Source organism: Bubalus kerabau, chromosome 13, assembly GCF_029407905.1.
Source record: "Bubalus kerabau isolate K-KA32 ecotype Philippines breed swamp buffalo chromosome 13, PCC_UOA_SB_1v2, whole genome shotgun sequence".
In the NCBI taxonomy this organism is placed as follows: domain Eukaryota; kingdom Metazoa; phylum Chordata; class Mammalia; order Artiodactyla; family Bovidae; genus Bubalus; species Bubalus kerabau.
This window is the reverse complement of record NC_073636.1, coordinates 82919143-83207500: the sequence shown is the minus strand read 5'-3', so window position 1 is coordinate 83207500 and position 288358 is coordinate 82919143. Positions and strand designations below refer to the sequence as shown.

At 42.2% G+C, this 288358-nt stretch overlaps 4 long non-coding RNA genes across 9 annotated transcripts; 2 read left to right on the top strand and 2 right to left on the bottom strand.

The window, feature by feature from the left end:
- Positions 1-46652: 46652 nt before the first annotated feature.
- LOC129626135 (uncharacterized) lies at positions 46653-215295 on the bottom strand. 6 transcript variants are annotated; one of them, XR_008701787.1, is made up of 6 exons: positions 214424-215295; positions 213888-214010; positions 205641-205775; positions 178396-178487; positions 144642-144709; positions 144424-144474 (listed from the first exon to the last, which is right to left on the bottom strand). It is a non-coding gene; the product is annotated as an uncharacterized LOC129626135 (long non-coding RNA). The 6 variants fall into 6 exon arrangements; XR_008701788.1 differs by lacking the exons at positions 144424-144474; positions 144642-144709; positions 178396-178487 and adding exons at positions 46653-47143; positions 95650-95749; XR_008701786.1 differs by lacking the exons at positions 144424-144474; positions 144642-144709; positions 178396-178487 and adding exons at positions 95017-95439; positions 95650-95749.
- LOC129626134 (uncharacterized) lies at positions 185034-189482 on the top strand. The gene is made up of 2 exons (XR_008701783.1): positions 185034-185685; positions 188124-189482. It is a non-coding gene; the product is annotated as an uncharacterized LOC129626134 (long non-coding RNA).
- A 447-nt stretch (positions 215296-215742) lies between the features above and the next one.
- On the top strand, positions 215743-216231 carry LOC129626137 (uncharacterized). The gene is made up of 2 exons (XR_008701791.1): positions 215743-215874; positions 216030-216231. It is a non-coding gene; the product is annotated as an uncharacterized LOC129626137 (long non-coding RNA).
- Positions 216232-223701: 7470 nt separating this feature from the next.
- On the bottom strand, positions 223702-227609 carry LOC129626136 (uncharacterized). The gene is made up of 3 exons (XR_008701790.1): positions 227281-227609; positions 226830-226861; positions 223702-224250 (listed from the first exon to the last, which is right to left on the bottom strand). It is a non-coding gene; the product is annotated as an uncharacterized LOC129626136 (long non-coding RNA).
- Between the last annotated feature and the right edge of the window lie 60749 nt (positions 227610-288358).

The following is a 288358-nucleotide window of genomic DNA, read 5'->3' as shown; positions in this document are numbered from 1 at the left end:
TCATCAGACACTTTATTCACTTAACAAATTGAATTAGATCCCTATTTTCTACTAAGTCCTGTTTTGGTTGATTGGGGATAAGGTAATATAAAGATGAATCTTTGCCTTCATGGAACATATTGACCTTGTACTAAGAGAAACGAAAACAAACAACAACAAAAGTAAGGAAAAGTCAATCAATATACCAACTGGGATACAAACAAGTTGTCCCATAGGGGAAAAAGAGTAAGTGTTGAAGAGAGACTTGATAAAGGAGGGCTGCTGTGCAGAGACGGGCCAGGGAAGGGCTTCAGGTGAGGCAGCATCGAGACAGGAACCTAAACAATGCACAGGGACGTCCATGGGCTCCCCTGGTGGCTCACTTGGTAAAGAATCTGCCTGCAATGCAGGAGACCTTGGTTCACTCCCTGGTTGGGGAAGATCCCCTGGAGAAGGAAACGGCAGCCCACTCCAGTATTCTTGCTGAGAAATCCTGTGGACAGAGGAGCCTAGGGGCAACAGTCCATGCAGTCGCAAGTGGGACCCAACTAAGCAATTAAAATCACCACTAAACACTCAGAGTGATGTTGACATGTGTGATAAATAACATGAAAAGCGATGTGACTTGAGGAACGAGAATGCAATGCCACGGGAAGAATTGTGAGGAAAGCAGCCATAATCCCTTCTTTCTATCCTGCCTTCTTCAGTGTGGACAGTAAACTCATTCAGCCGATACTATCCTAATCTTGCTATCTGTCACCCAGCACATTAGTCTAAATTTACTGAACAACCATCACGTACCAGATATCTTCATATGCTCCCCTGTCGCCAAGCTGTTCTTATCCACGTTTTATAGATGAAAAATCTTATGCTCAAAGAGCTTAGGCGACTTGACCAAGATTATAGACCTAGTAATTGGTCAAACCAGGATTCAAGTCCATGGCTCATTGATATCAAAGTCAGTGATACACGTATAGGGAGAAAATGCATAGCACTGTAATGTAGAGTGCCATAATGTACAGTATAGCACGGAAATGTCTGGCGCCGTGGTGGGCGGCACAGTGGTGTATACTGCCGTGGTGTATAGTGCTGTGATGCATGGTGCTGCGGTGGATTATGGGACAGGAACAAAGTCGAAAGTCCTGCCTTAAATTCTCTGCTGCTGCTGCTAAGTTGCTCAGTCGTGTCCAACTCCTAACAACCCCATGGACTGTAGCCTACCAGGCTCCTCCGTCCATGGGATTTTCCAGGTGAGAGTACTGGAGTGGGGTGCCATTGCCTTCTCCACCAGTTCTCTACTAAGCCTTTATAACTCAGTTCAGTTTCAGTTCAGTCCTTCAGTCGTGTCCAACTCTGTGTGACCCCATGAATCACAGCACGCCAGGCCTCCCTGTCCATCACCAACTCCCAGAGTTTACTCAGACTCATGTCCATCAAGTTAGTGATGCCATCCAGCCATCTCATCCTCTGTCATCCCCTTCTCCTCCTGCCCCCAATCCCTCCCAGCATCAGGGTCTTTTCCAATGAGTCAACTCTTTGCATCAGGTGGACAAAGTAAGTACTGGATTTTCAGCTTCAGCATCATTCCCTCCAGAGAAATCTCAGGGCTGATCTCCTTCAGAATGGACTGGTTGGATCTCCTTGCAGTCCAAGGGACTCTCAAGAGTCTTCTCCAACACCACAGTTCAAAAGCATCAATTCTTCGGCGCTCAGCTTTCTTCACAGTCCAACTCTCACATCCATACATGACCACTGGAAAAACCATAGCCTTGAGTAGATGCACCTTTGTTGGCCAAGTAATGTCTCTGCTTTTCAATATGCTATCTAGGTTGGTCATAACTTTCCTTCCAAGGAGTAAGTGTCTTTAATAACTCAAGTTCAAGAGAAAAGAGATGGTGGTCTTGCCCCATTAAGTTTAACCTAACCTGGTTTCTTTAAACAGACCCTAATAGATCTGGTTAGACATGGGAGTACTAAGCAAAATGACTTACTGAAAAAAAAAGAAAATCCTATAAAATGGACACTCCCTATTTTTGACTATATGTATATACATATACACATATATAACCATTTTATATCCATTTTTTATATATCTATATATATTATTGAATATATCATATATTAATATATTATGAACAGTAGTATATATAATTTATATAATAATTTATAAAGATATTTATACAATGGGTATACAAATTTATGTATCACGGACTCAATGGACATGAATCTGAGCAAACTTAGGGAAACAGTGAAGAATAGGGAAGCCTCAGTTCAGTTCAGTCACTCAGTCATGTCTGACTCTTTGTGACCCCATGGACTGCAGCATGCCAGGCCTCCTTGTCCATCACCAATTCCTGGAGTTCACTCAAACTCATGTCCATCGAGTCAATGATGTCATCCAACCATCTCATCCTCTGTTATACCCTTCCCCTCCTGCCTTCAATTTTTCCCAGCATCAGGGTCTTTTCAAATGAGTCAGTTCTTTGCATCAGGTGGCCAAACTATTGGAGTTTCAGCTACAGCATCAATCCTTCCAATGAATATTCAGGACGGATTTCCTTTAGGATGGGCTGGTTGGATCTCCTTGAAGTTCAAGGGACTCTCAAGAGTCTTCTCCAACACCACAGCTCAAAAGTATCAATTCTTCAGCGCTCAGCTTTCTTTATAGTCCAACTCTCATACCGATACACGACCACTAGAAAAACAATAGCTTTGACTAGATGGACCTTTGCTGGCAAAGTAATGTCTTTGATTTTTAATATTATGTCTAGGTTGGTCATAACTTTTCTTCCAAGGAGCAACCGTCTTTTAATTTCATGGCTGTAATCACCATCTGCAGTGATTTTGGAACCCCAAAAAATAAAGTCTGTTAATTTTTTTCATTTGCTAAACACTGTTTCCATTGTTTTCCCACTTATTTGCCATGAAGTGATGGGACTTGATGCCATGATCTTAGTTTACTGAATGTTGAGTTTTAAGTCAACTTTTTCACTCTCTTTCACTTTCATCAAGAGGCTTTTTAGTTCCTCTTCACTTTCTGCCATAAGGGTGGTGTCATCTGCATATCTGAGGTCCTTGATATTTCTCCCGGCAATCTTGATACCAGCTTGTGCTTCATCCAGCCCAGCGTTTCTCATGATGTACTCTGCATATAAGTTAAATAAGCAGGGTGACAATATACAGCCTTGATGTACTCCTTTTCCTATTGGGAACCAGTCTGTTGTTCCATGTCCACTTCTAACTTTTGCTTCCTGACCTTCATACAGATTTCTCAAGAGGCAGGTCAGGTGGTCTGGTATTCCCATCTCTTTCAGAATTTTCCACAGTTCATTGTGATCCACACAGTCAAAGGCTTTGGTGTAGTCAATAAAGCAGTAGATGTTTTTCTGGAACTCTGTTGCTTTTTTGATGTTCCAACACAAGTTGGCAATTTGATCTCTGGTTCCTCTGACTTTTCTAAATCCAGCTTGAACATCTGGAAGTTCATGGTTCACATATTTTGATGGGGTCACAGAGTAGGACATGGTTCAGCAAGTGAAAAACAACTATCTATCTATCTATCTAGAGAGGCGGGGGCACTCAACAGAGTACAGGAAGATGCCACCAGGAATGCAGCAGAACACTGTTTCTCATGGTGAAACTTCAGGCACCAACAGAGGAGGAGAGTTGAATTGACATCTGCTGCTGCTGCTGCTAAGTCGCTTCAGTCGTGTCCGACTCTGTGCAGCCCCACTGACAGCAGCCCACCAGGCTCCCCTGACTCTGGGATTCTCCAGGCAAGAACACTGGAGTGGGTTGCCATTTCCTTCTCCAATGCATGAAAGTGAAAAGTGAAAGTGAAGTAGCTTCAGTCGTGTCCGACTCTTAGCCATTCCTAAAAATCTCATATTAATACTAACATGACTGTTGTGATGACCGACAAAGACTTTGACCCAAGGACCCATTAAGAATGTGGGGAATAAACAATATAATGTCATCAGAAGAGGGACCAAATTTGGACAGTCCAGAAAGCTTCCTCTGTCCCAGGGCCTTGCATCTCAAACTCAAGTCACACTGAGACAGTAACCAGAGGTGAGCCAGGAGACTTCAAAGCTACAGGAGCAACACAACATTTCTTGCTGGAGCTTTCATTTTACTTAAATTTACATAATGATTTAGAAGAGAAAACACCTCTTTTTTTCCTATTATAAAAGGAATTCAGAACATATTTTTATATTAAGGTAAGCAAAGATGCAAAACAATTCCTCTGTGGATTTTTAAACAAATCATATGCTTCTAAATACATTTTGAGCTATGCCCTACCATCCCCCAGTTAATTTCTATAATTTAACAACTAACATTTGCTGAATATACACCAGGCCTAATGCTAAGTTATGTTAGGTATGACAATGGCAATCAGTCTCAGACACTCCCTGGGGAACTGGTTAAGATCCAGATTTCTGGGCCCACCCCCTAGAGTTTCTGATTTATGAAATCTGTACTGGGACTTGGGAATTCATTTCTCACAATTCCCAGGTAATGCTGCTGCCAGTGGTCCAGGGGCCATACTTTGAGAACCATTACTAGGAGGAAAATTTTAAGAAGCACTGGATTTCTAGGTAATTAACATATTTCTGTCACTTAGAAAAGGAAAGATATAAGCATCTGAATGCAGAGTTTCAAAGAATAGCAAGAAGAGATAAGAAAGCCTTCCTCAGCGATCAATGCAAAGAAATAGAGGAAAACAACAGAATGGGAAAGACTAGAGATCTTTTCAAGAAAATTAGAGATACTAAGGGAACATTTCATGCAAAGATGGGCTTGATAAAGGACAGAAATGGTATGGACCTAACAGAAGCAGAAGATATTAAGAAGAGATGGCAAGAATACACAGAAGAACTGTACAAAAAATATTTTCACAACCCAGATAATCATGATGGTGTGATCACTCACCTAGAGCCAGACATCCTGGAACGTGAAGTCAAGTGGGCCTTAGAAAGCATCACTATGAACAAAGCTAGTAAAGGTGATGGAATTCCAGTTGAGCTATTTCAAATCCTGGAAGATGATGCTGTGAAAGTGCTGCACTCAATATGCCAGCACATTTGGAAAACTCAGCAGTGGCCACAGGACTGGAAAAGGTCAGTTTTCATTCCAATCCCAAAGAAAGGCAATGCCAAAGAACGCTCAAACTATCACACAATTGCACTCATCTCACATGCTAGTAAAGTAATGCTCAAAATTCTCCAAGCCAGGCTTCAGCAATATGTGAACCGTGAACTTCCTCATGTTCAAGCTGGTTTTAGAAAAGGCAGAGGAACCAGAGATCAAATTGCCAACATATGCTGGATCATGGAAAAAGCAAGAGAGTTCCAGAAAAACATCTATTTCTGTTTTATTGACTATGCCAAAGCCTTTGACTGTGTGGATCACAATAAACTGTGGAAAATTCTTCAAGAGATGGGAATACCAGACCACCTGACCTGCCTCTTGAGAAATCTGTATGAAGGTCAGGAAGCAACAGTTAGAACTGGACATGGAACAACAGACTGGTTCCCAATAGGAAAAGGACTACGTCAGGGCTATATATTGTTACCTTGCTTATTTAACTTATATGCAGAGTACATCATGAGAAACACTGGGCTGGAGGAAGCACAAGCTGGAATCAAGATTGCCGGGAGTATTATAAATAACCTCAGATATGCAGATGACACCACCCTTATGGCAGAAAGTGAAGAGGAACTAAAAAGCGTCTTGATGAAAGTGAAAGAGGAGAGTGAAAAGGTTGGCTTAAAGCTCAACATTCAGAAAACTAAGATCATGACATCTGGTCCCATCACTTCATGGGAAATAGATGGGGAAACAGTGGAAACAGTGTCAGACTTTATTTTGGGGCTCCAAAATCACTGCAGATGGTGACTGCAGCCATGAAATTAAAAGACGGTTACTCCTTGGAAGGAAAGTTATGACCAACCTAGATAGCATATTGAAAAGCAGAGACATTACTTTGCCAACAAAGGTCCGCCTAGTCAAGGCTATGGTTTTTCCTGTGGTCATGTATGGATGTGAGAGTTGGACTGTGAAGAAGGCTGAGGGCCGAAGAATTGATGCTTTTGCACTGTGGTGTTGGAGAAGACTCTTGAGAGTCCCTTGGACTGCAAGGAGATCCAACTAGTCCATTCTGAAGGAGATCAGCCCTGGGATTTCTTTGGAAGGAATGATGCTGAAGCTGAAACTCCAGTACTTTGGCCATCTCATGCGAAGAGTTGATTCATTGGAAAAGACCCTGATGCTGGGAGGGATTGGGGGCAGGAGGAGAAGGGGAGGACAGAGGATGAGATGGCTGGATGGCATCACTGACTCAATGGACGTGAGTCTGAGTGAACTCCAGGAGTTTGTGATAGACAGGGAGGCCTGGCGTGCTGCGATTCATGGGGTCATGAAGAGTCGGACACGACTGAGCGACTGATCTGATCTGATCTGACTCCTTGCAAGAAAAGTTATGACCAACCTAGACAGCATATTGAAAAGCAGAGACATTACTTTGCCAACAAAGGTCTGTCTACTCAAGGCTATGGTTTTTCCAGTGGTCATGTATGGATGTGAGAGTTGGACTGTGAAGAAAGCTGAGTGCCGAAGAATTGATGCTTTTGAACTGTGGTGTTGGAGAAGAGTCTTGAGAGTCCCTTGGACTGCAAGGAGATCCAACCAGTCCATTCTGAAGGAGATCAGCCCTGGGATTTCTTTGGAAGGAATGACGCTAAAGCTGAAACTCCAGTACTTTGGCCACCTCGTGTGAAGAGTTGACTCATTGGAAAAGACTGTGATGCTGGGAGGGATTGGGAGCAGGAGGAGAAGGGGATGACAGAGGATGAGATGGCTGGATGGCATCACCGACTCAATGGACGTAAGTCTGGGTGAACTCCGGGAGTTGGTGATGGACAGGGAGACCTGGCGTGCTGTGATTCATGAGGTCGCAAAGAGTTGGACATGACTGAGCAACTGAACTGAACTGATAGATGCAAAAACTAAATCACAGGACTCCCTCCTGGTGCGGTGGTTAAGAATGCGTCTGCTAAAGCAGGGGACACAGGTTCACTCCCTGGTCCAGGGCGCACACATGCTGGTGAGGTACGACTGCTGAGCCTGCGCGAGAGGGGCCACCACAACCAGAAGCTGCACACACTGCAACGAAGAGGAGCCCCAGCTCGCCGCAACTGGAGAAAGCCTGAACAATGCAACAAAGATCCAGTGCAGTCTAAAAATAAGCAATTAAATAAATAAAATTAACAAAACTAAATCACAGGGAGGAAAAATAATTTACCTACAATATACAGCTAGTTAATGATCAAGAGTTATTATTTTGTTCCTATGCATCTTGCTTTGCTTGAAGATTCTCAGAACACCAGACAGACGAGATTATTTAAAGTAATGGCAATTACAGACCACAAATTTTCTTCTCTCCTTGTGGTAGCACTCTAGCTGTTGAACTTTTATTCTTCTATAAAACTTTTTAAAGCAACCTTAAGTTCAGTAAAACCAAAGCTGTGTCACACTGAAGGACAGCGTTTCTCGATCCTTTATTCTGGCAGCTCTCTGTAATAACTGTCAAAACCGGAAGCAGAACCCAAAGACACACTTGTCAGAAACAAGAACTCACGGCTCAAACGAACAGTGAAAGAGCAACTCCTGAAAGACAAATGTGAAATCCAAAGTTTCTGTGTTGAATAAGCAGAATGTGAGATTGAATTTCAGAAGACAAGGAAATTTTACAAACAAGCCACACGTCTCTGTCAGTTCTTATTACCCAAAATTGTTTCAGTGACATTTAATAGTGGCCCTCCGTCTGCAAATCAATAACACTATTATTAAACAAAAATTGTTTCAAAAAGTGGACAGCTGATAGAAAGTTAAACTAGGCAGTTACACCTAATAATCAGTGTGGAAAAGGAAAACTCAGTTAGTCAAATATTCTTTAAAAAACTAAACATCGATTCCACTGAAAGAAGAATAAAAAGGACTGAAATATAGTAAAAAAAATTTTTTTACCTAGGGAAAATGATGACAAAGGCATATTTGACTTAGTTTTCTGTTATGTAAAAAAAAAAAAAAATCACCATACATTTTGTGGCTTGAAACAATATCCAGTTATTATCTCATATTGCTACAGGTCAGAAGTCGCGGTGGCCTTGATGGGTCTTAAAGGCCAAAATCAAGGTACTGGCAAAATTGTGCTCTTTTCCGCAGACTGTAGGGAAGACTCTGCCTCCAAGATCATTCAGGCTGTTGGCAGCATTCAGCTCCTTTTGTTTACAGGACTGGGAGCCCTGTTTTCTGCTGTTTATTGGCAGGGACCATTCTTAGATCTCAGAGGCTACTCTCAAGCCCTGATTCCCTGGCCTCCTCCATCTCCATAGAGAATAACCATGTTGAATCCTCTCATATCCTGAATCTTTCTCCTCTGCTACCAGTTGGAGAAACGACTCCACATTTCCAGGGTTCATGTGATGTAACTGAGCATTGATAATCTTCCTATCTCAAATTCGACTGATAAATTGCATTCACAAAATCCCTTTCATCTATAAGATAATCATGAGAATAACATCAGAGAGCAAAGGTCATTGGGCCCACCTACAGAATTTTGCCTACCACAGGTTCTAATACCTACAAGCCTAAGTGTGAGCACACATATACTTGTAGCCACATACATTAGTGTGTTTAGATTTCCATTATAAAGAACAAAAAATATAAAACCGGGGGAAAATGTATATTCTCAGTGTGAATCATGGAGAGATCAGTTAAATAAGTGAGAAAATTTGAAGGCTTACAGCCATGCCTGGATTGAGGAAAAACCCAACATGACTTTGAAAAGCAAATCATGAGAATGAAGATGCTTGTAATGTTCCCTCACTCGCAGGGTAAACAGAGGTCACGGGTGGTGGTTACAAGCATGTCATCGTGACCACTATCATGGTCGTCTCCGGATCTCTGGAGTTGTTGGCTAAAGCAGGTGCCATCAGCTCAACTGAGCAGGAAGCGTATGACAGTGCTGAGTCTCAGAGGGTACTGATGGGGAAACCCAGTTAGACACAGGCGAGGGAGCTCAGCTGTGACTGTGTCCCTCTGAGGTCACTAACCCCAAGCAAACAGCTGTTCCGTCAACAAATGTTTACACAGTTCCAGGCACTGAGAATGCAATCAAGAATGAGACATATGAGGCACCTCATTTCATAGAGATTCCAATGTAAATGATAAAAATGACAAAAATAAGAATTGGATAAACTAGATGATTTATGATTGTGATGAGTGCTATGGAAACATTATAAAATGGAGATGCAGTTGACAGTGAAGGGGACAAGCATGGCCGAAAGGAGACATTTGCGCTGAGAAGTGAACACTGAAAAGGGGAGAGCAAGAAAATCCGGGGTACAAAGAAAGGGTGTTTTAAGAGAAGGGCATTTCTGGAGTAAGGAGGTGAGAACAAGCCTGGCAAGAGGGCTAGTCTGTCCTAAGTTAAGGAAGCAAAAGAGATCAATAGGTGATATGACTTCCAAGGTCATTTAGGGCCACACAACAAAGAGCCTCACGAGCAACGAGGAGTTTGGATTTTATGCCAAATATACCAGGAAGCCAACAGGCAATTTCAAGCTGGTGAGTATAATCATCTCATTTATGTTTTTAGGAGATCTCTTTACCTACTGTGTGAATAGGGGCAGGGGGCCAAGGAGTCTACTGCAAAGGTCTGACGAGAGCTGTACTAGTCTGTAAAGTTAGTGCAAATTATTGAGTGATTTATTTAAAAGTCATTAGGTAAATGAAAACTCACTGGTAATTCAAAAGAAAGTTCAAAGAAAACGTTTTGTAAACAGGGGCTTCTCCGATGGCTCAGCAGGTAAAGAATCCACCCACGACACAGAAGACGCAGGAGACATGGGCTCGATCCCTGGGTCAGGAAGACCCCCTGGAGGAGGAACATGACAACCCATGCCAGTATTCTTACCTGAAACATCCTGTGGACATGGGAGCCTCGCAGGCTACAGTCCAAAGCGTCGTGAAGTATCAGACATGACTGAGAGACTAAGCACGAATTCTTATAAACAAGAGAAATTTTAGATGATGATTAACTCATATTTGAAACCCATTTCAGGACTTCACCATCCTGATATAACTAAAGACAACTTGCTGTTTTGTTGCTTAGTCACCCAGTTGTGTCCAACTCTTTGTGACCCCATGGACTGTAGCCTGCCAGGCTCCTCTGTCCATGGGATTTCCCAGGCAAGAATACTGGAGTGGGTTGTCATTTCCTTTTCCAAAAGACAACTTACACAATGAAAACAGGAGTCAGAAAACATTCCATTAAAAAAGATCAAATACATGGCAAAAGTCCTTCTCTAGGTGAACAGATAAACAGGCTGGGATACGTGCACATAACACACTCTTATTCAGGAACGGGCTTCCCTGGTGGCTCAGATGGTAAAGCGTCTGTCTACAATGTGGGAGACCCGGGTTTGATCCCTGGGTCAGGAAGATCCCCTGGAGAAGGAAATGGCAACCCACTCCAGTGCTATTGCCTGGAAAATCCCATGGACAGAGGAGCCTGGTGGGCTACAGTCCATGGGATCGCAAAGAGTCGGACACAACTGAGCGACTTCACTCTCACTTTTCACTTTATTCAGTAATAAGACTCATGCAAAGATACGAATTAATCTTAAATGCACATTGATAGGTGAAAGAAGTCAGTCTTACAAAGCCACATAACTGCGTGATTCCACCCACACGACATTCTGTGAAAGGCAAGCCAGTGGCAGCGCTGTGCTGGGCCGCTCAGCCGCGTCTGACTCTGCGTGCCCTGCGCACACGTAGCCCACTGGGCTTTCCATCCACGGGAATCCCCCACTCAAGATCAGAAACAGGAGATTAAATGCTTGAAATAACTCACTTCTGTAACAGTAGAAGGTAGCTCAAACAGATATCCTAAAATATATGGAAAAGAAAAGACACTGAAATTAGGGAAAAGATGATATTAAAGGTTAGAAGAAAGACCTTCAAAAAACATAATATGACTCAAGATGGAAAAAAATGGAGCACACAAGTAGAAAAGCAATAGTTAAAGAAGTTTTAGAAGAAAATTATACAAACTGTAATAGAGGTCACAGATACGGTTTTTTGGAGCTGCACTTACTTTAGAGGTATAGAAATTTTACACAATACATCTTTTCAATTTTCTTCAAAATCCTGAAGATTTGGAAACCCTGAGTAGATGTGCAATTTCTAGCATGTAACCCACTCCAGTGTTCTTGCCTGGAGAATCCCAGGGACGGCGGAGCCTGGTGGGCTGCCGTCTATGGGGTCGCACCGAGTCGGACACGACTGAAGCGACTTAGCAGCAGCAGCAGCAGCAGCAGCAGCGTTTATTTATAAGATAGAAAGAAGCTAGAGGAGAGACAGAAGTAAGGGACAAGAAGGGCTAAAAGCAAAAGGAAACAAAGATAAGGAAGTTATCAGGAGCACTGCCCTTATTTAGGGGAAACAAATGATGTAAAATGTTTAACATTCGGTCTTATTGTGATAATTGCAGCAAAGTCTCTTATTTTCCTGAGAATCTCTGTGTGTGTGCATCTGTGTGTGTGTGTGTGTGTGTGTGTGTGTGCATCTGTGTGTGTGCATCTGTGTGTGTGTGCATCTGTGTGTGTGTGCATCTGTGCATCTGTGTGTGTGCATCTGTGTGTGTGTGTGTGCATCTGTGTGTGTGCATCTGTGTGTGTGTGTGTGCATCTGTGTGTGTGTGTGCATCTGTGTGTGTGTGTGCATCTGTGTGTGTGTGCACGCACACACACGTATGTGCAGTTTGGTGGCAGATGGAATGGATAATGCCAAACTTAGTTTAAAGATAAGCACTAGATGTCTCCTGTGTTTAAATTACATACGAAACTGAGTAAAGCACTTTTTAAAGTAGTTAAATCACAAGTCTGATATAATAATAAGGCAATGTAGTTATCTAGTTGCTAAGTCCCATCTGAGTCTTTTGCAACTTAATGGACTGTAGCTCACCAGGCTTCTCTGTCCAGGGATTTCCCAGGCAAGAATACTGCAGTGGGTTGCCATTTCCTGCTCCAGGGGATCTTCCTAGTCTAGGGGTCAAACCCGCATCTCCTGCACTGGCCAGCAGGTTCCTTCCCACTGAGCCACCATGGGAGCCCTTAAAAAGAAGGATATATCTTTCATAGTTAACTATTTATCAGAGATGGGATTACAGAGGATATTTGCTTTCTGTTTTAAATTTGATTCAGGGAACAGTTAATTATTTATAGTTAGAAATGCCAATAGAAGTAGCTGACCTCAGAACATTTCTTCTATGCCAGGACTATCAGAGAATTCCATCGATTTCAAGTAGCAGAGTCTCTAGAAAGAAAACCAACCTCCAGAAAAGCTGGTGAGAGCCCACAGAAAAGCTGGTGAGAGCCCACAGAAAAGCTGGTGAGAGCCAAGATGACAACTCACACTTTTAGAACAGTAGATGCTCTCTTTAGTCTGGTGCAGTGATATATGTGGTGGTAGCTCAGTCACTAAGCTGCGTCCACTCTGCGACCCCATGGAGTACAACCTGCCAGGCTCTTCCATCCAAGGGATTTCCCGGGCAAGAATACTGGATTTCCATTTCCTTCCCAGGGAATCTTCCTGACCCAGGAATTGAACCTGAGTCTCCTGCACTGCAGGCAGATTATTTACCTCATGGAAAATTAGGGTCTGCTAAACCATTCCTCCACAGGGAGCCACATGCTATGGGAACCCGTTTCCCGTGATTCTGAATGAATGCTCTGCATTAACGGATTGTGAAGGAGCTTCATGCCCTCTGTCTGTGCCTCTTGGCCTTCCTTTGTGACCATCAAACACTTCCCACCGCAGTATCTTCTACCATTTTAGAGGATCTGGAGTCTCTCCCACCACCCTCTCCATCACTCTTCAAGGTCCGGCAAGCGTGGCTGTCTCTCTGCTCTTTGTTCTTCAAACAGAGGTTCTTTGAACCCTTCAAACACTGGTTCTTTCCTTCCTCAAAAAGGATTTCCTCCACCTGAATCGCTCTTAGCCTTGCTGACTCCCTTTCTTCTCTCCACTCTTAGCTCAGATGTCACTTTCTGAAACATCCTTTCTTCAGGTGCCCAAAAATGTATACTCACCCAGATATTCTTTGTCTTTCACCCATTTTCTTTTTACTCCACCACAAATGAGGACAAAAGCCACAAGTCTCTAGTTCAATATTCTTGATACAAGCCTTGTAAAGTGTCAGGCACTTACTAGGACTCAAAGAGAGAGAGAGAGCACTGCTTCCACATGTGGACTAAAACAAGCAGGGCCACAGAGAGACAGCCTATGACTTGAGCCTAATTTAGAGTGGGCTTTCAGCAAGTCGAGCTTCAAAATTACCTTCTGAAGAAGGCTGGGCTTGTCAAGCATATATTAGCATCTGATAAAAAAGATGTCGGGTAAAATTCTGCCAACAAAGGACAATAACTGTTAACATTAATACATTTTCGTCTGGCGTTTAGGCAAGATGGTTACATGGAGTTATCTTTCTGTCTGTCTACCTACCAGTCCACTCCCTGTCCAGCTATCTGTGTTCACTGGGCAGAACACACACACACACGCATGTGAATACCTGTATTAATGGTAGCCTGCTATTCACACAGTTTTATAGACTTGTTAAACCTAAGAATATACTTTGTTTTAACGAAGCATATTTTAGTGAAGAAGTGTCATATGTTGTTCCAGATATTGAAAAGTAATAGACAGGACAACTTCCCATCCTCAAAGTGATTACATTCTGATAAGGGAAGAAAGGCTATAAGACATAAAGAAGATGCAGTGAAACAGGACTATGGAATAGAGGGTGACTGAAGCAGAGTTTCTGGCTTAGGGGATAAGGGACAGTATTTCAGAAGAGGTCACATTTGAATTGAAAGTTGAATAATAATAAGGAGCCAGTCATTGAAAGAACAGAGGAAAAAGAATGCCAGCCAGCAAGGGTGCAGGATGGTATCAGTCTTTCAACAATATATCTAATAAATATTCATCTATAAACAATATATCAGTTCAGTTCAGTTCAGTCACTCAGTCGTGTTTGACTCTCTGCAACCCCATGAACCACAGCACACCAGGCCTCCCTGTCCACCACCAACTCCCAGAGTCCACCCAAACCCATGTCCATTGAGTCGGTGATGCCATCCAACCATCTCATCCTCTGTCGTCCCCTCCTCCTCCTGCCCTCAATCTTTCCCAGCATCAGGGTCTTTTCAAATGAGTCAGCTCTTCGCATCAGGTGGGCAAAGTATTGGAGTTTCAGCTTCAGCATCAGTTCTTTCAATGAACACCCAGGACTGATCTCCTTTAGGATGGACTGGTTGGATCTCCTTGCAGTCCAAGGGACTCTCAAGAGTCTACATACTATTCAATTATATGGATGTCATAATAGTTTCTGGTAAAAATTAGGTTGCTCTAATTTTTTATAATTACTGATGTAAAAGATGCTCACGCTTTATGTGCTAAAGAACATTTAAATCCTTATTCAAGCATTAAAATGACATAAAAGGTTTATTGATACAGAAAAATGCTTGTAATGGAATGTTAAATGAAAAAAATTATCAAGTAGCATGTAAATCTGACTGCATATTTGTGGAAACATATATACATTTAAAACATTCATTTATAATAAAAAGATAACTTATGGATGGGATAAACAACAAAATAATAAACACTTCAATATTGTTTATCTGTGACCTGTGGCAATGCAATGTATTTTATCTTCTTTTATATTCTGAAGTTTCTAGAATGAAAATGTATAACTTGTAACAGCATATGACTGTTTTTAAGATAAAAAGCAGATTATAAATACTACCTGAGTTGTTACTCTATTTTTAAAGACAGTATGTGTACTTGTTTATTCCTTTCTAGGCACTAAATGTGTATTTGTGTACATATTGAAATTGTTGTCTCTAAAATGTGAAACTGTAAATAATTTCCTTTTTCTTATTTTATAATACCATTTGTATTTTCCACATTGAATAATGTGTCAATATTACAATGGAAAACATTTGTCTAATTATTTTCTCAGTGGCAAAAGAAAATATCATATTTGTAGAACTATTTTAAAATTCAAAATATATAAAGATTCAATTAAAATTGTCTCTATCTCTAATAATGATCAAAACTAATATTCAAATATGGTAGCTCAGAAGGTTAAAAATCTGCCTGCAATGCAGGAGATGCAGGTTCGATATACGGGTTGTGAAGATACTCTAGAGAAAGGAATGGCTACCCACTCCACTATTCTTCTCTGGAAAATTCCATGGACAGAGGAACCTGGTAGGCTATAGTTGGCTACAGTCTATGGGTTTGCAAGAGTCAGACACCACTGAACCACTAACACTTTGTTTTCTTTCTTCTTCTAATAGTGATTAAAAACTAATATTCAGTTCAGTCGCTCACTTGTGTCCAACTCTTTGCAACCCCATGGACTCCTGACAGCATACTGGGCTTCCCTGTCCATCACAAACTCCCAGAGCTTACTCAAACTCATGTCCATTGAGTCTGTGACACCATCCAACCATCTCATCCTCTGTTGTTCCCCTTCTCCTCCCACCTTCAGTCTTTCCCAGCAATAGGGTCTGTTCAAATGAGTCAGTTCTTCGCATTAGGTGACCAAAGTATTGGAGTTTCAGCTTCAACATCAGTCCTTCCAAAGAATATTCAGGACTGATCTCCTTTAGGATGGACTGGTTGGATCTCCTTCCAGTGCAAGGGACTCTCAAGAGTCTTCTCCAACACCACAGTTCAAAAGCATCAATTCTTTGGCGCTCAGATTTCTTTATAGTCCAACTCTTACATCCATACATGACTATTGGGAAAACCATAGCTTTTACTAGATGTTCTTTGTTGGCAAAGTAACGTCTCTGCTTTTTAATATGCTGTCTAGGTTGGTCATAACTTTTCTTCCAAGGAGCAAGCGTCTTTTAATTTCAAGGCTCCAGTCACCAACTGCAGTGATTTCAGAGCCCCCAAAAATAAAGTCTGTCACTGTTTCCATTGTTCTTCCATCTATTTGCCATGAAGTGATGGAACCAGATGCCATGATCTTAGTTTTCTTTGAATGTTGAGTTTTAAGCCAACTTTTTCACTCTCCTCTTTCACTTTCATTAATAGGCTCTTTAGTTCTTCTTCACTTTCTGCCATAAGGGTGGTGTCATCTGCATATCTGAGGTGATTGATGTTTCTCCTGGAAATCTTGATTCCAGCTTGTGTTTCATCCAGTCCAACATTTCTCATGATGTACACCACATATAAGTTAAATAAGCTGGGCAACAATATATAGCCTTGAAGTACTCCTTTCCAATTTGGAACCAGTCTGTTGCTCCAGATCCAGTTCTAACTATTGCTTCTTGACCTGCATACACATTTCTTAGGAGCCAGAAAAGGTGGTCTGGTATTCCCATTTCTTGAAGAATTTTAAACAGTTTGTTGTGATAACACAATCAAAGTCTTTGGTGTAGTCAATAAGGCAGAAGTAGATGTTTTTCTGGAACTCTCTTGCTTTTTCGATGATCCAACAGATGTTGGCAATTTGATCTCTGCTTCCTCTGCCTTTTCGAAATGCAGCTTCAATATCTGGAAGTTCACAGTTCATGTCCTGTTGAAGCCTGGCTTGGAGAATTTTGAGCTTTACTTTACTAGCATGTGAGATGAGTGCAATTGTGCGGTAGTTTGAGCATTCTTTGGCATTGCCTTTCTTTGTGATTGGAATGAAAACTGACCATTTCCAGTCCTGTGACCACTGCTGAGTTTTCCAAATTTGCTGGCATATTGAGTGCAACACTTTCAAAGCATCATCTTTTAGGATTTGAAATAGCTCAACTGGAATTCCATCACTTCCACTAGCTTTGTTCATAGTGATGCTTCCTAAGGCCCACTTGACTTCGCATTCCAGGATGTCTGGTTCTAGGTGAGTGATCACACCATTGTGATTATCTGAGTCATGAAGATCTTTTTTGTACAGTTCTTCTGTGTATTCTTGCCACCTCTTCTTAATATCTTATGCTTCTGTAAGGTCCATACCATTTCTATCCTTTATTATGCCCATCTTTGCATGAAATGTTCCCTTGGTATCTCTAATTTTCTTGAAGAGATCTCTGGTCTTTCCCATTCTATTTCTTTCCTCTATTTCTTTGCATTGATCACTGAGGAAGGCTTTCTTATCTCTCCTTTCTCTTCTTTGGAACTCTGCATTCAATATTTTTTCTTTTCTCCTTTGCCTTTCGCATCTCTTCTTTTCACAGCTATTTTTAAGGCCTCCTCAGACAACCATTTTGCCTTTTTGCATTTCTTTTTCTTGGGGATGGTCTTGACCACTGCTTACTGTACAATGTCAGAAACCCCCACCCATAGTGGAGGATTAGATCAGATCTAATCCCTTGAATCTATTGATCATTTCAACTGTATAATAATAAGGGATTTCATTTAGGTCATACCTGAGTGGTCTAGTCATGTTCCCTACTTTCTTCAATTTAAGTCTGAACTTGGCAATACAGAGTTCATGATCTGAGCCACAGACCACTCCCAGTCTTATTTTTGCTGACCGTGTAGAGCTTCTCCATCTTTTACTGCAAAGAATATAATCAATCTGATTTCTGTACTGACCATCTGGTAATGTCCATGTGTAGAGTCTTCTCCTGTGTTGTTGGAAGAGGGTGTTTGCTATGACCAGTGCATTCTCCTTGTGCACACCAGGACCCAGAGACCCCACAGAGATGAGACAGAAGTGTGAGTGTCTCCTGTGGAGGAACAGGTCAGCAGTGAAGTGCCGCAGGGGCAGGGGCTCTGGGTGCAGTAGACGGGTACAGCATAAGCCCTCTTGGAGGAAGTTGCCATTAATCCCACCATAGAACTGGTAAAACTTACACAGGACAGGGGAAACCGACTCTTGGAGGGCACAAACAAAACCTTGTGTGCACCAGGACCCAGGAGAAAGGAGCGGTGATCCCACAAGAGACTGACCCAGACTTGCCCGTGAGTGTGCAGGAGTCTGTGGCAGAGGCGTGGGTCAGAGGCGGCCTACTGCAGAGTTGGGGGCACTGAGTGTAGCAGTGCGTGCATGGGACCTTTTGAAGGGAGTCGCCCTTATCTTCATTGTCTCCACCATAGTTTGACCTCAGGTCAAATAACAGGGAGGGAACACAGTCACATCAACAGAAAATCAGATTAAAGATTTACTGAGCATGGCCCAAACCATCAGAATAAGACCCAGTTTCCCCCTCAGTCTCTCCCATTAGGAAGCTTCCATAAGCCTCTTATCCTCTCCAACAAAGGGCAGACAGAATGAAAATGAATCACAGAAAACTAACCAATCTGATCATATGGACCACAGCCTTGTCTAACTCAGTGAAACTGAGCCATGCCATGTAGGGCCACCCAAGAAGGATGGGTCATGGTGGAGAGTTCTGACAAAATGTGGTCCACTGGAGAAGGGAATGGCAAACCACTTCAGTATTCTTGCCTTGAGAACCCCATGATCACTATGAAAAGGCAAAAAGATAGGACACTGAAAGATGAACTCCCCAGGTCAGTAGGTGCCCAATATGCTACTGGAGATCAGTGGAGAAATAACTCCAGAAAGAATGAAGAGACAGAGCCAAAGCTAAAAAAAAAAAAAAAAAAAAAATACCCAAGTCTATGCCCCGACCAGTAACGCTGAAGAAGCTGAAATTGAATGGTTCTATGAAGACCTACAACACCTTCTAGAACTAACATCCAAAAAAGATGTCCTTTTCATTATAGGGGACTGGAATGCAAAAGTAGGAAGTCAAGAAATACCTGGAGTAACAGGCAAATTTGACCTTGGAGTACAGAATGAAGCACAGCAAAGGCTAATAGAGTTTTGCCAAGAGAACGCACTGGTCACAGCAAACTAATATTAAAATATATATAAATATGCACAGCTATTTACATATGAAATTTCAACTAGTTTCAAAAATATTTACAATGTATTATACAAAGATGCTTAGATGATGGAAATAGCATAAATATCAAATTTTTAAATGTACCAGGAGTATATTTTCTGTTAAGGGTCAGATGGTGAATAGTTTATGATTGTGGATGATATGGTATCCCTTTCAATTGCTAAGCTCTGTTATAACATAAAAGTACCCATAGACTCTTATGCTATGGGGTGTCTTTATTTATGGACACTGAAATTTAAATATAATATAATTCTACATCATTAATATTATTTTTAATTCAATCTTTGTAAGTGAAAAAAAAAAAAAACTATTCTTGGCTTATGAACTGTACAAAACCAGACAGTAAGCTGGATTTGGGCCCCAGGTGATAGAGTAGGAGTTCATCTATTTGTTTTTTCCAACTTCTTTTAAACATACTGTGACTCATGCATAGATTCAGACCTGGTCAGCTTCAGGTGGTGGCACCATGTCACTTTTCTGATCTGAAAATAGGCTGCAGATTCTGTGAGAAACTTCCCCACTTACATTTTCCACAGGCATTGAACTGAAATGTCCTTTTTACTATCAAAGCAGATTTCAATTTCATCCTAAAGAAATATTGCTCTGGCAGAGAACAGACTCCCTAAATTTTCCAAGAAGTACCTAAGGGGCAGCTTTTAAACTAACATTAGTGTCAGTGAGAGGTGCCTAGCACGGTCTGTGTTCTCAGGTGAAACCTGCTGGCAGCAGGTTGACTGAACAACTCAGGGCATCAAAAGAGACAAGCTGCACGGAAGACGTCCACCAAACCGGAAGATCGTCGTGAAAAAAGCTGCTAACGTCTCAACTTTCCTCTTCGGAAACTACTTTTGAGGAGATAATTCAAATAAATGGTATGTGAGGATAACATGTAGCAATGCACAAAAAGTTCATGTGACATTTTTAGACTGCTTTTAAGTGCTCAGTTTCATATATTTCTGTAGACCTAATATACTGCCAGCAATGACCAATAATTGAAGTTCAGCAACTGCCACATAAATGATTGTGACCCTGATTTACAACAATGTGCGTGCAGATTTACAAGGTAAAACATGGCAGAGAGATATCCACAGATCTCAGGGAAAATACTTTTACAGCCAGTGAACAGTTATAATTCAGGACATTTAATTAAGTTCCAAGACTCTAACAGATAGTTATTCATTGCAGTGAAAATGCTTTATACACCATGAACATTTGAATAGTCAGTACCAATTTTTTTCCAAGGAAGTTTTGTCCAAAAGAAATTAGTAATTGATGAGATTGCAGTAGGTTGCCCCTTCCCATTTAAAAAAAGCATGGGCCTCTCTTAGTATGCTAGAGCCCTGGAAATAAAAAATTTCAGTATACATTCCCATTCTTGTTTTCAGATTTTTTATGAAGTTATTTGGTAGGTGAAATACTGAATTCTAGAGTGATTTAAAAATTGAATTATTTTTCTAAATCTATTCAGTACACATTCAGTAGCAGAGAATACAGTGTTTTCTATTTCAATCATCCACAATTGATCTGAACGAGAATCTCCCAGAACTATGAACATTTTACCAAGATACAAAGTTGTGTGTGCCGAGGATGAGCCTGGCGGGAAGGGTCCCGTTACTCACGGAGAATCATCCGCTTTGTCTCCCAGTGTCAGTTTTGAGTCAGTGTCAAATTGAGTCTTTTTTTTTCTTTCTGCATTATATGCATATCAAGTTTTAAAGCAGTCATTACATTAATATTAAATTTTCTTTGATCATTTGAAAAATGATCTTTGAGTGAGATACACAATCATAATTTTTAAAAATTTAAATGATTACCTTGTAAATAGCCAACAAAATTATTATTTTTTTCATTTTGCCTGTTTTATGTGTGGATGAAAATAAGGATTTTAGTAAATTAGTCACAAATTTTTAAAAAAATGATTGCCTGTATAATGATGACATATTATGAAAAACATGATGGTTGATGAACAGAAAACTTCAGAGCACAGTTAAGAAACTCTATAATCACTTCAGTATTTGCAGACTTCAGATGTGAGAGATGATCATGGAAGGTATTACTGGTAAACATAAATGATCTGAAGCTTAATAGAGAACGTGATGATGGATGGATGCTTGGATTCAGTCTCATATATAGTGTACCTTAATGCTGATGGCGATGATGAGGACAGTAAGAATGATGATGGTGATACAGTGAATACATCAAAAAGGCTACACATTGTCAGGGTAGTCAGAGTTACACGGACCAGAACATATTCCTTTAGAGGGCAGGGCAGGGAAGCAAGGTTTTAAAGTTATCCATCCCCAATTCCAAAGTTATACTGCTACTTTTGGTCAATAAAAGTCAGATGTTCATACATTATATTTTAAGGTTTATACACACACACACACACACACACACACACACATGTATATGTTTTAAATATGTCTATACAGGAAGAGCCTGGTGGGCTATAGTCCATAGGGTCACAGAGAGCTGGACATGACTCAGTGACTGACCAACAACAATAAAACATATATATATTGGTATATATAAAATATATACCAAACTATGACAACAGTTTGAAGATGCAAATCTAGTTTAATATTAAAAAATTAATCAATGTAATTTCATTGTTAATATATGCAACAACCTTGATGAATCTTGAGGGAATTATGCTGAATATTTTTTAAAAGTCTTAAAATGTTACCTACTATACAATTTTATTTCTGTAACATTTTTGAAATAACCCAACTACAGAAGTGGGGAGCACTAGTTGCTGGCTGCCAGAGGCTATGGACGCGGGTGCGAAACGGGTCTATGAGATGTCAGAGCGGCACGCCCCCGCAGTGACGGAGACATTTTGATTTTAGATTGTATTTGTAATGCCAGTGTCCTGATCATGCTATTTTACAGGTTTTGCAAGACCTTACTTTTGAGGGGAAACTGAGTAGAAAACACATGGTATCTCAATACCACTTCTTACAACTGCCTGGTAATATCTGATCATCTTAAAATCAAAGTTTAATTGATAATAAATGAATAAGTGAGAGTCTACTGGTTAACTGTTCACAGAGCATTTTCATATCTATTATTTTCTAGATTCTTTCCCTGGTCTGCAAGTTAGGATTCACAATAATCATCATATTTAGTACATTTAGAAACAGAGACTCACAGACCTCTTCGGGTTGCCAAGGGGAGAGGGCGGAGGGTTGGACTGGGATTTTGGGGTTGGCAGATGCAAACTGTTAGATACAGAATGGATAAACAGTAAGGCCCTACTGTATAGCACATGGAACTCTATTCAATCTCCTTTGATAAACCATAATGGAAAAGTACATAAAAATAATACATATTATGAATATTATCATTATAACACATTATAATATGTTATAAAATAGTATGAATATTTTAAATGTATAAAATAATATAGATGTGCACAGAACATAATATATAATATGCAATATATTTGTATAACCAAATCACTTTGCTGTATACCAGAAACTAACACAGCATTGTAAGTCAACTCTACTTCCATCTAAATAGCTAACTAACTAAATAAGCAAATTTGGAAACTGTAATTCAGTAGACGCACTCATGATCAGATCAGATCAGATCAGTCGCTCAGTCATGTCCGACTCTTTGCGACCCCATGAATCGCAGCATGCCAGGCCTCCCTGTCCATCACCAACTCCCGGAGTTCACCCAGACTCACGTCCAAGTCCATTGAGTCAGTGATGCCATCCAGCCATCTCATCCTCTGTTGTCCCCTTCTCCTCTTGCCCCCAATCCCTCCCAGCATCAGACTCTTTTCCAATGAGTCAACTCTTCACATCAGGTGGACAAAGTATTGGAGTTTCAGCTTTAGCATCATTCCTTCCAAAGAAATCCCAGGGCTGATCTCCTTCAGAATGGACTGGTTGCATCTCCTTGCAATCCAAGGGACTCTCAAGAGTCTTCTCCAACACCACAGTTCAAAAGCATCAATTCTTCGGCGCTCAGCCTTCTTCACAGTCCAGCTCTCACATCCATACATGACCACAAGAAAAACCATAGCCTTGACTAGACGAACCTTTGTTGGCAAAGTAATGTCTCTGCTTTTGAATATGCTATCTAGGTTGGTCATAACTTTCCTTCCAAGGAGTAAGCGTCTTTTAATTTCATGGCTGCAGTCACCATCTGTAGTGATTTTTGGAGCCCAAAAAAATAAAGTCTGACACTGTTTCCCCATCTATTTCCCATGAAGTGGTGGGACCAGATGTCATGATCTTCGTTTTGTGAATGTTGAGCTTTAAACCAACTTTTTCACTCTCCACTTTCACTTTCATCAAGAGGCTTTTGAGTTCCTCTTCACTTTCTGCCATAAGGGTGGTGTCATCTGCATATCTGAGGTGATTGATATTTCTCCCGGCAATCTTGATTCCAGCTTGTGTTTCTTCCAGTCCAGCATTTCTCATGATATACTCTGCATATAAGTTAAATAAACAGGGTGACAATATACATCCTTGACGAACTCCTTTTCCTATTTGGAACCAGTCTGTTGTTCCATGTCCAGTTCTAACTGTTGCTTCCTGACCTGCATACAGATTTCTCAAGAGGCAGATCAGGTGGTCTGGTATTCCCATCTCTTTCAGAATTGTCCACAGTTTATTGTGATCCATACAGTCAAAGGCTTTGGCATAGACAATAAAGCAGAAATAGATGTTTTTCTGGAACTCTCTTGCTTTTTCCATGATCCAGCAGATGTTGACAATTTGATCTCTGGTACCTCTGCCTTTTCTAAAACCAGCTTGAACATCAGGAATTTCACGGTTCACATATTGCTGAAGCCTGGCTTGGAGAATTTTGAGCATTACTTTACTGGCACTCATGATCAACAAAGGCTAAATCGACACCTAACTTAAGATTCCCAACTTCACAAACACTTTCTATTCCGCTTCCCCAATGCTGCCAACAGGATGCAGCTTGCACACATAAAAACAAAGCTCACAAACTTTCAAAGCATGCCAACCGGCTCATTTCAGTCATATTGTGATGGCTTTTCTCATGTGATCAAGAGAAAAAGGAATATTTAAACAAAATTTGATAAAATGAATTACATACAAATTGAGGAATTAACAAAACTGAGAGAAATAAATGTAATTTTGTTTCTAATTTACTGAATTTTTTCTTTTTTCTCAGTTATATTAATAAATAACTCTTCAAGTCAACTATGTATTTTCATTGGAAAAAGTTGTTAAATTTACATTTAAATTTTTCTTTAATGGTTTAAGGAGTAAGGTTTTTGGTTTACTTCAGTCAGTCAGTTCAGTCACTCAGTCGTGTCCGACTCTTTGCGACCCCATGAATCGCAGCACGCCAGGCCTCCCTGTCCATCACCATCTCCCGGAGTTCACTGAGACTCACGTCCATCGAGTCAGTGATGCCATCCAGCCATCTCATCCTCTGTCGTCCCTTTTTCTCTTGCCCTCAATCCCTCCCAGCATCAGTGTTTTCCAATGAGTCAACTCTTCCCATGAGGTACTTAAGATAATACAAATTGGGTTCAAGAAGAAGGGCACATATGTACACCTATGGCTAATTCATGCTGACGTATGACAGAAATCAGACCAGCATTGTGAAACAGCCATCAATCAATTAAAAATAAATATGATTTTAAAAAGATAATATAATTGAAAAAATACTATCATTACATTTGTTGGAATGTTTTCATAATAGCAAAACACTGAAAATGATAAACAATTCTAACAAATAAACATTGACTCAGCTATGAACCCAAGTACTACAAAAACTATTATTGACAAGGGGAATGTGTAAAATGCTCATGGAAGATGTCATTTCTGATACAGTTTATAAATGTGTATGCACAGGATAATCGGTGGTATGAAAATTTGAGGAAATAATTATATACATTTTCATAAATACACAAAGAGAAAAATGCTAGACGAGTTTACATTAAGCATTGTAACAGCTGATTGAAGAGCGCATGGCCGAGCCGTGCTATATTGCTTAAGTCACGTCCGACTCTTTGCCACTGCAGGGACCGTAGCCCGCTAGGTTCCCCGTCCACGGGATTCTGCAGGAAGGAACACTGGAGTGAGCTGCCGTGCCCTCCTGCAGGGCAGCTTCCCGGCCCGAGGAGCAACGCGAGTCTCCCGCACCGAGGTGCGCTTTTACCACTAGTGCCGCCTGGGAGGCCCAAACAAAGTATCATGCATTGCCTTATACTGCTCTAATCTTTCCATTTTATTTCCCAAATCAACAAACATAGATTACTATCATACGGCATGGAAAAGTTACTTTAAAATATTAATAAGGCACGGAATACATGAAAACCAGCGCAACCAAAAACAATGTGAGTTCCGTTTCCTCTTAATCAAGTACACACTGATATTTCATGATGAATTATAATCATATCTTTTAGGCGTGAGGGAAAACAGAAATAAAATTCCTCTTGAACTCGACACAACCTGGTTGAAAAGATGAAAATGAAAGGGCTTAAGACAACAGCCACTGCGAGTGGGGCACACCCCGCGGGCCCCACACGTGGCTCTGCTGGAACTCTCGTTGAGGAGTGGACCTCCCTGGTTCAGAGGAAGAGATCCCTTTTGACAGGCAAGTCCATTTCAACAGTATCATTAGCACAACAATGCTTCTGATGAGCAATTTACAGCTGATGAATGTTCTAAGTTTTTACATCCATATTGCTTTCATTTTCTCCCAAAACTGCTAAACAGGAAAGTGGTAAAGTGTATCAATCAACCCCTACTACTGATAATCAGGATATATTTTGACATGATTGAAGGATCTTGGAACGGTGGACCAGCAGTTTGTTTCCTGTGGGAAGTCCCCAAAATGAACTATATGTGCCCCTAATTGTATTAAACCCACTTTCTTTTGATTGTAGTGCATCAGAGTTTCTTCTGATCCTTTTAGCTCATCCTTTCCTGTTCCATTAGTAAATGTGAATATAGTTCTCTCCCAAACTCAAAATTTCAGAAAAAATGATATACTCAATTGATGTCTCCAAAGCGATACTACCATGGTAGGAAAAATACCACTACAGGACTGGAGTATAAATCAAAGACTGCTTCATAACTGGAAAAATAGCAGACAGAATTTGTTACACATTTCACTTCAGGGGACTCCCAAGGAAGAGACAGGCATAGGACCCCCCGGGCCGCCCCGCCTGCTGTGTTGAGAGTAGGCGCGTCTTCCCAGGGCTGGGTTGTCACTGTCCTCGCTGCTAGCATCTTACCCCTTGGACATAATTCTCCATCCTTGCTACCCAACCCACAGAGATGGCGGAGTCTGAAGCCAAGTGGAAGGAGCCGGCACCAGCAGACATATGGGGGAAATAACTGCAGTAGAGAGGAGATGCCTGCTGCTGACACCAGGCTACACTGCGGAGAGACAGCTTTCAGCTTGACCTGCCACTTGAATGTCGATGATAACTTTTTTAAAAGAAAGAAAAGAACTTCTCTTAAAATCGTGATCTTAAACAAATACCTAGAATCTTCCTGACAGAAGTTGATTCTACACTGATATGCCCCTGCAGGTTTCAAGTTTCCCTGCTGGTCCTCCAAGGTCAACTCCTGTCTCTCTCAATCTCCATTCCCTGGATGAAGGGAATTCCGCCCTCCACATGTGTTTGTAAATAAAGTTTTATTATAATGCAGGCCACGCCCATTTGTTTACACACTGCCCAGAGTCGCTTTCCAGCTACCACAGCAGAGCTGAGCAGCAGAGACCATCTGGCCTACGGCGCCAGGAATGTTTACAAAATTGGCCAATTTCTTCCCTAAGCACTAACCAAACTTTTGCTTCTTGAAACTCTAGGTTCAGTCCTTCTGAGAATCTTTCCCCCTGAAATACTCTCCCTCCTGGCTTTTGGGCTAGTTTCTTTTCATTTTTCAGGCTAAGCTCTCATATCTATATTTTTCCTTATACTAGATCTTATCTATTATTTGCCCAAAAAAGCACTCATCATAACTAATTAGTTTATTAACTGTCCTTCTTCCCCTCTAGAATATGCTATCTGTAATTTTATTTCCAGTGCTTGGTACCGTAATTGGAATATAAACTGTTTATCAAATACATGTTGAATCAAGGCTAAGCACAGAACAAATTCTCAATAAAGACCTGGAAGAAGATGGCTTGGATTGCAGTACTAATAGTCTCCAGTGAACACGTACTGAAGGAAATGAGAACAGAAAGACAGAGAAGGGGAAAAGATGCACTCCAAGGTAAAACATAATAGCTATGACTCTATCTGCAAATGTAATCATTATCTCTGGATAATATGGTAAAATATGAAGTCCTGGGTACTTTCTTGGCCCCATAATTCACTGTGAAATTCTGAATAAGCCTCTGAAGCCCTGTTTTAGAATTCATATCTCTGAAAAGGCAAATTTGATATAGAAAATCCAAAGTCCCTATGATTCTTAATATTTGATGACAATAAAAACTCAAGATGATTTTTACAAGCTAATTTTTAAGCACAGTGCCATAGCGTTCTTGTTTTGAGTTTATCTGTTTGTCTTGAAACTGAAGTTCGATTTTTCCAATGGGGTACTATGCTATTCCTATGGGTGAACATTACCTCCTAGCTCTGGTTGTGGATATATGAATCACATCTGGTTATTCAGCTGTGAGATTCAGCTCTAGCTCACACACATATTAGTTGGGTCTTTCATGGGTCCAATACCCAAGACAAGCTAACAAAACTTAATTCTAAGACTTCAGGGAAAACAGTCAGAAAGGAAACCCCCCTTTCACTAGGACTGTGAGCTACAAGGGAATAAATGTCTATAGTTGCTAGGGAGCCCTAGGTAGAGTGAGAGAGATGGCTTAACAGAGGAGCCAACAGATAAAGAGGTAAACCCAAGAGATAGGAAGGAAGATACACTCTCAAAATCCTTCGATCCCCTAGAACCAGCCAGGCCTAAAGCTTGGGCAACATTAGATGTTCAGGTCATGTGAATTAGTACTGATAAATTCTTTCTTTGCTTAAGTCATTACGAACTCAATTTCTTTGACTTTCAACCAAAAGTCTCAGACAATACAAAAATATTATCTCTGCTTTTCTGTACAAATTTCTTTTTTAAAGGACTTTTTTTTTTCTGCTTGATCTTTAAGTCTCAATTTCCTGTTTGTCTATTTCTCTTCTCACTTTTCCTTGACATTTCTCAGTCTCTGATAGCTAATCATTGCCAAAAGCTTCAATCAATGGAAAACATAAAACTAGACTTGGAAATGAATATTTCCTTGCTCTCAGGATCTGGACATCTGTCAACAGTAATTATCTTGTGTAAATCATTAAAAATAATTGAGTTGCTAGGAAAAAACTTATTATCACTGTGCCTCCGATCTCAGGCAAAACAGTGAGCCGGCACTGGCTCATTGGGGTTAAACCGAGACGAAAGTTTCCCAGAATGCTTGCCTCTCGAACTTTAAAGAGGCCCAGGGCGAAGAAATCAAGCCCTACAGTGACTACTGGGCATGTCAGGCTGCAAACCACGGGCTCGCTGGGCTCTGAATGCTTTGAATTGGAAACGTATCAGCACTTAACTAGTAGAAGTAGAGACTCACATCTAATTAAGGCTAGATGGCTTGATCATGATATAGAAAAGCAGAAATACCATGAGATCTTTTCTGCGTGTAGTTTAAATTTTTACACTTTTTTTATTTTTCATATTTCCATCCTAATTCTCTGGGTTAAAGAACAATAAGCTCATCATAAATATATGGAAACCAAAACACATAAAATTCAATCGCTTATGAAAGATCCCACTGTTACTTATGAGCAGAGACTACAGCATAGTCCTTGATCTGTTTTGTTTGTTTGCCTAACATTAAGAAAATCAGTTCAAGCTTAAAAGTTAGATGAGACTACGGAAAAACTGATAAAATCTATGGATCTTCTTCCCAGACAACACAAGTACTGTACATCCACCTAAAACCTGAATAAAATCAGATGAAACGGACCCTAAAGCTGACTCATTAACCTCTCTGAGATCCTGGATAAAGACTCAGAACAACTGACCACAAAGAGATCAAAGCTACTGGCTCCTCTTCCTGCAGTATCTTCATCATACAGAGATGGTCACTGTTTATTAACCTGAACACATTTTCTCACTGAAACAAAAAGCTACACATTAATATTAGCCAAATGCAAAGTTTATCATCATCTGTAAAAGATACAGCTCATATTTCATTATTGTTCTTTTTAAAATGAAAATTGTTATAGCTCAGGGAGCTCAGCTTGGTGCTCCTTGAAGACTTAGAGGGACGGGACGGTGGGGGTGGGAGGGAGATTCAAGCTGTATGTGTTATACACACAGCTGATTCATGTTCTACAGGAGAAACAAACATTGTTGAGCAATTATATTCCAAAAATAGTTTAAAAAAAAAAAACTTTGGACAATTCTTCACTTAAAAAAATAAAATGCAAATTGCAACTATTCATTAGCCCAGTGATTAGTCATGAATTTTCTTTGTGCCTCTCAAAGGTTTTAACTTTTCAGTACCTAGATTATAAAGAAAGGAAGAAAGTGAGGAACGAAGAGATGAGAGAGGTAGGGGCAGAGATAGAAAGGAGAGAAGGAGGAAGGAAGGAAGAAGGGAGGGAAGGAAGAAAGGAGGGAGGAACTCTTTAGTTCCTATCAATCTTATTACTGCTATCTACCTTTCTTATAACATCAACTTTTTTATTTTCACTTCTGATATATTTTCATAAAATTATCTCTGGGACTCCACTAAGGATGTGTCACACACGCCCAGAGCAATGCCCCATGAGCCAGGACCGTGCGCCTTCCCTTCAACCACTCTCGCATTCCCCCACCGCTGCTCTCAGAGCCCGCAGACGGGCCACAAGCCTCTTAGACCACTGCCTGCAGACACGGCCGCCTTCACTCCAAGGCGCCGCCACGCAGAGACAGTCCTGCACAGGCGTCCTCTGCTGGCCTCAGCGCGGCGGCGCCTCCTGATGCTCCTTCGCTCAAAGGCGTCAGTCACCACGCAGAGACAGTCCTGCACAGATGTCCTCTGCTGGCCTCAGCGCGGCGGCGCCTCTTGATGCTCCATCTGCTGACACACAGGTCTACCTGTTCTGCCCTCTTTCTGTTAGGCTTTCTCACATAGGTGCAAAACATTCCTCTCTCCTTGTTGCTGTTTAATTGCCAAGTCATGTCCAACTCTTTGCGACCCCATGGACTGTAACCGCCCAGGCTCCTCTGTCCATGGGATTCTCCAGGCTAGAATACTGGAGTGGGTAGCCATTCCTTCTCCAGGGGATCTTCTCAACCCAGGGATGGAATCCTGGTCTCCTACATTGCAAGCAGATTCTTTAACATCTGGACTACCAAGAAAGTCCCAGTATAGCCTTCTGGAAATGAGAGGACATGTGGAACAAAGAATGAGTCTCCTGAAGATGCTACTCCATGCTCTAATCCGTGGCAGACCCCCATCAACCTGCAGCTGAGCAGAGACAACACAGTGGAGGGGCAGTAGGCCGCTCTGCGCCATGAGCCTAGGAAGTGAGGGCTGCCGTCTCATGGGTTCAGGTCACTGAGCTGGGGAGTGCTTTGTTACTCAGGAATAACTTAACGGATACATCTTTCTTGAGGGGCTCCCCAGGTGGCGCTAGTGGTAAAGAACCCGCCTCCCATTCAAGAGCCTCGCTTCGATCCCTGGGTCAGGAAGACCCCCTTTATTGCTGTTTAGTTGCCCAGTCGTGTCCGACTGTTTGTGACCCCCATGGACTGCAGCAGGCCAGGCTTCCCTGTCATTCACCATCTCCTGGCATTTGTGCAAACTCATGTCCATTGAGTCACTGATGCCATCCAATCATCTCATCCTCTGTCATTCCCTTCTCATCCTGCCTTCTTCAATCTTTCCCAGCATCAGGCTCTTCACATCAGCTGGCCAAACTATTGGAGCTTCAGCATCAGTCCTTCCAATGAATATTCAGGGTTGATTTCCTTTAGTATTGACTGGTTTAATCTCCTTGCTGTTCAAGGGATTCTCAGTCTTCTCCAGCATCACAGTTTGAAGGAATCAATTCTTTGGCACTCAACCTATTTTGTTGTCTAGCTCACAAAAGTACATGATTACTGGAGAAACCATAGCTTTGACTAAACAGATCTTTGTCAGCAAAGTAATGTCTCTGCTTTTTAATACACTGTCTAGAATTGTCATTGCTTTTCTTCCAAGGAGCAAGTGCCTTTTAATTTCATGGCTGCAGTCACCACCTGCAGTGATTTTGGAGCCCCAAAAAATAAAGTCTCTCAATGTTTCCACTGTTTCAACATCTATTTGCCATGAAGTGATGGGACCGGATGCCTTGATCTTAGTTTTCTGAATGTTGAGCTTTAAGCCATCTTTTCCACTCTCCTCTTTCACCTTTATCAAGAAGCTCTTTAATTCCTCTTTCAGTTCAGTTCAGTTCAGTTCAGTCACTCAGTCATGTCCGACTCTTTGCGACCCCATGAATCGCAGCACACCAGGCCTCCCTGTCCATCACCAACTCCCTGAGCTCACTCAGACTCACGTCCATCGGGTCAGTGATGCCATCCAGCCATCTCATCCTCTGTTGTCCCCTTCTCCTCCTGCCCCCAATCCCTCCCAGCATCACAGTCTTTTCCAATGAGTCAACTCTTGGCATGAGGTGGCCAAAGTACTGGAGTTTCAGCTTTAGCATCATTCCTTCCAAAGAAATCCCAGGGCTGATCTCCTTCAGAATGGACTGGTTTGGATCTCCTTGTAGTCCAAGGGACTCTCAAGAGTCTTCTCCAACACCACACTTCAAAAGCATCAATTCTTTGGCACTCAGCTTTCTTCACAGTCCAACTCTCACATCCACACATGACCACTGGAAAAACCATTGCCTTGACTAGACAGACCTTTGTTGGCAAAGTAATGTCTCTGCTTTTGAATATGCTATCTAGGTTGGTCATAACTTTCCTTCCAAGGAGTAAGCGTCTTTTAATTTCATGGCTGCAGTCACCATCTGCAGTGATTTTGGAGCCCCCCAAAATAAAGTCTGACACTGTTTCCACTGTTTCCCCATCTATTTCCCATGAAGTGATGGGACCAGATGCCATGACCTTCGTTTTCTGAATGTTGAGCTTTAAGCCAACTTTTTCACTCTCCTCTTTCACCTTCATCAAGAGGCTTTTGAGTTCCTCTTTACTTTCTGCCCTAAGGGTGGTGTCATCTGCATATCTGAGGTTATTGATGTTTCTTCCTGCAATCTTGATTCCAGGCTGTGACTTCATCCTGACTGGCATTTCATATGATGTACTCTGCATATAAATTAAATCAGCAAGGTGACAATATACAGCCTTGACAAATTCCTTTCCCAATTTTGAACCAGTCCGTGTTCCATTTCCAGTTCCAGTTGTTGCTTCTTGACCTGCATACAAATCTCTCCAGAGGCAGGTAAGGTTGTCTGGTATTCCCATCTCTTGAAGAATTTTCCACAGTTTGTTGGATCTATATAGTCAAAGGCTTTAGTGTAGTCAATAAAGCAGAAATAGATGGGTTTCTGGAATTCTCTTGCTTTTTCAATGATTCAATGGATGTTGGCAATTTGATCTCTGGTTTCTCTGTCTTTTCTAAATACAGCTTGTATATCTGGAAGTTCTCAGTTCACATACTGTTGAAGCCTAGCTTGAAAGATTTTGAGCATTACATTCTAGCATGTGAAATGAATGCAACTGTGTGGTAGTTGGAACATTCTTTGGAATTGCCCTTCTTTAGGACTGGAATGAAAACTGACCTTTCCAGTCCTGTGGCCACTGCTGAGTGTTCCAGATTTGCTGGCATATTGAGTGCAGCACTTAAACAGCATCATCTTTCAGGATTTTAAATAGCTCAGCTGGAATTCCGTCACCTCCACTAGTTCTGTTCAAAGTGATGCTTCCTAAGGCCCACTTGACTTCTCACTCCGGGACGTCTAGCTCTAGGTGATTGATCACACCATCGTGATTATCTGGGTCATGAAGATCTCTTTTTGTATTCTTGCCACCTCTTCTTAATATCTTCTGCTTCTGTTAGGTCCGTACCATTTCTGTCCTTTATTGAGCCCATCTTTGCATGAAATGTTCCCTGGCATGTCTAATTTTCTTGAAGAGATCTCTAGTCTTTCCCATTCTATTGTTTTCCTCTATTTCTTTGCACTGTTCACTTAAAAAGGTTTCTTATCTCTCCGTGCTATTCTTTGGAACTCTGCATTCACACGGGTATATCTTTCCTTTTCTCCTTTGCCTTTTGCCAGCTACTTTTCTCAGCTACTTGTAAAGCCTCCTCAGAGAACCATTTTGGCTTTTTGCATTTCTTTTTCTTGTAGATGGTTTTGATCACTGCTTCCTGTACAATGTTATGAACCTCTGTCCATAGTTCTTCAGGCATTGTGTCTATCAGATCTAATTTCTTGAATCTATTTATCTCTTCCACTGTATAATCATAAGGAATTTGATTTAGGTCATACTTGAATGGCCTAGTGGTTTACCCTAAGTTCTTCAATTTAAGTCTGAATTTGGCAATGAGTTCATGATCTGAGCCACAGTCAGCTCCCAGTCTGGTTTTTGCTGACTGTATAGAGTTTCTCCAACTTTGGATACAAAGAATAAAATCAATCTGATTTTGGTATTAACCCTCTGGTGAAGTCTACGTGTAGAGTCTTCTCTTGTGTTGTTGAAAGAGGGTGCTTTCTATGACCAGTGTGTTCTCTTGGCAAAACTCTGTTACCCTTTGCCCTGCTTCATTCTGCACTCTGAGGCCAAATTTGCCTGTTACTCCAGGTATCTCTTGACTTTCTACTTTTGCATTGCAGTCCCCTATGATGAAAAGGATATCTTTTTTGGTGTTAGTTCTAGAAGGTCTTACAGGTCTTCATAGAACCGTTCAACTTTGCTTCTTTAGCATTCGTGGTTGGGCCACAGAAATGGTGACCCACTGTCCTGGAAAATTCCATGGACAGAGGAGCTTGGCGGGTTACAGTCCTTGGGGCCACAAAGAGTTAGACACAACTAAGCCTGTATCTTTCTTTATTCAAATTATTTCTTCTTAAGAGGTTTACATTGCTGAATCAAATACTATTGAGAGAGCTTAATCCATTAATTTGGCAAGCAAGCCAAGAATTCTCTGAATGTCAACAAGCTGGTTTACATTGTGACAATCTCATTATACTTGAATTCTAAATTGATGCTTTTTTCTTTTAACTGGGGGTATATCCAAGTTTCTAGTAATTGACTTACCCAAATAATGGTTTATACTTCTCTGTAAAATAGTATATGCTGAATGAATTTACTAATTATTCACATTTTTTGTTTTTCCACAGTTTTTTGAGGTTATCACATAGATGATTCTTTTCCTCACTTAAAAATATTTTCTTTTATATTGTGTCAGCCCTAACCATCTGTCTAAGGTTGTTACATCAATTAGCTTATTTTTCAAGTATTACTATTCTTAAAAGAATAAAACACCTGTGATACCTTTGGCAGAAATGGATTCAATAAAGACAGAATTAACAAATATAGCCATCTTTGTCTTTCCACATGTTGGTACTTAACAGCCAACATTTACTAATCTCTTCCCATGCAGTAGACACTGTGCTGTGAATTTTAGGTGCTGGGTATTCTCATTTACTCTTAGTAACAACCGAGTGAAGCAAGTATTAATATTTCCCACATGGGAGGGTTTAACAAACAAGGGCAGGATTACAAAGTAAATGACATATTCTGATTCAAGTTAATATCTAACAAAAGAGTTATAGGAGACGTCTCTCTGATATGTGCCTTCCAACACTGACCTCTCCAGAATCAGACTGGGCTTTTTAGCCACCAGTTGACATGAGTCATCCCTGGGGACAATTTTTGTTTATGGCAAGACCTCTGGACACCTTTCAGATATGAATAGGGTAACAGGGTTTGTTGCCTGCAAAACACTTGGCTTTTTAGACCATGGAGATTATTAGTGGGAGTGGGAGTGTAAATCTGTTCTTTCTATAATATTGTTACTCTACTAACAACCTCAAAAGTTCAGTGGTTTACAAAAGCAAGTGTATCCTTCTCTCACTCACAGCTCTGGAGGCCAGCAGGGGCCCCCTTATTTGCCTAGTCTGAGCTGGGCTCCAGGCTGTGGGTTGGGTTCAGGAATTCTCTGTGTCTTTTCAAGGTCCAGCGTGGACTCAGGCCATGGTTTTATTTTTATTTTTAAAAAATTTTGAAATTAATTTATTTTGTATTGAAGGATAAATGCTTTACAGAATTTTGCTGTTTTCCGTCAAACCTCAACATGAATCAGCCATAGGTACACACACATTCCCTCCCTCCTGAAACGCCCCACCATCTCCCTCCACTCTTATTTTTAAATTTTAATTGATTTTAAAATATTTATTTTATTTTCAATATTTATTTATTTTTATGTTGCTGCTTCTCAGTCACTAAGTCACGTCTGACTCTTCGCGACCCCGTGGACTAGAACACACCAGCCTCCTCTGTCCTTCGCCATCTCCCAGCCTTTGCTCAGTTTCATCTCTATTGAGTCTGCGATGCTATCTAACCATCTCATCCTCTGCCACCCTCTTTTCCTTTTGCCTTCCTTCTCTCCCAACATCAGGGTTTCCACCAATGAGTCCACTCTTCACATCAGGTGGCCAAAGTATTGGAGCTTCAGCAATAGTCCTTCCAATGAATATTCAGGGCTGATTTCCTTCAGGGTTGACTGGTTTGATCCGTTAGTTCACAGCAAGTTAGAAAGGAAGGTACAGTACAGAGATTCCACATCTACCCCCTCCCCCACATGCGCATGTGCCCTCGGCACCCACATTCCCCACCAGACGGTACATGTGTACAATGACCCTGCCCTGACACGTCAGCTTGCATGTAGCCCAGTGGGGTCTACGCTGGTCTTCAGACCTACAGACTGTGTCATAATAAATGGATGTTGTTTCAAGCCACTAAATTTGTGCTAATTATTTTGCGGCAGCAGCAGACAACAGCTACACCATCTGATAGTGTTGCAGTGAGGATTCAATGATGTAGAGCTCTAATCTTCAATCCCTGTGAGCTGTATTATTTATGTGTATAACTTCTGGCAATTCCTACTGTTTTAAAACATCCAAACTGAAGTGCAATTTCTCAAACTCTCCTGGCATAAAAATATCATTAGTGCAAGTTTTTTGGGTTCTAGCTAATTAGATATGGTACCTAACAAGCAGTGCGCTTTCTGTGTTTGTGTATACAAAGCCTTCTGCTGTCTGGCTACCACAGAAAACACGTTGTTACAAATCCAACCACTGTAACTTCTCATTAAGTTTCCCTGGTTACTGGACATCAGTAAAAGCCTTTGTCTACCTTGAAATGCAAATGTTCCATTTCTCACCAACCAACCGTGCAAGATGAAAAGATCATAAAACATGGTTATAGAATTTAGGAGAAAAGAGACTATTTTCAACACATTCCTTCTGCCCTCAAAGCTCTCTTCCTCTTCCCATATGATTCCTCTTTTTTTTGCTTTCTTCTCCAAGAACAGCTTTCCTACCAGAAGCTGATTCAAAGAATGACATATGAGAGGTGAAAAGAAGGATTTGAAAAGTCTAGTCAGAGCAATATGATTATGAAAAAGAAAAACCCATTATATTGAGTCAGGAAAGGCAAATTTAAGAGCTGAGGATACCTGCAAACTAGGTTATTCTTGCCTTCCTACAAACAGGGGCCTTTCTTCTAAATGCCACAGGATGCATCACCTCCCTCTCAAACAGACGGGTAATTACACGGGAGAAAGGGCACGGGCAGCCACACCGAGGGAAGAAAACTGCTGGTGTGTTGCTTCTTCCCATCCAGCATTTTGCAACCTTGATCAAAAAAAAAAAAAAAAAAATTCCACCGCTTTGCACTTTTACTGACAGATGGCTTGCTCTTCCGGGGAGCGGGTGTCGAAACAGCTGTGCCAGGCCACGGCACTTCCCCCTGCAGTGTCTGGTGTATTTCCCAAACGCCGAGGAGGCCAGACACCCCTGGGTGCTCTGTGAGGGCTGGCAGACCACCCCCTCAGCAGACTGCGCTTGTGCAGGGGCTGCCACAGGGCGAGGGCAGGCGCTGCCACGCTGCTCCAGCCTGCAGCAGCAACGAGCCAAAGTGGGGGCGCCCTGCTAAGGGCTTTTATTTCAATCACTCTTACCTGAGGTACCACAGTTTGAGTTCTGGACAAACAATTGCCATGGCAACCATTATCTCCAGTAATTTGTATTCTTCGCTCATTATTTGTTCCACTTTTGCAAAGTGTCGGTGTCTTCGTGTTCAATTTACTTTTCACCAGTCGGTTCTACTTGCGCATGCAGCGATGCTTAACGTCCCCCATTGCACTGATACTGGCTTTTTAATGGGCTGGTGTTTGACCATCCACAGTGAAGATGGGTTCTTTTGTTAACTGTGAATTAAAATGTACCCACTCACAGATCTGCTTCTATCACTGAAGTTTCCTTCAAAATGATTGAAAAAGATGGGCTGTCTTGAGGTACCATCTCCCAACTCTTTGTAGTTGAGGACTGGTGAACGGGGCTGGCCTGATCTGTACGACTTTTAAGGACGAAATTGAAAGTGGAAAGGATGGGTGCCTACCTGGATTCCAGTAGCCCTTCCTCTAATCAAAGTTCCAGCCTCATGGATTCTCGTCTCTTCCGGCTTTATACCTGTCTCTCTATCACTTGCATACATAAAAGCGCAACGTGCTGAGATTTAGCCTTTAAAGGTCTTTAATATCAGCTTTCTTGTACTTTTATGAGAAATTATTACACATTCTTCTAATCCCTTACCTTACCAAAAAGTCACTTTGGTCTTTCTCTGGTGCTATGATTAGAGCACACAAGAACAAACGTAGTTCTTCTCCCGCTGGATAAATTATGGTTCCCACCATATACTTCTTTTCCTGACAGCATAGTGGATCCAGTTCTATGTTACCAAAGGCTGTGGCAGAGATGCATGCTTTGGCGAGGCGAGGGTGTGTTGTTTACACCTTGCCAAAAAACAACAAGACTATTATGTGCGAGCTGCAATGCTATGCACTTTATCTAATTTAACCCTTGCAATCTTCATCTTAAATAGGAGGAAAAAAATGTTGGAAAGATTAAATAAGCACTAGTCCAGCTGTTTTCAAACTGGAGCCTCTTCCAGAGTCACCTGGATGGCTTGTTAACACTCAGATTCAACAGGTCTCAGTGGAGCCTGAGAATATGTATTTCTAGTGAGTTCCAAGGAAACACTGAGGCAGCTGGTCAAGGTGCCACATATTTAGCAACCCTATGCCACAGCATACTGGATTAAAATATTTGATTTCATTCAAGTGTAATAAGGGTTATAGATTCTATGATTCAAGTATGTTTGGGATTAGGGAGCCTGCACTCTGGTATTCTTGGACTTCCCTTATGGCTCAGCTGGTAAAGAATCTGCCTGCAGTGCGGGAGACCTGGATTCAATCCCTGGGTTGGGAAGATCCCCTGGAGAAGGGAAAGGCTACCCACTCCAGTATTCTGGTCTGGAGAATTCCATGGACTGTATAGTCCATGGGGTCGCAAAGAGTCAGACAAGACTGAACAACTCATTTCACTTCACTTCAGAGAGCCTGCAGACCCTCCCAGGAGAAACCCATGCAACAGAAATAAAAGGCGTGATCAATGGGCTTCAGAATGAACAGTTTCCAAAAGGCTAACCTTGAGAAAGGAGTGATGACAGCTCCCGGGTTTGTCTTCCGGTCCAGCCCCCAGGGGACTGAGAGCTGTATCCCCCCAGGGGACTGAGAGCTGTATCCCCCCAGGGGACTGAGAGCTGTATCCCACCAGGGGACTGAGAGCTGTATCCCCCCAGGGGACTGAGAGCTGTATCCCCCCAGGGGACTGAGAGCTGTATCCCCCCAGGGGACTGAGAGCTCTATCCCCCCAGGGGACTGAGAGCTGTATCCCCCCAGGGGACTGAGAGCTCTATCCCCCCAGGGGATTGAGAGCTGTATCCCCCCAGGGGACTGAGAGCTCTATCCCCCCAGGGGACTGAGAGCTGTATCCCCCCAGGGGACTGAGAGCTCTATCCCCCCAGGGGACTGAGAGCTCTATCCCCCCAGGGGACTGAGAGCTCTATCCCCCCAGGGGACTGAGAGCTGTATCCCCCCAGGGGACTGAGAGCTGTATCCCCCCAGGGGACTGAGAGCTCTATCCCCCCAGGGGATTGAGAGCTCTATCCCCCCAGGGGACTGAGAGCTCTATCCCACCAGGGGACTGAGAGCTGTATCCCACCAGGGGACTGAGAGCTGTATCCCACAGAAAGTAGCAAGCACCAAGGGAAACCTGCAAGACAGTTCACTGGACCCCAAGAATCCCTTTTTTGGAGTCCTTCTAAACTAGAGTTGAGGAAAAAAGAAGAAAGGTTATTTGCTGTTCACTCAAAGCCTGATACCAGTCTGCTGGACTTCCCTCTATCTCGTGATGACACCTTAGGAGCGCACCTCTTCCAGGGTTGCTGAGGAGAAGTTACCAGAGAGCCCGCAGGGATGTGTTTTTAAGAGTCGATGCACAATACTGGATGCTAGGGGCTGGTGCACTGGGACAACCCAGAGGGAGGGTATGGGGAGGGAGGAGGGAGGAGGGTTCAGGATGGGGAACACCGGTATACCTGTGGTGGATTCATTTCGATATTTGGCAAAACTAATACAACATTGTAAAGTTTAAAAAATAAAATTATATTAAAAAAAAAAAAAGAGTCGGGCCCAGCAGTGGCTTTGCTCATTTCTCCCCCATTAGCCAGAACCCGGTTATAAGATCCTAGGCTGGCTGAAAGGGAGGCTGAGAAAATACAAACTAAACGAGAGCTAACAGTGTCAGTCAGAACACCTGTGGTAGCTATCCATCCTTGACAGGTCACCGTGGATTTAAACCCATGGAAAGTAAACGTGTGTCAGTCACTCAGTCGAGTTGGATTATTTGCGACCCCATAGACAGTAGCCTGCCAGGCCCCTCTGTCCATGGAACTCTCCAGGCAAGAATACTGGAGTGGGTTGTCCCTCCCACCTCCAGGGAATCTTCCTAATTGAGGGAACTCAGGTCTCCTGCACTGCAGGTAGATTCTCTACCATTTGAGCCAGCAGGGATGCCCACATATCTCCCTGCCAAACAGGCACTATTTTCTCAGAAACCAGCCCTTTTCTCTACATTTCCATTTCTGAGTGTAGGTTACCACCTGGTCTCCATTTGGAAACCCTTGACTCCCCTTTCCTCCTCTCCAAGCTCAACCACTTTTTTTAATCCGAGTCGGCCTCCTCCTTCCCATCTTCATCACTGTGCTGCACGCACACCACCACACTCTCACCTTTGAACTCTGCTCAGTGTTATGTGGCAGCCTGGATGGGATGAGAATGTATACATGTGTATGTCTGAGTCCCTTCAGAGTTCACACGAAACTGTCATAACATTGTTAATCGGCTATACTACAATACAAACTAAAAAGTTTAAAATAAAAGAGAGAGACCAAGGTGCTAACTTTGAGTATGTGATTTGATCTGCTGCTTGCCAGTTTGTTCACTAAACATTTTTTTTCTAAACCCGAGAACTTCAAATCACCTGTGTGCCAAGTTGCTTCAGTTGTGTCCAACTCTTTGTGATCCCGCAGACTGTAGCCTGCCAGGCTCCTCTGTTCATGGGATTTTCTATGCAAGAACACTGGGCTGGGTTGCCATGTCCTTCTCCAATCACCTGGGAAACTTAAAAACTGAATTTCTGCTACCCTTCTCTACAACATACACACACTGACTAACAGAGTAAGACTCCTCAGGGATAAGGTTGGGGAGTTTGTTCAGAAAGTTTCAAAATTCAGAATTATCTGAGATTCTGGTGTGTCCAGTTCACAGACTGAAATTTGAGGAAATGCTATCTGAACTATCAATCCCCTGGACCAGTTCCTACCGTGAGACACACGATCTCTGGCACTGCTTGTGCTGAAAAAGAGCAGCTGTCCACAAGAAAGAAGGGGAGCAGTGGTGCCATTAATTCACTGTTCATTCTGGCATCCAAGATGATTCCATTTCACTAAAAAGGTAAACACATCTAAAACTTGTAAACAATTGAAGGTATTTATCAAGAGTCTCTTTTCTTTATTTTCTTCTCACCAGACTAGCGATCACTAGGCTGAAACGTGGAAGTGACAGGCAGCTGGGTACTCCCAGAGGTCTGCTCTTCTTAGAACAAAATCCATCATTATGTAAATTAGCTAGAACTTTCTATTGTAGCTGTTTGTATATTCATCTTATCTCTTTCAAAGAACTTCAAGCTTCTAGAATCCTAGAGCCATATATTTATTCAGCAAAATCCCACTACTTCACTGTAAAATCTTGCTTATAATAGATTAAATAAATGGATAGTGAAGAAAACACTCTAATCACTGTCCCTTTCACATTGAATACGATGCAACTTATATCACAAATAGTGACAAAACCCCACAGGGGCCCTGCCTAACTCTCAGGCCTCACTTCTTACCTCCATTTCTCCTTAGTCAATGCAATGAATTGTTGACTTTATTGTACTCAGACATCCCAAATTCTTCCCCCAGCTCTTTGCATGACTGGAGTCTTCACATAACTCAAGGCTCAGCTCAAATGGTACCTGCTCAGAGAGTTATACACAGACCATGGTATCGGAAGCAAACCACGTGTATGATTGCTTCTTATTCCATCACAATGTTAGATCTTGTGTCACTATGTGAAACTACCTTATTCGTTCACACATGCATTTCTTTCTCTTTCCACTAGAATTTCCTTCTCTTTCCTTGCTAGTCCACAGCAGCAAGGACTTCACCTGCCACATGATGCATGCACACATGCATGCAGGGCTTCACATTCTATGACCGCATGAGTCCACATACCAGCAGAAAACACAAGGCTCTCTCTGGAGAGTTTAATCAATGATTTCTTTACTAAGTTGTGGGCAGTGAATGGGCTTTCCCAGGTGGTGCGAGTGGTAAAGAATCCACCTGCCAATGCAGGTTAGACGTAAGAGTCTTGGGTTCAATCCATGGGTCAAGAAGGTCCCCTGGAGGAGTGCACGGCAACCCTCTCCAGGATTCTTGCCTGGCGTCCATAAGGTCACACAGAGTCGTACACAACTGAAGCAACTTAGCACACATGCACGGGCAGTGCATAAGAAAAGTGCACTATTCCAGGGCAAGTTAAAACAGGAGTTATCCAAGGTCAGAACAAATGGAGGGAGTGAGGAAATAGATACAAAACCCAGACAGAGAATCATGGAAGGAAGACTCTCTTGATAGGAACACAAGACAACAGGGCCATGCAGGGAACTAAGGAAAAGCAGTGCTTGGACCTCCCACCTCTCCTTCCCTGTCAACACTTCTTAGCTTCTCCATTAGCTGAACTAAAAAGAAGGGGTATGTGTGTGTGTGTGTGTGTACACGCGTGTGCGTGTGTGCACCTGTGTGCGTGTGTGTGTGTACACGTATGTGCGCACGTGTGCGGATGTGTGTGCATGCATGTATGTGTGGGTGTGCGTGTGTGCATGTGTTCGCACGCGTGTGCACATGTGTGTGCATGCGTGTGTATGTGAGTGTTTGCATGTGCGTGCTCGCACACGTGTGTGCGCGTTCGCACGTGTGTGCGTGCGCACATGGATTCAGTCGTGTCCAGCTCTTTGTGGCTTCATGGATTGTAATCTGCCAGGCTCCTCTGTCACGGAATTTTCCAGGCAAGAATGCTGGAGCAGGTTGCCATTTCCTACTCCAGGAGATCTTCCTGACCCAGGGATTGAACCCAAGTCTCCTGGGTCTGCTGAAGCCCCAAAAGAAGGTACAAGACAAGAAATATGTATTTTATAACTTCTCATTTTGAGACCATTCTAGATTCACACACAGTTGTAAAAAAATAATACAAAGAAACCAGGTACACTTGACCCAGTTTTCCCAATGGCAAAATTTTGCAAAAGTGTAGTATTGATACCTCAAAAACAGTGTATCATATTGATATAGTCAAGATTCAGAACATTTTCACCACTACAAAGATGCCTAATGTTGCTTTTTTATATTCATATCTATTTCCTTTCCACTCAAGCCATTCACCCTTGCACGCATGCTCACTCAGTCATTTCCAACTCTTGGTGACTCCATAGACTGTAGCCTGTCTGACTCTTCTGTCCATGGGATTTTCCAAGCAAGAATACTGGAGTGGGTTTCCATTTCTTCCTCCAGGAAATCTCCTGGACCCAGTGATTGAACCGTGTCTCCTACATTGGCAGGGATTCTTTACTACTGAGCCACCTGGGAAGCCCGCATTAAGCCCTGGAAACTAGTAATTTGTTCTCTATTTATGTATGATTGCTATTTCAAGAATGATATAGAAATAGAATCACATTATACCTAACCATTTGGGATTGGCTTTTTCACTCAGCATAATTCTCTGGAGATTCATCCTGGTTACTGTGTGTGACTATAGTCAACTTCTTTTTATTACTGCATATTCCATGCTATGGGAGTTTTTCAGTCTGTTTAACCATTCATCCATTGAAGGACATCTGTGGTGCTTCCAGTTTTAGACTATTACAAATAAAACTGTTATGAACATTTGTGTATAAATTTTTGTGTGAACATACATGATCATTTCTCTGCAGTTGTTGGGCTGTATGACACTCTATACTTCGTATTTTTTAAGCAAATGCTGGCCTTTGTTCTTGTTATGTCCATACCAAGTGTGGCCATTCATTTCACCAGCAATGAGTGAATAACATAGTATCTCCACATCCTCACCAGCATTTACTCAGAGCTTTGTTTTATTCTGCTGCTGCTAAGTCACTTCAGTCGTGTCCGACTCTGTGTGACCCCATAGACCACAGCCCACCAGGCTCTGCCATCCCTGGGATTCTCCAGGCAAGAACACTGGAGTGGGTTGCCATTTCCTTCTCCAATGCATGAAAGTGAAAAGTGAAAGTGAAGTCGCTCAGTCGTGTCCAACTCCTAGCGACCCCATGGACTGCAGCCCACCAGGCTCCTCTGTCCATGGGATTTTCCAGGCAAGAGTACTGTAGTGGATTGCCATTGCCTTCTCCATGTTTTATTCTGAGATATATATATATATATATATATATATATATATATATATATAGAGAGAGAGAGAGAGAGAGAGAGAGAGAGAGAGAGTGATATTTCACTAGGATAACAGTCTGTATTACCCTAATGGCTAGTAAAGTTGAACATGTTTCCATGTGTTTATTTGTCTATTCTCTTCAGAGAAAAGTCTCCAGGTCTCTTGTCCACTTTCTAATTGGTTTATTTTTTAATGCTGAAGTTTCGAGAGTTCTTTATGTATTCCAGATACTAGTCTTTTGTCAATATGTAATTTATCAGAGTTAGTAAACACTTTCTTATACATTGCTTTTTATCCTTTTAACAGGAGATTTCACAAGATTTTTTAAAAATTTTTACAAAGTTCAATTTATCATTTTTTTTCCTTTTAGGAAATATACTTTTGGTGTCTACTAAAAAAAAAAAGAAAAAACTTTGCCTAGTCTTATTCACAAGGATTTTCTATTTTTTTCTAAGAAAGAAAGTACATTCATTGTAAGTCTGGTCTATGAGGCGAAAGGAAACCCACGGAACTCACTACCCTGTTGCTTTTCCTAGCTAAGTTCATTAGTCAATGTGTTTTTTATCCACTTTTCAGATTCTTCTCTCATTTCTTTTACATAAAATGTTCAGAGTTTTCAGAGTGGTTAGCCTGAGAAATAATAAAAAGTATGTCTACTCCATCTCCTTAGGAACAGAAGTCCAGGAAAGACTTATGTAACCAAATGTCATTTCTTTAAGGACAGAGCAAAGTTGAGAATTAATACGGAAAGAAAAATAAAGGTTTAAAACTAAGACAGAACATGTATCCATTTAGGCTCCTTGAAGTTTCACGTACTTGTTTTTCTAAAGAAAAACAAACACACACACATTAAATATAGTTTTCTAATTAAAAACACTTTAGTCATAGTTACATAAACTATAATCATATAAGGTTTGTGCTCTGTATTCTATTTTATGATGCTCTTTGTTTAAAAAAAATGTTTTTGTGGTTTCTCCATCATTTGGAGATGCTTAAACAGTTTTTCAAAGAAAAGAAACAACTAATTATGACTAAAAAATCTCAAATCCTATGAAAAACTGTCAGAAAATAACCAATATCCTTGTATTAATAAAAGTTTTCTATTTTTCTTGTCCTCATATGCTTGTATATGGTAGAATATCTAAGTTAATTGCTTGCAGACATTTTGGACCCAAGACACAGCCATGATTATTTGAAGCAGATAAATTGTTGTTGGATTCTACCCAAAGATCTATTTTCCCACTGATTTTTTCCCTAAAAGCTTTACTTATTACAATGTCTATTTTAACTTTGTCCCATAAATATACATTGTGCACAAGTAATAATATCCGAAGTCACAGATGAGGGGAAATTGGAAGTCAGGTCCTGCCACACAAACTGGAAAGCACCCCTCAATATCCTTCCCAAAGGACAGAAGACAGAGGCACCTTTGGATGATTTTTTGACAATACTCTTGACCATGTAACAACAGAGGGATACTTCACAAACTGTAACTAATTTGTTGCATTCCATTTCACACACTGTATAGTGTGTGTGTGTGTGTGTGTGTATCTCTTTGCAGAAAGTATGCATTTTCTATTATCAATAGATGTGAGAAAACATCTTTTTTTTTTAAACAATGGTTTGTATTCTTGATGATAATTCAAACCCAATGCCATTTTCTAGTCATAAATTTCATTGGGCTAACAAAGAAGTAGTAGAAAAAGTCAGTGGTAAGAAATTCTTATTATCCTACCTGGTCCTTAGAGATTGCACTGATTTGGGCTAGAAAAAAATTCAATAATGAGGTAACATGTAAGCTTCTAACTCCGTCTAATCATTATAAAATGAGCTTTTAAAGAAAACAATGGATATTTTGTATTAGCTAAAATATATTTCCAAGCATTTTTACTGACTTAATTCTATTCATAAAACAATGAGATAATTCATCTAAAACTCATCTTTAAACACAAATTCTAGGGAAGCTAGTGATTCTTTTTTTCTAATATAAAACATGATAAAGTTGAACTGCATCAATTACTTATTTTTCCTTGTTAAACACATTGAGGTGTAGCTGACAGACAGTAAGATACACTTGTTGTGTAATTTGGCTGGTTTTGACACATGTGCACAACTGTAAGAACAGATGAGCACCTCGTCATGTCCAACAGCTGTGCCTCTCAGTAATCCTGCTCTCCTACGCCTCTTACCGCTGCACCTACTACTAATCCACTAATCACTGTAGGTTAGTCTATCTTTTGTGATATTTGATATAAATTGAATCATTCAATAAGCATCTTTTGTTTGACTTATTTAGTTTGGAATTATTATTTGAGATGCATCCCTGTTGTAGCAATGCCAGTAGTCCATTCCTTTTTACTGTTGAGTAATATTCCATTTTGTAGACATACCATAGTTTGTTTAGCTGTTTGCATATTGGTGGACATTTGGTTTGTCTCCAGTTTTTCACAATTAAATATAAAGCTGCTACAAGCGTTTATGTACAAGCATTTGCACCATCACATGATTTAATTCCTCTTGGTTTGCATGGGGGAGTAGACAGATATTTTTCAAAGCTGTTGCACTATTTTACATGTTTATGAACAGTGTATGAGAATTCCATTTCCTTGTGATGTTAGATACAAAAGTTCTAGATAAAATGTCCGTAATTAAATAATATATGAAAAGCATATGACAAGGCTGTTTATTGTCACTCTGATTATTTAACTTACATGCAGAGCACATCATCAGAAATGCTGGACTGGATGAATTACAAGCTGGAATCAAGACTGCCAGGAGAAATATCAACAGCCTCACATATGTGAATGATACCACTGTAATGGCAGAAAGCAAAGAGGAATTCAAGAACGTCTTGATGATGGTGAAGGAGGAGAGTGAAAAACCCAGCTTAAAACTTAATTTTAAAAAAACTAAGACCATGGCAACTGGTCCCATCACTTCATGGCAGACAGAAGGGTAATGGTGGAAGCAGTGACAGATGTCCTCTTCTTGGGCTCTAAACTCACTGTGAATGGTGACTACAGCCATGAAATTAGAAGAAATTGCTTCTTGGCAGGAAAGCTATGACAAACCTAGACAGGGTGTAAAAAAGCAAAGACATCACATGCCAGCAAAGGTCCACATAGTCAAGGTTACAGTCTTTTCCGTAGTCATGCATGGATTTGAGAGCAGGACAATAAAGAAGGCAGAGTGCCAAAGAATTGATGCTTTCAAACTGTGGTTCTGGAGAAGACTCTTGAGAGTCCCTTGGACTGCAAGGAGATTAAACCAGTCAATCTTAAAGGAAATCGACCCTGAATACTCACTGGAAGGACTGATGCTGAAGCTCCAATACTTCGCCCACCTGATGTGAAGAGCCAACTCATTGGAAAAGATTCTGATGCTGGGAAAGATTGAAGGCAGAAGGAGAAAAGGGTGACAGAGGATGAGATAGTTGGATAGCATTACCAATGCAATGGACATGAACTTGGGCAAACTCTGGGAGACGCTGAGGGACAGGGAGGCCTGGCGTGCTACAGTCCATGGTGTTGTGAAGAGTCAGACATGATCTGGCAACTGAACAACAACAACAAATCAAGTCCAACAATATCAAAAAGCATAATCCATCATGTCCAAATTGAGTTCATCCCAGAAATGCAAGTTTGGTTTAGCAATGGAAATCCATCAACATAATTCACCTAGCTAATTTATTTATCCAGCAACTATTTAATGAATACCTGCCCTATCCCTGAAACTACAGTAGATTTTGGAGACAGCAGTTTAAAAAGTCATTCAAAAATGTAGGGCTAGGGTTAGGGTTAGGGTTAGGGTATGGGGAGGGAGGAGGGAGGAGGGTTCAGGATGGGGAACACAGGTATACCTGTGGCGGATTCATTTCGATATCTGGCAAAACTAATACAATATTGTAAAGTTTAAAAATAAAATAAAATAAATGTAGGCTTTGCAGAGGTCAAAATACAGCACAGTCAAACACATATTGACAAGAGAAACAGAGTGTATGTCAAATGATAATTCCTGTGAACACAAGCGTGACAAGGGTGGAAGATGGAGGGAGCGGTCACACATTTAGACGGAGTGGTCACTTCTATCAATGGCTTCAATCTAGATGCACTTGATTTAATGGTGACTAGGACTTGCTTGGTTCTGAAGGGTTTAGCCCACTTTCTAAAATCCTTAAACACTATCCCCTGCCTCCTAACCAATCAGTTAACTAAGTAAAAGTCCTTAAACAAAATGGAAAAGTGCAGAGAATACTGACTCTGTGGTCAGATACAATTGTTCATCAATCACTTACCGAGTGACTAGAAGGGGTAAGTCATCTAATCAACCCAAGCATTAATTTCCATATCCATAAAATGATGCTAAGTTCTTCATGGTTACTGTAAAGCCTAAGTACAAAATATTGATGAAAGGATTAAAAGATTAAATGATAGTAAATAACTAGCAAAATTGTGGTTTAATTGACTGTCTTTTCCTTTTAGAATTAAACACACTAGATTTTTTTTTTTTGAAGACTCAAAACTTTTACTGGATAAAAATGTAGCTTATTGTTTCAAGATATTGACTTGTTTTCATAGTACCCATTAAATTCTGAAGAAAAAAGAATTTATTCTGAGCAAAGCTAAAAATCATTAGAAACTTGGGAAATATATTATTTGCATCTAAAACCAAGAACCATCCCATCAGCAGGATTCACTTCATACTTAGTTCACAACAACTTCAATGGGTTTAACAGAGGAACTTCAAGGGCAGAAACACACTTAAAATATTCTCAAGCAAGCTTTGATCCAAAAGGAAAAAAAAAGTGTACTGAAATGGTTTTTGGATAATTGATACAAATTAAACTAAGCTTTCAGTCAATACTGTAATTACCAGGGTAATGAACAGTGAAAAAAAGAATATCAGTTGGTGCATATAAATTCAAGTTAAGTTTCATGGTGAGGCTCAGAACTACATCTATTCACCTGTCAGAGAAAATGTAGATAGAACATCTTACCTAATCAGTCCTTTATATCTTAACTTCTATGATCCGAAGTCCCAATTCTACTTTATGTAATTTTTATCATTCTTCCACTTTCAGTAAAAAGGACTCAGTTAATTGTTAAAGATGTACTCTTGTGTTATATGTTAATAGTTTTGAAATTTTAAAAATTGCACATGGTTTGTATTATTCTTTATAGTAATGGTCAATTTAACTTCTAAAAATATACTGTGAATTTCCATTTGTTTTTATTATTTTTCCCTGTTATTTGTGAATCTTTTAAATTTACTTTATTAATTATCATGTCTATCATGTCATTGCCATTTCAGTTTTCCTTTAAAATGTTTAGATTTTTTCTAATCAATATTTAATAGTATGCATATATATGTGTGTATGTGTGTGTATGTGTGTGTGTGTGTATATATATATATATATATATATATATATATATATATAAAGGATGAGATAGTATACACACACACATATATATGCCAGAATCCTGGCGTGGGTTGCCATTCCCTCCCCCAGGGGATCTTCCCGACCCAGGGATCAAACCAGGTCTCCTACATTGCAGGTATACTCTCCACCATCTGAGCCCCCAGGGCAGCCCAATATAATACAAATACCCACCGGCTTTGTATCTGTCTCACAAATCCATGAGAAGGAAAACTACTTGAGAGAACCATTTTTTATTCACTTAATCTATGTTATTTCTAGCACATAGAAAAATTCCTAGCCAGTAATTGTTTTATAAGATTTAAAGATCCTTTTGAGGGAGGGACACGGCACACTAACACTTGGATGGGTGAAATCAGGACTCTGCTGCCTACAGCTATGGGAAATAAGCCTTCCAGGCAGGGCCATGCAAGGAGTTCCCCTTGGGACTGGGAGCTAGAGAGCTGGAGCTGGAGCGGACAGCTTCCTTATAACAAGCAGGGTGAGGCCAGCCAGGCTCTGTGACTGCCCTGTGGACTGGCTTCTCTGGATAATTTTAAAGACTCGGAGGCAGAAGGCCTGTCCCCAGTTGTTCCGCTGGGGAGATTACGGCTTGGGCATAGTGCCTGGGGAGGGTGGGAGCTCGATAAGACAAGAAGGTGTTCAGTTCAGCTCAGTTCAGTTGCTCAGTCATGTCCGACTCTTTGCGACCCCATGAATCGCTGCACACCAGGCCTCCCTGTCCATCACCAGCTTCCGGAGTTCACTCAGACTCACGTCCATCGAGTCAGTGATGCCATCCAGCCATCTCATCCTCTGTCGTCCCCTTCTCCTCCTGCCCCCAATCCCTCCCAGCATCAGAGTCTTTTCCAATGAGTCAACTCTTCGCATGAGGTGGCCAAAGTATGGAGTTTCAGCTTCAGCATCATTCGTTCCAAAGAAATCCCAGGGCTGATCTCCTTCAGAATCCACTGGTTGGATCTCCTTGCAGTCCAAGGGACTCTCAAGCGTCTTCTCCAACACCACACTTCAAAAGTATCAATTCTTTGGCGCTCAGCTTTCTTCACAGTCCAACTCTCACATCCATACATGACCACTGGAAAAACCATAGCCTTGACTAGACGAACCTTTGATGGCAAAGTAATGTCTCTGCTTTACAATATGCTATCTAGGTTGGTCATAACTTTCCTTCCAAGGAGCAAGAGTCTTTTAATTTCATGGCTGCAATCACCATCTGCAGTGATTTTGGAGCCCCCAAAATTACAGTCTGACACTGTTTCTACTGTTTCCCCATCTATTTCCCTTGAACTGATGGGACCAGATGCCATGATCTTCGTTTTCTGAATGTTGAGCTTTAAACCAACTTTTTCACTCTCCTCTTTCACTTTCATCAAGAGGCTTTTTAGTCCCTCTTCACTTTCTGCCATAAGGGTGGTGTCATCTGCATATCTGAGGTGATTGATGTTTCTCCCGGCAATCTTGATTCCAGCTTGTGCTTCTTCCAGCCCAGCGTTTCTCATGATATACTCTGCATATAAGTTAAATAAGCAGGGTGACAAGATACAGCCTTGACATACTCCTTTTCCAGTTTGGAACCAGTCTGTTATTCCATGTCCAGTTCTAACTGTTACTTCCTGATTATGTCTCCTTAATCAGCTGCTCAAGGAAGAAAACTGACCAGTGTCTAGCCACTGCCTCCAAACTGGATCAAAATTTAAAATTTTTTAACATAATTTTAATTATATTACAGTAGTAAATGTTCAATATATATTTGCTGAATGAGTTGTTTAAAGTTGAAAATTATGGTACACTTTTGAAATCGAAAAGTTTGTCTTGTCTTATATGTTTTAGGGCATAAATAAAGCCTTGTAGATATGATTAGAATGAACATCACAACTTTATGCAATATACTTATACATTGTTAGTTTTCACATATAAACATCCTCCTATGTCCACTGTCTCAGATGGAATTTAGAAAAATTTCCTTGAGTGTCAAATGTTCCTTTCAAAAGTTGTTTTGAACTGAAATTCATTTGTTAATTGATTAAGGAGAATTATTAGTCATGATATTGAGACTTCTCAACTTCAAAAATGGTATGTGTATCAGTAGCTACTGCTGTGTAACAGATCAATCCAAAATTACTGACTTTAAACAACAATAGTGCATTATTTCTCATAACTATGTTTTGGATGAGCACAACTGGTGATTGTTTTATTCCATACAGCATCTTCTGGGGTTTCTCACAGTCTGTGTTCAGCAGGAAGCTTCACATCACTGCTATGTCTGCCACTTAATGATGGCTCTCAGCTAGAAACTCAGGTCATTCTCCAGAAGGTTCTTCATTCCCCAGCACCTCTTCTCCACATGTCCTCACCAAAACATAGCACAGACTTTGTTATACAACAGCTGGCTTGCAAGAGGACAAGCCCTAATGCATAAAACATTGCATCAGGGTCAAACTTCCTGCTAGCTCATGGGCCAAATCATGTCACATGACAAACTCCAAGTCACGGTGATGAACAAAAAGATGACTTGAGAAGGAAGAGTAGTAAGATCACACTGCATATGAGCATAGATATTCAGGAGGAACTTATGGGCATTAAACAGTCTAACATGGTGGTTCCTTTGACTAAAAATTATTCACATACCTTCCAAAACCAAACTATACCAATAACCCAGAACTTTCACCACTCTCATCTCTGTTACAGAATCAGTCTCAGGCTCAACCTTGAAGTCCAGGTTGTCATCTAAATTAAGTACAGATAGAAATGAATTTCCAGAGGTGCAGATTCTCTTGATCCAGAGATCTGTTAACTAAAAAAGACTGTGTGTCTCACACACTTAAAATACAATGATGTGACAAGATAACAGTATATATTCTCATTGAAAATGGGGCAATGTGGTGAATAAGCAGTAGTTACTAATCCATAACAATTCTGAAATCCACTAGTCACATGCCACTGATTTCCCATACTCCGGGTTCAGCTTTCACTCAGATTTCCTGTTTTGATTGGCAATATATTTCTTAAAGGGAAACAACAAGCACCAACAATCAAGGAAAAATTAAGAATGTACATTCATGAGAAGGAACATCATTTAAAAATCAGTCTATAGAGACAGCAGAGTTATTGGTGATTTACAGAACCAGAGAAGGGTTCATATCCAGGTTACATGAAAAATATCTCCTACAAACCAATAAGTAAGAAGACAACCCAGCAGACATATGGAAGAGAGAAGCAGCTCAAAAACAGAGGAACTCCAAATGGCCAAAAACAAACAAAAAAAAACAAAGAAATACATACAATTAATAATCAACAAGTGAACTTTTAAAATTAATTAATTTATTTTAATTGGAGGATAATTTCTTGACCATATTGTGGTGGTTTCTTCCGTACACTGACGTGCATCACCCACAGGTGTACATACACACAATGAACTAACAGTATAAAATCACTGCAAAGGCTGATACAGAATAGACTGACAAGGGTGCCCAGTTTTGGTCAGGCAAGGTGAAAATCTGCTGCACACCATAGTGCCCATACTTAGTAATACTGTATCGTGTTCTTAAAAATTCTCTGAGTGTTAATCTTACCTTGAGCATACTTATCACAAAAAAGTAAATAAATAAAGAGGGAGGAAGGAAACTTTGACAGGAAAAGGAGACGTGTATGTCTCTGATAGTTGGTTTCATGGATGTACGTGTGAAAGTCGCCTGACTCTCACACATACATCATGTGCGACTCTTTGCGAGTCCATGCAATTCTCCAGGCCAGAGTACTGGAGCGGGCAGCTTTTCCCTTCTCCAGGGGATCTCCCCAACCCAGGGGTCGAATCCAGGTCTCCTACACTGCAGGCGGATTCTTTCCAGCTGAGCCACCAGGAAGCCCTCAGGGATGTATACTCACCTCCAAACTTGTCCAGGTGTATATATTAAATATGTAAACATGTAGAATACCTCTGCATCATCCATTGAAATTGAAAATATCCATATTCCTGTTGTTGTTGTTTAGTTGCTAAGTCATGTGTGACTCTTTTGACACCCCATGGTCTGTAGCTTGCTGGTTTCCTCTGTCCATGGGACTCTCCAGGCAAGAATACTGGAGTGGGTTGCCATTCCCTTCTCCAGGGCATCTTCTCAACTCAGGGATCAAAACTGGGTCTCCTGCGACTCCTGCAGTGCAGGCAGCTTCTTTAGCCCTGAGCCACAGGGCTTTGGAGTTGGGTGAAATCTTCAGTCCAGACCCTCCATCTTCATCCTACTAGCCAGAAATACCAATGCTTTCATGGTACTTCAGGCAAATACAACAAGCCCTCCTCCTCATCTAGTGCCAGACAGCTAGGGCACAGGTGCCTTGGAACAGCACCTCTACCACTCTCTTCTCAAGTTTCCAAAGAGTCCACTTCCAAGCATCCACTCACTACTTTAATTTCATATTTATTTACTGAAGAAACTTAAAGTGTGAAAAAAAAACTATTTCCTTATACAATTAAAAGAATATAAAATGAAGTAACAATTGGGATATTTTGCCATCAAGCTGGCAAAAAAACAAAGATCAAAAATTCTCAGCATTAGCAAGGCTGTGTAAACTGGCTATTCTGATACAAAAGAGCCACTACAAGCAGTAAAGCCCTCTTGGGAGGCAATGTGAAGTAACTAATAGGCTTCCCAGGAGGCACTAGTGCTAGAGAACCCACCTGTCAATTCAGGAGACATAAGAGGCTTGGGTTTGATCCCTGTATCAGGAAGATCTGCTGGTGGAGGGCATAGCATCCCAATCCAGTATTCTTGTCTGGGAAATCCCATGGACAGAGGAGCCTGGTGGGCCACAGTCCATGGGGTCACAAAGAGTTGGACATGACTGAAGCAACTTAGCAACACAAACAGAGTAACTGACAAAATCTGTATGCAAACTCTTTCCACAATAAAACTATTTCTAAAAATCGCTTCTAAGGCACACAGTACAGGTGTGCAAAGACGGATCACCACCATCAGCTTCATGGGAATAAAAACATCTCTGAGCATGCACCGTATTTGTTATTATGAGTGAGGCAGGCACTGCCTCATCCTCGTGGCACAGGTGAGGGAAGTGGGCACAGAGGTACGAAGTGGCTCATCTCAGGGTTCACACTTCTTACAGCAGCAGTTACAACACTGAGACAGCCCCCTCCTGCTGGCACGGAGGACACGAGCCTGTCTACCCAGGCAGGGGCACGGGTTTCATCCCTGGTCCAGGAAGACTCCTCATGCCGCGTGCCTAGGTCCACATGCCACAACCACTGAGCCCAAATACCCTAGAGCCCACGCGCTGCAACTACAGACGCCTGTGTGCCGAGAGCCCACGCGCGGCAACAAGAGGAGCAAGGAGAGAAAGGAGATTTAAAAATAAAACACGATCCTGAAATGCTGCAAAGAGGCTAAATGCCCATTTACAGAGATGGTTAAACAGTATCTCCTCCAGAACGCCACAGAGCTTCTACAGCTGGTGAGCCTGACCTCGAGGAACTAACCTGAACAGATTTTCAACACAAGATAGGCTACAGAGACTTGTTTATAATACCGTCTCATGTACGGCGTGTGTGTATGTGGCATCTCCATCTCCTCCCTCAGTGTGTACACACGAGAGAAGTGGCAGGCACTTCACAGACACTAACAGCGGCTATCTGGGGTGCAGGGGAGAATTCGGAAGGATGACCTTTGGATGGGAGATCACCCGTTTGACTATACTCATATACAGCAATGTTGCAATCTTAATTTAATGATAGAGTTGCATTCATTTACAACTTTTACATTGAGGTAAAAATAAAGCAAAACAAATCTAAGTTAAATTGTGGTATCTTTTCATGTATCTTATCCTCTAAGCCTAAATCCATTGTTTGCAGAGATTCTGAATAGACTGTACTTTGAAGCTGCAATCTGTTCTTCCACACGTGGAATTCAGAATCCCCCATGTTTGCGTCTTCAGTCTTTGAAGTAAACTCTCTGACCTTCTGGGCCACCGAGGGATGGATAAACAAGAGAGAACACAGACCCTCCTTTCACGTCTTCCCTTCCATCTGTGAATCAGGAAAAGGGCAGGGGGCACCGCAGCTTGGGATCACGTGACCCAGATCCCGCAGCAGCAAAGCTCCTCTCTACTGGCCCCTCTGTCAGTCTGCCCATATAACATCTGCTGGGCACAAGTCTCGTTTACTCTCAGAACTAATCATTCCTGTTTACAAATGACATATTTCACCACTCACCTGTAGAACACTGCTTACGCACTGTTCCAACTCACAAACTATGAATCTGAAAGGCAACTTTCCATAAACGTAAAATGGTTACCCTTCCCCTAGTTCCCTCTCTGTGGCAAAGAGTATTTCTACCTTATATTTAACAACAAACAAGGCAAGTCAAAGCAGCCGGTTATCATGGAAATAGTCTTGAGAATTTTCTAAGACTGGCTCCCCAGAGCAGGACATTTTGAACAAAGTGAAGCAAAACACTTTAGAACAGAGGTTAAACAGGTTTCATCACAATGGTAGTCGTACAGTTGTGAAGTGAATAGGAAAAAGCTGAAATTGTAGAGAAGTGAGGAAATAAACAGAAAGAGTCCCAAGATCCTTCTTTATGCTGTGTCTACCATCAGGCAAGGAAAGGAGAGGGAACTGGAGTTGAAAGGCAGGCACTGTATTTTAAGGAATATTATTTTACATGTTTATAAGCTCATAAACGCCACATTAACTGACATAAACAGGCATGCTTTGTGGGATTCTTACTTGAGTAGATCTTCTTTTCTTTCATGAAGATGCCCTAGAACTCCTAATGGATAGGTAGTGAGAGCTGGAGAAGAGCATGCTCCTAAAATAAATACCAAGGGAGAAGGGACACAAAGTCCACAGAGAACTTCTCAGAAGTAACCATGAAATTAAAAGATGCTTACTCCCTGGAAGAAAAGCCATGACAAACCAGACAGCATATTGAACAGTAGAGACATAATTTTGCTGACAAAGGTCTGTATAGTTAAAACCATGGGGTTTCCAGTAGTCAAATACACATGTGAAAGTTGGACCATGAAAAAGGCTGAGCGCAGTCTTCAGTTCTTATTGATGCTTTTGAACTGTGGTACTGGAGAAGATTTTTGAGAGGCCCTTGGACCTCACGAAGATCAAACCAGTCAATCCTAAGCAATCAACCATGAATATTCATTGGAAGGGCTGATGCTGAAGTTGAAGCTCCTATACTTTGATTATCTGATGCAAAGAGCCAACTCATTGGAGAAGACCCTGATGCAGGGAAAGATGGAAGGCAGGAGGAGAAGGGGATGACAGAGGATGAGCTGGATGGATGGCATCATCGACTCAATGGAAATGTGTTTGAGCAAACTCCGGGAGACGGTGAAGGACGGGAGAGCCAGGCGTGCTACAGTCCAGGGGTTGTTCCAAAAGAGCTGGACAGGACTGAGTAACTGAACAGCAACAGCAACCCTTCACTTTACCTGAATTGGATCTGAAATTCTAAGATACAGCTTGAAGTTTTGGATGTCTGTATGAACCAGAGGAAACAAATTACACTCGGAAATGATGATTCAAGAGAAAATTCAGACCTTCCTGTCTTATTTAACCTTTCATCTATGTAAATGGATATCATACACATGCACACACATACATTAATGTGTGTTATATGTCTGTTGTTTGGCTAGATATGCAGAGAGATAGATAGGATCTGAAAGAGGGAAAAAGAAAAACAGAAAAATATATACAAAATTATGGAGCAAAGAAAGGATATACTTTAATTCTTTCAAAAATATACACTTTCAGACTCCCCTGGTGGCTCGGTGGTAAAGAATCCGCCTGACAAGGCAGGAGACACGGGTTTGATCCCTGGTCTGGGAGGACACCACGTGTCGCAGAGCAGCTAAGCCTGGGAACCCAACTGTTGAGGCCACATCTGCTTGAGCCTGTATTCAACAAGAGAAGCCACTGCAGTGAGGAGTCATCACACCGGAGCTGAGAGAAGCGCCCACCTGATGCAACTAGAGAAAAGCTCACACAGCAACAAAGACCCAGCACAGTCAAAATAAAGAATACTATATAAAAAGCAGGTTTCCCTGGTGGCTCAGATGGTAAATTTCTTAGTTCACATACTGTCGAAGCCTAGCTTGGAGAATTAGGAGCACTACTTTGCAAGCATGTGAGATGAGTGCAATTGTGCAGTAGTTTGAGAAGGAAATGGCAGCCCACTCCACTACCCTTGCCTGGAAAATCCCACAGATGGAGGAGCCTGGTAGGCTGCAATCCATGGGGTCGCAAAGAGTCAGACACGACTGAGTGACTTTACTTTGAACATTCTTTGGCATTGCCTTTCTTTCGGATTGGAATGAAACTGACCTTTTCCAGTCCTGTGACCACTGCTGAGTTTTCAAAATTTGCTGGCATACTGAGTGCAGCACTTTCACAGCATCATCTTTTAGGGTTTGAAATAGCTCAGCTGGAATTCCATCACCTCCACTAGCTTTGTTTGTAGTGATACTTGACTTAGCACCCCAGAATGTCTGGCTCTAGGTGAGTGATCACAATGTCATGGATTAAGATCTTTTTTGTACAACTCTTATGTGTATTCTTGCCACCTCTTCTCAATATCTTCTGCTTCTGTTAGGTCCATACCACTTCTGTCCTTTATTGTGCCCATCTTTGCATGAAAAGTTCCTTTGGTATCTCTAATTTTCTTGAGATCTCTACTCTTTCCCATTCTATTGTTTTCCTCTATTTCTTTGCATTGATCACTGAGGAAGGCTTTGTTATCTCTCCTTGCTATTCTTTGGAACTCTGCATTCAGATGGGTATATCTTTCCTTTTCTCCTTTGCTTTTCACTTCTCTTCTTTTCTCAGCTACTTGTAAGGCCTCCTCAGACAGCCATTTTGCCTTTTTTCATTTCTTTTACCTGGGGATGATTTTGATCACTGCTTCCTATACAATGTTATGAACCTCTATCCATAGTTCTTCAGGCACTGTCTATCAGATCTAATCCCTTAAATCTATTGGTCTCTTCCACTGTATAATCATAAGGGATTTGATTTAGGTCATACCTGGATGGTCTCGTGGTGTTCCCTACTTTCTTCATTTAAGTCTGAATTAGGAAATAGGAGTCCATGATCTGAGCCACAGTCAGTTCCTGGTCTTGTTTTTGCTGACTCTATAGAGCTTCTCCATCTTCAGTTGCAAAGAATATAATCAATCTGCTTTTGGTATTGACCTTCTGGTGATGTCCATGTGTAGAGTTGTCTCTTGTGTTGTTGGAAGACAACACAAGTTGTCTTTTGTGTTTGCTATGACCAGAGCATTCTCTTGGGAAAAACCTGTTAGCCTTTTCCCTGCTTCATTTTGTACTCCAAGACCAAACTTGCCTGTTACTCCAGGTATGTCTTGACTTCCTACTTTTGCATTCCTGTCCCCTATGATGAAAAGGACATCTTTCTTTGGTGTCAGTTCTAGAAGGTCTTGTAGGTCTTCATAGAACTGTTCAGCTTCAGTTTCTTTGGCATTAGTGGTTAAAGCATAGACTTGGATCTCCGTGATACTGAATGGTTTGCCATGGAAACAAACAGATCATTCTGGCATTTTTGAGACTGAATCCAAGTACTGCATTTCAGACTCTTTTATTGACTATGAGGGCTACTCCATTTCTTCTAAGGAGTTCTTGGCCGTAGTAGTAGATATGATGGTCATCTCCATTATAATGGTCTCCAAGCTAGGCTTCAATTGTACATGAACCAAAAACTTCCAGATGTTCAAGCTGGATTTAGAAAAGGCAGAGGAACCAGAGACCAAATTGCCAACATCTGCTGGATATGATCCAGCAAGAGAATTTCAGAAAAACATCTACTTCTGCTTCATCAAGTATACTATAGTCTTTGACTGTGGCTCACAACAAACTGGAAACTTCTTAAAAAGATGGGAAATCCAGACCACCTTACCAGCCTCCTGAGAAAACTGTATGCAGGTCAAGAAGCAACAGTTAGAACCAGACATGGAACAGAGGACTGGTTCCAAACTGGGAAAGGAGTATATCAAGGCTGTGTATTGTCACCCTGCTTATTTAACTTATATGCAGAGTACATCATGAGAAACACTGGGCTGGATGAAACAGAAGCTGGAATCAAGATTGCTGGGAGAAATATCAATAACCTCAGATATATCAATAACCTCAGATGACACCACCCTTATGGCAGAAAGCAAAGAGGAACTAAAGTGCCTCTTGGTGAAAGAGGAAAGTGAAAAGGCTGGCTTAAAATTCAAATATTCAAAAAACTAAGATCATAGCATCTGGTCCCATCACTTCATGGCAAATAGATGGGGAAACAATGGAAACAGTGAAAGACTTTACTTTCTCCAAAATCACTGCAGATGGTGACTGCAGCCATAAAATTAAAAGATACTGGCTCCTCGGAAGAAAAGCTATGACCAACCTAGTCAGTGTATTAAAAATCAGAGACATTCCTTTGCCAACAAAGGTCTATATAGTCAAAGCTATGGTTTTTCCAATAGTCATGTATGCATGTGAGAGTTGGCCTATAAAGAAAACTGAGTGCTGAAGAACTGATGCTTTTGAAGTGTGGTGTTGGAGAAGACTCTTGAGAGTCCCTTGGACTGCAAGGAGATCAAATCAGTGAATCCTAAAGGAGATCAGTCCTTGGAAGGACTGATGCTGAAGCTGAAGCTCCAATACTTCGGCCACCTGATGTAAAGAACTGACTCATTGGAAAAGACCTTGATGGTGGGAAAGGTTGGGAGGAGAAGTGGGGGGAGGGGAGGGAACAACAGAGGACGAGATGGTTGATGGCATCACCGACTCTATGGACATGAGTTTGAGTGAGGTCCAGGAGATGGTGAAGGACAGGGAAGCCTGGCATGCTGCAGTTCAGTCAGTTTGGTCAGTTCAGTCGCTCAGTCGTGTCCGCTCTTTGCAACCCCATGAATTGCAGCACGCCAGGCCTGTCCATCACCAACTCCCAGAGTTCACTCAAACTCACAGTGCTGCAGTTCACAGGGTTGCAAAGAGTCAGACACATCTGAGCAGCTGAATGATGACAACAACAGACGGTAAAGAATAGCCTGCAACGCAGGAGACCGCGGCCGTTCCCTGGGTCGGGAAGATCCCCTGGAGAAGTGAATAACGCAGGAGACCGCGGCCGATCCCTGGGTCGGGAAGATCCCCTGGAGAAGTGAATAACGCAGGAGACCGCGGCCGATCCCTGGGTCGGGAAGATCCCCTGGAGAAGTGAATAACGCAGGAGACCGCGGCCGATCCCTGGGTCGGGAAGATCCCCTGGAGAAGTGAATAACACAGGAGACCGAGTCAATCCCTGGGTCGGGAAGATCCCCTGGAGAAGTGAATGGCTACCCAGTGCAGTATTCTTGCCTGGAGAATTCCATGGACAGAGGAGCCTCGCAGGGTACAGTTCAGGGGGTTGCAAAGAGTCAGACATGACTGAGCAACTAACACTTTCACTTTAATATAAAAAGTATATGGCAAAAAATATATACTCTCTAAAAAGATAGAATTATGAATGTTTCTCAGTTTTGCTGTGCTTTTTAAAATATTTTCTATATTTTAATAATGTCCTAGAGTTATATCCATTATCAGAAAATAATGCTTTAAATACTTTTAAAAATGATCTTTTCTTCAATTAGCTATTTTTCTAGCTGAAAGACTAATTATACTTGTGTTTATACTTAAACTCATAAGAATCCTATAATCCTGAAAAACTAAGAAAACCAGTTTCTGAATTTTTTTTTCTTTCAAGTACTCAAAAGTGACTTTTGAAACTGTTGTGAATATGCTTCTAAAAGTTTGCAATACTCGACCTGATTAAAAATTTGTCTTGTTAAATAGTAATGAAATACCCAGTATTGGTTACATATAGGAAAATAGGGTCAGTGACTGTAAACTGATAAACACTTCCTGGATAGCAAGTTGGAAATAATGACTAAAATTTCAAATACCCATATCCTACCATTCAAAAATTCTACTGCTAAAATTATTATTAATAAATCTCATATGGATGTGCTTTATAGCACTGGTTTAACAACAAATATCTGGAAATAACTTGAAATAAAGTATTCCTCAACAAAAGACATATATAAACTAGAGCTTATATTCCTAGAAAATAATAATAAGCTGTTAAAAAGAACAAGCTGTATTTTATGGATATTAATATGGGAAAAGTTTAAGTGAGAAAAGTAAGGCTCAAAATAATATACCTGATGTGACCTCAGTTATGAGTATTTAGAAGAATATACAGAGATAAGAATAGATGTAACATTATATGCCAGTTTGAACACTGTATTTTCTGAATGAATCCCAAGAAATTATTAACAGTGGTTTTCTTTAGGGAGAAGAATGGCAAGGAGAAAAATTAGAAAGAAAAATTTCAGTATTTGTTTTCTTTTAATTTGCCTTTCACGTTTCACTTATGTCTTTTTTGTATAAGCCTTTTATTGAATATCTAACAATTATAAATATTTAAGCATTTAAAAATAAAGGTGGATAAAACTGACATAGCATATGCAGCAGCTTTCATGAATCTATATAAATATATGTTCATTTATCTACATAAATATATGAATAATACATATGTGTGGCTATATGTATATATATATATAAAATGTACAGGAAATTTCATATATATAAGGGAATGTTCACATGCATATATATGAAATACAGAGTTAATAGCTACCTTATCGAATTAATTATTTTACCAACCCATATTTAATTTTTAAAATTTTCCTATAAATAACTTGTTTTCATGTGATTCCCTTCCAAGAAAAAAAGGAATCTAGCTCCACCCCAGGGGAATGTATTCAGATGAATGTGTCACAGGTTAAAATATAACAAAATTAATTATTATTTCTCCTACATTTTATTAACCTGGACATTTTTCTCGCTTGAGAACACACAGTGTGCTGAATTTATGGCACACAATCCTGTTTCAGAGAAATAAAGCATCTTATATTATTTTTAATTCATTGAAGTATAATGGATAATAAATTATTTAGTTTAATTAAAACCTCTTTATCAGATGGGCATTTATCCATGACATTGTTATGCACAACTGGTGTTCTGCAGAAGGCATCATTTTCCATTCTCTTCTCATTTCATTCACAGGTTCTTTTAATTGCATTTCAAATTACATCTATCTCCACAAAGTCATACTATAAACTCATCAGATATTTGTGCCTACTCCTTTACCTTGCTGCTGCTGCTGCTGCTGCTAAGTCGCTTCAGTCGTGTCCGACTCTGTGCGACCCCATAGACGGCAGCCCACCAGGCTCCCCCGTCCCTGGGATTCTCCAGGCAAGAACACTGGAGTGGGTTGCCATTTCCTTCTCCAATGCAGGAAAGTGAAAAGTGAAAGTGAAGTCGCTCAGTCGTGTCCGACTCTCCGAGACTCCATGGACTGCAGCCCACCAGGCTACTCCGTCCATGGGACTTTTCAGGCAAGAGTGCTGGACCTTAGGCACTAAAAATTTCTCTTCTATTCGCTTTTAAGTTCATCCTTTTTGCTTTATGTTTGAATGGAGAAACCAAGGAACTCTAAAATATGGTATTTAAAAGGTTGGAAACGACTGGCCTGACTTGAAGCCCAGCTCTGCATTTGGGAAAATTACTTATTTTCTGTAAGACCCAGTTTGTTTTCTCATCTACAGTATGAGGGTAATGATGGTTTTTAAATACAGTGCAGAAACACATGCAAGAAATAATGTCTGATAATGTCTTGAAATAGATTTTCATTTGGGGCACGGGAGGACAGAGGAGTGAGAGGAGGTGAATGTAGCCTTTTAGCACTAAAATGTTAGGCTGGGAGTCTGGAGGTTCTGCTAGAACATCATCCAGACTCTGGCAGCAGAGTCTACTTCCCTCTGAGCATGAGGATCCCCTGATTCTACAGGCTTCCACCTCCCCCTTCCGTGCCCTCCCCTTGAAAGCTCACTAAAGCCTCATTCTTAACATTATTTTAAATTGCCTTAATTTTAAAACTTTGCCAGATTCTTATATTCTTCATTGAAATATTGTAGTAAAGACTGGGAAATTAAAGGGATCAAGGTGTGTAAGGACCTATAAGGTGCCAGAAAGGAGTATTTTACTAAGATTCTATGAGGAGGCAGGGAAAAGAATTACAATACATACAACAAGGCAAAAATACATTATTGAATTCCTCATAGACATGTGTCTTTTTCCCCAAAGATTTTCTCCTCTTCAACAGCTTCAACTCTCTCGTCTCCCTTCCTAACTTGACCTGGGGGGAAAATATCTCTTAACCTTAGCTTTTTGGTTCCTTATTCAGCGAAACAAAATTTGATAACTGGCTAAAAGCATGGCCTCTGTCTCTCCTCAAGCGATGACTTGGTGCTTCGACCACAGTGAGAGCACCTGGCCCCGCTGTCCTTCTCACTGCTCCAGGGCGCAGAACTGACATGTCTCTATTCTTCGCTCTTAGGGAAAATCCATCCGAGGTCTTTTCCTTTGTCCACAAAAATTTGAATACTTACCAAAAAAAAAAAAAAAGATTCTTACTCACAAACACTATCATAATCAAATACCTGACTATTTATATAGAAAGAGAAAACAGCTATTATTAATAAGTATAGAAAAAATGGTGTTAGTGACAGTGGTGAAGATGGTGGTGGTGGTGATAAATAAAGAAGGCAGGAACACCGTCGCCTGCCACAGGAGTGATCTTTCTCTAACTTCACAAGCATGTGAGTAGGCACCACTGCTATAACTCCTGAGGGAGAAACAAAGGCTTAGAGAGATGAAATCACTTGTACTAACTCACACAGCAATGTTTTATCTATGATGTATCCCCGTCCAAAGCCCAGGCAGGCTATCAACAAAATTGCATGTTAAACTGACTCCTTAAAAAGTAAAAAACAATTTAAAAATAAAAGATGTTCACTGTAAATACTTTCCATTGGCTTCACTTCTAACTCTACTCAATAAATAAATCCCGTGTGCCTGTAAGATGCCAGATACTAAGCTAGGTGCTGGGAACTGAAAAAGAAAAAGCAAAAATCTGGATCTCGTGTACACATCTCCTTCTCTCCAGCTTTCCTGTCTTGCTTAAGTAACACATTATTCCATGTTGTTTCTTATGTGGAATTAATTCTTCTATTCTGTCGTTCTTGCTACTGGTTTGTCTGCAGAAGGAAAGGGAGATGGTGAAAATCAGATATCAATAATTATTTCTCCATCTTAGATTATCTAAACTTTGTCAGAGGTAAAGAATCCACCTGTAATGCAGGAGATGCGGGTTAGATCCCTGAGTCGGGAAGGTCCTCTGGAGGAGGAAACGGCACCCACCCCAGGGTTCTTGTTTGGGAAATCCCATGGACAGAGGAACCTCGTGGGATGCAGTCCACAGGCTACTCTCAAAGAGTTGGACGTGACTGAAGAGACTGAACGTGACACACACTCTGTTCTTTATTCAAGTTTAAAGTTCAAGTGGATCAGATGGTTCTGATTAGGAGATAAGATTGTTGAATCACCCTGACTGTTACAATGAAAGCATAAGATATTCTTGCCAGGGTTCACTATAGATGGTGGAGGGGGGTTAGACCCAAATATGCAAGTGTGATAAGTTGCTTTAGTCGTGTCCGACTCTTTACGACCCCATGGACTGTAACCCACAAGGCTCCTCTGTCCAAGGGATTCGCCAAGCAGGGATACTGGAGTGGGCCGCCACGCCCTCCTCCAGGGGATCTTCCCGACCAGGGGTTAAAACTGCACCCCCTGCGGCTGCCTTCATTGCAGGCAGATTCTTCACAGCTGGGCCACCAGGGATGCCCTAGATGCGAACACTTACATGAGAATTCTCATGCATGTGAACAACTCTGGGGACAGAATAAAGGGGTATCAGAAACCTTTGCTTGCTATTACATTACACCACATTATTTGTTTAATTCTATTTCTTGCAACAACCTGGTAAAATAGATAGGTTTATCTTCATTGTTTATATATGAAAGAGAATGAGAGGTTAAGAAAGACTAAAGATCTCAGCACTGGGAAGTGGGAGGTGTGGGCAAGGTGTTCTAATCCCATGCTATTACGGTCTCTCTTGAAAATAATATTACAGGTCCTTGTCTCTGTTCCAAACTTTCTACACTGATGGTGGAGATTACTACTTATAGGCATAGTTAGGATTCTTGACAAAATGAAATTGCAAATTAAAGCTGCTCATTTCCTGAAGGAACACTCCTGTCGCTTATGGCTTGTGACTCATCTTTCTGTACAACAGGCCACATCTGTTTTCTTTGCCACTGTGTATCCTGCACCCAGGCTACTGCTTCCTACCAAGGAGATACTCAGCCAATATTTACTAAAAGCCTTGATGTACAAATGATGGTTGAGTAGCAAATGCTTAAATTATTAACCATATTCACTTTCATATAAATTAGTTTCAACTTTTTCCTTGACTCTTTTTCCATTTTCAGGTATTGATATCAAAAGCAGAGAGAGAAAAGTCAAACAAAACGAGGTGCTAGAGTCGTGACTGGAAAGATCACAGGGGCTCCTCTCAGCAGTGTGGTTGTATAGTCTCACAGAACGAAAACTGTAAGCTGAGACCAAAACTAAAGACATGCAGAGGACACTGTGGGGGGTGTGACCATAAAGGCCGTGACGGGGACTCTGGACATTTGGCCAAGAGTAATGTGACAAAACCACACACAAAACTTGATAATTAAGCTGGGGACCCTGAAAGGATTTTGTTTGTTTTTAAAGTTTCACCTGAGAAGAAAGTCCTGGTTGTTTTTCTTAAGAAAAAATGTAAATCCTCTGTGGAAAAATACATCCTCCCTCTAAGTCCAAAGTTTCCCACAGTTTAAGATCAAATATGCATGAGTTCACAATCAAAGATGAAAATATGAAAAGAAACAAACCACAAGAATGTCATCAGAAGCAACAGACGACAGCAAATTCAGGCCCCAGTAATTTCACACAATGGGATTATGAAATGTACCATACCAGGAATTTTGTAAAAAGCAAAAAACTAAAGTTATAGAATAACAGAAAGACAAGGGGCATTTAGAAAGAGAATCAAACATAGCTAAGTAGATACTGAAAAGAAAGGAAGAAAATCATGTTTTTAAAAATTGGAAGAAAAAAAGATTAAAATTGTAAATAAAGGGTGATTACACAGCAAATTAGGCATATGAGAAAAAGGGATTATTCAACAGGAAAATCTGAAATAATTATTCAAAATGCAGTCCACAGGTGAACATTATGAAATAGAGGTTAAGAGATGTGGAGAGGAGAATGAGAATCTAACGTAAATTTAATTAGAGTTCCACACATGTATACCTGTGGCCAATTCACATCAATGTACAGCAAAAAAAATTACGATATTGTAAAGTAATTATCCTCCAACTAAAATAAATTAATTAAAAAAAATTAGAGTCCCAAAAAGACAGAAGAAAGTTATGTAAAAATATTTTGAAAAAATATTGACTATATTCCAGAACCAATGAAAGATATGAGAGAAAAATAAATGGAAAGAAATCTCAAACAGATACAATGTAGTGAACCCAAGAAAGCAAAATAGATGGAGGAAAGATCTTTATGGCAGTCAGAGTAAAAAGACACATTGAAATCAAGGAAAGAATTATTCTGACAGCTTCTCTACAGCAACAGGAACCTCAGGAAAAACTAAAAGAAACTAACTCTCCACTGGATAGCTCACACCACTGAAATTATATTTCAAGGACAGAAGTTGAAACAAAACCATTTTTATGTAAACAAAAACAAGGGACTTTTACCACAAACAGGCTTCTAACGGAAATGTTGAAGAGTATGCTTTAAAATAACAAACTATGTTCTAAACTATCTCCCAGAGGTGTGTGAAGAATTAATGGAAACACTAACAAAGACAGGTACAGCGAGACAAACACTGCCAATACTAAGCAACAGGAACGTCTAATCTATTGGATTAAATGACGAAAATAACATACTGAACAAAGGCATGTATTTGTGAAGTTGTAATCACAGTTTAAATATTGTAAATTCCTTTAGTTATTTGCAAACGGCTGTAATATTAAATTTAGCACAGGAACAGAATATATAACTTTCAGTAGGGAAGAAACAAAAAGCATTGGAATAATAAAGGAATAATGAAACGTTTTGGCAAAGGTAGAAGAAGGGAAAAGTAGAAGTTTATAAAACTTGGGACCAGAGTGATGCACAAACAGCATTACGACAGAAACGAGTCCAAATACACTAGTATCAGAATGTTCAGGAACAGTGGTAAGTGCCAAAATCCTTGACGTTATTAAAACACATTTCTGCCAAAGGCTTATTGATGGCACAAATGAAACTGTGGTTCCAGCTCCCTACAACAACAGACAGTAACACAGACTGGGCCTTCACATGGGATAATGAGAGCTCTGGAATCCTACGAAGAGCATCATTTCTCTGCTTCACTGAAACATGAATCTCACAGCTCTGGGGCTAGCATGCACATATCACAGGTAAGACCACAATGGGGAAACTTACCCCGGCTCCACACCCGGGGGCTGGGGAGCCCACTGTAAACCCACAGTCTGACTCCTGAGGCTGTGCGCAGACCACCTCTGCTCTCCTGCCTCCATTTTTATTTTATGCCGTTGCTGAGAGTTCAAAGCCAGCTGCCCCACACAGGGAACAGTGAGTGGGATGGAATCAGTAATTACCTTTCTTGATTCAATTCAGAAGCTCCACATCCCCAGAAAGACCCAAAGAAACAAGTTGCTTAGGCACAGCAATAACCTGCAAGCCCACCTGCACCCACCACAGTGCCCAGAGTTGTGTGATGAGCAAGACACATGCACGTTGCTTACAGACTATCTCAAGAGTCTCTACACTAACCCACATTTTTCTGCATTTAAGGTGATTCCCTGGTGTGGTTGACAGAAATCCACTTTGTCTCTCTCTTTCCTCCTGAGCTCCATTTTCAATAGCTCAGCCCCTGCTGGGTATAAGGGGACAGTAAATCTGGGTAATCAAAAGGTGACCCCATCCTGATCGCCAAGCCTGAGTGAAGACAGACAAGGCTAGGAATCACCATCCTTAAAATTCCAGACCATACCCTGGCTTCTAGGCGATCATTACAGGAGGTGGGTTGAACCAGGGCAGCTTAACTGAGTCCATTTTCAGAGCTGCACCAGGTCTCATCCTGATCTTGGACGAGCCTGACAGGTACCGCAAGCAGCAAGATAGTTTTCAGTGATGCATGCGCGTTTCTCAGGGTGTTTTCTAAGACAACCATGTTTTTGTAGGTAGCTTTAAGGTGGGATGGGCAAAAGGTTGAGAGATCAGAATGTGCAGAGGAAAACAATAAAACAAAAAACATAATTTACAATTCTTTCCCAAATCACTATTTTATCTTTGTCTCAGAGAATAGGAATGGAACACTGTTCCCATGAGAGACAGGTTTTGGTTTTTTCATCCTACATAGACATAAAATTCAAAATAAATTATGGATTACCAAGAAGAGTGGATAGCTTTTCATTACACGCTCTCTCTCCAGCCAGCCTACAAGGATCTATAGCGGTGTGTGATCTTGAACAACATTTTCTGCCCACATTATTTCTTGAACAATATTTTCCATCCACATTATTTTAAAAATGATTTTTAAAAATAATTTTGATTTCATAATAATTTTTATATAAATATGAGTTGCCACATATTGATTAATTATCATCTGCCAGGTATATGCTAAACCCTTTACACATTTTGTTTTATCTAATCCTTACTTTTTCCATGTAATAATTGGGAAAACAGCATCTTAAAGACATCAATTTGCCCTTGTTCGAACAGCAGGGAGGTAGGAAAACCTGGATTCAAACTTGGACAGGATCACCAAAGCATCTGTGCTCTCACCGATGGGACACGGAAGACCTTGCAAGGCTAAAAGGGTGGTAGACGCTCTGTGACTTTAAGGAAAAGAGAGAAGCAGAACAAAAATGTATTTTACTGAGTCCTTACTGCCCACTGAGCTTCCCTTGTGGCTCAGCTGGTAAAGAATCCACCTGCAATGCAGGAGACGTGGGTTCGATCCCTGGGTTGGGAAGGTCCCCTGGAGAAGGGAACGGCTATGCACTCCAGTATTCTGGCCTGGAGAATTCCAGACAAGGAGACTGGAGTGGATTGCCATTTCCTTCTCCAGGGGATCTTTCCAACCCGGGGATCGAACCCAGGTGTCCTGGGCCTGTGAGACTGGCGGCCTCTAAAATGGTGCCCAGGGTTCTCCCGTCTCCTGCTCTTCACATCCTTGGGGAATTCTCTTATCTCCTATGTGGACTGGACCTGCTGATTCACTTCTAACATACAGCATGGAATAAGTTAGGGGATGCCACTGCCCAAACCTGCTTCTTCCTGAAAGATGATGATATTCATCTTTCTCTCAGCCCTCACTCTGGCAAAACCAAGTTCCCATGTTGTGAGTAGGCCTACAAAGAGGCTCACATGGCTGGAATGAATGACTCCACCTAACAGATAAAAGAGAACTCGGGACCTGCGGAGAGCCACAGGAGTCAGCTTGGTGATGAATTTTCAAAGACCTGCCAAGGAGTTCCCTGGTGGAGCAGCGGATGATAATCCGCCTGCCAATGCAGGGGACACGGGTTCAATCTGCGGTCCCAGAAGATTCCACATGCCATGGATCAACTAAGCCCTGGCACCACAACTCCTGATCCTGTGCTCTAGGGCCCTGAAGCCATAAGTACTGAGCCTGAGCTCCACAGCCAGAGAAAGCCCGCACAAAGCCACCAGGTCCCAGCGCAGACTCAAATACGTAACAGACACTCTCCTAGTTCTGCCGTGAGAAATCCACAGCCCCCACCCACGTCTCGATTCCTGTCCTGTGAGATCCTGAAGGACAGACCAGCAGCAAGGCTGTGCCTAGATTCCTGGCCGGAGCAACTGTATAATAACGCACGGTTGTTGTTACGTTGCTGTATTTCACATGCAGTGATAGATAGCTTATACAAGGGGCGGGGGGGATGGACGAAGGATAGAGTTGGGAGAGTAATGTGTTCTAGTCGGTGTTCATCGTTTCTACTGGAATCGCCGTCTTAAATCCCTTCTGGAGCAAGACCAGCTGTAAATGACTAAAACACTCAATAATCAAATAAATAAATACTGTATATTCATTTGGGTTCACTAGTTTTCTATTAGGACTCTTACTCCCTTGGAGGAGTTAAGGTTTCCAATCAATCACTTTAATCAGTTCCATATGTTTAGCTGAACTTAGCCTCAGAGAACAGAGGTTCTGAATTTTGGAAAGATGTCAAAAACTGGGGAATTTAAAGTTAATAATATGAAGTACTACAGGACAGATTCTATGATGTGCAACTAACACTTAATATTTATTGAGGAAATTTGCCATAAATAATTCACAACCCATTCGATGCCAACCTAGAAGTAAACTATTCAAAAATTAAAATTATATTTGATTCATAGCCCACTTATTTATTTTTTAATTTATGATCCTAGTCCTGTCCTGCTTTGCAATTGTAGTATCTCTGTAAGCTGGATCTCAAACTAGTCAGACTTCTCACATAATCAAGACAAATTTGTTGTGAACTTCAGAGAGAAAGTAACAAATAATAAGCCAGCTAACCAAGAAGTTCTTCCAGGTGATGTCAAGGGGATAATTGAGATCATTTTTTCAAAAAACAAGATATGAATATGCTACCATTTGAAGTGTTATCTTAATAATAAGGAAGCGAACCTTGGTGCCAATACAAAAACACGAACGCCATGAGCTGTGCGGCCCAGGCACTTGCAGGACTCTTATCTGGAGCATATGGTCATGTGGAATTCTAGGTAACCACATGTAAGAATGTTTTATGTATTTTTGTGGAAATATAAAGGATCCCCAGACAATAAGATCAGCTGCCTTGACCTCTGTGAGATTAAATTGGGGATGGGGCAGAGGGGGCGTTTCTTTGACACATCCATCATTCAGAGGAAATATAAAAGCCCTTCTAAAGAAACCACGAGAACTGGTGAACATGCCAGATTAAACATACCAGGTGAAGGCCTGCCGTGGAAACACAGACGCTCTCAGGTCCGACTATTTAAACATACCAGGTGAAGGCCTGCCGTAGAAACACACAGACGCTCTCAGGTCAGACTATTTGCAGCCCCAAACTGTCAGTACCGCTTTCATTTATCTTTTGGGCCAACCTCCATTTTTCCTTTCAAATCAAAAGCTAAAGTAAGACACACATTTAGGAGAAAGTTGTCAAAATTCATTTTATGGAAATGTGCTACTCATGGGTATCCTTTGATCAGCAGCAGCATCTTTTGAAATTGAAATTGAATAGATTATACGGCGATCGGCCTCTTCTCGCCTTCAGAGTTCAGCTAGAAATAAATTGGAAATGCATGTGAAAATAACAACCCCCTTTTTGGTCTGAGCTCCCCTAATATCGGTCTCGCCTCACCTTTGAACAAGAACTGCCACAAAGCTCTTGGCAAATGTGGCTCTAGATTCTTCTTTAGAAAGTATGGACATGCTTCGCTCTAACAAGCTATATTCATTAACTGACCTCACAGAGTTTGTAATTAAACTAAAATTTGGGTCTCAGGGACTTATGAATTCTAGGAAGAACTTATGCCAAATTTCTAAAGAATTACATAGCTATCTTTGGGTTTAGCAACTCCAAATCTACCAGTTCACCATCTGGGGGGTTCAAATGATGGGACTATAAATCAAACTAGATTACGCAAAAAATAAAATGAAATAATTGAAAAAGTAAAGGAAGGTGGGCCTCACATTCAGTGTGGTTAGATAATTCAAACACTTTTATCAGAAGTTTATCTCAGGTGACTCCCTCGGGGGTCCAGTGGCTTAGACCACACGTTCCCAGTGCAGGGAGCCTGGATAATCCTCCGTCGGGGAACTAGATCCCACATGCTGCAACTAAGCATCCCTCATGCCACAGTGAAGACCCATCAGAGCCAAATAAATAAATATTTTAAAACAGAGAAGAGAAAAGAAATTGCCACACTGTTTTCCAAAGTGGTTGTGCCACTAAAAAAGAAAAACAAAAGATGTGTGTCTCAGATTTCCTTACTCTGGCTCCCTCTCACTCCATCTTTTAATTCTCCTTTGTATTCTGTTGTATTTGCTTTCAAGCCAGGGCCTCTATCTTATGGCCACAGATGCTCCAGACTCATACCTTCACAGCTGTGAGTCTAATAAAATGAGCATGCCTTTCTCTTAGTAGCTTCTGCAAGCACTGTGAAATTTAGGCTCACTGGGCCAGATTAAGTTACTTGTCCATCCCTGAATCAAAGGATGTAGGTCTGGATTAGAACATGCTGACCGGTCAGTCTTGGTCATGGACCAAGATTGAGATTGAGATTGAGGACTGAATACTAGACTCAGTCACACCTGAAGCTCATAGGGTGGGACTGGGGACTGGTGGGCCTGCAGGAAAGAATGGAAGGGATGCTCTAAAATAGGAAATAAAATATGAGCAGGAAAAAGCAACAGACGCCCATGACACTACCCACCAACCAAAACCTCCAGTAAGCAGTGTCCATTTTTAATAAAGTATTCTAAACTTCCCATTAGGTTTGAAAATTTTGTGATGCCTTTCCATTTATTAAAAATGAAGACAAACTTCAAATTAAGAAAAATAATTGGTGGACATGTGTCACAGATGGCAATTTCTATTCTAAGTGCAGCCTGGCATGATTTTTATTTCCAACATGCAAGATGCCAAAAATTGGACAAACTGCTTAATCTGATTCCTATCACCCATCTGACTGGCAGTGAAAAACAGTCTGACCAAAGCCTGCAGTGTGCTGGAGGAGCCGTTCTGTGCACAGGAGAGTCAAATGAATTTCCTGAAACTGCAGGTTTGCAGCCAGAACACAGCCACGGTGTATACAGTGAACACACAAATTTCTCCTCCAGAAATCTCTTTTATAATCTCCAGCACTTCGTTTCAAGATCCCTGCACCTGATCACACAGGGAACATTCAGGTTTCCTCAAAACTCAAAGATAATTCACGTTCTGAAACAAAACCTCCTCCCTGGCATAACAAAACTGCTTTCAAACAGCCACTGTAGACAATTAATTTGATTTACGTGGAGGCTTCTAAGCTGAATCACTGGCCCAGTCTCTAAAAGGCAGGCTAAAAAGGCCATTGGCAAAGGATGGCAACAGGTTCTGCCATGTCTTCTTGGTCATGTCTATAATTTAACATCCATCTGTGGACACACTTCCAACTGCAAATTAACAGATGGCCCTGTCCTCACAGAGAAATGAGGGATTCATACCAAAAAACAATGAATGGTCTTCTGAAATAATCGGGTGCAAAAACATTTAACTTCATAAAAGTTAATATGCATCATCTTCTCAAATTTTAAATTCGTCCTGCCATGTATCATCATGTATTGAGTATGCTGCACTGAAATCCTAGCAATTAATAAGACACACACATGGAATAAATCAATGGCCAAACAATAACTTCAGACAGCGATAAGTGTTTTGAAGAAAAATGCACAGATTAGTGTGAAAGAGAGGTAGTGGTTGTGGGTGTGGGTACTGGCGTCAGGGAGAAATCACCTAATGCAAGACCAGTGGGGAGAGACAGCTTTCCGAAGGGATAGGAAGGATAAGAAGAAGCAACCCAGGAAAAAATTTGGAACGTCATTTTAAGGAGAGGAAAGACCAAATACCGCGGCCTGGGGGCATGTTAAGCAGGAAAATGCATTTTATTTCCCTTCGTTGTTGTTTAGTCGCTAAGTCATGTCCAACTCCTAGCGACCCCACACGCTGTCACCCTCCAAGCGCCTCTGTCCGTGAGATTCTCCAGTCAAGAACACTGGAGTGGGTTGTCCCGCCCTCCTCCAGGGGATTTCCCTGATCCAGAGCTGATCCCTCGTCTCTTGTCTCCTGCACTGGCAGGCGGTTCTTTACCACTAGTGCCGCCAGGGAAGCTATTTATCTCTCTAATTGCCTTTATTTTGAAATGAGAAGAAGCATTTTTAATAGATATATATTTTTTTTCACCTAGAGCTTTAAAATGCGTTTTGTCTGTTTTTTCACACATTTGCCCATCACATCTGTAAAAGTGGTTCCATTCCTGCATCAGAATGTAAATTCCTGGAGCTCAGGGATTCTTCTATCTTGCTCATTAACTATGGATCGATCCCATCTTCCTAGACCTCAGAAGTGCTCAGAAGTGCTCAGCACCCAGTAGGCATTCGTGCGTCTGTTAGATTTTTGCCATCAAATATTGCGAAATGATTAAAAAACCAAAACCTTGCTTTTTGATGCACATTTGAGACTATTTAATAAAGGGGCAGGAGGAGAAGGGGACGACAGAAGATGAGATGGTGGATGGCATCACTGACGCAATGGACATGAGTTTGAGCACGCTCCAAGAGAGAGTAAAGGACAGCGAAGCCTGGCGTGCTGCAGCCCACGGGGTCGCAAAGAGTCGGACACGACTGGGCAACTGAACCACAACAAAGGGCGGGGAGAGAACAAAGCCGGCACTCCGACATCTGTATAATCACACGCCGCAGGGCGCTGGGCCCCGTTTCCGATGCCTGCCGCGCCGCTGGAGCGGACTGGAGATGAGAGAGGAGGGCTGCACCCGCACTTGGGCAGCTTCCGCGAGATGCCTCGCCAACCTCAGCATTCCCCGTAAAAAAAAAAAAAAAAGGCTTCTGTTTGTAAGCACTTTTCATTATTAGATATCTCACAATGTATTCATTCAACAGATGTTTTAGTGCCTTCTATGTGCTAAAGCAGATTGACATAGTTCAGTTCAGTAGCTCAGGCGTGTCCGACTCTGCAACCCCATGGACTGCAGCACGCCAGGCTTCCCTGTCCATCACCAACTCCTGGAGCTCGCCCAAACTCACGTGCATCGAGGCGGTGACGCTATCCAGATTGACGTAAGAACTAGCTATAAGGACTTATCCTCGGACAACGCGGGTTTGAACCTTGTCGGCCACTCACCAGCTGTGAGATCCTGGGTTACTTCTTCAGGCCTCGTTTACCCTAAATAAGGGGAGAACTGGAGAGACTGCCTAGTAGGGTTGTTAGAAAAACATGGAAGACGAGACTTAACAACTCGACACCTAGATCATGATGAATATTCCAAACATACTTGCTGTCATTATTACTCTTATTAATATTGTCATTTGCCAGGTAAACTATAGTCAGCGTCACACAAGTAAAATGTATTAAGATTTATCTCTGCAAGTTGATGAAATGGGGATTCTGAGTCTTTTAATGGTGGTCACCAAGCCAGGCACCTTAGAAAATGTTTTGTACCCTTTCCTACAGTCAACATGGTGTATTAAAAAAAAAAGAAAAGAAAAATTTTGCAGCAGGTCAATTCCTAAGTAGCTATTTTGGACAATTCCTTTCAATGATCTGGGCTTCTCTTATTAGGCTGTGCGCCCCAGAGGCTTACAATTTTAGAAGCACGACCTCCACACTCTTCACATGAAGAGAAAGTGGAAGTGCAATTATCTGCCCTGGGCCAAGTCAGGTGGGGACAGCCATTGACAAAAGGCACCACATCTAATACCCAACTCAAGATGAGGTTCACTCCCTCTTCCCAGACGACAGTTCTCAATCCTCAAGGAATTGAAAATGGGGATGAACTGAGCATGCCACATTTGGTAAAACTGGAAGGATTCTTGAGTCTAGTCCAGATGTCAGATCTGGTAGTGAAGAGCAAAGGCTCATTTTTAGTTCTTCCTACCGGAGGCAGCAGAGAAGCAGGAACTGGGTCTTTGAGTGGCATCAGCTTACATTATGCTCTAGTCCCTGTGGGTTTCTCTATTAATGGGTTTGCTATTACCCAAGCTTTGATCTATGCTGGGCCTCCCACTGTTTTTCAGAATAAGAAGCCTCCTTGGCTTTATTACAGTCCGGCCTATCCATAATGCATTTAATATTATTTCACCATCCACATCTCTACCCGTATTATAGTTTCATAGAGAAGTGATTTTCCTTCTCTAAAAATAAGGTGCTACATTTGGAATTACACTTATAAGATGACAGTAATCCAGTAATCACTTCTTGGAACAGAGATTTGCAGGACAACATAATATAATAATCATTATATACTTAGATATGGGGATGATGAGAGGAAATACGAATTTCATTATTCCTGATAGCTCACTTCCAATGAAAGTTGACATAAATTAAAAGTGAGTCTGAAAGGAAAGCAATTTGGGTCTTTTATCCCAGATCAAGTTTTTTTCTCTAGGAGGAAAGAAAAAATCACCCAGAAGTTTCAAAAATTAAGAGAATCTTATTTAATATATATCACATCAAAGTTCCTTTTCCCTCCCCATTTCACTTAAAAATAAAAAGTAATCCAGATGAATCATTTTCCTATATTAAAAAAAGATAAATGACTTCAAAGAAGGCAGCTATTTTCCCTTTCGCCACTCTTCTACCTCTGTTTTATTATGTAAGCTAGTGTTCATCCTAATATGCTGTTTTAGAAAAATCTCTTTGAGGAAGGAAAAAATGATGGTCTTTTCTTTATTATTGTACTTGTTTCTATTACGTTTCCCTCTTCTTTATGACACACAGCCGTTTTCTTTGCCTGGAGGAGGTCGGACTGCTAAATGCCCATAAGCGTTCGGTGTCTGCTGAGCTGCATGTGTTTATCAGTTAGAGAAAGCACTGAATCACCTATCAAGATTAAGTTTCACTCCAAGAAATTATTTTCACTGAAATTGCTGAGAGAGAGACTGAGAGAGACACAGAGGGCAGGAGAGAAAGAGAGAGACAGAGAGAGGTGTCAAAGCATAAAATATATTTGACGAAGACACAATGCAATGTTTCATGTGACAGGAAAATTATATCCTGGGCTGCTGCCCTGAGGACGGCTCACTTAGAAATAGTGTTTCAAAGTCAGTCTGTAGGAAAAATATTTCCATCTTCATTTGAAAGATTAGCACCTTGTTCCTTTTCGTTATCAAATTGAAAATAAAACCAGTTTCCTTGGTTTGCATAAGGCATGAAGGAGAAGAAATGTGATTTTATGCGCTGTATTCTGCTGGCACTAGCTGTGTCTCCAATGTCAAACCAGCTCCCTCCACTGGGCTAAAAATGACCAAGATTGTTTGCATGGCAGTTTTTCTATTTGTGACGTCCCCGATATGCTTTGACCCGGTTAGACTCCGGCCTATGACATCTCAAGGCAAACAGTGTTACCAGGTTCTGGTGTGTGTGTGCGTGTATGTGTGCAAAACAGCAAATGCACAAACCCTAACCCTAACCAAAAAGCAAAAACATCTCCATGAAGGGAGTTGTGCATTACACACTTTTTATCCTTCCCACATCTGTGTCTTTTTGTGTTACTAATAAATATGAAAGTTAAACAAAATTTTGGAAAATAGATTTTTAAAATGAAGATAGAAGGATCTATCAATGAAAAGACCAGAAAAATTAGGCACAGGGAGAAAAATGGTAGAGAAACACTTCAGAACATTCAATCTCTAGCTACAGGTAATCAAGCTTGCTGCATGAGATGTTGTCGAGTCTAAAAATACAGCATTTGGGTGAGCTGCTGATATGAAAATAACTAGCATAGAGCCTGTCACAAAGCAGGTCCTTGGATTAATTTGTATCCCTCACCTGCAAATGGCAGAAGCCTAACTGAATAGGATTCAAATTACTGAAAAGTAAATGGGGTACTTTGGGGCACAGTTTGTATTTGGATACAAGATTCCAAATATGTCTCCATCTCTTGACTCCGCTTTTTCCCTGTGAGGGTTTTATTCAGTGAAAGTGAAAGTTGCTCAGTTGTATCCGACTCTTTGCGACCCCATGGACTATACAGTCCATGGAATTCTCCTGACCAGAATACTGGAGTGGGTAGCTGTTCCCTTCTTAAGGGGATCTTCCAAACCCAGGTCTCCCACATTGCAGGCAGACTCTTTACCAGCTGAGCCACCAGGGAAGCCCATAAATACTGGAGTGGGTAACCTATCCCTTCTCTAGCAGATCTTCCTGACCCAGGAATCAAACCAGGATCTCCTGCACATGCAGGCGGATTCTTAACCAGCTGAGCTACCAGGGACAGATATCTTAATTCAGTACTAAGTTGCTCACCAGCAGCTGTAGCCTTATATTCTGTGAGCGTGTGTGAGTGCTCAGTTGCTCAGCCGTGTCTGACTCTTTGCTACCCCATGGACAGTAACCCAGCAGGCTCCTCTGTCCCTGGGATTTTCCAGGCAAGAATACTGGAGTGTGTGATCCTTCAGGGGATCATCTCAACCCAGAAATCAAATCCGAGTCTCCTGTGTCTCCTGCCCTGGCAGGGGAATTCTTTACCACTGCACTGCTTGGGAAGCCCATTATATTCTGCAGGGTTGTTTAGCAAAGCCTTTTTGGGGAGTGAAGACAGGTGAGACAGTACCTCTCTCTATAATTCCATAAAAAGTCTGGAGACTGTTCTCTTTGGATCAGAAGCATCACCTGTTAAATCAAGCCAATCATGGTAGCTCTAGTCAAGGATCATCCCATGACCACTTCTTGAACTGGGGACTGATTGCTCTCCCAAAACACAATGAAAAAAGGATGTAAGAAAAAAAGAGAGAGAAGTTGCCTCAAAAGAAAACTGGACCACTTTGATCAAAAGAAAGGGGATGAATACTGGATTGGGCTGCGCTGCACAGCAGCTGCTGAAGTGGGCCAAGCAGTATGACAATGGTAAGTAGAACATCTGACAGAGAAAGAACAGCGACTGCAAACGCAGGGGGTTGGTCAAGAAACGGCAGTATACATGCAAGAGGTGAACAGAGCAGATTGAGGTGGTCTGTGTGGGAAAACAATGAGAAATTAGGTTGATTCGTTGCAGGGCAAGACAGAGAGCTAATTAGTGTTTCGACATAAAAATGAAGTTGTGGAGTCTGGAATTGGCACAATTAACTCTAAGGAGCATCTGTGTATTTTAGCCATGGCTTCAGGTGAAAGGGAGAGGCAGGACTGAAAGTGGAGGTTGTATTTGAGAAGAGTCCCCAGCAGTGAGGAAACTGTCACGGTTATGCTTGGATGGGCAGATGATGGAGAAAGCAATTTTAAAGGAATGGTAGGAGGGGCCATGACAAAGAATCAGAAGGGTGTGGTAACTGGCATAAGACAGACTTGGCCAGACTTGGTGCTGGGATACATTTAATGAGGATCTGGCACCCCAGGCCTCCCCAGACGCCCACCGCTCTACAACAGTCTCGAAACCCGGATCGTTCCCTTGAGACCTCTGTGTGTCGCTGGTCCAAAGCACACGAAGGAGAAGCTTGCCTCTAGCCCAGGCTGGGAATGACATTTGCGCTCCTCTTTATCAGCCTCCGTTCTCCCCGTTTGTGGGTCTTTCTGGGCATTTAAGGGTTTGTTGTCATCATTTGAAAAGGCAGGACTGGATATGGAACATTACTTCCATCACTTAGGGCACTCTTAGAAATTATGATGAAAATAATTCTATTGAAGCTTTCCAATGGCTCAAATTTTAATGTAATGGCTCACATTTTTTAAATGTCTAAATGTTTTAGATAGCTAAGTAGCTATAGCAATGTACCTTCTCTCTCTTTGAGCCAAGGTAGGAAAGACAAGCCTTAAAAACATTATAATGGGATTAATTTCACTGCTTCATCTAAACTCTCAACATGGATTTTACAAATGCTGTTGTGCAAAATACTGCTTCTAAAGGATGTAGACACTCTGTGGTCCTTGAGTTCTAGGGCCAAATGCTAGATTAATTGAAACATAAAGTTTTCTCTAGAACTCTGCAAATAAGAACATCCATTTGAAGAACATGGCCTGCAGTATTTCCCAAATTTACTTGTCTCCAGAATCCTTCAGTTCTATAGAGGATCTAGGGTAACGTTCCATGGAACATACTTTGAGAAACACTCTTCTAGTACATTGTCACACCCATGTATGGCAAATAACATGAAAATTACATAGATTTCAAGCATTTAGAAATATCATTTTTATAATTTATTTATTATTTCTGGCTGTGCTGGGTCTCTGCTGTTGCATGGGCTCTTCTCTAGCTGTGGCGAGTGCGAGCAACTCTCTCTTTGAGGTGCCTGGGCTTCTCACTGTGCTCGCTTCCCCTGTTGAGGCACTTGGGCTCAGCAGCTGTACGGCACGTGGGATCCTCCTGGATCAGAGACTGAACCTGGGTCTCCCACACTGGCAGGCAGACACTTTACCACTGAGCCACCAGGAAAGCCCAGGAAATATTATTTTATGATGAGTCTTTGGGCAAGAAAATCTGAAGATTAGTCTAAGGTCACAATTTTTTAAAATGTTTTAAGGTGTAGTGGATCTAAATTTTTTGTCTTTAATGAAGTCACCTCTAAGCTAGTTAAATATATCGCAATTCTGAAAGAGATGGGCATACCAGACCACATGACCTGCCTCTTGAGAAACCTGTATGCAGGTCAGGAAGCAACAGTTAGAACTGGACATGGAACAACACACTGGTTCCAAATAAGAAAAGGAGTATGTCAAGGCTGTATATTGTCACCCTACTTATTTAACTTGTATGCAGAGTACATCATGAGAAACGCTGGGCTGGAAGAAACACAAGCTGGAATCAAGATTGCCGGGAGAAATATCAATAACCTCAGATATGCAGATGACACCACCCTTACGGCAGAAAGTGAAGAAGAATTAAAGAGCCTCTTGATGAAAGTGAAAGAGGAGAGTGAAAAAGTTGGCTTAAAACTCAACATTCAGAAAATGAAGATCATGGCATCTGGTCCCATCACTTCTTGGGAAATAGATGGGGAAACAGTGGAAACAGTGGCAGACTTTATTTTGGGGGGCTCCAAAATCACTGCAGGTGGTGATGGCGGCAATGAAATTAAAAGACGCTTTCAAGACCAGCCCCGTGGAAAAGAAAGGCAAAAAAGCAAAGTGGCTGTCTGAGGAGTCCTTACAAATAGCTGTGAAAAGAAGAGAAGCAAAAAGCAAAGGAGAAAAGGAAAAATATAAGCAGAGTTCCAAAGAAAAGCAAGGAGGGATAAGAAAGCCTTCCTCAGTGATCAATGCAAAGAAACAGAGGAAAACAACAGAATGGGAAAGACTAGAGATCTCTTCAAGAAAATTAGAGATACCAAGGGAACATTTCATGCAAAGATGGGCTCGATAAAGGACAGAAATGGTATGGACCTAACAGAAGCAGAAGATATTAAGAAGAGGTGTCAAGAATACACAGAAGAACTGTACAAAAAAGATCTTCATGACCCAGATAATCACGATGGTGTGATCACTCACCTAGAGCCAGATATCCTGGAATGTGAAGTCAATTGGGCCTTAGGAAGCATCACTACGAACAAAGCTTGTGGAGGTGATGGAATTCCAGTTGAGCTATTTCAAATCCTGAAAGATGATGCTGTGAAAGTGCTGCACTCAAAATGCCAGCACATTTGGAAAACTCAGCAGTGGCCACAGGACTGGAAAAGGTCCATTTTCATTCCAATCCCAAAGAAAGGCAATGCCAAAGAATGCCTTTACCAGAGGGACGACAGAGGATGAGATGGTTGGATTGCATCACTGACTCAATGGACATGGGTTTGGGTGGACTCCAGGAGGTGGTGATGGACAGGGAGGCCTGGCACGCTGCAGTTCATGGGGTCTCAGAGAGTCAGACATGATTGAGCAACTGAACTGAACTGAATTGTCTAGGCAAACTAGAGTTTCAGTGTTTGACTCTGCGGTATTAATGACCATGACCATAAGGCAGTCAAATGAGGGCTGAGTCCAAAATATCAAAGAGAGCTATTAGTGTGGGTTAGCATCCCAGGCTCCAAAATGCTAAATATTCAGTAATTGTGACTGAACATCAGAGAGGAGATATATGTCTTCAAATTTTTCTTAAAGCAAAATTAATCTCAAAAATAATCTAAACAGGGAATTATTTTTCTGGTGAAAAGAAAGCAGAGTGATGCTTTTCCATCCATTTCACTTCACTTCACATTATTCCCTTCCTTACAATACACATGGAGAGGGCAATGGCAACCCACTCCAGTACTCTTGCCTGGAAAATCCCATGGACAGAGGAGCCTGGTGGGCTGCAGTCCATGGGGTAGCTAGGAGTCAGAAACGACTGAGCGACTTCGCTTTCACTTTTCACTTTCATGCATTGGAGAAGGAAATGGCAACCCACTCCAGTGTTCTTGCCTGGAGGATCCCAGAGATGGCAGAGCCTGGTGGGCTGCCATCTGTGGGCTTGCACAGAGTCGGACCCACCTGAAGCAACTTAGCATAGCATACAATACACATGCATTTAGGGAGGGAATTGGACAAATGGTGACCTGAGACCGAACGTAATGGATGGGTCACTTCAGATAACACAACAGGTTCCTCCTGGCTCCTTCTCTCCCCAGACTCAGAAAACGTTTTGTAACTTTTCTCTAACTGATAAATGGAGTTCCACCGAGGATCAATTTGTAAGTCAACACACACGGATTGAAATGTGGCTCTCTGGTATGTAACCTCATTATCCCATTGGCTTTTTAATCTTATTCTCCAACTCATAAATCAAAGACTCAGTGGACACCCTCAGAAACCATATTGTAAGACATTTCATGATGGAATGCATAAAATACTTCCCTCTATTTATAGGAATATCATGATCTACTTCACTTGCAGTTCTATATGGGTCAGCTTGAGATCATCCATATAGCCTTTTGGGAATTAAGCCATTCTTGCAAAACACATGTGTCTTAAATTCTTTTTTGCTTCAGAGGCTGATGAACTAAGGCTTGGAAAAGCTGGGGAAAGATGGAACACAGCCAGTAGACAGAACCAGATGTAAAAGGAGAACTGGATATGAGTGAGAAGAGCCCTTTAGACTGCACAAAGATCAAACCAGTCAATCCTAAAGGAAATCAACATTAAATATTAATTGGAAAGACTGAAGCTGAAGCTCCAATACTTTGACCACCTGATGCGAAGATCTAACTCATTGGAAAAGACCCTGATGATAGGAAAGATTGAAGGCAAAAAGAGAAGGGTGTGGTAGAGGATGAGATGGTTAGATCGAATCATTGACTCAATGGACACAAATCTAGTAAATTTGGGGTGCTAGTGAAGGTAATGGCACCCCACTCCAGTACTCTTGCCTGGAAAATCCCATGGACGGAGGAGCCTGGTAGGCTGCAGACCGTGGGGTCGCAAAGAATCGGGAACGACTGAGCGACTTCACTTTCACTTTTCCCTTTCATGCATTGGAGAAGGAAATGGCAACCCACTCCAGTGTTCCTGCCTGGAGAATCCCAGGGACGGCGGAGCCTGGTGGGCTGCCGTCTATGGGGTCGCACAGAGTCGGACACGACTGAAGCGACTTAGCAGCAGCAGCAGCAGCAGCAGTGAAGGATAAGGGAGCCTGGTATGCTGAAGTCCATGGGGTCACATAGAATTGTACATGAATTAGCATCTGAACAACAAAAACAAAAGAGCTAGGATGACCTAGGAGTCAGAAGTCACACTGACGCAATCCAAAGCACCTTTCTGGACTTGCTATGTGCTTTAGGTTTGGAACTCATCGTTTGTACAGGCAAAGAAAGTAAAGTCACCCAGTCATGTCCGACTCTTTGCAACCCCATGGACTGTAGCCCACCCATGGACTACAGGGTCCTCAGTCCATGGGATTTTCCAGGCATGACTACTGGAGTGGGTTGCCATTTCCATCTCCAGGGGATCTTCCTGACCCAGGGATGGAACCCAGGTCTCCCACATCGTAGGCAGATGCTTTACCATCTGAACTACCAGGGAAACCCTTAGTACGCTATAATAAATGTCTTTTTAGCTACTTAAACACTATAATATTCAGTGAGAGTTTCTAAAATTTTTACTGTATTTATATTTATTTACATTAAAAAAAATGAGTGTTAAGAGTACTATCAATTGGAAATAAAAAAGGATCATGTTCTCTTCAAGCATGAAGAGTTAAGTACCACAGTAATTCCAGAACTGAGTGTAACAACCTGCATGTGTTCCTTCTGGTTGATATGTCATATTGGGGCAACCATTGCTAGCTGTCAACCTGATGTTCATTTCTATCCTTTCTTAAATTTACCTAAAGAAAAAAAAAGACCTATATATATAGAAAGCTATAAAACACTGATGAAAGATATCAAAGAGAACACAAATAAACGGAGAAATATACCATGTTCATGGATTGGAAGACCCCAATGTAGTGAAACTGAGTATACTACCCAAAGCAATCTACAGATTCAACACAATCCCTATCAAGCTACCAATAGTATTTTTCAAAGAAGTAGAACAAATAATTTCAGTTTGTATGGAAACACAAAAAACCTTGAATATCCAAAGCAATCTTGAAAAAGGAGAATAGAACTGGGGAAATCAACCTGCCTGAATTCAGACTATACTACAAAGCTACAGTGATCAAGACAGCACGGTACTGGCACAAAGACAGAAATATAGATCAATGGAACAAAATAGAAAGCCCAGAGATAAATCCACACATCTATGGACACCTTATCTTTGACAAAGGAGGGAAGAATATACAATGGAGAAAAAACAATCTCTTCAACAAGTGGTGCTAGGAAACGTGTAAAAAAAAATGAAATTAGAACACTAGTTCTAACACCATACACAAAAATAAATCCAAAATGGATTAAAGATCTAAATGTAAGACCAAAAACTACAAAACTCTTAAAGGAAAACATAGGCAGAACACTCTCTGACATAAATCACAGCAAGATCTTCTATGACCCACCTCCCAAAGTAATGGAAATAAAAACAAACAAGTGGGATCTAATTAAACATAAAAGCTTTTGCACAACAAAGGAAACTATAAGCAAGGTGAAAAGACAGCCTTCAGAATGGGAGAAAATAATAGCAAATGAAACAACTGACAAAGAATTAATCTTCAAAATATACAAGTAGCTCATGCAGCTTGATACCAGAAAAATGAACAACCCAATCAAAAACTGGGCCAAAGAACTAAACAGACATTTCTCCAAAGAAGACATACAGAGGACTATGACACACATGAAAAGATGCTCAACACCATCGTCACTGGGGAGACGCAAATCAAAACCACAATGAGGTATCTCACTCCGGTTAGAATGGCTGCTGTCAGAAAGTCTATAAGCAATAGGGAACCCTCTTTCACTGTTGGTGGGAATGCAAACTAGTACAGCCAATAGGAAGAACAGTGTGCAGATTCCTTAAAGAACTGGAAATAGAATGGCCATATGACCCAGCAATCCCACTGCTGGGCATACACACCGAGGAAACCAGAATTGAAAGAGACACGTGTACCCCAATGTTCATCTCAGCACTGTTTATAATAGCCAGGACATGGAAGCAACCTAGATGTCCATCATCAGACAAATGGAAAAGAAAGCTGTGGTACATACACACAATGGAATATTACTCAGCCATTAAAAAGAATACATTTGAGTCAGTTCTAATGAGGTGGATGAAACTGGAGCCTATTATACAGATGGAGTAAGTAAAAAAGAAAAACACCAATACAGTATATTAACACATATATATGGAATTTATAAAGACAGTAACAATGACCCAATATGCAAGGCAGCAAAAGAGAGAAGGCAAGGGTGGGATGATACAAGAGAATAGCATTGAAACATGTATACTACCATATGTAAAACAGATGACCAGTGCAAGTTGGATACATGAAGCAAGGCACTCAAAGCAGTGCTCTGGGACAACCCAGAGGCATGGGGTGGGGAGGGCAGTGAGGGGTTCAGGATGGGGGACACGTGTACCTCTGGGTGATTCATCGATGTATGGCAGGGCCTCCATGGTGTTGTGAAATGAGTGTCCTCCAATTAAAATAAATACATAAATTTTCTTAAAAAAGCATTTCAATTTGAAATAAAAAAAACTAACAGAACTCCAGTTTTGTTTAAGTGGACATTGCATTCATTCTACAAAAAACAAGATATCTTAAGCTTTTTTGAGGTGTCCACATACAACAATTCTGCCCCTGAAATGTAAACATAAGCTCATATAAATGATACATATCTCCCCCAAAAAAGGCAGATCTCATTTTGTTTTGTCCTCTTCTCACTTCCTGATTCATGGAAGTTTCTTGAGGCTCTGAATTGAAGTTAGAAGTGTCAGCATGAGCTGATGATTTCACACACACGTAGGTGAAAACAGTGTGAGCCCGTATCATGCTCAGTGTCTGTAAACACACGCAGCAGTGGCTGACTCCACGGCTAGGACAGGCAAAATACAAGGATACACACTGATTTTGTTACACAAATTTCTGTGCCAAGATGTGAAAAACTGTTTAAAAAAACAAATGAGCTAGATAACAAGGACCTGCTGCACAGCACAGGGAACTATATCTGGTATTTTGTAATATTCTGTAATGGAAAATAATTTGAAAACAGTATGTATAACTGAATCACTTTCTGTACACTTGAAATTAACACATTATAAATCAACTATTCAGTCAAAAAAATTTATGAAAACATGTGAAAAGGAAATAAACAGTTTGATGACAATTCTGAAAATTTTTGAGCATTGCAAGAAATAATGACAGCAGTTGATTTTACCATGCTGAATGAAAATGAATCCACACATCTATACAACAGGAATAGATACATGTGTGCATATATATGCATATATATGCATATATATACACACACACTCATGGAGGAAGAAGGAAGGTTTTTTTTTTCTCTTTGTTTTTCAGTAAAACACTCATCCTACTAATAAATGTTGAATTAATGAAAGAGTTATATATTCAGTATTTTACAAGAGTTGGTGATGGACAGGAAGGCCTGGCATGCTGCAATTCATGGGGTCGCAAAGAGTCGGACATGACTGAGCGACTGAACTGAACTGAACTAAGAGCAATTGATTTAGGGAAAAAATCAGCAGAGGAAGTTAAATTCTTGCTGTGGACAACTAAAAGCATCTTCCTCTAGGTTACTTAGTAATTATGGATGAATGAAGGGGCAGGTAATTGCATAGCGCATAAATCTGTCAGACACTCTCTATAACTGAGCAAATGTAATCTAATCAAAGAGACTAACTTTATATACCTTCTGTTGAACACTCTTGAGAGTCCCTTGGACCACAAGATCAAACCAGTCAATCCCAAAGTAAATCAACCTGGAATATTCATTGGAAGGACTGTTGCTGAAGCTGAAACATCAATGCTCTGGCCAGCTGATGCAAAGCTGACTCATTGGAAAAGACCCTGATGCCGGGAAATTTGAGGGCAGGAGGAGAAGGAGGTGACAGAGGATGAGATGATTGGATGGCATCACCGACTTAATGGACATGAATTTGAGCAAACTCTGGGAGACAGTGGAAGAAAGAGGAGCCTGGCGTGCTGTAATCCATGGGGTTGCAAAGAGTCAGATACAACTTAGCGACTGAATAACAGCAACACCTCCTATTGTAACACATTGAGAAGAACACATTACATATACAGTATCCCTGTTAAAAATGCACTGTCTGAATCCCATCATAAGAATTAGGAAAAAAAAAGGAATTCTACAAAACTGATCTATATTCCTTAACATTACCAATTTCAAGAGAAACAAAGAAAGGCTGAGAAATTTTTATCAGTTAAAGGAAACTGCAAAATTCTGCAGTTAGAAAGTTATAGAAAAATACACTACACAGCTTTGTGCTTTGGGACATTACCATAAATATTTGAATAAGGAGTTATATTAGATAATGGAGTTCAAACAATGGTAAAATTTCTCTGAATTTCATAAATGTCATTAGATTTCTGTAGGAAATGTCCTTTCACTTAGTAAATACAAACTGATGACATATGTCTACAAGGATCATGGTGTCTGAAAATTCCTCACAAATGGTTCAAAAAACAAAAATGGTATGGAGGGCTAACAATTGGTGAATATAAATGAAAGATATACAATACTTGTTGGACTGATCTTTAAAATAAAGCTGACAGAACACATTTTGCAAACTTGATGAACAGGTTATTCACAAGTGTATCATGTGCAAGACAGCAAAAGAGACACGGATGTAAAGAACAGACTTTTGGGCTCTGGGGGGGAAGGCAAGGGTGGGATGATTTGAGAGAATAGCATTGAAACATGTATACTACCATATGTGAAACAGATGACCAGTCCCAGTTCGATGCATGAATTAGGGCACTCAAAGCCCTTGCCCTGGGACAATCCAGAGGGATGGAGTGGGAAGGGAGGTGGGAGAGAGTTCAGGATGGGGGACCTGAGGCTGATTCATGCCCATGTCTGGCAAAAGCCACCACAATATTGTAAAGTAATTGGCCTCCAATTAAAATAAATAAATTAATTAAAAAAAAGAATTTTAAAAGAATGATCTATCCAAAGAAAACAAGAAAAAGAAATTGAAATAATGACAATTAGTGCATTAGGTAAAGAAACGCTGTTGTTTCAGTCGCTGCATATCCAACTCTGGACCCCGTGGACTGCAGCCCACCAGCTCTGTCCATGGGATTTTCCAGGCGAGAATACTGGAGTGGGTTGCCATTTCCTTCTCCAGGGGAACTTCCTGATCCAGGAACTGAACCCGCATCTCCTGTATTGCAGGCACATTCTTTACTGCTGAGACACAGGGAAGCCCAGATAAAGAAATACATGACATATCAATTCAAGAAATGATTGCAAAACAAACATTAAAAAATTTCTCTTTCTGATCAAAAAAGAGGGATGGAGAAATCAAAGGAACTTAAATTAGAAGTAAAATTGAACATGTGAGGGCTCATAAATGTTATTTAAAAATATAATACACAGTTCTGTGCTATTAATAAATTTGAACACATTAGTTTTAATCACTAATAAGATAATAAAAACTACCAAAATTCACACAGCTATATTAAAACTCAATTTTCTAAATTTGAAAAAGAATGTTTTCTTTCAAGTACTACTCACTGAGTTTTTACACACACATATGATGTGTACATACACACACACACAATGGGTCACAAAGAGTCGGACACGACTGAGTGACTGAACTGAACTGAACTGAACTGAACACACACAATAATTCTGGACCTTCATGAGTTTTGTTTGTTTATCATTCCTTGAAATATTGATTCCCATCATACATGTTAATCCAGAATTTTTAAAATAGATTCTCCAGTCATACTTAAATATAATACTTACATAAAACCCGACAAAGATAAAATAAGCACAGATCCAACTCACTCATAAATACAGATGCAAAAGTCCTAATAAAAACTTGGCAGATTATATTTAGTAGCATATTAGAAGATAATAAACCATTATCAAAAGGACTACTTCAAAGGAATAGTGATTAGTATTAAAAATGTTTTATGTCATAAATTATATCTCAATAAAACTGATTATTTTTAAAGTATGACACAATCTAACGTTTACGGATGTTGTTTAGTTCCTAAGTTGTGTCTGACTCTTTTGCAACCCCATGGACTTAGCCCACCAGCCTCCCCTGTCCATGGGATTTTCCAGGCAAGAATACTGGAATGGGTTGCCATTTCCTTCTCCAAGGGATCTTCCAGACTCAGGAACTGAACCCGTGTCTTCTGAATTGACAGGTGGATTCTCTACCACTGAGCCACCAGGAGTAGCCACAAGGTATATAATCATACCAAATATATATATATGTAAATAAAGTTATGTACACTGATTGGCATGGACAAATAGACTATATGAAATATAATAATATTTGGTGAAAGATTTATGGTTGCCATTTTTTTCTATGTGCTTTTCCTTTGTGTTATTAAAATTGCCTGCCAATAATATAAGACAACATCAGAATACCATGAAGAAAAATGTATGTAGTATGTTCAGATCCTCAATAGGAATTAAATGATCAAACATGTATTTTACAAGAGAAAAGGGCCAAAAATTTTTAGTAATTTTGTATCTTAAGCACATCAGTATATATAAGCTTCTTTAGGAATGCCTATAAATACTACCTGGTCATCATCAGTTGCAAAGCCACAAAATGAAGTAGCAATCTCAACACTGTCTCCAAATCTTGATATACATATTGCTTTTAATTTAGTCATTTTTAATCCTCCACACTCTTTTAATGATAGTTTGTTTATTGCAAGCTGATTTAAATAGAAAGATATAATATCAGTGATGTTTTTCTCTTCAAAGTTCCCCAGTTATTTTTAGAATGGGTAAATAAAATATTGAATTTTCAAATAAAATTTTCTGTCTTTGGCCAAAAAAAAAAAGTCATTTTCTTAATACATTTTGGATTACATTATTCATCTTGAAACAAGTCCTATAAAATTTGATGGTTGGATTTCATAATCTTATTTTGTAACAAAACAGACATCCTATCCATTTAAATAGACATTTTATACAAGGTATCAATTCTGACAACATTCCCTGGTGACTCAGCAGCAAAGAATCTGCCTGCAATTCAGGAGCCTCAGGATCTCTGGCTTGGGAAGACCCCCTGGAAGAGGAAAGAGCAATCCATTCCAGTATTCTTGCTGGGAAATCCCAAGGACAGGGAAGCCTGGAGGGCTACAGTCCATGGGGTCACAGAGTCAGACAGGACTGAGTGACTAAGCGAATTAACATGAGGACATGATTTTGTTCTCTTTGAGAACTATATTTTATTGACTTAGTGTTCTTAACACACTTCTATTGAAATCTCTAGAGTATATGTAAAAATAGCATCAACATGTTTTTTTCCTTCATTATGGTTAATAGAAAAAGAGGTAAATTTTATTATTATGCAATTACATTTTAAAATTATTTCCGGAATATAAATATGAAAAACTTATCTGGAAATTTACTGAACTGGAATTAATTAGTATTCTGATATCATTCCTAATGCGCTGCTGCTCAATTGTTTGAAAATAAAAGAAGAGAAGAGAAACTGAGCTTTTAAGACTGAATGATCTATTGACCGGCTAATTAACGTGCTGGGCCATTTCATTAGCATTCAGATGTTTTAAATAGATTGACAAAGCTCCTTCGATTTCATAACCTGCTGAAAGACGGGGAACTGGATGACTAGCCTGGCAGAGCGGCGGGGCAGGGTCTGAAGGTGAGGACTCGGAGGGCCCTGTGGCTCTCGGCCACTGACCGGCTCACACAGGTGTCAGTCACCTGAAGACAGTCACGGGGCAGGCGGTGGCCGTTTCTTCAGGCAAATACCACCACTGTCAGCGCTTCGTAGTGAAAAAGCAGAGTTCTGTTCGGTGCCTTCTTAAACGGATAGCCTGGAAAGAAATGACTGGACCCATCCTGCATGCAATCAGACGTTACCCACAAGACACACACGGAGTCCACTGGCAGCCAGGACACGGTCTTTCTGTGGCTCGCTGACGCTGGCTGAGCCCCTTCAGGCCTCGCCTTCACCCCACACGCACCTGGCAGATGCGTCAGGTGGATTCTAGTTCATCTTCTATTCCTGTTTCTCTCTTTGCTCCTCCCCCTCCTCCTCTTCTCCCAGCAAATCTCCCACCTCAAAGAAACTGTCTCCTCACTGTTCCTCAGTCTCCTTCCTGACTCTGTGGTCGCTGATGCGTTTTCTAGCTCTCACCATCTCTTGTTCAAGACAGGACTTAATAGGGGCGTCCCTGGTGGTCCAGTGGTTTAGACTCTGCACTCTTGCTGTGGAGGCCCGGGTTTGATCCGTGGTCAGGGAGCTGAAGCCACATGCTGCAATTAAGACCCCGTGCAGCCAAACTCTTAAAAGTTTAAAAAATAGAATTTAAAAAAAAAAACAGGACTTTATAATCACTGAAGCATTATCTATTCTGTATAATCATTCTGGGAGACAGCACTTTTGTTCTTAAAATGGGGTCAATTTTCAATGTGGTATTTTGTGTTTGTGTGAAAAGAGGATATGGAAAAAAATTTAATTACTCAGAATCACTCATGAACTCAAGAAGAAAATGTCTAATTATGCAATCATTAATATTCCTCAAATAGGTCATCAAACAGGATCTCTTCCTAAAATCCAACCCATGATTTCCTTCCTGCAGTGATACTTAGCCAAGTATGCTGTGTGACAAGCCCTAGGGTCACAAGGATAAAAACAAATAAGCAAAAGATCTCTGCCTTCCAAGGACCTCCAATACAGTTAGGAATGTAGTCAGCAAATTAGTAAGTAGCACCAGAAGAATCACAGATTGTGCTGGGCACAAAGAAGAAAAGAGACAGGGCAGTATGCTGGAGGATAAAAGGTAGACCCTTTATACCAGATCTCTTCTCTGAAGAGATGACATTTTAGCCTGAGACTTAGGATTAGATGAAGCTCATCAAACAAAAGTCAGAGGATAGTTTTGTTTTGTTTTTTTAAGAGGGAACAGTGGGTAAAGAGCGCCTGATATGTCCAAGGCACTGGCAGAAGGCAGGTGAGATTTGGAGGGGTTAACAAGCAGCAAAGGACTTCAAGATGAGTTTGCAAAGGAGCCCAGCCAGTTCCTGCAGGGTCTTGTAGACACAAGGAGGTGTTTAGATTTCATTCTACACACACTGGTTTCATTCAGGCAAGTTATTTGTATATCTCATATCTGCATTTTTTCTAATATATAACACAGATGCTGAAAGGTACGTCAATGCAGATGTGGTATGCCGCCGTAAAAACAAGCGCAGGCAAGCAACAAAACCTTGCCAGCATCCCAGAACACCCCCGCCCGCCTCCTGTCACTCAAAACCACCTTCCCTTCCCTTCGTAGGTAACTGTATCTTGGCTTTCGTAGTAGTAGTTTCTTACTTTCCTTTACACTTGTGCCACCTGAGTATGAGCGGATAAACACAACAGCTCAGGCTTCCAGGTTTGTGAGCGTCACACACACGAAACTGCCTCTGCATCAATCTGTGTCTGGCTTCTTTTGATAAGCATTATTGATACAAGTTCAAGAACACAGATGAATTCCCATCCATGTTGTTGCATGAAGCTGTAATTTGTTCCTTTTTTATGGTTCTATAGTGGTCCGTTGCATGTCTATCCCTCCATTTAATGTTTGAATCCATTCCACTGTGGATGTACCTTGGGTTTATTTTTTTTTGGGGGGGGTATTGTGAACATTGCTGATATGAATACCATCATCCTTGTCTCTACTGCATACATACACTCATTCTTAATGCTTTTAGGAAGAGAACAAGGGCATATCTTCAACTTTAATAGGCCATACTTCTTTTTTTTAAGTCATTTTACCGATTAAAGCTTGTACTAAATGTGCAATCTCATTGCTCCACAGCCTTGCCACCAACTGGTACAGCTATCCTTTTCAATTTTAGCCTTTACAGTGAATGCTTTCACTTTTCAAAAGATTATTATGGATGTTGCATAACAGAAAAAAGTAAAGCAGGTATACAAGACAGGTTCTGAAACTGGAACAAACAGGATTTGCTGATAGACTGAATACAGAGAATTAAGAAAAGGGAAATGTCAAGTATGAATTTCATGTTTCTGGCTTTAAGAATTGGCTAATGATGGTGCTAGTTTCTGAGAGAGAAAACTGGAAGACTGGGAAGCAAATAGAGATGGAGGAGGAAAGTATCATTTATGTGGATGTGTAACATCTGAGATGTTCTTTACATTTCTACTTGACATCAAGTGGGTATTTCAGTATACAGGTCTGGATCTCAGAGCAGAGGTCATTAGGAATTAATGTAAAATTTTATGCAATCTTATACTATTTAGGGGATAATATTATTTACAGAGAAAATATAGATAAGCAAAAAAGACAGTGTAAAATTTAGCCTTAAGAGTTCTATCATTTTAGAGATGACAGAAAGCACCAGCTAGTAAGGAAGGAAGCAAACCAAGATGTAGTGTTTTAAAAAGAATTTCAGAGAAAGATTAATAAACTGCACCAAATGCTGTCAATGTGTTAAAAAAAACACAGTCCTGTGGGTTTGTCGACACAGAGGTTGTTGATTGGGAGACGGGTTTAGTGGCCTGGTAGGAAGATAAGTTGGATTATAATCCTGCTTGAAAAAAACTTCAGAAAGAGGTGCACTCTAAAAATTGTTTTCCAGTTTTCTGAATAGAAAGGGGAGTAGGAAAATGGGTCAGATGCTAAAGGAAGAAGAAGCGTGAGGCAAGCTTTTACAAGGATGAAAAGCACTAGAATGTTTATATTCTCGAGACGGCCTACTGTGTGCCAGTCACTCGGTCATGCCCAACCCTGTGACCCCGTGCACTGCAGCCCACCAGGCTCCTCTGCCCATGGGATTTTCCAGGCAAGGATACTGGAGCAGGTTACCATTTCCTTCTCCAATAGTGGTCTAGTAAGGACAGACAAATTGAAGATGCTGAAGAAAAAGGAGGGGGAGAAAAAGGAGCAGCGTTCTAGTGAAGGGCAGAGGTGATACAGGTCCAGAGCAAAAATGGAAGGGTTGCCTTTGAGAAAAGAAGGAGTGTATTCTCATGCGGCTGATTAAGCATGATGAGAACCGATGCATGATGCAGGGAGATGTGGGAGAGGACGGCCGAGGACGTTCCTGGAGGCTTCCATTCTCTAAAGAAAGTGTGAGTTTTTCAGGTGATAGAGAGGAGATAGTGATTACAAGGTCCATGAAAAAAGAAAGGAAAGAACTTACTCTTACCAGGAAAGTATAATAGGACTGGAAGCTGTGATCCTATGTATTCTACAAGCATGATTTAAAATAAAGACCAGTCATAAAAGTTGATTTCTCCAGCAATGTCCAGGGATTAATGTGCTTGTAGGAACATGGCTAAGTTAGCTGCAAGTTACAGAAAAACGGATGCATGGTGGGTTCAACAAATAGTGGCTTCTTTTTTCCTCTTACATAACAAAAAGTCTGGAGATAACATAGCTGCTGCCATTGATTCAGCAACTGCTTAAACAATGTCATCATGGATGCAGGCTGTTTCTTCCTTCACTTCTGTGCTTAGCACGTGGGCTTCTGTCTTCAGTGCAGCAATCGTAGCGATGAAAAGAAGAAGGGTCTTCACCAGTCTCAGTAATTTTCTTTCAGGAAAACAAAGGATTTCAGAGAAACGCCCACTAGACTTTTCTACTCACTTTATCAGTGGCTAGACCTGTGGCACGTGGTCGAGGGAGCCTGGCTGCAAGGGAGCCAGGAAGAGAGAGTATGTAGCCGTACACGGTTGCCCTGAATGAAACCACGGCTTTGTTAGGAAGGATGGGAGAACGTATGAACGTTACATGAATACTTACGCTTGCCACCCAAGAAGACGGTAGACGCTTGAGTTCATCCACATCGGAGAATACCAGGCCGATTTACCAGAGGAAGGAGGAGAAAAGAGGTCGATGGTGTCTGCAAGAGAGAGGTTATCTTTAGTGCTGAAAGAATAAAACTGGCCACCACAAAGGGAAATAAAAATAAAACATTGTGTTGAGAGTAATTTGCAAAGAAAAACTTAAAGACAATTTTTACCTAATGCCTCTACTTTTGACAAAAATATACTGATTTGCACATATATTTTAATTGTTATTTCTAGTATTTACTTTTTTTAAACAGTAAAGCTCCTAGAACATATCTTTATCTAAAACAAAATAACAATCAATTCAGCCAATTTCTGAGGAAGGCTAATTTTTAAATGCACTCATTCTGAAACATTAAGATATTTGTTACCATCCTGTGATTTGTTTTAATTAGAATGAAACATGGTATGTATCTGTCTTCAAATTGCCACTTTCCTTTTGGTGATTTGGATTGTTTTTATGATGAAGGTAGCAGTTTTGTGTATCAGTAAAGTTTGTGTAACGGTAAAGTTGTGTAACAGTAAAGTTTGTGTAACGGTAAAGTTGTGAACCCGTAAAGTTGTTCGGCAGTCAAGTTCTTTACAAGCTGAGACACCAGGGATTAAAAGATAATTTAAAAACAAAGAGTAACACTTGATTGTGCTATTCTGTATTGACTGACTCAATCAATCAGGTGTTTAGAACCGTCCAAACAACATACATTCTTACCCGTGTCACTCACAACAATGCCATCACCTAAGCAAACCCCGAGATGCTCTTGAATGTCCTGTGACCCCACTGCTGGTCCACCTGTGGTGACGATGACTATTTCATGTACCATTTGCTGATAAAATGGTTTCAGCAACAGAAACACACATGCAAATTGTTACCCACCAGAGTCTGATGGTAGGGTCATGCAAACCCAGTCAGACACACCCAAAAACAAGTGGTGTAGCAATTCTAAGCTTTAGATAAATGATGATAGCCTGTTATCTTTCGTGCTCGCATTCCAAAGGGTAGCTATGACTGTTCTGAAGAATAAATCCATCTTGCCACAGCCTGGACCTACAGCTGGGCAATAATAATAGTGAAAAAGATGAAAGCTAACACGCATCCAGCGTTTGCTCTGTGCCAAGTACTTTATTAGGGACACTGTGTGCCTTGTCTCATCCAATCCTCACTAAAATCATTTAAGGTTCATATGAGAATCCTCCCTATTCTACAGAGGGAACTGCAGCTGGTATAGATTTAGTAACCTTCCGGAAATGACAAACCTACAATGAGATGAAGTTAAGATTGGAAGTCAGGCAGTCAGATTTTAGAATCAAGGATTTCGATAATTTTGTCACTACTCCTCAATGTACAGGAGAAAGTCATACCTCAGGATCATTTTCCTAATTGACATGTGTCAAAAATATATTAAGTGAGGTGCACCCAATTTGAAACCCCAATTCCCAAACTCCCAATTGTCCAGGTAGAAGGGTATTAAAAACTTCCTGACTGACTCATCTCTAGACTGATAAAGTCAGCCAGGTGTGCATGCCTATGTGCTCAGTCATGTCTGACTCTTTGCCGCCTCTTGGACTGGAGCCCACCAGGATCCTCTGTCCATGGGATTCCCCAGGCAAGAATACTGGAGTGGGCTGCCCTTTCCTCCTGCAGAGGATCCTCCTGACCCCAGGGATAGACCCTCTGTCTCCTGTGTCTCCTGCATTGGCAGGCAGATTCTTTACCACTGAGCCACCCGGGAAGACTTAAAGTAAGCCTGTAATCATCAGGTTCCTATTTCTCTGCAATCTGGGATATACATTCTCAAGAGAAATTTGTTGGATGAATAGAGAAAACAATGACGGTGAGAAAAATCTTCCTGAATCTGAAACTTACATAGACTTATAAATTTAACATATGCAGCATCTCGTCTCAGAACTTAATTCCAAGAGGAAAATGCTAGAATTTCAAATTATTTGCAACTTCTTGATAATCATAATCTTCTTTTAATTTTTCCAGCTCCTCTGTATTTGTATTTCTGTGGGTGCTGTGCATTTTCTCCCTCTAAGAGGAAAGGACACAAAAGATAATATCAGAGCTCCCACAGAGTCATAAAGTGGTAAGTGCTACTACTAAATCTTAGCAGTTGCTTCATAAGATTGGACTGAATGCCCAAACTCGAGGCAGCCATATATTTCAATAGTTCTTCAATCCCGTGGTCATTTATTTCCAAATTGGATATGCCATTTACATTTAGACTAGGCACCCATTTTCATTCTCCTCAAGTGCTGTTAACACAACAGCCCATATAATATAGTAACTTTGATTTTTCCTGAAGATCCATCTTTACTTGTTAGGGAGAAACTTGCCAAAACCTACTGCATTCTAAAGTATTATCGAAGATCTCACAGTAAACCACACAAGTTGAAACTGTTTTATTTCCTCCCATTTATCTTCATGTTGGGATACAAATACGACAGAGGGAGATACACAGAGGCCCTGTAAACAGTGCCATTTTTAGGAAACTGGTTCCACTCCCGACCTAGGTTACCAGTTCATACTCAGTGTAAACTAGCTGGATGTAAAAACAGTGTAAAAAATCATATCAATGACTTAAAAAAAAACATACACACCATTTTCCATTATGAAAAATACCCTCACTTAGCTAACTGCCAAACTTCAGTGAACTTGTCATTTAGTAGAATATCTACTACGTAGATTTGTAAATGGTAAACTGAATACCACACGACACACAAAAAAGGTAATTTAAATTACAAGTTATGGGCGTATAAACATAAACCTTTGTTTATTAAAATTTCTTAAATGTTTTGGGAAGGTGGTAAATGTGGTGCCCTAAAACACCCATACATACGTCGCACAAAAAGGACTGTCCGTTGTTCCATAATACCTGCTTCTGCAACATAAATTAACTTGTATGCAAACAGGAAGTACAGGATGGTGTCTGAGCACAGCTGCAAGCTGTCCTAGCACCACTGTGTGGGGCGAGCTGCAAGGGACTCGAGGTGAGGCCCATTCACCGCTGTTCTTCTCTGCGCTTGACTGACTTTGGGGTCTGTCCTGGAAATGATTTTTGCACCAATCTTTCCACTCTTAATGCATTTATCAATGAATTTGATTTTGCAGCTTCAGTCCACCTTACATTCTTTTCTAATGAGATTTCTTCACTTCTTTTCAAAGACACAAAATTTTATACTTACTGTAATAGTTATTTATTAAGATGTAACATCTTTGTACTTGTATTTGGTTTTTCTAGAATTAGTATTGTTTTTACTGTTGTTCTGATTACATACCCACATGGTTTGAATGCTTTGCCTAACCTTATTTTCACCGTAAGTTCCATTATATTTACCAAGTAGTTCTTTTAAGTTTTTTGGGAGCAATAACATCTCTGATGGAGAAGGCAACGGCACCCCACTCCAGTACTCTTGCCTGGAAAATCCCATGGACAGAGGAGCCTGATAGGCTGCAGTCCATGGGGTCGCTAGGAGTCGGACACGACTGAGCGACTTCACTGTCACTTTTCACTTTCATGCATTGGAGAAGGAAATGGCAACCCAGTCCAGTGTTCTTGCCTGGAGAATCCCAGGGACGGGGGAGCCTGGTGGGCTGCCATCTATGGGGTCACACAGAGTCGGACACGACTGAAGCGACTTAGTAGCAGCAGCAGCAGCAGCATCTCTGAACAATATGAACTGCATACAGCTCATATAAAGACTCTCTCGAGATATTTGTCTTCCCTTTAATTCAAGAATGTGAGCACCTTTCACAGTAACTAGTTCGTTTTTATCCTAGCACTGTAACCGAGGTAATTTCCCTTTTTATATTGAATGCCTGTGAAAAACCAGGGCCTTGTGTGTGCTCAGTCACTACGTCATGTCCAACTCTTTGCAACCCCATAAACTGTAGCCTGCCAGGCTCCTCTGTCTGTGGAATTTTCCAGGTAAGAATACTGGAGTGGGTTGCCATTTCCTCCTCCAGGGAATCTTCCTGGAGGATCTAAACTGTGTCTAAACTGTGTCTCTGTGTCTCCTGTGTTTGCAGGTGGATTCTTTAGCATTGTACCACCTGAGAAGCCCAATTGGGGCCTTATCTTCCTAGAAAATTCATGGGATTTGATAACATACATTTTTGTATTAAACTCATTACTGGCTCCATTTCTTTTGTATTGATGATGGTGGATGCTGCTTTTTCATCTTTCTTCTTACATTTGTTTTATAACCCGTTACTTAATATAGATATATCCTTCTAAACTGGCATTAATATTTTCTAAAGACAGGAGAGAGGTTTTATGCACATATACACACATATTTATACACACATACTTACATATATACATACACCCATACAGACAGATTTACTCTGTATTTTAAATTACTTGGTTATTTAAATAGATCTTGAATGGAAGTAGTTAGCAGAAGTCATCTGGAATTAAAACAGAAAAGACCAATTGATTAGCTGTCTCTTTACAGCTTTTCCACTGTTGTTTTGGAATTGTGGAGAGAATGCCTCTATCACCCTGCCAGGATGCCATTGGTCACACTAGAAGAGAACCAACAATCCCAACAAGGCATTCTGGATTCATTAAGAAGTGAGTGCATTATTTCCAAGTCCCTAACTTACCCCCAGTGTGTATTAACAGACTGAGGGAATCTGAGTCAGCAAGTCATAAACTTTGTGTATATACACAAACAAGAGTAAAGAACTGGAAGCACAGAGTGTCCTGGTTGTAAAAAGAAAGGCATTACCAAGACGTATGATAAGAAGACTTAAGGAACTTACAGTGTTTCAGTTACACAAAAGCCCAACAAAAGCCCAAAATGCAAACCAGACAAAGGTCGGGTCACTCTGATTAACAAGGGATGACACTGTTATTTTCACATATTTCAACCCGTTGGTTGAACAAATATTTAGTGCTTGCTATCATAATTACGCGTTCCTCGGTGTGCCTGACCTAAACTCTCTTTTCCAGGAGCGGTACCAGTCCCCCACAGGCCGTGAGTTTTGGCTCAGTTTCCTCCCTTCAAATGCAGTTCAACCAGTGTCATTTCTGGTATCTCTCCATCCTCAAATCTTTGTGCCCCAGAGCAGGTACAGGAACCTCTGAGTGGTGAATTCAGGCAGAGTGTTTTTTATTTTTTTTATGTTCAACTTATTTGCAAAGCTTTAGTCTTAGAAAATCCTTACTCACATTAACCTAAGTTTGAATTTGTTTATAATGTTTCTAGGGATGTTAGTCTTTAGCTCCATTATTTGAATTTTGTGCCAACTAGTAAAAAATTAGGCATAAACAATTTATATATTACAAAGCTACAGTAATTAAAACAGTACAGTATTGGTATAAAAACAAGCACTCAGATCATGGATCAGAATAGAAAAAGGCAAATACCCTACGACCTCTCTTATTTGCAGAATCTAAAAGACATAGTAATAAGCTCCTAGATACAGAGAACAGATTGGTGACTGCCAGAGACAGGGTATGAGAGATGGGAGAAATGGGTGAAGGGGACAAAAAATTAAAAACAAATATATTAATTAATTGGTGCTTTCCATCAACTGATAAATGCAGAAAGAATGATGGAATCAGCCAATCACCATTTGACAACCATCACCAAATTGAGCCAAGGGAAATCAAAAGATATAGAACTACTCGTCAGATTTTTATGAGGAATTTTATATTTATATAATCTTAATGTACCTCCCCACAAAATACACATTAATTGCAAACGGAAAAGAGGATCTTTTGGTTGGGAAAATTGGGAAGTGATCAAAGTGGACATGAGGAGGACTGGGGCAGGTTGGGATCACACACCACTTGACAGGGTTAGTGAGAAGGACACAGTCATAACGGCTGCGTCATCTTATTGTCACATTCTTGCCAACCATGTGGCAGTTGCTCAGGAGTGTCCAACTCTGTGAGACCCCATGGACTGTAGCCCACAAGGTTCCTCTGTCCATGAAATTCTCCAGGCAGGAATACTTCAGTGGGTTGCCATGCCCTCCCCAGGGGATCTTCCTGACCCAAGGATCTAACTCACATCTTCTGCATTGCAGGCAGATTCTTTACCACCTGAACCACCAAACCAAGGAAGCCCAACTGTGCAAAGCAGCAAATTACAAGGAAATATCTGACAAACCAAACTTGAAAGACATTAAAAAAAATGACTCATTTGTAAGTTTCCGAATTGTCAAATCAATGTCACAAAAGTCAAGGAGAGACTTGGGAAATACTCCAGATTGAAGGAGACATAAAAATTCAATACAATACATGATTCTTGGATTGAATCCTTTTGCTGTAAATGACATTATTGAAACAACTGAAGAAATCTGAAAAGGGTGCATAAATGAGACGGTAGTAATACGTCAGTGGTAATGACTTGCACCTGATGGCTGTATCGCGATTATGTAGAACAATGCAGGACACACACTACAGTGGGTGGTGATGGCAACCTGCTCTCACACGATATGCAGGAAAAACATTCTTCGTACTAGGCTTTCTGTAAGTGAGAAAGGATTTCTAAATAGAAAAGAAAGTCTATTGATACTGCCCTACACTCTGTGAACAATGCAGCCAGTATATTAGTCAATAAAAGTCAAGACAAAACAATGTAGGATTATTCTGATATTGGTCACAAGTGCTTTCCTAATTGACCAGCATTTTCTTTTTTTTTTTAATTTAATTTTATTTTTAAACTTTACAATATTGTATTAGTTTTGCCAAATATCAAAATGGATCCGCCACAGGTATACATGTGTTCCCCATCCTGAACCCTCCTCCCTCCTCCCTCCCCATACCATCCCTCTGGGTCGTCCCAGTGCACCAGCCCCAAGCATCCAGTATTGTGCATCGAACCTGGACTGGCAACTCGTTTCATACATGATATTATAAATGTTTCAATGCCATTCTCCCAAATCTTCCCATTCTCTCCCTCTCCAACAGAGTCCATAAGACTGTTCTATACATCAGTGTCTCTTTTGCTGTCTCGTACACAGGGTTATTGTTACCATCTTTCTAAATTCCATATATATGCATTAGTACACTGCATTTTTCTACTTCTGCCTCAAAAATCAACCTGTCACTTAGCAAATATTTATGGACCATGCCCTATGCGCCGCTCACTATTCCAAAGATGAACCACATGGGCCTGGTTCCTGCTTGTACAGAGCCTGCCTTTTTGTTGGAAAGTTCAATGTTGAACACATTTGTATCAAGGATTATGGAGAGAGAGAGAGAGAGACTGATTGACTGATTTCCCACTATTAGAGTCTACTGAGGTCATCAGTTCAGCTCAGTTCAGTTCAGTTGCTCAGTTGTGTCCAACTCTTTGCGGCCCCATGAATCACAGCACGCCAGGCCTCCCTGTCCATCACCAACTCCTGGAGTTCACTCAGACTCACATCCATCGAGTCAGTGATGCCATCCAGCCACTGGAAAAACTGAGGTCATACATAATCTTAAATGAAAAATTAATGAAAAAAGGAGGTCTGCTTTCCCTTTTCTCTATCCACTTCTATTATTGTCTCACCTACCTTCATATCCTGGTAATAATAAATACAAAAGCTAAAAATAAATGTTCCATCACATTCTTGATCTTTTTAAATGTGGATAAACTTCTGATCATTTTAGGTGGTTTGGAGGAAGTCCTTTCTATACAGAAATTGCTATCCCAGAAAACTGACTCTGTGACCACTTTCCAGGATGCCTAGGGGGAAAAAAATCAGATAAAGGAAAACATATTTAATTAGTTTTTCTTCCAGGCAAGGAGAGAATACAAAGCAAAGGAAATAGACTTTATGTCCTCTTACTATTTTGGTGGAAATAAGGCATAATGGAAAAAGTAACATCACAGAAGTGGAAATTCCTTTGAGAAAAGTGATGACAGATTCATAAGAATGATGAGTTACAGCTGATGCTCCAGAACGTCAGGGCACATTCTGAGCTCCATGTGCAGAATAACGGACGTTATGAACTGACTGCTCGCATGGTGTATGTGCGCCCAGTCTGTTCCAGTGCTTCATTTTGCTTTGTTTTTAAAGAATAAAATGACACACAAGTCTTTTCCTTCCATTATTAGAAGGAAATTTCAAGACCACCATATCAAAAAAGGACACCAGGCTTCCTTTTTGTTAGGTTTTAACTAATATGACTTTCAGATTTCAGAAATAATACATGCTCATTGTAGAAAATTTGGAAAATGCAGAAAATCATTATAGAGAAAGGAAATACTGATTTATACTATTACTCAATCACTATAACATTTATATATAATGTGCTTGTATGTATTTACATATGTCATATATGTGTGTGTCTAATATAAAATTCAATTCATAAAATCATAACCATACTCTTATAAGCACTGATGGCAATTTTTTAAAAAAATAGAGTAATTCATTGAATACCATAATTATTCCAACTAAGCCCTTATATGTGGGACATTAAACTTGCTTCATTTTCTTATTGTAAATAATGTAATAATACATTAATATATAATAATTGAGAATTTAATTGTTTACTATCTTATCACAAATTTACTGAAATGAAATTGCTGAGTCATAGGTTAGATTTCTTTTTATATGTACAGTATGTTTCTCCACTTTTATTTCCCATTTGGCCAGACATCCTGGAATGTGAAGTCAAGTGGGCCTTAGAAAGCATCACTATGAACAAAGGTAGTGGAGGTGACGGAATTCCAGTTGAGCTATTCCAAATCCTGAAAGATGATGCTGTGAAAGTGCTGCATTCAATATGCAAGCAAATTTGGAAAACTCAGCAGTGGCCACAGGACTGGAAAAGGTCAGTTGTCATTCCAATCCCAAAGAAAGGCAATGCCAAAGAATGCTCAAACTACCGCACAATTGCACTCATCTCACACGCTAGTAAAGTCATGCTCAAAATTCTCCAAGCCAGGAGTCAAGCTGGTTTTAGAAAGGGCAGAGGAACCAGAGATCAAATTGCCAACATCTGCTGGATCATGGAAAAAGAAAGAGAGTTCCAGAAAAACATCTATTTCTGCTTTATTGACTATGCCAAAGCCTTTGACTGTGTGGATCACAATAAACTGTGGAAAATTCTGAAAGAGATGGGAATACCAGACCACCTGACCTGCCTCTTGAGAAATCTGTATGCAGGTCAGGAAGCAACAGTTAGAACTGGACATGGAACAACAGACTGGTTCCAAATAGGAAAAGGAGTGCGTCAAGGCTGTATATTGTCACCCTGTTTATTTAACTTATATGCAGAGTACATCCTGAGAAATGCTGGACTGGAAGAAACACAAGCTGGAATCAAGATTGCAGGGAGAAATATCAACAACCTCAGATATGCAGATGACACCACCCTTATGGCAGAAAGTGAAGAGGAACTAAAAAGCCTCTTGATGAAAGTGAAAGTGGAGAGTGAAAAAGTTGGCCTAAAGCTCAACATTCAGAAAATGAAGATCATGGCATCCGGTCTCACCACTTCATGGGAAATAGATGGGGAAACAGTGGAAACAGTGTCAGACTTTATTTTTCTGGGCTCCAAAATCACTACAGATGGTGACTGCAGCCATGAAATTAAAAGACGCTTACTCCTTGGAAGAAAAGTTATGACCAACTTAGATAGCATATTCAAAACCAGAGACATTACTTTGTCAACAAAGATTCATCTAGTTAAGGCTATGGTTTTTTCTGTGATCGTGTATGGATGTGAGAGTTGGACTGCGAAGAAGGCTGAGCACCGAAGAATAGATGCTTTTGAACTGTGGTGTTGGAGAAGACTCTTGAGCATCCCTTGGACTGCAAGGAGATCCAACCAGTCCATTCTGAAGGAGATCAGCCCTGGGATTTCTTTGGAAGGAATGATGCTAAAGCTGAAACTCCAGTACTCTGGCCACCTCATGCGAAGAGTTGACTCATTGGAAAAGACTCTGATGCTGGGAGGGATTGGGGGCAGGAGGAGAAGGGGACGACAGAGGATGAGATGGCTGGATGGCATCACTGACTCGATGGACGTGAGTCTGAGTGAACTCCGGGAGTTGGTGATGGACAGGGAGGCCTGGCATGCTGCGATTCATGGGGTCGCAAAGAGTCAGACATGACTGAGCGACTGATCTGATCTGAAGAAAGGAGTAAGAATGCTAAAGCATTTTGGAATTGACAGTAATATTAAAATGTCTATTGCTTGCTAAGTCGCTTCAGTCGTGTCCGACTCTGTGTGACCCCATAGACGGCATCCCACTAGGCTCCTGTGTCCCTGGGATTCTCCAGGCAAGAATACTGGAGTAGGTTGCCATTTCCTTCTCCAATGCATGAAAAAGTGAAAGTGAAATTGCTCAGTCATGCCCGACTCTTAGCGACCCCATGGACTGCAGCCTACCAGGCTCCTCTGTCCATGGGATTTTCCAGGCAAGAGTACTGGAGTGGGTTGCCGTTGCCTTCTCCGAATATTAAAATGTCTACTCATAAGTAGAATATTAAAATGTCTACTCATTATCTATTCTCCAAATATTAAAGTGTCTACTCATTATCTATTACTCTTAACCTGATATAAAGCCGTGGAAGACCCTAAGTCCCAGAAGTAGTAAGAAATCTTAAAGAAATGTGCAATGTGTACTTGGAAAAAGAAAAAAAGAAAAATGAGAGATGAATTCTAACTTCTCTATGGTGATCTCTATATAGGGAAGGCATTTATAGGAGTTTTAGGAATGGGATGAGAAAAGATGGAAAGCATCAGCTAAGTGTTACAATATTTAAAAAAATAAAGACAAAAGGGGATGTTAAGACTTCCTAGGCATGAATTAATATATTTAGGTGGAAAAATTAATTTTTTTGACAAGATCCATTTTCAAAATGAAAACAGCAAATATATTTAAGTTCTTAAGAAGTCTCCTTTCTAGTTTTTGTTTTTGTTTTTTAAGGTTCAGGTTTAACTTCTCAAATTTTTGTAAAGACATTTTTTTTCAGAGCAATTTTAAGTTTGCAACAATGAGAGGGAAGTACAGAAAATTTTGCATGCACAGCATGACTTCACACAAATAAAGCTACCCCACTTTTTTTATTACTATCACTCACCAGAATGGTACATTTCTTACCAAGGGTGAAGCCACACAGACACTTCATAACCATCCAAAGTCTATAGTTTAGTTTCACTCTTGGTGTTGCACATTCTATAGAAATGGATCGAATGTACAATGACACATATCCACTATTATAACATCATACAGGGACTTACCTGGTAGTTCGATGGTTAAGATTCCATGCCCTGAATGCCAGGGGCCTGGGTTCAATCCCTGGCCAAGGATATAGGTCCCGCATGCCCCAACAAAGATCCCACCTGCTGGAACTAAGATCCAGCACAGTCAAACAAATAAGCAAACATTTTAGAAAACTAGTATCCAGAGAGTATTTCATGGCCCTGAGAGTCCAGTCTGCCCTCCTACCCCTCTTGCCCCCACCCCACCCCAGGACACCTGTCACGCGCTTCCTCACCAACCCACAGCTTTATTGGACGGGCCTCCAGCCACCACCTTCGCTACCAAGAGCTCTGCTCCCTGGCCACAGCTCGGGAGACCTCCGGGGGACACGTGAGCCAAGCCAGATGGATCAGAGCCATTTCTCTGAGAATCTGGCCTGGGGGGTCAAGGTTCCATGCTGGGCTAGAGCATGGTCTCCTGACTGGAAGAGACGCAGTGGCAGAAGACAGGAGGCCACCATGGACCTGCAGCAGCTGGAGCGCAGAGCCCAGGCCCAGAGGTGGGGACGCGGGAGAGCGGGGGCAGAGCCTGTGTCCCTGACCCAGATCTGGAGCCAGCTTTGTTACTCCGCATGGGGCCACCACCCCAAAGCTCGGAGCCCTGCCAAGGACCTCTCGTTTTCGCTTCAATTATTTCAAAGTTCTTATCTGCTAGAAAACTAATAAAAAGAAATAGTATCTCCATTCTACAGCTGAGCAAGTCCTTGATTGTCCACTCCCTGGAAGACAAAGGGGCTCTGACTTCAGTGGTTGTTCGAAGTTTGTCCATGAGGTCCACCATCTCTACAGTGTTCGCACAACAGCGGCCTAAAAGCCAGATAATTCTCACATGTCTTTTATTTTGACCACACTGTTTTGTACATGGCAGTTTATTTGGAGAAATTCCAGTTATAAGCTGGCCCTGGACTCAGACAGACTCAGTCACATGTATCTCTTCCAAGAATAAACTCTTAAAGATTTGGAACCCTTCAAGCTTGCCTCAGGCATAGCTTGTGTCCTCAAGCCCTGTAGAACTATCTAATCTTGCATTTAAACAGTAGCTGCGAAATAAACGCACACCACCCAGAGACTATAATAAAGGGAAAAATAAAACAAAAACACGTCATACTTCAAGTCTGTCCTTTTAATGTGACCACTTGGAGTTTTTGTGCTTAAATTTTTAAAAAGTTGCTTAATAAAGAGAAGTCATCATGGTATTATTTGTCACAACAAAAGACAGGCAGGCACAGATTTTTTTTAATGCATTGATGCATTAAAATTTGTATGGATATAATTAACAACTATTACTATGCTACTGTTTTCTTTTTCATAGCCATTTCACATGTTATTTTACATAGACTTATGTACTTATTTTTTCCTCTGGCGTGTTTATATACAGAAAACATAATAAAAGAAAACTTCTCCCATCTGTAGTTCTTTTCTGCCATTTTGTACTTGTTTCTTTTCATAATAGTTACTGAAAATGTTTTTGTCATATAGAGCAAGGAGTGATAAAACATAATCCATCTCAAGTATCAAATTGAGTAGTTACGCCACCAGCTCCGGGGGGTGGAGGTGAGAGGGAGGGAGGGAACTAAAGGACTTTATAGGGTAAAAAAATGACGTGCCAGTAGTAAACATGTCCCTTCATTCATTTGATGAATAATTTAAAAACTGTGTATGAGGCAGTCTCCAGGCACCTATTGCTACACAACAATGTGTTTTTGTTTTATCAGACAGCAGACACTCTGGCATGTGTGTATGCTGAGAACTGTCCAGAGAAGGGAGGAAAAGCACAAATGCAGGAGACAGTGGGAATACCTCCTGGACAGAAGTAACTGAATCAGGAACAGGGCAACACCTACTGTATCAGCGGTGAGGTGTGTTCTTGGACCTCCGATCAGGCAGGCACGCTGCTTTTATCCACACACCTGGAGACCCTGGCTGGCATTCCGTGGTTTGAGACAGGGTCCCTCTGGTCCTTCTCAGGCTCTGTCCCTCAACAGATGCTTCCCCCAGGAACCTGCACCCCACTTCCATAGTGCATTAAATGTAACTTGAGATCCTGGATTTCTTTATTCAAAGGGGTTGCATCTCCTCAGGGACTGTAAAGATCCGCTTCCCAAGTCAGATTTCCTGAGGATGGATTACACCTCTGGGGATGCTGTGGTACGGAGAGAAGAATGAACCTTGAAAAAGGCGGCTCTGGACCTGAACTCAGACCCTCTGAGTGTACTTGTTCCCCAGGCCTTGTCAATGTCAGCAGCAGGACTGTCAGGTGGATGGTGTGCAGTACCCAGACGAAAAGTGGAGTATAAGACTGTGGACACTATCATTTAGTAGATGACTGGGTATTGACGTGTTAAAGCTCTGAGTGTTGGACTATTTTATCGATAAAATGAATAGCAACATCATCAGCCAAGTTTGGTGTGAGGTATTGACGGTATTGAGGTTTGAGAAGAAGGTCCTCAGAGAATGTGGAGTAAATGAGTCTGCAACACAGAGGGTCTACTTGAATTAATAAGTATGTATTTTAGGTCAGATCCGTTAGTGGACTGCATTTGAACATCAAACAGGCAAAATTTGAACTTAACACCTCCTAAGGTTTTCTCTGATAAGTACAGTGAAGGCTGAAAAAGTTGAGGACATACTTGAAGGAAAATTTTAACATTTCAACTAACATTTTTAAATTCCAGATAGAAAAGGAAGTAAAATTCACGGGGTTAAAAGAGTAGTTACAGCGGTGGGTCCAGCAGTTAGTAGGCCCTGGTCGGGCTGAAGAATTGTCAGAAGCAGAGAAGAAAGGGGGGGAGTTGTAGGAATATGAAGATGGAGACTGGAGAGACAGATTCCTGGAATCCAAAATAAAGTGGAGCTCTGATTATTGGCAATGACAGTGTCTACTTCCTGAATATGATCAGGAAGGATGGTTCCTTTACACGAATATTAAAATTACCAAAAATCATGAAATAATGGCGAAGCTAGTTGAGTGGAAAAGGCAACATGCGTAAGAGGAGTATAGGGAACCCTTATTTGAGTGAAAAAAAGAAAAAAAAGCCAGATGTACTATCCATCTGGCTAAACACAGTGTACATACATCTGGATACACAGTCTATATACAAGCTGGCATGTACAGGTACAGACTAACCTGAAATGAGACATAAGAAGTCGTAATGAAGTCTAGGGAACTCAAATGTCAAGGACAGGAGCCTTACTCTTTAGAATATAACCTTCTGTGTAGTCGGAACATTTTACAATATATAGACATTATTTCTTAGTTCAAAAATGAAAGAAAATAGCTAGTTAATAAAAAAGATAAAAACAACATTGCTCTTAGCTGGCTTTGTTCAGTTGGAGTGGCTTTTCTTACCACTCTCAAGAAGTGCTCAGGTCTTTACATGGAACCAATTTATGAGAAAAAACCTCTCAGAGTAATCATGACAATTAAGATGTATTTAAACATCTCTGGGTTGGGGTGGGGGGTGGATTTTTATTGCTGCTGGCAATGTGAACAACAAAAGTCCGATTCGCTAACCAACTTACTTGAGAAAGCCTGTGTCTTGATCAAAGACCAAATGGTGGCAATTTAGCCTCCCAGTACCTTCTTGCTGATTTAATTATAATTAGCACAATGCTCCCCTGACAGAATGAAACAAGGTTATTAAGCTGCATTGACGAAATGCAGGCCAAACACTCACCGAAAGGCTGCCGAAGGACTTGGGCTTGGAAAACATTTTCCCATTTTGTGCTGTTTCTTACACTAGAGATGCTCAAATGGGTGTTCTAGAATGTTCACCATCTTACTAACTGGGGAGCCTCCTGCAGAAAGGGGAGATGGTGCAGCAAGCCTACTGTAGCAGAGTCATGCTGAAGAGACAGTGGAATTCACACTGTGACCCCCTCCCAAACCTTCCCTTGTCTCTGGAGACTGTCCACTGCATAAGCTGAACTTTTTTTAATTGAAGTATAATTGATTTACATCATCATATTCATTTCAGGTGTACAACATAGAGACTCAATACCTTTATAGATTATAATCCATTAAAGTGGCCCTGACATAACGTCTGTACTTCCGCGTGCTTCATGACACGCCCCTGATACCATAACGCCTGTACTTCCGCGTGCTGTGTGACACGCCCCTGTAGCCTGTCTATTTCACGCACGGTAGTTTGTACCGCTCAATCTCCAACCCCACCTCCGCTCCTTCCCCCACACCAGCTTCCCTCTGGTAACCAACAGCCTATTCTCCAAACCTGTGAATGTGTGTCTAGTGTGCTATATTCACGTGCTTTATTTTTTAGATTCCACATGTCTGATGACGTACAGTATTAGTCTTTTTCTATTTCACTAAGCATGATACCCTCTAGGTCATTCAGGTTATTGCAAATGGCAGAACATTGTGACTAGGAGAAAATACTTGCAAATGATTTACCAATAAGGGGTTAATATCCAAAATATACAAAGAGCTTATACAACTCAAGATCAAAAACAAACAAACTACTTAATTGAAAAATGGGCAGAAAATCTGAATAGATATTTTTCCAAAGAAGATATACAGATGACCAACAGCACATGAAAAGATGCTCAATATCGCTAATCACCAGAGAAAGGCAAATCAAAACCATATTGGTGATATCTCACCTCACAACTGCCAGGATAGCTATCATGAGGAAGCCTACAAATAACAAATATTGTGAGGATGTGATGAAAAGGGAGCCCTTTACACTGTTGGCATGAATGTGAACTGGTGCAGCCACTAGGGAAAATAGTACTGAGGAGCACTTTAAGAATTTACAGGGCAATTATCACCCCTAGGTGGTAGATCAAGTCTACAAGTGAAAATGATAATGGCAATATTCCCCACCTCATCTCCAGCATGTCTCTGTCTTTGAATGGTAGAGAATGATGCTCCCCATAGTTTGGAAAAGGGAGTTTAGAGAAAGTGTGAGCAAAAGTTATTCAAATGAAGATGGTGCCCCAGTGATGCCGGCAACTTTTGTAAGTGAGTTGGGCAAGTGTGCAGGAACTCATCTACTTCTGTCTGCTCCCTCTGCCACCCTCCTAACCCAAGGAATCAGAGGTGACTCCGGCACGCTGGCGAGCCCAGCCTCGTCTCAAGGGGCAGCCACTAAGGGTCTGCTGCCACGCATGGCAGAGCAGCCACGCACACAGCTCCTGCTGCCAGACGGCCCACCCCACTCTGCCTCTCGTGTCTTGGGCAAGCTCCCCCGCACAAGATAAGCCATTCTTCAACCCATTCTTCATCCAGCAGCTGTGTGACTTTTTAAAATATCAGTCAAATAAAACCTCCACAACTCACCCCATTTCCGGATCTTACGGCTTCCCATTCCTCCTGAAATCAATTTCAGACTCTTTCGTACAACCTACAAGTTCAGCAGAGCCTGGTCCTGTCTATCGCTTCAACTTCATCCTCAGGCACACTCTCACTCACTATACTTCAGCCAAGGCAGCCATTCAGCCTGTGTCAAACTTTTTTCCACCTCCGTATTTCTTACATGCTGTCGCATTAGCCCGAAATGCTCTTCCAAACAAAATTAGTCTCCTACTCATTCCTCAATTTCAACTTAAATCTCTTCCTCAAAGGGCTTTTCCCAAATCCTTATCCTGACACAGGTCCCACCATTATTCTCTCTCTCAAAGCACAATGTCTTGACCTAGCGCTCATCAAAATTTGTGTACTAATTTGTTTCACATCCAGCCCTTCCACAAAAGCACAAGCTCTATTAAGGTACATAATATTTCTCCTTTATTCACTTCCCAGTCCAAATATAGCATCTGACACATGGAAGAAATAGTTGATGAATATATGATTCACCAGAAATTACGGGCACTTACTATGCACCAGGCACTGTGCTGGCAAAGAAACAAAAATGAATCAGATACATGCTGTGCCCATTTCCCTATAAACAGCTAGGAAGTAAGGATCATATTGCTGTTTGTTTTAGGCTATCTAGTTTTTAAAACTACTGAGAAATCTGGTATTTCAATTATATGAACCAATACACAAAGCAGAGAAAATTCATCCAGGACCACAGGCATGATTCATTTCAGAGCTGAACAAAGGATCATTATTTTTCTTCCATAAATGTCTCCAGCCTGAGACGGCCATGCTGGCATGAGTGAGCTGATTCTCCTTTTCTCTCTCCCTATTCCCAAAGCCAGAATTAATTAACTGACTGTAGCACTCTGTCCTGAGAATTAACTTCCGATTCCTTTTCAACACCATCCAGGCAGGCACCACCAACGGATCATAGCTGGCATGAAAGATGGACTATTTTTCCAATCTCCCTTTCTAGCCCTTGAAACCCATGGAAAATAGCTGTGGTGAGAAAAGACAGTTGCTTCAAGTGAAGTGTCTTCCTCTTGTCTTTGAGCTCCAGATGGCACATGGCCTTAGAATGGACTGTTTACGGCAGCTCACTGCAGCCAAGTCGCTCTAATCCCATCTCTGCCCCATTCTTCCACATACTCAAATAACTCTCTTTCAATGGGTTATTTCTCCAACTATTTGTTGACTTTCTTGAGAATTTTTGTTGACACCTAGAGAATTTTTAGAAAAATGAACAAAATTTTTCCCAAAAAATTATTTTAAAAGTTGTTATTGCCAAGGTGCTAAGTCGTGTCTGATTCTTAGAGACCCCGTGGACTGCTACACGCCAGGCTTCCCTGTCCTTCACTATCGCCAGAGCTTGCCCAAACTCACGTCCACTGAGTCACTGATGCCATCCAACCATCTCATCTTCTGTTATCTCCTTCTTCTCCTACCTTCAATCTTTCCCAGCATCAGGGTCTTTTCTAATGAGTTGGCTTCTCGCATCAGGTGGCCAAAGTATCAGAGCTTCAGCTTCAGTCCTTCCAATGAATATTCAGGATTCATTTCCCTTAGGATTGACTGATTTGATCTTGTAGTCCAAGGGACTCTCAAGAATCTTCTCTAGCACCTCAGTTCAAAAGCATCAATTCTTTGGCACTCAGCTTTCTTTATGTTCAAACTCTCATATCTTTACATGACTACTGGAAAAACCATAGCTTTGACTATACAGACCTTTGTCAGCAAAGTGACATCTCTGCATTTTAATACATTGTCTAGCTTTGTCATAGCTTTTCTTCCAAGTAACAAGCATTTTAATTTCACGTTTTTATTGGACACAAGAAGATCAGGTCTTAGAGCAAGAGCCCACCCCTTAATTTTCCATTCTAGGAAAGTGAAAGTGAAATCACTCATGTCTGACTCTTTGCGACCCCATGGACTGTAGCCTACCAGGTTCCACCATCCATGGGATTCTCCAGGCAAGAATACTGGAGTGGGTTCCCATTTCCTTCTCCAGGAGATCTTCCCAACCCAGGGATTGAACACAGTCTCCCACATTATAGGCAGACGCTTTACCAGCTGAGCCACCAGGGAAGTCGATTCTAGGAGAGTGACCACAATTTCAGCTTGTTTATAATGCACATCAATTCATAAGTCATTATTTTGAATTATTTATTCATGAATCTAATTATTCCCTAACACAAATGTGTATGACTTGGCTTGATACACATCCTTCATTAAAGGATTTTAGGGTCACTATCTGAAAATCCATTAAAAAAATTAAGTCTGGACTCTGACTTCACACGTTTCTTTGTGTTAGTGCTTAGATTGTAAACCAAGTACATTGGATCATAATGCAGTTGTGCACATTTGAGTGTGTATGTGTGTGTGCGTGCTCTTCGTTTACTAGTAAAGTCTAAGCTATAACTTCTGGAGAATTGCAGTTCTTCATAATGTATTCAAATAAATAAAAATCTAAGTTAATATTTAATGGATTATTTAAAAACATTTTTCCCAGAGAAATAAACGCCTTTTCCCATTAAGTAAGATATATAATATTAAAGTATTGGCTATAAATAAGGATTTTTCAAAGACTAGGTCATGGCTTATGAACTACAAGGAGATATTTATGATGTATCTACAGAAATGTAAATTATCTAATTATAACAATAATAGCATATTTACTATGCATAGTATAAGAATCTCACATTCATTAAGTCATTTTATGTTTAAAACAATTATGATATTATCTCAATTTCACTCAAGAGTAAACTGAGACACAGAGATGTTAAGCAATTTGCCCAAAGCCACTCAACTGGCAGGATTCATGGCCAGCTGCTCCTGTCCAAGATGACACAGTCAGGAGACTCTGCCTCCAGAGTTCATGCTTTTAATCCCTATACTGTCCTGCTCTAGTATTTAGCAAAACTCATTTTAAGTAGAACTCCTGAGCATTATTACCAAATTTAGTCATTTATTATCCCTTATATCAAAAATACCAAAAGAGTTCTTGCACACAAAACTTGTTTGAGCAGTTCCTTAATTCATGTTTCCCATTGGAATCCTAAATTCTAGGACTTGTGCTATCACAGATTCTGGAAATGTACTGTCTGCTGGACCCTCCAGGCATCTTTTTATCCACTGGGGGCAGTCTCTCTGATATCACAAGGCATCATCATTTGACACATAACCTGAGTGAAATTCCTGGGACCAAAGTCCCCCTTACTCTGCCTATTGTGGTTGGTAGGCATTCTATCATTTTTTCTGGACCAAGTCATGTGAGCTGAACAGAGAATTTCATCCAAAGGGAATGAATGTGAGTTAATTCGTTAACAATCAATATTGTTCTAGGAAAATCAATGTTGCCAACTAGGCAGTAAGCCATGTGGCTCACAGGAGAGAAATTCTCACATTGTAAGAGCTCCTAACCCATGACTTTTTAAAGCGTTTCCTTCAGTGGGATAGGAATTCATTTGGGGGAGGTAAGAAGAGGGAAGGAAGAAGTAGATGCTAAAGGAACTTAGGTTAAGAAAATCTCAAAATTATTTTGCTATTAAAATGTCAGCTCTTCAGTTCACAAATTTTTAGACTCATTTCTTGCCAAGAGTAAAAATGAAATCCATTTAAAAAGAATATGGGGGGAAATGTATGATAAGATGAAAAACACAGAAATAATAGATGCTCAAGAAGATTAGAGCAGAATGAAAATTGGAAATTAAAATAAATATGAGATAAAACCTGAAATATTTAAACCAACAGATGTAAAAGGGTAAAAGAAACAGAAGAACGTCAGTTAATCCTAGAGATAGAAACCCTCGAATCTGTGATTCGGATTTAGAGACTAAGATGGAAGAAATTAATTATTTAGGAACTATTTCAAGAGGCTCTGAGCCAAGGAGATAAAAAATGAAAGCATGGAATTGAAGAGGGGTAAAACTGAGATATTCTGAGAAAAAATATTTAACAAGTAAAGTAAACTGAGTCATGAATGAACAGGCCAACTCCTAGTGAATACCCAGGACCACGGTTCTTACACATGAGAGAACTTCAGAATCATCTAGAACCCAGGTTGCTGAGACCTACCACCAGAGATCTAAGTGAAACTCACATGTGACGCTAATGCCAATGTTTCTGGTCCAGGGATTTGATACCTCCTCTCCTAGAGAATCTCTGAAGTTTACCTGCATAAGCACATTTTCAACAGCATTTCCCATAAAGCAAAAAGGCACAAACAACTGCATTGTCCACAGAAAACGTACTGGCAGAAATAATATTATGTTCTATTAACCCAGTGAAATTTCATACACCAGTGAAAATGAATGAACTGCAGCTCCACATAACAATGGAGATGCATCTTAGAAATAGTATGAAGAAGAGAAAAGCAAGTCACAGATGACTGCATACCAAACACAACTCTTGAAAGCTCAAAACCAAACAAGAGTTATTTAAGGATGTATGCATATGTGGCAGTTACATGAAACAGTAGAAAATATGTTTTAAATAAAAGAGTGCAGTAATTCAAAACCTGGAGCGAGGCACGAGAACAGGAGTGGGGAAGAACACAGGTGGACTGACCAATACCCATCGTGTTATAGTGCTTAGTTTGAGCAGTGAATTCACAGGTATCATTTCATTATTATTCATTTCAATTAATAAATTATATATGCGTTAGTTTATATAAAAAGCACACATACATGCATGTGTGTGTGTGGATACTAGCTGAACAACCCTGGTCTGAACGGCAGTTTACACGTGGCTCCTTATAAAGCAAATACTGCAGCAGCGCTGCACGACCCTCAGTTTGGCTGAGTCCATGGACTTGAAACCACAGGTGTGAAGGGACGGCCATAAAGCTACTCGTAGGTTTCGATGGGCTGTTGGCCCCTATACTGTGTTGCTCGGGGGTCCGCTGTATGTATGCACGTATATACATATATACATGGGCCTCCCTGAAAGCAGGTGTGTGCTGCTGGTGCGCGGGCAGCCCCGCCCGCCTGCGCCGTCCGACGTCGGGGGTCCTCACGGCCGCGGGCCTGCTGCCTGCGGGGGCCGCGTGTCTCCCCGTCCAGGAGCCCAGCGGGGAGGCGGGGTCACAGCAGACAGGCCTGGCAGGCTGGGGGCCAGCCCTGAGCAGCCGTGATTGTAACAGGAGAGAAGGAAAATGTGGGCCCAGATTCTTCTTAATTCGGCTTGGCTTAGCTGTCAGTTTAAAAGATATTTATGACAAATAGAGCATCTGTGTTCCTGTTGATGGATTTAGGACGCTGGGGTGATTCACTGTCTGAAGCTAGCTCAGTGCAAAGCAGGAACTCCTGAGAAGAGACCACTCCCTCAGGTCTCAGCGATGCTTTACTGCGAGTGTGCTGCTAAGGGCGGTCATCGTCTTGATTTTACACCTGCATCAGCCTTTGTGGAGAAGGAAACGGCAACCCACTCCAGTAGTCTGGCCTGGAGAATCCCATGGACAGAGGAGCCTGGAAGGCTACAGTCCTCAGGGTCACAAAGAGTTGGACATGACTGAGTGAACAACACAACATATATATATACAGTATTTATATCTATGCACATATTTATATATATATATATTCTCTTCCCTGTATCAAATACCAAATTTTAGAATTGATTTACTGTGATGGTTAATTTTATGTGTCAACTTGACTAGGTCACAGTACCAAGCTACTCAGTCAAACACTACCCTAAACATTTCTGTGAAGGTATTTTTAGATAAGATTACCATTTTAATCAGTAAACTTTGAGTAAAGGTGCTTCCCTGGTGGCTCAGAGGTTAAAGCATCTGCCTGCAATGTGGGAGACCTGGGTTCGATCCCTGGGTTGGGAAGACTCCCCAGGAGAAGGAAAAGGCAACCCACTCCAGTATTCTTGCCTGGAGAATCCCATGGAGGGAGGAGCCTGGTAGGCTGCAGTCCATGGAGTCGAAAAGAGTCGGACACAACTGAGCAACTTCACTTTCACTTTTAGTAAAGGAGTTTACTCTCCATAATGTGAGTGGGTCTCATCCAATCAGTTGAAGGTCTTAAGAAAAATACTGTCTCTCACAAGGAAGAGGAAATTCTGCTAGCAGACTGCCCTTTGACTCTATCTGCACCAACTCTTCCCTAGGCCTCCAGCCTACCAGCCAGCCCGCTGACTTTGGGCTTGGCAGCCTTCACAGTCACGTGTGCATGTGCATGGTGTTGTTGTTTAGTTGTTAAGTCACATCCAGCTCTTTGGCAACCCCATGGACTGCAGTCTGCCAGACTCCTGTGTCCATGGGATTTCCAAAGCAAGAATACTGGAGTGGGTTGCCACTTCCTTCTCCAGGGGATATTCTTCACCCAGGGATTGAACCTGCATCTCCTGCACTGGCAGGTGAATTCTATACCACTAAGCCACCAGGGAAGCCCCCCTTTTTTCCTTGTTTCTCTGGAGAACTCCAACTAATACATTCACATTTCCCCCCAAATATCTGACTTTTAAGTCTGAAATTAGAAAAGGATGAAAGCCTGATTTGAAGAAGAGTCAGTAGGGAGGATTCCCAGTTTCCCTGCAGAAGGAGACTTGTGCTGAGCAACTGGAGGTCTGAGAGGTGGTCACATGTAGTCCTCACACAACACCTATGTCTGCACGGATTTCAACCATTCAGGTGTATACACTGAATGTGTCTGAACTCACAGTTTTGAGTCACAGAAACAGCTCAAAGTAGCTTGAACAAAAGTGAATGCTTTGATTCTTATAATTAAAGCTTGCAAGAAAACACCTGACCCCAGCAGCAGCTCTCACCCCCGCTCTCCTAACAACCCAGGCGCACACGGCCCCAAACGGCATTAGTGGAGCGCGCGCCCCGGCTGAGGGCGGCAACACACCTTCTCAAAACAGGTTTCCTGACCGAATGCAGGAGGCTCATGGCTGGCAAATAGAATACGATGAAAAAATAAATTTCTGTTCTAAAGCTAATTCCTGTAGTCAACTCTACCTATCAAATCACACAGATCAAAGGTGAGAGAGAACTCTTCCTCAGTGGAAAATCAATTGGGATCTTGTTATTAGTTAGGGATGGGGGGGCGGGTGGATGCTGAACAGGTAAAAATAAAAGTTTATTATAACACAATAGATATTCACTCCACAGGGAGAATGGTTTATCCTTAAAGACAGAAGTGGCTTTGGCTAATTTTGTGGTAACGACAACATAGCAGTGTATTAAAAAGCAAACACATCACTTTTCTGACAAAGGTCTATATAGTCAAGGCTATGGTCTTTCCCCATGGTCTTTGCAGTAGGCATGTACAGATGTGAGAGTTGGACCATAAAGAAGGCAGAACACTGAAGAATTGATGCTTTCACACCGTGGTACTGGATAAGACTCTTGAGAGTACCTTGGACTGCAAGAACAAACCAGTCCATCCTAAACAAAATCAGTCCTGAATACTCATTGGAAGGACTGATGGTGAAGCTTCACTACTTTGACCACCTGATGTGAAGAACCAACTCAATGGAAAAGACCCAGATGCTGGGAAAGACTGAAGACAGAAGGCAAAGAGGGAAACAGAATGAGATGGTTGGATGGCATCATCGATTCAACAGACATGAACTTGGGCAAACTTTGGGAGATGGTGAGGGACAAGGAAGCCTGGCGTGCTACATTCCATGGGGTCGCAAAGAGTCAGACATGACTTGGCGACTGAACAACAACGCAGCATGACTAGGTGGAAAGAAATTTCTTTCATTGTCCAAAAACATCCAGAATCATAGAAGTTTAGCACTAAACCTGCCTTTAGATTTTACAGCACAATCCCATCATCTAAGACATTAAGAAAAGACTAAAAGATATTAAAAATTGGTTAAAGTCAATCCAATAAGTAAGTGGTAAAACTTGGGCATTAAGGGAAAAAGTCTAACATTTTCTTAGTTTGTAAAGAGCAGGAGTAAAAGTAAATACAGATTGAAGAGAGATGTTATAAAAACAGTGTGATCCTGAAGTATTTGTTGAACACATTTGAAATGGTTGTTGCTATTTTAAAACTCTGAGTATTAAGTACTCTTCAGAAGCTTGAATTTGTAATTTTTAAAAAACTTATTAACTTAATGCATTTTCAGTTTCCATTTTGTTAAGCCTTATTCACAACAAAACTGTTTATTTTGTTAGCTAAGGTCATAATAAATCCAGCTTAATAGCACATACAACTAAATCTCAATAGCAGATAACTCATGTTCATACAGTATAATCTTACATTAAAAAGGAAAAAAGTTACCAGATTCAACTCTTTCATGCCAAAAGACAAACTTTCATGTTTCCATATTACTGTCTTCACTTATTTTTCAAAACTACTTTTATTTTAGCTACTCAAGGCAGAGGAAACAGCATCTAAAGAACTTATTTTTGTCATGGTTTTCCTAGAAAATCTCCTGGGTTTTATTTGCCTCTTCCTAGGACATTAACCTGGAGAGGGAAATGGCAACTCAATCCAGTGTTCTTGCCTGGAGAATCCCAGGTACGGGGGAGCCTGGTAGGCTGCCATCTATGGAGTCGCACGGAGTCGGACACGACTGAAGCGATTTAGCAGCAGCAGCAGGACATTAACCGGAGAAGGCAGTGACACCCACTTCAGCACTCTTGCCTGGAAAATCCCATGGACAGAGGAGCCTGGTGGGCTGCAGTCCATGGGGTCGCTGAGGGTCGGGCACGACTTGAGCGACTTCACTTTCACTTTTCACTTTCATGCGCTGGAGAAGGAAATGGCAACCCACTCCAGTGTTCTTGCCTGGAGAATCCCAGGGACGGGGGAGCCTGGTGGGCTGCCGACTATGGGGTCGCACAGAGTCGGACACGACTGAAGCGACTTAGCAGCATGACATTAACATGAGAAGTATTTCTCTATTCTGAGATGTGGAGTATGGACCCGGTGTGAAGCAGCAGATTTACAAATCATGCCTTCTCATTAGCAATCAGAGTGGAGCTTACAGAAATGGAAACTCGGGGCTTACCTGGTGGCTCAGTGGTAAATGATTCGCGTGCAACGCGGGACACGCGGGTTCGATCCCTGGTCCGGAAGATCCCCCGGAGGGAAAGGCTACCCACTCCAGTATCCTTGCCTGGAGAATCCACATGCGCAGAGGAGCCCGGCGGGCTACAGTCCATGGAGTCAAAAAGAGCCGGACGCAGCTGAGTGACTTTCACTCCACTTTCACCCCAGACGGGACCCCTGCCAGCTGGGGCGCCCTTCAGGGTCTTCACAGTTTCCGAATGCCGCCTCGCAAGCTGTCCCTCTCCTTCTCAGGAAAAACCCGCAAACCCCCAGGTGCCGGGCCTGCCCCGTGTCCTTGCAAAAGCGGTCTCCCCTTGCTCTTGCCGAAACCGCTACCCAAGGCGACCCACTCGGCCGAGTGTACGGTCAGTCCGCCATGGACTCGCCGCTCCGGGCCCTGAGGTGGCCCCCTCACTCCCTGCTGTATGCGGCCTCTGCTGAGCCACACCACCGGCCCCACGCGCACGTCGCCGTCGGAGACGCGGCTCCTCAGGCCGGGCTCTGCTCTGCTCCGCGTGCCCGCACCCGCAGGCCGGCAACAAGGCCGCTCGGGGGCCACCGCTTCCTCCCTCCAGGGGGCTTCGGCATCCCCGTCCCACGGGGCTCCCGCCTCTTCTGTGGGGCCTCGGGGGCCGCGTCCCGCTGGGCTCCCGCCTCCCCTGAGGGGCCTTGGGGCCCCGTCCCGCCGACTGCGCCACTCTTACTGCATTCCCCCTGCTGGCGCCGTCTCGCTGTCCTCACTCTCCGCACCGACCGCGCTGTCCCTGACCCAGGGGCGGGCACGGCGCTTGGGGCTGGAGGGGCCGCCGGAGCCGCGTGCTGGTCTCCGCTCCCGGCCGCGGCAGCAGCCGCACGCAGCAGCAGCCGTGCCACGTCCTCTCCTCCCAGGCTGACCCCAGGACCCCGCCAGGGCACAGCGGGGAGGCCCCGGCCTTTTAGGTGGAGCTCGGGGACGGCTGCTGCACAAAGTAGCCCCTGGCCAAGCAGGGACCTCGTGCACACATGCCCAGCACCATGTGATCCCAGCGGTTCCGTTACTATTTACAAAACATGCCCGAGAAGGCCTGAACGCGCCACCTGGCCTAAACTGCTCTCCCTACACTGCGCTCAAGCCCTACCTAATCGTAGACAACTCCCCATCTGCATGCAAGTTCGTTGACATCTTCATTATGAAACATTTCAAACAGTACATTTTAACAAAAAATAACATATCAAGCACCCATTTATCCTCTGCCAGATTAACATCTTAACAGCTTACGATATTTGCCTGCATTTATTTAATTTTATTTTTTAATAATACACCACACATTGCAACGGGAGAGTGGCCCCCACTCTGCAACTACAGAAAAGCCCTCCCAGCAACAAAGACCCAGAACAGCCATAAATTTAAAAATAAAATTAAAAAGATAGTAACACACTTCAGCTACAACTGAAGTCCTTCGTGCTATCTACGGTGATATGTGAGTGAACACGGCTTAGGGGTAAAATGCCCTATTCTGGGGCCAAAGCTTTGGATTTGAATTCTAACTCTGAAACCCTCTGGTGTGTAACCTTGGGCAAGTTACTTAACTCCTCTGAGCATCAGTTTGCGCATCTATTATTGAAAGGGGAATGATAATAATTGCTTATTACCTAGGATTGTTGTAAGGGTTAAACAAATTGATCCATGTAAAACACTTGAAACATGTCTGGCACTCAATGAGTATGCTTGTTAGTCTTCCCGTGGAACTTATGTCACTTGGATTTTCCACTAGTGGTAAGGCAAAAATAGAAGGGTTTGCAAACAGGCACCATATTTCAAAAATCAGACCTTCAAGTGTCTTAACCCCAAAAGTGAATTAAACTTGCAACTTACACAAAATGTATCATTTAACAAGATATATCATACTATAGCAAGTAGAAATATATCAAACACAATGGCAGGAGAGTTTGAATACATCCATAGCAAAACATCACATTTAAGTGGAAATGGCGGTGACATGCTCCTACTCCATAACCCTGAGACTTAGGAAAAGATTCAAAAATATGTTTGATTTTATGTAAAGTTTTAAATTGGACACTTGGTAACAAACAGAAGAAGTAAATGAAAGTTTAAGTGTTTTAATAACTTTCTGATAAATTAGAAAAATATGCCTGAGATTATCATCCATTCCACCAGCATAGTTTATTACATTCAGAGAGACAAATTCATTTAACATGCTGACAAATTCAATTTCCCTACAGCTTTATTACCCAAATTACTTATAACCTGGGAAAATGTCAAGTGTCAACTCTTTTAAAGGGTAGGCACAGCTCTTAAGCAAATCTGTGCAGTCTTAAGAGGAAGAGCCAGTGGTTTTTCTGGTGTTCTCTGATTGGTTCTCTAGAGAAACAGGGTTTGTTTTTTTTTTAGGGTTGTCATTTTCATGAAGTTCATGCTTTTGTTCATTTTCTATCATTTTGATTATTAATTTGCTTAAGTGATCAGGTTGCTGAAGCTGAAATTCACTGATAATTACTCATTTAAACAAATAAGTAGAGAAAAAAAAATTACTCAATTTAATTGTAGACTTAGTATATAGTTTGGTATTATCCAGTTCTTATTTTAAAAAATCTTATAGACTGGAATACGTTAGAAAAGGCATACATACTATAAAATACTGAGACAAAACTTGAAACTTAGCATTTGTTCAATAAATGACTCTTCAATATATAATCATCATATACTAAGCTATATCTTACATACATAGTTTCCTTGAGAAGAAGGAGTAATTATTCTGAGCTTAATGATTGGCATACTAAATAAAGCACAGGCAAATAAACTGCCCGACATTATAGACATCAAGTGCATGGTGAAGATATAATTTGAACCCTGAATGTCTAAAGCCAATGTCTGTTTCCTTACTTTATCTGAGGTACATTTGTATCAAGAAAGAACACTTGCAAATCACGTACACTGACACAGATGTCATGTGATTGTATCACTAACATCACTGTACTTACCCGTAACAGGACAGTAGACGTCTATATCCAATCAGTGCACTTCTTCAAAGAAACGGTCACTGGTCATTTCAGTTCAGTTCAGTGCAGTCGCTCAGTCGTGTCCGACTCTTTGCGACCCCATGAATTGCAGCACGCCAGGCCTCCCTGTCCATCACCAACTCCCGGAGTTCACTCAGACTCACGTCCATCGAGTCACTGATGCCATCAAGCCATCTCATCCTCTGTCGTCCCCTTCTCCTGCCCCCAATCCCTCCCAGCATCAGGGTCTTTTCCAATGAGTCAACTCTTCGCATCAGGTTGCCAAAGTACTGGAGTTTCAGCTTTAGCATCAGTCCTTCCAATGAACACCTAGGGCTGATCTCCTTCAGCATGGACTGGTTGGATCTCCTTGCAGTCCAAGGGACTCTCAAGAGTCTTCTCCAATACCACAGTTCAAAGGCATCAATTCTTCAGCACTCAGCTTTCCTCACAGTCCAACTCTCACATCCATACATGACCACTGGAAAAACCATAGCCTTGACGAGAAGGACCTTTGTTGGCAAAGTAATGTCTCTGGTTTTGCATATGCTATCTAGGTTGGTCATAACTTTCCTTCCAAGGACTAAGTGTCTTTTAATTTCATGGCTGCAATCACCATCTGCAGTGATTTTGGAGCCCAGAAAATAAAGTCTGACACTGTTTCCACTGTTTCCCAGTCTATTTGCTATGAAGTGATGGGACCAGATGCCATGAACTTCGCTTTCTGAATGTTGAGCTTTAAACCAACTTTTTCACTCTCCTCTTTCACTTTCAACCAGAGGCTTTTTAGTTCCTGTTCACTTTCCACCATAAAAGTGGTGTCATCTGCATATCTGAGGTTATTGATTTTCTCCCGGCAATCTTGATTCCAGCTTGTGGCTCTTCCAGCCCAGCATTTCTCATGATATGCTCTGCATATAAGTTAAATAAGCATGGTGACAATATACAGCCTTGACGTACTCCTTTTCCTTTAGAAACCACTTAATATAGGGCTTCCCTGGTGGCTCACACGGTAAAGAATCCGCATGCAATGTGGGAGATCTGGGTTTGATCCCTGGGTTGGGAAGATCCCCTGGAGGAGGGAATGACAACCCATTCCAGTATTCTTGTCTGGAGAATTCTATGGACAGAGGAGCCTGGCAGGCTAAAGTCCATGAGGTCGCAAAGAGTTGAACATGACTGAGCGGCTTTCACACTTCACTTAAGACGGAAGGTGGTGAGTACTGTGACTTGGCACTTAAAGTGGGTCAATTATCGTTGCAGCTTCTATTCCTGTTAGGAGCTGTACATGTATTTCTCTGATGAATTCAAGAAGGCACACACACTGCTATTTACAATTCATCTATTTAATTAATTCTCTTCAAACAACAGAAATCACTAAAAGTATCAAGTCCTTTTCCTCAGCAATCTAAACTTGTGATTATATTTTATAGTTCCCAAAACAAAAATGACAAAGAAAAATAAGTGCCCAGAAAAGAGATGGAAATATAATAAGTCTAACACTGATGAGAGAGAGAATGAAATTAAGAAGAAGAAAAGGCATTGTAAATGAATTAATCTTTAGGCACATCAAATGTGGAAAGATTAAAAAAAATGTTAAAATGCATTTCTTATCATTGTAATTTATGTCACTACAGAAAAAAATTTAAGAGATAAAGTGACAAGATGTTAGCAATTATCTTGTTCTTCTGTAATTCTCTGTGTACACCTATTGAATTTTTACTCAATGATAATTTGAAAAGCCAAGGTGATGCCGCCCTATATTCCAAGTCAGCACTTGTTCCATTATTCTACTACAAATTTATATGTAGGGACTTCCCTGGTGGTCCAGTGACTAAGCCTCTGAGCTCCCAGTGCAGGGGCCTGGGTTTGATCCCTGGTCAGGGAACTAGATCCCACATGCTGCAACCAAGACCTGGTCCAACCAAAGCGACTTTTATATGGTTACGTATAGAGTTTGATAGAGTATAACATGCTTATACCATATCTGGTGCCTCTTGGTAAGGTATGGATATATATGCAGGTGGGAGTAAGTAGGCTCCACACTGTTCGAAATATCTATGAATCTCCAATTTCCCAGAAAAGTACAGGTCTTTATCACTTTATGTTATGCATAAATGTGCAAAATATCAATAACATAACATTTTTCCCCAAAATAAATTACCAGAGATTCTCTAAATATCAAAATCCCAGATTATTTATAGGTTCTTTTTCTAGAAGAAAATATACTATAAGGGCTCCTGAACTGAACAGGTTAAAAACAGCAAGCAAAATGCCAATAAGCTGTTGGCACTGCATTCATTACATTAACCAAATTATAGATGTCTACTCCCTACACTGGAAAAAATAAATAAATGGAACATTTTACTTTAAAAGTGCTCCTCAAAATTTGGCCCTTAGTAATCCTTTCAATATGGGAAGCCCCTAAAAATATATTCAAATTACTCATGTATTTAAATAATAAGAAGGGCAAAATATCCATCAACATCACCATCCACAAAAACGTGTGTGAGAAATTAAGGAAATAAACTAAATGCTGGTCCTTCTCTTTAATACAAATCTAGTAATTTATGCGTTTTACTTTAAAAGCCCATGCATAAGTTAGGCCTAACTTACTCGGCAGCATTGCTCAACGGGCAGCAGTGTGAGCTGTGCACCTCAGAACTCCTCTGACGCCGGCCTTGTTTTCTCCTCTGAAATCACTGTGAATGTGGGGAAGTTACTTATCTCCACAATGCCCAAGTCTGTAATATGGGACAACAGCTTTACATTTATTAACTTGAGCCTATTCATATCAATAGTTTAGAAAAGTGCCTGCCACATAGCAGACACAGTAAGTGCTGCCATTTTCTCTCGACAGAAACACTGAATTATTGGCGATAAAAAAACATTTACTAAACATTATTTACAAGACCTTTAGACTTGTGCTGAATTATATTATTGGCTGTCCTATTTCTCCAACTTGCAAACAGCAGATCATGGACCTCTCAACCCCCATAACCACTTGAGCTAATTCCTGTATTTCCTATTGGTTCTGTTTCTCGGGAGAATCCTGACCAGTACAGTGGTAGAGCACCATGCTAGCCTGTCTTACCATCTTTAAATGTCTTTTAGAGGAAAAAAAAATAAATATCTATGCTGTTTAGTCCACTATGGTTTTTATTTTCACTTTTGGCAGAGCAGGGAGGAGAATCGTCTGCTGTGAGCATGTAAACGAACTCCCCAGTATACAGAACTGAACTTCTTGTTTAATCACTAAGTCGTGTTCAACTCTTTGCGACCCATGGATTGTAGCCCACCAAGTTCCTTGTCCATGGGGATTCTCCAGGCAAGAATACTGGAGTGCGTTGCCGGGATCTTTTCAACCCAGGGGTGGAACCCAGGTCTCCCTCATTGCATGCAGATTCTTTACCATCTGAGCTACCAGGGAAGCCCTCACCTACAATGAGATAGTTATAAATCAAAGTGTAGGAATTAATCAAGGATGTTATCCATTTCTGTGACAAGTAGGGGTACTTTCTCTCTTTAACCAGAGAAGCAAAATGTTAGTATTAATATTTGCTCTGTTGCTTGTGGGGCTTCCCTGGAGGCCCAGACAGTAGAGAATCTGCCTGCAGTGCAGTAGACCCGGCTTCCGCTGTTGCACTAAGTCTCTGCTTCTCTTCTGGAGCAATTTCCTTGAGAACCCCATGAGCAATGTGAAAGTTGAATACATATGTGATAAGAGCTAATGTGTATATAACTTCTTGTTAGTTCTTCTCTGAGAATAAACAATCTATCTGCACATATGCATCAGTGTATTGCAAATGAGCATGTATTTCTGTTCTCCACAGAAATTTCTGTTTAAAGAGATTCAAGCAAATCAAGATTTGACCTTGGCTCTGGCTTTGCAGACAGGAAACAGGAGCCAGGAGCTAAGGAATGCAGGCAGCCTCACAAAGCTGAGAATAAGCCCTGGCTGACAACAGCGAGAAAACGGAAATCTCAGCTCCATAACTATGGGTAACTGAAGTCTGCCAGCACATTGAACAAGATTGGAAGTAGATTTGTCCCAGAGCTCCAGACAAGGTAACACAGCTGTCTACACCTTCATTTTGACCTTGTGAGCCTATCAGAGCACCAGCTGAGCTGTGCTGGCCCAGACATCCAACTTGCAGGCTTGTGAGATTATTAATGTTATTTATTTATTATACGTGTTCTTTTAAGGTGCCGATCTTGTGGTTAATTGTTATGGAAGGAATAGGAAACTAAGCCAATACCTCCCATGTAGGAGCCACATGCTTTGGAGGCAGCCCTTTGAAAACTTTGCAGATTGGTTTGATTAGAACAGAAGGAATTCCAATTTGCCCTTCCCTATTCCAATAGATCTAGAACCAGGCATAAGCAAATCATTACATGATCTTCCCAAAACCACAGGGAAGTTCAGGAAGGGGCATTTGCCCTAATATGGGCCAATGACACGTTAAAAGAGATTTACTGAATGGATTCTAAAAACAGAGTGTGACCACTTTGCAAAGCTATGAGAGAAGTCATTTTCTCTTTTGATGATGATGAAGGTATGTGGTTATGAGTTGCAGTAATGTTCCGGCCATTTTGCTACCCTGGGATAATACAGGCTGAGGAAGAAGAACATTAGAGACAAGAGTGCAGCTGAGTAAACATCAGGAAAGCAGAACAGGGCATGGGAATAACTCAACTCTGAAGGCTGTTCTATACGTGCTAAAGGCACAATGTTTTAGAAATAAATTTTTTAAAAATTGTTGTTTACTACTATAACCCAGATTCCAATGCTCTTGCAGGAGCTCTTTTTTGCTTTTGTTTTAGCCGTGTCCAACTCTTTGCAACCCCATGGACTGTAGCCTGCCAGGCTCCTCTGTCCATGAGATTCTCCAGGCAAGAATATTGGGGCAAGTCGCCATTTCCTTCTCAGGAAGACCCAGGGATCAAATTGGAGTTTTGCATCTCCTGCCCTGGCAGGTGGGTTCTTTTACCACCGAGCCAGGTCTTGCAGGGCGTAATTACGAGGCAGCTCTACAACAGCCCGCAGGCCGCCACTGCCATGCACTGTCCCTACATTCTTGGGGGACACTGATTTTAAAGGGGAAATTGGCACATTTTCATGTAAATTTCAGAGTGACACTGGCCAAAAAAGAAAAACTATCATGTTAAGTGTCCGAATACTAGAGAGTATCTACTTTTTCCTGAGTTGAGCCAATGCTTTAAGAAATAAGAGTAATAATCCAGTTTAAGAACATGGCTTTGAATCAAGCGTAAACCTATCATAGCTGATACAGGGGTGAACTGCATCCTGTGAGAAAGCAGCTTATGACAGGGGGCGTATCTGGAGCCTGCAGAGGCGCCCCGAGGAGCCTCTGAAGCTCACCTAGTTCCGCCATCAGGTCTCCTCTCAGTCCGCCTGCCTCTCGTTTCATGGGTCTCTGCATCTTCATGTCCTTTACCCTCCTTACCTCCTTAACCAATCCAGTGAGTGCCTGCATTTGAAACACCGATTTGAGAAGGCAATTTCTTCCAGCTGTCATGTACCAAAGACAGCTTGGAAGTTGCTTTTGAATCAACAGATGAATTCTCCCCAAAGCTGATATTAATTTCCGTTTCGTGGCTGGTTGGGAACCCAGAGAAACTGTCATCGCTCAGACTGGCCTCTCTTCTGTGAAGCCTCCTCTAATGTGCTTTGATTTGATGCCAGCCTGGATATGGATATTGCATCCCAAGTGTGTTCTCCTTAGCCTTACAACTTTCCACACTGAGTTGCAGATGACATTTCCTTTGACACAGTCTGACAGACCCTCATTGCTACACATATCTATGCATCACTTGTGGGGGCCCTGGAAAACTGGGGGGAGCTGGTGTCAATCACAGGCCTCCTCTTGTGTCTCCAATTTCCTTTGTCTCTTTATTACCGCTAACACAGCTTTCAAGGAGCCAGACCTCCCCCAGGCCCAGGCTCTCTGTCTCTGCATTCATACAGAAACGGTTTCCCTGCCTTGTGGGATTGCCTGTGCTCTCAAGCCAAGAAAGTGCTAGCTAAGTAGTGAGAGAGTCCATTTGTTACAGTGAAGTTGTACGTGCATCCATGTTGCAAGTCAGTTGGTGATGATTTCTTGGCCTCTTCTAATCCCAGCCACCTCTATCTGCAGCTCCTTTCTAAGAGGGCATCACAGATCATCCTGCACAAGACATCTTACGTGAGGTCAGGAAGCCAGTTTCAGGCTTAAATTATCCCAGTGTGGAAACTGTGGTTGAAAGAGAACACCTCATGCTCAGAATCTCCCAGGGAAAGCGCAGGACGGCTGCTGTCGCCCTCTGACTGACCTGTGTTGAGTTACACACCGTCCTGAGCCAGTGAGTGAGTGAGTCACAGCCAGGCACAGGTATCATGAAAGCTACTCAGCACCAGCACATATGCTGATTGAGTAAACAAGTACAGAATGAATTTATGGCACCAAGGGGAAGGATGGGGGAAAGGAGAGCTGCTAAGTGTGCAACACACACACACAGACGCCTATATTTAAACTGGATAACCAACAAGGACCTGCTGATAGCACACATCTGCTCAGTGCTATGTGGCAGCCTGGCTGGGAGGGGAGTTTGGAAATAGACACATGTACACGCATGACTGGAGTCCCTTCACTGTTCACCTGAAACCGTCACAGCATTGTTAGCTGGCCGCACCGCAACACAAAATAAAAGGTCGAAAAAAAAAAAAAGGGAACAAAATAAATAAATGATTGGCCAGTGATGAGCTCTCCAAAACTCATATTAATGGTTTGGTAAAAGGTAAAACAAAATGACCTTTGAATTGATTGCAGGGAAAAGGTCTCTGTTATTATACACAAGAAGTGGTCCTTTACCTGGTAGAGAGGGAAGAGCACGTGAACTGACTCAGGCTCCAAAGAGCCACGGTGCAGGTGTCAGACCACCCGGATTTGACCTCAGCTCCAGTTTGCTTGGGCGATGACAGCCATTCTGGGGCTCGGTTTCCCCTCGCAGAGCGCACGTAATGACAGTCCATCAGGCAGCGTCTGGGGGCCAGACGAGCTAATGCAACTAAAAGACTGGGAAACAAGTCCCTGGCAAGCTGTAAGCTCTCAGTAAGTGGCGGGAGTAATTACTATTATTCATGAGAAAGAAGAAAATGGATGGCAATCCAGGGTAAAAGAATTGCATCACCCTTCAGTGGAAAATCAGAGTGTGTTCAGCTACACAGATTACGTATTGGTTTAAGACTGTCCCCCTAAATAAAACTATTAGCCCCATGGGGTGGTTGAGGGGTGGGGGGTGGGGAATGAGATCACTCTAGTTGACTGCTTCTGTCCAGCCTGTCCAGCGCGTTTGACTCTTTGTGACCCCATGAACTATAGCCCACCAGGCTCCTCTGTTCATGGAATTCTCCAGGCAAGATTCTGGAGAGGGGAGCAATTCCATTCTCCAGAGGAATCTTCCTGACCCAGGGACTGAACCCAGGTCTCCTGCACTGCAGACAGATTCTTTACTGTCTGAGTTACCAGGGGAGATAGTCCAGTGCCTGGAATATAATGGGTACTCAATACTTACTTCATGAATGAATGAATATCTGTGTATAAGAGTGAGGGAGCCAGGCAGAACAATTGTGCTCACTAGTCATCACACAAATCACAGCAAAATTGGAAATAAAGCTGTAATCTCCCAGGAAGCCTCCAAAAACAGGCTCCCTGTTTACTCAGCCATTACAAGCTGATTGGTGATATAAGTTTAAACAATTATACAGGAAAGGGGATACTTTCCATTTTTTAACAAAAGCCATTTATGCTTGTTAAACATGTAGTTTATATGTACTTTAGCAACTAAATTAAGGAGTGCTAGGAAGAGAGAAAAATGGGCCAACTCTGTAACGGTCTGCAGAAGTCATTACTTGCAGAAAGTCCTGAAAGAAGATATCAACGAGAATATTACAATTGTAACTTTAAGTCCTAATGTCGCCTCATGAATTTACCAGAGAAGTGAAAAAATCAGTTTTTAAAAGTCATCAATTTGACTCATAGGGGAGGCATAGTAAAAGAAAGATTACCTGTGACTAAAAAAAAAGAAGAGAAAAATTAAATTTCAAGAAGGAGCAAAAGAAAGGCACTACAAGTAGAACATGCACGAATTCACTTCCTTAGGGACTTGGAGGAGAATTACTCATTTTGAGGACAAAGCATAAGAAAACTTTAGGATAACAATAAAAAAGCAAACAAATTCACTGTTGTGAAAGATAAAAGAAAAAATCTTCTACACATGGAGAGAAAAGAAAAGCAGTAAGAAGGGAACTAATATTTCATTTTAGAGAAGAACACAGAAAGGGAATTTTCAAAAGAACCTATGATTTTTGAAAATTTTCTCTATGATTATGCCTTATTATACAATGTATACTAAGCAGAATGCCAAAAACTAGCATTTCTTAGAAAATCCCAATATGATGACTAAGGAATATTTTCACTTCTTTCAGATTGATCAAAATGAGAAAGAAAAATGCAAAATGGCTACCTCACCCCTGTGAAAGTGCATCTCGATATGTTTGTACTTTAGAATCTGCGGGTCATCTGAGGGCCCAGCCGGCTCTTTGCAATGTGTTGCATTAGTTATTAACACAACCCAACCATTGAAAACCTTATTTTCAGCACAAATTAGATAATAATCTTGAACTATGGAGACACTGGGTTAAAATTTAGAAGCCAGAGAAGAAAGGTGATAAGACTATAATCACATTCAAATCTCAATTAAATTTAGCATCTTCAGAGTTTTAGGGCTTCCCCAGTAGTCCAATGGTAAAGAATCTGCCTGCTAATGCAAGAGACACAGGAGACTCAGGTTTGATCCCTGGGTTGGAAAGATCCCCTCAAGTTGGAAGTGACAACCCATTCCAGTATTCTTGCCTGGGAAATCCCATGGACAGAGGGGCTGGCAGTCTACAGTCCATGGGGTTGGTAAAGTCAGACGTGACAGAGCACACACACAGTTTGAGGGCACAAAAACCCAATCTGGTCAATAATCATCCACCCCAAGTCATGGTATCTGCCATGTTGTAATTAGCTACCATCAAATAGGTTGCTATTCAATTGCCACATTCTCTATCCCCAGCCCTCCCATCCTCTCTAAATCTGCATGTAAGGCATCAACTTTTTTATTATACTGAAAATTCTTTGAGGACCACAAGTGAGTACAATTGAACACACAGCACTTGGTATAGAATCTTGAAAGCATGACATAAAACATTGATTTGATTTTTTTGATCCTTAAAGCAAAATCTCCAAATAAATGTACAGAGAATTTAAAATATCTCATGTGGGATATATATCACATGTTATTGATGAGAGTAAATGGGAAAAAAAATAAAACTATGTAAAGCAAGAAAAATAAGTTGTTCCCTCAAACTTCCCAGAAAACATCATTTGAAGTTCTCTGCTATTAAGTACTTTAACATAAGTTATTTAAAGAAGTGACTTTTTCTTAAGTAATAAGAAATTAGTCATAAACTCATAATTTCCTGTAGGAAAATGGACCCAGAGAACGTTTTCAAATAACAATCTTTTCTGTTCTTACAGTGGTTGCCTTTTTCCCCTAAATAGGTAGTGGGAAATATACATAAATGTGTTTTTGAAAACTGACTTCCCTAAGGAATGGTGACTACTTTGGTGAAAATGTTTAGTTGCCATTACCCAATTCTTAAAAAAAAAAAAAAGAATTTAAGCTTAAAATTTCAATACAATTTTAAACTGATGTATATTCACATAAAATTATATTAAAACTAAAGCAGTATTCTTGCCTGGAGAATCCCGTGAATAGAGGAGCCTGGCAGGCTACAGTCCATAAGGTCGCAAAGAGTCGGACACAACTGAGCACGTGATGGATTAGTCACGATCAACTGTGTTAGATATTATTCCCCCAAAATACATTCACAAAATCTATTTTTAGTTATTTTTCTGTACTATATCACTGGCTCTATATCACCATACTGGAAGGACATAATGCTAAAATATTTACTGGGGCCAGTCATTCACGGCCCAGCAACACTGGGTCCTAAGATGATACATGCTGATCATTTCCACTGATTTTTTTTTTTTTCCTTACTCTAGTGTCTCAAGAACTGGAGAACATACTGTTGCATTTGAACAACTGACAAGTCAAGACCAGATTTCTTAAGCTTTCAGTGCCCACATTTTCATTAGATGTTTAAAATCTAAACTGTTAAATTAGAGGGTCGTTTGTCAAGAAGGAGGTGAGAAACAGTAGGATCTGATTTCAATGCTGACTGAATGAATCACAAACTTGGTTTTCATACTTGCTCCATGATGACTCCATTCTCTAGCTGGTACCTAGAAATGACTGCCAGCCTTTGGAACTACTCTACAAAACATGTTTGTTAAATGAATACCCAGGAATTAATCTGTGACTCCTTTGCTATTATTTTACATGTGTGTGCATGTCACTCAGTCGTGTCTAACTCTTTGGGAGCCCATGGACTGCAGCCTGCCAGGCTCCTCTGTCCATGGGATTTCCTGGGCAAGAATACCAGAATGAGCTGCCAATTCCTTCTCCAGGCAATCTCCCCTACCTAGGAATCAAACTCACATTTCCGGCATTGGCAGGTGGATTCTTTACCACTGCGCCACCTGGGAAGTCCCTCACAATTTATCAAGGCTGTTACAATTTAAACTCTTTTCAGATTCTATGATAATGCATTCCAAGCTTCCAATAAGTGATGCTAGTTCTGTGCTAACGCTGGAAAATCAATGCTAGGCACGACAGAAACGCACAAGGAGGTTTAAGTAACCACAGTGAGGCGCTGTGTTATCAGAGACTATCATCGCATGAAATATTAGTACTTATACTGTGAAAATTTAAAGAAACATTTTTATAAAGAATGCTAAAATAGTGGTAGATTTACCAGATTGGAGAATATACTCCTGTACATTTTACTTTTACTCCTACTGGAAATACAACTTAAACTGTGTGAGCTGGAATCATGCTCACTCTTTAGGAAAAGATCTTTTGCAAAAAATGTCACTGTGCCACATAAGCTCAGAAAATGTGATTTTTTTTTTTTTAGAAATTTACTACAAATCTTATGAGCAACAGTTATACGTTTGGTCTTCATTATTTCCTTTTTTATCCAAATCTCAACTTTTTATGTGGAAGATTCCCACTCTAACATTGCTTATTCATGAAAAATTCAGTCAGTCAGTTCAGATGCTCAATCATGTCCGACTCTTTGCGTTCCCATGAACCGCATCACGCCAGGCCTCCCTGTCCATCACCAACTCCAGGAGTCCACCCAAACCCATTTCCATCAAGTCGGTGATGCCACCCAACCATCTTATCCTCTGTCATCCCCTACTTCTCCTGCCCTCAATCTTTCCCAGAATCAGAGTCTTTACCAATGAGTCAGCACTCCACATCAGGTGGCCAAAGTACTGGAGTTTCAGCTTCAATGTCAGTTCTTCCAATGAACACCCAGGACTGATCTCCTTTAGGATGGACTGGTTGGATCTCCTTGCAGTCCAAGGGACTCTCAAGACTCTTCTCCAACACCACAGTTCAAAAGCATCAATTCTTCGGCACTCAGCTTTCTTCACAGTCCAACTCTCACATCCATATATGACCACTGGAAAAACCATAGCCTTGACTAGACAGACCTTTGTCAGCAAAGTAATATCTCTGCTTTTCAATATGCTATCTAGGTTGGTCATAACATTCCTTCCAAGGAGTAAGTGTCTTTTAATTTCATGGCTACAATCACCATCTGCAGTGATTTGGGGGCTCAGAAAAATAAAGTCTGACACTGTTCCCATTGTTCCCCATCTATTTCCCATGAAGTGATGGGACCAGATGCCATGATCTTCGTTTTCTGAATGTTGAGCTTTAAGCCAACTTTTTCACTCTCCTCTTTCACTTTCATCAAGAGGCTTTTTACTTCCTCTTCACTTTTTGCCATAAGGGTCATATCATCTGCATATTTGACGTTATTGATATTTCTCCTGGCAATCTTGATTCCAGCTTGTGCTTCTTCCAGCCCAGCATTTCTCATGATGTACTCTGTATATAAGTTAAATAAGCAGGGTGACAATATACAGCCTTGACGTACTCCTTTTCCTATTTGGAACCAGTCTGGTGTTCCATGTCCAGTTCTAACTGTTGCTCCTGACCTGCATATAGGTTTCTCAAGAGGCAGATCAGGTGGTCTGGTATTCCCATCTCTTGAAGAATTTTCCACAGTTTATTGTGATCCACACAGTCAAAGGCTTTGGCATGGTCAATAAAGCAGAAATAGATGTTTTCCTGGAACTCTCTTGCTTTTTCCATGATCCAGCGGATGTTGGCAATTTGATCTCTGGTTCCTCTGCCTTTTCTAAAACCAGCTTGAACATCTGGAGGTTTGCGATTCACGTATTGCTGAAGCCTGGCTTGGAGAATTTTGAGCATTACTTTACTAGCATGTGAGATGAGTGCAATTGTGTGGTAGTTTGAGCATTATTTGGCATTACCTTTCTTTGGGATTGGAATGAAAACGGACCTTTTCCAGTCCTGTGGCCACTGCTGAGTTTTCCAAATTTGCTGGCATATTGAGTGCAGGACTTTCACAGCATCATCTTTCAGGATTTGAAAGAGCTCAACTGGAATTCCATCACCTCCACTAGCTTTGTTCGTAGTGATGCTTTCTAAGGCCCACTTGACTTCACATTCCAGGATGTCTGGCTCTAGGTCAGTGATCACACCATCGTGATTATCTGGGTCGTGAAGATCTTTTTTGAACAGTTCTTCTGTGTATTCTTGCCACCTCTTCTTAATATCTTCTGCTTCTGTTAGGTCCATACCATTTCTGTCCTTTATCGAGCCCATCTTTGCATGAAATGTTCCCTTGGTATCTCTAATTTTCTTGAAGAGATTTCTAGTCTTTCCCATCCTGTTTTTTTCCTCTATGTCTTTGCACTGATTGCTGAGGAAGGCTTTCTTATCTCTCCTTGCTTTTCTTTGGAACTCTGCATTCAGATGCTTATATCTTTTCTTTTCTCCTTTGCTTTTCACTTCTCTTCTTTTCACAGGTATTTCTAAGGCCTCCTCAGATAGCCATTTTGATTTTTGCATTTCTTTTCCATGGGGATGGTCTTGATCCCTGTCTCCTGTACAATGTCACGAACCTCCGTCCATAGTTCATCAGACACTCTGTCTATCAGATCTAGTCCCTTAAATCTATTTCTCACTTCTACTGTATAGTCATAAGGGATTTGATTTAGGCCATGTCTGAATGGTCTAGTGGTTTTCTCCAGTTTCATCAATTTCAGTCTGAATTTGGCAATAAGAAGTTCATGATATGACCCACAGTCAGCTCCTGGTCTTGTTTTTGCTGACTGTATAGAGCTTCTCCATCTTTGGCTGCAAAGAATATAATCAATCTCATTTCGGCGTCAACCATCTGGTGATGTCCATGTGTAGAGTCTTCTCTTGTGTTGTTGAAAAAGGGTATTTGCTCTGACCAGTGTGTTCTCTTGGCAGAACTCTTTAGCCTTTGTCTTGCTTCATTTTGTATTCCAAGGCCAAATTTGCCTGTTACTCCAGGTGTTTCTTGACTTCCTACTTTTGCATTCCAGTCCCCTATAATGAAAAGGACATCTTTTTGGGGTGTTAGCTCTAGAAGATCTCGTAGGTCTTCTTAGAACTGTTCAACTTCAGCTTCTTCAGCATTACTGGTCAGGGCATAGACATGGATTACCGTGATATTGAATGGTTTGCCTTGGAAACAAACAGAGATCATTCTGTTGTTTTTGAGATTGCATCCAAGTACTGCATTTCAGACTCTTTTGTTGACCATGATGGCTACTCCATTTCTTCTAAGGGATTCCTGCCCACAGTAGTAGATATAATGGTCATCTGAGTTAAATTCACCCATTACAGTCCATCATATTTCGCTGATTCCTAGAATGTCGATGTTCACTCTTGCCATCTCCTGTTGGACCACTTCCAATTTTCCTCGATTCATGGACCTGACATTCCAGGATCCTATGCAATATTGCTCTTTACATCATCAGACCTTGATTCTATCACCGGTCCCATCCACAACTGGGTGTTGTTTTTGCTTTGGCTGCATTTTTTCATTCTTTCTTATTTATCCACTGATCTCCAATAGCATATTGGGCACCTACCGACCTGGGGAGTTCATCCTTCACTGTCCTATCTTTTTGCTGGTTCATACTGTTCATGGGCTTCTCAAGGCAAGAATACTGAAGTGGTTTGCCATCCCCTTCTCCAGCGGACCACATTCTGTCAGACCTCTCCACCATGACCCATCCATTTTGGGTGGCCCCACATGGCATAGCTTAGTTTCACTGAGTTAGACAAGGCTGTGGTCTGTGTGATCAGATTGGCCTATTGTCTGTGATTATGGTTTCAGTCTGTCTGCCCTCTGATGCCCTCTCAGCGCCTACTGTCTTATTTGGGTTTCTCTTACCTTGGATGTGGGGTATCTCTTCACAGTTGCTCCAGCAAAGCGCAGCCGCTGCTCCTTACCTCCGACGTGGGGTAGTTCCTCTCGGCCGGCTGACAACTATCTAAAAGCCACTCCGTCATGTCTGACTCTTTGCGACCCCATGGACATTAGCCCGCCAGGCTCCTCTATCCATGGAGTTCTCCAGGCAAAAATACTGGAGTGGATCCCCTTCTCTGGGGGATCTTCACAACCCAGGGATAGAACCTGGGTCTACTGCATTGCAGGCAGATTCTCCATCTGAGTAACCAGGGAAGCCCTTTTAATAGGTTATGGGAAATCAAACCACAGAATAATATGCAGCAATTTAAGAAGATGAAATAGGTTTCCATGTATCATCAAAAAATGTGAATAAAAACATTATAACAATGGAAAAAATCAATCTAGAAAAACAGCAGTTTAAGCCATGGAATTTGGTTGGGGAGGAGGTGGAAGATCGTACAACAGAGAAACTTGCAATTTTCTTTAGCAAGATTTTAATAATTTAAAATATACTTCCTTTATAATCAGCAAAATAATCTCATTCTATAAAATCTCATACTGTCCTCAGAAGGAAATGTATATGTTGGCCTCTGACTTCCAAATAAACATACATAAATAAAATGAAGGCATTTAACTCTGCTCTCTTCAACAAGCCCACTACATTTGCAATGATATTAATTTAAAAGGCTCAGACATTCGACAACAAGGAGAAAGGAAAGAAGATAGGAACAGAAGAAGTACACTAATCAAACTGAAATGTGGGAAGCGGTGAGTAAGTGGCAGTAACACATCAAACCTAAGTTAAGAGGCTGTGATGAAAGGGTACATAGTGTTTTTGAAAGCAAGGGGTATAGATAGGGCTAATCACAAAAAGACTGATCGTGAATCCATTTAAGAGGCAATTAGCTATCTTAGTATTACTTATCTCAACAGAAAAGGAGTGCTTACTGGATATAAATTTCCAGGTTTAAGTTTATATCAAGAAAAAGCAGTATAAGCATACTATTTAGAGGCACTGAGGTAAACACACACACACACATACACATGAAACCCTTAAAAAGTTGAATATGGCGTTCCTCTGGAGAGCAGACGGCAGGATGGGGCAGAGTGAGGCAGGGACTCTGCATGTTGTTCCCGCCAATAATCTTAGCTTATGCTACTTTTAAGCTCTCTGCATATGTTACCAGTTTTTAAAACTATATACACTAATTACATTCGTTAACATAATTATTAAAACAAAAATATTTACTTCTTATTGACTTACTGCCAATATATTATGCTCATTGGCTTATAGATTAACCACAGGACAAAAATCTCTTTTTATAATGACATTTGATGCACAAGTTGAAATAAATAGATACATATGAAAAGAGTTTTAATATTAGACATTCTGAAACCACTGTATATATGAACTAGAATTTGTTGTTGTTCAGTCGCTAAGTCGTGTCCAGCTCTTTGCAGTCCCGTGGACTACAGCACGCCAGGCTACTCTGTCCTCCACTGTCTCCCAGGGTTTGCTTAGATTTATGTCCACTGATTGCTGATGCTCTGTAACCGTCTCATCCGTTGCCACTCCCTTCTCCTTTTGAAAGAGTGAAGACTCTTTCTCAGCATCAGGGTCTCTTGGGCAATTATATAAATGAATAATGGGTAATGGGAGTCACGTTTCTCATTTTTGGAGTAGAATATACAGATAAGCAATGGGAAGAGGCTAGAATGAACAATTTGGAAATAAGTTATCATTGAGACAACAGTAGGGTGCATGCTTATCCTAATCTATATACAGAAATTAAATATAGAAATATATGTATATATATATGTGAATAAATATTTATAGATATGTGTATTAACTCAGATCTCTTTTCTATCTTCTGAGATCACCTAGAAGAAATGACATCTCAGTAGCAAAGAACACTTCTAGCAACTAGATCTTGGTTTCCAATACTATGTTTTTTAAAAAAAGAAATCAGGTATCTCTGGATAAGTTATCAACTCTAAGAGATGGTCAGTGAATACACAACATGAGCCCAAGATCAGGGAAATGCCAGAAAGGAACAAAGTGCTCAACACACACACACACACACACACACACACAGATGGAAGTTGTCAAAGGAACACAGGCGCCAACCGGACAAGCTGCTAATAGCAAAGAGGGAACTGTCTCAGCACTAAAATAAAGTGGTAAGGTTCAGAACCCAGAGTACAAAATATACATCATGAGCCTGTCCTGATATAAATTATTGACTGAGGGAATGAATGAACAAACAAATGAACAGCCAAGAGAGAAGAGATAAATGTGCTGTGCAGGAAAATTCCAAATAATTCATGGAGAAGCTGTCCTCAGTGGGGTAGAGAGCAATGGCCAACTGAGCAAGTATGGGCTGAGAACACTGACTTCCTTACAAAAAGTGCAGCAAGGAAGGGGAAAGAGTAATGATACAGTGGAAAACCAGCCAACGCTGCCTTAACCAGGTGATCACGTTTAACAGCAACAGCTGTAAGTCATTTAACAGTATATACCATTCAAATAGTATATACTGTCAAATGACAGTAAAGATCACCAGATACCCTGGCTCAGACAGTAAAGAATCAGCCTGCAATGTGGGAGGCCTGGGTTTGATCCCTAAGTCAGGAATATCCCCTGGAGAAGGGAATGGCTACCCACTCCAGTATTCTTGCCTGGGAAATCCCATGGGCAGAGGATCCTGGTGGGCTACAGTCCATGGGGTCTCAAAGAATCAGACATGGCTGAGCATGTATGCATGCATGCCACCAAATACCAGAACAGCAGACCTTAAAAATGTCAATATGATCAAAAACATGGGCAATATGAAAAACTATCATAGTCAAGAGGAACCTAAAGAGACATGACGATTAAATGTATGCTGAATGGGATATTCTGGAACTGAAAAGGGACATTAGGTAAACACTCAAAAAAACAAAAGGAATGAACTGTGTACTCTAGTAATAATATAGCAATAATGTTGGTTCATTAATTATGATAAATATCACCTGCTAATGTAAGATGTCAACAGAAGGGGAAATGAGAGTCCAGAGATGCTGTACTATCTTCACAATTTTCTGCAAATCTGAACTATTCTAAAACAAAGAGTTTACCAAAAAATATATATTAAAGAGTTTTCATAAGCTCAGAACAGTAGGCTTTTCTTTCTCCAAATACTGCCTCCCCCAAGATATGGTAGATGGTCTGTGGAAGTCAACACCATGTCTAAAACAATTACTTCCCCATAACATAACCTGGATTTTAAAAAGTGAAGGGAAAGTGTTAGTTGCTCAGTCATATCCAACTCTTTGCAACCCCATGGACTATAGCCCATAAGGCTCCTCCATCCATCGAAGTCTCTACGCAAGAATACTGGAGTGGGTTGCCATTTCCTTCCCCAGGGGATCTTCCTGATCCAGGGATCAAACCCGTGTCTCCTTCTCTGGCAGGTGGATTCTTTACCATCTGAGACATCAGGGAAGACCAACATAACTTGGATAAAGCCCTCATTTCCTGATGACAATATCTGCATTTGAATTTATGATAAGGAATACCTCACAGTTAGACAAATAAAAACCCTTAGAGAATAATCAATCAAAAAATTATCAAAATTAGACACACTTAAAACACTCAGAATATGGTTAAATTTTTAAAGGGAAATCATTCTTCTAGACATTTGAAGACTCCAGCAAACCTATGCAGGACAAAAAAGAAAGATATTGACTATATAAAATAATTTTGATGTAATGTAAGTCTGAGTTTTAATACTGTGATTTTGTCATTTTGATCATATAATTCCAGAATTCATTAATTTTAAACATCCCACTGACAGCATTTATTAAATGAAGCTGCAAACATTCCAAAGAAAAGCTAAAGGAAAGCAAGTCAAAGTTAATAGTTAACATTACTAATTATGGAAAGATGATACATTCCCATCCAAGGTATAAATCAACATTGTTGTTGTTGTCTAGTCACTAAGTCATGTCCGACTGTTTGCAATCCCATGAACTGTATGTAGCCTGCCAGCTTCCTCTGTCCATGGGATTTCCCAAACAAGTATACTAGATTAGGTCGCCATTTCCTTCTCCAGTGGATCTTCCTGACCCAGGGACTGAAGCTACATCTCCTGCTGTGGCAGGTGGATTCTTTACCACTGAACCACCAGGAAAGCCCATTTATAAATCAACAGTAATACCCAGGAAAGTCTAGAATATCATAGATGGCCTCTATCCTGCAAAATCCAGAGCCATTCCTCCTCTCTATCAAAGTGTCTTGATGCATCTGCCTGGTTAGCCATGCCCTTACTCTCCACACTCGGCTTTGTGATGCCTCTCTGGATCAGTTTCCATTTATCAGGAAGCTCCCCTTTTGGAGACTCCTGAGCTGCTTCCTCCTCCTTGGCCAAGGCTTATTTCTGCTGTTCTCCAGTCTTCTCTCTTTTCTCCGCGCTCATCTACCCCCATGATTTTACCGCATATGGATGACTCCCAAATCAGTATCGTGGATTTTCACCCCATCTCTACTGAATCCAGATTTCTTTATTCAATCATTGCTTAATAAGGTCACTTGGAAGTCTACTAGGCACGTGGCCAGAAATGAAATTATGATTGTGACTTTTCAAAATAACTTTCTCCATCTCAGTAAAGGTACCACCACCCATCCTGTTCAAACCGTACATCTGGAAGTCATTCACTCTCCCTCACTCCTTGTCTCAATTGTCCTTATTTCTTCCCATTCATCTTTCAGCTACACTCAAAATCTGGTCAGTTACCTCCATCTCAATGACACCAGCCTACTCCCCTGACATATCCCACCTACATGACAGTAATCAGTGCCAGTTCGCCTCCCTGCTAGCACCCTTTTCAACTAGTTCTCTATGTGTTATATTCCAAGATGTATGTTTTTTTTTTCATATTTTAACACATCTGAAATTGGAATACATCTTACAATCAGTTGATGGCATTTTAAAATTGCACTGGTTCTGTTTTTCTTTTTCTTTTTTTTTAGCCTTTCCAATTTTAACATCTCAAAATTACAATCAACACTGTCTTACCTTTGATGGAATATGTGACATATATTCTCCACACAACTATAAGAATAAAAAATTTAAATTCAGGTAACATTACTCCCCTGACAAAACTGTTCCAATGACTTCCACTATTTTGAGAAAAATAAATAAAATATAACCTCCTTAACATGCCATATGAGGCCCTTTATTATCTGACCTTTTCCTAAACTTCTGACTTTATATTTTGCCATATAACACCTGATTTTCCTCAGTTCATTCACAATGGTCTTCATTCAATTTCATAGAACACACCAAGTCCATTCTGACCTTGAAGACTGCCCTCTTTATGCATTTATTCCACTTATACCAGACTTCTCCATATGTCACCTCCTAATGCATACACAGCCTCTTTTTCATCATTCACCCTCCAGCACATTTTATTTTCTGCACAGCAATTCAACTCTCTGAAGTTATTTATTTATTTACTTACTTTCTCACTTATTTATTGACTTTCATCTCCACCATGCTGTAAACTAAATGATTGCTAAGAACTTTTCTGCCCTGTCACCTGATCCCCAGAGTTAAGAGCCGTATACAGCCAACATGCACGGGTGCTGTGCTCGGTCGCTCCAGTCACACCCAGCTTACTGGGACACTATGGACTGTGGCCTGCCAGGCCCTCTGTCCATGGGATTCTCCAGGCAAGAGTACTGTGAAAACAAATAATTTTTGTTGACTCATTCAGTGAACAACAACAAAAAATGATAATGTTTGGAATCAAGTCTTTTAGAAATGTCCCTCAGGAAGGCAAAATGTTGTGATGAAAGAAAGGAGTGAGCTAGGAAGTATCATTTCCAGTTTTGTCTCTGCCACTCACAAGTTAGATGATGTATGCAAAGGCCGTGGCCATCAGAGTCTTCACGTTCTTCTGCATAAGCTGGGGAACTATGGGAGAAGAAAACAAGATGATCTACAGACAAACGAGACCATCCACAAAGCACGCTTCTCGCTATTGCGCTGTAACTCTCCACTGATAATCAATTCCACAGTTTCATAGAAATCGGTCAGTATTTAGTATTTAGCTGACAGTTATAAACTGTAATGTGCGCCCGGGGGGCTAATACTGTCCTCCAGTTAAAGGAATCAGGGATTCGTGAGGAAATGACTGATTCCAGGACTGGGCTAGGGATGACACAAGACGCAAGAGCAGTATTTGGAGAGACAGATTCAGTGAGTGCCTAAAACATGAAAGTGTGGAAACATGTTGCAAAGTCATAGGAACCAGCTGAAAGAGTTCCCAATGGCCAAACCTGGAATCACTTGAACAACAAAACAGATCCAGTGTTGATTACAACCCAGTATAAAATAAAAATGCACAAGTCTATACTCAAACAGCTGAACCCAAAGTGAGGGAAAAGAGATAAATCCTTTTATACTGAAGAATTGCAAATACTATATGTAAATAAGAATGGAGCTTAACTCCCTCCCCTGCCTCAGACATGCACGCGCGCGCGCGTGCGCGTGCACACACACACACACACACTTGAATACGGCTTGGATCCCGTGACCCACTGCCAAATAACTGTGCATGGATAGAGGAAAACAAAGTAACGTTAGAAACCTGGAAAATACCACTTTGCCAAGTCAGTGATCGAGATGAACGTCACAGTTTCATCAGACGGACTTCTGTGCCCTCAAATGAAGTGACAAGAAAAGCATTTCGTTTCTGTGGCATTTGCACCCCAAACTCTAATCATGGGAAAACATCAGAAAAATCTACATTAAGAGTCTATGAAATAACTGAGTAGGACGGCTTGAAACTGTCACAAACCAGAGAAGACGCCAGACATCCAGTGAATGACCACAGTGAGGGTCCTGCATGGGGTCCTGGGAGAGGAGAGCGGGGCCCTGCATGGGGTCCTGAGAGAGGAGAGAGCGGGGCCCTGCGTGGGGTCCTGGGAGAGGAGAGAGCGGGGCCCTGCGCGGGGTCCTGGGAGAGGAGAGAGCGGGGCCCTGCGTGGGGTCCTGGGAGAGGAGAGAGCGGGGCCCTGCGTGGGGTCCTGGGAGAGGAGAGAGCGGGGCCCTGCGTGGGGTCCTGGGAGAGGAGAGAGCGGGGCCCTGCGTGGGGTCCTGGGAGAGGAGAGAGCGGGGCCCTGCGTGGGGTCCTGGGAGAGGAGAGAGCGGGGCCCTGCGTGGGGTCCTGGGAGAGGAGAGAGCGGGAAGAGGAAAAGCTGGAGAACTGCCAGGGCAGCCTGGAGCCTGATGACCTCATGCACAGCAGCAGCTTCGTCAGTTTCGGCAAAGGTCCTCCAGACCCTGTGAGATGATGGCAGGAGGTGGGTGGGGGTGGGGGGCAGGGTATGGGTGATGAGTACAGAAAAGCTCACTCTACCATCTCTAATATTTTTATAAATCTAAAATTGTTCAGAAGTTAAAAGTGTATTTAGAAAAAAAAAAACCTCAATGTGAGTGTTTTTAATAAATACAAGATATCTCTAGAAAAAAAGCCAGTCACTGGGCTATGTAACTGACATCTAAGAAGAGATTTCCTCTCCTCATCAAACTCCTATCTTATTAGGGTTGACCTTGGGATTAGTTGAGAGACTGTATTCCTATTCCTGTTCTCTCTGTGGCTTCTAACCCTTACTAATAATTCATGGCCTTATGATCATGAAGACAGAATCAAGGGTTATTTGTAAGAATTTCCAGAACATTTTTAAAATGAAGAGCAGACAGCTGGGGAAAGCCATTTTTCATGGTTTTACTCATTTCCCTTTCCAGCTGCCTGTGATGTGGATAAAAAGCTAAAGACACAGGAGCCATCATGATTTAAATGGTGATCCTGATCCTGAAGAAAGAAGGATGATAACAAGGCTGGTACAGCAAAAAGAGGAAAGCTACGTCACACCTCACTGTGTGGACCCGCCACACTGGGCCTCCGCTGGCCACCTCAAGGCTGCTTTTACGCCTTGTCATGGTGAGTCCCACCCGTGTGTCGATGCTTGACAGCCTGAGCTTTTAAGCCTTATCCCTCCACTTCCTCTTGCGCCCACACAGAGCGGATAAGAGAACCTGAGTGCTCTCAACCTTTGATGTTGGCTAGAGATTCAAACCACGCCGCCCATGTCAGCACAGGACTCATCCTTCTGGGCCTCCTCTCTAACCATCACAAGGACCGAGGGCAGAGTGTGTGTGTGTGTGTGTCTGTGTGTGTGGGTGTGTGTGTGTGTGCACACGTGCGTGCACGCCTGCACACATGCACGCACACACTGTCTCAAACCATTTCAGACCACCTTCTTCTTCCAGGGGCCTCAATCCCATAAATAACAAAACTTTCCACGCCCTCTTGGTGTATATGTGTGGCATCAACAACCTTGGAATCTGAACCAACTTGGTGAGGATTCTTCTGCATCTGCAGATGATTACATAATGCATTTTAAAGTTACTGATATTTTAGGGATAGCCTGCCTGTCCAGATCCTAAGTGATATACTGGTTGTCTCATTTAATTCTAAAGAGAGTAACAGTGAGGACCTGTGGTGGGCAGAATTCTAAGATGAATTCTGTGATTCTTGGCTCCATGAGAAACCCCTTTCCCTAAATGTGGGAGACTTTGGCTTCTCGCCAAAGGTGAAGGGATTTTGCAGACGTCATCAAAATTTCTGATCTAGTTAACTTTAATCCAAAAGGAGATTATCAGATGATTTCTTTAAAAAAAGAGTCTAGCGGTCAGAGAGCTTCTCCTGCTGGCTTTGAAAGTATTTGGTTGGCCAAAAAATTACTTCAAGTTTATAAAACACCCAAACACCTTTATAAAACACCCAAACTAACTTTCTGATCAACCCAATATACGCTGTTATGTTGAGACAGGTAAGGTCCGGCACTGCGGGGGCTTCCAGGAGTCAAGCACAGGCCTCAGCGGACGGCTGTGCCTAAAGCCAGACCTCAGTCTTACAACCACAGGAACTAATTCTGCCAATCACTCTGTCTCCGTGGAAGAGGACCCTGAGCCCAAGAAGGCAGCACAGCCCAGATGGCACCTGGATTTCAGCCTTTTTGGAGCCTAAGCTGATGACCCAGGTGAGCTATGTCCCGAGTCCTGATCCACTGATATTATGAGTTAAAAATCTGTGTCATTTTAAGCCATATTTGTGGTTATTTGTTAATCAGTGTGGAAAACCAATATTAATATCATTCTCATTAAGGAGATGGCCACACTGAGAATCACTGGCAAGGCGTGTGATGCTCTCACGGACACTGATGCTAAGTGAAGGGCGAGGTTTGAACCCAGCAGCTTCTTACTTCACAGCCCACAGTTTCACCACTGTGGCACTCGATCTTGATGTTTGGCACCACAGCCGATTCTGAGAACTTCAGGAACATAAACCAAGTCTTATTCAACTTTGAATCATCCGTGACCCTGACAGCATGCTAGATTCTCAGTAGATGTTTGCTAAATTCAACGCACAGTTTTGAAATACTGAGTGTCACAGACAAGCAGGCTAATTTCCAAAAACCCAATAGCTGAGTTTCGTTCACCTTATCAGAAGCTCACAGAAAAGTTTAAGATGCAGATTTGCTCAGGTTAAGCACGTTTTATCTGTTCTTAGAGTGGGCGGATGTTTTAAGTGCAAAATTAGTCTATGACATGAGATTCTCACAAAGCCTTTCATTTCTGCTTAGCTCTGTTGCCTGACTGCACAATCTGAAATTAGGATTTGTTCCCTTTGTGTGCATCCCAGGCTGTCATTTTCATGACAATTATTCACTGTTTCATTTTTCAAGATTCATCTACTCTATATTATTGGGAGTTGGTTCTATTTCCATTTCTATCCTCTGAGAAACACCATTTGGAAATAACCACAAATTTGAATCCTCTGGCAGACAAGAAAACGCTCTGCTATATTTCACCTCTCCTCCTTCCATAAATACCATATGGGTATGGGCAACATATAGACTAACACGAAAATATGAAGCCATAATCAGATGCATTTTGTGGATAATTCAGATCAATATATCTCCATCCCTTATTTCAATTCCTCATAAAGTAGCACTCAAATTATTGCAACCCTCTCCTTCCTCTTGGCGTTCCACTGTTGCTCAACTTCACTCTGCTGTGCACACTGTCACCATAAACACTACATAAAATACAGATCCGATGCATTTCCCAAATCAACTAGGGCGCCATGAGATCAGGAATCATCTCTGGGTTTGCTCACCGTTTACAACCCAAGCACCTAGCACCAGGACTGATATAAAGCAGGCAGCTAACTACCATACACTAAGTAACTGGGCATATAAAGAATATTGCCTTTTCCCCCAGTCAAGGCCCCTCAGGCATTTGTAGGAGTTTATTATTCAGATATCATCTTCATTTTGGAGTCTTCCTAGATGATGAATGTGTTCTCTGTTCTGTGTATGTTATTTCCTATTATGTATGAGCTCATCAGTGGATGACATATGGTTGGATCTACAGAGACAAGGCTGGGTCTACAGAGAGAAGGCTGGATCTACAGAGAGAAGGCTGGGTCTACAGAGAGAAGGCTCGGTCTATAGAGAGAAAGCTGGATCTACAGAGAGAAGACTGGATCTACATAGAGAAGACTGGGTCTACAGAGAGAAGGCTGGGTCTACAGAGAGAAGGCTGCGTCTATAGAGAGAAAGCTGGATCTACACAGAGAAGACTGGGTCTATAGAGAGAAGGCTGTGTCTACAGAGAGAAGGCCGGGTCTACAGAGAGAAGGCCGGGTCTACAGAGAGAAGGCCGGATCTACAGAGAAGGCCGGGTCTACAGAGAGAAGGCCGGGTCTACAGAGAGAAGGCTGGGTCTACAGAGAGAAGGCTGGGTCTACAGAGAGAAGGCTGGACTGGTGTGGCTGTTTTCTTTTCCTCAGATATAAACTCATTGACAGTAAATACTGTCTTTGCCCCACTTACAGATGGCACAGGTACTCAATAAAAATGTATCAAACTGAACAAAACTGTTTTTACTTCACAGGTTAAATACTGAAAATACTGACTCCAATTATTTAGGGGCTAAATTATAGTTAAGATGATTCCACTCTCTACTTCAATCTGCACTGAATGTGTGTAGCTTAGTAATCACAGTTATCCCCACTTCTGAGATACAAACCACTAACATGGTGAGAGAGTCGTATCTGTGCCACAAGCACGTAACACCCATGCACGGCCACAAGTAACAGGCGACAACAAGACGACTCCAGTGATGACAAGCACACAACACTCATCAAAACCACAGACGCCTCTGCAAAGACTGTCTCATTTAAATCCTCACAACGACTCTGTAAAGTAGTGCTAATTATGCCCAATTTGGAGATGTAGAAATCAAGGCTAAGAGAGGTTTCATGGTTTACATAGTGAACTATTTAGATGACACAGTACGGGCAAGATTTTCACCTGCTCAGCGTGCTACAGCTCCCCGTCTTCACCATCTTTCTGACCCTGATAAATGAGGCGATGCATGGAAAAATAGCGATCTTTGACATAAAACGCAGACACCAATTAAACGCGCAATGATGTTTTCCTCATACTAATAGAAGGGTTTCCACATCTCCGTGGCATGTTAATTGCCAGCTCCCCTGCCCCGTGACCTATCTGCCTCCTGCCTGGATGAACACTGGAGGCCTTCCATATACCAGAAACCAGCCTCTGGGCTGCTCCATTACTTCCTCATACCAGAAGGGAACGGTCAAATCCTAACACACGCTGTGATCAAAAAGGAACACAGGCCTTCCCTGGTGGTCCACTGGTAAGGAACTCACCCGTCAATGCAGGAAACACGGGTTCAATCCCTGATCTGGGAAGACCCTCCGTGCCTTGGAGCAACTAAGCCCGTGAGCAGCAACTACTGAACCCACGCTCGAGAGCCTGGGACCACGACCACTGAGCTCACGTGCCACCACCACCGAAGTCTGTGCACCTGGAGCCCGTGCTGCACGGGAGAAGCCGCCACAGCGAGAAGGCTTTGCAACCAGAGAAAGAGGCCGTGTAGCCGTAAAGATGCAGCATGGCCAACATAAATGAATGGCTTTTTAAAAGCAACATAACACATTGGTAGAGAGCTTGGGTCAAATTCCTGGGAACAGAGCCCGTCTCCGCTACCTTGGTCAAGCCAGTTGACCTCTCTGGACTTACTGTTTCCAAATAGAATAGCAATCACATCTAAATCAAAAGGTCCTTTCAAAGAATACGTGTTATTTATACCTATGACATGCTTTGTAGGGTGCCTGACATGTAGAAGGACTCAATCCAGGTGAACATTTTTTTTTAAGACAGATGACCTCATTGATAGTATCTATTTATGTGGAGCTCTACTTCATTTTTCTTTGAAGCCATTTGCATAAAGTGATACATTTCTCAACAATATCCATTTGAAATCTTCTTGGCTACAGATGAAAGAAGATGGAGTCAGACAATTACCTGTGAGAGCAAGTGCCTCTGTTGACAGATCCCCAAATTTATCACTTATCGCAGGCCATGTGTGCCCCAGCAACTGCCTCCCTCCTCAATGCCGTGCACCCAAATTAAAGCGATGAACATGATAAACGGAAGCTCAGTCTGTTGATGTAATGACAAAAAGTTCCAAATGAGCCTTTGTCTCTTATTAAAGCAGCAGATTTTGCCCCACAGTATTGAAAGTTTTAATTCAACATTCTGTTTGCCTGCAGGCAAGGCATTTTGTTAGCTAAAATAAAAACCCAACATTTCAAGTTCGGCTCAGAATGTGATAAATCAAGATTTTACACAAAAATGACAAATGCTGTTCTTTTTTATAAAAGTAATTTTGAAGCCCAGCTCTGTAATTGCCTCTAGATACCTTATTTCTTCACATTCACTTCTTAAGAAACTTCAGAATATTTATTTCATTACTAATAAACTCTAAATGCAACCTCAGGTTTCCTTTAATAAAATATAGACTTGTCTATCTTGGGTGATGTGGATTGTATTGTACTTTAGCAAATAAATTCACAGTGGAGAAAATTCAACTTCTTACTCTTAATTAAAATTAATAGGATGTGTCTTCAAATCGCTTTCTTAAAATTCTTCCTTGAAAATTTAAAATCTCTCAGATAGGTGGTCAACTCAGGAAGCTGAGATACATCTACAGCATGGAAATAGGACCCCTGGCACCTGAAAGCCAGATGGAGTGCTCAGAAAAGCCCATTCCCTCTGGAATATGCCATATATTTACCCTTTAAGATACATACTCCTGAACACTTGGGAATTGATCAAAACACGATTAAGGACCCTGCCTGGTAATTATCTGCTGGAAGCAACTGGGAAAATAACCAGCCTCCCCATTTTTAACTTACTAAAAATATATATCTTCATGTTTGACTCAAGAACCACTGAAATAAAATGTCCTGGGTGAATCCAGGATGTGACGCATGTGCCTGTCTGTGTGAACACACACGGGATGACTGCTTTTGCTTCTCACCCCAAGCACCATTCCATTGGTTCAAACATGGTCAGCGGAACATCAACATTCTTAGCTTGAAGAGCCACGGTTTACATTTTTCTCTCCATTTCTCTCTGCATGCTCTCTCTGTACTAGGAAACAATCAGTGTGAGGAGAAATCAAAATATTTGGATTCCTGGATATTTCTTACAATACTGAAAAGGAAACTGCATTCTGTCATCTAAAGATACCACACGCATTTGGAACTGGCATGAGGTTATTAGAGTGCTGGAGTAAGACTCTGGCTTAAAACCAGACCAGCCAACCTTATACATGACTCTTTGCTCATCTGAAAAATGGGAACAATGTTGCAAGACAGAGAAATAAGCTCACAGAGCGCTCAGCACAGAGGCTCGTGGAAGTCAGCATCACTACTGTGTCTTCACACATTCCCTCCACACATACCTCAGCATTTCTATTCAGGTGATTCAAGAGGGGAACAGATGTCAGTAGGCTTCAGATAGGACCTTTCACATCAAATGTATTCCGCTACATGTCTTGTCCTTTTCTGCATATAGTCTTCAAATTTCCATTTCATTTTGCCTCTATCAACCTTGTAATGGAAAGTGATTTCTAAAAGAAAGCTTCGTAATAGATTGAGCAATATCCCTCATGAGAGTTGAGCCCAGGGCTTTGAACCCCATGCCAGCACAGCCTAACACATAGAAATGGCTCAATAAAGATCTGGTGAATGCACAAATAAACAAAATGATCCTTCAAGGCATTACAAGTATCTTCAGTGAACAGGATATGTGAGCCACTTTATTTTCCCTTATAATTCTAATAAAAACAGCAAGTTTTTCCAAGACAGTCAGGATGGCCAGATTGTTACTATGAAAGGTTAGAAGGGGGACATAGCAGAGGGCGTCTCAGGTCACATCTAATTACCCAGCTGAGTTTACGAATGCTCTTCCACATTTGAGCTTCCTCTCACAGAAGGCTGACATAAAGTACAGCCAGTGTGAAGCACTGTGATAAGATTTATCAGTTGCAAAGTTGAAGATAAAAACCTTCAGAAAAAGCATCTAATAAATATTCTATAAACAGAACTCTCATTGCTGAATTAAATATTTAATAATATCTATTATCTGGAAAAAAAAATACCTTAGGAAGCAATAATATTAAGCAAATGGATACAATTTCAGGTCAGTTAATCAGCAAGATGAACTGAGTAGCACAAGGCCGGGCTCTCCAAACCCACTACTGTGCGATGTCGGGACAAAGTTGGCAGTCAGCTTACGTCACAAATTCAGATTCCCTCACAAACATACCTCAGCAAAGGTGTCTGAGAAACCCCTGAGATAAGGTAACTCCCGAAGTGACAGAGGAAAGAACTCGTGTATAATTCTGATGGGATGCTCCATAAACCTCTTGTTATCCGGAAAGCTTCACAGCGAACATCTCTGGAAGGTAAGTGAGCAACTGACTTCCTAGGGAGCAGTTCAGTCTAGTACCATCCCAGCAGCAGCACACACGCACACGCACACGTGCGCGCGCACACTCGCACACGCACACGCCTGGTCACTGCCCTGGGGAGCACGTCCAAGACGGATGCCACAGTCACTGAGCCCCCCGACGGGGACCTGAATGATGCTCTCAGAATTCAGTGCAGGCGGAGAAAAAGACAAGACCTCTTCTCCTGTAGAAACTTCCCTAGTGAGGGGGAAAGGAGACCGACACGCAGTGTAACCCCAGGCAGGAAAAGGGCCTGAGGAAGCACAGCGGGAAGACAGGGATGAGACACAGTGGCGGGCGGCAGCGGGCCCAGAGGCTGAGCCTGCGCGTCCGGATAAGACGGCTCCGGAATAGCCCGCGGAGGCGGCTTTTCAGCAGGAACCAGAATGACGGGAGGAGCCAGGACGCTGAGCGAAGGGCTTCCCTTGTGTCTCGGTGGTCAAGGATCCGCCTGCCGACACAGGAGACTTGAGTTGGATCCCTGGGTCGGGAGGATCCCTGGAGGAGGGAACGGCATTCACTCCGGTGTTCTTGCCTGGGAATCCCATGGACAGAGGAGCCTGGTGGGCCACTAGGGTCACAAAAGAGTCGGGCACGACTTAGCAGTCGACTGAACGACAGCAACAAACTGAGTGAAGATTTAGAAGGCTATTACAGACATAAAGAATAAAAGGAATTAAGACCCTTGGGTTGGATAAAACTTGTGAGTCAATTACAAAGATCAGCAAGCTCTCTCTATAAAGGGTCAGAGCAGAATAAATAGGTTTTACTTTTCATACAAAATAATCTTTGTTGCAACAACTAAACTCTACCATTGTAGTTCAAAAGCAGCCATAGGTAATCTGTGAATGACAGCTCTGAGCTGTGTTGCAATAAAACTTTACAAAACCAGGCAGCAGGCACTATTTTGCCCTCAGTCCATAATTTGCCAACCTCTGCATTATTCCCAATGATAACATGCTATTCATACTTCTCTCTTCTTGAAGTTCCAATCATAAGCGTCCACTTCTGTAACAATTTAGTGAGCTCCAAATCCCCATATTTTCCAAACTCCTTGAATATATTAATTTCAGCTCAGTTTTATTTTAGTGTTTCCTTTTTGCACTGACACCAGAAACTAAGATTTTATGTCATGCATTAATAGTAAAAACCATTTTTATTTATATGCAAAATATCACCATCCATAGATAATTAATATAGCAATAATTTAAAGCCACTATACTGCATTATGTCTTATAAAACAGAAATAAAATAATCTATAGTGATGTTACAACTCAGAAAAAACTACATGGCTAGAGTTTTCTAAATGATATTTTTGCCTTTTATAGGCAATTCACTGATTCACATTTTAATTGTTCTGTAAATCAGTCTATTTCCCCTCTTAGCTCTTCTTCACATATTTTTCCTATAAGAGAGGAGCAGCCAGCAGAGAAAAATAGAAATGCTTGGAGATCAGCAAATGCACACGCACACACACACACACACACACACCCCCCCAAACTAGCTATACAATTATTATTCAATAGATTGGCAGTTTGTCTGAAAGATAAAGTTTTATTCACGGAAATTGATGTGGATTTTAGGAATCGTACGCCATCGCTGCCACCATCTTTCTGACTACGACTGTCAAGTTGAGCATCATAATGATTATTACATATTTGCATTTCCATCCTAGACTTTTAAACCCCTTGAGAGCAGAGAATTTTGTCTCATTCATTCATTTATCAACCACAGAGCACAGGAGAGTATCTTACTCATAGCTCAAGAAACCTTTGTTCATTTGTTCAAAATATAATAATTGTTCAAAAATAATTGTCTGCAATAAGGGAAGCAGAGAGGTATGCACAGCAGAAAATGATAGAGGAGGAGCAGTGGGAGAGACACGGCTAGTAGGCCTGGTGAACACCGCCGGAAACACTGCTGAGCCATCCGTGGGCGGTGCGTCTTCATAAAAGGTCTCTGTGGGCCAAAGATTTATGAGGCTGAGGCTCCCAGCATTTGTGGAACAGTCATCCATGTGCTAATTTTTGAATTCAAAATCAATGCCCTGACATACATAAATTTATTTTTCAAAATAACCAGTGAAGTAAATAGTTTTACCAGTGAATACTAATAGTATTTACTTCACTGGTAAATACTATTAGTATGTTGTTCAATCGCTAAGTTGTGTCCAACTCTTTGCAACCCCATGAACTGCAGCATGTGAGACTTCCCTGTCCTTCACTATCTCCTAGATTTAGTTCAAACTCATATCCATTCAGTCGGTGACGTTATCCAGCCATTTCATATTATTAGTACAGTTAAGTTCAGTTGCTCAGTCATGTCCAACGCTTTGCGTCCCCATGAATTGCAGCACACCAGACCTCCCTGTCCATCACCAACTCCCGAAGTTCACCTAAACTCATGTTCATCGAGTCTGTGATACCATCCAACCATCTCATTCTCTGTCGTCCCCTTCTCCTCCTGCTCTCAATCTTTCCCAGCATCAGGGTCTTTTCCAGTGAGTCAGCTATTCACATCAGGTGGCCAAAGTACTGGAGTTTCAACATCAGTCCTTCCAATGAACACCCAGGACTGATCTCCTTTAGGATGGACTGGTTGGATCTCCTTGCAGTCCAAGGGACTCTCAAGAGTCTTCTCCAACACCACAGTTCAAAAGCATCAGTTCTTTGGTGCTCAGCTTTCTTTATAGTCTAACTCTCACATCCATACATGACCACTGGAAAAACCATAGCCTTGACTAGACGGACCTTTGTTGGCAAAGTAATGCCTCTGCTTTTCAATATGCTAACTAGGTTGGTCATAACTTTTCTTCCAAGGAGTAAGCGTCTTTTAATTTCATGGCTGCACTCACCATATGCAGTGATTTTGGAGCCCCAAAAAATAAAGTCTGACACTGTTTCCACTGTTTCTCCATCTATTTCCCATGAAGTGATGAGACCAGATGCCATGATCTTAGTTTTCTGAATGTTGAGCTTTAAGCCAACTTTTTCACTCTCCTCTTTCACTTTCATCAAGAGATTCTTTAGTTCTTCTTCCCATCAATTTATTATTCATAGAGTAAATTTTTAAAATCAGTAAATAAGCCAATCATTTCAAAAACTTCTTCAGTATTTTGAACACAATATGCCTATTTTCATACTCTAAAAAAATCTGGTAATATGAAAAACAGTAGGGAAATTATCAGGAATTTATGAAATCTTCTAGTAGAACTCTCACTGTAACTTCCTCTACAGGTGCCACGTAATAATTTGTAAATAACTGACAAAGTAAAGGCAGACTAAATGCATCTCATCGTTTTACCTCAAGGATCTCACAAAGGCTGTCTCCAGGCACCTCTGTGATCACTTGACTGGCCGGCTCCCTCTAAACAAAGTCATTGCTTTTGTCTTTTCTTTGGACCCCAGGGGCATATCCATATTCTTGCATAACAGTTCCATTGCTTGCAACCAGAGAACCTTAAGTGATGTAGCACCAAGAACAAGCTGGAGAGATGGCAAGCAAGTAACAGAATCATCTCCTGAGTCAGGTCTCCAAAACTTCGACCACTCTTCATTTTGAAAGGCCACAGTTGAAATTTGGACAACTACAAATTGACGCATTTGCAAAGTAAATAGCAATATAATTCTGTAGCAACTTTTAAGAAGATCTTTGAGTCTAATACTGAAACTACAAACAAAATGATGTGAAAGGTGGAACCCTAACTCATTAATTCTGAGATGGAGATTCATCTTGCGTGCTTGTCTAATTTATTTGGTCTGAAAGCTTTTAACTTTTAAACTGAATCCAAGTGTGAACACTTGCAATTTAGTGGCTCTTTTAAAACTTATCTGTTCAGAATGCATGAATATTCCTCCAGTGGAAGGGATAATAGGAAAGTAAATTAATTATATTTTAACTTTCCAATCTCATTTTCACTTTGCAAGAACTGTGCAGGATAACTATTAACCTTTCATTTTAAATGAAAAATTTAAAGAATTACCACGAAGCAATTTCAAACTACAACAAAAAAGACCACATATCATAGATCCTTTCTTGCCAAAAATATCATTCTAAAATGTAGATCGACTTAGCATCATCCAGAAATACTTTTAATAGCCTTTTTTCAATTTTATTCATGAGTATTCAAGCAAGAATGCTCATAAAATTGGCAGTTATCAAAGTAGAGGAGTGTCAAAAAAATAAAGCTCGTTTGAATCAACTTTTATTTCTTTTTCAGTGAATGTTGAACAGAATTACATTTATATATGTTTGATCTCAAAATCAGTTCATTAGACAATATAGATTTACTTCTTTTATTTAAAAACTGCTTATTATTTTTGGATTTCAAAGAAATAAATATGCTTTTTTTTTTTACCCAGTATGGTTTAGGGTTTTACAGATTGGAATCCTAATTTATACCCCACAAGAATTAGCTCATGACATTTTCCAGCTTAAAACCCTTCAAGGATTCCTTTTGTTTGGGACATAAAGCTTACAATCTTCAACAAGCCTGATCAAATAGCTGTTCTCTTCTTGGCTTCGTGTCTCTCTGTTCACCACTTTGCAACCTTCATTCCAGGCAGAGTCAAATTACGGGTATTCAGTGTTTTCTACTCTGGACACTTAAGCTGTTTTTTTTTTTTTTCCTTTTATGCTACATTAGTGGAGAGGCAGGACATCCTTGCCACTCACATAGTAACCTTCCTTTGCCTTAGGTTCCAAGATGGCTTGACACAGCACTTCTTGATTTAAAATTTGGAAATTTTCGTTCACCACAGAATTTTTAAATTCATTTTTATTGTTTAAAATATTGCATCCAGATGTTATTTACCTTGATTCCTGGATTCTGTGGTGAGCCCGTGGGTGGTCCCAAGGAGACTGAGGCCCTCCAGCCCCTGCCCCATGCAAACACTCCTTCCCCGTCTCCTTGCCCAGCCCCAGAAGAACTCCGTCCATCGTCCTCCATCTCCAGGGGTGTCTGAAGCCACTGGCCTCTGGGAAAAGGGACCTGAGTGTTGAGTCAATGATACGACAAACACAACTCACATACATACAGCATTTTACATGAGTCGGTTTCTAAGTATGTTGACAGTTTTGCCTCTAAACAACTCATCAAGGTAGATCCTCCATGAATGGTTAAACCTTGAGAAACACAGAGGTTAAGTGACTTGCTTAACCACACAGCTTTTAGACTTGAACTTCAGAATTCGCACTTGTAATCACTATACTATACTATCTTTCAATAATTCCACTTCCAGCTTCAATGGACAATTGGAATCTCTTAGGAAAGGAAAAGGACTAAGTTTTGGGAGTGTGGCCACAAAAATTTGAGATTTTTGAGATCTTCTGAGATCAAAAGATTTGGGTGAATGACACCCAAGTGAAAGGATTGGGACTGAACCCCAGGAGGTTTTCTTCAGTTTGGGGTGAGGTGGGCAGAGGCAGCACACACAAGCCAAGGTGGGGGTGAGTGAGATCTAAAGACTGTGCTGAAAAGCCCAGCAGTGTCTTTGGAGCCAGAACCCCCTTCACCTGCACTCAGCTTTAGCGCAGTTCACGCTGCTGTTGGCTTAGGATGGAGACACCTGGGCAACACCAGATTCCCTCTGCCTTCAATTCCCTGTATTCAATCTGACCACCTTGTGAGCACTTTCCTGACAATCCCCAGAATTCCTAAAATTCCAAAATGAGGCTTGCCCAGGACATCTATGGGTTAGTGGTGATAGGGAATCCCACCACTATGCTTAGGTGATAAAAATCACACAGTCCTGTGCTGACGCTAACCCTTGTTCACATTGAATATTCCAAGTCCTCAGAGGAAACATCCTCTTTCACCCAAGGACTTGTCACAGGGGTTTCCAAAACCTGGTAGTGGTTTAGTTGCTAAATTGTGCCCGACTCTTGTGACCCCAGGGACTGTAGCCTGCCAGGCTGCTCTGTCCATGGGATTTCTCAGGCAAGAACACTGGAGTGGGTTGCATTTCCTCCTCCAGGGGATCTTCCTAACCGAGGGATCAAACCTGGGTCTCCTGCATTGGCAGGCGGGTTCTTTACTGACTGAGCCACCTAGAAGAGACTTATCTCTCTGTTACCCCCTCCATCGCACCCTGCTACCCCTGGAGAATTCCTATCAATACGAGAGCTCAGATAACAGCTCCTCCAGAATGCTCCATCTGTCTGTAAATGTCTAGCTGCTGGTATAGGGAGGGAGAGGTCAGCAGATGTGTCTGGCTTTGCTGGCCATATAGTCACTGTTCCAATTACTGAACCTTACCACTGTTGTATAGTAGCTGCTAGGTGAAGAAAAAAGTGAGTTTTAGTTGCTTGGTCGTATTTGACTCCTTGCAACCCCATGGACTGTAGCTTGCCAGGCTTCTCTACTCCACGGAATTCTCCAGGCAAGAATACTGGAGTGGGTAGCCATTCGTCTCTCCAGGGGATCTTCTTGACCTAGGGATTGAACCCAGGTCTCCTGTATTGCAGGCAGATTCTTTACTGTCTGAGCCACCAGGGAAGGCCAGTAGCAGCTACTGACAATGTATAAACACATGGCATAGCTGTGCTCAACAAAACTTTATTTTCAAAAACAGGCTGTGGGCCCAGATTTGGCTTGTGGATCACAGTTGGCCAACTTGTGGTCCCGACTATACAACACTTGCGGCTGCGGACACAGAATCTTTCTTCATCTCAGCATCGCATCCCAGAACCTAACACACTGAGTGACAGCAAGTCAGTGGTGCTTACTATGTATAAGTTGAACTAATTAATACTAAAGGTAAGTTATTGGATTTTCCCTATAGTCAGTACAACTAATGAACTGCAGTCTCTGTTTTAAATTCTACCTAAATGTTTTGAAACAAGATGGCATTTGAATTTTTTTTTTTTAATCTGTCATAGCAGCTAGGTATAAACCCTAAAAACAGATCTGTGCTCATGCCACGTATCCTTAGGAAAATAGCTTCTCTGAGTCTTAGCTTGCTCATTTACAAAATGGAAATGATATTATTTCCCTTTTTAAAAGGGCTGTTGTGAGGATTAAGAGGTATAACTTATATGAATTATTATACATGAGCAATCCAACATTTCATATTCTCACCAACAAAAGTTAACTGCACCAAGTAAAGAAAAAGGTAAAATACAGAAAAAAAGGGAAAGAAATGTCCCCACCTCATTAGCATGACTGAATCCATCTGAGTTTTCGGCTGAGCTGTACGGACGCTGACAGATCCACTCTCAGTATCTAAGTGCTTACTTACGAACCTTGGCACCTCCAAGTCACCACGGCAAACTCCTCACCACTGCTGAGGAAAATCAGCCCTCACTTTGTGTGTAAGCATAAATAAAGACACTCCTTCCAGGCGGCTTAAAGGACATTTTTTTCATCACAAACACGTTTTCCATCTTTAATACCTGAGACAATCATTATGACACCAATTTGAAGACCCTCTTAAGAGTGAGAAAAGCCACCATCACTGGGAAAGTAGGAGCAACATGAAACTCAACTTTTTCCATTCAAAATTGCTAGGGATGGCTTTCATGGAACTGAAGCATGGCGTAAAAGGTAAAAGGAAGGTTTTTAATTTTATGTTTTCATGCAAAATAATCCTTTGGACCTTAATTACATTGTGAGTTAACACTGATCTTTGTCGCAGTGGCCTGAAAACACACACTTTGCTTTTAAATTGCAAAACTGAAAAGGCAAAATGTAGATTTTCTAATATAATTTTGCCTTCTTTTATTGTTTTTATTTAATGCATATATATAACAAGTATTCAATACTGCCTGTAGTCCTATGCATTTTAGGAGCTGTTTAAGAAAAATTGGTTGAGTTTATATGAAAAAGAAAAATTAGATGGTACATTTATCCTCTGACCTTCCCTGACAGCTCAGTTGGTAAAGAATCCGTCTGCAATGCAGGAGACCCCAGTTCGATTCCTGGGTCTGGAAGATCTGCTGGAGAAGGGATAGGCTGCTGCTGCTGCTGCTACTAAGTTGCTTCAGTCGTGTCCAATTCTGTGCAACCACTCCAGTATTCTTGGGCTTCCCTTGTGGCTCAGCTGGTAAAGAATCTGCCTACAATGTGGGAGACCTAGGTTCGATCCCTGAGCTGGGAAGATCCCCTGGAGAAGGGAAAGGCTACCCACTCCAGTTTTCTGGCCTGGAGAATTCCATGGACTGTATTGTCCATGGGGTCACAAAGAGTCAGACATGACTGAGCGACTTTCACTTTCACTTTTCATCCTCTAGGTGCTTATAATCTAAATAGGAAAACAGTGAAAATTCACATGAAAAAGTTAGGCTTCATCTGTTATCACCACACAAATAGAATCAAACTGTCTATGAATGGTAAGCAATATGCTATATGTAACAGGTGGATTTCAGTATTTCAGCGTCTTGCATTTGGCTTTATTCTAGTCTGTCTACAGCAGCTTATTCATCTACTCCCGCACCTCTCCATTCATACACCCACCCATCCTATTACTTCCACAGGAACGCACTCTGCACTTTTTATAATTGTGACCACTGAGTCCTGGAATCACTTAAAGGAAGATAAAGATTAGCAGGTGATTCAAGATGTTATTCATCCTCATTAAAAAAAAAAACTACAGGAAAAAAGCAATACAGTGACTTGGCCTGATCTTCAACCTGCCAGTACTTTCATGGTTCTCAACAAAATTGTTTCCCCCAAAGAGAATTAAGCAGTAATTTCCCAGTCCCAGCTTCCTTCAAACACCATCACAGAAAACTAAAATCTTTGGGAGGGCAATAAAACCTTAGGGGCTTGTTGAACTTAGAGGTTCAATGCCTAAAGTAAAAACTAGCATTTTAGAAACTAATGGTTTAGTCCAACTCTGCCACATCACTCACCCCCAAGGCATCACGGAAAAAGTTACATAAACCCAGAAGTTAAAGTAGAGACAAGAAAACAAAACCTCAGCTTCCATTTCCTGAGTTCAAACAGACGCATGAACCCAAAAGGAAAATGGAAAGTTATTCTCATCAAGGAAAACCATTCATAAAACTTTCTTGTCTTTTCTCTCAGGTGGATTTGAGACAAGACCCTAACTGAAACACACTTGAAATTAGCTCGCCCTCTTTTGAGAGCAGCTTGATCATCAGTCACTATTTTGTTAGCTGTGATGAGACCTTTTTGGCTTCCTTTTATTGAATTCAGATTCCTCAGTGTCAGGCATGGAGCACCTCACATTTTCTACCTTGTTCATTCCCCAGGTTATTCTTCATCCCTGCTTTGATTTACAGAAGCAGAATCTGACGTCCAGCGAAGGAAAGCCATCTACCTAAGAACACACAGCTAACTAAAAGATGGCAATCGAGACATCTAAGCTCATGTCTGTCTTTAAAACCAGGAGTTTGAAAATTACACCCAATGGAGCCACCAGAGATCTTCAGGAGCCCGTGGTGACGTGCTGGTGGGGAGCGTGTGGGGCTCTCACAGCGCTTGCCCCTTGCGGCTGCTCCAACGCGAGTAGCTTGTGTGCCATCTGCTTTACTGCTGTATGTTGGATGAATGCATAAGAGCCATTCAAGAACAGTGTCCATGCTTAGAAATAAGTTTGGAAGCCAAGGATTCACTTCACCCTCCTCACTTTTTAGACAGGAAAGCTGAGAGCCAGAAAAATAAAAATCTAGAGTCATGAAAACTGACCTTTTCCAGTCCTGTGGCCACTGCTGAGTTTTTCAAATTTGCTGGCATGTTGAGTGCAGCACCTTAACAGCATCATCTTTTAAGATTTGAAATAGCTCAACTGGAGTTCCATCACCTCCACTAGTTTTGTTCATAGTGATGCATTCTAAGGCCCACTTGACTTCGCATGTCTGGCTCTAGGTGAGTGATCACACCATCGTGGTTATCTAGGTCATGAAGATCTTTTTTGTATAGTTCTTCTGTGTATTCTTGGCACCTCTTCTTAATATCTTCTGCTTTTGTTAGGTCCATACCATTTCTGTCCTTTATTATGCCCATCTTTGAGAGTCCCTTGGACTGCAAGGAGGTCAACCAGTCCATCCTAAAGGAAATCAACCCTGAATATTCATTGGAAGGACTGATGCTAAAGCTGAAACTCCAATACTTTGGCCACCTCATGCGAAGAACTGACTCATTGGAAAAGACCCTGATGCTGGGAAAGATTGAAGGCAGGAGGAGAAGGGGATGACAGAGGATGAGACGGTTGGATGGCATCACCAACTCAATGGACATGAGTTTGAGTAAACTCCGGGAGTTGGTGATGGACGGGGAGGCCTGGCGTGCTGCAGTCCATGGGGTCGCAGAGTTGGACACGACTGAGCAACTGAACTGAACTGATAGTGCCATGAGTGACTTATCCATGAGGGTAATGTTACTAATACCTAACACGTAATGAGTACTAACTGCAAAAGCATTATACTAAGGGATTTCACTGGGCTTCCCAGGTGGCGCTGCTGGTAAAGAAAACCCTGGACTTATGTTTCAACAGTAGTGTTCTTATTTTCTCTTTTTTTTTTAAATCACGCTACTTCTATTTGTTATTTAAATTGGAGCTGATTGATGTAAGATGCCCACAGAAGTCATCTGACCAATCTGACATCCTTTCCAACAGAGAAAAGCCTTCCCTTCCCTTTGGGCCACACATGTAGCCTTCTGGATCTCAAGAACACTAATCATTCTGTTATTTTAAGTTTGCTGTTGATTTTGTTGTTTAGTCACTAAGTCATTTTCAACTCTTTGCAACCCTGTGGACTGCAGCTGGAAAGGCTCCTCTGTCCATGACATTTCCCAGGCAAAAATACTGGAGTAGGTTGCCATTTCCTTCTTGGGGGAATCTTCCCAACCCAGGGATCGAACCTACATTTCCTGTTTGGCAGACAGATTCTCTACCACTGAACCACCAGGAAAGTTATACAACGAATAACTGCACAGAAAAATCAGTCACTCACGCGTTCAGCCTGCGGCTCCTGGAAGGCACACTCGGAATGGTACCTTCTTGTCCATAATTTTTTCTAAGCTCTCTTTTTCAAAAACGTAGCTAGCATTTTATCAGTTGAAGCGTTTGAGCCACGATTCCCTATGAGGCCTGTTATTCAAAGATTATTTGTACCTAGCAATGCATGTTTAATAGTCAGTAGTTTGAAAAGCAACTGTTTTACATGCAAAGACTGGATCAAATGAATGCCAGTGAACTCCCCAATCACATAATTTATGTACAATATTTAGAAGTGAAAAGTTTCAGATCAACAGACATGTTCCACCTGACAAGAACTCAGAAGGGGTTTTACTCTAGCAAAAAAAAAAAAAAGAATATCTTATAGAAAAATATATGCTTTGCATTTTATCTTTCCTTATTCTAGCCTATTGGCTAATAGGAAAAGGCTTCTGTGTCTCTTACCTTTTGCCCTTCGTTGAATTTAGTGGTTTAAGGGACCCAAATCAAGTCAATGTTAACCCCACAGTGAGAGAACCTAAAGAGTCATGTAAAAGGCTGATGGATCATGAATCAGTATGAGATGCCTAACTTTTAATGAGACATGTAACTGATGCTACCATAATATTTTTTGCCATCACTCAAAGTCTCAAATAAAGCAATGAATTTAACTTGGACATTGGTTGTCTGCACAGTTCCCAAGAAATGAGCCAGGTAAATCAACTCAGGGAGATCAGTAAAAATTTGACTCTTCCCACCACACCTTAAATTGGCAAAATGTTGAACTGAGTTTGAGTCCTTTCTGGTAAAATATTTGACCCATTCAGTTTATAGGATGCTTTCCATTCCTTTAATATCATTTCTAGGAAAAATTTCTAATGAGTAAAATGTAAATTTGACTAAATCTTTTCCCAATAAAATGCCTTACTTTACATATTCCCAAAGAAAATGAGATTGTGTTTCCTCTTTTAATTTTTCCAGTCATGACCATACACTTTCCCAGAGTAACTATCTTTCCCTCTCTAGCACACCTCCTGATATTAAAAGAGACATTTTTATGAATGTTGCCTTTTGTTCATTACTGGCAGGGTATCTCCCTGTCACCTTACTAGACCTGAGCTTCAGAATCCTATTAATATAATATTTCTGATTTCTGAATCTACAGACACAGAAAAATGTGATTAATCCGGAAACGTATAGCATGTCAGCTTAATGATGTTCCGAGTTAAGCTCATTTCATACTAATTAAGGACAAAATTTCCTACTTTGATCCACACTGCTGATGCTGCTAAGTCGCTTCAGTCGTGTCTGACTCTGTGAGACCTCATAGACAACAGCCCACCAGGCTCCTCCGTCCCTGGGATTCTCCAGGCACTAGTAGATTCTAACGCACAGTGCAGAGTGTTCCTGCTCGTGGAGATCAGTAAGAAAGTCAAACATCACCATATAGAACACCATCTGTGCTCCGTGATTCAGTCGTGTCCGACTCTTACGACCCCCATGGGCTGTAGCCCACTAGGCTCCTCTGCCCATGGGATTCTCCAGGCAAGAACTGGAGTGGGTTGCCGTTTCCTCCTCCAGGGGATCTTTCTGACCCAGGGATCAAACCAGAGTCTCTCATGTCTCCTGCACTGGAATGTGGGTTATTTACCACTGAGCCACCAGAGAAGCTCCAAGAGAGCCAAATGAAGTACCTAATGACAATGAAAAGTGTCAATGACCTCAGCTCTAAAGATTACATCTCCTTAATGGCAGAAACTGAGGAGAAATTAAAGATCCTCTTGGTGAAGGTGAAAGAGGAGAGTGAAAAAGCTGGCTTAAAACTCAACATTCAGAAAACTCAAATCATGGCATCTGGTCTCATCACTTCATGGCAAATAAATGGGGGGAAATGGAAAAGTGACAGACTTTTACTTTCTTGGGCTCCAAAAACCACTGTGGATGGTGACTGCAGCCATGAAATTAAAAGATACCTGCTCCTTGAAAGAAAAGCTATGATGAAACCTAGACAGTATATTTAAAAGTAGAGACATCACTTTGGTTAAAAAGGTCCATCTAGTCAAAGCTATGGTTTTTCTAGTAGTCATGAATGGATGTGAAAGATGGCTCATGAAGGTTGAGAGCTGAAGAATTGATATTTTCAAACTGTGGCGCTGGAGAAGACTCTTTTGAGATCAAGTCAGTAAACCCTAAAGGAAATTAACCCCAAGTATGCAGTGAAAGTACTGACGCTGAAACTCTAACACTCTGGACACTTGATCCTTTGGACTCATTGGAAAAGACTCTGATGCTGGGAAAGATTGAAGGCAGAAGGCCCAGAGAGAGACAGAGGATGAGGCAGCTGGGTGGCATCAGCGACTCAATGGACATGAGTCTGAGCACAGTCTGGGAGACAGTGAGGGACACGGAAGCCTGGCGTGCTGCAGTCCATGGGGTCACAGAGAGTCAGACATGACTGGGAGCCTGAACAACAGTGAAGGTGAACTCTGTGCTGAGCTCTTACAAGTGAGACTCTGTGAACTCCTCGGACGTTGTGAGGCCAGGAGAATTCCTTCCCAGTTCAGAGCCACCCAACTACCCCTCCCAACACTGCCTATTACTTACTTTTAAGTATGGCAAAGGACTCTCTGCAGATACAAGGAATAGTGAGGACCTCAAATGTAATGTATAAAAATTGGCATATTCTCAGCTTCCTGGGAATGGATTAATTTACACAGACTTCATAATAACATAGCACTCAATGTCAGAGATAAAAAATGAGACATCCATATGACACTTGGAACTCTGTATTTTGAAAGTGTTTTTCATTTTGACTATAGTAAAATATGCATCATGTAAATTTTGCCGTTTTAACCCTTTGTAAGAGGAGAAACTCAGTGGCATTCAGCACATTCACAGTGTTGTACGGCCACCGTGACCCAGCTCAGCCAGGACCCCTTCATCATCCTAGACAAGCATCCTGGACACACCTACAGTGACTCCTCCACGCCTCTCCTCAGCCAGGGGCAACCAGCATTCAACTTGCAGTTTTGACTAGCTTGCCCATTCTAGGCAACTTGTATAAGTAGAAGGGCTTCCCTGGTGGCTCAGCTGGTAAAGAATCCACCTGCAATGCAGGAGATCTGGGTTTGATCCCTGGGTTGGGAAGATCCCCTGGAAAGGGAAAGGCTACCCACTCTAGGATTCTGGCCTGGAGAATTCCATGGACTGTGTAGTCCATGGGGTTGCAAAGAGCCAGACACGACCGAGCGACTTTCGCTTTCACAGAAGGAGAATCATATGGTATTTGTCCTCTTATGTCTGGTTTACTTCATTGAGCACAATGTCTCCAAGGAGCACGTATCAGAATTGTGTTCCTTGATAAGACTGAATAACACCGCATTTGTGTACACACTACATTTTGTCTTTATCCATTCATCTCTGATGGACATTTGAGTTTTGGCTATTGTGAAGAGTGCTTGTATGGACAATGGCGTTCAAGTATTAGACCAGTCTGTTTTTAATTTGCAGGAATATTTAGCATTTGATCTTATCAGAAGGAATTAACTGGTTATTTGGGGAGTATTAGGCTTTATGATTCTCCTCACTTTCCATTTACTACTAAAAATGAAGTCACTCAGTCGTGTCCGACTCTTTGCGACCCCATGGACAGTAGCCCACCAGGCTCCTCCATCCAGGGGTTTTCCAGGCAAGACTACTGGGGTGGGGTGCCATTGCCTTAATAAACGAACAATACTGTAGGACCAAAATGTATATTTAGGACTGAATACTTATCATACGGAATGAAGCAGGGCAAAGACTAACAGAGTTTTGCCAAGAAAATGCATTGGTCATAACAAACACCCTCTTCCAACAACACAAGAGAAGACTCTAGACATGGACCTCACCAGATGGTCAACACTGAAATCAGACTGATTATATTCTTTGCACCCAAAGATGGAGAAGCTCTATACAGTCAGCAAAAACAAGACCAGGAGCTGACTGTGGCTCAGACCATGAACTCCTTATTGCCAAATTCAGACTTAAATTGAAGAAAGTAGGGAAAACCACCAGACCATACAGGTATGACCTAAATCAAATCCCTTATGATCATACAGTAGAAGTGAGAAATAGATTTAAGGGCCTAGATCTGATAGATAGAGTGCCTGATGAACTATGGAATGAAGTTCGTGACATTGTACAGAAGACAGGGATCAAGACCATCCCCATGGAAAAGAAATGCAAAAAAGCAAAATGGCTGTCTCAGGAGGCCTTACAAATAGCTGTGAAAAGAAGAGAAGCAAAAAGCAAAGGAGAAAAGGAAAGATATAAGCATCTGAATGCAGAGTTCCAAAGAATAGCAAGAAGAGATAAGAAAGCCTTCTTCAGCGATCAATGCAAAGAAATAGAGGAAAACAACAGAATGGGAAAGACTAGGGATCTCTTCAAGAAAATTAGAGATACCAAAGGAACATTTCATGCAAAGATGGGCTCGATAAAGGACAGAAATGGTATGGAATTAACAGAAGCAGAAGATATTAAGAAGAGATGGCAAGAATACACAGAAGAACTGTACGAAAAAGATCTTCACGACTCAGATAATCACGATGGTGTGATCACTGACCTAGAGCCAGACATCCTGGAATGTGAAGTCAAGTGGGCCTTAGAAAGCATCACTACGAACAAAGCGAGTGGAGGTGATGGAATTCCAGTTGAGCTCTTTCAAATCCTGAAAGATGATGCTGTGAAAGTGCTGCACTCAATATGCCAGCACATTTGGAAAACTCAGCAGTGGCCACAGGACTGGAAAAGGTCAGTTTTCATTCCAATCCCAAAGAAAGGCAATGCCAAAGAATGCTCAGACTACCGCACAATTGCACTCATCTCACACACTAGTAAAGTAATGCTCAGAATTCTCCAAGCCAGGCTTCAGCAATATGTGAACCGTGAACTTCCAGATGTTCAAGCTGGTTTTAGAAAAGGCAGAGGAATCAGAGATCAAATTGCCAACATCCACTGGATCATGGAAAAAGCAAGAGAGTTCCAGAAAAACATCTATTTCTGCTTTCTTGACTATGCCAAAGCCTTTGACTGTGTGGATCACAATAAACTGTGGACAATTCTGAAAGAGATGGGAATACCAGAACACCTGATCTGCCTCTTGAGAAATTTGTATGCAGGTCAGGAAGCAACAGTTAGAACTGGACATGGAACAACAGACTGGTTCCAAATAGGAAAAGGAGTGCGTCAAGGCTGTATATTGTCACCCTGTTTATTTAACTTCTATGCAGAGTACATCATGAGAAACGCTGGACTGGAAGAAACACAAGCTGGAATCAAGATTGCCAGGAGAAATATCAAGGACCTCAGATATGCAGATGACACCACCCTTATGGCAGAAAGTGAAGAGGGACTAAAAAGCCTCTTGATGAAAGTGAAAGTGGAGAGTGAAAAAGTTGGCTTAAAGCTCAACATTCAGAAAACAAAGATCATGGCATCCAGTCCCATCACTTCCTGGGAAATAGATGGGGAAACAGTGGAAACAGTGGCAGATTTTATTTTTCTGGGCTCCAAAATCACTGCAAATGGTGACTGCAGCCATGAAATTAAAAGACGCTTCCCCCTTGGAAGGAAAGTTATGACCAACCTAGAGAGCATATTAAATAGCAGAGACATTACTTTGCCAACAAAGGTCTGTCTAGTCAACGCTATGGTTTTTCCCGTGGTCATGTGTGGATGTGAGAGTTGGACTGTGAAGAAAGCTGAGAGCTGAAGAATTGATGATTTTTTTGTTGTTGTTGTTGATAGGGCATTTTAATTAAAAATGTCATTGACTACACCACTGGAATTTTACCCAAAATATTAAGCTTATTAACATACAACATAAAGAAATAATACCATATAGTTGGAATGTATGAGTTTAATTTGTATTTATCATTATCAGCAATTAGACTAAAAGGATAGTTAAAATGTGATGCTTTTGAACTTTGGTGTTGGAGAAGAGTCTTGAGAGTCACTTGGACTGCAAGGAGATCCAGTCAGTCCATTCTGAAGATCAGCCCTGGGATTTCTTTAGAAGGACTGATGCTAAAGCTGAAACTCCAGTACTTTGGCCACCTCATGCGAAGAGTTGACTCATTGGAAAAGACTCTGATGCTGGGAGGGATTGGGGGCAGGAGGAGAAGGGGACGACCGAGGATGAGATGGCTGGATGGCATCAGTGACTCAATGAACATGAGTCTGAGTGAACTCTGGGAGTTGGTGATGGACAGGGAGGCCTGGCGTGCTGCGATTCATGGGGTCACACAGAGTCGGACACGACTGAGCAACTGAACTGAACTGAACTGAAACCTTATCAGGAGGTACTATTTTTGTACACATTTCACAAATGGCAAAACAAGCAGGAGAAGTTGGGTATTTTTGCTCAGGATAAAATAACTAGTGGCTGAGCCAGGATTAGAACGCAATTTCCTGATCCCTAAGGCTGCACTCTTCAGTTTTATGCTTTACTGTCAGATCAATCGGAGAAGGCAATGGCAACCCACTCCAGTACTCTTGCCTGGAAAATCCCATGGACGGAGGGGCCTGGTGGGCTGCCGTCTATGGGGTCGCACAGAGTCGGACACGACAGACGACTTAGCAGCAGTAGCAGCAGCCAGATCAATGCTAAAATATAAATTGCTTTAGATGCTGATTTCCTGTCTTCTAGAGAGTAGATGAGAGATGACTGAAAATCCTGTGGGTGAGGCAAGCTCATGAGATCTCTGCAGAGCTTAAGGGAAATTTAAAATGGAATAAAACTTAAAGAGAAGGATCCAAAAGCATGGGGCAGATCCCACAAATTCTACCCCTGCCCCTGGCTTCTCTCTACTTCTCTGCTCCCTCCTCTCCCAAACCCTCCTTTTTTCTCTGTCTCTACACACACACACGCACACACACTTGCAATAGCAGGAGGCTATAAGAAAGAATATGAACAAGATGAAGTTTTAAAATAGGAAAAATAGAAGACAACTTTGTAGAAATGAAAGAGATTTGTGTTTAGAATGAATAGCTGCACCATCTCCTGCTTCCTGTGTGCATTTCAGAAAAATTGAAGAAAGAAGCGGCAGGGACCAAGAGACTGCACGTGTACTGGAAAGAAGAGTTCTCTAAAATTCCCAGGCGACATCAGGCTTATGTTTTTTTTGGCCTGATACTTATCACAAAGCCATCCCAAAGGTGAAGGGATTCTGGGAAATACACTATTTTTTTTAAACTGGGCTTCTTTTAGGAAAAGAGAGAAGGCAGATATCATGTAAGCAACTAACGCTGATGAACACAGGTGGGGGACAATAATAAAAAACATTCATGAAATTTTGATATGAATTCATAAAACATCAAAATAGATAAAGAAGAATTTTAGAATACAGGAGAAATGGTCTGAAATAATTTAAAAGCCAGAAGCTGTGAGTTTTGACAAATATGAAGGCAGGTAAAACATTAACAAGACCTTGATGATTTAAATAATATAATTAATAATGTTGTTTCAAGAGCTGCAATTGCAGCTTACAAAGAATACAATTGAGACTGTTTATATATAGGGCCACAAAGAAAATCTCAAAACATTAAAAAATGAAAAAGCATACCAATGATAATTGATATCTGACCAAAATACAATAAAAGCATACTTTTTAAAAGAATATGCAACTGAAATTCAATGGAGATAGGATCATCTTTCAATAAAAGGTATTGTGTCTGTACACAAAAAAACCTAGACATGGACCTTAAACCTTAAGAAAAAATTAACTCAAAATGGATCATAGACTAAAATGTAAAATATAAGACTATATAACAGCTAGAAGAAAATAGGAGAAAATATGTAATCTTGGATCTGACGATGTTTCCAGATACAACACCAAAAATATTATCCATGAAAAAAATACAATAAATTGGACTTTACTAAAATTAAAAATATTTTGTATTATGAAAGATACTATTAAGAGAATGAACAGACAAGCCTCAGGCTAAGAGAAAGCTCTTGCAAACTAGATATCTAATAAAAGACAAGGTATCAAATATACAAAAACACTAAAACTCAATTATTTAAAAAAATCCAATTAATAAATGTGCAAAAGACCTGATCAGACACCTCAAAAAAGATGATAAATATATAGATGATAGCTGGATAGATGGTGAGACAGTTAAATGGACAGACTGATGATACATGGAAAATGAGAAATGAAAAGATGTCACTAGGAAAATGAAAATTCAAATAATATACTCCCGTACACTATTAAAATGGCAAGAACAATAACAAACCCTGAAAATCTCCCAATAATTCATCAGCCCAGCCTAACCCCAAACCCCTGGGTCAGGAAGATCCCCTAGAGAAGGGAAAGGCTACCCACTCCAGTATTCTTGGGGCTTCCCTGGCGGTTCAGACTGTAAAGAATCTGCCTGCAATGTGGAAGACCTTGATTCAATTCCTGGGTTGGGAAGAAGGGAATGGCTACCCACTCCAGTATTCTCCCAGGAAATCACATGGACAGAGAAGCCTGGCAGGCTACAGTCCACTGGGTCTCAAAGAGTCACACATGACTGAGCAACACTTTCACTTTTCACTACTTTAGTGTTAAGCTAATTGAAGTCTAAGGAAGCATCACTTAATCTAATATGAGATCCTAAACAGGATCCTGGAACAGAAAAAGGACATTAAGTAAAGACTAAGGAAATCTGAATAAAGATTTTAATAATACTATATTGGTTCATTAATTGTGACAAACATACGATACTAATTAATACATTAACAATAGAGAAACTGGGTATGGGGTATGTAGGAACTCTGAGAAATCTTCACAACTTTTCTGTAAATCTAAAACTATGCTAAAATGTAAAGTTTTTCAGTTTAAAAGTTTAAATCTAAAAAACCAACAATCTTTTGTATTAAAGAGGAAACCAAAACCGTAATTATGGACCACTTAATATAATTACATTCAAAACAAAGCACATGAAATTTTATAGCATTTGACCAAAAATGAAATCAGATAAAAAGCCGTGGCTCTAAATGTTATAATTAATAACCATAATAAATAAATATTGAACTGACAGCCTAACTTGAGAAATTAGAAAGATGATAATTAAACAAACCAAGAAAAGTAGGAGAAATACATAAACATAATGTCAACTGATTCCTAGAATGTCAACGTTCACTCTTGTCATCTCCTGTTTGACCACTTCCAATTTGCCTTGATTTATGGACCTAACATTTTAGGTTCCTATGCAATATCGCTCTTTACAGCATCGAACCCTGCTTCCATCACCAGTCCCATCCACAACTGGGTGTTGTTTTTGCTTTGGCTCCATACCTTCATTCTTTCTGGAGTTATTTCTCTACTGATCCAGTAGCATATTGGGCACCTACTGACCTGGGGAGTTCATCTTTCAGTGTCCTATCTTTTTGCCTTTTCATACTGTTCATGGGGTTCTCAAGGTAAGAATACTGAAGTGGTTTGCCATTCCCTTCTCCAGTGGACCACATTCTGTCAGCAAATTTGGAAAACTCAGCAGTGGCCACAGGACTGGAAAAGGTCAGTTTTCATTCCAATCCCAAAGAAAGGCAATGCCAAAGAATGCTCAAACTACCACACAAATGCACTCATCTCACACGCTAGTAAAGTAATGCTCAAAATTCTCCAAGCCAGGCTTCAGCAATATTCGAACCATGAACTTCCAGATGTTCAATCTGATTTTAGAAAAGGCAGAGGAACCAGAGATCAAATTGCCAACATCCACTGGATGATGTAAAAAGCAAGAGAGTTCCAGAAAAACATCTATTTCTGCTTTATCAACTATGCCAAAGCCTTTGACTGTGTGGATCACAATAAACTGTGGAAAATCCTAAAAGAGATGGGAATACCAGACCACGTGACTGCCTCTTGAGAAACCTATATGCAGGTCAGGAAGCAACAGTTAGAACTGGACATGGAATAACAGACTGGTTCCAAATAGGAAAAGGAGTTCGTCAAGGCTGTATACTGTCATCGTGCTTACGTAAGTTACATGCAGAGTACATCATGAGACATGATGGGCTGGAGGAAGCACACACTGGAATCAAGATTGCTGGGAGAAATATCAATAATCTCAGATATGCAGATGACACTAACCTCATGGCAGAAAGTGAAGAACTAAAGAGCCTCTTGATGAAAGTGAAAGAGAAGAGTGAAAAAGTTGGCTTAAAGCTCAACATTCAGAAAACGAAGATCATGGCATCCGGTCCCATCACTTCATGGCAAATAGATGGGGAAACAGTGGAAACAGTGGCAGACTTTATTTTTCTGGGCTCCAAAATCACTGCATATGGTGAGTTGCAGCCATGAAATTAAAAGACGCTTACTCCTTGGAAGAAAAGTTATGACCAACCTAGACAGTATACTCAAAAGCAGAGACATTACTTTGCCAACAAAGGTCCTTCTAGTCAAGGCTATGGTTTTTCCAGTGGTCATGTATGGATGTGAGAGTTGGACTATGAAGAAAGCTGAGCACCAAAGAATTGATGCTTTTAAACTGTGGTGTTGGAGAAGACTCTTGAGAGTCCCTTGGATTGCAAGGAGATCCAACCAGTCCATCCTAAAGGAGATCAGTCCTGGGTGTTCATTGGAAGGACTGGTTTTGAAGCTGAAACTCCAATACTTTGGCCACCTGATGCAAAGAGCTGACTCATCTGAAAGGCCCTGATGCTGGGAAAGATTGAGGGCAGGAGGAGAAGGGGACGACAGAGGATGAGATGGTTGGATGGCATCACCAACTCAATGCACATGGGTTTGGGTAGACTCCAGGAGTTGGTAATGGACAGGGAGGCCTGGCATGCTGCAGTTCATGGGGTCGCAAAGAGTCGGACTGAGCAACTGAACTGAACTGAATGTCAACGGAAAACTGAAAAAAAACAGTGGGTTTAATAAACCAATTCAAAAGCAGATTTAAAAGTTTACTAACACAAATGTTCTGACAAATCATTTTTAAAAGAAAATACAATCTTACTATCAATGCAAATTTAAACACATATAAAACATACATATATGTGCATACATATGTATAAGTATTTTCCTCATACAGAAATCAGAATGAAAGGAACTGAATTCAACTGTTAATAAGAATTATCTCCAGCTGAAAGGAGTTAATGTGCTTTTTAAATCTCTTTTTTATATTTTCTATATGTTCCAAATGTCTTTTACAGGCAAAAACCACATGCCTTTTTTAAAGTAGAAAAATGAGTCTATGCAACCCACAAAATATTGTCCATGAGGTGATTCAATAATAATAATCCAAGTAACTGTTGCCTGGGAGATAGATACTTAAAGGCAAGCTATAGAAAGAAGTTCCCCAATGCTGAGTTGCAATGAAATCATTCTCATGCTGACAGAAGTAGATTTTTCCCAGCACAGTGTGAAGCCATTCTTGCCCTCTTCCCAGCTCACACTATAAAATTAGCTGGTGGTCACAGTCACACAGAGGCACCAACGAAGCGGGCTCACAGCAGAGAGACAGCAGCAGCGAGAGACAGCTGTTCCCGAAGCTAAGAAAGAGAAGCAAGGTCTTCCGCACCCGGGTCCCCATCAAGGGCACAGCAGAGAGGCGTGGTGGGGACGGGCGAGCCCCCATGGGCAGACCCAGGACAGCCCAGCCCCGGACGCGGGGCGGCAGTCAGCGCCAGCCCTGAGCGGTTCCCGGGGCCGTCTCAGCAGTGGGCTGGACACGACCCAAAGCTGGAACTGCACACGCACCGGAGCGGGGTGGGAGCAGAGGTGGAGGAACTCCCTGTGAAGCTCAGCGCCGATCTGGGGAGGACCCGCCTCGACCGCCTGTTAGCGCTGGGACTTCCGGTCAAGCACTTCGAGTTTCCTGTCTCAAGATGTTCCTCATCTGTGAAACGTGAACAGTCAGACCTCTGACTCCATAGGTTTTTTTGTTAGGACCAAATTTATTTAAATAGGAAAGAGCATTTAGAACAATGCGTAAAACACACTAAGTATTTATATATTAGAAATTGCTATTCTGTTTAGATTTTGACTTTTAGCACATCCTTTGCATTTACTTTTATGCATATTTCCCAAACTACACAATGCATCAGTTCAGTAGTGCATACATACACTTAACTGAAGTACATCCTTATTGTACATGGAATGTGTAATCAAAACAGGAGAATAGATTTCAGAGGCCCCTCACATGGAGAATTGGGAAACATTCCACCTGCTGAATTTTTTCTTAATAGTGTCTGTTCCTTCTAAAATGGATGAGCATGTTTAAATTGTGAAAGTTTAATTGCTAAGTGTGAGTTTAATCACTTTTAATCATTTCGCAAGTGACAAACTCCTTTCAAGGAAAAACAAGCACGTCTTCCTTAGAGTATTCCTAACTTCACCCCCTACAGCAAGGAGATCAAACCAGTCAATCCTAAAGGAAATCAACCCTGAATATTCATTGGAAGGACTGATGCTGAAGCTGAAGCTCCAGTACTTTGGCTACCTGATGCGAAGAACTTACTCATTGGAAAAGGCCCTGATGCCGAAAGACTGTGGGCAGGAAAAGAGGGCCACAGAGGATGAGATGGTTGGATGGCCTCACTGACTTAATGGACACAAGTTTCAGCAAACTCCGAGAGACAGTGAAGGATTGGGAAGCCTGGTACGCTGCAGTCCATTGGATCTCAAAGAGCTGGACATGACTTAGCAAATGAAAAACAAAAACCCTCCTACTGAGCTTCCCAGGTGATTCAGTGATTAAATAAAAAATTTGCTTGCCAATGCAAGAGATGTGGGTTCTATCTCTAGGTCAGGATGATCCTCTGGAGAAACAAATGGCAACTCACTCCACTATTCTCCCTGAAAATTCCCATGGAGAGAGGAGCCTGGTGGGTTACAGATAACGGGGCTGCACAAGAGCGGGACGCAACCCAGTGACTGGACAGCAGCCCTCCTGCTACACCAGCACGGCTGGAGGCTGCACTTGGCCGCTCACCCCCTAAGAGCAGAGCGTGCGAAGAGCGAGATGCAGACTGCACACCCGAGAGACCCAGCAGGCACCCTCCCATCCAGGTGCTCAACGTCAAGACGAGCACTGATAAGTCATGTTGATATCCTGCACCCTGACGGGATGTCAAGAGGACACACGGCCTGTACGGAATCCATCCAGAAGCATCATAACCCAGTTTAACACACAAGAAATATCAGTAACCCAAACTGAGAGACAGTCTTACAATGCCTACCCAACACTGCTCAAAACTGGCAAGGTCATGAAGAACAAGAAAAATGAAAGCCTACACAGACCAGAAAAGACTAAAGAAACACAATGATTAAATGCCATGTGGGATCCTGGATTGAATTCTGCAACAGACCAAGAATATGAATGAAAAAGTTGGTGAAATCAGTGTAAAGTCTGCAATTTAGTTAATAACAATGTTCCAAAATTCATCTCTCAGTTTTGACAATGCTACAATAGATACTAACATCTGGAGAAGCTGGTAAAGGGTATACAGGAACTCTGCTCTCACTCTGCAGTTTTTGTGCAAACTGAGAATTAGTCCCAAAGAAAAAAGTGTTTTACAAATATTAACATATTATTTATGTTAATTTATATTAACTTGTGGACACAGAAGGGGAAGGAGAGGGTGGGACCCACTGAAAGAGTAGCGTGAAACACATGCAGGACCATGTGTAGACAGACAGCCAGTGGGGATTTGCTGCATGACGCAAGGGGCTCAATCTAGTGCTCTGTGACACCCAGAGGGGTGGGACAGGACGGAAGACGGGACGGAGGTTTGAGAGGCAGGGGACATATGTGTACCTGTGGTCAATGCATGCTGATGTACGCCACAAGCCACATTTGCACAATATTGTAAAGCAATTATCTTCCAACTAAATCAATTGTCGAAAAATCTGAGTAAATTAAAAAACAATAAATGTATTAAAATATGGTATAAAGCCTTATAGGTCTGGATGGTATTACAATATCTAGATCAGATTTTGGGTGCATGTCAACAGCAGGATAAACTATTAAATATCCTACGTCTAAATTGGACAAACTAGATAATTACATTAAGGGGGCTTACTTATGCCTGAATTCACTTGTAAACAAGCACAATCTGGCTTAAATAAAGGATTTTTTAAAAAAATCTTTAGTGTTAAATCCAATTAGCCAATTGTGATAATATAAAATAATCTGGGACTTTGGGCAATCAATAACCATTTCAATTGAACTTTCAATGTGTTTTAGCATTCCATCAAAGTTTTCCATAGTTTTTATGCTCCTCTGATTTTACTGTAAAATTACTTCTGAATTTTAAACTGTGTGTTAATAGCATGGTGAGACATTTCAAAGTAAATGAAAAAGTGCTCTGTATCCAGCAGAGTGGAGTCCTAAGAGTCATGGGAAAATTTTATGACACTAGAAGTGTTATTTGAATATTGTCTATAAATAGCTATAAAGGGCTGATATACTGTGATATTTGAGACTCTTAAAACTGTGACATTTTTAACTTGAAAATTTGAAATGTTTGAGAAGAAATAAATACTTCAGTGTGATTCAATCTTTCTGCCTTGATTTAAGAGAGCTACATTCTATTAAGAGTAATAATAGCCATTTTCCCTCCATTCCATTTCTCCCTTCCCTTTTCTATGACTCTCCTAATCAATTGTATTTCAATGTAGCTTCCAGGTTTTGTTCTTTATCGGCTGGCAGGTATACACAGGGCATAAAAACAATATTACAACTCCAATGAAATCTTTTTTATAGTCAACTTAGCTGAAATTGTTCCGAGTTGGGTGGTAGGGCCTGGAATCTCAGTTGATTTGTTTTAAGGCTTACAGTGCTCCACGCCCCTTTTCAGGGCAGGGTTTTGCATTCAACAGCCTAAAATATTGCAATGAGTTTAGTGGGTATGAATTCTACTCTGCCACATTTGTATAAGAAAAATCATGCTATTTTTATTTTTCTAGATAGAATTCAAACTGACTACAAGCATTCCCCGATTGAACAGGCACATATTCCAACGCTGAGTTGCCGGAACCTTTCCTTCTCAGATGTCACTGGGGCTCAATCACCAAGAAAGAAGCCATAACAGGTTACGCACAGGCCAGACTCAAACTCAGGAAAGATCTTTGGTTTTCACTGACCCCAGTTACTGCTGTCAGGAAGAAGAAAATGTTCCTCTACCCTTCTAGCTGGCCAAAGAAGTAAGCTGATGTGAGATAAATTAACAGGAGAATATTCAATTTAATTTTGTATGTACGGGAACACCACACACGAGTGATTTGGAGACAGAAAGTTAACATGAGGTATATGTGCCATTCTGAGCACAGGAATAGGATGGGGCTGGGGACTTCCAAGGACAGGAAGGTCACTTACAGGATGATAAGCACAGCTGATGTCTAGTAATTCGATGTTTAACCTGCCATATAGATGAGGTCACTCAGATAAAATTTATCTCTGGTCATTACTCTTTCTCTAGGAAAAGTCCCCAATTTAAATTATTCTAGGTATTTAAAGGCGAGACAGAAAGTAGTTTCTCCTGAACCTAGAGAGTCTAAACTGCCTTAAACTCAAAATACTGAAGTGAAAGTCGCTCAGTCATGTCCGACTCTGTGCAACCATAGGCTGCACTATGGGCCACCAGGCTCCCCTGTCCATGGGACTCTCCAGGCAAGAACACTGGAGAGGGGAGCCATTCCCTTCCCCAGGGGATCTTCCCAACCCAGGGATCAAACCCAGGTCTCCCCCATTGCAGGCAGATTCTTTACTGTCTGAGCCACCAGAGAAGCCCAAGCTCAAAATAACCCTCGTACAAAAGTGGCACATTTGGGGGAGGCTCGTGCTGAACCTCAGGACTGCTTTCTAACGCTCACTTGTCCAAGCCACTGTGGTCTGCTGTACCAGCAGCCGCGCTACGTTAGGACCAACTGCCAGCGGACGAGCCTTCACCCCAGGTACAAAGTGCCATCCGGTCACCCTCACAGAGGCTCCTGTGCAGCTCTGGGACTCTGCTGGACAGGATCCGGGCAGCAGTGTGCCGGAGCTGGCCTGAACAAGCTTACAGGAACTAACGGTTAGCTTTTCGGGAATTTTGCAAGCAGGTTGCTAAACATGAATGCTGTTGTTTTGTCGCTAAGGCATATCCGACTCTTGCGACCCCATGGGCTGTAGTCTGCCAGGCTGCTTCTGTCCATGAGATTCTCCAGGGAGCATACTGGAGTGGGTTGCCACTTCCTTCTCCAGAGGATCTTCGTGACCCCAGGGATCGAGCCCATGGTTCTCCTGCGTCGGCAGGCGGGGTCTTTACCACTGAGCTACCAGGGAATCCCAACATACATGTCACTGAAAATTAAACAATACAAACTTTACGTTAAAAACAAAGGTAGTAAATACACAAAGATAATCAGTACCTAATATTTTATTATACTTCACTTTTATTTAAGCAAAGTTTACTTATGTCTATTTTATCTGTACAATGCAAATATTACATGAGAGCAAGCTACTTCACTTCTCTTCCCAACTCCTCATTCGGTGTCCTCACGTCAGAGATTTGAAACTGAAGACGGCAGGAAGATTTGCGAATGGTACAAATCAGAACTCCCTGAACCTTGTGGATCTCTAGACTTAAGAAAGTGGCAGAAGGAAAACACGCTGACCATGCAGACTACGCCTGGGCGTGCCGTGCCTGTAGCCGTCACATTGTGAAGAACACACACACACACTGCACAGAAGAAAAAGACATGGCAGCAGTCAAGGAAGCTTCCTTCCAGTTCCCAAACTACCATTCAGCTCAGCAAAGAAGCTGCTCATGTCCTTGATAAACCGGTGAAGTACATCACGGCTTCAATTTTTCACTTCCATATTTTGAAAAACATCACTCAACATTCATATCGGAACTAAACTTCTTGGTCATTTACAATCATAATTTGTCTACAGATACAAGAGTTCACCAAAAACTAATGAAACATTCTGTGAGATTCAACTGGTCATATGGAATTTACAACAAAGTGTATTGTATGTTTTCTTATCATTCATATATCGGGCGCTACATATACTTTATGTTAGTAAAGTCTACATGAGCTCATCCAGTCCTGTTTTGCCCACACGGCTCTACAAGGAGCCCATGGTTACACCCCCACCAGCACACCACTGGGTGCAGGACCTCTCAGCACAGAACAGCCAACTCCCTCCCACCCGCCTTTGACCAAGTCACATGGAATGTTTCTGAAACACTCTGATTCCAGCATTTTTCTACCCATCCCCCAGAAACATTCCTCTCCCCTAAATCTCTCTTCAGAACCATCCTGCATAATTTCCCGTCTGTGGAAATGTAGACACAAGACTGTGGTCTTTCTTCTTAGAGGTAAAGACGGGGAAATGGATGTTCAAACTTGTCAGGTTGCCTTGATTTTAATTTTTAAGTTTTTTGGGTTTGGTTTTGATTTACTCATCCTAACTTACCCTGTTTGTATAAGATATTAAAGAGTTATCCAAAAGTCTAATCGCCTAGCATGGTCAGCTTGTGTAAGAGCCTTTAGAAGGCATGATGATTTTCTCTCTCCCTCCTCTCCATTCTCCCCTTCTCTCTGTTGCTCCACAGGCTTATTGGTATCCTAATTAAACTGCTGAAACTGGAATATATATACCCCGGGTACCTAGACAGAAAAGGTTAGATTCTCTGCCATAATGACTTGAGAAAACTGAGCCCTGATCACCGAAATACCACATCAGCATAGTGCAAGAGCTAAGACATCTATTAAAAATTACAGATGCATGTTTTTGAAAAATGTTACTGGGTACCCTATTTTTAAAAGGTAGATTAAACCATCAATAAAGTTGACATTGAAGTCATTCCCTTTAAAGGCATATTTTAAATGTAATCAAAGCAACCAGTCGTTTACAGACTCTGGTAAAACACCTGAGCAATTCTAATGTAATAACGGGGTGGCCCTCCAGGGCTGCAATACCCCATCTGTGTATAAGAGAGAAGAACCAGAAAAATTCCAGAATAGGATTCAGTTAGCACATACCAGTATGAAATGATGCCATGATGTCAGCAAGTCAATTTACTGAAATTTTAAACTAAATCAGTGTCTTGGTAGTCCTATAAGCAAAATCAACCAAATCAATTTTTTTTTTTCATTTTTTCAACCAGCCACTATGTCTTGGAACTCCAGTTTGTATAGCAAGGGGATATTTATATGGCCATTCCCAAAGGGGCCATTTCTGAAAGTGAACATTTCAAGATGATACCAAGATAATATATTTATTCTCTTCATTAAAAGACCATATTAAATCAATTGCATAGATAATGTTTTAAAAAACAAATTTAGCTGATTGTGTTAGCAAAGAATTGTAACATTAGCTCTCTATTTCTTAGTAGCAAATAAAAAAAAAGGCGGGGGTGGAATATAATTGCTTTAGGCTTCCCAGGTGGCGCTTGGGGTAAAGAGTATTCCTGTCAATACAGGAGACTCAAGAGACATGGGTTCGATCCCTGGGTTGGGAAGACCCCCTGAAGTAGGAAATGGCAACCCACTACAGTATTCTTGCCTGGAAAATTCCATGGACAGAGGAGCCTGGAGGGCTACAGCCCATGGAGTTGCAAAGGGTCAGACATGACTGAGCGCACATAATTGCTTTATAATATGTGTAACTTTCTGCTATGAAACATGAATCAGCCATATGGATACATATATCCCCTTCCTCTTGAGCCTCCCTCCTAACCCCAAAACCCATCCTTCTAGATCATCACAACAATCCCTTGTGAACCAAATAGAGCGGGGTATATGACTTTCCTTTATCTTTGGATGGTGAGTCAAGAAAGCAGAGGAAGGCGGGGTTACAAGAGCTTATGTGTATGTGCGTATTTGTGTTTCTCCTACCACACCAGCAACTGCATTCTCCCCACTTGATTCCAAGCCTCATTAACTCTGATTTTCTCATTCATCTCAAATTGCTATATTTATTATAATAGTTTATCCAAGCTGAGGTATTCTCCTTATGGGGAAAATAAAGGCCCTGATCTTTGTCACTGGCATGTGGAAAGTATAAGATGCAGGCTGTAAAATGCAATTTCTAAGTCAGTGCCTGCCGTAAGACGGCTCAGGTACATAAACAAAGCTGATTGGGGCAACACCAGCCACGCACCCAAACTATTTATTTAGACAGGATCAGAGCAGACACACAGAGTGTGGTTAGAGAAGAGCTGCTTCTCAAAAGGCTCTATCTAGCAATCAAAGACTCACCTAGTTAGGCTACAGAACATTTCTCATCACCAAATCTTATCACTATACATGAGCAGTACAGCACAGCTGAGTAGTGAGTTCCGTTTTCTGCCAAGACTGAATTAATGTTTTTAATATTCAAATTTGATTTTTCATTACACAGAGGCAGGCTTCACAATAGAGACCTTGACCTCTCTAACGCATGCATATCAATTCGTCTCAGGGCTTAACTTAGCTTAACTTCAGCGAGACTGCTTCAAGTTTAATATCCTTGGAAAATTACCAGAATGAATAAGACCAGATATTAATTCCTCCCTAAAAGTGTTGAATTTTGGAACCTGCCTATAGTCTGTAGATATTTACACCCTTGGTTCATCAAACGGATAATAAATACAAGGTTGAAACAAAAATCTAACTCCTGTGCTCCACTCTCTTGTTATATATCCTGAACACAGATGCCTGCTCAGATAACAGGTCTGTCATGAAGGCTGTGAACGGCAAGGTGAACACTGCACTATTTTAAAATACCTTCAATCATAAGAGACTTGAACATTATGTATGATTTTTAGGGGAGTTGCAGAGAGCGCATCAAAACTCATTGGCATGCATAGCTTCCAGACCTCAAAGCAGGGATGTTATCAGCTGTCAATCAACAGGTATTTATTGAATCCCTGATAGTCTCTTAGAAAGCTGCTAGGTTCTGTGGAAAATTCAGAAGCAATAAAAACAAATAACATTTACTCACAAAGAGTTGATATTTGGGTACAAGAGATAAGATACATAAAAATCATCAATAAATCAAAATGCTTATTATCAGGTTATCAGCAAGAGAGTTCATCACCCTGGCTGCATAGCTCACAGGATCCTGAAATTATGGCTATCACAGGCAGCCAGAACCCTGGGAGAGTACATCAATAACTCGGCATCAACCAAACCAGAGTGGTGCCTGTTTCAAATCTGGGTAGACAGAGCAATTCACAAGAATTGTCTAAGCCCCAATATTTCAATAGCTTCTCCGTCTTCACCAAAGTTCAGCTTCTTTCTTTGATAATAAAGGCCACAGTTTTCTTTAAAGAACCTTCTTCCGTTCTCATTTTATAAGTAAGTTTAGAATGCACCTGGAGAGTCTAAGCTTTCCAAACTTTATACAGCAGCAGGACTGAATTCTTCTAAGAGGAATTTGAGGACATGGGGGAGATATTCAAAATCAATTTGTTGAGTCTAGAGAAACAACAAAAGATGAAAAAGGGAAGTCATTACTAGATGTTCCATCATCAGAAGCTACGGAGGAGAGATGGTTAGGTAACAGGAAAAGGAGCAGACTCAAAAGCTGTCTGCCCTTCACCCCAAATCTCTTTGAATATAAGACACTTCGAAGATTAAGCTTTTGTAACATTAGCCCCCTGCAGCTTTAAATCATTAAAATTCCACAGCTGTGCTAAATATTATACAAGAGACACAAAAATGAGTAACACGTGCAATAGGAGGAGAGGCAGGCGACGTGGAGAAAGACACCAACGTTGAGTCACCATTTTTCTAGGGATAAAACCGTGAGTTAGGCACACTCGGGATTTCACTCACTGCCTCCAGGATGCGACGTGCCCACACCACTCCCGTCAGCAGATGAAAGAAGTGACTCTCAGAGAAGAGGAAGTCACGGGCCTCAGCCAGCGAGGTCTCCAACCTGGGAGCTGGAGAAGAGACTCAAGTGAGGGGAGATCAGCCTCCACAGCAGAGATGGAGAGGAGGGGAGGCGGGCCTGCGAGGATGCGGGCGGTCAGCTGCTGAGCGACGGGCGGCTCTGCATGGACTTCTGATTCTGGCCCCCAAAAGAAAAGCTCATGCCCATCGTGTGTGTCACAGTTTACGAGGCTCACAGGTCAGAGAAGAAAGGCTTTTGTCTCGTTTGTTTTTGTTCTTTTTAAGGTACAGCCAGGCTTATCTTCTCCTGAAGGGGTATTGTTCACACTTTACTAACTGTTGTCTGTTAGTCTCTCTCTTGTTAAAAAGCAAAATCCATTGAGCAAATCTGAAGATCAAACTGGCGCTATTCAACAGTTCATGATTTGGCCAACGTCCCATCAGGCAAGGAGAAGCGTGTTCCAAGGGGCCACACAAAGTGAAAGGTTTCTTTTCCATCTGGTTTGGTCTTGGGTTTCCTTTGTTTACTATAAAGTTCCTTGGTAAGTGGCGTGGCCACCTCTGTTGCCACTGCCTTTGGAAGAACAATAATTTTATTACGACTCTAGGACCCGAAGAGGTTTGCTACTTGAAGCCAGGTGCCAGCTGAAGTTAAGGTCCAACCTGCCCAGGGAGCTAGGGGGTAAGGGCCCTCTCTTCCCTAAATAATTACATTTCAAACAGATGGTTTCCACGTCCCAAGGAAATATTCCTGAGTTATAAGACTGGCAGGAGGCTTATTTAGCTTTAAAAAGATTTTCATACCAATAAAAAGGGTTTTTAAAGGCAGAAAATGGGTGGAACAAGGAAGTCACAAACAAAAGAAAGGATTATTTCAGACAAGGTCAGCTACTATTGAAGGAAGTTCCTGGGGTCTATCAGGCAGATGACCTCACTAGTGTTGATCAGGAAATTCCCAACCTACTGGTTTAAAATTCTGCTTGTGGGAGAAGCTGAAATTGCAATTAGCTTTGATATTAAGTTTTGGTTTGCTAAAGTGGGGTTTAGCACAAGTGACTCCATTCTGAGCCTGTCTCTGTTGACCTAATACAAATAGATTGCCAGATATTAATACTTCCTTAGCAAAGATGGGTTTATCCTGGATCAGCCAAGAACTGCAATTTGGGGCTGGCAGCCATGGTGAGCCAAGGGCAAGCCCCCCACAGCAAGGAAAGAAGAAAGCTTTTATAAGGAAATAAAAGGAAGTCAGGAGAGTACAGTAAACAGAGTCCATAGTTTTTATTGGCTCACCAGGAAGAGTCTTTGTTCTTCCTGTTAGTTCCTGCCGTTTGTGGGGAGTGAGAGCTCCCCTTTAAGGTCTCTGTTTATTAATTTTTTATATTTTTTAACACTGTACCCTCCCCCAGCCTATGCTTCCATCCTCGCTCCTTGGCTCAGTCACCCCGTCTCTCCTCCGTCAGGCCTAACCTCTGTCTCTGTCTCTATACACACACACTTCTTTCCCGTCCCTGTGCCTTCTCGTTCCTCACTCCTTCTCTCCCCTATTAGTCCCTCTGTTTTTCTCATTTTGCCCTGCTCTACCTTACTCTGTATGTGTGTGTGCCTCTGCGTCTGTCTGTCTACCGGCTTCCTCCTCTTCTCTCTTTAAGTAAGCCAGAACCAGCTCCTTCCTGATGCTATTAAACATGGGAGCAAACAACAGGAGGGGAGGCCAGGGTACCCAAGTGAGTCTGTGCGCGCATGCTCAGGCACTCAGTCATGGCCGACCCTTTGCGACCCCATGGACTGTAGCCTGCCACACTCCTCTGTCCACAGGATTTGCCAGGCTCCTCTGTCCACAGGATTTCCCAGGCAGGAATACTGGAGTGGGGTGCCAAGCCCTCCTCCTGGTGATCTTCCTGCCCCAAGGACTGAACCCTCGTCTCCTGCGTCTCCTGTGTTGGCAGATGGTTCTTTACCACCAGCACCACCTTTCCATCTACCTAAACCCAAGATGTGTCCCTGGAAGGGGAGCAGACTTTCTAACCCTAAAGTATGCCTATCTGGCATAAGGATTATTTCAGGCTGATTATTTTTAAGAAACAGCAGACACAGAAGAATCTTTGAAAACCAAGTAGAAATTACTCTTTTGTAAGAGACATCTTGTAAGGGGAAGACTGAAGACAAAAGGAGACGGGGATGGCAGAGGATGAGATGGTTAGACAGCATCACCTCTCAATAGACATGAATTTGAGCAAACTTGGGAGAGATGTAGAGGACAGAGGAGGAGCTTCATGCTGCAGCTCATGGAGCTGCAAACAGCTGGACACGATTTAGTTACTAGACAACAACAAAGAGACATTTACATATATGAGAATCCTCCATTTGAAAGGATCTCTAAAAGAAAGAAGATGCTCTAAATCTCTAGAAACTCATCAATGGAGAAGGCAAGGACTTAAATCTGCATAACAACCTTGCCCTTGTTCACTGGGCTTTTCCTCGTCACCCCCCCGTAACTGTCCCACCCCCAGCTCCAACATCTTCCTTTGACTTTAGCTGGAGATGGTATTTAAGGTGGTTGCTTGGGCCATTTGTGGGGGTTACTCAGTTTTCCTGGGTATCTCCCATGTATACAGAAGGTGTGCATGATATTAAACTTGTTTGTTCTTTTTCCTGTTAATCTGTCTTTTATTACAGGGAGGTCTCAGTGAGGAACCAAGAAGGGTACGGGGAAAACGATTTTTCTTGCCATTCATCCTATCGAGATGATTGCCTCAAGCCAACTTGAGCTCCATCTTCTCATTTCCAGTATCACAGAGAGGAAAAAAGAAAAATTTGAAAAAAAAACAAAACACTGGCATGAAGATAATCTGGAAAATAAATGAAGGTCTAAAAGTCCACCTGAGGTGATGCTAGTGGTAAAGAACCTGCCTGCCCGATGCAGGAGCTGCAGGAGACATGGGCTCGATCCCTGGGTGGCAAAGGTCCCCTGGAGGAGGGCCTAGCAACCCATTCCCGTATTCTTGCCTGGAGAACCCTATGGACAGAGGAGCCTGGTGGGCTGCAGTCCATGGGGTCACAAAGAGTCGGACATGACTGAAGAGACTTAGCATGCACACACTTTCTAGATAAAAGGAATAATTAACAAGACAAAGTACAAATTCCAACCAAGCTTCTACATCTTCTTTCCGGTGTGTGCAGTAAGAATCTTCACTTGAACTTTAAAGAACCGAGGGAGAAAAACTGTGCAATTCTTATTTTAAACTTTTCAGGCCAAATACTCTAAGCAAATACATTCATTTGCAATTCATTAAGAGGAAACAATTTGGAAAGACAGGCTAGTTTTACATAATGTGGTTAATTACATATTCAAGTTTTTATTTGTTTGCACCATGATAAAAATCTTTCTTTCAAAGAAACAAATTAAAAAGGAACCATCATTTGCATGATACCTAATTTCTGATTTTTAATCTGTTGTTATCAAAGAGCTAATATTTCCATTTCTCATATTTAATTCTAACAGATAGCAGCATCCTTGCTACAAAGCATCCTCAAAGATTAGGAAAAGTCCCTGCAAATATCAGATCAATTACAAGAATACTCTGATTAGATGTCATTAGAATCGTATTACCATTCACCAATGGGTATTCTGGGCAAGTACTTGCAGTGGGGCAGAAAATGAACTGGAACTGCTGAAGACTGACACCATTTGAAAACAGCCAATATGGTCTTTGAAGCCCAGGGTGAGAATTCTCTCTTCCCTGGAAGGGGACATGTTCTAAGGCAACATCTCATTTGCTCTGATCCAATCTAAGCAGAGATATGAGGACGTCAGACTAGAGCCAACAGAGATTCAAGCCTAACCCGACAATACCATCATGACAACTACTCTTTCAATAAAAGTCAACATTTTTGGGTCATAGTTATAACATTTTTCTAACCAGAGTACCAATGAATGTCCTTGAGAAAAAGTTCTACCTGTAGCCCAAGACTTTTGCAATTTTAAAAGGCATTTTTGCAGTCATCTCAGGTTCATAACCTGCATTTTGGAGCAGTTTTACAAGAAAGTATACATCCCGTGTGTTCTGCATCTATTAGAAAGTTTAACAAGCCTGACTCACCCTCCTTCCCTTCCCACCTCCTTCTGTTGCAGGAAGGGGGACCCCTGACAGGGCCTGAAACTGGGCTCCTGTCTAACACTCAGAAATGGATTGTCCACGGAGACACATGTGCTGAGAAAGCAAGAGATTTTATTGGGAAGGGCGCCCGGGTGGAGAGCAGGAGGGTTGAGGGAACCCAGGAGGACCGCTCTGCCACGTGGCTCGAAGTCTCAGGGTTTATGGTGATGGGATTAGTTTCCGGGTTGTCTTTAGCCAGTGATTCTGACTCAGAGTCCTTCCTGGCAGTGGACGCATCGCTCAGCCAAGATGGATGCCAGAGAGAAGGATTCTGGGAGGTGGTCAGACATGCGGTGTCTCTTTTTGACCTTTCCCGAACTCTTCTGGTTGGTGGAGGCTTATAGTTCCATGTTCCTCACCAGGACCTCCTGTCGTGAAACAGCTCATGAGGACGGTCGCTGTGGTGCCTGGCCGGGGCGGGCGGTCCCAGTCAGCGTGCTTCCCTAACACTGCCCTTCTTACTCTGGCCTCCTTTCTTCCACAAAAATATACTGAGATCCGAATAGGAAAATAATATAAAGCAGTGTATTGTTTATATACTTTTAAATTTTTCTATATATTATATTTTGACTCCCTCCCCCCCCCTAGTTTTCAACACCTGACAAAACCTTTCTGCTGGGGGGACAGGCCCCTCCCCGGGCTAGCTGATCCTTAGAGCAAAGCCCAGGCTGGAGCACTCCTCTCTCAAGTAAACCAGACCAGAGCCACACATCCCAGCAGGGAGTAACGTGCCCCTGCCTAATTCACCCTGGGGCCAGGTGCCAAGGGACCAGGACCACCCCTTCAGCTCAAAGCCCACTGAACTGATCCTCACCAGCCAGTCCACACTGTTTAATTTGCCCAGCTTTGTCTTTCCGGCAGAAATCCCAGTAACAGCCCTACCTGGCTTTCTATTCCTGTCGTGTGTGTGTGTGTGTGTGTGTGTGTGTGTGTGTGTGTGTGTGTGTGTGTGTTCATTCAGTCACTCGGTCATGACTCTTCACAACCCTATGGACTGTAGCCTGCCAGGCTCCTCTGTCTGTGGAATTTTCCAGGGAAGAATACTGGAGTGGGCTGCCACTTCCTTCTGCAGGGGATCTTCCTGATCAAACCTGCATCTCTTGCATCTCCCGCATTGACAAGTAGATTCTTTACCACTGAGCCACCTGGGAAGACTGTTCTGAAACCTGATAAAATTGTGGAATTTCCTCTGTGAGCCTGGGTGGTGACATCTCCCCTGGAAACTAGGAGTATCACATACTTTTTTGTTTTGACCCTCTCCTAAGTCAGAAAACTAAGATCATGGCATCCGGTCCCATCACTTCATGGCAAATAGATGGGGAAACAAGGAAAACAGTGGCTGACTTTATTTCTGGGGGCTCCAAAATCACTGCAGATGGTGACTGCAGCCATGAAATTAAAAGATGCTTACTCCCTGGAAGAAAAGTTATGACCAACCTAAACAGCATATTAAAAAGTAGAGACATTACTTTGCCAACAAAGGTCTGTCTAGTCTAGGTTATGGGTTTTCCAGTGGTCATGTATGGATGTGAGAGTTGGACTGTGAAGAAAGCTGAGCACCGAAGAATTGATGCTTTTGAACTGTGGTGTTGGAGAAGACTCTTGAGAGTCCCGTGGACTGCAAGGAGATCCATCCAGTTCATCCTAAAGGAAATCAGTCCTGGGTGTTCATTGGAAGGACTGATGCTGAAGCTGAAGCTCCACTTCTTTGGCCACCTGATGCGAAGAGCTGACTCATTTGAAAAGACCCTAATGCTGGGAAAGATTGAGGGCAGGAGGAGAAGGAGACGACAGAGGATGAGATGGTTGGATGGCATCACCGACTCAATGGACACGAGTTTGAGCAAGCTCCGGGAGTTGGTGATGGACAGGGAGGCCTGGTGTGCTGCACTCCATGGGGTCACAAAGAGTCAGACACAACTGAGCGACTGGACTGAACTGAGTCTCCTCTGTGGGCATACCTGAGGGAGCGTCACGTAAAGGGGCACATAGCAAGGAGCTAGTGAAGCACACGTTTTGGAGACAGAGCAAAACTTGCTGCCACCAGAGTAAAACTACTTGAAAATGACATTGCCCAAGAGCAAAGAAGAACAACAAAGTGTAGAGGAAATTACAGAGAGAGCAAGGAAATTTAACCAAGATGAAATTATCTGAACCCTGGAATAGAACTGCGCCCGGATTTGTAAAGTTGTGTTGACAGATTCTCTCCAAGGCCAGACTTTCATCAGCCTCTCCCGAGCTTCTTTAAATTAGGCCTGACTTTTGGGTTTTCGTGTTCCTCTCTGCATTTCCTGATTTTAGTAAAAGTCCTGCTAAGTCAGTTCAGCCAGAATTCCCCATCCGCCCAACCTGACCACGCTGTCTCACCTCCCTCTCTCACCAGTCCTTCACCCTCCACCGTCCCCCGGGCGAGGCCTGACCACCCTGGCCTGCCACAGAGAATCCCCCCCTTACCCCTTAGTCAAAGCTATGGCTTTTCCAGTAGTCACGTACAGATGTGAGAGTTGAACCATCAAGAAGGGAGTGTTGAAGAATTGATGGTTTCAAATTGTGATGTTGGAGAAAACTCTTGCGAGTCTCTTGAACTGCAAGATCATCAAACCAACCCATCCTAAAGGAGATCAACCCTGAATATTCACTGGAAGGACTAACGCTAAAGCTGAAGCTCTAATACTTTGGTCACCTGATGAGAAGAGCTGACTCACTGGAAAAGACCCTGATGCTGGGAAAGACTGAAGACAGGAGAAGGAGACGATGGAGGGTGAAATGTTTGGATGGCATCACCGACTTGATGGACATGAATCAGAACAAACTCCAGGACACAGCAGAAACAGAGGAGCCTGGCGTGCTGCAGTCCATAGAGCTGCAGAGCCGGACATGACTTAGAGGCTGGACCACAACAATGAACAGCTCCCTCTCCCTAGCGCCTCCTCGCAGTGATTTCCCACACTGCCGCCACCCCGCTCCTGTGCTGTGAGCTCCCACTTTCCCACAGTGTATCTGGAGTTGAGTCCATCTTCCCTCCAAGACCCCTCTGCTGCAGTCCCCACCCCATCCCAGTCAGACCCCTTCAATGTCTTTCTATTCATCGCTAACAAGTGTCATGAATATTATTTTTTCTTTGACAATGTGCTCACAAATTACCCTCTTAACTAATGAACATATTTTAAGTTGTGTTCATATTATTGCAACTGAATTCTAATTAGTAAAGCATTTTGCTTTTACCAGAAAAATTAATTTATTTCTGCATTTATTCAGTAAATAGATACCTCACCCCTAATATACTTTAGGCCCTATGTGGCAAAGAATGACAAAATTAATAACATACGATCCCTTGATGGGAGGAACACAGACAGACAGATACTTGCTTCTGCAGTGTAAAGTGCTGCTCACGTTATAGATTTATGTGAAGAAGGATTTTACTGGGAATATTGAATTTTTTTCTGCTATTCAGTGGTTTAGTACTCTGAAGTAAGTAAAGAGGGAGGAAAGAAATTCCAATACGTCTGATCTATTGAATGGCCTCCTCAGTGGAATATACTCATCAACACCAGGGTAGAGCGGTTCCTTAAACTCACATCTTATCTCCTTCACGGGGACTTAATCCTTCCACATCTACGACCGAATCTGTTTTCTGTGCCCAGCAAGGCTACATCTCAGTCAGATCTCCCAGGTCTCAAGGATTCCTTTTCTCTCTAACAATACTTTGAATAGTTTTTTATACCATTAAAGGAAAATTTCATAGAACTGGGAAAATCATGAATCTCATACAGATATAAAATCAGCCTGCGTTACAGATTTTATTTAATATTCATTGGTTAAATGAGCAAACCAGGCAGATAAGCCAGTACAATGGAGAAGTCAAAGAAGCACAATATATAAGAAGTTAAACATTAAAATGAATTAAAAATGGGTACCAAAACTAGCTTTCACTGGGAATGGAGCAAAATTCATTTACACATCAATGGACAGGAATTATTTTGTATTGCTTAGGTTATTCACAACTTACAGAGTTGTAGACTAAATCCCATAAAATCAGAATCAGAAAGCACGAAAGGTTTGCTCCAGATAATGTACAATTTTCAGTAAGGAACAAATCTTTCCTATGGTGTGTTGTAAATGATGAACACCAATTTTAAGGAAAATAATGAGATTCATCATTTATTAAGTGCTTATTTTGGTCAGGGGTCTTCCCAGGTGGCACTAGCGGTAAAGAACCCATCTGCCAGTGCAGGAAATGTGAGTTCCATCCCTGAGTCGGGAAGATCTCCTGGAGGAGAGTATGGAAACCCACACCAGTCTTCTTGCCTGGAGACTCCATGACAGAGGAGCCTGGTGCGTTACAGTCCATAGGGTCGCACAGAGCTGGACACGACTGAAGCAACTTAGCACGCTTTCACTGGTCTGTGCTGAACATCTGACAAGGCATCACCTCACTGGATCTATGCAACTAAACCTTGGCAGAAATTACCCCCACTTCACAGATGGAGAAACTCAGGCTTAAGAAATCTCAAAGTCACGTCGTTAATGAGGGTGGGCTTTAGGAACTGAAAACAGACGCCCACTTTTCTCACCTGACGCTGGCCGGCAGGCACACACTCGAAGGCAGAGGGTGGTTTCTTAGACTCTCCCCTGTGCTTAAAAGATGATGGCAGTTTGCAATTCTGTTGCAGAGAAGAAGCCAACTCTGACTCTGTATTGAAAACTGTTTCTTTGGCTTGCTTTTTTGTTGTTGCTTTTGTCATTATAATCATGCATAACAGCCTGCCTCAGAGGACCCTGCTCCTCTGCCTGACTGTAAATCGGCGTGCCTTTGTTCAACTCAGAGAGGAGAACCTGAGCCTGCCCACCTGGGTATGTGTTCAGCTGCCAAGTCGTGTCTGACTCTGTCGTGGCCCACCAGGCTCCTCTGTCCATGGGGTTCTCCAGGCAAGAATACTGGAGGGGTTGCCATTTCCTCCTCCAGGGGACCTTCCCCACCCAGGGGTTGAACATCTCCTGCACTGGCAGGCAGATTCTTTACTGCTGAGCCACTGAGCCCACCTGTGAATAGCTACAACAAAAAGAGGAGATTAACACATGCCTTCCAGCGGCTGGCCGCTCCCAGAGGCGTCTTGGAAGACGGAAGACCCTTCCTCACCTCCCCATCCCTCCCTCTCCCTCTCTACCCCACCGCTCCTCAAGGCTTCTCTCTCTCTGACTGTGAAAGAACCTGGCATACAGACCCGGGCACAACAGCCACTCTCAGACACTGGTCTGCCACCTTCTCGGTCAGTCGGCTTTCTGAATAAAGTCACACTCCTTGCCGCAACCCCTCATCTCCTGGATGCACTGGCCTGCCCCTGTGCGGCGAGCAGAGTGAGCGTGGACTTGGTAACACTTTAGTGTCTGTCTCCTTCTATCTGACTGCTTCACTGAGTTGCATTAACTGCAGGCTCCCCTCAAAGTGTCTGTGATCCCTCCTATAATTCAAACACATATGTATCACGTATTAGCCAAACAAGAAAGCTGAGGGGGTCCCCCTTGGCTCAGTGGATAAGAATTCACCCAGTGCAGCCAATGCAGGAGGCATGAGTTCGATCCCTTGTCCAGAAAGATCCCACGTGGCATGGAACAGCTAAGCCTGTGCACCACCTCTACTGGTCCAGCGCTCCAGAGCCCGGGAGAAGCCCGCGGGCCCCAGAGCCCGCGCTCTGCACAGAGGGACGCCGCCACGGGAGAAGCAGCACAACCCGAGAGGCTCCCGCTCACCTCACTAGAGAGAGCCCACCCAGCAACTAGACCCACCTCAGCGTCAATAATATATAAAAAAAGAGAAAACGGAAAACTGAGAGTCTTGAGGGAGCAGGGTGCACGTTAGATGAACAACGATTTCCAAAGAGCAAAGTCTGTAAGTACATTGATTCTTCCTTTTCCCTCTACTCCATAGCCAATGAATATTAAAGATCTACATAACAGTATGAAAATGACAATGTGAACCAAATCAGATTCCAGGCAACTCTACTTCTGCCATGCCTGTCACAATCATACTCCAGCAGAACCAAAGAACTCATGTTCTTACTCACAGCAGGTTGCAGGGGCATGACTTCCACTTGGCTCTGACTTAAAGAAAACCTTTGGGAGCCAACATACATCATTTCCCTAAGCAGGCGCAGAAAGGTAGCTTAGCAAACTAAAGACTGGATTTACTGGATTAAGCACCTGGCTTAAGGAGATTTAAATCCGACTTAATGACATTGCTAGTCCCTGGAGCCACTGGTTCAAATCCTAACTAAAGCTTTTGCTCTTCATCAGAAAATGCCAGCAAATTTGCATTATTTTGTAGATCAGGGGAAAATCTCAGAAACATTTTCATGTCTCCTTGTCACACCGTAAATATGAATTTCCTAACGACAAGCCACTTCCCTATAGAGGATGGTGTTAATGCCAGCAGGCCTTATCTTGGCTCAGAACTCATTCTGTTCCCAAGAGAGAATTTCTGCAACACTGGACAAAGCGTTTTGTCTTCCCCATTCCTTTCACTCAGCCCTTCTGGGCCTTTGTTCAAATGTCATCTTCACAGTGAAGCAATTACTTTAAACCTTCTTAAAATAAAATTGCGTCACCTCCATTTCCACCCATTTTCTCCCTGCTTCGTCTTCACTGCTCTGACTACTGTCTCACATGTTACACAGTTTATGTACTTTAGCCTCTCTATGGCTCAGTGGGTAGAGAATCTACCTGCGGTGCAGGAGACACAGATTCAATCCCTGGATCAGGAAGATCCCCTGGAAAAGGAGATGGCAGCCCACTCCAGTGTTCTTGCTGGGAAATCCCATGGACAGAGGAGCCTGGTGCGCTACAGTCCAAAGAGTCGTACATGGCTGAGAAATTAAGCACACACGTCCCCATCTAGAATTAAAGCTCAGTGAGTATCAAGACTACATGTGTTTAGCAGTACAACCAGAGCCTAAAACAAGGGTTAAATACAGAGAGGGTCAATGTACTCCTGCTGAATGATCACACGAATCTCAGCAAACGGCTTTGGTCTTCCAAGGCCCACAGGTGCCTCTCACCTCTGCTGTCTGTCTGTCCGTCCCACCCGTCTCCCCATCGTGTCTGTGGTCCGGCGGCCCCGCCACCCTGCAGCTGCGTCTCTTCAATCCCACCCATCTCCCCATCATTTCTGTGGTCCGGTGACCCCGCCACCTCTGCTGTCTGTCTGTCTGCCCCACCCCATCTCATTTCCTTGATTCCTGACTTCACGTATCTCTTCACATTCTTGAACACGGGAATCTTATTGGTCATTGATTATTCGATGGACTGGCATCTTCTCCCAGCCACAGAGGTCTTCCACCAATGGCCTGCTATCAACAAGACCTGCTGATTTGAGACAGAGGTCTTAGCCAAAGAAAATGAAACTTCACTGGGGCCGGAGTGAAAATAAATCAATAATAATTAAAAAGATCTAGCTAGACAAATAATAATAGCAGTGGAGAAAAGATCTGAGACAATGAGAACAGCATTGCCCAAGTCCAGAGGTGAAACGTGCTTTGTGCTTTGGGGAACTAAAGGAAATTCACTGCGGCTGCATGAGGACATTTCCCCTGGTTCCCGGGGAAATGTTTCCAAGACCCCCAGTGATGTGGGAGCCAGGGACAGTGCCAAGCCCCGTACACACGCTCTGTGTTCCCTCCTACAGTAACAGGTGGGTGTACACAGAGCCTGGATATACTTGACAAGGCGGTGATTCCATCCTAGGCTGGATAGAACAGGACAGTGTGAGATTTCAACACACTACGTAGAATGGCATGCAGCTCTTAAGCTATAAATTGTTAATTTCTGGAGTTTTCCATTTAATATTTTCTGGCCATGGTTAGTCTCAGGTAACTGAGGCCACAGAAAGTGAAACTGTTACCGAGTCCAAGCTCACTCTACTGGTCGCACAATAGGCCAATAAATCTGAGAGACAAGGAGTTGACGCAAGAAATATGACTTTATTTGGAGAGCCAGCTGACCAAGAAGGTGGCAGACTAAAGCCTCAAACTAACCATCTTGTTGCGGCCTAGATGCCAATTGTTTTATGGATCAGAGATGGGGGGGAGAAAACAAAGTAAAAGCCGTGTGATTTTGTAAGTGTCTCCTAGAATGGCAAGTATCAGCAGGGGGCGGGTTAGCTTCTTTCTCTTGGTCGCGTCACAGGTGGTGTGAGAGCGCGTCTCCTGCCGTGTCGATGAGCAAGGCTGTCACGGCAGCTGGATTCTGGCCCTCCAAACGCGAGCTTCTGAGCCACGCTACAGGCAGCGCCTCCCCCAAAATAGGAACTGAAGGATGCCTCAGCCGGTGGTGGTGCCCTGTGAGCTAACCAAGGGCTGCAGCCTCAGGGTCAGGCCGAGCGGGCAGCGGCCCCTGGGCTTCCCAGGTGGTGGCAGTGGTGGAGAACACTCCCGCCGACCTGGAGATGTGAGAGATGCGGGCTCCCTCCCTGGGTCGGGAAGATCCCCTGGAGGAGGGCCTGGCAACCCACTCCAGTGCTCTTGCCTGGAGAATTCCATGGACAGAGGAGCCTGGCAGGCTAGAGTCCACGACGTTCCAAAGAGTCAGACATGACTGAAGTGATTTAGCATGTAAAATAACAAAAACGGCAAAAACAAGGGTTAAAGTCAAAGAAATAGATGTATCATGGAGTCAAAATTAACCCTTCCTGGTTATAAAACTGTGGATAAAGAGGAATGACTGTGTGGGATAAAGTGTTGAAAAAGTAAACAGATGTCAGATGTCAGCAGAACTTACAAACTTAAGAAACCTGGGTTTCATTGTGAAAAATATGAAATAATATTAGTTTGTTGTTGTTGTTGTTGTTTTTAAAGAAAAGATATTAGGATTTTAATCAAGTTAACACCACCATCTTACTGCTTGCTTCTGGATTCAAAACTATACATAAGCTCCACACCCAGTCTCTGAATTCTTATCTGTTCTTCAGTTCAGTTCAGTCGCTCAGTCATGCCTGACTCTTTACGATCCCATGAATCGCAGCACGCCAGGCCTCTCTGTCCATCACCAACTCCCAGAGTTCACTCAGACTCACGTCCATCGAGTCAGTGATGCCACCCAGCCATCTCATCCTCTGTTGTCCCCTTCTCCTCCTGCCCCCAATCCCTCCCAGCATCAGAGTCTTTTCCAATGTGTTGTGAAAGACAGGGAAGCACGGGCTTCATGGGCAACCCACAGGCAATTCATGGAGTCTGAGAGTCTAACGGCAACAGTGCAAGTACATGCTTGGTGAAATCTGACACTTCTGAGATCTTCCTTCCCACAGTATTTGAAGCCTTAACACTTGGCTGAAGAAGCACAGGCTAGGCATTTTTGAAGATGTCTTCCTACTTCTTTCTGAGCTTCAATTCCCTCTTTGGTAAAATGATAAAATTGGTAAATGGTAAAATGGCAGAAAGTGAAGAACTAAAGAGCCTCTTGATGAAAGTGAAAGAGGAGAGTGAAAAAGTTGGCTTAATGCTCAACATTCAGAAAACTGAGATCACGGCATTCAGTCCCATCAATTCATGGCAAATAGATGCAGAAACAGTAGAAACAGTGAGAGACTTTATTTTCGGGGGCTCCAAAATCATTGCATATGGTGAGTGCAGCCATGAAATTAAAAGACGCTTACTCCTTGGAAGAAAAGTTATGATCAACCTAGAGAGCATATTCAAAAGTAGAGACATTACTTTGCCAACAAAGGTCCGTCTAGTCAAGGCTATGGTTTTTCCAGTGGTCATGTTTGGATGTGAGAGTTGGACTATAAAGAAAACTGAGCACCAAAGAATTGATGCTTTTGAACTCTGATGTTGGAGAAGACTCTTGAGAGTCCCTTGGACTGCAGGGAGATCCAACCAGTCCATCCTAAAGGAGATCAGTCCTGAATATTCATTGGAAGGACTCATGTTGAAGCTGAAACTCCAATACTTTGGCCCCCTAATGCAAAGAGCTGACTTGAAAAGATCCTGATGCTGGGAAAGATTGAGGGCGGGAGAAGAAGGGGACAACAGAGGATGAGATGGTTGGATGACATCATCTTGATTCAATGGACATGAGTTTCAGTAAACTCTGGGAGTTGGTGATGGGACAGGGAGGCCTGGCGTGCTACAATCCATGGGGACTGCAAAAAGTCGGACACGACTGAGCGACTGAACTGAAAATTAGGACAGAAACTTCCTTGGTGCATTATGATAATTAAAAGACACAACATATGTCTAGAACAATATCTGATACACAGAAACCCTCAATAAACTACAATTATTGGTCAGCCTACATAATTTCTAATGGCTGTTAATGGTTGTTGTTTTCATAGGCTAAAAGAACCAAAACAACTATTAGAATCACCAATTTAGTTCTGGGAGCAAAATAAACTAAGTAAGGTTATCACTAATCTCACAATAATAACAAATGCATAAAATCAATAATCATTAATACACCATCAATAATCAACACATTCCCTTGGCCTTAGCCCAAAGTACAAAAGCAAGAAATAAATGTTATCATTAACATATCCAATTCATGGGTCATTTTCAATATATTTCAAAGGAATCAAAATAATCTTCCTAATTGTTTCTCTCAATTATCCATCGTTTCATAGTAAAGTCTTACTTTGTCTTAAGCAATTCCTGATAATAGGAATTCATAGAAAACGTAGCCGGAAGGTATCTCAAGCCAGTGTTCAGCAGGAGCTCAATTGGACTCAAATTACGTTCAACTAACCCAGACCTTTCCAATGCTTGTTTGTATTCAGTTGATGTATTCCTTCCTGTGTCTCCGCCTAACCTCACTCCCCACCGTGTCATTAGCAGCTGCAGCTGCACTGCTGCCTGAGCACATTAACCGAATGCAGAATCGGTGGAAAACGGAACACGTCCTGCTTGGCCTGGAGTGCTGGGTGTCTCTCAAGTTCACTCCTTTGTCCATTCATTCAGGTCACTCTAATTATACGAGCAAGAACATCTAACTTTGGGAGACCCACAGGTAGACTCAGGGACGACAAGGGCCTGAGTGCTGGTAGACTGTTTGGAGCTAATCCCGGGGAGCTCAGCGAGGGAGGAAGTGAAGAAAGCACACCAGGCAAGGAGAAAGCAACAAAGCGCGAGGCGATGAGCAAGTTCCAGCCACAGGCCTGTGGGCAGACATCCCCGGAGGGCCTTTGTGAAATCACTTAAAACACGCTTCAGACTCATCCCACTGGGGGTGGAGGAGGCTCCGCCAGTCACCCAGGATCTCCCGTCGGCCACTGATGGAGGGCTGTGCGTCCTTCTGCTCCAGCAAGCTCCCAGAGGGGAGAAACCAGAGACAGGAGAGGTGCGTGAGCCCAGGCTGAGATGGCGGGGTGCCTACGCACTGCCAGGGAGTTCAAGCAGGCAGCTGCAGGGCAGGGCGCCCGCTGCAAAGAAGCAACTCCTGAAGGAGTGAAGGAATCGTGCATGCCAGCGCTTCAAGCACTGCCTGGCACAGGGCTGCTGTTGTCGTCTAGTCGCGAAGCCCTGTGTCCGGCTCTTGTGCAGGCCCCTGGGTTGTAGCCCGCCTGGCTCCTCGTCCAGAGATTTTCCAGGCAAGAGAGCTGGAGTGGTGAGCCATTCCCTTCTCCAGGGGATCTTCCCCACCCAGGGATGGAACCCGCGGCTCCGGCCATGTCTCCTATCTTGCAGGTGGATTCTTTACTGCTGAGCCACCAGGGACGCCCTCCTGGCACAGGGGAGTAAGTGCTGTATCATCTTAGATCCTGTTACCTTGTTTAAGATACTCTAGGCTCCATTCTAGGCATTTGGGAGAAGAATGACCTGGCTCCTGCCCTGGATAAGCACATAATTATACTCAGGTTCAAAAACAAAACGCCCTCTCAGAGAACAGTGTCCACATGTATGTGTATTCACTGCAGTTTCAGAACCACACTCATAATTTAGGGTTCTTTGAATGTCCAATTAACTTATCGTTTTTATTATATTCTTGTTTCACAATGGAGACAAAGATCAAATAAAGAAGAAAAAGGAGCAGAGGTTATATATTGTTATTTTATTCTTTCTTGTGCATCAAGAGAAAAATAAACAAGGAAAAATTCCTGAACTTTCAGGCCTCCTGTTCCCCAGTTACAATGTTTCAGAAAGCAAAAGTTACATCTCTAGGCTTCAGAAATGAGAGAACCTGAATCTCTTAGAAACATGCTCTAAATTTCTCCTATAGGAACACATTTCCGTAATTCCATTGGGTGTTATCTTTAAACTTGTAACCCTGGAAATATGATGGGGAAGAGAAAAGCAAAACAAACACATAAAACATTCACTCCTATCCGTCACCTGCTGTCTGTTCAGCGGGTTTCTATCTGATCAGAATTAACACGGCAGATGTAGACAAATGAATGTAGACAAATGACTGCTACCTTCCTGGAATTATTTCAGGTTATTCTTTATCTCCAGCCATTTATCAGGAAGAATAAAAGGGGAGACACACACACACACATGCTGATAATCCACACACATACACAAAAGATGTTCAGGAAGTCACAACTATAGATCTAGCAGACCCCAACCCTTCGATTTATTCATTTTTTGTTTCTGGTTAAAACATAACTTCTGAGTGATTTGTAAACTCCCCAATATAATTGCCCAAGTGCATTAGCCTTTAATGACCTTCCAAGTCAATTTTTCCAAGAAATGCGAAGTAATCTCCTCTAGTCTCTGACAGATTTAATGGCCCTCTGTGCACCAAGAAAAGCATGTCTGTGTAGCTGGGGTAAGCTGTGCATTGGAGGCATTATTCAGACACTTTGATAAAAACATAAAATGGATAAGATGGCCTCTCTATCCTCAAGAAAATTTTTCAATATGCTTTATATTTTGATTTTCAGATTCAGTTGGTATTCTTGCTTTCTAATACTTTGTTGATCTCTAGGTAGCACTCTCAGTTTTCTGGTTAGAGTTCAAGCCAATTTTTGAATAATCAACCTCTTGTGAAACTGGTTGTTAATACAAATTAACTTTTTTTTGACTAGTGGGAAATTTAAGTTGCCAAATGCGGTGGGGCGGGGAGGGGGGGGGTCGGTGTCGCAGAGGAAGAAGCATCTATGGTTTATGGACCTCATTAATGAGACAAAGGCTTCAAGTGTTTTAATTGGAAAAAGGCTAATATCAAGTTTTCAAATGAAACCCTAAAAGAAGCAAGAGTTAAATCTCAAATTTGATGCTATGAATATTCTAGTTTAAAATTAAAGAAAATATTCTCATATACCTTCACCAATCTGAAACAAAGAAACATCATTTATAGTTTATAAGCAACTCTTGCTGTTTTCTTGGTTGGTGTTTTAAATGCAATTTGTTTTTAAATTAAAAAAAAAAAAAAGAACTAATCCCAATGGTTTTTTCCATCAACATTTGAATTATTTGTTATGCATTTATTCCACACACATATTCTTTAAAATTTCCACCTCTCTACCCACTTCCTTTCTCCTGCCTTGGCAAGATCCTATTCACCTGGGAGAAAAGACTTCTAATGTTTGTGACAACTGAGCCTCCTTCGCTGAACAATCACTGTCATTTGAACTAATTTTCCTTGTGATAAAGCAATTTTAATACAGCTCTTTTGAACAACCAAAAGAGAATACATTAGCTATCTCCATATCACAATCCTTCACAATGCATGATTGCTTTGTAGCACTTCTTTCTGTAAATTACATGGTCATTATTTAGATATAGGATATGTGTTTAGATAGAAGATGTCTTTGACTCCACCCTCAGACTGCATATGCCATAGATAAAGTTGGTATTTTCTCACTTCCCAATGTTCCCAATTAGTTGTGAGCAAATATTGATTTAATGAACATTAGTTGAAAGGGTATTGGGCTTTAAGATATACTTGGTGGGAAAAAAACAATGCACTTGGCTTCTAAATCATAATGACAGACAAGTAATCTCTCTTGTGATTAATATTCTTCATGTATTGATATAAACGGAAGTCCTATGTATATATCTACCTCATACTGTTTTGAGAATCAAATAAGTTATTAGCTATTAAACACTTAGAAAAGTTCCTGGCATACTGAGGTGAGACATTAATAACTGTTAGACACTGATGTTACTATTTTTCAACTATTATTATTAGTTTCTTCCAAGCATCCAGCCCCTAGTCCAGCAACAGTTCCTCTCCTGGCCACCCTTCAGTCCTTGAGCTTTTGGTGGGACTGCCACCTAACTCTCTCAGCAGCTTCAACCAAGTAGGCAGGGGACCTGAGTGCACCAAATGGCATGCCTGTACTCAAGGGCACACAGGGTCACCATGAGCCAAGTTTCCCGGTTTCAACAAGGCCAGCAGTGGTCATGTGCCGATGTGAGACACAGACCATAAAGAAGGCGGAGCACCAAAGAATTGACACTTTTGAACCGTGGTGTTGGAGAAGACTCTTGAGAGTCCCTTGGACAGCAAGGAGATCCAACCAGTCCACCCTAGGCAAATCAACCGTGAGTATTCGTTGGAAGGACTGATGCTGAAGCTCCAATACTTTGGCCATCTGATGTAAATAGCCGACGCACTGAAAAAGACCTTGATGCTGGGAAAGACTGAGGGCAGGAGAATAAGGGGACAAAGAGGATAAGGTGGTTGGATGGCATCACCGACTCAAAGGACATGAGATAGTGAAGGACAGGGAAGCCTGGCATGCTGCAGTCCATGGGGCTGCAAAGCATCAGACATGACTTAGTGACTGAACAACAACCAGAGTGAGTGAAGATGAACGTAAGCTGGCAATATGGAGAGCGAGAGAAGGAAAACCAAGGGGAGGGGAGAAGACAGAGAGGAGGAGACCAATGCCATCATCTGAGCCCCTGAATCCATCAATCTATCATCTAAACTTACAACAGCCAATACAGCTCTTAGGCTCCCTTTTTTTTTGAGTTTTAGCCAATTTGATTAAGATATACATTCAGATTAGATCTAAATGTCTATCAACCGCAACCAATAAAAAGCACTGACAAATACAACCATTGATTCTTCATCTGCCAAAAGAAAGAGCTGACAGAATAAACTCCGCTGAAATTCTAAAACCCTGTGTTGATACGGCAGCAATCTCACAGTCAGTAACTCAGGCAAGTCTATTCAGATGACCTCAACCAGTTCTGAGCAGTGGTCCCCAACCTTTTTGGCAGCAGGGACCGGTTTTGTGAAAGACAATTTTTTCACAGACCAGAGGGTGGGTTAGAGAGGTGGGGAGTGGTTTCAGGATGCCCTGATGGCTCAGGTAAGGAATCTGCCTGCAGTGCCGAAGACCTGGGTTCGATCCCTGGGTGGGAAGATCCCCTGGAGAAGGAAACGGCAACCCACTCCAGCCTTCTTGCCTGGAAAAGCCCATGGGAGGAGCCAGGCTACCATCCATGGGGTTGCAAAGAGTCTGGCATGACTGAGCAACTTTGCTTTCATGTACATTGCATTTGTTGTGCATTTCTGTTATTACTGTTACATCAGCTCCACCTGAGATCATCAGGCATTAGATCCTGCAAGCTGGGGACCCCTGGTTTAGAAAGTCTAAGAAGCACAACATCTTTTACTCCCTAAGAGTGGCTGAGGTTGCAAGGAGGCGGTTCTCCCACCACAAGGCTGATGTTGACTTCCAACGGTATTTCACATACCAAATCTTCTTCCCACATAGAAAGGGAAAAAGTGGATACAATGGCTACTTTTCCTCTTAAACAAAAGTACACTTCATCATGAATACAGCAAGACAGCAATATGCAAAAAGCAAATGCAAAGGACCTAAGATGCTGCAGTATTTTATAAAGTGAAACTCTCTTCATCTGGTCATAGTGGATTTTCAAAACAATTGAGGGAAAGTAAACATTCGTGAACTAGAACTCCAGCAAGCTGTCTAAGGACTGCTGTCTCAATCTTCTGAAATTAGGGAAAGAGACTATCAGCTCTGTGGTAGCTAAGAGCAGGGCAGTTAACCTGAGTTCTAAACTTGGCATGATCACTCAGACTGTACAATAAGTTGAGGGAACTGACTTGAAACATACTTCAGTTTCCCTACCTGGGATATAAGAGGCTTGGCAAAGGTGATATCCAAGATCCACAGAGGTTCTTCAGTTCTCCAGTTCTATGAGATCCTAGAAGACTGGAAGTGTGGAGAGAACCTTATCATAAAGACTTCTTTTCAGATTGAGAGCTGTAAGAAGGGGAAAAAGGGGTTATCATTTTACACGTGAACAATGAGAACAAGATATGACAAGTAATCGTGGATCGGTATACTAGAACTGTCAAGGAGAGACAGCTTCTTAGAGGGAAGATATTTGAAGATCTTTGTAGAAAATGCCCCATAAGAGAGCTTCAAAGTCTGGAGACTGAAACTTATAATATTCCTTGGGAAAGTGCCATTTTATTTTTTAAGTGTTTTAAAGGGCTTTTTTTCCTTCTCATTTTTTAAAGATGTGTATTACAAAAAGACAACGTTTACATAAAAGACACAGAAAAAAAATAGCTTCCTCTTCCTGCTATCATCTTTTTCAGGCCTTAGGGGTTTTTTTGTTTGTTTTCTCTGTTAAACTAGATAAAGGTTGAGCAGGGTATAGAGGAAAGTGGAAAGGTGCTGGAAAAGTTCCTCTTTCAATTAGCATCTTTATCAGGACTGCTGGCCACATTTAATGCAGTAATGTTCCTCTAATGCAGAGACACAGCAGGGGCAGAGATTTCGAGTTAATGATGCCTGAGTCTGTCCTGCTTGCCTCTCCAGACTCCCAGGCCCGGCTTCCCCTTGCCATTCTCTCTTGGAGATTCAAACTTCTGATCTCAATATTTGTTCTTCATAGATGCTGACGTTAATCCGCACATAATTTTTAAGCTTTATTCACGCCGATCTTTGAGAGAGTGTGTCCCCATAGTGCAGACGGTTGGAGAAGTTATTTATTAAGCAAGCACCTTGGAAACGGAGACTTGAAAATGTGATTTCTATTGGCTGTAAACGCCAAGAACGTCAATATTCATTATGCTGGCTTAGCAGGAAGCTATTTTTCATCAATTGCCAGAACGATCCACCTTAACAAACAAACAACGCCATGAGAAAATTTTAAGTAATTAACATACTTAATCGATTAAGTCAGGAGAAATTAAAAGGAGGGTCCTCTTTCTGTCTCATCATAGATCAGCTGCCCTGAAGAGTTGGATAAAATGGTTTTGAGCAGTTATCAGACACTCTTATCAAGGACTCCAAGGAGCACTGGAAGCAATTAAACCAACACATGGTTTTTCCTCTGTGTCCTGAATTCGTATCTGATCCCATGTACTTCGGCATACAACTTACACATCCAACTCAGTTTTGCTTAAAAGTACATTCATTTGGACATTTCTCATCATTTCAGATCTGGCATCTTTGAGAAAAACCCATTTTTTAGGCACCCTATATAATTCTATACAGATTCATTACTACCAGAAATCAAATTCATCATCTACAAAACCTTCTGAAAGTCACAGGAACCACCCTTCCTATGCTGTGATGCAAAATGATGGGGTTGCAACAAGGATGTTAGCACTTTGTCTCCTGTACTGTGAGACTGCCCTATTATTTTGTGGCTGGAGAAAACGTTGTACAGGACCTTTCAATCTAAGTACACCAAGATTAATTTTTTTAGAGGTGCCGATAGCTTGACTGATAGAATATCGACTCCTGATATGTTCTTTCACTTGAGTGTGCACCCAAGGCTACAGTGATGAGATGTAAATAGCCTGAATCTCTTACTCTGACACAGGCTTTTATTTTTCAACTCAGAGTACAAGTAACACCCACAAATCCATCTCTGTCTGAAAAAAGGAAGAATACTTATACGCATAAGATAGGCAACATCTGGTAGCCAAATGTTTATAAGCAAAGCACAGTTGTCCTTGAATAGCTGCAAGTCTGGAATGAATCAGTAAAATAACTTTCAGGAGCTAAAAATCCTTAATTATTTGTGGATAACAGCTTCGCTCTGCTCTGGGGCCTGTTGCTAGCTCAGGTTCTACCGTGACAGAAGTACGTGGGGCTAGTCATAATGGCAGCCACAGGAGCCTAAGCTGAACGTTTGGTCAGGCGCTTTCCTATCATCTCATCTGATCTTCACAATGTCTCTGAGAGGCAAGTATTATTATTCTTTGTGATCAGTCACTCAGTCGTGCCCATTTCTTTGTGGCCCCATGGACTGCAGCCCGCCAGGCTCCTCTGTCCATGAGATTCTCCAGGCAAGAACACTGGAGTGGGTTGCCATGCCTCCTCAAGGGGATCGTCCCATGAATGATGTTAAAAATAAAACATTTATTTTCAAATTCAAAAAGAAGTAAAAATTAGGAAAAAAAAAAATAAGAGTTAGGAAAAGTAGTGTCAACAAGTGACCTGTCTCTCATCAGCATCTAGGAGCCAGCTGGTGGGGAAGGAGGGCTCTACGGCCTCGCCTGTCTGCTCGCCATAAAAGCAGTAGCACATTTCACAGCTGCTGAAAAGCATGTTTCCTCAGAGTTTCTGAGTAATGAGATTGTCTGGGCAAGGAAAATAGAACATCATGCTCCAGCAAGAAAAATTGATCAGGTAACTGAAACCATCGCTGATCCCGTCCCTCCCTACTTGCAGCGGGTCTCAGCTGGAGCAAGACAGACACCAGTAACTGGACCCTGGTCTCCGGCCGCCGTTCAACACGAGAACAGCTGGCTATTTAAGATTTACAGCACTGAGGAAAACATCACTTCACCTCAACCCACTGAACTGGGTTCTCCAGGAAATTTTGATCTTAGGGAAGCCACCAACTGCTGGGCGGAACTGACCAAAATTTCCCCCACCTGGCTCTCCCCCGACGCGACCGCTTGCCATGCTGCCTGCCACAGCTCCCCTGCTTCAGCTCCTGAAGCTCATTCTGATGCTCAGCGCACAACCACAAGCCTCTGTCTTGAAGTATTAATAGAAGAATAAGTACATACACACCCATGAGTGCAGAGATACAGATATACGTATTGCATGCGTGCGCGTGCATGGTGCTCACTCAGCCTGTCTGACGCTGCGACTCCACGGACGGCAGCCTGCCTGCGTCCACAGGACTTTCCAGGCAAGCATACTGGAGTGGCGAGTGCTGACCCTGTGCGCGCTGTCCCTGAAGCCGGGGCGGGCACGGCGCATTCGGGGCTGGAGGGGCCTCCGGAGCCGCGCCCTCGTCTCCCCTCCCAGCCGGGGCGGCAGCCGCGCCGTGTCCTCTCTTCCCGGGCTGACCCCACGGACCCCGCCGGGGCGCAGCGGGGAGGCCGCCGCCTTTCAGGTAGAGCTCTCGGATGGCTACCGCACAAAGTAGCCCTTGGCCAAGCAGGGACCTCGGGAGCACATGCACCAGCGGTTACACAGTCCTTATTTACAAATGTGGGGTGAGAGAGCCTGAACACACCACCTGCGCTAATCTGCTCTCTCCCCACAGGCGGGCGGCCATTTCCTTCTCCAGGGGATCTTCCCGAACCAGGGACTGAAGCCGGGTCTCCCACATCTCCTGCACTGGCAGGCGGATTCTTTACCACGGCGTCCATCTGATAAGCCCCATACCGCATGTGTAAACACACACACATACATGTATATACAGGTATGTGCACAGGCATGGATATACACATACACTATATATATGTGTGTATATATACCTGAATATTTATATTCACCTATACAGATACATACAAACATAGGTATACAGATATATAAATCCATACCTGCATGCATATTTACATATATAGATATGCATGCATAGACATATAAATATATATGCATCATTTATACATAAATATGCATGTAAATGTACACATACATGCTTAAATATAAAAGGCATCAATGTGAACATGTGTGTCTATGTACATACATATATCTATGTGTCTGGGGGCCTCCCAGGAGGCACTAGTGGTAAAGAGCCTGCCTGCTGATGCAGGAGACCTAAGAGACTCTGGTTCAGTCCCTGGGTCGGGAAGATCCCCTGAAGGAGGGCATGGCAACCCACTCCAGCGTTCTTGCCTGGAGAATCCCATGGACAGTGGAGCCTGGTGGGCTCCAGTCCACAGGGTCACAAAGGGCTGGACACGACTGAAGGGACTGAGCACGCGCACGTTCACGTGTGCATGTGTGTATTACAGACGTGCACATGTGTAGTGTTTAATGATATATGCAGAGTAGTAGTAAGTGTGCTCAGGCGTGCCCAACTCTTTGTGCCTCCATGGACTGCAGACCACCAGGCTCCTCCGTCCATGAGATTTTCTAGGCAAGAATACTGCAGTGGGTTGCCATTTCCTACTCCAGGGGATCTTCCCAACTCAGGGATCAAACCCACATCTCTTGCATCTCCTGCACTGGCAGGCAGATTCTTTACCACTAGCACTGCCATGAAAGCCCATTTATATATGTATAGGTGTAAACAGATCCATAATTACATATATGCACAGACAAAGAACATACAAAGTTCATAGTAACCAGTGATTCACAAAACCCATGAAGGAAAACTCTTCTCTTGGAAGCACAAATCTATACACCTCTACATCAAGCACGTGTTGCTAAGGATGGAGCAGACAATGAATCAGGAAATGAAAACCATCATGGAAACCAGGTAAAATAATTCAAAGAAAAGGGGAAGCAGGGATTTAGGAGCTGTGAATGACTCAAGCAGTAAATCTTGTGGGTTTTTTGTTTTTTTTTTTTTAAATATAGACTCCTTGGCAAACCAATGAAAATGTAGTCCTTTTGCCTAGGGAAAAGAAATAGTAATACATTCATAATTCTGGTCAGGAGCTCAATCTGTCCCAGATCCCTCCAAAGTTTACAATACTTTAACCTGGAGACTTTTAGTAGATTCTTCTAACCTGCATTTCCTTTCCCAAGAGATCACAGATTCGTCAGAAAAACATTGTTCATAGTACCAACCTCTCCCTCATTTGCATTTTTGAAAGTCTCTGAATTGTATTTGCTATAGCTGTCTAGTATTAAGATACATTATATATAATCAGAAAAATCATACAGGCTAGCCTTTCTTCAAAGCCCTCAAACTAGAAACTTTGGCAAAATTTCTAACTCAAATTTCTAACACTTTCTATGACCTTGAAAAAGAGAAGAAAGAAGTCAGATGCTAATATGAGAAGCCTCCATAGGATCTATATGTTAGGAGTATTAAATTACAGTTGTACAACATCCATGTAGACTGATCTATGTGGGTAAATCTTTCATTTCAGAAAGGGCCCTGGGCAAATATTAGTATTTGTGAACACAATTCCTTTCTTAAGATCAGTAAAATATCTCTCTTTACTTTTGAAATTTGGATCTGATTGTACTTCAAAGACTTTCTCTAGAAGACCTCTAACTTGAAAGAAAAAGCAAACCATTTAGGCACAAGAGAAGAAGATTTTGTAATGAGATTTAAAAAGAGCCGGAGGCAGACCACACTTTTGAGGAGAGAAACAAAGAAAGGGCACCTGCTTCTGTCTGTGCTGCCGACATCGTCCATGACTGCCAATTTCAGAAGGCGACAACAGAAATCTCTAACCTTCAAGAGCAACAACTGTTCTCTTGTCTAGTGCGTAGTAAACTATACGAGAAACAGGAACAAAGGAGAAACACCGATTTTGACTCAACTGCTTGAGAAAGGAGGTGTAGATAGACGGGGGAAATGCTTTGTCCTGAGGAAAGGTGATTCACAGTGGCCAGCTGGACGGGTGGAGAACTTTGGAAATCTGTTAGCTTGATGTTATTACATCACTTCATCTCCTATCCTCCTCCGCTTTTGCCAGACAGGTATCTGGAAAGCAAACATGTATCTGCTACCCAGATGTAATGAAATGCAATTAAGAATTTATCTTTCTCTGACAATTATAAGAGCAATCTTCAGAGGAAACCATCTAAACGTACAAGGATCCCACTTTATCTTAGAGGTCTACTTTAACTAATGGTTTCTAAATTACTTGAGTGGAAAATTAAGAATGCAAAACTTCACTTAAGGATGCATTAGGAACAAAGTGCTTTTGCAGTAAAGCTTTCATTAAGGAAGCTATGTACACACGCATTTAAAAACACACATCTCTTTCTTTAGAATATAGGTAAAGAGATGAAGTAATCTGTTTGAATTATGATCTCTGGGACCAGGACTGTGTTTAGACTTCCAAAATGGATAAATTTCAGATTTTCAAAAATTGTTATCTAACACTGACTTCCAAATGCAACCACTTTCTCCCTTACTTTCCTATTTAAGGTCTAAATGATTTCTGCTTCAAAAACTATTTGAATTGTTTTGAGCGGGGGAAAGAAAAACAACTCTTTCTTTGTAAAAGAAAAACAACTGCATTGAAAAACTGACAAATAAAAGAAAAAAATGTAGAAAACATCAAAGGCCTTATAGACAAGTGCTTCTTAAACTTTCACGTGTGATGTGTGTTTGGATCCACCTGGAGATCCTGCTAAAATGCAGACTCTGATTCAGTAGGCCAGAGAAGAGCCCATGATTCTACATTTCCAACAAGATCCCACTGAGATACCAATACTGCCCAGCCTCCCAGGACCACACTTCCAAGTTGAAGGAACCAGGAAAATCACTCTCAGCCTGCCCTCAGTCACATAACCCATAAAGAACACACGCAAGTGCACAGGAAGTACTTTCTGAAGCACACCCAAGGGCTTCAGGTCCCCGAGACAGGTGGTGATTTCACCCCCATGCACTCAAGAGAGCGTGTTAAGACCTGTCACAAGGTAACTGTAAGTAAAGTCCTGAGCTGGCACCGCTTTATAACGCAAGTAAATCATCTGTTTTATCGTCACCATCCTGGCTAGCCTCCTGCCTACTGCTATTCCCGGGAGAACTACTGCATGAGTCACGAGTCCCCGTGCCAACGCAGGAGACCTGGGTTCGATCCTTGAGTCAGGAAGATCCCCTGGAGAAGGATATGGTAACCCAGTCCAGTATTCTTGTCTGGGAAAGCCCATGGACAGAGGAGCCTGGCAGGCTACAGTCCCTGGGGTTGCAAAGAGCCAGACATGGCCTAGTGACTAAACAGCAACAACATTAAGTAAAGGCTTCCCTGGGGGCTCAGTGGTAAAGGATCCGCCTGCCACCGCTGGAGATGCAGGTGTGATCCCTGGGTCAGGAAGATCCCTTGGAGAAGTAAATGGCCACCCGCTTCAGTGTTCTTGCCTGGAAATCCCATGGACAGAGGAGCCTGGTTGGCTATAGTCCATGGGGTGGAAAAAGAGCAATAGGACTTAGCGACTAAACAACAATTAAGTAAATACGTTCCTGCTGCCATTTAGCCTGGAGCAAATTTACAGAGCTGTGCATAGACGCGGCTCATCAATCAATCCGTTTTTGAATCTGGGACCCAATACTTAGGTGAGTCTCAAATTAATTTGAGTGTTTTCCTTCTCTGCAGTCACTTAATAAACGTGGCTGGCCTTTTCTTACCAGAAGACACACAAGCCTCTCCTATCTTGGTTTTAGCTAGTCCGAAGGATAAGAGCTTCATTGAGGAACCTTCCAAAATACACACACTCACAACAACTCATCTTTATACTACTCAGACTATTTTAAAAATTATCCACCCCAGACGTGTTCTCCCAAACTGGTTAAAAAAAAAAAAAATCATTGAGCTATTTATATGGAAACAGACATAGAAACTGTACTTATTTTTCAACTCAATTCCCAAGTATTATTCCATGCTAAGAACTACTGTTCTAAATAAGAAAATAATATGTCCCAATGCAGTTGTAAGCTTAACAATAGAATGCTAGTCCAATATTCTTATTGGTGCCTGGTACACAGTACGCTCACACAAAAATATCTGCTGGTAAATAAATCTGGAGACTCAATGAACAGTATTGTCTTAGAAAACATCAACAGACTAAAACATGTTCTCATTCTCATGACAGGTACACCTCAGCCACAACTCACTGAATTAATCAGGATTTTTCACTTAGATTCATCATTCTTAATACAGAAGGCTAGGAGCAGGAAATTAAAACAGCCTCCCTGAGATCCTTTGTTCCAACAGCCTGTAACTAAAAAAATGACACAATAATTTACTCAAGATATATTTATCCACATCACAACCCTGTGTACCATGGCTTATGTCAGTGATTGCATTCCATTCTTCATTTTCAATCCATTGTTTTATCACATTACACTTATGTTTAAAATATTAAGGCCCTGAACATATCTTCCCACCGGTTTGCAAACTGGCCCCTGAACACAGAGGGCAGGGAGGGACAGAAGAAAGAGAAATCCACTGGGAATGGGTAGTTTTATCAAAAAAGGCAACTTACACATGAAGTCTGTCCTGGGATCTGGAAGACAGTATATCTCTGCATGCGTCTGCCAGAATCTTAAGTTGATACAGTCCAGGCACATAGTGGACTTTCCAGTTGACTCAGTTGAAAAGAATCCACCTGCGATGCAAGAGACGCAGGAGAAGCGAGTTCGATCTCTGGGTTGGGAAGATTCCCTGGAGGAGGGCATGGCTACCCACTCCAGTATTCTGGCCTGGAGGATCCCATGGACAGAGGAGCCTGGTGGGCTACAGTCCACAGGGTCACAAAGAGTTGGACACGACTGAACAACTGAGCACAGCCAGGCACATAGTCCAGGTGGTCTAACAACACCTTGCTATCTCAGGGCCACGTCCTCTAACAGCATCTATGTGGGGACAGTGGGCAGGGAGTAGATTTCCAGGATGGAGATGGGGTAGCCGCCCCCACTTGCCTGGATCCAGCTCCAGGATAAACTGGAGGTCATGCCCCTCCCTGACCTCCCCCAACCCTGACGTCTGTCAGCTACAGCAAAGGCACAGCTGAAATCTTACAGCAGAGGTTTTCCGGGTATAGTCAACTGAGAGTTGCCCAAGGGTGACTGAATGCTGGAGAAACACGTCGGAGAAAAATGATCGAGATAAAGAGAAAAGAATAAAATCCAGAAACGGCCATTTTTAAAATAACAAGGAATTGTAAATGACAGCCTAGACTGAGCTTTGACCACACGGAACATTTTTTGTTCTGTGTCCACGTGAAACCAAAGTGACAGTCAGCTGCAAGTGTCAACGACAATAACAGCAAACAGGAGCAGGTGTGACCCTTCCTTCCGCTTCTAACGCTGGATTCCTGTTCCCACTGGCCAGGGCGACAGCCCCGGGCACAGCCTGGGCTGCTGATTCAAACAAGCGCACAAACAAAATGGAAACAGGTGAAGGTACTTGACTCGAGGGCGACACCGGAACACGTCCGCTTTCCCTCTCCTCTCTGATGAACTTTCCAAGCGTTTCTCCTGTCCTCCTTCTAGAAGGAAGGAGAATTCTGACCCGCGCTTCTCTCTGAAGGATTCAGGAGGCTCTCAAGGCGGCACTGGCACAGCACAGCCTTTCAACCCCGCAGCAAATGCATTTTCCCAAAGCATCGACAGTCATTACACAAGGCGAGGACGAGAGTGCTTCTTCACTTTCTGTCAGTTTGGCCTCTTGTCCTTGAAGAAATAAAAGCCCACTCCGAAGAAATACTTCAGAAAAACCTCAGTTTAAGAAAAAGAAATCTCTTCTTCTCTTTTCCCTTTCATTTCGTTTTTGCTTTTGTAGTTGCCCGCATTGGTATCCTTGTGTAAAAAAAAATAAGGGTGGAAACAAGGTAATAGAGCACACGTCTGAGATACGGGCTAGACAAGAAATGCCACGAGGCTCAGTGAGAAAAGGGCGCTCGTTTTCTCTGAACCTAGATTTGTTTGTTAGCAGCCCTTTCAGTCGGGGCCCCACGAGGGTCCTCCTGCCGGGTGTCGCTTCCTCTTGGACTCAAAGCCGAAAGGCGGGCGCTGGGGCTCAAAGCACACCCTCCGCGCCCTCTCCCGGCAGGCTGCGCGCCTCACGGCGGGTGGGCGGGGCCCGCGGAGTTCTCGCGGGAGCGCGCAGCCCGGAAGCTGCAGGCTCCCAGCCCGGAAGCTGCGGGCTCCCAGCCCGGAAGCTCCGGGAGCGGCGCTGCGCGTGGCTGGGCGCACCCGTGTTCAGTTGAGAGAGTGCCGGTGTGGGAGCTCGTGTTGCCCCAGGAGCTCTGGTCTGAATGCAGGGTGCGAGGCCTCTGCACACAGTCCCCTGTGAGCCAGTGACTCCAGACTAAGCACAAAGGAAGAGAAAAAAAAACGTTGGACTTTCTTACCCCAATTCTAGTTTGATTTCCCTGGAATTGTAAATGGGCTTTGCTGGTCATACATGCAGGATCGTTGCAGCAAAGACAAAAATGAGTGAGCAGCCTTTGGCACATAGCAGCCAAACAGGTCTGTGAGAGTTAGACAATCGTGCTTATTTTTTAACTGTGACTACTAACACACACTTGTAGCTGGACTTGTCCCTCACAAAGCTACTTACTCTCTGACTCCATGTAGATTATACCCTGCACCTGGCGTAGTTCTCCCACTACATTTTCTTGTAGGATTCGGCATCTGGAAAGGAAGAAGCTCACAGCCAATAACTTTCGGGACACCAGACCGGGTTGCCTAGCCTCCTGACACCAGCTTTTGGCTGTAAAATTGCAACAACAACAAAAAATGTATATACAAGAACTTCATGAGGACATAAAACCTCTCCCTATCCGCCAGGCAGGGCTACTCTGGTGGTGCCATGGTGAAGAATCTGCGTGCAGTGAAAGTGATGTGCTGGTTTGATCCCTGGATCAGAAAGAGCCCCTGGAGGAGGACACGGCAACCCACTCCAGTATTCTTGCCAGGGAAATCCCATGGACAGAGGAGCCTGGTGGCCTGCAGACCATGGGGTCACAAAGAGACTCAACTTAGCGACTAAACAACAAGTTCCCCAAGGGAGGGGGCACAGTTCTTGAGGCAGTAGCCTGCTGTATATTCCCATTGCCCGGCAAAGAGAAAGTCACTCTATTTCTTCCAAGCTCTGTCTCTCTATTTCTTTATCTGGCACCAGTGGACTTGGGTGGGGGCAAGATTTTGGCAGCAGTATTTCATTATATTAACTGGTTGGATTGGCTAAAAGGTAGCATTTTTAAACGTCTTGTAGCTGGAGATGTTCCCGTCTCACTCGATGCCTGTGACGCCACACTGGAGGGGCGGGAGCAGACCGTGCCCTCCCGACAGCGAGAGGAGCTGCAGGCCCAGGGCAGGAAGGCGCTGTTGTCCTGGACCCGCTTCATCTCTGCCCCTCCCTCCTGGACGCAGAGCCAAGCCACACACAGGCGAGCTCTCTTCACGAAGCACCATCAGTGTGGCATTTGGCATCAGGGACACTCCTTTTCTGGCCTCGCCCATTTGCTGCACACAGTCCAGCTAAGGCAGGAAAAGCTGAGGACTCTGGAAACTGACCTGAAGGGCTCACAAAATGCCCGTCTATGGCTTCCAAACAGAATATCCTTTACCATCAAAAGGAGGGGGTGGGGAACAGTCGATTCTGACTCCAGGAATATTCTAGCAATCATTTGAAAATATTCCTATAGATAATCAGAATACATACTCATGACATAACATGTATGTATCTTGGTCCAGACTTTAAGCTATATGCCATTTTGAATGTTGCCGGTTCTATCCCTGGGTTGGGAAGATCCCCTGGAGGAGCAAATACAACCCACTCAAGTATCCTTGCCTGGAGAATCTCATGGACAGAGGAGCCTGGTGGGCTACAGTCCATGGGGTTGCAAAAGAATCCAACATGACTGAGCAGGAGATTTTGAATGTTAACATAATACGCCGTCACCTAGATATATTTATTATGTGACATCCTGAGATGGTCAAGTCAGAAACTGAGGCACCAACCTCATGTCTCTGCCCCACATTTCTAGACCCCGTCAAGCTCAGCGCCAGATCAAATCCATCTTCTCTGCACTCTCTATCTGCACTCTGGGCTCGGGCCTCCACCACTCCTTGCTTCCATCACTGCTGTCGCCAGCAGCCTCGGACCTGCATTCCCCATTCCATTCCTCAGGGCTGGTTGTCATGCAGGGTTTGCCTGCCGGTGGGGGAGGAGGGCCTGCTGTCCTGTTATGGCTTTACTCTTCCTCTCCCAAATCATAAATCTAAGCACCAGGCTTTGCAGTCTCCCTAGAGGAATGGGCACACTTTTGAAACACACCAGTCACTCGGTGTGTGCCACTAGTAACCCTGTGTGTGAGCACACGCGCGCTCAGTCATGCCCGACTCTTTGTGACGCCGTGGACTGTGGCCCACCAGGCTCCTCTGTCCGTGGGATTTCCCAGGCAAGAATACTAGAGTGAGTTGCCATTTCCTTATCTAGGGGAACTTCCTGACCCAGGGATTGAACTTGCGTCTCCTGCATTGCAGGCAGATTCTTTACTGTTGAGCCATCAGGGAAACCCACTAGAAACCCTGCTACCCATCAAAGTGAATTTTCTAAGATGACTGCCTGGTGTTAGTCCTTTGCTGAAATCCTTTCTTTTCAAAGGCTCTGAGACCATTGCTCTAAGGGTAAAGTGAGTAAAGCCCATACTTCTTTTTGACGTGGATTTCAAAGCTGTGAATCACATTTGCCCAGCACGTCTCCTTGCTTTCGCTGTCTACGATTCGTGCCGCAGTCACGTGATACCAACTGTAGGAACTCCACCCAGCGTCTGGCTCCAGGCTCAGGGCACAGTTCTTTCCCCCAAACCTGCACCCTGACAGCGCATCCATCAGCACACTTACTGGATGGGCACAGTCCACAAGCTGAATTCATCTTGGAGCCCCTGTTGTCTGGTAGGGACTTTGGTATCCTGGAAACATTAACAGTTGTCGAATTGCTTTAATAGGACATCAGAAGTTACACGTTCATTCTTAAGCTGATGATCCCAAAACCTCACAGGTGCTGGGGTGGAGAGGGTTGACAAGAGAGGTAGCAGAATGGATTTTGAATATTCAAGCTCTGACACTTATATTAAAAATCTGTCAGTGAGAGGGAATGAGAAGCATCTTAGTTTCATGTACTCCACTGTGACTTTAAATGATTCCCTCGTCAAGGGAAAGCATGTGTGGAATTACTTAGGATAAGACGATTAAAAAAAAATGTCAACCATTAGTGAGAAGTTAATTCTGCTTTCAAATCCTTGGTTAACTTTTGAGTTGATTCTGATATGTTCATTTGTAGCTCTTTTTTATAGCAAAGCTTCCAAAGACTTATGAAAGGTGTGGCAATTATAAAAGAAAGAGTTCTATGAAAGAATATCGTGGGACGGCGACTTCTCTGGCAGTCCAGTGGTTAAGATATTGCCTTACAATGCAGGGGTGCAGGATTCATCCCTGGTCCAGGAACTAAGACCCCACATGCCTTGTGACCAAAAAGCAAGCTATAAAACAGAAGCAATATTATATTAACACCAAATTCAATAAAGACTTTTAAAATGGTCCACATCAAAAAAAGAATCTTTGTTAAAAAAAAAAAAAAGAACACGGGGGGCCTTGTGTGACACACATGTGCACACACACAGAGTAGATAAAGCTTCACAGTGAGGTCCTTTTGGTCGCCTAGATCTTATAAATCTTGACATCAGCATTACCTATATAAGCATTACACTGTAGGCATCCATATAATTAGAAACCATGTTCCACTCGTGCTTAAAGTTCCCCCACGGCTCCCCACCAGATCCTGAGCATGGCTTTCTGTGTCATTCATTACCCAGGTCTTTCCCACCTCTCCAATCACACAAAACACTATCCTTTGCTCTGTCAAGAGAAGCTCCTTACAATCCCCAAACAGGCCATTGTCTTTCCCACATCCTTCTGTTCCCCCACCAGGCTCCTTCTCTGCCTGTCGGAAACGCCTTTTGTCTTTCAAAATACCCCTCTGATATTATCCTTCCTCTAAAATCCCACCATAGTGAACATCTCTTAATTTTGTTTGCCCAACAATATTATATGTCAGTTATATCTCAATAAAGCTGGAAAAGTTTTTAAATAAAATGTTTTATTTCCCAGATGGAGGTCCCCATATTTCTCCATCCTAGAAACCTGGGTCAGAGTTCAGTTCAGTCGCTCAGTCGTGTCCAACTCTTTGTGACCCCATGAATCGCAGAACACCAGGCCTCCCTGTCCATCACCAACTCCCAGAGTTCACCCAAACTCATATCCATCGAGTCGGTGATGCCATCCCGCCATCTCATCCTCTGTCGTCCCCTTCTCCTCCTGCCCCCAATCCCTCCCAGCATCAGAGTCTTTTCCAGTGAGTCAACTCTTCACATCAGGTGGCCAAAGTACTGGAGTTTCAGCTGTAGCATCAGTCCTTCCAATGAACACCCAGGACTGATCTCCTTTAGAATGGACTGGTTGGATCTCCTTGCAGTCCAAGGGACTCTCAAGAGTCTTCTCGAACACCACAGTGCAAAAGCATCAATTCTTCGGTGCTCAGCTTTCTTCACAGTCCAACTCTCACATCCATACATGTCCACAGGAAAAACCATAGCCTTGACTAGACGGACCTTTGTTGGCAAAGTAATGTCTCTGCTTTTGAATATGCTATCTAGGTCAGAGAGTAGCCCACCCAAATCCTCAGCTAAGTGATCTCAAACAGGGGACTTTTTTCCTTGGCTGTGCTGGGTCTTTGTTGCTGCACCGCACGCTTTCTCTAGCTACAGCAATCGGAGGCTGCGCTCTGGCTGTGGTTCAGGCTTCTTACTGCGGTGCGTCTCCTGCTGCGGAGCACAGGCTTCGGGGCACGTGGGCTTCAGCAGTGCACGCGTCACACTGGGACGAACAGCCTAAAGTAACCAAGTGGACCTTCACACAGAGTGGCATGGCGCTGCATGGCAGAAAAGGGGCAGGCTCTAGAGCAAAAGCTTTGTCACCAGGAATAAGGTGTCCAGATTGTGCTGAGTCTCAGTTTGCCCATTATCAAATGGGGATAATGATATTGGCCTAGCAGAGCTTTTGTTAAGATTATAACTGGCATGCACAAAGCACTTAGCCCAGGGTCTAAAGCATGGTAGTGTCTCCATAAATCCTAGGTTTCATGATTCTGACCTTTAAGGAAGGATTTCTGACAGTGCAATCTGTCTAGGTGGCTAGTAAAGATGTCAGTTCCTAGGCCCCATAACCAACCCACTGAGCCCAGTGAACCAAAGCTTAGGCCCCCAAATTTCATTTCAACACACTTCCCAGGATAGTCTTAAATCAGAATCACACATCTGAAAGTCCCTGAAATACAGTGGAGACCAAAGAAAATAAAAAGATAGAAGGGACACGAGTCTTGCCACTGCTGTTGACAATCAGAACAATGATAATGACAAGAACAATATTAACAACAGCCACAACATCAACAAGAGCGAGAATAATATCAGCTGATGCAAAACCCCATTGCCAGGTTGTTCTAAATGCTTTACGTATATTAATTTTTTAATCCCCACTGTAAGGTCCGGAGTTAGAGTAGGCAAGTTTCAGAAAAAGAACGAAACTGGCACTCTACAAGAACAGATCACCTTTAATGAGGCGAGAAGGGGCAGCAGTCAGATTAGCGAGCTGCTGCACTCATCTAAGAAAAGAGTAAGTATATATAGGCATGTATGCAGAAAGCTACTGTCTTAAACGGCTGGGGCAAGGAGTTCTGGAGATCAGCCAGAGGCTGGGCCAGCTTGTAGCTGGGTGTAATCAACCTAATGTCTATTTTTTTCTTTGGGTGAGAAAGTTATTTGTTTTGCCTAGAATGGTGGGGAGGACCTGGAGGGGAGTTTTAACTCCAGGCTACCTTGAGCCATGCAACTTTGCTTCACCCACAACAGCCCCACAAAATATGTCATGTAATTATTCCCACATGCCAGATGAAGAAATTGAAGTTCAAAGGGATCAAGTAACATAGCCAGGATCACAAAGCAAGTCAATGGTGAAGCCACACATCAAGCCCAGTCAGGCTGTCTGCAGAGGACAAGCTCTGAGCTGCTGTGCTCGGACAGGAAGACGTGTCCCGCACCGTCCAGATGCTGCCGGCAGCCCCCCAAGTCTGTCACTGTGACCACAGGCATCACCCCCAAGTCTCTGCTTCCCATCTCACGGCACAGGCACAACTGCACACCCATGTCTGGCCCAGTGTGTCTGCACCCGCTGCTCCCGCGTGACCCTCCTGACTGCCAAGTGCTGTCTCTGCTCTCACCCACTCATCCTTGAGCCCAGAGTACAGCCTGTCATGGATAGGGAGGCTCTCAATAAGTAGGTGCAGAATAATTGATCCCCCGGGTGAGCTCAGAACTCCACCTGCTGTTAGTTCTTCAAACTGCAAGGATAAACGTTTGCAACTTAATTTTTCACTCAGGGAATTTCTTTCAAGTCGCTGATATAGATATCATCTCATCTGTAAACCTAGCTCTTCTCTTTCCCCAGTAAGATCTTCAGAAGCTCTCCTTAACAATGAAGAATTAATAATGAATTAATAACGAATTGGACATTGTGTCCAATGTCCCCTTGGACACAGAGTCAGGATCAGTTGGTATTTATTGTATGCCTACTGTGTGCCAGGTGCTAAGCAGGCAGTATGATGAGTGCTTTTCAGAGGGCACCGTGTAGCAGGTGCTTGCTTAGTCAGCATTTGACAGGCTCTGAGGGTCACACTATTGGAAATGGCAACCCACTCCAGTGTTCTTGCCTGGAGAATCCCAGGGGCAGGGGAGCCTGGTAGGAGGCCATCTATGGGGTCGCACAGAGTCAGACATGACTGAAGCGACTTAGCAGCAGCAGCAGTAGCAGAGGTTCACGCTGTGTGTGCCTGTGTGCGCGTGCATGCATGCGCTGAGTCATGTTCGACTCTGCAACCCTATGGACTGAATAGCCCACCGGATCCTCTGGCCATGGGATTTCCCAGTCAAGGATGCTGTTCAGTTCAGTTCAGTCACTCAGTCGTGTCCGACTCTGAGGATACTGTAGTGGTTACCATTTCCTACTCCAGGGGATCTTCCCAACCCAGGGATCGAAACCACATCTCTTGGGTTTCCTACGCTGGCAAGTGGATTCTTTACCACTGCGCCACCTGCAGAGCCCAAGGTTCACGTTAGGCCATCCCAGTGACTAGGAGACGAAACTGAGTCTGAGACGATCTGCGAGCCTACAGGACTCAGGGCCTCAGGCTTTCAGTTCAAAGTCCTCCCTCCCAGGTAAGGTGGAGATAGTTTAAAAGGGAACCCTCTTACACTGCTGGTGGGAATGCAAACTAGTACAGCCACTATGGAGAACAGGGTGGAGATTCCTTAAAAAACTGGAAATAGAACTGCCATATGACCCAGCAATCCCACTGCTGGGCATACACACCGAGGAAACCAGAATTGAAAGAGACACATGTATCCCAACGTTCATCGCAGCACTGTTTATAATAGCCGGGACCTGGAAGCAACCTAGATGTCCATCAGCAGATGAATGGATAAGAAAGCTGTGGTACATATACACAATGGAGTATTACTCAGCCATTAAAAAGAATACATTTGAATCAGTACTAATGAGGTGGATGGAACTGGAGCCTATTATACAGAGTGAAGTAAGTCAGAAAGAAAAACACCAATACAGTATACTAACACATATATATGGAATTTAGAAAGATGGTAACAATAACCCTGTATGTGAGACAGCAAAAGAGACACACATGTATAGAACAGTCTTTTGGACTCTGTGGGAGAGGGAGAGGGTGGGATGATTTGGGAGAATGGCATTGAAACATGTATAATATCATATATGAAACGAATCGCCAGTCCAGGTTTGATGCATGATACAGGATGCTTGGGGCTGGTGCACTGGGATGACCCAGAGGGATGGGGAGGGAGGTGAGAGGGGGATTCAGGATGGGGAACATGTGTACACCCGTGGCAGATTCATGTCAGTGTATGGCAAAACCAATACAATATTGTAAAGTAATTAGCCTCCAATTAAAATAAATAAATTTAAAATTAAAAAAAAAAAGAAAAAAGTTTAATACAAGGGCCCTACAAGCTTTGGGTAAATCTTCTAACTACAGTGGTTTACATTGTCTTTCAGGCCTATGTAGCATGAAATATTTATTAACAGTACCTTAAATTTTTATAGTACTTACTATCTCTTGACTGGATTTCACATGAATTAATTTTAAAAGGGCAGTCTTTGAAAAAGGTGTCAAATGATTTATTCAAATGTTCTTTCCATATATCCTGTAGTGCCTTAGATTTACAGAAGTTTCAAATATAAGAAAAGCAGATATAAAATTTGACAGATAAAGCACCAAAATAACATTTACTGTAACATTTTATCATGACACAAATTCCTGGCTGATTCCTAGCAAATTCTGATAATGGATCAAATAAATAACCCTAAGAATTGGAAAACGGTGGATTCTACCCACCCAAGTGTGGGCTGGACCTAATGACTCACTTGTAATGAACAGAATACAACAGATGTGAAGAGCTCTTGCTTCTGAGGTTCGATTACAGAAGATTGAATCTGTCTTGCTTGTTCACTCTATGAAGCCATGTTGTGAAAAGCTCCTTGGAGAGGCCCACATGGCAAGCAGCCCAGGGAGGAAAACAGCCATCGAGTTACCGAAGTGTCCAGTCCGGCTACTCCTGAGGAAATATCCACGGCCCCCAGACTGAGCCCAAGAGCATGTCCTTTCCAGTCAAGGTTTGAAATGAGGTCAGACTTGAGGTGTCCCTGAGCTGGAAGGCTCTGCTAAGCCACACCTAGGTTTTCCATCCACAGAAACTATGAGATAATAAATGTGTGTGATTATAGCTACATAATTCATTATTGGGGAAATGTGTTACACAGCAATAGCTAGCTAATACAGAATGGAAAGGACGCATGCAGTGAATGCCTCTGGTCCCACCCCATCCTGGGCCCACCTCGGACATGATCTGCAGCTGCAGGGAACAGTACCATAGGAGCTCAGGCGACCCTCTAGTGACAGAATCCCCTCTGGAGAATACTCAGTATTCCTTCCTCCTGCCCCAGAGTCTGCCTCAATGCCACAGGGGCCCTTGGCAGGAAGAGCAAGGGATTTAATGGGCCTGAAGTCACCTACACAGAAGAGAGCCCAAGCCGGTAGATAAATGCACAAACTTCCACACTTCAGAGAGACAGTTCTAGAAGGATTTCTGCACACTTCTCAGAGGTTGCTGATGGGCCAGCAGAATTGAGTTGCTATTACCCAGAGCAATAACCTTGCTAAAAAGTGCTTACATGGCCCCTGTTTCCTTCTCTGGCTCACTTCCCATACTTTTTATGTGCTTCCCATGATCACCTCTCAAATGAACCACCTACCTTCAAAGTCTTGTCTTAGGCTTTATTTGGGGGAAACCCACACTAAGACCATGCTGGCTGAGCTATCCACTGCGGTAGCTTTCCAGGAGGCAGGGGCAGGGGAAGGAACTACGCGTCACATTTGTGTTTTGTTTTGTGTGTGTGCTCTCATATCCGACTCTTTGCGACCCGTGGACTGTAGCCCGTCAGGTTCTTCTGTCCATGGGATTTTTTCCAGGCAAGATTACTTGAGTGGTTTGCTATTTCCTCATCCAGGGGACCTTCCCAACCCAGGGATAGAACCTGCATCTCCTCTGTCTCCTGCTTTGCAGGTGGATTCTTTACCACTGAGCCATAAAGGAAACCATGGGTCATGTTGAGGGGAAGGCAAAGTGTTTGGTTTGCTCAGAACAGTTTCCAAACTTGTCTGAAAGATTTGGATCATTTGTTACAATGTAGGTTCCAAGTCCCTTTTCCTAGAGAATCTGATTCCTAGAAAGAAGCCTAGGAATCTGAATTCTTAACTCACACATATCCCAGTGGATTTTTTTTAGCAGTCAAATTCGGGGAACAGTGAGCTGGTGAACAATGGGCTTGGTGCCAAGGGAAGGAGGAAAAGAGCAAATCTGGCCAAAACCATGATTATGAAGAACCTCAGAATCTTCCTTTAAAGACTGTTACTCAGCCATCAAAAGGAGTGCATTTGAGTCAGTTGTAGTGAGGTGGATGTACCTGGAGCCTCTTACACAGAGTGAAGTAAGTTAGAAAGAGAAAAAGAAATGTCATATGTTAACACATATATATGGAATCTAGAAAAATGGTATTGATGAACCTAGTAGAGAATGGACTTGTAAACATAGTGGGGAAAGGTGAGAGTGGGCCAAACTGAGAAGTTAGCCCTGACATACACACACTCTCATGTCTGAGACAGAGAGTGGGGAGTTGCTAAGTACCACACAGAGCCCAGCCTGGTGCTCTGGATGACCTAGAGAGGTGGGACGCGGCAGGAGGGAGGCTCAGGACTGAAGGGATACATATATACACGTGTGTGTGTGTGTGTGTGTGTGTATAATTATGATACGTGTGTGTACATATATATATAATTATGATACGTGTGTGCATATATATAATTACGATACGTGTGTGTGCATATATATAATTATGATATTTGTACATATATAGTTATGATGTGTGTACACATATGTATAATTATGATACATATGTGTACACATATATAATTATTATGTGTGTACATATATGTATAATTATGATATGTGTGTACATATATGTATAATTATGATATGTGTATACATATATATAATTATGATATGTGTGTGTGTGTACATATATGTATAATTATGATACGTGTTGTTGCATGGCAGAAACCAACACAAAATTGTAAAGCGATTTTCCACCAATTAAAAAATTAAATAACATGTTTTTCAAAAAGACTGAAATGTATTCTGAGACTAATGGAGAGCCACTGAAGGTTTTTGAGCAGATAACTATGATGAGTTATTGTGAAATTAGTTGGGAGCAACAAGACTTAAATGGATTTCCCAAGATGAGACTTTGGGTGAGATACACTGTGAGGAAGATGAGGGCAATAAAAAGGTATTGCAGGTATTCAGATGATATGGAATAGAGATTCAATGTAGATAATTGAACAAAAAAGGAGAAATAGCTTTTTTTGAACTAAGCCTGAAATGTGAATTAAATAGGTTCACTTCACAACATATCCTTCTCTGAACTGCCTGCAGACTGTGTTTGTAGGGCCTCTGTGCATTTTGTTATGATTCTTGGCATGCAGTATTAACCTCTTTTTGGTAATTAATTACCCTTACATTACTCTCAAAGTTATGGAATTTTCTCAGGGGAAAACTCCACCATGCACTTAAGAAATGAATGATTATTTATGTAGTTGGACTGCCTGGAAACATTTACATTTTTCCGTTATGATGATGAAAGCCTAATGCAAATAGTGTTTTTAACATAGGTTCCAAACATATTTTAATTTGTATAATTGGAAGTTTGACACTTACCTGAGTGTTAGCTTGGGAGTGAAGCAGATTTTCTAATTAAATCGAAGAAGAAATTCATTACTGACTTAAAACAAAATGTTATAACAAAAAGAAGGGAAGGAAATATACCAACATAGTCTTTTGGTTTGGGCTGCATTTTGCTTACATATTTGTTTGTCATTCGGGCAAAAGGATTAAGCAGTAACTATCATGATACGGTTACCCACATTCATAAGACTGAGAAATTTTATTATTACTATTTTAGTAGCAAATACACTTCTCTCTGCTCCTCCCCCTCCCCTCTCCTCTTCCTTCTTATCCCTCCCACCTCTCATGAGCACTGCGAGTGCATGGCGCAAGAATACCCGATTCCCTGGTGGCTCCGACGGTAAAGAGTCTGCCTGCAGTGCAGGAGACCTGCAATAGATCCCTGGGTTGGGAAAATCCCCGGAGAAGGAAACGGGCAACCTACCCCAGTATTTTGGCCTGGAAAATCCCATGGACGGAGGAGCGTGATGGGCTGTAGTCCATAGGGTGGTAGAGTCGGACACAACTGAGCGACTTCACTTTCAAGATGGAACCTTTCTCTCTGTAACATACATCCCAAGTACAATATAAGAATGTGGAGTGTGGAGTTACCTGTTAGTTATCGCCCCAGCCATGGTGTTTGCATGCCACGTGCCTGTGGGCAATCATAGTTAGCTCCAACCTCACGGAGTGTCTGTAAAACGAAGCCACATGAATGAGACTCTTGGAAGAAAGTCTGATGCCTGATAAGAGTCCATTTAATAGTGGTGGGTCTTTATTATTCTTCACCCTGTGCACGGAGGAGTCTAGCTGTGATGCAGGCATGGTAGGTGCCCTGCTGGGCCACCTGGATCCCTCTCCGTATCTCTTAGGGCTGCCTCCTTCATAGATTCCTCTCCACCTTCTTTAGGAACGAAGTCCCCAGTGTCAAGCATTCATTACATATATAGCCAAAGAAATGAAAGTGTGTTTATTTACTGTGAATAAGGAAATCTAGGTCTTGCATGAATCCCTAAACTTAATTGGCACTGAAATAGGTTGTGCTTCCTTCTTTCTCAGTTGAATCAGAGGATACACTTCCCTCATTTAACTGATGTAATGGATGAGTGAGGGGACACTAAAATTAAGCAGCATCTTACTTGTCCTTTCAAAGTGGTCTAATGGAGGGCGGTAGTGAGGAAGGAGAAAGATGCTGCTGTTCAGATAGTCTAAATGTAGGGACAACAAAGTGCACAAAAATATTAGTTATATATGTCAGAAGGGTGACCCCTAGAAGGGATGGACTTGGGAAAGAGCTGGGAAGAAGCACTTCCTTTTATCAAAGCTGGATTGTCTCCCATGAGAAAAAAGTCTCAAGAAAGTTGTTCAGCAGCTGAAGGTGCAAGTCCACCCCAAACTCCCTAACTACCCTTCCGGCTCCAACCTCCCACCAGCAACCAAAGCTCGTTCTCTAAGTCTGTGAGTCTCTTCCTATTTTGTAAGTTCATCTGTATCATGTCTTTTTAGATTCCACATATAATGGAACTCTGCTCAATGTTATGTGGTAGCCTGGATGGGAGGGGGTCTTGGGGGAGAATGGATACATATGTATGTATGGCTTTGTTGCTCACCAGAAACTATTACAACATTGTTAATCACTTATAACTCAATACAAAATAAAAAGTTAAAATAAAATAAATGCAGGGACAAAAGCTCAGAAGAAGGCATCCAAAGCTAAACCAAGATGTTCTTGCCCTAAGCTAAGCTAAGTCACTTCAGTCGTGTCCAACTCTATGCGACCCCATGGACAGCAGCCCACAAGGCTCCGCCGTCCCTGGGATTCTCCAGGTGAGAACACTGGGGGTGCCATCGCCTGGGTCACCCAATTATCAACATGTGAAGTCACATACTCTCAGCTTGTCTCTACAAGGTCAGCTAGTCAATCTGTTAACGCACTATTATTAAACCTTTGGTGGAATTAATGGATAAAGAAGGCAGAAGTATTTCAAAAGGAAGAAAGAAGCCAGAGAATTAAGAGAGAAACAGAGATATGACGACACTCAGGGAAAAGATCAGAACGGTTAGTTTTGGGTACAGCATGCCGGATGTAGTTAATAAGAAAAGGCATTAAGCCAGGGGATTCAGGCAAGCATACGCCTGGCAACACAGCCAAAGAAACCGGTAAGAAAGGCTGCATGGTGTTGCTTAGAGCCAGTGGAGAAGACACCTAACACGGAAAGCACCCACAGCACTCCCGGTGGTCTCAGCAACCAGAACTCCCCTTCACACAAATGACACAGAGGTTAGCAAAGATGCATGTAAGTAAAAGCCATCCTTCACAGGAACAATCAGCGCCCTGTGGGCAACGGTCCAGAGAGGAACTTGGGAGATAACGTGTGCAGAAGGCAGACAATGAAACCTCGGGAGCATAGACTTGGGTCAGCAACGCAAGTGACTGAATTAACCCCCCAAACCTAAGAATTTCTGTGTTGTGAATGCGTGTCGACTGGCTTCTAAAAATCCTTATAAAGTATTGGCAAATCACTGGCCACTGCTTTGTGGGAAAAAAGTCTGAGGTCTCGGGAATACCAGGGCTTATTTATCTAGGGGCAAAAATGGACTGAATAGCTATGAATACCCTCCCTGGCTTATTCTCCAACCAGGAACCGGGGTAGATGGCCAGAAGCATTCATAAGAACAGCGCAGAGAGGCTGGATACCGGTTTGTTGTCTCTTCCCTAAAGCTAATCTGTCTGTCAAGTAATGCGTAGTTTTCTCAGAAGGTGAGGCAACAGGGAGCGTACACTTGAACATGGACTAGACCTGAAGAGTGAATAACATTGAGAGGAAGCACACTTAATGGCCACCCTTGTGCACTCACAAAGGGAGGTGTGGAAAAGCCAGAGTGAAAACACACCAGTGCTTTTAGCCATGATGATAATTATCAGACTGAATCCGGTGGTGAGGGAAAAGGTCATTTGCCACTGTCACCTAGAAACACAATCCAGAGACATCTGTGCTGCTGCTGTTTGCTGGCTTTGCAGGTCACTCCTTGCCCAGCTCTGTGCTGAACTCCTGTGCAATCTCATTTAGTCCTCGCTACAACATAGAGACTGTTAAGATAATCCCAGTTTTGCAGCTGAAGAAAAGTTGAGCTCAGGACGTTTTTACACCTTGGCTTCCCTGGTAGCTCAGATGGTAAAGAATCCGCCTGCACCTGGGTTCCATCCCTGGGCTGGGAAGATCCCCTGAAGGAGGGCATGACAGCCCACTCCAGTATTCTTGTCTGAAGAATCCCTCTGGACAGAGGAGCCTGGCGGGCTACAATCCACGGGGTTACAAAGAGTCAGACACGACTGAGTGACTAAGCACAGCACAGTCATAAAGGGATTGTCAATGGAAGCAGTGTGGGAAAGTCATGCCAATCTCAGTCCAAAGCTCATTCTCTTAGCTTCTCCCCTGCTCTTTGCTGCTGTTCAGTCGCCAAGGCGTGCCTGACTCTTTGTGACCCCATGGACTGCAACACGCCAGGCTCCTCTATCCTCCACTATCTCCCGGAGTTTGTTCAAATTCACAACCATTGAGTGGGTGATGCTATCTAACTATCTCATCCTGTGCCACCCCCTTCTCCTTTTGCCTCCAATCTTTCCCAGAATTAACATCTTCACATAAGGTGTCCAGAGTATTGGAGCGTCAGCTTTAGCATCAGTCCTTCCAATGAATATTCAGGGTTGATCAAACCAGTCAATCTTAAAGGAAATCAACCCTGAATATTCATTGGAAGGTCTGATGCTAAAGCTGATGCTCCAATACAGCTTTGTGTTACTCCTTTCTCGGTTTTGAGCCAGTCCATTGTTTCAAGTAAGGTTTTGTGACTTCTTGACCTGCATACAGGTTTCTCTCCTGCTATACCCCCTCCCAATTTAATCTTGCTAAATAAAAGCCTTAATGCAGTCTATAGTGAAAGTCTGAGATGCCCGTATCAGATTAATCTACCATGAGTGATCCTGAAAGATTTAGGGGTATAATATTACAACATTCATGCTTCCCTGGTGGCTCAGCGGTAAAGGATCCACCTGCCAATGCAGGAGACACAGGTTCGATCCCTGGGTTGCGACGACTCCCTGGAGAAGGAAATGGTAACCACTCCAGTATTCTTGCTGGGGAAATTTCACACACAGAGGAGCCTAGCATTCTACAATCCATGAGGTCCCAAAAAGTTGGACACGATTTAGCAACTAAAACAACAGCAACCGCACTTTAACATTCACACTCCATGAAACTACTTGGCTGGTGACACACGCAGCGGTTAGAGCTGCTTTGGAAAGAAAATCAAGGGAGAAGGAAGAAGCAGAGACACCAGATCATTGACCTGGGGGAGTGGGTCGGTCTCTATGAGAACGTGGAAGAATCCCCTATGCTCACTACTATCACTTCCACAAAGTTTTCTCCTTTTGGAGACTTTCTGAAAACATAGATCTGTATTTTATTTTACAAGGGAAGAAGAATAGTAGAGTCTTCGGTATCGAGATTAAAAAGAGGGCCTGCTGAAGGAACAGATGCAGAAGTGCAGGGTCCACGAGGGAAGAGCAAAAGGAGGTTATTTTAAATTAGATTTTCTTTGAACGTAGAGCCCAACACCAAGAGAAACCACAGTCTGCTTCCAAGGTATAGTAATCGAAAGAAATCAAAGTTGTTTTCTCTTTCCTTTTTAAAAGCACACTTTGTTGACTTCTAGACAGCTTTATGAGATATGTGCCAAATGCAAAGTAGACACTGAACTGTGATAATTAATACAAGGGTCTAGGTTTCTCTCATAACAATGTGAACCATGGGGACTGCTTATTTTATTAGCTAAAAAATATAAAGCACAATACTCACACAGGCTTTGATGTCATTAGGAAATAATGAGAAAGAGGAATAACAGTTTTATTGAAATAGAAACACCATATGTGTTACAGCAAAAAATGGCAATGTCAACTCATCTGTTTACCTACATTCTTTACCCAAATTCTCATTCCAATGACCAGAATCATATAAAAATAGAAAGTAATCTGTTTCAGAACACTAGCCATTGGGTATCAGCCAACTATTTGCAAGATACTCTGCCATTGTAAATTAGAGTGAATGTGTGGTTATAGAAGAAAGATACGCACAGTCCTCCAAGTGGAAGGAGAAGGAGAAGAATCTATATAGAGACATAACTGAGGGAAGTCAGGTGGCGGGAACCAGGGAAAGCAAAGCCATGTTGTTTGGGGGTGGAGGGGGTATGTTTTAACTTTCTTGGTGCAAAAGTCAAGAGTCCAGATCATGTTTTATATGGGCGGTATGGGCTTCCCTGGTGGATCAGATGGTAAAGAATCTGCGGCAAGGCAGGAGACCCAGGTTTCATCCCTGGATGGGGAAAGATCCCCTGAAGAAGGGAATGGCAACCCATTCCAGTATTCTTGCTGGAGAATTCCATGCACAGAGGAGACTGGTGGGCTACAATCCATGGGATCAAAAACAGTCAGACAGAACTGAGTAACTGACATGTACTTGGTTATGATACTTACATATATAGGAAAGAACAGGAAATATCTGAACAGAGAAACCCATAAACATACACAATAAGAGCACAGACAAAAATGCTAAGATCAGATCAGATCAGTCGCTCAGTCATGTCCGACTCCTTGCAACCCCATGAATCGCAGCATGCCAGGCCTCCCTGTCCATCACAAACTCCCGGAGTTCACTGAGACTCACGTCCATTGAGTCAGTGATGACATCCAGCCATCTCATCCTCTCTCGTCCCCTTCTCCTCCTGCCCCCAATCCCTCCCAGCATCAGAGTCTTTTCCAATGAGTCAACTCTTCGCATGAGGTGGCCAAAGTACTGGAGTTTCAGCTTTAGTATCAGTCCTTCCAAAGAAATCCCAGGGCTGATCTCCTTCAGAATGGACTGGTTGGATCTCCTTGCAGTCCAGGGGACTCTCAAGAGTCTTCTCCAACACCACAGTTCAAAAGCATCAATTCTTCGGCACTCAGCCTTCTTCACAGTCCAACTCTCACATCCATACATGACCACAAGAAAAACCATAGCCTTGACTAGACGAACCTTTGTTGGCAAAGTAATGTCTGTGCTTTTGAATATGCTATCTAGGTTGGTCATAACTAAATGCTAAAGTAAGTCCAAATAACTTATAAATAATAAATACGAAAAGAAACAACCTTATCAAAAGACAAAAGATCTGAGATTGTAACAACAAAAAAAAATTTAACCAAATGCTGATTACAGGAAATCAAATCTAAATCAAATCCCTTATGATTATACAGTGGAAGTGAGAAATAGATTTAAGGGCCTAGATCTGATAGATAGAGTGCCTGATGAACTATGGAATGAGGTTCGTGACATTGTATAGGAGACAGGGATCAAGACCATTCCCATGGAAAAGAAATGCAAAAAAGCAAAATGGCTGTCTGGGGAGGCCTTACAAATAGCTGTGAAAAGAAGAGAAGTGAAAAGCAAAGGAGAAAAGGAAAGATATAAGCATCTGAATGCAGAGTTCCAAAGAATAGCAAGAAGAGATAAGAAAGCCTTCTTCAGCGATCAGTGCAAAGAAATAGAGGAAAACAACAGAATGGGAAAGACTAGAGATCTCTTCAAGAAAATTAGAGATACCAAGCGAACATTTCATGTAAAGATGGGCTCAATAAAGGACAGAAATGGTATGGACCTAACAGAAGCAGAAGATATTAAGAAGAGGTGGCAAGAATACACAGAAGAACTGTACAAAAAAGATCTTCATGACCCAGATAATCACAATAGTGTGATCACTGACCTAGAGCCAGATATCCTGGAATGTGAAGTCAAGTAGGCCTTAGAAAGCGTCACTACGAACAAAGCTAGTGGAGGTGATGGAATTCCAGTTGAGTTCTTTCAAATCCTGAAAGATGATGCTGTGAAAGTGCTGCACTCAATATGCCCACATATTTGGAAAACTCAGCAGTGGCCACAGGACTGGAAAAGGTCAGTTTTCATTCCAATGCCAAAGAACGCTCAAACTACCACACAATTGCACTCATCTCACACGCTAGTAAAGTAATGCTCAAAATTCTCCAAGCCAGGCTTCAGCAATACATGAACCGTGAACTTCCAGATGTTCAAGCTGGTTTTAGAAAAGGCAAAGGAACCAGAGATCAAATTGCCAACATCCGCTGGATCATGGAAAAAGCAAGAGAGTTCCAGAAAAACATCTATTTTTGCTTTCTTGACTATGCCAAAGCCTTTGACTGTGTGGATCACAATAAACTGTGGAAAATTCTGAAAGAGATGTGAATATCAGACCACCTGATTTGCCTCTTGAGAAATTTGTATGCAGGTCAGGAAGCAACAGTTAGAACTGGACATGGAACAACAGACTGGTTCCAAATAGCAAAAGGAATATGTCAAGGCTGTATATTGTCACCCTGCTTATTTAACTTATATGCAGAGTACCTCATGAGAAACGCTGGACTGGAAGAAACACAAGCTGGAATCAAGATTGCCGGGAGAAATATCAATAACCTCAGATATGCAGATGACACCACCCTTATGGCAGAAAGTGAAGAGGAACTCAAAAGCCTCTTGATGAAAGTGAAAGTGGAGAGTGAACAAGTTGGCTTAAAGCTCAACATTCAGAAAACGAAGATCATGGCATCTGGTCCCATCACTTCATGGGAAATAGATGGGGAAACAGTGACAGACTTTATTTTGGGGGGCTCTAAAATCACCGCAGATGGTGACTGCAGCCATGAAATTAAAAGACGCTTACTCCTTGGAAGGAAAGTTATGACCAACCTAGACAGCATATTAAAAAGCAGAGACATTACTTTGCCAACAAAGGTCCATCTAGTCAAGGCTATGGTTTTTCCTGTGGTCATGTATGGATGTGAGAGTTGGACTGTGAAGAAGGCTGAGCACCGAAGAATTGATGCTTTTGAACTGTGGTGTTGGAGAAGACTCTTGAGGGTCCCTTGGACTGCAAGGAGATCCAACCAGTCCATTCTAAAGGAGATCAGCCCTGGGATTTCTTTGGAAGGACTGATGCTAAAGCTGAAACTCCAGTACTTTGGCCACCTCATGCGAAGAGTTGACTCATTGGGAAAGACTCTGATGCTGGGAGGTATTGGGGGCAGGAAGAGAAGGGGAGGACAGAGGATGAGATGGCTGGATGGCATCACTGACTCGATGGACGTGAGTCTCAGTGAACTCCGGGAGTTTGTGATGGACAGGGAGGCCTGGCATGCTGCGATTCATGGGGTCGCAAAAAGTCGGACAGGACTGAGTGACTGAACTGAACTGAACTGATTACAGGAAACACAACTAAAATAATGGTAGAGGAGGAAAAGAAAAAGACAGGCATTTATGAAGCATTTAATGCCCAGCAGTCACTGTTCTAAGTACTGTACAGATTTTTATCTTATTTTATATTAGTAACTACTATGCAAGATAACACTACTTTATGGCTGTGTTGCAAATGAGAAAATAGAATCACAAAGAAGTTAAATAACTTTCCCAAAGCCACATAGTTTACTCAGTGGTAGAGCCATGAAATTTCTGCCTTAGAGGCAAAAAAAAAAAATGGTAAAACATAGTTGGCAGATTCAAACAAAAGAAAGACATGCAATATTAATGTGAACAGTACCATTTTTCCATTTGCTTGGAACTGAAATGTTTGAACAGGAAACTACACACATTCACATATAACAAAAACTTTCTTAAAAAAAAAGAAAACTAAAGAAGACAGTTATTTAAAAAAAATGAGTGAATTAACAATCCTTATTAAAATACATGGAATAAAAAGTGCTTAATCAGATATTTAATAGGATCTACAGAATTTTTTTCCTGTATTTTATTTTTTTCCTTAATGTATAGTTGATCCACAATGTTGTGCTGGTTTTAGGTACACAGCCTAATGGTTCAGGTTTCCCCCTCTCTCTCTCTCTCTCTCTATATATATATATATATATTTATTTATCATATTCATATATATGTATATATTCTTTTTCAGACTCTTTTCAATTATAAGTTATTATCAACCCAGAATTTTAAGTTGGTAAAAGGTTATACATGTATGAGTTTTTACATAAGGAATCTTCCTAGAAAGAGCCGGGACCAACCATGCATGATTTTCCAATAACTAAATGAAATAATACATGAAGGAATGAACACCTGTTTGTTTTCAACAGTCCGAGTTGATAAAAAATTATTTCCTAAATGTAATTAAGAAAACACACACACATATACACAGCTAAGTCCCAGTGGCAGAAACTAAAGGCAGAAATTTCCTGACCATAATGTAACAGATCCTTTCAATTAGAAATAGATCACAAAGCAAACCACTTAATTTAAGCATGTGTGATATGACATAAGTGGGGCTTCCCTGGCAGCTCAGTCATTTAAGAATCTGCCTGCAGCGCGAGAGACGCAGGTTCCATCCCTGGGTTGGGACCATCGCCTGGAGAAGGGAATGGCCACCCACGCCAGGATTCTTGCCTGGGAAATCCCATGGACAGAGGAACCTGGTGGGCTACAGTCCATAGGGTCGCAAAGAGTCAGACACGACTGAAGCAACTTAGCACACCTGCACGCAAATGCAGTGTGAGAAAGATGAGGGGACTTGTGGGTCTTAAGAACATACGGATGTGTTTTTCATCAGTGGTGTTATGAGCAGGCATTTCATGTATTTCCATTACAAAGTTGGTAAATGTGTTAAACATACCAATTTTTGTAATCCTTTGAGTATATGTCATATTTTTTCTAATATTCTATATAGCATTTCTCTATAAAGTCTTCAAATTATTCTCATAAGAAAAAGACAGCTTTGTCATATAATTAAAGCTTTGCTTCTTCCCACATTGAAAAAAATCTCACCACATGTTAACTTTTCAAGAAATTTAAAAATTGTAAGTAAAAGGTGAGTCTTTTAACAAGGAATTACTGAAATAAAATTATTTCCCCAGGATTGCCTTTAAGAGCCTCATTTCTATATTCGACTGTATTCCTTTAAGAAAAAAAAACGTGTCTTTTGCCTAATTTAAAAGTTAATTACTGTTCTGTCATTGTGCAATTGACTTTTTTAAAGGAATCTATCTCTTATCATCTTTAAATTTCAAATAACATGATGACAAGTAAAGGCATCATTACATGCTTCCAGTGTCAGAGTCCCAGATGAATAATCAATAATAACTTAGTATGCATATGTATAAAAAATTATAATGATTAGATGAAGCTTTTGGACGTATTTTTCAAAGATGCACCTACGCATAAAATTTTATTTTGTTTAATTGTAATTACATGTTACATTCTTTTAAACATAATTATCAAGGTTTAGTCTTCAGTTCTGTAAATTACTACAGGAATGAAACAACAACAATTCACAGAACTGTTAAAGGGGTACAGATGAAGGCACACATAATCCAAAGAAAGAGCCTTTTGCAGGTTTTGTAAAGATGGTCACGGTTACAATGCTTGATGAATAATGACCACGGTTTCCAAGGATACAGTTAGGGATGAGGACAACCAACGGTGTGACGTATAGATTGCTGGGTCGGGGAGGCCGTGGGGTACGTATTCTGTCTGCAACTAAGATAGCACTTCCACTAGAATCACGTGATTTGATAAAACATAAAATAAGAGAAAATTTTAAATGAAGAATATGACTAAGAATATTTTCAGCAACCTTGAATAGCGGACTCATGTGGTTTTATTCTATTGATTAGGCAACAGGGAGCCATGATGATTGTTTTAACAGAAGAGGAACAGTGTATATATAACTTCACTTGAGGGGTATTTGATATTCTGCTAATAAAAGGTCAGGGGAAGAAAGCCTAAACTCAAGGCAGTTGATGTGCATTAACATCACCTGCAAGCTTGTCAAAATACAGGCTACTGGGACCCGTTCTTCCCAGAGTGTCGGATTCAGTAGGTCCTGCATTTCTGTACGTTGGAAAGTGGTGCTGATGTTGCCAGACTGGGGACCAGCCCTGGGGGCCACTGGTGGAGTATTTAGTGAGAGTGAGGGCTTCCCCGGTGCTCAGAGGTAAAGAACACACCCACCAATGCAGGAACACAAGTTCAGTCCCTGGGTCGGGAAACCCCGGGACGAGGACATGGCAACCCACTGCTGTATTCCTGCCTGGGAAATGCCAGAGACAGAGGAGCCTGGCGGTACAGTCCATAGGGTTGCAAAGGAGTCGGGCACGACTTAGAGACTAAACGGCCACCACCGAAGATACCTGAACTACTGTGGTTCATTAGGATCATATGGAACTAGACACGACAGGAAGTCTAACTGCGGCCAAAGAGTGGGGGTTTACTTTTCTCCCCTACAAATCCTAAAGGAATATCTCCATGGATCATGCAGTTGCTCAAGAATGTCACTAAAAATCAGGACCCCTTTGTCATTTCTGATCCGTATGCCGTGTGATGTTAATCCTTGTGGTTTCACCATGGCTAATGTACCTCCAGGCATCGTGTCCCTGTTCAAGGCAAACCCTCCTAGAGAGGCTTTTTAAATTTTTTGTTAAAAGGACTGCCTCATCCAGGGATTTATACTGACTTCTCAATATCCAAGTGTGTGTCATAAGACTTAATCTCTCCAGCTCTAAAGGTAGTTGGATAGAAAGCAAAGCAGACTACTGGCTGGCACATTTGTCTTCCTGAACAAACTCAGGATTCTTCTGACAAAGCAGTGGTCGCGGGCATGAGGTGGGTGACTAACAGTGTTTGCTACACAGAGGAGGAGAATGTGATTGTGGATGTGAAAGGCCAGAGAAGATATAGATCTTGAAAACTGATTTCTAAGTTTTTCACATCTTTCTAACCTCAGTTTAAATGTAGCTCCTCTGGAAATGCTTTCTTGACCCACAACTCTCAAGTTAAATCAAAGGCTTCTATTATTTAGCCTTGGCAACTGGAATAATTAGTCACCAGGTAGTTGACTAGAGAAGAACATTCAGAACATTGAGGACTGATGGAGCTCTCACCCCTAGACAGGAGGATGAGACCAGATGCCTTTCGGCCTTAATAGTACTGCTTTTCAAGAAAAGTGGTGACCTTCCTGGGGGAGGGTCTTTGAGAGTGTTGGAGCCTGGGAGAAGGACGGTGTGGAGGTTCTGGTGCTGGGTGTGGAGGGGAAATGCATAAAGGGAGCTCTGCCCACATGTGAAAGCTACTCATTTATTTCAGGAGAAATACTGCCTCCTTCTAAAAAAGAACAGGCTATATTAAAAGGGAGAAAGGAGAACATTTTTTAAAAGGAGAGTTTGGAAATGGAAAATATGATGCAGAAATAAAAGATCCTCTGGAGAGACTAAGAAATAAAAAGGGCAGAGTTCAGAGTCACATTAATGTACTTGAAAAAGCTCAAGTTGAACAAGTTTTATACATGAGAGAATGAAGAGGGGAAAAGGAAAATAGAAAGGAAACAGAAAAGTTTAAGACATAAATAAAAAGATGCAAGACATTCAGAATTCAGCTAATAGGAGTTAGAAAAAGTAGAGAACAGAAATAACGAGGAAGAGAAAATAATCATAAAATGATGGACTAGGATGTCCCTGGCTGGAGAAAATCATAAGTCCTTAGACTGAAAGGGCATTTTTAACATACTGAGTAGAAAGAAATATGATACATTCAGCATGAGGGTGATGAAAAAACTTTCAAAATATTTCAGGAAGAAGAAAGCAAAAGAAAACATACACACACAAAAAGATACCCTACCTACAAGGAACAAATAAATATCCAAGAATCAAAATTCGCTCAGAAATAGACACTGGCAGACGACAGAGCTCAATGACCATAGAGTTCAGAGCCTTGGCGTTCCGAAACCTTCAAGTGGAAAGGACGGTGGACTCAGAGTTTTGTAATCATTCACACTGAAAATAGAATTTTATAAATAAAGCGTCAGTACGGAGTGAGAGCAAAGGAAAGATGATATTACACAGGTTAAGAATTCAAAATGGGTACCTTCAATGCACCCTATATGTAATTTTTCCAGGTTTGTTGAGATGTAATCAATGTGTAGCGTTGTATGAGTCCAAGGTGTCCAACATAATGATTTGATATGTGTATATACTGCAAAATGATCTCCATAATAAGTCAACATCCATCACCTCATAGAGTTACAGAAGTTTCTCTTGTGCTAAGAACTTTTAAGATCTAATCTCTTGTTCAGTTGCCAAGCTGTGTCTGATTGTTTGCCACCCCATGGACTGCAGCATGGCAGGCCTCCCTGTCCCTCACCACCTCCCAGAGTTTGCCCAAGTTCATGTCCATTGAATCAGCGATGCCATCCAACCATCTGATCCTCTTTGCAACTTTTAAATATACAACAGAGTATCGTTACCTCTGTCACCATGCTGTACAAGACACCCTCAGAGTGAAGGCAGTTTGTATAACACTTTTTATGCTGTATCACAGGTAGATTTTTAGATATCTCTTCCATACCTCTTTCTTCATGAACTATTTCCATCTCCTTGAGACAAGAGCAATATTTAATTCATCTTTGTGTATATGCATCTTGCATGTATATATGCTCAGTCCCTCAGTCATGTCTGACTCTTTGCAACCCCATGGACTGTAGCCCACCAGGCTCCTCTGTCCATGGGATTCTCCAGGCAAGAACACTGCAGTAAGTTGCCATTTCCTCCTCCAGGGGATCTTCCCAACTCAGGGATTGAACCTGCGTCTCCTGTATCTCCTGCATTGACAGGTGGATTCTTCACCACTGAGTCTCCTGGGAAACCCAGCGCATCTTACAGAGCCTGATAAACAACTGTTCAGTATCCTTTAGTAAAGAAAACGCGGGGAAAGGGAGATAAAGGAGAGGAAGCTATTTCTATTTCAGGGATCAGTCCCATCGCAGGCACCTTGGACTCGCATCATGGAAACTAACAATACACTTCTGCAGGTCGGGTTTGTGAGAAAATTCCAAAACTTTCTGTTCCAGCCCACTCTCTGCTGGGAGCAAACGCAGGGCTGGAATGCCATCTCTATACGATGAAAAGCCAGGCTGCAGAAAGGGTGAGAGGGAGGGACACGGGTGCATAAGGGGGAGGAGCCCGCTCACGGGTGGGAGAGGCAGCCCACGGCTGTTGTCAGAGGGGTGTCTCACCTTAGGAGCCCCAGCGTGGAGCAGGTCCGGCTTGCATCCGCAGTGGAAGGAACCGTCATCCCACTGAGAGTCTGAGGCGGCACGGAGCCCACCAGCAAGGCGGCTGAGGGACAGTGTGGCCCAAGTACCGACTCTCGGCAACCTGGTGCTGAGCCTCTGTGGCTGCAGTCCATCTGAACCGCCCACGGGAGGGCAGGACATGGCGCGCCTGTCTCAGCGTTCCTGTGCTAAACCCGCCAGCGAGGCTTCCCTGGAGGCCAGTGGATGAGCATCCCGCTGCCAACGCAGGAGACACGAGCTCGATCCTTGGTCCCAGGAAGATTCCTCAGAGCAACTCAGCCTGCAGGCCACACCCACTGACGCCCACTTGGCCCAGGGCTCCTGCTCCCCACCCAGAGAAGCCGCCTCAGTAAGAAGCCTCACTGCAACTGGAGAAAGTATGCGACAAAACCCAGCGCAACCAAAAATAAATGAATAAATAAAACTATAAAAAGATAATAAAAATAAATTCAGTTCAGTCGCTCGGTCGTGTCTGACTCTGCGACCCCATGGACTGCAGCACGCCAGGCCTCCCTGTCCATCACCAACTCCCGGAGTTCACTCAAACTCATGTCCATCCAGTCAGTGATGCCATCCAACCATCTCATCCTCTGTCTTCCCCTTCTCCTCTTGCTTTCAATCTTTCCCAGCATCAGGGTCTTTTCCAATGAGTCAGCTCTTCGCAGCAGGTGGTCAAAGTATTGGAGTTTCAGCTTCAGCATCAGTCCTTCAATGAATTAAACTAACAAATTTAACTTAAATAATTTAACTTAACTAGTCAATTTAATTTAATTAAACTAACACAAGTAAATTAAGCTAACTCAAAAAAAAGTCTCAGAGGCTCCCCACGGGTCTGAAGATCGAGGACTGTCCACATTGCACGGCAGTCCCTGGGAGTCCCCAGGCCCACGGATTCGCGGACTCTGGTGAGGAAACCAGTCTCCTCTGCTCCTCAGCACAGCAGCTCCTCCGCACTCGCGGACACTGCTCAGGGTGTCTCCACTTGAACACCCAGCCCTGCCCCCCGCCTTGGGCTTCCACCCTGTTCGGTCGTCCTTCTATCTCGGTTCAAACCCTTCTTTCTTGTAGACGTGAGAAAAGGGAACCCTCTTACACTGTTGGTGGGAATGCAAACTAGTACAGCCACTATGGAGAACAGTGTGGAGATTCCTTAAAAAACTGGAAATAGAACTGCCTTATGATCCAGCAATCCCACTGCTGGGCATACACACTGAGGAAACCAGAAGGGAAAGAGACACATGTACCCCAATGTTCATCGCAGCACTGTTTATAATAGCCAGGACATAGAAGCAACCTAGATGTCCATCAGCAGATGAATAGATAAGAAAGCTGTGGTACATATACACAATGGAGTATTACTCAGCCATTAAAAAGGATACATTTGAATCAGTTCTAATGAGGTGGATGAAACTGGAGCCTATTATACAGAGTGAAGTAAGCCAGAAAGAAAAACACCAATACAGTATACTAACGCATATATATGGAATTTAGAAAGATGGTAACGATAACCCTGTGTACGAGACAGCAAAAGAGACACTGAGGCATAGATCAGTCTTATGGACTCTGTGGGAGAGGGAGAGGGTGGGGAGATTTGGGAGAATGGCATTGAAACATGTATAATATCATGTATGAAACGAGTCGCCAGTCCAGGTTCGATGCATGATACTGGATGCTTGGGGCTGGTGCACTGGGACGACCCAGAGGGAGGGTATGGGGAGGGAGGAGGGAGGAGGGTTCAGGATGGGGAACACAGGTATACCTGTGGTAGATTCATTTCGATATTTGGCAAAACTAATACAATTACGTGAAGTTTAAAAATAATATAAAATTAAAAAAAAAAAAAACCTTCTTTCTCCCGGAGGTCTTCCCTGCAGCCCCAGGCCAGGTCTCCCTGGAGAGCACTCTCCGGAGCACACTTCCCCTCCCTAGGCCTGTTGTGGGAGTAATTAGAGCTTTCTCTCCATCAGTTTAGCACCTCCCATCCCCTCTGGATTCTAGGCCTTCGAGGCTGAAGGCGAGTCTGTCTTTGTACCAAGCTCCGGGCAGCCCAGGGTCCAGGATGTGCATTCTCAGTGGAAGCTACATCACCCTCAAAGGGGCGAAAGGGAGTTCCTTGGGGAAATGAAAACAATCTCACTTCTGTTCTGTGTAAATCAGACATCTACATACAGAACAAAAAAGTATATTCCATGTATTTTGTGCTATTAAAATTTTACAGGGTGCAGAAAGGCAATTAGGAGAAAATGTCTAAAAAGTTTCCTGGAGTGGATGATAATGAAGACAAAACAAGACAGGATAAAACACTGATCCCCAGTCCTTGGGCCCTGAATCTTCACTGCTGCGCTGTGCTCAGTCGTCTTTGGCTCTTTGAGACCCTGTGGATTCTTTGAGACCCAGGCTCTTCTGTCCATGGAATTTCCATGGGATTTCCCAGGCAAAAAGATCTGCTGACCCAGGGATCAAACCCGCATCTCTTGCATTTCCTGCATTGGCAGGCAGATTCTTTACCACTAACACCACCTGGGGAGCCCTCTGTTGCAAATGTGTTGCCATATTTGTCTTAAATCCATATAAATTTAGATGGTGCTTTTAAGAAACAAATGCCATAAACAGAGCAAAGAGGAACGGCATTCCCAAGTGTATGTAACCGCCGCACAGCTCAGGTCTGCTTCAGTCGGTGCACAGGCTGATATTTAAGGTAACGCTTCAGCTTGGAGGCTGAGCTTACCGGATGCCCACAATGCTCCATTGTCCTCTCACAAGACTTCCACACTGCACACTATTAATAAATACGATCGCAACAGGCACCATGACAGCAAGTGCGCCGTCACAGAGGACACAGCGGGGAGAACGCTCTACTGACGTGAGGATTTCCATCTAGCGAGCAGGGCCCTTGCCACCTGAGATACGGCATATTTAGACAGAGTAGCGTACAAGGGGGCTCAGTGTTAAAAAATCCACTTGCCAATACAGGAGACGTAGGCTCAGTCCCTGGATGGGGAAGTTCCCCTGGAGGAGGAAACAGCAACCTACTCCAGTATTCTTGCCTGGAAAGTTCCATGGACAGAGGAGCCTGGTGGGCTACAGTCCATGGGGTCACCAAGAGTCGGACACAACTGAACACATGAGCACACACAAGCATGTATTAAACACTCATTATTATCTGTCATTCTTTTTCTAACACTAGTGGAAGTAACATTTCTAGTGGTATTATTATTCATCTCCTCGTTGTGATATCAGCATACCAAGCCCAGCATTAAAGTAAGCACTTCATTAATACCTGACAAATAAAATACAGTTCTAGCCAAGGAATGCCTTTCCCATCCATTATGATCCTTTCGCGTTTTCTGGTACCAGTATCAGGGAAAAACGAAACATGCAGGCCCTTTATTTAACAATTTGTACAACCATGTGCCAGACCTGGGATAAAGTTTTAGCTTGTTTTCACTTGATCTCACTCCATACTAGATATGTTTATGATTCTAAAAATTAACACAGAACTTATTACCATATTATTTCATTTTTATCCAATGAGCCTATTTCGTCCCAGACCACAGCCCTTCCTACTTTGATGCCGCAACTGACAGAGTCCACATGAGACCTGGAATGATCGTTGCCGCTTACTCACCCTGCAGCTGTCGTCTTGCCCGCCCGCAAGTATTAATGAGAAGAGACGCAGGCCTGTGGCTGCCGCAGCGAGCACTGGGGACGGGAGTCAGTCTTGGAGCCAGCGCGGGGAGAGAGGACCCTGCCCGGCGGCGCCGTGCCGCCTACACTGAGGAAACTCAGTCCTAGACTTGACGAACGAGCCTCGGATGAAACAGGTCTGTGAGATTTCAGCCGCTCGACACTGAGCACCCAGCTCTGAAAGGCGATCATTATCCATCAATGTTGAACACAATCTGGAGCCCTAGAAACAGACTGTCGTTTGAGGATTAGCGTCGGCATAAGAAATGCACGGGTGTTGGCTGTCTGTGCACGCACACAGCGTCGTATACACCTGCTCTTCTTAACAGACGCGGGTGGCGCTCCGGCCGGAAGGCCAGGCAGGAGAGCCGTGCGCGCGGCCGGGCCCTCCCTGCTGCTCTCAGGGGAGTCTGTATTCCTACCCGGTTGCTGTTGTTCACTCTCCAAGTCGTGTCTGACTGTTTTGCAATTCCATGCTTGCCAGGCTCCTCTGTCCATGGGATTTCCAAGGGAAGAATACTAGAGTGGGTAGCCATTCCCTTCTCCAGGGGATCTTCCTGACCCAGGGATCGAACCTGCGTCTCCTGAATTGGCAGGCAGGTTCCTTACTGCTGAGCCACTGGGGACGCGCTTATGTGTATCACAGTGGGAAAACCGAGTTAAACACAGGATAGCCATTCCTTGAGCCTTCACTGCAAGCCAAATGATCTATCAACCTATCACATTTAATCCTGCCAAAGTCCTTGCTTGGTTGTTTAGTCTCTGAGTCATGTCACACTCTGCACCCCCAAGGACCGTAGCCCACCGGGCTCCTCGATCCATGGGATTCTCCAGGCAAGAATACTGGAGTGGGTTGCCATTTCCTCCTCCAGGGGATCTTCCCAACCCAGCGACTGAAACCACGTCTCCTGTTTGGTGGGTGTGCAAACAACCAACACGTGGAAACATGATGGACTAGGGCCTCAGACCCCAGACTTGGACCTGAATTTGTCTGTTTCAAAACTTACAGTTTTAACTCTGTGACATAAATCACAGCAAGATCCTCTACAACCCACCTCATAGAGTAATGGAAATAAAAACAAAAATAAACTTGGGATCTAATTAAACTTAAAAGATTTTACAAAGGAAAGGAAACTATAAACAAGGTGAAGATAACCCTCAGAATGGGAGAAAATAACAGCAAATGAAACAAATGACAAAGGATTAATTTCCAAAACATACAAGCAGCTCATACAAGTCAATACTAGAAAAACAAACAACCCTATCAAAAGGTGGGGAAAAGGCCTAAATAGACATTTCTCCAAAGCAGACATATGGATGGCTAACAAACAAATGAAGAGATGCTCAACATTGCTCATTATTAGAGAAATGAAAATCAGAACTAAGATGAGATATCACCTCACACCAGTCAGAATGACCATCATCAAAAAGTCTATAAAACTAAATGCTGGAGAGGGTGTGGAGAAAGGGAACCCTCCTGCACTGTTGGTGGGAATGCAAATTGATACAGCTACTATGGAAGATGGTATGAAGACCATCCCCAAGAAAAAGAAATGCAAAAAAGCAAAATGGCTGTCTGAAGAGGCCTTACAAATAGCTGTGAAAAGAAGAGAAGTGAAAAGCAAAGGAAAAAAGGAAAGATATACCCATTTCAATGCACAGTTCCAAAGAATAACAAGGAGATATAAGAAAGCCTTCCTCAGTGATCGGTGCAAAGAAATTGACAAAAACAATAGAATGGGAAAGAGTAGAGATCTCTTCAATAAAATTAGAGATACCAAGGGAACATTTCATGCAAAGATGGGCTCAATAAAGGACAGAAATGGTATGGACCTAACAGAAGCAGAAGATATTAAGAAGAGGTGGCAAGAATACACAGAAGAACTGTACAAAAAAGATCTTCACGACCCAGATAATTATGATGGTGTGATCACTGACCTAGAGCCAGACATCCTGGAATGTGAAGTCAAGTGGGCCTTAGAAAGCATCACTACGAACAAAAGTTAGCAGAGGTGATGGAATTCCAGTTGAGCTATTTCAAATCCTCAAAGATGATGCTGTGAAAGTGCTGCACTCAATATGCCCACATATTTGGAAAACTCAGCAGTGGCCACAGGACTGGAAAAAGTCAGTTTTCATTCCAATCCCAAAGAAAGGCAATGCCAAAGAATGCTCAAACTACCACACAATTGCACTCATCTCACACGCTAGTAAAGTAATGCTCAAAATTCTCCAAACCAGGCTTCACCACTACATGAACTGTGAACTTCCAGATGTTCAAGCTGGTTTTAGAAAAGGCAAAGGAACCAGAGATCAAATTGCCAACATCTGCTGGATCATCAAAAAAGCAAGAGAGTTCCAGAAAAACATCTATTTCTGCTTTATTGACTATGCCAAAGTCTTTGACTGTGTGGACCACAACAAACTGGAAAATTCTGAAAGAGATGAGAATGCCAGGTCACCTGACCTGCCTCCTGATAAATTTGTATGCAGGTCATGAAGCTACAGTTAGAACTGGACATGGAACAACAGACTGGTTCCATAGGAAAAGGAGTTCGTCAAGGCTGTATATTGTCACCCTGTTTATTTAACTTCTATGCAGAGTACATCATGAGAAACGCTGGGCTGGAGGAAACACAAGCTGGAATCAAGATTGCCGGGAGAAATATCAATAACCTCAGATATGCAGATGACACCACCCTTGTGGCAGAAAGTGAATTGGAGCTAAAGAGGCGCTTGATGAAGGTAAAAGAGGGGAGTGAAAAAGTTGGCTTAAAGCTCAACAGTCAGAAAACGAAGATCATGGCATCTGGTCCCATCACTTCATGGGAAATAGATGGGGAAACAGTGGAAACAGTGGCTGACTTTATTTTTCTGGGCTCCAAAATCATTGCAGATTGTGATTGCAGCCATGAAATTAAAAGATGCTTACTCCTTGGATGGAAAGTTATGACCAAGCTAGACAGCATATTAAAAAGCAGAGACATTACTTTCCCAACAAAGGTCTGTCTAGTCAAGGCTGTGGTTTTTCCAGTAGTCATGTATGGATGTGAGAGTTGGACTATAAGGAAAGCTGAGCGCAGAGGAATTGATGCTTTTGAACTGTGGTGTTGGAGAAGACTCTTTTTTTTTTTTTAATTTTATTTTATTTTTAAACTTTACATAATTGTATTAGTTTTGCCAAATATCAAAATGAATCCACCACAGGTATACATGTGTTCCCCATCCTGAACCCTCCTCCCTCCTCCCTCCCCATTCCATCCCTCTGGGTCGTCCCAGTGCACCAGCCCCAAGCATCCAGTATCGTGCATTGAACCTGGACTGGCAACTCGTTTCATACATGATATTTTACATGTTTCAATGCCATTCTCCCAAATCTTCCCACCCTCTCCCTCTCTTGCAGAGTCCATAAGACTGTTCTATACATCAGTGTCTCTTTTGCTGTCTCGTACACAGGGTTATTGTTACCCTCTTTCTAAATTCCATATATATGCGTTAGTATACTGTATTGGTGTTTTTCTTTCTGGCTTACTTCACTCTGTATAATAGGCTTCAGTTCCATCCACCTCATTAGAACTGATTCAAATGTATTCTTTTTAATGGCTGAGTAATACTCCATTGTGTATATGTACCACTGCTTTCTTATCCATTCATCTGCTGATGGACATCTAGGTTGCTTCCATGTCCTGGCTATTATAACCAGTGCTGCGATGAACATTGGGGTACACGTGTCTCTTTCCCTTCTGGTTTCCTCAGTGTGTATGCCCAGCAGTGGGATTGCTGGGTCATAAGGCAGTTCTATTTCCAGTTTTTTAAGGAATCTCCACACTGTTCTCCATAGTGGCTGTACTAGTTTGCATTCCCACCAACAGTGTAAGAGGGTTCCCTTTTCTCCACACCCTCTCCAGCATTTATTACTTGTAGACTTTTGGATCGCAGCCATTCTGACTGGTGTGAAATGATACCTCATAGTGGTTTTGATTTGCATTTCTCTGATAATGAGTGATGTGGAGCATCTTTTCATGTGTTTGTTAGCTATCTATATGTCTTCTTTGGAGAAAAGTCTATTTAGTTCTTTGGCCCATTTTTTGATTGGGTCATTTATTTTTCTGGAGTTGAGCTGTAGGAGTTGCTTGTATATTCTCGAGATTAGTTGTTTGTCAGTTGCTTCATTTGCTATTATCTTCTCCCATTCTGAAGGCTGTTTTTTCACCTTGCTAATAGTTTCCTTTGATGAGCAGAAGCTTTTAAGGTTAATTAGGTCCCATTTGTTTATTTTTGCTTTTATTTCCAATATTCTGGGAGGTGGGTCATAGAGGATCCTGCTGTGATGTATGTCAGAGAGTGTTTTGCCTATGTTCTCCTCTAGGAGTTTTATAGTTTCTGGTCTTACGTTTAGATCTTTAATCCATTTTGAGTTTATTTTTGTGTATGGTGTTAGAAAGTGTTCTAGTTTCATTCTTTTACAAGTGGTTGACCAGTTTTCCCAGCACCACTTGTTAAAGAGATTGTCTTTAATCCATTGTATATTCTTGCCTCCTTTGTCAAAGATGAGGTGTCCATATGTGCGTGGATTTATCTCTGGGCTTTCTATTTTGTTCTATTGATCTATATTTCTGTCTTTGTGCCAGTACCATACTGTCTTGGTAACTGTGGCTTTGTAGTAGAGCCTGAAGTCAGGTAGGTTGATTCCTCCAGTTCCATTCTTCTTTCTCAAGATCGCTTTGGCTATTCAAGGTTTTTTGTATTTCCATACAAATTGTGAAATTATTTGTTCTAGCTCTGTGAAGAATACTGTTGGTAGCTTGATAGGGATTGCATTGAATCTATAGATTGCTTTGGGTAGTATACCCATTTTCACTATATTGATTCTTCCCATCCATGAACATGGTATATTTCTCCATCTGTTAGTGTCCTCTTTGATTTCTTTCACCAGTGTTTTATAGTTTTCTATATATAGGTCTTTAGTTTCTTTAGGTAGATATATTCCTAAGTATTTTATTCTTTCCGTTGCAATGGTGAATGGAATTGTTTTCTTAATTTCTCTTTCTGTTTTCTCATTATTAGTGTATAGGAATGCAAGGGATTTCTGTGTGTTGATTTTATATCCTACAACTTTACTATAGTCATTGATTAGTTCTAGTAATTTTCTGGTGGAGTCTTTAGGGTTTTCTATGTAGAGGATCATAGTGCAAACAGTGAGAGTTTTACTTCTTCTTTTCCAATTTGGATTCCTTTTATTTCTTTTTCTGCTCTGATTGCTGTGGCCAAAACTTCCAAAACTATGTTGAATAGTAATGGTGAAAGTGGGCACCCTTGTCTTGTTCCTGACTTTAGAGGAAATGCTTTCAATTTTTCACCATTGAGGATTATGTTTGCTGTGGGTTTATCATATATAGCTTTTATTATGTTGAGGTATGTTCCTTCTATTCCTGCTTTCTGGAGAGTTTTTATCATAAATGGATGTTGAATTTTGTCAAAGGCTTTCTCTGCATCTATTGAGATAATCATATGGCTTTTATTTTTCAATTTGTTAATGTGGTGTATTACATTGATTGATTTGCGGATATTGAAGAATCCTTGCATCCTTGGGATAAAGCCCACTTGGTCATGGTGTATGATCTTTTTAATGTGTTGTTGGATTCTGATTGCTAGAATTTTGTTAAGGATTTTTGCATCTATGTTCATCAGTGATATTGGCCTGTAGTTTTCTTTTTTTGTGGGATCTTTGTCAGGTTTTGGTATTAGGGTGATGGTGGCCTCATAGAATGAGTTTGGAAGTTTACCATCCTCTGCAATTTTCTGGAAGAGTTTGAGCAGGATAGGTGTTAGCTCTTTTCTAAATTTTTGGTAGAATTCAGCTGTGAAACTGTCTGGACCTGGGCTTTTGTTTGCTGGAAGATTTTTGATTACAGTTTCAATTTCCGTGCTTGTGATGGGTCTGTTAAGATTTTCTATTTCTTCCTGATCGAGTTTTGGAAAGTTGTACTTTTCTAAGAATTGTTCATTTCTTCCACGTTGTCCATTTTATTGGCATATAATTGTTGATAGTACTCTCTTATGATCCTTTGTATTTCTGTGTTGTCTGTTGTGATCTCTCCATTTTCCTTTCTAATTTTATTGATTTGATTTTTCTCCCTTTGTTTCTTGATGAGTCTGGCTAATGGTTTGTCAATTTTATTTATCCTTTCAAAAAACCAGCTTTTGGTTTTGTTGATTTTTGCTATGATCTCTTTTGTTTGTTTTGCATTTATTTCTGCTCTAAGTTTTAAGATTTCTTTCCTTCTACTAACCCTGGGGTTCTTCATTTCTTCCTTTTCTAGTTGCTTTAGGTGTAGAGTTAGGTATTTATTTGACTTTTTTCTTGTTTCTTGAGGTGTGCCTGTATTGCTATGAACTTTCCCCTTAGGACTGCTTTTACCGTGTCCCACAGGTTTTGGGTTGTTGTGTTTTCATTTTGATTCGTTTCTATGCAAATTTTGATTTCTTTTTTGATTTCTTCTGTGATTTGTTGGTTATTCAGCAGCGTGTTGTTCAGCCTCCATATGTTGGAATTTTTAATAGTTTTTCTCTTGTAATTGAGATCTAATCTTACTGCATTGTGGTCAGAAAAGATGCTTGGAATGATTTCTATTTTTTTGAATTTACCAAGGCTAGCTTTATGGCCCAGGATGTGATCTATCCTGGAGAAGGTTCCATGTGCGCTTGAGAAAAAGGTGAAAATCATTGTTTTGGGATGAAATGTCCTATAGATATCAATTAGGTCTAACTGGTCTATTGTATCGTTTAAAGTTTGTGTTTCCTTGTTAATTTTCTGTTTAGTTGATCTATCCATAGTTGTGAGTGGGGTATTAAAGTCTCCCACTATTATTGTGTTATTGTTAATTTCTCCTTTCATACTTGTTAGCATTTGTCTTACATACTGCGGTGGTCCTTTGTTGGATGCATATATATTTATAATTGTTATATCTTCTTCTTGGATTGATCCTTTGATCATTATGTAGTGACCGTCTTTGTCTCTTTTCACAGCCTTTGTTTTAAAGTCTATTTTATCTGATATGAGTATTGCTACTCCTGCTTTCTTTTGGTCTCTATTTGCATGGAAAATCTTTTTCCAGCCCTTCACTTTCAGTCTGTATGTGTCCCCTGTTTTGAGGTGGGTCTCTTGTAGACAACATATGTAGGGGTCTTGTTTTTGTATCCATTCAGCCAGTCTTTGTCTTTTGGTTGGGGCATTCAACCCATTTACGTTTAAGGTAATTACTGATAAGTATGATCCTGTTGCCATTTACTTTATTGTTTTGGGTTCGAATTTATACACCGTTTTTGTGTTTCCTGTCTAGAGAATATCCTTTAGTATTTGTTGGAGAGCTGGTTTGGCGGTGCAGAATTCTCTCAGCTTTTGCTTGTCTGAAAAGCTTTTGATTTCTCCTTCATACTTGAATGAGATCCTTGCTGGGTACAATAATTTGGGCTGTAGGTTATTTTCTTTCATCATTTTAAGTATGTCTTGCCATTCCCTCCTGGCTTGAAGAGTTTCTATTGAAAGATCAGCTGTTATCCTTATGGGTATTCCCTTGTGTGTTATTTGTTGCTTTTCCCTTGCTGCTTTTAATATTTGTTCTTTGTGTTTGATCTTTGTTGATTTGATTAATATGTGTCTTAGGGTGTTTCGCCTTGGGTTTATCCTGTTTGGGACTCTCTGGGTTTCTTGGTCTTGAGTGATTATTTCCTTCCCCATTTTAGGGAAGTTTTCAACTATTATCTCCTCAAGTATTTTCTCATGGTCTTTCTTTTTGTCTTCTTCTTCTGGGACCCCTATGATTCGAATGTTGTAGCATTTAATATTGTCCTGGAGGTCTCTGAGATTGTCCTCATTTCTTTTAATTCGTTTTTCTTTTATCCTCTCTGATTCATTTATTTCTACCATTCTATCTTCTAATTCACTAATCCTATCTTCTGCCTCTGTTATTCTACTATTTGTTGCCTCCAGAGTGTTTTTAATTTCACTTATTGCATTATTCATTATATATTGACTCTTTTTTATTTCTTCTAAGTCCTTGTTAAACCTTTCTTGCATCTTCTCAATCCTTGCCTCCAGGCTATTTATCTGTGATTCCATTTTAATTTCAAGATTTTGGATCAATTTCACTATCATTATTCAGAATTCTTTATCAGGTAGATTCCCTATCTCTTCCTCTTTTGTTTGGTTTGGTGGGCATTTATCCTGTTCCTTTATCTGCTGGCTATTCCTCTGTCTCTTCATCTTGTTTAAATTGCTGAGTTTGGGGTGTCCTTTCTGTATTCTGGCAGTTTGTGGAGTTCTCTTTATTGTGGCATTTCCTCACTGTGTGTGGGTTTGTACAGGTGGCTTGTCAAGGTTTCCTGGTTAGGGAAGCTTGTGTCGATGTTCTAGTGGATGGAGCTGTATTTCTTCTCTCTGGAGTATAATGAAATGTCCAGTAATGAGTTATGAGATGTCTATGGTTTTGGGGTGACTTTGGGCAGCCTGTATCTTGAAGCTCAGGGCTGTTTTCCTTTGTTGCTGGAGAAAGTGCTTGGTATGTCTTGCCCTGGAACTTGTTGGCCCTTGTGTGGTGCTTGGTTTCAATGTCATTATGGAGGCGTTTGATGAGCTTCTGTCAATTAATGTTCCTTGGAGTCAGGAGTTCCCTGGAGTCAGGGTTTGGACTTAAGCCTCCTACTTCCAGTTATCGGTCTTATTTTTACAGTAGTTTCAAAACTACTCCTTCTATACAGCACCATTGATAAAACATCTACATTAAAGATGAAAAGTTTCTCTACTGTGAGGGTCACTCAGAGAGGTTCACAGCATTACATGGAGAAGAGAAGTGGGAGGAGGGAGTTAGAGGTGACCCAAATGAGATGAGGTGGAATCAATAGTGGAGAGAGTGGGCTAGCCAGTAGTCACTTCCATATGTGCACTCCACAACTGGACTGCTCAGAGATGTTCACGGAGTTATACAGAGAAGAGAAGAAGGAGGAAGGAGACAGAGGTGGCCAGAAGGATAAAAGGGGGAAATGAAAAGGAGGGAGACAGATCCAGCCAGTAATCAGTTCCCTAAGTGTTCTCCACCGTCTGGAACACACAGAAATTCAGAGTTGGGTAGAGTAGAGAGGGGTTAGGGAGGAGATACAGGCGACCTGGTGGAGAAAATGGAGAGTCCAAAGGGAGAGAGAGCAGTCAAGCCAGTAATCTCCTTCCCTAGTGAGAAATGGGTCCTGAAGATTGGGTTCTTAAAGGTACAAAATTGGTAACAAATACATAAAAGCAAAAATTAAAAATCTAGAGTTTGGAATTTCAAAAATGTGATGTTAATGAAAAGAAGAAGGAAAAGAAAGAGAGAAAAAACGAACAAAGAAAAACAAACAAGGTCGCGAAAATTATAAAGAAACTACAGGTACAAAATTGATAACTAATACCAAAAAGCAAAAATTAAAAATCTAGAGTAGAGTTTGGAATTTCAAAAATACAATGTTAAAAAAAAAGAAGAAGAAAAATAAAGAGAGAAAACAAACAAACCAATAAAAACAATGTCGCAAAAATTATAAAGAAAATACAGGTACAAAATTGATATCAAATACCAAAAAGCATAAATTAAAAATCTTGAGTAGAGTTTGGAATTGCAGATATACGATGTTATATAAAAAAAGAAGAGAAAGAAACAGAGGGAAAAAAAAGAAAAAAAAAGTCACAGAAATTATAAAAAAAAACTGTATGTACAAAATTGATAACATATACCAAAAGGCTAAAATTAAAAATCTAGAGTAGAGTTTGGAATTTCAAAAATACGATGTTAAAAAAAAGAAGGAAAAGAAAGAGAGAAAAAACGAACAAAGAAAAACAAACAAGGTCGCGAAAATTATATAGAAACTACATGTACAAAATTGATAACTAATACCAAAAAGCAAAAGTTAAAAATCTAGAGTAGAGTTTGGAATTTCAAAAATACAATGTTAAAAAAAAAAGAAGAAGAAAAATAAAGAGAGAAAACAAACAAACCAACAAAAACAATGTCACAAAAATTATAAAGAAAATACAGGTACAAAATTGATATCAAATACCAAAAAGCATAAATTAAAAATCTTGAGTAGAGTTTGGAATTGCAGATATATGATGTTATGCAAAAGAAGAAGAGAAAGAAACAGAGGGAAAAAAAAGTCACAGAAATTATGAAAAAAACTATAGGTACAAAATTGATAACATATACCAAAAGGCTAAAATTAAAAATTTAGAGTAGAGTTTGGAATTTCAAAAATACGTTAAAGAAAAGAAGAAAATAACAAAACAAAACAAAACAAAACATGGTCAAAAAATTATAAAATATATATATGAAGTTTGCTGAAGAAGAAAAAGAAAAATAGGGTCTTTTTTTTTTTTTGCAAAGTAATAGTTATAAAAGTGAAAATTAAAGGACAATAGAGGACTTAAAAATTTTTTTTTAAATATTAAAAAAAAAGAAAAGAAAGAAAGATTGATCGTAAAAATAGTAAAAATATATCTAGGTCTTTGTCTGGTTTTGTTGTGAGTATTGTGGGTTCAGTTCATTTTTGGCTAGTTCCTTGGTCTGACTTATATTTCTCAAGATCTATAGGCCCCTTCCTATGTAATCCGTAGTAACCACAGGGTTTTAATCTATGGCCTGTAGCTTCCAAGGCGTTTCCCTCTGTTACAGCTTCTTCTGTTTGCTGGTCTCTTCAGTGTCTGGTTCCCGCCCTGACACAAAGGGGACGGTTGAGGACACTATTTTTTTTTTTTTTTTTTTTTTATTTAGGCTCGCTTGTTCAGCCGCGCTGTGGGGAGGGAGGGAGGGATGCTGCAAACAGATAACACTGGCGTGCGCTCGCAGTGCCTCAGCCACACTGGGTCTGCCCCTGCTCACGGCGCGTGTAGCCTCCCTGCCCACACTGCTTGGGCTCTAGGTTGTTCCGCCGGGAACCATCCGAGGCCGGCCCTGGGCTGAGCTCCCAGGTCCAAGCCGCTCAGGTTCAGGCACTCGGGTAGTCCTCAGAGGCGCAGACTCGGTTGGGCCTGCGTTTTGTGTTCTTCCCAGATCCGAGCAGCTCAGGTGATGAGGTGTTTGGCGGGCGCCAATGCTGCGACTTATCGCCTCCCCGCCACTCGGTTATCTGGGTGTAAAACCCGCGCACCTTCTCAGGCAGCTGTTGACCGTCCAGACCCCCAAGAAGTTTTAGTTAGCAAAGAAGCCTGCTTACAGTTTTATAGATAGTGTCTCTCTGGGGCTGCGATTGCCCCCTTCCGGCTCTGGCTGCCTGTCACTGGAGGGGGAAGGTCTGCAGCCGGCTATCTCTGTTCAGTCCTTTGTTCCGTGCGCGGGCCTGGCGGTGTCTTAGGTTAGGGCTGGCTTTTCGCGTGGTAGATATCCCACAGTCTGGTTTGCTAGCCCAAATTATTTCACTCAGATAGCCCTCAGGACATTCGGGCCGATTCTTACTCTAAGGGACACAGCCCGCGCCGCGCTTCCCTGCCCAGCCCCCGCTTGCTAATGCCGTGTGCAGGCGTCTGCGCTGCTTCTCCGCTGGGGGAGTTACCGTAGGGCTCACAATCTGCGATTTTTAATTGTTTATTTATTTTTTTTCTCCCTTTTATGTTGCCCTCTGTGCTTCCAAAGCTCAGCACAGATTCGGCAGTGAGAAGGTTTCCTGGTGTTTGGAAACTTCTCTCTTTTTAAGACTCCCTTCCCGGGACGGAACTCCGTCCCTCCCTCTTTTGTCCCTTTTTTTGTCTTTTATATTTTTTCCTACCTCCTTTCGAAGAGTTGGGTTGCTTTTCTGGGTGCCTGATGTCCTCTGCTGGCATTCAGAAGTTGTTTTGTGGAATTTACTCGACGTTTAAATGCTCTTTTGATGAATTTGTTGGGGGGAGAAAGTGTTCTCCGCGTCCTACTCCTCCGCCATCTTGGCTCCTCCTCCTGGAGAAGACTCTTGAGAGTCCCTTGGACTGCAAGGAGATCCAACCAGTCCATCCTAAAGGAGATCAGTCCTGAATGTTCATTGGAAGGACTGATACTGAAGCTGAAACTCCAATACTTTGGCCATCTGATACAAAGAACTGACTCATTTGAAAAGACCCTGATGCTGGGAAAGATTGAAGGTGGGAAGAGAAGGGGATGACAGAGGATGAGATGGCTGGATGTCATCACCGACTCAATGGACATGAGTTTGAGTTGGTGATGGACAGGGAGGTCTGGCGTGCTGCAGTCCATGGGGTCACAAAGAGTCAGACACGACTGAGTGACTGAACTGAACTGAACTGATAAAGATTCCTTAAAAAACTAAGAATAAAACCAGCATACGACCCAGCAGTCCCCCTACTAGGCAACTACCCTGAGGAAACCAACACCGAGAAAGACACACGCTCCCAGAGGCCACTGCAGCTGCGTTTACAGTAACGGACACGGGAGCACTGGGTGCCCATCACAGATGAAAGGGTAAAGAAGCTCTGGTGCATATACAGTGGAATGCTACTCAGCCACAAAAAGGAGGGCATCTGAGGTGGAGGATTCTCGAGCCTATTACACAGAGAAGTAAGTCACAAAGAGAAAAACAAATGTCATATATGAACACACGTGTGTGGAATCTAGAAAGATGGTACTGATGAAGTCACTTCCAGGGAAACAGTGCAGACACAGAAATGGAGATCAGACCTGTGGACACGGTGGGCTGGAGGAAGGAGAGGGAGGGAGGGGAGGGAGGAGGGAGAGGGAGGGAGGACAGGGAGGAGGGGGAGGGAGGAGGGAAAAGGAGGAGGGGGAGAGAGGAGGGAGAGGGAGGAGGGAGAGGGAGGGAGCAGGGAGGAGGGGGAGGGAGGAAGGAGAGGGTAACAGAAACGTACCTCACCTCGTGTAAATCAAATAGCCAGCGGGAGTTAGACTCAGGGAACTCACCCTGGGCTCTGCAACAACCCAGAGGGGTGCGGTGGGGAGGGGGCTGGGAGAGAGGCTCAAGAAGGAGGGGTCATATGCACACCATGTTGATGTTTGGCAGAAAGCAACACAATACTGCAAAGCAACTATCCTTCAATTAAAAATAAATACAATTTAAAAAATATCCCCCCCACAAAAAACTCATGTTTTAATCATGGCATCGTATGGACTCGTTCAGATATCTTCTAGAACAAAAAGCCACTCTTCCACGCGAATAAGCAAACACAAAACAAGGAACGCGCTGCGTTGCCTGTCCTGTGACACCTTGTCCTTAGGGACACAGCCTGAAACAGTGAGTTTGAGTCATCTTTAGTAATATAATCTGAAGCACTGTGAATTTGTTTCATCTTTGATATTTTAATATATTATCACATGCCATTAGATGATTGTAAAGCTGACAAAGAATATATTCAAATCAAGAAATACAGCTTGAAATGAAAAGTTTCTTGGGAAGGCTGAGCCTCACCTGGGTCTTCATTTGGAAACACAATGGGAGTTGATACACTGCTGAAATTCCGCCACTGGTGTGGCCGTTCCTGGAGCTGACCAGGGAGGTGTGCGTGTTTTCTGACGACTGCTCTCCCTAGCATTGGCACTACGGTATTTATAAGCAGTAAAAATCCACAGCACCATCGTTCCCACTCCCTTCAGCCTAAACTGCGATAACGCAGAGAGGTGAAAATATACTAATATTTGGACCCCACTGCTAGATACCCTGATGTGGCTGGTCTGGGATCCAGACACTAGTGTGTCTTTATAGCCCCCCACCCCCAGGTGACTCTAATGAGCAGTCTAGGTCGACACGTACAGATATTAAATGAGACAAGAGGAAGGGGGATGAAATTTAGATCACAGGCAAAATAGGAGAAAATATTCTTGCTGCTATCTCTCTGGGTGTTAAGATAATATTTTGAAATGTTAATCATTTATTTTCGCTAGTATTTTTCCTCTCTCCTCTGTTTTTAATCTCTGTGCACTAACGTGTTTTTCTCTGCTTGTGGCCTCTGGAAAGGAATGCAATGGTAGAACGCAAGAACAGAGGGAGCCCCCACTGGTTTCTGTTTTAAAAAACATTGGGAGCATAACTTGTTCGTCTCTCCCTAGTAAAAACTTTTCTCAGTGCAGACAGAAGGGTGAAAATCAGAGGTTAAATCATTTGAGTACGGTTTCTCTATGGGTCCTGGAGAAAAGATCTGTGGGCAGTATTCTTACAGATTGGAGACTAGCCAGCTCCCCAAAGACATGAAGTCCAAGGCTTCCCTGGTGGTCTAGGAGTTAAGAATGCATCTTCTCATGCAGGGGACACGGGTTCAGTCCTTGCCCCAGGAGGACCCCACCTGCTGTGGAACTACTAAGCCCGTGAGCCACGACCACTGAAGCCTGCCTGCACACGCTGGAGCTGTGCTCCACTACAGGGGACAGCATGTGGAGAAGCCTGAGAACCACAATGACCAGTACCCCCTACTGGCCACAAATAGAGAAGGCTTGTGTGTAGCAGGGAAAACCTTGTACAGCCAAAAAATAAATCTTTTCAAAAAAAAAAAATTGAAAATCCAAGAGCAGAGGTGCCCTGGGCCTTATTTCTTAGGTAAAGTCCCAGGGAGACAGAATGTCTCCATAGGAAAACAACGGTAGCAGCATGCATATCTAGGCAGGATTGAAGCAACGTCCTGTAAGGGTCTCATACAAACAGCATGGAGTAGAACCAATGAAGAGACTCCATCAGTCCAAGAGGCACTGAGCCGGCAGAGGCTCGCTGACCTGAGAAGGAGCTGGAGTGTCTCCATGGTTACCTGTGTAGACAGGCAACTGATAACTAGACAAGCCAGGCAAGGACTGTCTCCACAGACGCTCAGAACAAGGTGTCCATTCCTCCCTCCGAGGCCTTGGCATTTTGTGATCTAAGTTTTAGACACAATTCAAGATAGAAGATTAAGAATCTCCAAACTGCCTAAGATTAAAAGATCTTATGGTAGTAGGGAAGAGATCAGCTCCGCATTTATGGACCAACACTGGCACCCACTACAGTTTTAATACAATGAGCTCGTGGTATTTCACTCACGTTCCCTCCGATGCACTCACCACACCTATCTAGCTGAAGCGTGCTTTTGCCTGCAAACCTCTTCCTTTGTGTCTTTCCTCTGAAGCCACTTTGCCTACTGAAGTAGAGAGGAAGAAGGTTAAATGTCCTTACAAGTACACTCTTTAGCCAATGACTGATGCCCACAAGGGTGTAAAAGCTCACCTCTCTTGACCGAGGCTGGGATGACTCTGAGACATAACCTACCTTCTAGAGTCCCCTGCAGGGTCAGGCTGAGGATAGGTCTGTGGGATTTAGAACCCCCCACTACCAGAACCAGGCGGCACTAGGGGTAAAGAACTTGCCTGCTAATGCAGGCGTAAGAGACGCAGGATCCATCCCTGGGTTGAGAAGATTCCCCAGAGGAAGGCATGGCAACCCACTCCAGCATTCTTGCCTGGAGAGTCCCCATGGACAGAGGAGCCTGGCGGCTACAGTCCATGGGGTCACAAAAAATCAGACATGACTGAAGCGACTGAGCACACACACTCCCCCAAAACCTCTTTAGTGTTCTGCTTCCCACACTTCCTAACCAGTTCCTCCTCTGATGCTCTCATGGATCCTCATCTCTAAATCTGGCTCTGGGGAACCTGGCCTGAGAGAACAGCACGCTGCTGACCCAGGCAACTTCTCTTCCTTCCGTAAGCCTGTTTGCCCACGCCATGCCTCCCCACGACGCGCCAACCTCTTTAGCTTGGGATGTGAGCCCTTAGCTAACAGATCTGTATCCGCCACTCTGCTTTCTTTCCTCATCAGTCCCTGCGTTACCCTTAGGTTCCAGCAGCTCCAAACTCTAATCCGTGAAGACATGGACTATTTTGCATGTCCATGCGTCCCTGCGCTGATCGCTCTGCTGATGGTACCCTCCCACTCTTGTCCATCTCGAAAACTCCCATTTCAGTCATAAAACACAACCTTATCAAGAAACCTGTCTTCAAATGAATGGATAAAGAAGCTGAGCTACGTATGCACAATGGGATATTACTCATCCATAAAAAGGAAAGCATTTGAGTCAGTTCTAGTGAGGAGGATGAATCACACTAGGAGCCTATTACACAGAGTGCAGTAAGTCAGAAAGAAAAATAACAAATATCATATATTAACACATATATGTGGAATCTAGAAAGACGGTACTGATGAACCTATTTGCAGGGCAGCAGTCAAAATGCAGACATGCAGAACAGACTTGTGGACAGAGTAGGGGAAGGAGAAGGTGGAAGAAATTGAGAGACGAGTGTTGAAATACACACATTACCATATGGAGAACAAAGCTGTTGCTGTTCAGTCACTCAGTCGCTCAATCATGTCCGACTCTTTGTGACCCCGTGGTCTGCAGCACACCAGGCTGCACTGTCCAGCACCAACTCCTGGAGCTTGCTCAAACTCATGTCCATTGAGACGGTGATGCCATCCAACCATCTCAGTCTCTGTCGTCCCCTTCTCCTCCTGACTTCAGCCTTTCTCAGCATAAGAGTCAACTCTTTGCATCAGTATTTTGGTGGCCAAAACATTGGAGTTTCAGCTTCAGCATCAGTCCTTCCAATGAATATTCAGGACTGATTTCCTTCAGGATAGACTGGTTGGATCTCCTTGCAGTCCAAGGGACTCTCAAGAGTCTTCTCCAACACCAAAGTTCAAAAGCATTAATTCTTCAGCACTCAGCTTTGTTTATAGTCCAACTCTCACATCCATACCTGACTACTGGAAACACCACAGCTTTGACTATATGGACCATTGTTGGCAAATTAATGTCTCTGCTTTTTAATGTGCTATCTAGATTTGTCATAGCTTTCCTTCCAAGAAGCAAGTGTCTTTTAATTTCATGGCTGCAGTCACCATCTGCAGTGATTTCGGAACCCAAGAAAATAAACAAACAGATAAGCGGTGGGATTTGCTGTATGATGCAGGGAGCCTGAGCTCTGTGCTCTGTGACACAGAGGGGTGGGATGTGGTGGGATGTGGAAAGGAGGTTCAGGAGGGAGGGGGCGTATGCACACCTATGGCTGACTCATGCTGATGTATGGCAGAAACAGCACAATATTATAAAGCAATCATCCTCTAATTAAAAATTAAAAAAAGAAGCCTGCCTTGCATCTCTACATCAGTGGTCCTCAGCCTTTTGTCACCAAGGACTGGTTTCATGGAATTCAATTTTTCCGCAGATTGGGGCAGGAGGGGAAAGGTGATTCGAGTGCGTGACATTTATCGTGCACTTCATTTCTATTATTATCGCTTCAGATCCGCCCCAGATTGTCAGGCATCAGATCCTGTAGACTGGGGACCCCTGCTCTAAATCCACCAAAAGAAAAAAATCTCAATTACAGAGATTTAATCCTTCCATCTCTGCGCTTTGTTTTCGTCTTCGTACAGTTCTACTTTGTTTTAAGTGTACTCAATTTTAATGTGTTTACCTGCCTTTACTATTGGATAGGAAATTCTTGGTTAACAAAAACTGTGCTTGCCCCACCCTGTTCTTGGTGCCTAGCAAATAATTAATAGCATGGTGAAGTTTGCATTATTTTCCTCTTTGAGAACTTTTTTCATCATCTTCCAACTTGACCAAATCCTAATTACCCTTCAGTTTACACTCTTGATAGTAATATATTTTCATAAACATTCTAATGTATACATATTTTTATTTCCTATATAAGGTTAGTATTCTGGAATTCTTATAGTCTTTGGTGCTTTTTTGGCCATTTTCTCCATTTCCCACTTTATCAGTTCTGTATCATTTGAATATATACCTCCTCAAGGAGGTCAAGGACTATATCATATTTGTCTCCTTCATTCCTTCTAAAATGCCCTTGATAAGTATGTGTCAGATGAATGAGTGAATAAAACAAAAGAACAAAACACAACTCTTTCTTTCCTGATATTACAGAGTTCTTTAAATGCAGACTTAGGACATAAACTTTCTTATGTCTCCAACAGGGAGTAGTGCCTTACAGATGCTCAATAAGTATCTACTGAATTATTAAGTGTTTTAACAGTCAATTTTTACATGAGTTGATTCCATATTACCTTATTTTACAGGAGGCAGAAAGTAAGTTATGAGGACTTGTCTAGAATTTCAAAAAGCTTCTGTGAGAAACTATAGGGATCACAACTTTTGCTTCATGGCCAAGAATTTACTTCAAAAAAGTCACAGTCACTCAGTGTCTTTAAATTACATGTAGTCAGCTTCCTGCTACATCTTACAGTATTAATCTAATGCATTATTCAAGAGAAACTTACACCCATCAACAAGTCCCCGCTGGTGATAATATAGTCACCATCAAGGCTGTCACCAAAGAGCCTGTCTATGAAACGGGGAGGGATCTGAGTCAACTCATCAAAAGAACAATGTATCTTTTTAGCACCTACTGTATGCTAGGCATTGTGCGGGATGGTTTATTTACATTAGCTTGTTTCTTCCTCAACGAGACTTTGGGAAAACATTCTAGTGTTGTAATTAAGGTACAGGTAACTAGAAAGTGAAAAGTGCAAGTGTTAGTCACTCAGTCGTGTCTGACTCGTTGCACACCCAGGGACTGTAGCCCCACAGGCTCCTCTGCCCATGGAACTCTGAGGCAAGAATACTGGAGTGAGCTGCCATTCGATTCTCCAGGGGGTCTTCTGACCCAGGGGGTCTTCATGTCTCTTAGTCTCCTGCACTGGCAGACGGGCTCTCTACCACTGAGGCTCCAGGTCTTAGTCTCCTGCACTGGCAGGCAGGCTCTTTACCACTGAGGCTCCGGGGAGCACACTGAAGTTAGAGAAGCTCTGTCCTAGGACATGTTTTACAGCACATGCGAAGTTCCACAATAATAATTCTCATGACTTATTAACATTTTCTCTCTTCCAACAGAAGTGAAAATCAATAATCAATTGCTAGTAATCAAAAAGTTATGTGATTGAAATAGCAGCCACTTATCTGTCACCGACACTGCACGAGGCAGTGTATCAGGGGTCAGAGATGCCAACATCTGTAAGGGCGGATCCTGCCTCTAAGGGTCCCGAGGTCAGTGCAGGGGTTCTTAACCTGGGACCCATGGATCGTCCACTCCCCGACAACCGGCAACCTGCCCCAGCAACACATACGTTGTATTTTCACTGTGTGTGTGTGAACAAGTGCAGAGTTCTCACATGCATTTCAAGTCAAAGATCCATAAGTCTTAGCAGATTTCCAGAGGTAACTAAAACTTACATCTTTAGTATCAGAAATAAAAGTTAGACTTGGGTCGCTAATGCTAACATAGAGGAAAATCACTCTAAAAATTTTACTTGAGTCTAGTGTAGTTATATCTACATACTATATACATAGATATACACAAACATATGCATATACATAATATATATATATATGTACGTATATATGAACACTTGGCTATGTTCTATTTCTCTTTGGCTATTAGTCCTTATGAATAACAACACAATAGTAATAATGGGGAGCTGATACTGAAATTCTACTGGGTGCCAAATGTAATTTTGAGCCCTGAATTAACTTATTTAAGTAAATGACAATTAAAAATGATGTGAAAATTAGGAAGTATTTTTATTTTACAAATTAGCGAGCTGAGGCGGAAGTGGTAAGCAAATTGCTCTAGACCACCCAGCTAAAGCGTGAAGGTGCCAGGACTCAGTCGTGAACAGAGTGTAGACCCTCAGCCAGCATCCAGCCTGTGAATAAATGGGAGAGAGGTGATCACTCACAGTGAGGACAAGACTGAGCTGCTGATCGAACCAGGAAGGAAGAGAAACTATTTACAAGTGATGCCTACCCAGTTCCCCTTGCACTGCTACAAGCCTGACAGGTTCTTTAAATTCGTCGCTGCAATTTGCCAGACATATGTGCTTGAATTAAATATGTATTTTCCTGAGCATGTAAGACAATTCTATCTACATATATATATAGATAGATATACACATGCATATATGCAGACACACGTACATATTAGTGGTCTTAACCCAGAAATAAAATCGATTTCTCTTTCCATTTCTTTTGCTGAACTTTTCTGCACATTCCAGGGTAACCAGCTCCCTTGTTCTAGCATGGTTCTCAACCACATGCATCAAAATTACTGGAGGGGCTTATTAATAATTCAAATATCTGAAACCCTCCTTGACCTACTGAAAAACTATCTTCAGGGTTAGGGCCCAAGTAACTACAACTTTTAACAAGCTTTGGGAATATATACTTTTTAAACAAACCCCTGAGGTGATTAAGTTTGGGAGTAAATGCTCTTTATTGACCCTTCATAAGCGGCTGCAAATTACCTGGCCATCTTATTAAAGGCAGATTCAGGTTCAGACTAAACCTCAAGTTTGAGGAGGAAAGGAGCACCCTGGACTTGAGAGGCGCCGGTGGGGATGTTCTGTTTTGGTGGGTGTTTGATATGAAGCAAATGAAAATGGGTCATTCATTCCAGGCAGGGGGACTGCTCCGTGTCTTTAAAAGCAGCGTTCCCTTTGCGGCTTGCCAGCCTGGTTACTTGTTAGAGCACAAAATGATCATCTAAACGTTAACATGTTGTCATTAAAGAATGATGACCACTTTCAAAGTACAAGAAATCCCTGACATCCTGTAAAGGGGTGATGGAAGAGGTAATATTTTATTCATCCCACTGCTTCATTAGCAATTCTTCTTTAAGGCAGCTGGATTCTAGCATCTCATCCAAAGAGCTTTGACTGGTGTAGTAATTAGTTAAGCCTAGAACTCGTGAGGGTGTATTGGCAAGGGGCAGCCTTAGTGTGAAGCAAAGAAGCACCTTCAGTGGAAGTGTGGGCAATGTCTTTTGCCGACTGAAATCCGATTCCAGAAGCATGCTGACAGGAGAAGCTGACCGTGTTGGGTCGGGGAGAAACAGGGTGCAGGAAAGCAATCTGGTCCCCTGAACATGCTGCCGGCATGTCCAGTAATTGCATAACACCTGTTACGGTAACAGAACAACAGCAGGAATTGCGATCATCGCCACCATCCTCACCATGCCATGGCAGTTTACAAGTGATGAACTGAAAGTGAAATTTGTTCGGTGATGTCCGACTCTTTGCAACCGCACGGACTATACAGTCCATGGTATTCTCCAGGCCAGAATACTGGAGTGGGTAACCCTTCCCTTCTCCAGGGGATCTTCCCAACCCAGGGATCAAACCCAGGTCTCCCACACTGCAGGAACATTCTTTACCAGTTGGGCCACTTTATAAATGATAAAAACCCAACTCAAATCAGCTTAAGACTAAGAAAGAATAATTCACTGGCTTACATAACTTAAATGTGTAAGTGGACTGAGGAGCTTCAACAAGAAAGGCAGTGTTTCTCTCTCTCCTCCTGCCATTTTTATTTCTCTGTCTTGCTTCCTGGAACCGTGTCTGTCTTACACAGACACTCTCCACGTGAAGGCCTGTATAGGAGCTCCATATGTTTGCAAATAGCATCCCCAGAGGAATTCCAATAATTACGGGAAAATTTCCCTTGGAAAGAAATACAGGGAACAGAAAATAGGGCTTAGGTCGGGCCAGAAGCGGCGCCCATACTCGTAAGAAAACCCTCTCATTCATGGGGACTTTGGTACAGTATTCTGAAGGCTCAATCCAGGAGCTGTAAATAATCAGCCCCAGGCAAAATCTACTTTGAACTAACCTTAGAAATGTTAAAGACAAAGACTTGAAAAGATCAAAGTATTTATAAGTCATTTAACTTAATTCCAGAACAGAGCTCAAGACTCTGAGGAATACAGAATTTACGCAGCACTCAAAAAGATTAAATCCATTTGATATCATCTTTTTCCTTTTTTGAAAGTGAAAGTGTTAGTTGCTCGGTCACATCCGACCCCATGCAGCCCCGTGAACTGTAGCCCAACAGGCTCCTCTGTCCATGGGATTCTCCAGGCAGGAATTCTGGAGTGGATAACCATTCCTTTCTCCAGGGGATTTTCCTGACCCAGGGATCAAATCCTGTCTTGCACTGAAGACAGATTCTTTCCCACTGAGCCACCAGGGAAACCCTTTTTCTTTCTTAGTGGCACGTAAAATGAATTGGTAATATTTTAATCAATGGTGTCATCAGTTCAGTTCAGTTCAGTTCAGTCGCTCAGTCGTGTTCAACTCTTAGCGACCCCATGAATCGCAGCATGCCAGGCCTCCCTGTCCATCACAAACTCCCGGAGTCCACCCAGACTCACCTCCATCAAGTCAGTGATGCCATCCAGCCATCTCATCCTCTGTCGTCCCCTTCTCCTCCTGTCCCCAATCCCTCCCAGCATCAGAGCCTTTTCCAATGAGTCAGCTCTTTGCATCAGGTGGCCAAAGTACTGGAGTTTCAGCTTTAGCATCATTCCTTCCAAAGAAATCCCAGAGCTGATCTCCTTCAGAATGGACTGGTTGGATCTCCTTGCAGTCCAAAGGACTCTCAAGAGTCTTCTCCAATACCACAGTTCAAACGCATCAATTCTTCGGCGCTCAGCCTTCTTCACAGTCCAACTCTCACACCTGTACATGACCACAGGAAAAACCATAGCCTTGACTAGACAAACCTTTGTTGGCAAAGTAATGTCTCTGCTTTTGAATATGCTATCTAGGTTGGTCATAACTTTCCTTCCAAGGAGTAATTGTCTTTAAATTTCATGGCTGCAGTCACCATCTGCAGTGATTTTGGAGCCCAGAAAAATAAAGTCTGACACTGTTTCCACTGTTTCCCCATCTATTTCCCATGAAGAGATGGGACTGGATGCCATGATCTTTGTTTTCTGAATGTTGAACTTTAAGCCAACCCTTTCACTCTCCACTTTCACTTTCATCAAGAGGCTTTTGAATTCCTCTTCACTTTCTGCCATAAGGGTGGTGTCATCTGCATATCTGAGGTTATTGATATTTCTCCCGGCAATCTTGATTCCAGCTTGTGTTTCTTCCAGTCCAGCGTTTCTCATGATGTACTCTGCATAGAAGTTAAATAAGCAGGGTGACAATATACAGCCTTGACGTACTCCTTTTCCAATTTGGAACCAGTCTGTTGTTCCATGTCCAGTTCGAACTGTTGCTTCCTGACCTGCATATAGATTTCTCAAGAGGCAAATCAGGTCGTCTGGTATTCCCATCTCTTTCAGAATTTTCCACAGTTTATTGTGATCCACACAGTCAAAGGCTTTGGCATAGTCAAGAAAGCAGAAATAGATGTTTTCCAGGAACTCTCTTGCTTTTTCCATGATCCAGCAGATGTTGGCAATTTGATCTCTGGTTCCTCTGCCTTTTCTAAAACCACCTTGAACATCAGGAAGTTCACGGTTCACATACTGCTGAAGCCTGGCTTGGAGAATTTTGAGCATTACTTTACTAGCGTGTAAGATGAGTGCAATTGTGTGGTAGTCTGAGCATTCTTTGGTACTGCCTTTCTTTGGGATTGGAATGAAAACTGACCTTTTCCAGTCCTGTGGCCACCGCTGAGTTTTCCAAATGTGCTGGCATATTGAGTGCAGCACTTTCACAGCATCATCTTTCAGGATTTGAAAGAGCTCAACTGGAATTCCATCACCTCCACTAGCTTTGTTCATAGTGATACTAAGGCCCACTTGACTTCACATTCCAGGATGTCTGGCTCTAGGTCAATGATCACACCATAGTGATTATCTGGGTCGTGAAGATCTTTTTTGTACAGTTCTTCTGTGTATTCTTGCCACCTCTTCTTAATATCTTCTGCTTCTGTTAGGTCCATACCATTTCTGTCCTTTATTGAGCCCATCTTTGCATGAAATGTTCCTTTGGTATCTCTGATTTTCTTGAAGAGATCTCTAGTCTTTCCCATTCTGTTGTTTTCCTCTATTTCTTTGCATTGATCACTGAGGAAGGCTTATCTTATCTCTTCTTGCTATTCTTTGGAACTCTGCATTCAGATGCTTATATCTTTCCTTTTCTCCTTTGCTTTTCACTTCTCTTCTTTTCACAGCTATTTGTAAGGCCTCCCCAGACAGCCATTTTGCTTTTTTGCATTTCTTTTCCATGGGGATGGTCTTGATCCCTATCTCCTGTACAATGTCATGAACCTCATTCCATAGTTCATCAGGCACTCTATCTATCAGATCTAGGCCCTTAAATCTATTTCTCACTTCCACTGTATAATCATAAGGGATTTGATTTAGGTCATACCTCTATGGTCTAGTGGTTTTCCCTACTTTCTTCAATTTAAGTCTGAATGTGGCAATAAGGCGTTCATGATCTGAGCCACAGTCAGCTCCTGGTCTTGTTTTTGCTGACTGTATAGAGCATCTCCATCTTTGGCTGCAAAGAATATAATCAATCTGATTTTGGTGTTGACCATCTGGTGATGTCCATGTGTAGAGTCTTCTGTTGTGTTGTTGGAAGAGGCTGTTTGTTATGATCAGTGCATTTTCTTGGCAAAACTCTATTAGTCTTTGCCCTGCTTCATTCTGTATTCCAAGGCCAAATTTGCCTGTTACTCCAGGTGTTTCTTGACTTCCTACTTTTGCATTCCAGTCCCCTAAGGAGACAAACAGAGAAGGCAATGGCAACCCACTCCAGTACTCTTGCCTGGAAAATCCCATGGATGGAGAGGCCTGGTGGGCTGCAGTCCATAGGACTAGGAGTCAGACACGACTGAGCGACTTCACTTTATTTTTTCACTTTCATGCATTGGAGAAGGAAATGGCATCCCACTCCAGTGTTCTTGCCTGGAGAATCCCAGGGACGGGGGAGCCTGGTGGGCTAGAGTTGATGAAATATGGTTTAATTGTAAGCGAGTCTTCCCTGACTTTTCCCATTTTTCAAATCATGCTGCTCCACTGAGTGTCTCACAACATCCAAAATACCACTGTTGTTTCAGTCCAGAGTTCTCCCTCCGTGTCTCATCAGCTCTGGAGCTGACAACTAGTCCATGCATCGTGGCATGTCAGAAAGCTCAAACTCCTTATTTTTTTTATTAACAACTTCAAAGCCTCAGCTCGGGTTTCCCTGGTGACTCAGTGGTAAAGAATCTCCTGCTAATGCAGGAGACCCGTGTTCGATCCCTGGGTTGGGAAGATTCCCTGGAGAAGGAAATGGCATCCTGCCCCAGTATTCTTGCCTGGGAAATCCCATGGATGGAGGAGCTTGGTGGGCTACGGTCTATGGGGTCAAAAAAGTGTCAGACACAATTGAGCAACGGAGCACACACACAACCTCAGCTGAGATGCCTAGATACAACGTGTCTCACAAACAAAAGGAATAATGTATCGAGAGAAAAAGTTAATTGGAAAACTGACTGTAGAAAAATTAGTTTAGAAAAAAAAGTGAGTGGTAGAGATGTCATTGCTGTGACCAGAGCCCCAGTCCTGCAGATTCAGCACGTGGTCTGGGTCTCCTCTATTGAAAATAGTCAATCCCTAGGTGTGATCTAAAGACAGCTTCCCAAGGGGCCTTTCAAAAAATAGCAATAATAATATAGTAAGTCTCCTTTCTACCACATTTCATATAAAAGAGTGGGTTGAAGCCCTTCCAATTTGTATATTTGTATAGTGTGTGTATGTGTATGTGAGAGAAAAACACTTCACATTTTGAGAAATGCTGACAACCATCCTTTTTTAAAAAAAAAAAATATATGTACAGAATATTCTCTCCACCCCCTCCCTTCAGTATTTCTTTAATTGATTTATCACTTCAGTGCCATAAAGTGATAAAAAGCTAAGCCGAGAACAATCAGTTAAAACCCAGACATTTTCTTGGTGACAGTGTACCTACGTTTCAAGCACTCTCTTTTAATATTCCACCCAGAATTACGTTCCTCAATATTGCAGGATGAAGTGACTAGTTAGCAGCCAATGGGGATGGGGAGGGGCGGGAGTGGCCAGGATGCCTTGCCCATACAGCTCAAGTTCGGGAAACAGCTGAGGATAGAGTAGGTTCCTCAGGTATAAACACTTATCACGGGCTTGATAACACACGAAGGACAAACCTATTGAAAAGCATGCCTCCTGTCAAAGAAAAGGAACAGCTCAGGACTCGTCAGGTGAAGCTGTTGCTTTTGACGGAGCAAATTTTGTGCTTCCTAGAAACTCTTTGCAATAGATAATGCTTACCTGGCATCTCACCAAGTCCACTCTATGACAGGAAAATTTGATCCCCTTTTCCTCCAAATTATGGAGCAGACTGGCAGGAATTTAAGTTTGCTCCTCCCAGAAAATGGCTTGCAAGACTAGAATTTAGTGGTCCATATGGTATGGTTCTTTCCAGGCTGCGCTGACATTTAGAAATAATTAAGATCACAAGTATATTCTTCTTTAAAAAAGTTGTACAGTACTTTCTATGTGCTAACACTCATTTAGCCACTTTATAAATGTTTGATCCTGTGGGACTGATCCTGTTGTTATTTCTGTTCTACTGATCAGAAAACTAAGCTGTGAAGGATAGACTATTTTACAGCCAGACTAAGAAACTTCTGTGCTTTTTCTCTGGGGCTTCTGGATGCCCAGCTGTGACTCCTGGCTGAAACAAAGGCTGTGGGCTTTGTGATGTGCTATATAAAGTCATGAAATCCAGCAGACACTCCTTGAGCCAGTTCCTCCACTGATGCTATGACTGACCTCGACAATCAGGTCAGTTTGGCTAAAAACTGGGAACTTCTGCCTTGAGCTTTGCCAAAGCCAAGACTTGTGTAAGAATCACAGATTTTATTGGGAGAGAAAGAGCAGTGGTCCCGAGTGAATGAGGACCCCGAGAAGCTCCTCCCTGGATGTCTCCTGGAGTCCCAGTGCTCGACTCCACTCTCTTTCTCTTCCTGCATTGTGTCACAAGCTTTCAAGCGAAAGCTTCATGGGAGAGACTTCCCCGGCGGTCCAGTGGCTAATACTCAGTTCCCAATGCAGAAGGCCCATATTTGATCCCTGCTTAAAGGGCTTCCCTGGTGGCTCAGACAGTAAAGAATCTGCCTGCCAATACAGGAGACCCAGGTTTGATTCCTGGGTTGGGAAGATCCCCTGGAGAAGGGAATGGCTACCCACTCCAGTATACTTGTAGGGAGAATCCCATGAACAGAGAAGCCTAGCAAGCTCCAGTCCATGGGGTTGTAAAGAGTCAGACATGACTGAGAGGCTAAAACTTTGCTTTTTCACCCAAAAAGAAGAGACCAGAGACTCCCCTCTCTCTCTTTCCACCCTGTGAACACACAGCAAGGGGGCCACTGCCTTCAAACAAGGAAGCAGCTTCTCCCCAGACACCCAACGAGCTGGAACCTTGATCTTGGACTTCCCAGCCTCCAGAAATGTGAGAAATAAATGATTGTTATTTAAGCCACCCAGGCAGTGGTGTTCTGTTGTAATGTAGGTGTTGTAATGTGCTCAGTTGTGCCCAGCTCTTTGCCACCCCATGGACTGCAGCCCCCCAGGCGCCTCTGTCCATGGGATTCTCCAGGTAGGAGTAATGGAGTGGGCTGCCATTTCTGTTACAATAGCCCAGACTGAATAGTACAATGACCCGCATCTCCTACCCTTCAGGGCTGTTAAGAGGACCCAGCAAAGACCTAAAGAACTTGATAGCTCATCATTACCGGCTCCAGGAGCCCCCGCCTGAGAAGGATGTCAGCGTGAGAAAACAGAAGGAGGGAATGAGAGGGGGACCGGGAGGCCAGATCCAATCATCTAATCAAGGGCCAATGCAAGGTCTTTGCACAGTCCTCTTTGAGTTGGGCTTTTGTCGTTTACACTGAGAAAGTTCTGACAAAAAAGCTGGGCTCATTCCTGTAGGATTTCTGGGGACTCTTCAGCCCATCCTCGCTTCCCTGGAGTCATGCCCACCCTCTCCATAGCACCTTATCCCATTTTGACTTGATGAAAGGGTTGGTTCACTAATAGGACCCTGTTTTCAGTCTTTGAATGTTTGCTTCCTGACCAATGGGACTTTTGGCTTTTTTTTTTTTAATGCTCAAGAGTTCTTTATACTATAATCTCTCCATTATTCTAGACAAATCTCAACCAGACTAAAGTTTTCCAAAACCCTTAATTAAACTTCATGAACTGAGAGGCTAAAACTTTGTTTTTTCACCCAAAAAGAAGAGACCAGAGACTCCCCTCTCTCTCTTTCCACCCTGTGAACACACAGCAAGGGGGCCACTGCCTTCAAACAAGGAAGCAGCTCTCTCTCTTTGGAGAGAGCTTTAAGCAGCCACCATGGTCAAATATTTTATGATCTTTTCCAGGCTTGCAGGGGAAAGGAAGATGAGAGGTGCCATAAACAAACAGTCGCCCATGGCACTCGACTTGGGAGATGAGACTGTCAAGGGAGAAATAGTACATATAAAAGTGAAAAATGACCTGCATGCCAGCCCAAGGGTGTTTGTGTTGAACTTAGAGTGGAAATTTGGAAAAGCTCAACAAAAGCTTTAAATGAAGAAGAGATGCTACCGTGTCCAAGAGGTTTTCTCTGGAGATGGGCTTGTTTTGCATGAAAGGAGGGTTCCTGCATGTGGGTGAGCCTGAGAAAGCTGCCAAGAATCTTAGCTCATTATTTGATTCCCTCCATGGAAGCCAAGTCCAAACCACCCTCTGGAGGTGCCTCGCTGTGAGAACCCTCGAGACACAGCATAACGATGATGACTGGCATCACCCCATCGTCACGGGGGCGCTCGCCCACTTAAAACATGGAAGAAACTGGTCTAAACACTGCATTGTAGTCTCATAAAAATGTGCAGGGCTGAGTAATATTAGCGTCTCCATTTTACATATTTTAAGGCAGGTTCCAGTATTGATGGTTAAGTCAGTCTGTGCTTGAGTCAAGATTTAACCTAAGTCTCTGACTTCAGAATTTGAGGGCAGACGAGCCCTTCATACATTGAATGTATAGCGTAAGGCTGTTTCCTAACTCAAGCCATCACCTTTTACATACACCACATACATGTCTCACACGTGCCCACTTGTGCGTACACTGCCCCGCTGTAAGAGCGCCAGTTTTCTTTATTCACATTCCTACCACTTAGAGTTAGAAGGAGGCCCAGACATAGCCCAAGGGTAAGTCATGATCTGAGTCAACTGAGGCAATTGCCTCCTCTTTCTTTGATTGGCTTGGAAAGCAGTCTATGAACCAATTCTGTCAAATGAGATACAGTGAAAATCCATTGCCAGGGCTTCATAAAGTGTTTCTTAGCTCTTAGAAAAAGGAGATTCAAGAATAGATAGGATTTGTTCTTTTCTTTTATTTTTTCTGCTCTTGAACAACGAGGTGTTTAGGAGCCCCTGCAGCTATTTTGTGATCACGAGGGAAGTGAGACGGCATGCCAAGGATGATAAGGCAGAAAGTCAGGAAGGAGTTGAATTCTTAACAGCATCATTGGCCAAGCAGGAGCTGCCTCAACTTGAGATTTAGTATTTGAAAAATAAGTCTATTTATTTTATCACTGTGACTTGAGTCTGGTACAACTTGGAGTGAGAGACTTTTAAAGATACCCTAATACTTCAGAGTATATTTGCGAGGATTCTAGTAAATGAAACGTCCTTTGATTTATACTCTCTGACCTCTTCTCACTTTTGACTCTTCCTCTCCTCAGGCCAGGCTTCCCGCACACACGTCCTCAGGCCACAATGGCCTGTTATTCACTAGAATCAATTTTCCCTCACAAAAATAAAGGAGCACAACCCAAGCTAACACAGGATTTGTGATATTACATATACATACATGTAATGATGATATTATACTACATGTAATAATATAAATGGGTGTGGCCCCCATCTTGCTGGACTCCTTATTCCTGAAACAGCTTTGAGGAAGGAAGCAACAGGGCTGAGGAACCTCAAACAGCAAGGACTTTTGAGTGACCTTTAGGAGCTCTGGGCAACCTCTAGCAGTCTGTCCAAGAAACTGAAGCCCTTGGTTCCACAGAAGCAGGTAAAGGAGTCCTGCCAACAGTGTGAGTTTGAAATAGATTCTTCCATAGTCAAGCTTTCAGATGAGTCCTCAGCCCTATTGACATCTTAAATACAGCTTCACAAGGGACCCAGCTGGGACTCCTCACCCACAGAAACTGCAGGAAAATGCATATGTGCTGTTATACACCATTGCTCTTGTTTTTCTGAAACAATAGAAATGAGAGATTTGAGCACTTGAATAACCTTAAAAGTAAGCACCTGCTTAAATTTTGCATTCTAGGCACCTTGCCTGCCTCACCCTAGTTCAGACTTTGAGGTAACATAATGTTTTCAGCTATGGAGTTTGTGAGAAGGATTCCACAGAACTGAATCATAGCTTGCCTATTCTGTTCAATTAAGCTAACATTGCTTCCCCCCGCCCCCTATAAAGGGTTAGGGCTTCCCCAGTGGCTCAGAGGTTAACAGTTCACCTGCAATGCAGAAGTTTGCTGCAGATGCAGGTCCCATCCCTGGGTTGGGAAGATCCCCTGGAGGACGGCATGGCAAGTCTTGCCTGGAGAATCCCATGGACAGAGGAGCCTGGTGAGCTACAGTCCATGGGGTCGCAAAGAGCCAGACACTGAAGTGACTTAGCACTCATGCATAAAGTGTTAAACACAAAGCAATTAAGAATATTTAGTGCTTTGTAGTGTTAACTAATTACACTTTATAAAAAGCATAATTCTTTAAAATACCAGTAATTCCTTAGTTTTTCTTATTAATTTTCCCAACCCTCTGTATACACAGCCTAAGAAAGTGCCTATGCTATATCTTACCTCTCTAGCAGCTCATGGAAAAACCCAGAGCTCAAGGAAAGAATTTGGCAGCAGTGGTCAGGATTTCTAAGATGGTTCTTTTTTTTTAATGTTTCCAGGTGGCTCAGTGAGTAAAGAATCCGCCTGCAATACAGGAGACACAGGAGACATGGGTTTGATCCCTGGGTCAGGAAGATCCCCTGGAGAAGGAAATGGCAACCCACTCCAGTATTCTTGCCTGGGAAACCCATGGACAGAGGAGCCAATCCAGAGGGTCCCAAGAGTCAGACACAACTCAGCAACTAAACCACCACCACCACATGTCCCTTACCTGAAAAATGGGGAGATTAATAAGACCCTCCACATGGTGAGCCTTTAAAATTAATACCAGTAAAGTTCTTAACACAGAACTTAGAATAGAATATGCAGTCAATAAATAAATACTGATAGAAAACATTTAATAAACATTGATTATGTGTTAGATGCAAAATCAAAACCTTATTAACTTTAGCCCATTGAACTTTTATACAAACATGTAGCTGTATTTTACCCATCTTACAGATGGAAACACTGATCCCTAGAGAGAGCAAGCATCTTGCCCAGGGTTCCATAGATGATAAATGGTTCAAAAGGAAGCAGTCCAATATCAGAGTCGACCTCACCATGCTCCCCGCCTGTCCCCACTGCCCACTGTTAACTGCTACTCTTTAGCGGAAAATTTGTTTTTCTCCCTTCCCTCCCTCCTCGCTCCCTCCTTTACAATGGGCCTGTCTGGCAGCATTCAGTGACCTGTATTATTAGGTTATGATACACATAAGATCCCTTGTCACCCTGCTTATTTAACTTATATGCAGAGTACATCACGAGAAACACTGGGCTGGAAGAAGCACAAGCTGGAATCAAGATTGCCGGGAGAAATATCAATAACCTCAGATATGCAGATGACACCACCCTTATGGCAGAAAGTGAAGAGGAACTCAAAAGCCTCTTGATGAAAGTGAAAGTGGAGAGTGAAAAAGGTGGCTTAAAGCTCAACATTCAAAAAAAGAAGATCATGGCATCCGGTCCCACCACTTCATGGGAAATAGATGGGGAAACAGTGGAAACAGTGTCAGACTTTATTTTTTTGGGCTCCAAAATCACTGCAGATGGTGACTGCAGCCATGAAATTAAAAGACGCTTACTCCTTGGAAGGAAAGTTACGACCAACCTAGATAGCATATTGAAAAGCAGAGACATTACTTTGCCAACAAAGGTCCATCTCATCAAGGCTATGGTTTTTCCAGTAGTTATGTATGGATGTGAGAGTTGGACTGTGAAGAAAGCTGAGCACCGAAGAATTGATGCTTTTGAACTGTGGTGTTGGAGAAGACTCTTGAGAGTCCTTTGGACTGCAAGGAGATCCAACAAGTCCATTCTGAAGGCGATCAGCCCTGGAATTTCTTTGGAAGGAATGATGCTGAGGCTGAAACTCTAGTACTTTGACCACTTCATAGGAAGAGTTGACTCATTGGAAAAGACTCTGATGCTGGGAAAGATTGAAGGCAGGAGGAGAAGGGGAGGACAGAGGATGAGATGGCTGGATGGCATCACTGACTCGATGGACGTGAGTCTGAGTGAACCCCAGGAGTTGGTGATGGACAGGGAGGCCTGGCATGCTGTGATTCATGGGGTCGCAAAGAGTCAAACACGACTGAGCAACTGAACTGAACTGAAGATCCCTGGAGAAGGAGATGGCAGCCCACTCCTGTATTTTTGCCTGGAGAATCTCATGGACAGAGGAGCCTGGGGGGCTACCATGCACAGGGTCACAAAGAGTCGGACACGACTGAGTGACTCAGCGCACACACGCACGCGCACACACACACACATACATGCACGCACGCACACACACACGCACGCACACACGTGCGCATGCACACACACACGCACGCACACACGCACAAGATGCATCTCAGACGCTCTCTTGAGGCCGCGCTTCACTGTAAGTGATGCCCAGCCTCCGGCCTGTGCTCCGTCGTGCCATCGCGTCTGACCCTGTGCGCCCCGTGGACTGCAGCCCACCAGGCTTCTCTGTCCATTGATGTTTCCAGACAAGGACACTGGAGAGGGTTGCCATTTTCTTCTCCAAGGGATTCCCGACCCAGGGGTTGAACCTGAGTCTCTTGCCTGTCCCACATTGGCAGGCAGGTTCTTTACCACTGGCACCACCTGGGAAGCCCTGGAATTCCTTTAGCTTTTCTGGAATTCCTCTTCTTTTTAAAGGGAGAGATTTGGGCTTTTCAGTTCTAGGCACTGTTCATCTCATCTGATATGCTTTTCAAAATGGAAGTTAAAAATATCAAAATGGAAGGTACTGGACTCGTGGGGCATTCCAGAGGAGAGGCCGTCGCCTCTCCTTGTGACAAATGACTGGCTCCCTTAGTCAGACGCCCTCTTCTCTCCACACACAACCACCGGCTCTAAGGCCCTGACAGAGCAGAAGGAGGAATGCCGTGCCTCTCACCCCATCCTGTGTTAGCATTTGAATAAACAGATTGCTCCTAAGTGAACTCAACTCTAAAGAAAAACTGCAAGTCACTGAAGTCAGAAAGACAAAAATACAGCAACTATGAACGAGAACAGAGTCTTGTCCAGATGAATCTATATTAGTTGGGAGTTTTATATACATATATATATATATCAGAAATATTTCTTCCTACTGCTCTGGCCCACCGAGGTGGAAAATTGATTCACTGGCTCTAGAAAAGCACATTGTGTCTGTCCTCCATAATCCATTGGCAATCTTAATTGATTGTCACACTGCCTGTCTCTGGTTGGACGTATAATCACAACCTCAATTCTATAAAGCATTTTCTGCTGCAGGAGGATGAGAAAAACAATCTACAGGTGTTGCATTGAAGAGCTTCATTAAATTTTCTATCCAACTCGCCCTCAAACCAATTCAGTGGCTTATTAATTTTGTAAACCGAGATGTTGCTCATTAAAGGGAGGACGTTTAGGTATTAAATTCCAAGGATCCTACAGAATGGAAAGGTTTATAGGGATACTGGATTCTTTTCCCACAAAAATTAAATTCACAATCGGCAAGGAACATTTGCAGCTTGCTTCCTCATCATCCATTCCCCCTTTTTCCAGCTACCCATCAGTGGTGAAAGGCATCTTATCACCTTCCCTCCTCAGCAGACATGATTAGAGAACAGCTCTGTTCTCAGAGGACAGTGAAAGAAGAGAGTGAAAAAGCTGGCTTAAAACTCAACATTCATACAGAGTGAAGTAAGCCAGAAAGAAAAACACAATACAGTATACTAACGCATATATATGGAATTTAGAAAGATGGTAACAATAACTCTGTGTACGAGACAGCAAAAGAGACACTGATGTATAGAACAGTCTTATGGACTCTGTGGGAGAGGGAGAGGGTGGGAAGATTGGGAAGAATGGCATTGAAACATGTAAAATATCATGTATGAAATGAGTTGCCAGTCCAGGTTCGATGCACGATACTGGATGCTTGGGGCTGGTGCACTGGGACGACCCAGAGGGAGGGTATGGGGAGGGAGGAGGGAGGAGGGTTCAGGATGGGGAACACATGTATACCTGTGGCGGATTAATTTTGATATTTGGCAAATCTAATACAGTTATGTAAAGTTTAAAAATAAAATAAAATTAAAAAAAAAAAAAACTCAACATTCAAAAACCTAAGGTCATGGCATCTGTTTCCATCACTTCATGGCAAATACGTGCAGAGAAAATGGAAACAGTGACAAAGTTTATTTTCTTGGGCTCTAAAAACTGTGGATGGTGAATGCAGCCATGAAATTAAAATATGCTTGCTTCTTGGAAGAAAAGCTATGACCAACCTAGACAACATATTAAAAAGCAGAGACATTACTTTGCCAACAAAGGTCCATCTAGTCAAAGCTACGGTTTTTCCAATAGTCATGTATGGATGTGAAAGTTGGACTATAAGGAAGGTTGAAGGCCTAAGAATTGACGCTTTTGAACTGTGGTATTGGAGAAGACTCTTGAGAGTCCCTTGGACTGCAAAGAGATCCAACCAGTCCATCCCAAAGGAAATCAGTCCTGAATATTCATTGGAAGGACTGATGCTGAAGATGAAAATCCAATACTTTGACCACCTGATGTGAAGAGCAAACTCACTGGAAAGACTTTGATGCTGGGAAAGATTGAGGGCAGCAGGAGAAGGGGATGAGAGAATTGAGTCCATCACCAACTCAATGGACATGATTTTGCTTGAACTCCAGGAGTTAGCGAAGGACAGGGAAATCTGGCAAGCTGCAATCCATGGGGTCACAAAGAATGGAACATAACTTAGCGACTAAACAGAACAACAGCCCTAGGACTGAACCAATCAGCCCAAAAACCCACCCTGAGCACGTTCAGGGATGGGCATATTATCTAAGCTGGACTCATCAAAGTGAACAGATGGGCTTTCAGCAGAAATACTGGGGGAAAAAAAGAGATTCTCTCTTTCTCACTGGGTTTGACCTTGGAAACATTTAGCCTCAGATTGTCCTGGCAGCCTTTTATTGCAAACAATAAAAGGCAAAGCTGTCCAGGGATGGACTCAACAGAGAAGATACAGAATTGAGTGACGGAGAAACAGAAGCAGTAACTTTGACAGCTTCAGTCTCTGCTCTGGGCCTGACCTGCCATGTTCTACTCAACCGTGTGAGCCAGGACTGACTTCTCCTGCTCCAGACAAAGAGGAATAGGTATTTAGACATGGCACTGAAGGGAAGCTAAAAGATATGTTCCTAATAGTTGTTAAATAAATATGGATAATTACCATGTTCGTTTTGATTAAAACAAGCAAAGCAAGGCCCCATTACACATCTGGTAGGCATGACTGGAAGCATTTCATGTGGTTCAGTTCAGTTCAGTCACTCCATCGTGTCTGACTCTTCGCGACCCTGTGGACTGCAGCACGCCAGGCCTCCCTGTCCATCGCCAGCTCCCAGAGTTTACTCAAACTCGTGTCCGTTGAGTCGGTGATGCCATCCAACCTCCTCATCCTCTGTCGTCCCCTTCTTCTCCCACCTTCAGTCTTTCCCAGCATCAGGGTCTTTTCCAACGAGTCAGCTCTTCACATCAGGTGGCCAAAGCACTGGAGTTTCAGCTTAAGCCTCAGTCTTTCCAACGAATATTCAGGACTGATCTCCTTCAGAATGGACTGGTTGGATCTCCCTGCAGTCCAAGGGACTCTCAAGAGTCTTCTCCAACACCACAGTTCAAAAGCGTCAGTTCTTGGATGCTCAGCTTCCTTTAGAGTCCAGCTCTCACATCCATGCATTTCATGTGGTAGTCTCCCTGTAAATTCTGTATCATCCATCCGATACATATGACCACATGCATCATGAAATAAGTGCTTGGTCTATGCAGCCAGACTGGCTGGATTCAAACCCTGCTTCACTTACCCACCAGCTGCGTAAAACTGGGAAGCCCCCTCATCTGCCAGTGTTCCAGTCCCCCCATCTATAATAATAATATATTCCTCCTAGGGGCATTATAAGGCTATAATAGGGTAATTTATGAGAAGCCGTAGAACCGTGTCTGGCATGCTCTTAATATAAATGAATAAAATGTCAGTCTTAAAATCTTTCACCTGAGAGTTGTCATAGTTATAATAAATGTCCTAGATAAGTTGACATGAATACATATCAACCATGGATATCAATTTCTAAACGTTTAAAATGTACTTCCCTCTTTAGTATCACATGTCCCCTGCTCGGGACCCACTGCTGTTTTGCTAGCCTCAGCCCCGCTTCCTGAATGTGCATCCAAAGGGAGCACGTTGGAATGACTTCCCTGCTTCTCCCCATCCTGTCCTGGACAAGTCAACATTGAAAGGCACTTGTAAACGGACTCACAGGCATGTGAAAATAGTTGGCTATTTTATATGTGTGCGTCTCCATCCGTTTAAAAACAAAGAAAATGCCCTTGTGCAGAAGAGCAGTGGAGGACAAGTGTCTGAGGGGCTTGAAATAGGTTCAGGGAGCAGCTATTATGTGACAGAAGGGAGTTACCAAAACAAACAAGTAACTCTCCTTACCTGGTCACCCCTGTGAGGGGCCTACTGGGATTATGATCTCAGAAGAAATGTTTCTAGTTTCTAGTTTCCAACTCTTTGCCACCCCTTGGACCATAGCCTCCAGGCTCCTCGGTCCATGGGATTCTCCAGGCAAGAATTCTGGAGTGGGTTGCCATGCCCTTCTCCAGGGGATCTTTTCTACTTAGGGATCGAACCTGGGTCTCTTGCATTGCAGGTGGACTCTTTACCAGCTGAGCCACCAGGGAAGCCTATAACGGTCTCAATAGGCATGCACGCATGCGAGGTTGCTCAGTTGTGTCTGACTCTTTGCAACCCTGTAGACTGTACCCACCAGACTCCTCTGGCCATGAGATTTCCCAGGCAAGAGTACTGGAGAGGGTGGCCATTGCCTTCTTCGATGAAATGCCTAGTACCTACTAAATACTGCATAAGTGTTAGCCAAATAAATAAACGCATTAGCATTCAACTTTTCATCAACAATTTTGGATGACAAAAATCAAAAGAACAATGCTTTCCAAGCTCTGAGGGTAAGCAATTTTCAAACTCAACCTCTGCCTAGCTAATGAGTACTCATGATTACGAGGAAAGAATGGACTTGGAAAACTCACATACTACAGCAGCAGTTCTTAAGAACTCAAGCAAGAACAACAACCAAGAAAGACGATTAAAAACAGTACCTCCAATTCTCACCCAAGAGCTATGTTAAACGCTGGTGATACAAAGACGAATACGCACATAAAGCTTGTCCTTGAAGAACCCATAGCTATATACCTGTGACACATGGCATACAGCAAAACCACATGTAGGATGTTATTGCAGCACAAGAGCGACGGAATCAATAATGACGCCTCTGAAGAGCAGCTGGGTTTAAAGAATACCAAATTCTGTAGCAGGTTTCAGTAAGTGCTCCCTGGGGCCAGGGGGTTGAGGAAGATTTTAGGTGTTCTTGGACTAATAGAAGGGCTTCCCAGGTGGTGCTAGTGGTGAAGAACCTACCTGCCAACGCAGGAGACGTGGGACACGGGTTTGATCCCTGGGTTGGGAAGATCCTCTGGAGGAGAGCATGCAACCCACTCCAGTATTCTTGCCTGGACAATCCCATGGACAGAGGAGCCTGGCGGGCTACAGTCCATAGGGTCGCAAAGAGTCAGACAGGACTGAAACAACAGTGTGCACTCGTGGACTAATAGAAAATAGAATCGAGATGGGCTCCCCAGTGTTGAGCATGGGACTTAATAAATAATTCTGAGCTTAACGGGACGAGCACAGCTGTATTTCTTCTCTCCCCGTGAGTGCAAATGTTGTTGCCTGAGACAGCATCACTAAACCACTTGGTGAGAAAGCACGCTCATGGAGATGTCAGCTTTTCTCCAAAGAAGGTAGCCCCAGTGAGTGAAGAGGCAAAACCACAAGACTTCTTCTAGGGGCTAAGTATGGCCACAGGCTGAAAGCTAAATGCAATCTAAGAGCTCAATAGAGTGTAAACTCCTTAAACAAAATAAAAGGTTTACCACAAGATAGGGTTATGTGTTTGCAGGGTAGGGCTTGCCCTCCTTATAAGTCAGGGAGCAAAAAGGAACCTCCCTGTATTTCCCTGGTGGTCCAGTGGATAAGGATCCAAGGCAGGGGACACAGGTTCAATCCCTGAATTGGGAAGATCCCACATGCCATGGGGCAACTAAAGCCCACAGGGGCAGCTACGGAGCCCAGGTGCTGTGAGTGCTAAGGCCTGTGGGCCTGGAGCCGGTGCTCTGCAACGAGAGAAGTCACCCCGGTGAGAAGGCCGAGCAGCACAGCAGAAAGTAGTCCCCGCTGCCTGCAATCAGAGAAAGCCCCCGCACAGCATTGAGGACCCAGGGCAGTCAGAAGCAAGTCAACTGATTAATGAGAAAAAATAGCTCCCCCAGAAGATAAACTCCATGAGAGGGAACAGGTATGGAGTCTGTATACCTGACTCTTGTCAACCAGATGGCTGGCCAAAGTAGATGCTTAATAAATAGACCTGATTTTTAGTCTAAATCATTGATGATTTACAGACTAGACATTCCAGAGTGAATGGGGGGAAATGATCTTTCCTATGTCATGATGAAAATATATGGTTTGATATGGGCTTCATAGAGGACAGGCTGGCAATACGCCCTGAGAGCTTTGAGTGAGAGCTTCATCATCCCATCACCATCATCTTAAAGTCCATCTTCTAGCTGACATGGCTGCACTGTGCCCAGCATGTGACAGGCACGCTTCTGTTTAAGCCTCACTGCAGCCTTACTGGAGAAGACAATGGCACCCCACTCCAGTACTCTTGCCTGGAAAATCCCATGGACGGAGGAGCCTGGTGGGCTGCAGTCCATGGGGTCTCTAAGAGTCGACACGACTGAGTGACTTCACTTTCACTTTTCACTTTCATGCATTGGAGAAGGAAATGGCAACCCACTCCAGTGTTCTTGTCTGGAGAATCCCAGGGACAGGGGAGCCCGGTGGGCTGCCATCTATGGGGTTGCACAGAGTCGGACACGACTGAAGTGACTTAGCAGCAGCAGCAGCCTTACTGCTAGATCATCACACTTACTCCAGGCTCACGTACAGGGAAGCGTTTGTGGAGGCACATGCCAAATTACTCAACAAGCAAGTGGCAGAACTCAAATTCTAACAGCCATTTCTGATGGCTAGCCATGGTAAATGGTGTCTTAACAGACAATGTAATCTGTGTGTGTGTGTGTGTGTGCGTGCGCACGTGTGTGTGGATATTTTTTTAATCGTGTAGACTGTTTCTGCTAATTATACTGGAAGAAATAATTGTGTGCTTCAACATTTAGTCAACATGTTAAGTTTTATTTGTTTAACATTTTTGCCTTTTCCCTTCTTGTTGTGCTAAAACTGTATAACTTGAGCCTGTGGTACACGTTTCTCTGCAAAAGTGTCATTTCCCTACTCAACAGTTTGGAGAATATTTTAGATTTCTCTTTAATTGGAGAATAATTGCTTTACAATATTGTGTTGGTTTCTGCCACACATCAGCATGAATCAGCCCTGCGTAAACAAGTGTCCCCTCCCTGTTGAACCCCCCTCCCCTCCCACCTCAGCCCTCCTCTAGGGTGTCACCAAGCGTAGAGCTCCCTGAGCCACACAGCAAACCCCCCCGGCTGTCTGTTTCACCCGTGGTAATGCAGGCCTTGAAGCAACAGACAGCTTGACATTAAAGGCCAGGTGACGAATCTATTGAAATCACTGATGTTCCACATCCCAGACCGCAGCTGGCCGTTTCCGTCCTTGGATCACCGCGGCACCGCCATCTAGAATGAGCATCTTCCGTACCCGGTGACTCCTCTCATCTCTTCTCATGCCCATCGCTGCAGACCCTCCTCCCCTCTTTCAGTAAATAGGCCACTAGGTGAATTGACTTCCAGTGAACTAGCCCATACTTCCTACTCTGAGGCCACCAAGAAAAAACAGATTCTTCCTGCATTTTGTAGAACCACTGACTTCCTTTAACTCAATCACATTTTAGATTAGACTCTGCGATTGGTTAAGTAATTTACGGTATGGTAATACAATGTAATACCACAGAACAAATCAAAATTATATTGCACACAAAGTTATGAATCTGGCAAGACATTTTAAATATATTGAATGAATAAATATATTCAGGTTACAAAAAGGATAAAATATATTACACCATTTCAAAGAGAACATTTAAATTGCATTTATGTTTGTAACGATACACATCACAATTTTAATAGCATTATTTTCTGCACTGTGGTATTATAGTTTTTTAAACCTATAAAAATATATACATAAATACATACAATTGCACATATAGAGTAAACGCTGGAAGAAAATTCAGAATACTTTTCTATATTATCTAATTATTCTAAAATAAATATAGGCTATAATTCCACAGAGCAGGCATTTTTGGCCATTTTAATCACTGTTTGTATCCTAGTCTCTCCAGGGGTCACTGAAACATAGTAGGTTCTTAATATATATTTTTGAGTGAATAAAAGGTCATTCTTTTGTAAAAATAATTCAAAACAAGATATAGATTTTTTTAATTAAATGATGCTGAGAGAATCATCTGTAAAGTAAAAAAAATAATTGAATATATCTACATCATGCTTACATGTGTGTTAAGTCATTTCAGTCAGGTCCGACTCTTTTCAACCTTACGGACTCCAGCCCGCAGGGCTCCTCAGTCCGTGGGATCCTCCAGGCAAGAATATTGGAGTGGTTGTCATGCCCTCCTCCAGGGGGTCTTCCCGACCCAGGGGTCGAGCCCCAGTCTCTTCCGTCTCCTGCACTGGCAGGCGAGCAACACCGTGGCAGCTGGGAAGCCCACCTGCGTCATGTCATACACCCAGACTAAACTGCAACTAGACACAAGGGTCGGATATAAAATAAGTCTCCTGTCCTACCTCCGTTCCATTTCTGATACAACTAGAGAGATGCGTCCACGGCACACTGGTGATCACCCCCTCCTCTATCTAAAAGCTCTTAAGACTGTCTTTAGTGAGCTGATTTTAGAGTCTGAAACGGTATAAGCACGGAGCACAGCTTGGAGATCCTGCCCTCCGCTGCACTCCACCTGCCCTCTCTCTCTCCCAGCTGCATTTGGAACTGGGACTTTTCCCTCCATCTCAAAGAACACAGAATTCTTGGCTTCAGAGACTCCACGTGTGGGTCCCTTCCGGTAGAAATGCCTCTCAACAGAATCCCCCTAGCTAACCACTCACTTCCCATCCTTCAAATTGTGCTCCATCAATATTTACACCATTTTGAAGTATCTCCCCACAAAACACACACTTGTTTTAATTTTTTAAATTTATTTTTGGCCTCACCACGCGGTTTGTGGAATCTCACTTTTGAACCTGGCCCCAGGAGTGAAAGCACCGAGCCCTAACCACTGAACCGCCAGAGCGGTCCCCACATCCATTTAAAAAGGAAAAATGGTAACTCTGCCGACAGAAACTGGCCAACAGTCCCTGAACCAAGCAGGTGAGTCAGCCTCAGCTGTTGTGATTTAGCCACTAAGTCCGGTCCAACTCTTCTGTGACCCCAGGGACTGTAGCCCGCAGGCTCCTCTACCCACCATATTTCCTGGGCGAGAAGGCTGGAGTGGGTTGCCATTCCTTCTCCAGGGGATCTTCCCGACCCAGGGATGGAACCTGGGTCTCCCGCATTGGCAGCTGGAGTCTTCACTCCGAGCCACCTGGGAGGCCAGTCCCCGAGAGGAAGCGCTCAGGGACACCGCATGGCCGTTCCTGCCACCGCGCTGGCCGCGGCCGCCTCCTCTACGGCAGCCCTTCTGGGGGGCGTTGTGGCGCCTCACTGCGGCTTTAACTTGCCTTCCCCGTAAGAAGCCAAGGTTGAACATAGTTTCATATGTGTATTTGCCATCTTATATCTTCTTCATTGAAATGTCTCTTCATGTCTTTTGCTCATGTTTTAACTACCTAGTTTTTTTTTAACTGTTGTGTTTTGAGTGCTTTTATGTATTTTTAATACTAGTCCTTTATTGGATATATGGTGCATGTATTTCTCCCACTTGTCTTTTCATTTTCTTAATGGCTACAGCTCAACTCACAGGAAGGATAACACAAGACTTCACACTAAGGGCCTATATACCACCACCTATTACCAAATATCAAATATTTGACTGTCCAGAAGAAAATTAGAAATCAGGCCAAAAGGCAAGAAAAAGCACTATCTTGAGTATACTGAACAAGCATTTGCATCAGACTTAAATGTGGTACAGATGTTGGAATTATCAGATAGAGAATTTAAAGTAACTATAATAATATGCTAAGTGCTCTAATGAAAAACATATTCAATGTGCAAGAACAGATGGGTGAAGTAAACAAGATACATGGAAAATCTAAGAAAGAATACAAAGGAAATGCTAGAAATACAAAAAATTCTGTAACAGAAATGATGAATGCTTTTTAATGATCATAAGTAGACTGGGTACAGATGACGAAAGAATCCGTAAACTTAAAAACAGGCTGATGAAAAAACCTCCCAAATTAAAATGTAACCAGGAAAAAAAACAGAACAGAATGTCCAAGAACTCTGGGATAATTTCAAAATGTGTGTTCTGTGTATAACTGGATTATCACAAGAAAAAGAAAGTGAGAATGGAGAAGAAATATTTAGACTAATAATGGCAGAGAACATTACAGAGTTAATGACACCAAATCACAGACTGAAGAAGCTCAAGGAACACCAACAGGATCAATACTAAAAAATAAAAATCTACGTCTAGGCATATCACATTCAAGTTGTAGAAAACCAGACACAAATCCTTGAAACAAGCCAGAGGGAAAAATAAACACCTACGTTATGGAAGAATTAAAGAGACAAATTACAGCAGATTTATCAGAAGCCATACAAGTAAGAAGACAATACAGTGAAATGTTTAAGGTGTTGAAAGAAAAACTCCACCAATCTAGAATTCTAGGTCCAGTGAAATTGTTCTCCAAAAGTGAAGAAGTAATAATGATGTTCTTAGATAAGTACAAACTGGAGGGATTTTATCAGTAGCAGAACTGCCCCAAAACAGATGTTAAAAGAAGTTCTTCGGAAAAAAAATAAAATTACATGGATCAGAAACTCAAATCTACACAAAGAAATGGAGAACATTAGAAAAGAAATAAATGAAGGGAAACTATAATATTGTATTTTCTTATTCAGAATTTTAAAACAACATAGGGAATATTTTATCATAAGGTACAAGCCACTTCCATATTTGATTTGCATATATTTTATTCCAGTCTGTGGGTTGTTCTATTTTACTTTCTTGGTGTTTACCTTTTGATGGGCAAACATTTTGAGTTTTAATAAAATTTACAGGTATTTTAATAGAAAAATATATAATTGATAAAATAGCTATTTGGAAAAGACGAACTTGAATAAAAATGTACATTTGTCACA